The sequence below is a fragment of the Mastigoproctus giganteus genome, chromosome 1 (assembly GCF_048544385.1).
Source record: "Mastigoproctus giganteus isolate SK-2022 chromosome 1, ASM4854438v1, whole genome shotgun sequence".
In the NCBI taxonomy this organism is placed as follows: domain Eukaryota; kingdom Metazoa; phylum Arthropoda; class Arachnida; order Uropygi; family Thelyphonidae; genus Mastigoproctus; species Mastigoproctus giganteus.
The window spans coordinates 93316818-93556701 of NC_143575.1; the positions used below are offsets into that span (position 1 = coordinate 93316818).

A 239884-nucleotide genomic window follows, 5' to 3' on the forward strand; every position below is an offset into this window, starting at 1 on the left:
TATCAAGCGGGAAATTCTTTTTACACGTTACCATATATAATAATATAAATAATACTTGAAGAAACCATGACATTAGAGGAGTTGTGTATTATGTTGATAGCTTAACGAGCCATGTTTGTGGTCCTAGGAACTGTTTACTATTATATTAGTTTCCTAATTATTATTACATAAAGAAAATATTTTTAACGCAAGCTGAGAAAATAATGGCTGGGAGATTGCATGGCAATCATCATATACAGTGCTCTGCAGAACTCGGAATGGATCGGAGCGCACCAGAATGCTGTTCCGGCTCGTTATACATCGGTAATATCATGTACAGACGCGATTATTAAAAATAAGCCATTTTATTAACGAGCCTTCCACTTCGTAAAATATTCCATTTCGATCCTTGGTACTTTAATAGCAGCTACGTGATACCAGCGAAGACTAATCGTGAGGTTAAATTACTTGTTGCTCTCCGTGTTAACAGTAAAACAACCATTACAGTTAGCAAGAAATTTTAGTAGCTTACCATGATCTTTGGAATTTGCAAATACAGTAGACCTATATTTCATATTTTGATACCAGTGTGACATGAAGACTTTGACCCATCTCCAACTGTGCCATAATCTGTCTAGAGTCCATATACGTATATTTACACACGCAAATTTTTTAACGATTTATTTTATTCTATAACCATTTCTCAAAGAATAATAACTTTTCTCTTTGATTATTTCTTACCATGTTGAAGTCATAACATGCAATAGTCTCATAGAAGTTGCCGACGTACTAATTTCACTTCTGAAATGTGTCAGTTTGTGTAATGTTCATATAAAATCATCTGTAGATATTACAGCTCCAAAACGATTACAGGTTTCCTAATTATTATTATTATTTGGCGTTTCCAACCATAAAGTAACGTGACAGTTTCCCTACTAATTATCCACTTTCCGTACTTGATTTACTAAATTTTAAAAAAAATGCCAAAGGGGAAAAAATCATCTTCGAAATAATTTGCATTCTTTCACACATCTGTTAACATTACAGTACAAAGCTGATTCTAGCATTAGCTATAAGATTACTATAATTATATTTTTACAGAAAAATGCACTTTTTTTTTTCAGTGAACGGAAGAAATGACTTTAAAAGCTAATAATAAGTTCACGAAGTATTGACTCAACGAGTTTGTACATTAAATGGGTTGCATTTAAAAGCGTTCCCTCCTAATTTTAATTTTCGATGGATGAAAATCAATAGAAATACACAAAACTAAACTGATTTTTCGTCATCTCGATTGAAAGAATATGAAAGCAAATTAGCTGAATATTTCGAAAGAACTCTATTGAAGAACGGTTATAGGTTTCCGGTCGCGAATTCGTACGGCGCGTACCCCCACCTCCATCAAAAAGTTCTCCGTTCATAATTAATTGAGAGCTGTTAAGTTGACTGTCCTAACAATCCAGTTATAAACTTCACCTCCCACTAGGCAGCAGTACTTGAGTATAAAAATATAGATTTTTTTTTCCATAGGTTCAACCCTTCAGATATTCAACCCCTTGCGTGGGGAATAATTCATTCAAACGACGGGAGTAAATGGGGTTATTTCTGATTTCGTATGGCTGATGCAGACACATGATATTTTCTGCCTAATACCTATCACTATCGGGATGACAACCACATTACGGGAGGCTGACCGGATAGACGCACAAGTTTATTTTAAATAAATTATGTACAATGTTCAATTATGTTTTATCCTGAGGCTTTTTCCCTTAAGTTCCTCGAATGAAATCTTCAAATTTATCAGAAATGTATGGAGTTTATAAAAGACGTTGATGTAATGGAAAGAGAGCAAATACAATCAGAATTAGTTATCATTCCATTAAAATGGATAATGTTTTATCGTTGGACCATGGACAGCTTAGGATGACATGAAACAATGGCTACCCATTGTTTACGGAGTACCTGGTGTCCAGGGAAAGATTGCTAAGCCGAACAGCAGAGAATGAGCAAATCACCTTAATTTAAGGATGTGAAATCACCCATTGTGGATATTGGTAAGCCTTTGGAAGATCCTCCTTCTGCAGTCGAAGCCTTGAACAAAGGTTTTATTTGTACTTAACATTTTTTTATTGCTTTTTTATTTCTATATATATTCACGAAGTCAATTTAAAGAACAAATTATTTTAGCACTCGAAAACATCCCCTGCATAATATTTACTACTTTTTAGTCAAAATAAGATACTGATATCTATATAATCTATTGTGTTTTTAAGACATCGGTTACAAAGTTTAAAATTAAGTTATTTTTGGTAACTTAACTCGTTACCCCTACCCCCTAAAGTAAAGTAATAAGCTGGAATCTTGTAAAAATAACGGATTCACGTTAAGTGGATTCAGAACTAGTCAACCCTTATACTGTTTTTTTAAATAATTTTTCCGTCCTTAAAAAAAACTAAATCGAAACGAAAAATTGATTTAAAAAGTCACTACTCTCATAGGAAAACACCTTTGTAATTATAAATACAAACTCAGAAACACGTTATAAGATATGTTTCAAATGGCAGTTTCATTCCGCTCTAAGGATGTATAAACTTCAGAAACAAAAAGCACTTATTATCGAGTAATAACTATTTGCATAAAAATTTCTTGATAGTTCTGAGAAATAACGAGATTCGTCGAGAGGATAATGCACTATTGATTCTCAGAGTGAAATAGGGTAAAAACGTTGCTTATAAATACTTAGATTATAAATTAAATTTGCACCGTTCAGGCTAATCCAGTGTCAACCTGTCAAACCAAAGTGTAGTTTAACTTGTTAAACCTTTTCGACCGAAACAATGTTTGTCAAAAAGTCATTCCACTGTCTGATTACGTTTTTATTCTTACAGGATTGTTATTAATTGAAACAGAAGCTCGAGAAGAAACACGGATCGCTGTATTTAATTAAACTGATCAGCAGCAATTTCCAATTTCATGACAGCTGTTGCGCTCGACTGGAATTCTTCCAAAAATGTGGTTCTGTTCAAGGCGCAAAAGCCCTAGAAATTTTAGGAATAGCATGCATCATCTGGAGCAGTTTTGCCAAGTGAGCATCATTAACAGAGATATACAGTTGATAGAGAAGAAAATAATCTTGTAAAAATAACTACAATGAGAGAGCTACAATGGACCTAGTGCGCCTTTCAATTATTGTTCTTATAAGTTTTAGATAGGCATTCTGATCAAAGTGAGAAATCATACTTATCTTCTTAAGGAATACCAAGAATTCGTCTATAAACTATTCATCTGAAAAGATTTCATCTTTTTAGATGAAAAAGAAGTCTCTCTTTTTTTTTTTCTTAAGATTTGTTTCATTTTCCAAGACATGTATCGGTGTTATAAGTTCCTGCAAACTTCTGAGAGATAATATTTTTCCGTCTTTCCTGCTCAGAAGAGGGACACTCAAGTAAAATATGTTTTACTATAAGAACAGTAATGGCAGTGAGTACATTGCGGACAGGGTCGGTCCCAGGTAGGAGAGGGGCTAAAGCCCTCCTCTTATGATGAAAATAATGAGGATTTTTTTTTTTTTTTACTGATACATGATGATTAAAGCTTAGTGATTGCTAGGAACACTGTTTTAGTCTCCGCCTTTAGAATATACTAGGACCGCCCCCGACTGTGAAGGATCTTCGATTCTGAGAAGGTAAAGATGAGTTATATGTGATGCGTGCTCTAGCAAGAACCACTTCTTCTTATCTTAATTTTCTGATGCTGGAACTCCGGAAAGATGGTTGCGTCTTAATTTCAGTGTGTTGTTGCCATGTTCTTGTCATATATAATAGGCTTTTCGCCTTAACCGAGGGGTCAGGCACAAGGGTGCATAAGTACACGTGTCTTGAGTGACCCGGGTTCAAGCCCGTGACTGCTAAATAGGTGCTGTTTCTTGTATTCTTTGTATCTTGTAAACTTCTCTGACTAGATTATAAATTTAATTTATAATCTAAGTATTTATAAGCAACGTTTTTACCCTATTTCACTCTGAGAATCAATAGTGCATTGTCCTCTCGACGAATCTCGTTATTTCTCGTATGGTCGTCCTGGAGTATAAACAGATAATTTATTTATTTATTTTTTTTAAGGTAGTTTTATAGTCTTGAACAGGGATCTCCGTATCAATCACATTTGAATTTATTGGTTGCTTTGTTGATTTGCATTTTCATTTCGGAATGGGTTTAGAATACAGCAGAGTACCACAACCATGTTGCCTGTTTTGCAGCCGGATCATTTCTAAGGTAATTGAGTAGGTGTGTGAAAAAAGAACAGCCAGTTCTAGTTGTACTGTGCTAAAAATAAAAGAAAACGAAAAGCTGTTATTAATATTATATGATAAATAATGATAAATATTATATTCAATATCGTATAATGATTTTTATTAGGTGATGATGCTTGCAATAAAATATTATACAGCTAATGAGTTAAATAATTATTGCAAACATAATTTTGAATGCTATTATCTGTCAGGGTCAAGCAGTGAGTCGTGAAATTTGATTGACTTGCGATGAAGTCTAATTTGTATATATGCGCGCGCGCGCGCGTGTGTGTGTGTGTGTGTGTGTGTGTGTGTGTGTGTGTGTGTGTGTGTGTGTGTGTGTGTGTGTGATTTAGAGAATAATTCAGAAAATAAAATATTCAAATAAGATGATAAAATACCTTACAGATCTTGGTAAATGTAACTAAAATTATACAATAATTTCAAGAGAGTAGTAGCGGCCACTAATGATTTTAACTGATAGTTCAAAGTAAAAATAATAAAATAAATTAAAATAAATAAATAAATTAATTAATTAAATAATATATATATATATATATATTCTTTTTTGTTAGAACATTTCTTTTTCACAATATATAAAATCAAGTAGAGATCGGCCTGATCATTTAATTTCACGTTTATCTCCTATGATAGCGAAGAAAAGCTGTTTTAATTATTTTAATACATTAATTATCTTATTCTTACGAATAAACATATTATCTATGTTTGTGAATAATGCCTATTAATTTATAACCACTCTCTAGCCTTGTGGCTGTAGCGGGGATGTTATTATCAATAAAGTAATTTTAAAACAACATAATTCAATATTTATTATATTATATTATACTAAACTCTGAATAATAATAATAATAATAATAATACACCCGACTTGACAGTGGTTGAAATCGATATCGCTATATCTAGAGACAGCCAGGTGGGCAGGAGCAGCAGTGCGTAGCACACGCTTCTTGATTAGACCGGGGTTCGAGCCCGTGATCCACCAAACACGGAGGATGCGGAAAGGTCAGGGAATGACCACCGCATATCCCTGGAGCATTATGGCCTTAGTTGCTAATGCTCCTAAAAACCAAATAACAACAACAACAACAATATCTGGAGACATCAGAGTCGAAGAGACATCTGTAAAAGATAACAAAATATAAAGACCTGCAGATCGAAATGGAACGACTCTGGGAGATAAAAACAACAGTAGTGCCCATACTTGTTTTGGGCTTTTGGAATCGCCCTTAGGGTTAGGGCGATTCCAAAAGCCCAAAACATCACAGATAAAATTTCAATCCACCAAAAAACAGCACTATTTGGAACAGCACTTATTTTACGACCATATTCATTGTCTTAATCCTGGGAAAGATCCCATAGTTAAAGGACCAAATCCAGTCAATAACATCTGGTGGATTATTATTTGCTCACAAATCTGGTAGATTTGTGTGTAAATCTCAAATCTGGTAGATTTGTGTGTAAATCTACCAGATTTGTGAGCTATTGAAGTGTTCTATTGAAATGAAGGAGGTACATAAGTGAAGTGGCAAAAGAAGAGTTCTTATAACATGATGTAACGTCGACTTGTAAGTTTATCTAGGGGAGAAGCAGTGATGAATAGTTATTATCAGCTGTCAACAGGCGTCTCCACACATTGATACTTTTATCATCACTCAAAGAGGACCGTGACTCATCACCAGAGACGCATTCCACCTTCAGGCCTGCACTCATTTCCAACACTGGAAACCACTACAACCGGCCTAATCATCACAGACAGATTCGTTCCACATCAAATGCTGCATATTTTGCAAAGTGTAGACATGAATCTACACAAATTTGGCTCTTAGCACACCTATAAGAACGATATATTATCATCTGGAACCACCACACTTCTACAGGATGTAGGTTGAATCAAAAGTGTCCTCTGAACTCAACGTTATTAAAGGTGAAGCGCCCGCCAAGCTGCTTGGAGTCCAGTTTAATGAATATCTCCCCATTCTCCAAGTAACGTGATGCGGAGCTGTCTCTGCTGCCTCGTTCCTAATTATCTCATATTGGTAAGTTCCTAATAAATATATGGTTCCTAGAGAATGTAAATTTACTGTTTTTTTATCTTATTTGATGTCAATTAATCCTTTGTTTAATTTTTAATTAACTAATAAAATTGCTTTATTTTATTTTATTTCATTTTCTTTATTTATTAAATAGATTATGTCCAAATAAACTTAATGTATGTGTGTTATTTTACAATCTATCCTGTGTACTTCTTGCTCTCTGACCAGACGTGATGGATTTATTGCAGTCATCTTGTTTATAGTTGCAATAAAGATTAGCTCTTTCTCTCTATTTCTTTTACTTTTAAATATCGTAAATAACGGTATGTAATGCCCATTTTTTAAACGATTGATTATAAAAATTGAAACGCGTTATCTGTATAAATGCTATCGGCATTTGTTAAAAAATTTAAACTAGAAAAACATGAAGTACCAGTTTAGTATCTTTGTCATTAATAAGAATTCAATCCTGATTTTATACATTAAATTTCACACAAACGTTGGGATACTTCTTAATTTTTAGCAAGAGGTGGAAATATAGATCTGCAATCATTAATGCATATTTTTCCTGGCATGTTGAATGCCGCACTTTGTTAAATTTGAAGCAAATCCATTACGTGTGAATTCTTTTTAAATTAGCCTAGGATGGTCTCTCTGCGCTGTTTTAGAATTGAACTGTCAAAATTTGACAAATAGAACATTGGCTCAATTTTATCGTAGAAATGACGATACCTAGGGGAAATAAGCAGAATATGTGTTCAATTTGAGTGAAGGATTAATTGTAGTTCAATATGGCAGGGATTATGCTGGTCAACTAACTCAATTTAGATATTTCATTGTTGTCCATTGGTACTAACATCGACCAACTACCATAGGATTTCGTATGAATCCATCGACCTTACTGAGCCCGACTATTCGACCTCATTCAAATGTATTTAATTGGGCACAGGGCTACTTTTTTTTTCTTGTTTGTTTGAACTTTTATAGATTGTTGAATTTTTAAATATAAAAGTAAATTCAAAGCCACTGCTCGTGCATGTGGTCTTGAACATCTCGGCCCTCCAGCTGGTGCTTGAAAAAAAATTGCAGACGTGTTGTAGTACACTGCTCACCAATCATTTAAATTTTTTGCTAAAAAAGACAAGAAACAGTTTAAAAGGACATAATTTACAATTTTTATTCTTTCTAATACTGTACTGGATAATAATAACAAATAATATCTTCAGTTGTAGCAGTCTTGTTATCTAAAAAACTAATATTTTCCGATTGCCTCATGGAGAAATAGGACCACGAAGCGTGCGGAATAAAAGACAGAGACAGCGAATAATTAAAAAGCTTTTCAACAAACTAACTCAATAATATATTCGGTTTACTTCTTTTGCAACCAATAATATCACAGTGACCAATAATACCTATATCACAGTGGCCAATAATACCTATATTACAGTGACCAATAATACCTATATCACAGTGACCACACCAACAATACGTATACCACAGTGACCACACCAACAATACCTATATCACAGTGACCACACCAATAATACCTACATCACAGTGACCACACTAATAATACCCATATCACAGTGACCACACCAATAATACCCATATCACAGTGACGATCCCAGGAGGTCTGTATCATCACAAGGCGTGATGCATGCAGATTTTCAGTTACATTAACTCTTTAGGGATGGAACAATTTTATGATACTGAACATTTTTAATTTTGAGGTTGAAGAGTAGTCGAATTTTCGTACACGCCTTTTGTGCCTTATAATAAATCTTCAACTCAGGTTTAAAGAGATGCATGCGGAGTCGACCTGAAAAATTGAACGTATAAATGCCTCTTACAATTAAAATGGTAAATTTTGTTAGAATTAAAAAAAAATCATATTTACAACAATTTTTATAGAGCACGAGGCTTGGGTAAAGCACCTGGACCGTGTAGTTGTATCATTCGCATCGCCCTCTGACCAAGTGGCGGTCCCACATGGGCTACAGCCCCCCCCCCTTATGTTCAAAAGAATCTATATAATATCGGTGTAAAAGACACCATAGAAAACACTTAGAGGAAATAAACTACTAGTGTAAAGGGCGTCATTTCAATTGTATCTCATACTGTGCTCATCCTTCTCAACGAGTTACCATGTGTTGCACTACCTCGAATAAGAAACGCTTCGCTAATAGAGAAGACTATTGTTACTTATTGTCAGTGGGCACCACCACCCAGACGGCACCGTTCAAGGATTATTGGCCTCTCATCGGTGGGTGGGCAGGCATCCTGGTATTGCAAACATGACAATCCAGTTGTGAAGATAATCTCACAATATGAAAGATGCCAAAAGGTGTACGTGATACTGTTTAAGTAAGACTAAGTTGTCTATGGTGTTTTTTTACACCGATATTATATAGATAATTAATACTCTTAAAAATATTATGTCCAGTTACATTTAGTCTTACTTAAACATTATCACGTTCAAAAGAATGTAGATTTGTTATTTCATTTTATTTTGTTTTTTACTGCTACACGATGATTGAAGATCGCCGATTCACCGGAACACTGCTTTAGCTTCCCATCCCCATTCAGAAAATCCTGGGACCGCCACTATAGATTATAGAAATAAGCCCTTACAGTCGAAGTTCTAGGTATAGTACTGGATTTCACCTTGAAAGCAATCACCTACAAGCCACCAGGAAGTAAAGAACTTAAAAATTTACACAGAAATTGTCCACTGATGATGTACTACTGTGATAAACATCGCTGTTTACGTACGTCCCCAACACCGTTTATGTACATGAATGCGTAGGGTTTTTCAAAAGTACGAGCAAAAAATTCTGGGAAAATTCTAGGGCAGTGGTGCCCAAACTACTTATATATAAAGTAAATTCAAAGTTTTATGTTTAAAAAAAAAAACTAAACTTTATTCTTATTTTTACATAAAAATATAATAATAACTTCATTTATCATCAATTTGCTATACATAGAACGAATAATTTTACCCCAGTTCCGGAGGGTGCATTTCGCGGACCCCCTAGATCTGTTCTACGGACCCCAGTTTGGGAAACGCTGTTCTAGGATTCAAAATAAGAAAACAAAAAGTAATATGAATCTGAATGGTCAAGGAGCTATGATTGTTTGGATTTTAAATAATAGCTATGGAGTTTCTTCTTATGGGGATTAGAGAAAAACAAATAAATAAAATAACGAAAAGGCCAGTGCAGTTGCATCATGTTTTCTCTTAAGTGAATTACCAAATTGGTAAATTGCCGTCGTTTTTATCATATCTTATATTGTGAATACCTTCACGAGTTCCTGGTATTGCACTACCTCGAATAAGTAACGCTTCACCAATGGAGTTTGTTTCAACTGTGTGGCTATAGCGCTACAAAACTCTTTCAGTATAAATAAAAACTAGTAGAGGCATACCCCAGTAAAAATGTTTCTTCATACTAGGTACGTCTCTTTATTTTTAACAATTCAAGAATTTTTTGCACGTATATTTTGAAACACCCTCTATATGTTCATTTTGAGTTTCTGCTCTCCATGAAGTATTTTGGTATTCAGCTGATCGGTATCAGTTCGCATTTGTAAATTTAAATATTTATTATTTTTTTCACGGGCAGCAAAACAGTTCGCCAATCCTGCCGTAACAATCTTTTTTTTATATCGCCCTACAATATCACTTCTGATATTGTTATTGATAATCGTTCAAATGTTATTTGGTTGATCTCTTTAAATTTAGCGCGCACGATAAGTAACAACTTGTTTCATCTGCTTTTTAACTCGCCGCAGTGCATTCTGGGACCTTTAGATATATTGGAGCAACCAACAAATGCTCAGTTACTGTGTGTTTTGAGTTCCAGGTTACACGGTACTTTTATTCAAATTAACAATGGCTACTTTTGATGAGGTTGGTATTGGTGATTTCGTGCTTCTTGAGGATATTTCTATGGAATCATTCATGGAGAATCTTCACAGACGGTGAGTTTATTTCTTCTTATGGGAGTTATATATTTTATTCTGAAATTATTCCTATTTTTTGAACTTTTTTCCGCTTTGTGTGACTGTGTTTACGCACGTCATTTGACGCGGGAAGTTTGTTCCTTCTACCGGCAACCCCTCGCTGAACGCCGCGCATTACTCACGAGTTCCGGCCGCTCCCGGGATTCCTGCCAGGAGGTATCGCAGCTGGTGTTGAGATAATACTTATCGTACGTTCAACACTCCTTGTTCTCGACACCATTTTTATTTTTCTCTTCTCTATATATGCCCCACTTTAAGCAAGCATTTAATAGGAATTTATTTTACAATAGTTTTAAGCAGTTCAGTTGTATTTACTTGTTTTTTTTTTTTTTTGTTTTTTTTTTTTATTAACCATAGTTTTATTAGTCGCATTGCTTGATGGGGTGGGGTAAGAGAACAATTTGTTTTAGACCTGGGTAGGCACCTAAATCGTGCAAAAGGCAACATATTTGACTATTTTCCCCCAAAATTTTGGTCACGAATCTGTTTTGACTGCTGGTTTTTGTTGGCAGATTACCAACTTCAAAATATTCTCTATTCTCTAAAACTTACCTCCCCGAATTAGTGTATTTTCTCACGAATCCCGGCGGACCACACTGTGTGACACTGAACTAGACTAACGCGAGTAGTGCAAGAGATGATTCCATTTAATAATCCCAACAAGACATTCCTGCCACAGTCGCGGCAGATTGCCTGTGTTTCAGTTTCAGAATGAAGCCAGTCTGACCGAATGCAATCTGACCGTTATCCAAATCATCCGATGTCCATCTATTATTATTAAAAAAAAAAAAAAAAAACACCCAGTAACAGGTAGTTTACATTCACATAGCCCCACCCACCACAGATTTCAAAAATCCATCCTTATCATTCAAGACTTCGATGAGGATGGAACCAGGGCCGGATATGAGCTAAACAAGCTACAGCTTAGGGCCTCACTCCATCTTAAAAAAATATTTTTTTGATATTGTCACTGGTGAACTGTAAGAGAGAGAAGGGCTTCATACATGTTATAGCTTAGGGCCAACAAAAAGTTTAAATCCAGCCCTGGATGGAACACACATACCATCTCTGAAAGGCTTACTGCTCCCTGCTGTAGATGTGCTGAAAGTTGCCTTCTTCTAGGAGGTGTAGGGAGTTCTTTTCTGAATCATTGAATAAGGTTCCAAATTGCATCCCTTCGCACACGACCCTCAGGTCAAAAGAAGACTGTAGAGTAAAACCGTACCAGCATTTCATTTTATGTTAATAGTGTCCTTAAAATTAAATGATTCCACTAAAATAAAACAATTCTCACAGATTCCCCTTTCCCCCACCCAGAAATGTGACTACAGACCCCTTGGAGTCTCAATCTTAACATGACCTGGTTGATACACCAATAAGCAGAATGCATAAAGGTTTAAATTTAAAAATTTAGACTTTCAAATCAACTTTGAGTAAGTGTAAGTTGGAAATACCTGTGCAGTCCTTAGAAAAAATATAAAACATAATTTGTTTTTTGTTTCAACTGCATTCAGGCAAATGTATTTTTTTAAACTGTATATTCAGAATCATGAAAGATTGTAACTTATATCATCTAGTGTTGTTAAAATTTTAAGGATTGATAGTAAGAGCTAGTTTGCTAGTGGACTTGAGTCCCAGTAAATTGCAATTTTTAGGAAATACGAAGGATGGAAGAAGAATTAAAAAAAAAAAAAAAAGATTAGTTTGGTAGAGTTCAAGCAATGCTGGTTTGAAAGAAAATCTACAGAAATGGCATGATGATAAAACTGAATGTTTGTATTGAGAAGGGATGGAAAGGTTTATTTTATTTATTTATTTTTTGATTGAGAAAAATGTAATTAAGTTGATTCCTCTTCTGAACAGAGAAGAGGATTTGGAGAGGTTCTTGGGGTGTTTTTTTTTTTTTTTTTTTTTTATTTGGTAGTTGTAGGCGCATCGGCTAATGTGGCCATAATGCACCTCCCAAGGTTTTTGCAGTACTTTGATCCGAGGCGGGATTCAAACCCGCGACCTTTGGGTTGCTTAGGCAGGCACTTTACCCACCCGGCTAGCCTGGTCGGCTCTCGGGGTGACCTCGAGAACATCCCCTACTGGTTCACCTTTCCAGATGTGAAATGCTATTTTGTAGTAAGCTGATTTATTATTTGCACACACAAGCTGAAAACATGGATATCATTGATTGTGATTAGATTAATTTTTGGAAGAAGTAAGAGAGAACTGGGTTTTAGAAAGACTGAAGAAGAGGATTTGGACAGGTTCTCAGGGTATACCTCGAGAATGTCTCCTACTGGTTCACCTTTCCAGTTGTGAAATGCTATTTTGTGCTGATTTATTATTTATACACACAAGCTGAAAACATGGATATCATTGATTGTGATTAGCTTAATTTTTGGCAGAAGTAAGAGAGAACTGGATTTTAGAAAGACTGAAACAAAGTCAGGATTTGGTAACCTATGACACTGCCACAGAAATTGCTGAAAGACATACAGGAATGTGCCTCCGTAGCCAGGTGGGAAGGAGCAGCAGTGCGTAGCACACGCTTCTTGATTAGACCGGGTTTCGAGCCCGTCACCACCAAATACGGAGGATGCGGAAAGGTCAGGGAATGACCACCGCATATCCCGGAGCAATATGGCCTTAGTTGCTAATGCTCCTAAAAAACAAATAAAAAAATAACAAGACATACAGGCTTGTTCATGTTATAATCAGTTTGGAAGTGAAGTCCCCTTAATGCATTTCAGCTTTTCCTGAGTACATCTTATTTACTATCAAAATTGTAGATATCATCATCAGCAGAGCTCTACATTTCATTGCTAGTGGATAAAGGTCATTAATTATATATGTGAATATGAATAAAATGAATAAGCGAAAGAATAGAACTGTCAGGAATACTAATTCAATTGAGAATTTGACAGATAAATAATAATCCATTGCATGTACAGCAGATTATTATTTGTGATGTGATGAAGAGGCCAGAGAAAAAAACTGGCCACCGAAAAAAAGGTAAAGATGAATCACAATTGAGCAGTCTTCATTTCCAGATTCCCAGATGAGAATTCTTGTGGTTATTTGGATAAATTTGGTACAGCTAGCACACTTAACAAGTATACTTATGAGGGTCTTGTCATATACCTGGTGAGCTCCTGTGGAAAAGTGATGTGGAATCAGAGAAAGAACTGGTTTAGGATATTAGATTTGTTTGTCTCATCATGAGCAACTGTTTTTCAAATGAATGAGTTTTTCAAATTTTTTTTCTAAGTATTTGTACTCTAAGCAATCTAAGAAGAACTGAATCCATACTAGTGATCTTTCCAGTTGCATAAGAACAGAAAGAACAACAACAAAAAATCCTTCTGTCTGTTCAGGCTTATAGTGTGAATAAGTTAAAATTCAGAATTTGGATTATGAGTTCTCTTGTTCTAAATGAATTTTTGAAGACAAGCTATGTTGGTTAAACTAATATGGTAGTGTTATTCTCAAGAAAATCAGAAGTGAACAGTGACGTATGGTTTGCTGACAGATGTGTAAAATTATGTAGGTCTACTGCATTTTATAGGTAAAATAATAGGTTTCCATTTATACTCAGTACAAACCATCACAGCCAAAACATTACAAGCACTGTAACTATTCTGTTGGTTTACTTTAAATGGTGACTGGCTTTAAAATGCAACATGTAGAATTCAGTTTACTTTTAGATATAAGCAAATGAAGACTTTGTTTTTTTACAACTTTTGTACATTAATATTTCATATCTGTTATCATATGCCCAGCTAAACCATTGCTCTAAGTCAGTGTTTTCCAAACTTTGTGTCCCAAAAAATTTTAAATAATAAATTTTCACCCTTTTACTTAGTCTTATAACAATAAGTCACTTATTATATGTTCCCTTTTATAACTTTTAAATAACTAATACAAACAATGATGCTGTTTAATGTCACACTGCAACTTAATAATAGGTGCAAAAGAAGACAATTTTATGTTTAAATCTTGAATAAGAATAAAAGATGCTTTTGTTCAAAACAACACAATGTGATATTCTTAGATTTCAGTAAAGCTCTTGACACAGACTTTTGCCTGTGACAAGTTTTTGCTATGGATAAAGGGGCAGCCGAGTGGCAGAAGACAGGATAGTTAGGGATGAGCATTGCTCTTTTTCGGCTAATGTTTTTAGTGGGCTCCTCATGGTTCACTGCTGGCCCTTTAGTTTTTAGTATTTATTAATGATACTGCTGAAGGCATATAAACTTAATGTTCAAGTTTGTAGATGATGTAAAGGTTAGCAGCATGGTTAATGACAGGAATCAAGGTGTATATATATATAATGAAAGTATACCACTCCAACAAGACCTAGAACCATTAGGCAGATGGTCCGAGAAGTGGCAATTGAGGTTTAATACCGATAAATGCAAGGTACTGCATATGGGCAGTAGTACTCCCAGAAAAATATACCAATTATGTGGCACCACATTCAAGGTGGTGGAGAATGAAAGACACCCAGGGGTAACTGTACAGTCCAACATGGAAGTTCTCTGAGCAGAGAGGCTGCTAGGACAGCTTGGGGGGAGGAGTCTGTCAATGATATACAGAAATCTTTCCAGCACAGACAAGGAAGTGATTATCCATTCTATAAGGTAGTGGTTAGGCTCAGTGGCGGATTTCCACACAGGCACACAAGGCACGCGCCTGGGGCCTCAAATCTCAGGTCTAAAAAAAAAATAAAATTGTTTCATTTTTAATTTTTACACTCGTCATTATTACCGTTACTGAATAAAACTATAATTTAATATGAGAAGTTAGTAAACTCTTATCCCTACATATTATATGAAATATCTATGTGAACTAAGTGAATCTGAAGTAGAATACGTATTATCATTAATGCTTAGTTGTGCCATTTTTTCATTTAAACATTAGTTAAAATATGTATGAAAGAATTGCACAACCAACATGATTAAAACCGCAATACCAAATCTAGAGCGCATGCTATAGTAAAAACGTCCACGTAGAATGCACACTGTAGTGGTACCCAAAATATTTAGAGGGGGGGCCTCAAAATTGAATTGCGCCTGGGCCTCAAGTGTTAAATTAGCCACTGGTTAGGTTGCATCTTGAATGCTGCATACAGGTCTGGAAACTTCATTATAAGAAGGATGTGGATCGCTTGGAATGGGTGCAGAGAAGAGTAACCAGATTAGTCAAGGCAACAAAGTTTCCTCTTATTTTAAGACCAGTTCTGCAAATTTCAGTGCTTATAAACTGATCACTTACAAGGAGACCTCATTTAAGTATTGAGTAAACTAAATGATGGTGGCATTTTTTTTACTCTTTTTTTGGACAACGCGCATAAGTGGACATAAACTGAAAATATGATGGCTGCAGGATAGATATATGGAAAATTGTTATTTGGTTTTTTAGGAGCATTAGCAACTAAGGCCATATTGCTCCGAGGATATGCAGTGGTCATTCCCTGACCTTTCCGTATTTGGTGGTCATGGGCTTGAACCCCGGTCTAATCAAGAAGCATGTGCTATGCACTGCTGCTCCTGCTCACCTGGCATATGGAAAGTTGCATCCATCAGAGAGTAATTGATTGTCGGAACAAACTTTGATCTAGTGTTTGGGGAGGTGGATAAGTGTTGGTCTGGATAAGTTATTATAGAGGAGAGAAGAAAAGGTGGGCAGTTTTTTTTTTTTTTTTTTTAAGCAAAATCTTATAAGCTTGCATTATTTGCTGCTCCTAATATTGTACTTTTTTTTTTTTTGATGAAAACCAAAGCTGAGAAACTGGTTTTCAAATTCATATGTTGTGACTTGATGCTTTCATAAATGTTTTCTGATGATAATAAGATGGCCGTGTGATTATTTTTATATATTCAATGTGACTTTTCTTTTTGATTAAGGACAGCTAGTGGGATTTATTTTATTTTTATGCAAATTGTCAGGTGATTGATCATAGCATTGAATGTCCTTTTTCAGTAGGTCCCAAACGTGCTGAATTGGGTTGAGATTGGGTGAGTTGGGCAGCCATGGGAGAATAGCAGATTCATTGTCATGATCCTGAAACTAATCAGCAAACATTGTGGCATGGTGTATTGCCTTGTTGATAGATGCTTGAGTTGTCTGGATACACTGTCATTATGAAGGGGTGTGCTTAGTCAGTAATGATGGTAAGGGAGGTGTTCTCACCAAGCTGTTGATTAACAGTGATCAGAGGATCTGGGGCATGTCATGAAAACAGTCGCTAAAACATAATCAGCTGCAGTCTGCTGAACACCAACAGTGCATCCATCCTTTGTTGCTTTCACCAAATGCAGATATGCCCATCAGCACGTTAGGGTTGGAAATGGAATTCATTAAGGCGCCTCCGTAGCCAGGTGGGCAGGAGCAGCAGTGCGTAGCACACGCTTCTTGATTAGACCGGGGTTCAAGCCCATGACCACCAAATACGGAGGTTGCGAAAGGTCAGGGAATGACCACCGCATATCCCCGGAGCAATATGGCCTTAGTTGCTAATGCTCCTAAAAACCAAATAACAATAACAGGAATTCATTAGTCAAGTGACAAATTTCCATACATCTGTGGTCCAGTGTGCTGATGTGCCCATGCAAGGACAGTTTCTTGTGTTTTGTACTGAGCATGGTTAGCTGTGATGGCCATTCACTGCAATAGCTTTATATGAGCTAATATCTGGCACATAGTCAATGTGGATATTAGGCTTGCTATTTCTTCATTGTCCTGGATGTTTAGCTGGGCTACTATGCTGCATTTCTGCTGTGTTACAAGACACCATGATGCTCACAACAAGGGTTGACCACGTTATCCCAGGGGCTCACATCTGGTGAGTATAGGCTTGGCACACGCAGGTCCTGAGCTGGATATCATCATTCTCCTCTCTCTCTCTCTCTCTCTCTCTCTCTCAGGGGAACTTGGGAATTTTCTTTGGCTTTGGTGCAGCACAAGCCTCAGGCTTCCTTGTGCCATATGGCTATTAATAATAATAATGTGGCTGTTCCATGTATGACCATTGTTGAGCCATAGAATGGAAACACTTAACCATGTTGGCTATTGTTGAGATACTGGAACCTGCGAGTCTTGTCCCACAATCATTCCATGTTTGAAGTTGGAGAGATCTCTATGCCAACTCATTCTTTGTTACAGACACTAAAAAAAAAAAAAAAAAAACACGATCACCATGTGTGCAAACTAAAATCTTATATCAGAGCTGTTCCTGACTTTGAGTCATCACCACTATTGTAGGCCAGTCCATTCCTGCATGTGGATGTGTTGGTAATGTAAAGCCAACTCAATGTATATGTTTAATGTGTAGATTACTAAATACTAAGTTTTATTATTATTAAAAAAAAAAAAAAAAGAGCAAGTTATACAGATTCTGAAAAAAGTTGTATTGTTTTACTATATTAAGCAGTGGTAGTAGATATAAGCACGAAATCCCAAATCAATGTATATGTGCTATGATCCAATTTCTTATTAAATTGTTTGGAATAATTTAGAATTTATCTTTCAGCTTATATGCTATGTTTGGTTACATGATATTTTTCAGACACTTGTAAAAGTAAAATAGTTTAATAGGAAGGAAGCTGAAGTTAAATGTACTATTTTTAAAGTTATAATTCTTTTGTCAATGAGCCACACCACAGTTTTAGTTATCAGGCATTGGAATAATGTTTTGGGAACATATGCAAAATAAAACAAATATATGTCAATTTATTATACAAATGCAAATAAGGAAAAATATTGTCATGTTAGCTGTTATGTGTAACTTATTCAAGAAATTTAATTTTGATGGGATTAAATTATATTCATAATCTTAATTTATTTTTTGCTACTGTATTCCAAATTACTATACACTTTGGAAGGTCTAAATGCATTGGACAGCAGTAAACTATAATTCAGTATTTTTAATTTACAGGCAAGTATTTCATTTATAGGAAAGCTGTTTTATAATTTTCTCTGCTGTTTATTTTCCTTATGTTGTTTAGAACTTGCGCAACCATAGCAAAATGGTCAGCGTTAATCAAATGTCATATGTTTGAATACAGGAAATACCACAAAATAGGGTAACATTCTTATATACTATTATAAATTGCAAATGACTTATGAGTATTCTAGAGTTAAACAAAAAAGGTTTAATAATTTTTAGTATTTTTATGAAACATTATTATTGAAATGAATTATGAAGCAAATATTGGTATGTGTGCACAACACACTATAAACTTTTGTCATATTTTCCTGAAGTATTAGTAGACATGTTTTGCATGTACAAGTCTGTTCGAATAACATAAAATTTCAGGTGTTGGAAGTGCAGTAGCACATGTGGTTGATGTCATTCATTCTGAACATGTGAAGTGTGATAAACAAGGAACTAAATTACTTTCATTTAGTTCAGTATGCAGGGTTTTTTCATATGGTTTATGAAAAAACACAGGGATGATTTTTTTTTTTGCTGATGCTGCATAAGCTTGCTTTCTTGCATCATATGCCTCTACTAATGCTAATGAGTAAAAAAGGAATGGCAATTTTATTATTAAGAAATGCATCAGATCAGAAAAATGATCTAATGTACTTTTTTCTCTCTTAACACAGGGTTCTTACATTTATACAAGCATTTTTATTCCTTGCAAGAACTCCTCACTTTGCAAGTCTAGCATTTTTTAGGAAGTTAACTACGTCCTCAAATGGAAGGAATTAAACATTTGTGATTATTGTCATTAAATTGATACCCTTTCAGTTGCTTTTTTTAAACATTCAAAAACAAAATGGACACATATCAGAAGTCTAAAGAGGATGGCAAAAAATTTCAAATCCAAGATTTTCAGTGGTCTGTAGTTTTATGGGATATACACATGGTCTAATATTGTCATGCTAGAATAAAAACTTGTGGCTGGTGCATATTCAAGTTTTAGTCTTCTTATGATTTACCCAGCCAACAATGCATCCTTAGTAGTATACGGCAATCAAGTGCTTTCACTCAATATTCCATTTTTTTTTCTTTGTTTATACATTGGTTTGACTACTTAAGGTCAGAGGAGTTCAATTATAGTATAGTGACTTACAAATATTTTACAGTACTTTGTGGTGTCCCATGGATTCTGTCATGCAGCATGCAAAGCTCTCTACTGGCACACTGACTACTTGATTACAACCATATTATAATTCTGCATTACAGTCATATCATTATTATAATTCTGCATTAAAGAAATCTGTCAACAGAAGAAAGCTTGTGGAACTTATTTTTTGAAAGTTCTGAAAACCTTCTGGGTTTTTTGGTTATTATAAATACCCCATACCCAATAATAACAACTGAGCCAACACATTGCACATCTTGTGTAATGGTGTTGGCTAATTACTCATTCACAAATAAGAATACAAGGTCTGTTCGAAATTTATCCCGATTATGTTCAAGGTTGAGACAGTGCACTGCAATAAAGTGTGTTTAGATGTCTCATGCTTACCTTGATATAGTAATCTGTTCACTCACTTATGGCAGTCTATTATTGTCAGCTGATAACAAAGATGTGATTTTTCTGTTTCTTATATTTCAAAATTTCAGTATACTGAACAGTGTGTTAAATTTTACTTTAAAATTGAAAAAAAAATGCAAGTGAAACAGTTGATCTTTAAAGAGCATATGGGCCATGTACAAGTTTTCAACTGGCACCCTCATTTCAAGTAGGGTAGGGAATCTTGAAAGTGATCCACGATCTAGATGACTCAACTTTTGACAAATGACGAAATAGTGCCTTAAGTGTGAACTTTGGTATGCAACGACTGAAGTTTAACTATTCATGAAATTGCTGAAGAAATTCTTATCTCTGACAGATCACGTTCATTTTTTGAGGATGAGGAGGCGTGCTTCTACAAAGTTTGTGCATGGTTGTTAAGAGGAACATGTGAAAAGTGACTGCAGTAAGTTGCATTCAGATTTTTTTGAAAACATCATAAATCGAAATGAAACATTGATTTGAGCATGGTCTTGAAACTAAACAGCTGTCATCCCAGTAGACTCCTTCTGCCTCACCTTTTTGCACTAACCCAAAAAAGTACAGCACTGCAAAGAAAAATAATGACCATGTTCCTAGTCTTTTTTATTACAAGAGTTGTCCACCATGAATATTCTCCAGAGGGACAAACAATACAGACTTCACATTGAAGTTCTGAGACATCCTTTTGTGATGCGGTTTGAACAAGATGAGAGAAATGGAACTCTAAAGACTGGTTGCTTCGAGATTGTGCCATCATATTTATTGCTACTTATGCGGAGTTTTTTTTTTTTTTTTTTCTCCCACCAAGAACAGGATTGCTGACCCCCAGCAACCCCTGATTCACCAGATATGGCTTTTTTTTTTCTTAGAATGAAAAAAATTATGTACAAACAATTAAGAGTAATATGATGACTCAGTTTAGGTCAATTTAAAAATTGATATTTTAGGAAATAAAGTATTTCTAAGAGTGGGAAAATTGTTGGGGTAAGTGTTTCCTCAGAACAACACCAATAGCCCCAGGGGCTCACATCTGGTGAGTATGGGCTTGGCACACCCAGGATCCTGAGCTGGATATCATCATTCTTCTCTTTCTACTTCTTTTCTTTAATTCCTTCTTTCTTTTCTTTTTAATTCCTTTCTACTTCTATCTCTCTGGGTAACTCAATTTTTTTTTTTTTTTTTGGCTGGTGCAGCATAAGTCTCAGGCTGCCTTGTACCTTATGGCTAATAATAATAATAATTCAAAAGGGATTAGGTTGTCCACCCTCTTGAGTATGCTTATTGTTGCTATCATATCATTGTGGATACTTACTTTTTGAACAGACGTCTTGTTTCTTTTGTTTGCTAAACTTGTTTGTTTATTCATTTTGCATTTTGACTATTAAGTTTAAAAATAACAAGCAAAATGTACTGTATAAGAAATCTGAGATTTGTGTAAACCATACACTTTAAGTGATAGACTGGCTCACAAGAGTTCAAGTTGCATACTGTTTACCTTACACTGGAATGACCAGGCATCCCATTTTTCTGGGACCATCCTGAATTTTGGATAATGTCCTGCTATCACCAAAAACGGTGTTGGGGATGCTGTTTTGTCTTATTTTTTATGTGAAGCTAATATCCTGAACAAGATGTATACATAATTAAAATATAATAATATATATGATTTTGTTAATATAGAATGGCAATTAACATTTTAAAAAAATAATAGCACATTTACATTAGGCATCTAACGTTGTCAAAGTGCAAGGGTGTTGTTATTAAGCATCAGTGAGAATTGCAGTCTGTTTGCTTGCTCCCAAACTACTTTTTCTTCCTTGAAAGCAGACTGCAAATTCTTCAAAATCACCATATAAGCTTTGCTTCCTTGTATATTGCTTAGCCGATACTAATACTACCCACCCTGTGTACTTTCACCTAGATTACAAACCTGGAGGGGTACATCATGAAGTTCCATAGGCAGTGCTGTAAACATCAAAAAAAAAAAAAAAAAAAAATTAAATGTATATTGTATGTAAAAGTAAAATAGCCATCCCAGTGAAAATTAATTGGAATGCTTGAAAAAAAAAAAAAAAAAAACAGTATGTATATAACATATCCCATTATATCTTTCACTACAACCCTGAAGCCTGTGGGTATTTAGAATTCTAATTTGATTATAATTCTAACTGTTAAGTAAATTCACTTGCCTGGGATCAGAATTTGGGAAGTTTAGATTAAAGAATTACTGTTTAACCTTTTTATAGTTTTTGGCATTTTTATAATTATTCTTTTTATTTTTTTATGTGTTATTACTTGTTAGAACTGAGTCTAGTTATTCTGTCTTATTTTAAAAAGTACTCACTGTAATAAAGTAGGTACTCAAAAAAAGGTCACCACTTGTAGCAACTTTTGTTTTTATTGTTTATTATTTTTGTTTTCATTCAGTACTGCTTACTGGTGTGTTTACCACCTGAGACATCTGAATTTGCCATCCCTTAAAGATATCATCACTTGAATTTTGGCCTGAACTTTCTCTATTGTTGGCAAATTTCACTATTAAGTAGGAGAGCCAGTCCAGGGATCATGTCTGAATTTAACAAACTGTAATAAATAATAATAATAAAAGTGCATTAAGGGTTACAAAATTAAACCTAATGTTAATAAGCCAGTACATTTGCATTTTTTTATCTTCCATTGTTTTCCATGTGTTGGTTTTTTTTTTTTTTTCACTCAATTTTTAGTCTCTAGTGCAGTATCATATTTAACACAACTTCTGCATAGAGTTCAATATATGTGTATTATCAGTTTTTTAGGCCATTTATTTTTTTTCCCTTCAAAATTCAAGGTGTAAGAAATTTGTTTTTCAAACTGCAGGTAGGCAACATAAACTGAAACCTACAAAAGGCACTTGATTAAAAATGCAATTAAAAAAGTTAAAATACATAGACATATGACATTCTTGTGCATCTTATTGGTACAGTATTTTGAATACCATAGTGTATAAATAAATTTCTTCTACAACTGGCTAGTATTGTAAACCTGATAAGAAATGATGTACAGTAGGCAATGGATATACAATGTTACTTTAAGAATTAAAGTAAAATAAGAGTAATAGAATAATGACAGATAATAATATAGCCCTTTCTGTTGATTCTAGCCAGTGGTGAAACTAATACAATTGCTTGTTCCATCACTTTGGAGGGTTCCCCCAATAATTGGGGATGGTATGTCATTAAAAGAGGGGGGGAGGCTCAGAATTCATAATTATGCCTTTAACCTTGGTATTCCATTTTGTTCCTTAACTGAAATAGAATGTGGATTGTAATGAAAGGAAATTCTTGAAGCTTTGCACGATGACTGTGGTCTGGGCAGGGCTGTGCAAAGGTACTTGGTGGCCTGATTGCAAAAGTGGTTAAGGGACCTAATTTATTTATGTTGAGACTTTGATGACCCCCTAGATCAGGTGCTCTGGTGTGGCACATCCAATGCATTCCCCATTTGCCCACAGACATATTGTGAGATTGACCTACACAAAGATTTCATTCAGAAGGATTTTTTATAATGAAACCTTGAGAAAGATGGATTATTTGCTTGATTGCAATTAGATGCTGTATTCGTGCAAATTAAAATTTTTGCATGTTAATGGTATATCAAAATTCTGTTAGGCACAGAACCATTGGTGCTGTTTTTGAATGCAGTTATCACAGAATGTGACTATCAGTGTACTTACACGTCTGCCAAAATTTATGAAAAGAGTAGTAATGTGAGTTATCTGTTTTTGAATTGATGGTTAAGTCTTATACTAATTAAGATTTTTCATTCTATATAAACTGTTCTGTGTTGCAGTATTTGGATAAGCATATTTCTGACTTCTGATATACCTTATATATATTGGGTATATAATTTTTTTTTTTTTTTTTTTTTTCCTGTTTAGTGATCTAGCATAGCCAGGTGTCACGAGTTCAAATTTGTTTGCCACAAAAGTGCATTCAAAGTTAACGAACAGTTAACAAGTCTGTGGAAATTTGTGTACATGCAATAGCAGTTCCAGATAAGAGCCTTACCCTCTTAAAAGAAGTTTTTTTTGTTTGTTTTTTTATTGTAATGTAATGACTAAAGCTCAATTATTCACTGAAACGCAGCTTTATTCACCCCATTCAGAAAATTCTGGAGCGCTACGTATGCACATTCTCCTGTTTTGTTTATCAAAGTTGATGTTGTAACAGTTCCTCGAGTTGAGGTATTAAAAAATAATCGTATAATGTGTAAAATATATGCTTGTCAGCAGTTAAATGATAAGACAAGTGTCGCCATATAAAGAAACTGACCCCTTCCTGTGTAGAAAATATAGCTTTCTGGGTTCTGTTTTTCCTAGTTGCAATGATGAGTCATCGGGATACGCACCCACGGTCGTCAAATAATTTGTGACGTTGTCCCACGCAGAGGCGAGAGGAGAGCATCGTCCCCTCTACTCTCAATGTCAAGTACTCCAAGTCATTCATCGAAATCGTCTGGCGGCTAATTATAGTATTACGCTGTTTGCGGGGTCAGATGAGTTGTATAAGTAACAGATCTCACTTCAGATAATGCCCAAGATGGATACTGACGGATAAGCATGCTGGCCAAATTGGTTACGACTGTTTAACTGGGTATGACCGGAAGAAAGAAATGTTAGTGTCGTTGCCTTCCTAGCAACGGCCGAAGAGAAAATTTGAGACGGAGTCCATGTTGATACTTTTTGAAACCCACATGCAAATAAAATTTAAGGACAGATAAAGAATTATGTTTTGCAGATAGCAATTACATGTAATTCTGTAACTAACCTTGCTCATCTAGGAGCTAAAAGATATATTCATGTGCGAGCATTTTCGTTCCTAACAACTCATTCCCATTACTGCGTCGAACTTGGTAATCGTATCAAAATAAGCTATTTGGAATCATAAAACGATTTTTTATTATTAAGAAGCAACTACCAATTAATGCACCGTTACACCGCGATTATTACCTTTCTTAAACATGATAATAGTAGTATTACAATGCATTAATTGGCTGATTATTAATGGCAATAATTCGCAAAGGAAATGACTGTGTTTTAATTTGGTTATTAGAGTTTAAATATTATTATGCTTTCTTTTGTTTTTTTTTCTTAATTCCAGTACTGTATCGGTTACATGTACAAATTTTTCAATGTGCTGTTAAATTTTGCATTTATCTTATTGACTTCAACTCAATTACAAAGCGGAGATACATTACATTAAAACTAATTTTAACGCAGCTAATTAGAATAATGATTTAATATTTAAATATAAATTAGCTGTGTGCCCCTAGATATCGCCGATATCTGTTGTTTTTGTTTGACATAATTTCCTTGGAATATTTTTAATTTTACAGTGATTAAAAGATAAGCAGGGACAGTATCAGATGCTTTACTCAAATTAGAGCAAATAGTGTTAAATTGCAGATAAACTAGGTAGCGTAACTACAGATTCTGCTCTCCTGGCGCTATGACCGTTATATCACTGGACTAAAATTAATTGTGGATTGAATTATAGGATGAAAGTAAAGAGTTATAATAGAGAATTTCTATACGTGGGTCAAGGTGATTCACTTAATTAAAGGAAAAAAAAAAAAGATTTTTATAAAAAGTTGGAAGCTGGATGATAACAGATTCAGTCGGGTGTCAGGACCAGTGGTGTATGACATATTTTACATATGTCATAATAACAATTTTACATATGACATATGTCATATGACATAACAATTTTACCCATTGCTACTAAAAATATATATTAATCTTTAAAATTAATAATTGATTTAAAAACAAAAATATACACTTCGCAATGAAACTTGAATGTTTCTTACTGAAGTGCGATGTGTTAGATAAAGAGATCCAACGAATGACATATACCGTGATGCTTGCGAACGCTGCATTTTGATTTGCCATGTGCTGAACGCTATAACTGGTTGTTCTATGAACCGTGAGTCTGAAGTCTGATTCAGTTATTGTACAGTTGATGTGTCGTTATCATATAATCTTCTGGAGAACGAGCGTTCCGTAACTTTTTTTTTTTTTTTTTTTAAAGAACCTTTATATTAGTAACAATATGACTTTTACGAGGACTCTCTATTCAAGATAGAATAGAGATAAGATTAAATACCTGAAGCTCAAGAGCAATATATGTATGTTCCAAAAAATTGATATGGGCCAGTATGGCATGTAAACCAGTTGAAAACCTATGTAGCCGAGTGGTCAGGCGAGAGGGTACAGAAGTAAACACGTTTTGAGTGACCATGGTTTAAGCCCTCATGATTATTAATATGGTAATGTTCTTGTATCTCTCTCCTGAATTCCTCAGACTTTGTGGCTGTCCTGGAGTGCCGGTTTCTGGCTCTCCACAAGGGCACATTTCCGAAGTGGCTTAACCTAGCTGGCAAAGCGTGGATTTCAGGAAATGTTCAGTCAGGACAAAACAGACCTACAACCCAAACTGCTACCAAGGTGTACGTACGCCTTTGGTAAACAGTATGAACGCAGATATCTTCCATTCTCAGAATTAGACCAATGATTCTGCTAAGTGGCATCTAATTCATCATTGATGCACCTCTGGCCAGTTGTCAAAGGCAAGCCATGTGTACGACCGAACATTTTTTTTTTCTCTCTCTCTCTCTCTCTCTCTCTCTCTCTCTCTCTCTGTGGGAATTCCTCGTTTAATTAAGGAGTAAGTCGAGCTGCACCTAACAACGAGCAGGTCTGCTGGAAGATTTTCAGCGCTCAGTACCTCCGTGGCTACAATTCTACAAGCTACGAGCCAAGAGAAGCAATTTCATTACTATGAGTAGTTCTCCCTCCCCCAGCTCTGCCCGCTTAAGTCACAATTGGGATAAAAATGTTATTGTAAAGGAGATGAAAGGCAGAGTAGAGCATAATGCGTTTAGTGTCAAACGGCACCAGGGGTTCCCCCATCTCCGCTTTGCATACATTGTGGGTGTGAAACAGAACACTATCAATGCCCGAGGTTTAAAGGTATATGGGTTTTGTATATGTGTAGTGTGGTGTACTGTTGTTCCTCTGGCCATTTAGCCACTGGGCCCCTGATGGGTCCCAACGTTGCCCAGACTCTACCCCATGGAGGCAGACCAAGTACACCAGTATTATAGTTATTTACTCTGGCAGGTCCTGCCACCTAATTTCCTGAGACTTCAGTGGCTAGGACCTAAAAAAAAAAAACTGTTAGAGATAGGGGTCAGCCAAAAGGAGTACTGGTTATGCGATTTGATGTTAAGTTTTTGGTGTAGGGCTTAAGCAATTTAGAGATGATTTGGGGGAAAGGACAGATGAGGGGGGTCTATAGAGAAGATGACCTCCAAAACAGTGAAGCAGGTCCATGCCCTACCAGAGGGAAAAGATGGGTGGCAAGGGGGGAGGAGACCAGGGGTAACCTCCCCTACCTGGGGTGTGGAGGAAAAGAACCACACAAGGAGTGTGGCAAGGAAAGCTTAATAGCTGAGCTGTGCTGGTGGAGTGTCATACCTGGGACAAAGGTTCCATCATGTCTTTTTCTGAGTGGCGAGTCTGATTGTGGTCACACTTGGGACTGTACATCATGTGTCCCGTCCAATGTATACTGGTCACTAAGAGTTCGGAGCTTTCAGGTCTGGTTGTTAGGTGTGTGGATACCACTGGGCTGTGTCACTAGTAGGGGTCTCTACTGGGACTTTTTCCATTTGGTAAGTCAAAATTAGAGATGTACGTTTGCTGCAGTTTGACTTGGGAGTGGTTTCAGGGCTCCTGTACATTTAGTTACTGGGTCAGCAGAGCTGCATAATATCAGAGTTAGTGAAGAGTCTAAATCAGGAAGGTCCAAAACAGTGTCCCATCCAAATAATGATGGTAGTCAGGTTGACCATCCTGCTTGAATTTGGGCAAGGCGAGTTATTCAGGTGTATGTTGTCGTTCCAGTGGTAGGGATCTTGTGAAGAGCTCTTGGCAGTATTGCGAGAAGGCCTTGTACTCACTGTCCAACAAGTAATGCTCCTGGTGTTTTGGATTTAGGTTAATTCTGGTAATGCAGCGAAGGTCCTCATACAAAGGGTATTCATATATCAGGTGACTCCAGCTCTCTGTAGTGGCGGGGGGGGGGGTAGATCAATAATTTCAAGACTCAAGAGCTTGGCTCTGATGGATCCATGACCTGTTAGCGTTGTGTGCAGGCCGGGGGAGAACCATGAAGGATACTTGAGATATACCTTGTTGATATGTGGAATAAATTTCCTAGTGATAACTTCTTCAGTAGAGTTAGCCCATCTATCTTGCCAGGTCTGCTGTAAATGGAGGCTAAGGCACTTCTTTTCAGCCTTCAAGTTGTTAGTAGAATCAATGGTATGGTCCATGAAGGTCACCGATGTGCCTTTTGATAGTCGCATCATATCACCTCCAGGTCCAAAGGGAGGGTGCATGGGTGCTAATAGTATGGTAAGGAGGATAAATCTTTGAATAGTTTTGAGCTTCTTTCTGTTTACTGCTATTTTTGTTCACTGATACCATATCCCTGCAGTGTATATCGCCGGTATAAATACTGCTCCGTAGAACAGTGAGAGAGTGTGGCAGTTGAGGTCCCAATCATGCTGCATAACTCTGGCGACCAAGGCAGTATAGTTCCTTAACTTTGTATGCAAGTGTTTCAAATATGGGAGGAATGAAAGTCCCGAGTCCAGGATTATTCCTACATATTTCAATTCAGTAATGAAATGCATTGTGGTCTCGTTTATCTTAATTTGTGGACGTCTTCTGAGGGAGCCTTTCAGTAAGATGGTAGCTTTAGTTGCTAATGCGCCAATAAAACCTAACAAACATAACAATCAGTAAGATGGAATTAGTCTTCGTTGGAGAGATTTGAAGATTATGATCCCGTTCCCAGTTTTGTAATATCGAGAGAGTCTGATTTGCAGAATTTTCTAGTTGTGCTCTGCAGTCTGCATACATGGCCAGGATCAGATCATCTGCATAGGCCTGGGAGATAACTTCATTCAGGTTAGTGGTGAGGAAGTAAAGTACAATCCAAAGGAGTGGACCTCAGTACTGAGCCTTGGGGACAGCCCTCTAAACCTGGCGTTTGACTCTGCAGTATGGTGCATTGACATTTATTTCTCTGGCTGTGAGGTAGCTTCTTATGGTGTTACAGAGGATTCCGGGAAGACAGGCACGTCGTAGTCGGCTGAGGACGCTCGGCCACCAGAATGAGTCAAATGCCCCAGCAAAGTCTATGGCAATAATCAGGAAATATTTTCTACTGGAGTTTGTGGCAGTTGTAAGGATATTCTGGAGTGCATCAACTGTTGAGCATCCTTGTTTGAAACCACGTTGGCTTTTAGAGGATAAATTTGCTGCATTTTAATGTACTGTAATTCTACTGTGTAGGAGGTATTCGAAAAGTTTGCTTAGCACAGATAACAGAGCAATTGGTCTATATGAAGATGGGATTTCTGGAGGCTTGGTTGGGTTTTTCAGAATCGGGCATATGTTAGCTGTCTTCCAATCAGAGGGGAAGACTCCTGTCTGCAGGCAGTGATTGAACAGGTCAAGGATGAGGTATGGGGTATGCTCCACAGTCTTCCTTATTATCTCTGGTTCAAGTAGATCTGGTCCTGGACATTTATTGTTGTGGAGTCTATTAGTTGCACTGTGCAGCTCCTCAATGGTGAAGGGCCACTCTTGATGTTCTGGACTGTATATACTGTTCTGGCAGAGTTGCTGTTGTTAACTTGTACTAGGATTCATTGTTGGTTGGATAATTGTATCCGATATGTTATTGATGGATTGAGGTTATGAGGTTATAACCTATCTCATGAGGTTATGTTACCTTGAGTGGTTATGGTTGCTATCATTACTTCCCCTCTTGGGAGTTTGTTGGTTGTGAATTTATAGACTACACCCCTGGGATTGGTGTTACCGGCTGTGGAAACTAGGTGTTTCAATGATGTTTGCTTGCATTTCTTGATGGTAGCCGTATATGTATTTTTGGTCTCTCTGTATTGCTGGTGGAGGACCACCACCTTCGTGGCTGGCCAGGACCGTTGTGCTCGTTGGAAGGCTCTTCTTCAGGATTGACCTCCTGCTGGAGTTCTGGGCACTGCCACGGAACAGCACCAGGAATGGGTTTCTTCCTAGGAATGGCAAAGTTGCTAGCTTCTATAATTATATTTGTGACTTTTCTCTGGTAGGCATCAGGATCAGTGGGATGGTAATTATTAACTTGCAGCTGCTGGGCTAAGGAGTGCAGCTTCTCCGCGAAAAGGTCCCATTTTGCTTTGGAGATGGCATACCTTTGAGGGATGAATCTTGGAGTTTGGATTCTATCCAAGGATCTTGTTATCTGGTATGTTATGGACCTGTGGTCTGAGGGGGTCCAGGATCCTGGACTGTCCAGCCCACGAAGTTTGAGATGAAGGGCATCTCCCCTTGATGCTCTAATCGGTAACTCTACAGCACTTGGCATAGTGTCTTAACCTTCTCTTTCAGATATTTGGCAGTGAAGCCCAATCGCTCTTCTAGGCACATCATGATCGAGATCATGGTCTGTTGACGTGCCTCAAAGAAGCCCTAGAATAGCAAAGAGGTGACCTTGCCACATCGAGGCAAACCTTCAGCTCCAGGGAAACACCTTTCTGCATAGAAATCTCAAGTTTATACAGAGAGTACCAGGATATTAATTGACTGAAACAGACCTTGTCTTCAATTTCCCTCTAGGAATTAACCGTGATAAGGATCATCCACATAAACTATATTGTCAACTCCACCCATGTCATGCTGGTACTCCATGCTTATTCAATACTATATTCTAAAGGGAGGTCCCAGGATCGAACTGGATACTCCCCTTTTGATCCCAGGATATCTGTAGCACACGCTTCTTGATTATACCGGGGTTCAAGCCCGTCACCACCAAATACGGAGGATGCGGAAAGGTCAGGGAATGACCACCGCATATTCTCGGAGCAATATGGCCTTAGTTGCTAATGCTCCTAAAAACCAAACAACAAACAAACCCAGGATATCAATAGAACCTGGATCAGATGTTACCAAATGCCTGGTAACACCCTGCCGAGGATACTCTCCCACTACAGGCTTCTAATGCCTCCTTAAAGAAGCAGGTAGTCTGTCAAAATGTGGAATTCACTCAGATAAAGACAAAAGTAAACGGACTTTCCGCATCAGCCAAAACCAAATAAAACAATAATATAAGAAAATATAATATTTATACTGTTACCATATGCTTCTATCACATTGGGAGGCAGCTTATTCCAGTGTTTGAAATCCCAGTGCCATTAGTGAATTTCCCAGTCTTCTGCTATTCCCTGAGGTTTTATGAGCTCGCTCTGTCTCGCCTATGAAGGAGAACAGATCTTCATTCATTTTAATGAACCTTTCAGTTCATTATACACCTCAATGGGATATCCCCTTAGATGTTCAGTTGTCACACTTTGCAGTTCACACCTTTTTTAAGCCGTTCTTCGCGTGTGTGTATATCAATTTTCACTGATTTGGTTGCTCTTCGAACACCAGAATTTCTGCCTTTTATATGCGATCTCCAGGCGTGAATACAATGTTCTAAATCCAGTCTTCTGAAGAAGGTTAATGACATCCTTCTCAGTACTAGCAGTGGTCCATTAAATCTTGGATAGGATACCATGTGCTTTCCTCGTTGCCTGTTTAAACCGCATAGAAAATTTCATGTCAGACGATCGTAACACCTGTTTTTTCATCTTGAACAAATTTAGCTCCTTTCTTCCTAACTTATACATGATCCCAGGATTTCCTTTTCTCCAAATGCAAAATCTTGTTTGAAAAACATTAAGCTTTGGTTTCCTTTTTTTTGGACCATATATGCAACCGACCCAACAAGACCAGACATTGGTACATTACGTAGTTGCCGTTATCGTAGTGTGGTTTACTTTGATGTGGATCGTCCCACCCATTTTACCTTCCCCACTTGACTTTGCACCTCCCAACTGAGACCTGTCAACTTCCCTGGGTAGCACAGTTGAATTGCTGTCCCACCCACACCGGATGGAACGTTCCGTCGATGACGTGAGGAATATTTATGGGCCTTTTCACAACGTGGGTAAGTTAGTCGGTATCAGGCGAGGGTTGCATGTGGGCTAAAAGATAAAAAGAGCCGCAGTTACATGTTCAAAGAGCCGCAGGTTGCTGACCTCTGCAATATGGCTTTAGTAACACATGTCCACATTTAGTTGCTGATGAAAGTAGTGATCTTAAAAAATCAGTCAGCCTTGCTTTTAATCATGGTACGCCACAAACAGGAAAATATCACTCAGAATGATTCAGAATTCTCTCTGAACGAGAATGATGGAGCAGAATAAAGTCCACTAGAAAACTAAGCATTTTGTAATAAATGGAAAAGAGTAATGAAGTTGTGTGGTAATCATTTTTACCTAGGGTAAAAAATCGATTAGCACAGGGGACTGCGACTGTTTTAATTGTTTAACACTGTTCATTAAGTCTGGTAGACTGGACGCATTGTCAGACAGAACAGTTAAACTACACGTAATGTAAATCTAAATGTGGTGATCCATGTTTTGCTGTATTGTGAATTTTTCATTCCGGTTTTTAGCTTATCGGAGGTAGATATCCATTTCAGATTCTGAATTTCTTTTCTTAAATATTTTGTATTCCTCTCTGACACATCATAGTTCATGTGTCCCCTAAACCAGCGGTTAAATTTTTTCCCTACCGCTATAGGCAGTATTTTCATAATACCTATAATCCACGTATTGTATTACAAATTTTTGACAACTCGGCGCCTAGTCTTTTTCTGACACACCCACCCTTGTACGCTTTCTTCCCTCCTTTCATCGTCGGAATTCATGTTTAACCGCGATGTGCAATTAACCCAATATTTGGGTTAAGTGGTAATAATTACATTATTTGTATCCAAGTCTCCATCTAAACCTATCTCCTAACTAGCTCGCTCTGATATTTTTGCAACGTGTCCTTAGTGTTATTGTGAAATTATCTTCACAGTTTCATTTTATGTGTATATTTGCTTCGGACTATAATGCTTGAAGTTTGTGGCATATTGTACGTGCAATGACTGCTTAAAGTGATAGCTGCATGGAATCGGTTTACGCAACATCCTTTTATGTATCATAGCGCTTGTGACATCCTGCATATTTATGCAGAGAAGTCGGTGCCTCATTAATATTCATTATAAGAAGGGAATGAAAATGTTCTGTATATGTACACATATACCTCGCCTAACAACGTTTGAAAATTACCACCAATATCCGATTTGCGACATCCCTCCCACATTATAGCGACACCATAATAATTTCCAGAAATATTAAAAATAGCCCTACCAAACGGTATTTCACTCCAAGCCGACTAAAAAATAAAAGAATATTAAACTTTAATAGTTCCTTTCTTAAAATAGATTCAAATCGCTTACGAAAGGAAGAAACTGCGTGTGACCTCACATATTACTGGAGCTTGATAGAGCTACGGTCCGCGCAGGATATACAAAGAAACAGTGGAGACTACAGACAAAGACTAGTTTGGATAATATTGAGATGGTAGATTTACTTATAATGGTATGGTGACGATTTGGCTACCAAAAAACTTAAACTGAATGAAAGAAGATAACGTCGAAGAAATGCCAAGGATGCAGTTATTAAAAATAAATGCAACCAAGGACATATCAAAAGCTTTCACTCACTTAAAAACTGCAATGGCAATCATTGATGAGCTAACAGAGACGTAAACTAATTTTATCAGCGAATACAGAGAGTAGAAGAATACGCTGTCAGTAGACTCGTATTTTAATTACTTCAAACACATACAACACAAGAATCGTCATTAATTGTAACCTACTAATAAAATAAAAACAACTCCGTATTTTGTTGTATATTTTCCCTTTCTTTCATAACAGCAGGCCTAATGGGGATACTTCAATTTTAAATAAACCACCAATGCACGAATCGTCAAACTCCTCTATTATTATTACGCTATTGCATATCTGGGCGGTTCAGGTGTCGTCTATTTCTTTCACGATTACTCTATTATTCTCTAACAACTGCTTTTTAAAAATTGTTATTTATTGTTTGTATTTTATATTACTATTTTCCTTCAAAGAATGCGTTTGTCATAACATGTCGTGTGTGTGTGTTTGTGTGTAAAATGGCAATTCACTTAAATTTCAGCTTATTTTCGACTTAGATTTATTTTCGAAGAACCCATCTCAATGTTTATGCAAGACTACTGTACAAATTAGAGCAGTATCTTAGAAAAAACATTCAATTCGACCAGTAAATACAATAGCTAATTGTATTTAATGATAGTAGTTAAGTATAATTAGTGACAGCAGCTTTCGGAATGACGTACGCCGATGAAGGGATACGTTATCCCGAAAGCTACTGTCACTAATTAAACTTACCTACTATCATTAAATACAATTAGCTACTGCGTTTATTGGTAGAATTAAATTTATTTCTAAGTCATGGAACCCAGTGTCATAGGCCTCTTTTCTTTTATTGGAGCAGTATTGTATTAAGTAATGTTGCTGCAATGGATAAAAGGGTGGTTGAGTGGGGGAAGACAGAGTGTTAATCAATGGATGCTGCTCTCCGTGGACTAATGTTATTAGTGGAGTCCCCCAGGGTTCGGTGTTGGGCCACTGTTGTGTTGTATATCTATCAGTGATATTGATGAAGGTATATCAGGCTTAATGTCGAAGTTTGCAGATGATACAAAGTTCGCAGGGTTGTTAAATGACAGTGTGCTACTGCAACAGGATCTAGAAAATTGGGCAGGTGGGCTGGTAAGTGGCAATTGAAGTTTAACATTGACAAATTCCAAGTACCGCATATGGATAGAAGTAACACCTGAGGAACGTACCAACTGTATGGTACTACACTTAGGATGGTAGAAAATGAAAGACCTGGGAGTAATTGTGCAGTCATATATGAAGTTTTTTGAGCAATACAGACAGGCTGCCAGAGCAGGTCATGGGGTGTTATAAAATGCTATACAGGAATTTTGCCAGAAGGGAAAAGGATGTGATTATCCCTTTGCATAAGGCAATGGTCAACCATGCCTCGAATACTGCGTACAGGTCTGGAGGCCTCATTTTAGGAAGTATGTAGAGTTGCTTGAGCGAGTACAGAGAAGGGCAACCAAATTGGTGAGGGGAACAAAGTGGTACTATTATCAAGAAAGGCTTAAGTTCTGCAAAATGGAGTGTTTGGAGACTAGGCACCTGCGAGTTGATTTGATTGGGGTGTATACGGCCTTGAATGGGTTGAGTAGGCTCAATTCCGATGGAATTCTTCCTCTTGCTCAGGTTACGAACCTAATGGGGCATAAATTCAAATTGTGCGGAAATTTTCCTTTAGCCAGCGGGTAGTTTTGCTGGAACAAACTTCCATCTGTTGTTGTGGAAGTTGATAGCTTAAATAATTCAAGGAGGAACCGGGCAAACGTTCAGAGGGAATGGATGTGTGTGTGTGTGTGTGTGTGTGTGTTTTTTTTTAATTTTTTTATTGGCTAATGCTATATAAGTTTTGCTTTCTTGCATCATATGTCTTTACTGTTACTGTAAGTATACCCTATTACTGTTACTATAAATATACCTGTACAGAATCTTTAGCTCCTTTTGCTTAATAAAATAGTTCTCCTGATATTAGAAGAAATGTTCTGGATTTTCACCTGTTCGGGGAAATCCGGCCATGATTTTAATTATTTGTGTTAATAGGTATCAGCCAGTAAACTCGTCTGATTTCAGCGTACTGTATACATTTTTGTGCGTTAGTATAATTTTAATTAAGGTATTTAATCTCGAAAATAAACAAGAATTTCTTGATATGCAAAGTGTAAAAAGTTTTTTTTTTTTTTTTTTTTTTTTTTAATTCACTGATTGTAGAATTCAGATTATAACTATAATAACCCTGCTTAGAACTGATTGGATATAAGCTGGTAAATTTTTTCATGTAAACTTGGGGGTTAAAAATTGATACTGCAATGCTACTTTGCCGGACGTGCTCAGCCGCCATGAATTAGCATGTACTGAATGCGTGGATGATATTGATTTAGGTCAACGGCAGTGACGTAGTGGTGAAAACTCGAGCGGCAGTGCCTGGGGTTTGGAAACCTCGTCGTTTCCCTGCTGGGCTTTCGACCGTTAACTTGCTCGTAGCTGGGCAAAACGATCGAAATTTCGAAAAAATAAGAATAAATAAATACATAGAAGTATTTTATTTATCAATTACTTGTAGATTATCGGCCACACTCCAGTTACTGCGTTTGGAAATACCTAAATAACATCCTAAAGAAAGATAATAAATATCAGGACATGGTTAATAAAATACAAAATAATAAAAGGAACAAAGTCAATACATTGTAACACAACATCGTTTACAACTAAAAATTAATTACAGATCTAAAAGTTGAGATCAGTAAAGGAATCGATGTGATGACTTGGTATAATCTTGATAACCGATTCCAATGTGGGAGCAGACGGCCCAGCGGAGCCCGTCTGTCTCTTACTTTTACAAGGAAGCACCTCATGCTTATTTTATTGTTCGCGTTGGTGGCCAATTCTAATACTAAATAATAAAATTATGGGTCACACATTTTATATGCCATCGGTTTTTATCTGGGTTAACGGAAGATTAAAATCCCTTGCATTTGGTGTTTCTGAGGTGTTGTCTGAACCTAGAGAAGCCACATCAGATTGTTATTTTGCATGTGCAGTACTGTGGTTGGGAAATGCGCACTTCTGGACTTTAAATCAATGCATTATTACCAGAGAACCCAGATGTCCATATAACATTTAAATAGTGTGTCTACTTAAAAAAAAAAAAAAAAAAAAAAAGCACATTCACGATAATGCTATGGGTCTGTGCGCACTTAATAGCCCCCTTTCAGTTTTAAATGTGGCTCTTAAAAAACTTGTCGAGCCATTCCAAGAATTTCATTAAAGCTATATAAATATAATGCAAATTTATGTAAAAAATAAATTTATAAATCGCTTTAATTATCCAATATGGGGAAAACCTTTCTCACTTAATTCCATTATGTATTACCTACGTCCCTCCCCTCGTTTCCTGGTGCGTAATACTAAAATGGATTAATCCCTCAAATAATTAATCCTTTTACAATAGAATGACCATTTTTAGGAGGCTTTCAAGAAGTTTAGATACTGGTTTGTAGGGCGGCAACCTGGAATTCATATTGGCATGTGCCAAGCTTTTAGTTTCTTACTGAATAAATCAATGTGTAATCCGCCGTATTAATTAATTTATTATTGCACATACAAAGTTATATTAATAAAATATGAATTCCTTGGGAGTGTAATTGCATCTTTGCACCACTTTGTTTCCTTAATGAAAATACATAAAGAAATTAAACCGATGCATTTGATAATTTTAATTGGACGTCTGGAATATTTCCCTTCCCCCTTTGGGACACTAACCAACACCCACTGGTGTGTGTTTAGCTTCATTTCAGATTTTTCAAATTTCATTTAACTTTACTGCTGTTTAATTTTTCACTTCTCAACTATGTTGTTGATTTTTATATATTCGTAATGATTATCCGCTCATCATCATCATCATCAGCCATTTTCAATCCACTGCAGGATGAAGGCCTCTCCAGCAACTTTCCAGTTCCTTCTGTTTTGAGCACTGGCCATCCATTTACTACTCAAAAACTCATGAATTTCATCTATCCATCTCCGCCTTTGTCTTCCAGGTTTTCTTCTAGCTCCTCTTGGGTACCATTCTGTTATTTTCTTAGTCCATCTGTCATGTCTTAGGCGCCTCCGTAGCCAGGTGGGAAGGAGCAGCAGTGCGTAGCACACGCTTCTTGATTAGACCGGAGTTCGAGCCCGTCACCACCAAATACGGAGGATGCGGAAAGGTCAGGGAATGGCCACCGCATATCCCGGAGCAATATGGCCTTAGTTGCTAATGCTCCTAAAAACCAAATAACAAACAAACAAACAAACAAACTGTCATGTCTTCGAGCTATGTGTCCTGCCCAAGACCATTTTAGTTCTTTAGTTTTGATAAGAATGTCCTTTACTTGAGTTTGCTGCCTAATCCATGTGTTTCTCTTCTTATCTAACAGTCTGATTCCCAATATAATTCGTTCCATTCTTCGCTGTGTAGTTCTCAGCTTCTCTTCCATTCTTTTGGTGAGTGCCCAAGTTTCACTTCCATAATGGTGGAGAATATACATTGGTTCATTATTTTACGTTTCAGACAAACTGGGATATTGCTCTTCAGTATGTGACTATATTTCCTGAATGCTATCCATCCAAAATTTATTCTTCTCTTGACTTCCAGCCATTTATCATTATTACAGCTAATAACTTGTCCCAGATAAGTATATGACTCCACCTTTTTCAATTACTGCTCCTTCAATCATTATTTCCCTTTCTGTGGCATACTTGTTCATCATTACTTTTGTTTTAGCCATATTCATCTTTAGTCCAAAATCCTTACTAACTGTGCATAACTGATTAAGATTTTCCTCTAATTCTTTGGGATCGTGGCTTATGACCACAATGTCATCTGCAAATCGTAAATGGTTTAGGTACTCTCCGTTCACATTGACTCCTTTCTGCGACCAGTCTAATCTTCTGAAAGCTTCCTCAAGGGCAGCAGTAAACAGCTTCGGAGATATTGTGTCTCCTTGTCGAACTCCTTTCTCGATTTTAAATTTCCTACTGTCTTTGTCTAGTCTAATAAAGGATGTAGCACTCTCATATATTTTCTTCAAAATCATAATATATGGAGTATCTATGCCTTGTCTTTCCAGTGCCCGAAACATTGCCTTATGCTGTATGGAGTCAAACGCCTTTTCATAATCCACAAATGCCAGGCATAATGGTGTTTTATATTCATTTGCTTTCTCCATTAGCTGTGATATTACGTGAAGGTGATCCATAGTTGAGAATTCTGTCCTAAAGCCAGCTTGCTCTTTATCCGCTATCCCTTTTTATTTTTTACAATTTTTTGTTATTTTTTACTACTTTTTGGGTTGGGATTTGCTGGCTTTTAGAATTTGTGAAGAACAGACATTGCTGTGCCACCGACTTGGGCTACCGGTGCCAAGAATACTGGCATCCAGTGCTCTTGCACTCTACCATTTGATGCGGGATTGTGCTTCATCCATTTTTAAGGGGTTATGTGTTCTAAAGGGCTTAGAGGGGAACAGGTATCCTGTGTGTTATCAGATACTTAGCCTAAAACACTGATGGATCCAATATCTCTCTATTACAGAAGATTTAGGAGAAGTCCGGTTGGCCTGCCTCCCTAAAATCCACTCATGCACACCTTCTCGATGGTAAGCCCTGTTACGTCACTTAGATGGCAACGAACGTGTAGAGTAGTTCTCTTCAAGACGCCTGGTCGGCGTGAAGAGGAAAAGACCAAGCCCTCCAGCATATGACGGTACAAAAGAAAGGGCCCTCAGTCCCCAGCAGCTTTCACTCTCCCTCTTACGGCAGCGAGAGGATCAGAGTGGAAGCAGAGGGTGCTAAGAATCTCTGGGTACGACCAGGCTGCCATGCACGGAAACTGAACTTGGCTTGTTATAACGTAAGCGCACTCATCGGTGAAGACAGTATATAAGAGCTGGAAAAGGAATTAGAAAATGTGAATTGTAATATCATCGGCTTGGCTGAAACAAGAAGAAATGAATCACTTAAGTTTATCAAGTGGAAATCTGCTGTACACCAATGGAAACAGTGAAAGGAGTTGAAGGTGGAGTTGGGTTTCTGGTCCATAAAGATTTTAAAAACAACATTTTGGAATTCAAAAGTACATCACCAAGGGTGTCAAGACTAATACTCAAGATTTCTAAGAGGTACAAGCTAAAGATTATAATGATTTATGCACCAACATCGAGCCATGATGATGAAGAGGTTGAAGAAATGTACACCGAAATTGAGAGTCTTGTAGATGAGCAGAAAACCCACTACACTATTATTATGGAGGACTTCAATGCTAAGGTTGGAAAAAGGCAAAACAGCGCAGAAAGAGGAACTATAGAAAATTTTGGAATTGATGAAAGAAATAAAAGAGGTGAAAGACTTGTGGAATTTGTAGAATCTCAAGGACTGTCAGTAATGAACCCTTTTTTCAAGAAAAGGGTGAACAGAAAGTGGACATGGAAGAGTCCAAATGGATTAACAACTAATGAAATCGACTTCATCATCACTAACAGAAGATATATTGTGAATGAAGTTACCTTCCTGAATAAGTAAATGTTGGAAGGGATCACAGAATGGTAAGATGTACACTTGATATAGATAAAGGAAAAAACTGACTCGAGTAAATAATACAAAGGTCTTTGAGATAACAGAAGAGGAGAAAAAAGCAGTATGTACTGGAACTTAAGAACAAGTTTGAGCTTCCGCAGACTGCTCAGGACCAAGATATCGACGAAGAATATTACAACTTTCTGAAAGTGTTAAAGCCCAAGAAACCTATAGGGAAAAAGAAATCCAAAGAAGAAAAAATTAGTCCAGAAACACTTGTCATGATGAACCGAAGACGACAAATGAAGAGCAAGTAAAACACTGACAAGGAGAAAATTGAGTATACTGAGTTATGCAAAGCCATTAGAAAGAGACTCAGAGAGGACATAAGAAGATTTAACACAAGAAAAGTAGAACAAGCATTAAGGGAAAACAAAGGATTTATTTAAATCAGCAGCCACGAGCAGTAATACAGAAAGACAAATGAAACTGAAAAATAGCGATGGTGTACTTATAAACAGCAGAGAAGGCATAATTCAAATAGCAGAAGATTGCTATAGAGAATTATACAAGGAGCGAGGGAATGATGCCAGCAGTGAGGAAGATGGATTGCAAACTAGCAACACATACGGCATACCCGATATTCTTCCTGATGAGGTAGAACATGCATTGAAGAATCAGAAAGCCCCGGGGGAAGATGAAGTTACTGTAGAGTTGTTAAAATTGGGAGGAAGAGACATAACACAAAAACTGGCAAGGCTCTTCACAAAGTACATTAGAAAAGGTGTGACGCCTAAGCAGTGGAATAATGCAATCATAGTTTTGCTGCTTAAGAAAGGAGATAAATCAGAAATTGGAAATTATAGACCAATTAACTTGTTATGCCACATCTGTTAGTAATGACCCAAGTTGTTCACAAGGGTCATTACTAACAGATTAGAAAGAATACTTGATGAGAATCAACCGAAAGAGCAATCTGGCTTTAGGACAGGATTCTCAACTATGGATCACCTTCACGTAATATCACAGCTAATGGAGAAAGCAAATGAATATAAAACACCATTATGCGTGGCATTTGTGGATTATGAAAAGGCATTTGACTCCATACAGCATAGGGCAATGTTTCGGGCACTGGAAAGACAAGGCATAGATACCTCATATATTATGATTTTGAAGAAAATATATGAGAGTGCTACCTCCTTTATTAGACTAGACAAAGACAGTAGGAAATTTAAAATCGAGAAAGGAGTTCGACAAGGAGACATCTCCGAAGCTGTTTACTGCTGCCCTTGAGGAAGCTTTCAGAAGATTAGACTGGTCGCAGAAAGGAGTCAATGTGAACGGAGAGTACCTAAACTATTTACGATTTGCAGATGACATTGTGGTCATAAGCCACGATCCCAAAGAATTAGAGGAAAATCTTAATCAGGTATGCACAGTTAGTAAGGATTTTGGACTAAAGATGAATATGGCTAAAACAAAAGTAATGATGAACAAGTATGCCACAGAAAGGGAAATAATGATTGAAGGAGCAGTAATTGAAAAGGTGGAGTCATATACTTATCTGGGACAAGTTATTAGCTGTAATAATGATAAATGGCTGGAAGTGAAGAGAAGAATAAATTTTGGATGGATAGCATTCAGGAAATAAAGTCAAATACTGATTATAGCAATCAGTATTTCAGCTATATCCCAGTTTGTCTGAAACGTAAAATAATGAACCAATGTATATTCTCCACCATGACTTATGGAAGTGAAACTTGGGCACTCACCAAAAGAATGGAAGGGAAGCTGAGAACTACACAGCGAAGAATGGAACGAATTATATTGGGAATCAGACTGTTAGATAAGAAGAAAAACACATGGATTAGGCAGCAAACTCAAGTAAAGGACATTATTATCAAAACTAAAGAACTAAAATGGTCTTGGGCAGGACACATAGCTCGAAGACATGATGACAGATGGACTAAGAAAATAACAGAATGTACTCAAGAGGAGCTAGAAGAAAACCTGGAAGACAAAGGCGGAGATGGATAGATGAAATTCATGAGTTTGTGGGTAGTGAGTGGATGGCAGTGCTCAAAATAGAAGGAACTGGAAAGTTGCTGGAGAATCCTTCATTCTGCAGTGGATTGAAAATGGCTGATGATGATGTGTTCTTTGTAGAAGCACGGCCCCTCGGGCAGAGAGAAGAAGAGTGCATAATTGTGGCCCGCCTCCTTGTGGCTTAGACAGGAACTGGGAAGCAGCCTTCCTGGTAGCAAAGTTGCGAGAAACAACTAAACCCGCGCAGCCCACAAAAAATACAGTGCCGCCCTACAAAAGACAAATGTCCATAGACTGAAGAATGATTTACGAAAAAAAATTTAAAAAAATTCAAATTTGAGTTTATTAAATGGGATTCTTATGATTATAAAAATGAAAAACGTTATAATATTAACGTGTTCATTTAATGTATAAAGTTTTTCGTAGTTATGTAATAAAATTATATAATATACGAAATTTTATTGTTAATTTTCCGACATCGTTCTCAAAATTTAATAAATTCTTGTGCTTGTAATTTTTTATTATTTTTTTTTTTATTTGCAATGAAGCTGTTAAATTATTCTTCTGTTTCCTTTGTTGCTGTATATAAGACTAACTGGAGAAGCCACCGCAATTTTTTCCGTCTAGTTTATAAAAAATCGTGATTATTGTTTATTTTTACTTTTCATAATACATGTAGTTTAGAAGTAGCTGACTGATTACTAATACTAGAGGTGTGTGTGTGTCACACACACACACCTCTAGTATTCTGGCTGGGATTATATTTTCCCTTTCTTCTTTCGATCTTATTAAGCAGTCTTAGCGGTGCAGATTTTGGTTACACTCACTGTGCCATCCTATAGAGCATCTTCCTGTGGGCTAAAAGGCGGAATTTCGCGTGGTTAATGGATCGACAGTCTGCGTTGTGTAGTGGAACAATCTTGCAATCTCCAATGAATTTGCTAAAGGATGTGATTATTTTCATTACTAGTTCGTCGAACTTTAATTTATAGAATTATCTTCTTTAGAAGATGTAACACAGTGGTTTTCCACCCTTTTTTTTTTAATAATGACAACCTTAAATAATTTATTTTGTTTTGTGGCAACCCTACTCAATTTTCTGCACGTTACATTCGGCACCCCGGTTTTTCAACTGGGTAACGGTTGAAAATGTTACCTGATGTAACGTATAACAATTCGACATTCAGAATTCGTTGGTTAAGTTTATATCAAGCGATCGATCCAGTATTAAACGTTTTCAAAGTATTGAAGGCATTCTTTCTTTTGGAAGAAAAGCCCTTCAATTTATTGTAATAGTTTTGAATAATTATTACTCCAAGATGTTATGCATAAAGTACTTAACATATTCAATGAGCAATTGCTAAAAATTGCATGTTCCCAGTATTACATAATAGAGGTCAGGAGTTATGTACATCAGATGATTGAAATGCTTATGCGTAATCGCATTGAAATAAAATTTGGCTTCTTTTAAGTGCTTGCAAAGTCTTTTAATTTATCACAAATTCATGGTGAATAAATATCATTTAAAGGAGAAATATTTTATGTGTATAAAACGATACACATAAAAAAAAAGGGCTGACCTTTCAATAAATTAAAATTTATTGAATGAATGCTTTTATAAAGTATACCAGGAAGTACTAAATATGTTTTAAAAATATTATTGACATGCAGTTTCAAATTGAAGAAAACTTATTTAGTTTTTTTCCCTTAAATTTCGTTTTTAGAAGAGTTGGAAGACGACTGAGTTTAAGAGATTCTTATTACGGTCGGTGGTCATTTTTTTTTTTTTTTTTTCAAAGTTTGTATTTCAAGAACAGCTCTCGGAAAAATGGAAAAAAAAAAAAAAAGTTTAGTTTTCCATACATAATGGAAATGTTAAAAGATTATTTTCGGAAATTCAGGATCAAAATTATTATAATTGGCTACACCTCAGCTAATTGCAACAAAGTTCTCAATTTGTATTTTAGAATATAGTTTATTACACCACATTATGATATATGTTTAGAATGCTACTGTTATGCTAATATTCTCTGGTCAGATGGAAGAAACCATCTGGATATAAAAACTGTTCATTCCATTCTTTTATCTTAATTAATATGTTTAACGTGTAATGATATTTTTATTGATCAGAATATGATTTGGTGTAGATCTTTAGCTTCTGTTATTTTATTTTTATGCAGTCCTGCTTAATTATTCTTTCAGTACAGCAGGGTACATATTTTTATTTTACGATGTATTAAACCATGTTTTCTCCTTTTTATACACACAGTAGGCTCTCGATTTAACGGACTAATTGGGGGAGGGGTGTCCGCTATTGCCGAAAGTCCGTTAAATCGAATGTATTTTAAAAACACATTAATGACGAACTTAAGATGTATTAAAATGTTATTATAATCTATATAAGTATGAATAAAATATTATTATAATGTACATTGAGTAATTTATATACTCCACTAAAACATCTGTTAAAAATAAATTAACGACAGAAACCAAACTTTATTTTAAACAAGTCAAAAACTATACAATGTAACTAATGGAGTGTTTCCACCACTTATTTCTTTCTTAAAGCTCGCACGAAGTTGTTTTCAATGTGAACATTAGTTTTTTTAATTTAAATCCATTTTAGAGGGAAAAAATACTTTAAAATTCTTAAACTCCATTGAATAAAAAAACATACAAAAAACGTTAAAAAAGATACATAATATTTAATATTAACTTAATTGAAAGAATCAATTTTCAGAGTCAGAAACAACTGTCATATGGAGGGAGGTGTTAATTCCTTGCTGGTAGAGGGTTCTGGTGAAACAGGTCCAGTTGATGAAGTGGTTTTGAAGAAATCAAGCTTAGTCGCCTTACACCTTATTACTGCAGATAGAAATTCTCTAACATATTCATAAGGAAGCACATCAGGGTCTGATGATTAAATATAATGCATGATGTCATCCATATGTTGTCTTATAACAGACAATTTAGGAAGAGGTGCAACAGATTCTTTGTCAAAACCTTCCTCTTCTCCACGAAGAACATTTTCCGCAGTCTCTACCTCACAAAAAATTTGATAGCCTGGATCACCTTCATAATTTTCGAGCCATTGTTCCACATCATTTTCAGTTGCATTTTTGTTGCCGGCCCTTAGAAGAGTGTCCCGAAAATTAGACGCCTTAACTCCCTCAAAGTCCATTTCAGGTTCTACGTCGCACAACTTCTTTCAAGCATTGGCCAAGGTAGTAATCTTCATATCTTTCCACGCAGCTGCTAAGTTGAAGATAGATGAGCTGATGTTGCATGCATGTAAATTTTGCAGTGTCCTGGTGCCTCCTGTATTTTCTTCTGTTTCTTCTAAAACAACCATCACCTCTTCCAAAAACTTCTTCTTATACAACCTCTTACATGCAACGATTGCACCCTGATCCATCGTCCATTGGCTGTATCAGTGAAGTAGTGTTAGGCGGCAGAAAAACATTTAATTCTCCCATCCCTGCTAACTAACCTCTCAGCATTAGGGTGAGCAGGTGCATTATCAAGCAGTAAATCAGCCTTTATTTAATGAGAAGGAATTTTCAGCACATCTTTCTGATAGCGTTGCACATCAGACAGGTGTGCTGTCTGATGTGCGACGCTATCAGATATGAATAGGTGATAAATTTTTCCTTTAGGACAGAAATTTTTTGTCCGTTAAATCAAGGGGTGTGTTTCATTTTTGGATAATATATTACATGGCGCACTTCCCATTCACCCCTCTTTATTGTCCTGTATTTTAGGTTTTTAAAACTCTTGCCCCGTTGCTTGCCGTCTCTATCGTCCCCATACTTATGTCTTTCTCCCCTCCCCGTCTTCAGTCCCCCGGCTCTGCCTGAACTGTCAGCGTACACCCCCACATAATGTCAAAATTCAACAACGTCCAAAATTAAACCGCATTAACATAAACCTCTTTCGGCCTTACCTAAATTCCAGCTTTCCCCCCCCCCCATTTTATTTATTTATTCTTTTTTTAGGTCCTAACCACTGAAATCCCAGGAAATTAGGTGGCAGGACCTGCCAGAGTGAAATTTTAAAATTACTGGCTAACTAACTTCTCAGCATTATCAAGCAGTAAAACAGCCTTCACGAGGCATAGTGTGGGCAACGTTGGCCCCAGCAGGGGTCTAGCGGCTAAATGGCCAGAAGAACAACGATACATAACACTACACTTACAAAATCTATACACTTGTAAATCTCTAGCCTTCACAGTGAACTGTTACACCTACAATGACAGCAACACGGAGATGGGGAAACCCCTGGTGCCGTTAGACACGAAAACACTATACATCATATCCAGATCAGTAGTTCCCAACCGGTGTGCCTTGGCTCTTTTTCAAATATGCCGCGAGATGAAGAAAAATTCCATTGAGTTCAATGGCCATCGTTATTTCAGTATGTGCCGTTAATATTCGTCTTTTAACTTAAAGTGTGACTTAAGTGACAAAAGATTGGGAACTACTGAATTTTATTCTAGATGCCCCAATATAAATGGGAAATTATATTTTGAACGATTAAGCGATTTGCATGAATTATCTTATACAGCTTCATCCGAATCAGGGCAGCAGGTATTCAGGTGCGGTAGACGCCGTTTATTGTGATCACTTTTGGACTCAACTAAACTGATAACAATAACCGAAGAAACAAGAATTCAGTTGTTTATTGACGAAATGCGTAAGTGGACAGAAAATAAAAAAAAAAAAGGTTAAACCACTGACATATGTGAACACAGCGCTGCTAAAAATGGGTGGTAACTACTCATTCACATCCACTTGATAAACTGCAAGGAAGCGATCGTTCATTCGGAGGTATCATCGTCCGGAGGACATGTGTTCTGCAGAGTATATAATATCATGTCTGTGGCAGACCAGTTCACATTTTCTAGACTGCGCATACAGAGTGTGATCGAATCCCAGAAAACAAAAACGCTCAGGAATAACTCGTCCCTTGGAAATAAATGTAAATTGTAATTATAAAAAAATAAATAAATATCAATGTTTACTGTACTTGACGATATCTGCGTTACAGTATTTTTATACTTTGGTAATTTAATTGTTAATATGATCAGTAATATAATGGTCATATTAACAATTAAATTACACGGAAGTGACGTCATCCGCTGTAGACTTCCGTCAGAGGCGCTTCCGATGTTCACACTACTAGTCTGCGCGGAGCACTCACTAGTAGTGTGATTAGAGCGCGTGATGCATTTTTCGTGACCAGTATGATAACTCCAGTCAGCCTGGTCATCATGCCTTCCCTTTACGATAATACTTGAATGTGATAGTCTCTCGAGTTCTAAGTTTTTAGAATTTGAGTAATATGACGTCCCAATCTTACTTCCTGAAGTAAGTATGATTGCAACAATACAAGTATTTGTCATATGACTGCAACAATCAATATAAATATTTGTCAACAATTTTATTTTTTCGTCTCGCATTTTCGCAACATTCCGTTGTTAGTTTCCCCGAACAGCTGCGTATGTCGCTTCAACTACAAGATCGGTATTTCAGTCGACGCTGTTTTCTAGACATTTAGATAAGTTGCAATCTCAAGTATACATCTCTTACTTTAGTTATCATAAATCCATTGTATCTTGTCTTCCAGAAATTATGAAAATTTGCGAATGATCAATAAAATACAGTATTTACAATACAAAAGTTCTTTTATTTCGTAATCAATATACAAATCAAAATACCTAAAAGAAACGCGAAGGATTCACATAAAATCATCTACCACTTTTTTTATTGGTCTTTTTTTTTTTTTTTTTTAACAACTAGAGAAATATAATGGATACATTTTTTTTCATGAGAAAATTTTAATACTGCGAATAAAAAATAACACGAAATATTTCCCATATCACAAATAACAAAAACTATCACAAAACATTCTACAATATAAAAACAAATATTAACATAAAAAACACTTCTAGAAAAGGTACACAAAAATCACAGATTACATGAAAAAAATTATTATACAAATATTCAAGAAAAATTTATTCTGAAAATTGCCATATGCAATTTACTTCTTTATATTTGTTGTCCATCTTCTGCTTTGCTCAATAGCTGAGCGATGATTTGACGTAACGATCCGGATCAAATGAAGCAATGGTTTTCCATTTAGATGTATGGTCATCATAATCTGCAACGTATTCAATTGTCACAATATTATTCATTTATGCTGAAATCTCGCTCAGCTTCAGCACTACTAATCGCAATGGTTTCAAAGATATTTCTGGCTTTCTTAATTGAAGAGGGAACTTCACTCGATTTTAAAGAAACTGTCTTCGACAAAATCTCTAAAATCATTAAATTTTAATTTCATATTTTATCAGAAAACTTAAATTTCTTATTCGTTTTTCCTCGTCTTGCCACGGAGACGAAAGTTCTTTCATATTCCACGATTCCAGGTAGCATATGTTTAAAATTTCTTTCAATTTCTCATCGTCAATAATATCATTATTTTCTTTATTTAATTTTAAATTACTCTGTTACATTAATAACTTATCCTTAATAAATTGTCACGAGGTAATTTTTTAAACGTGTTCTTACACTCGATTCCTTCTAATTCTTTCAACTTCATCATGCTCTCAATTTTAGCTTCATTAATTTCCTTCAGAATTTTTTAAATTAGCGATAGCATTGATAGTTAAAATAATTAATTTATCTGCTTGTACTATAGTGATTCTGCGACTTTGTAAAGCTTCTGAAAGGTAAGAGAGCTCTTGCAGAATTTCGATCATTTGTGCTAAATCGTTAAGAAATTCCACATTTGAAAAGTCGGTTTAATAATCCAGAATATTTAACTTTCTTATTCAGTGTTTGCACAAAGCGGGATAATCCCTCCAATCCTCAACTGCCGTCCACAAGCTACAAGCTTACCATCGGGGCCCGAACGAATCCCGGAAAAAATGTTCCATTTTCTTGTTATTATTATAATTAGATTAATTAAATAAAACGCTAGATCAGTGATTGACAAGTGCCATTCACTGCTTTCCCCCCGTCACTATCCTCCTACGTTATATGCCTAGGGTATTTTCTCCCCACTTGATGTTTTAAAACATAACTAGATAGGGTGAAAAACACCCTACCTCAGCTAAACCCCCCCCTCGACGACGCTAATCAACCAGAAAGTAAACACCTTCACAAAATTCGACCGTTCAATCAATCCGTCCACAATGCACACTGCACGGAAACAAGTGTTACCCAAATAGAGTTTTTAGTCTTTAAGTATTATTATTAAGATTATTTAAAGTATATTAAGATTATTATAATACTTAAACATTTGATTATAATTTGTATGATTTTTTTGCAAATTTTAATTTGTGTTTTTGATATAATTAAATTGTGATTGCTGTCAGTAATGTGGTGTTTGTGAAATAACTCTGTTCTGTCATGATTTTAGCATTACAAAAAATATTTCCTTCTGTTTTCTCATATTGCCTTCTACAAGCTGCCTATCGTGGCCCGAACACACGACCCTTAATTCGCGCTGGCCTTTTGGAGATTGGTGATATAATGCATGCAGTTTTTTTTTTTTTTTTAATTATGCCTGTATGCCATTATATTTTGGAACATTTTTCTTCGCAGTGAAAACCTCGAAGCGGTTTCCAAATCTGTCAACATTTCATCTTTGGAAAGTTTGCCTCATTCCTCCTCCACCCCTCGACGTCATTACTGTCACTATTCTGAAACTGCAAAATACCGGAATCACTCGGATATTCAGCTACTGTGACCATGTAAAGATAGACAGGAGAAAGTTCTGAAACGCCTGGATCACTCACTTCTTCGAAAAACATATGATTTCTTGTCAGAGTAAAGGGGAAACCACAACACAGGTTGACCAGTGGCTGTTAACCGTGTCGAGAATCTTCTTAATCCTCTGACTGGCTATGGAAAGCATATTGACTAGCGCGACTTCTCGGAATTGATGTTCCGTGGTTTTACGGTCACCAGTAACGTTGTTGAACGGTAATCCCTTTCACCCTTAATTCGCGATTTCTAATTTCCTAAAGGCCAGCGGTGAGGACAATGCGTACAAAGTTGTCTCTCGTAATACGTCGTCGGAAATTATTTTAAATGTTTCCGTAAAAACTAAGGAAAATTAAAAAAAAAAAAAAAATTCGCTATGAAGAAGTTCGTTAAACAGGGGTTCGATGTAATTAACTCAAAAATGAAGCAATTTAAAAATATATATGATTGGGCGATTAAAATGCTGGGGATGGGTTCCCGCTGGCCTCACCGTAGTTCCGGCTCTGGATACTCAATAGTTAAATTCAGGATTTCATTTGTAAAATAAATAATCGTTTCAACAATGGGCTCGCAAACTTTCAAAAAAAAAAAATAAATAAATAAATAAAAATAACAATGGGCTCTCCACGAGCCCACTATAGCTCACCACTGTATGTATATCAAATCCACTTTGGATTTTAGAAGTAGCATTGCATTAAAAAAAAAAAACAAAACACGTTTGCACGTCTAATAAATATTAATAATACTGTTATTACATATGTATACGTAATGTATTGTGAATTGGAATAAATTTCTTTCATTTTTATTTGGCATTGCCATAACCTGTACTTTCTTCTTTTTTTTTTTCCCCCTCTGAAGCGCACTTCCAACCTGTTCGACGTAACGAACATTAAATAAATCTGCTGTCAGCAGTGTCTTGAATGAAGGAGAGTCCAGTGACGATACTTCTATTGTATTTACTTAAACACTGAACTTCGTTCGCACTGAATAAATTAAGTTAATTAGCACATCAAACACTGGACTAAGACCAGCGGATGTTGGCGTTTTAGTATTCTGGGAACCTTCACAACACATTCATCCAGGTAATTTGGATACATTTCTAGTCAGTCGTTGCGTTGTTGGTATTTCGTACTGGAATTGCTTAATTCTTCTTTTACTGTTGGCATGTTCAGGTCTCCATGATATGGTTCTCAACATCTTTTATTGAAAGCATTGTAGTATCTATGTGTTTGAGGTGCTGGCAGTACCCCGAAGCTGGATGCCATAGGTCCACACGGGTTTCAGTATGACTTTGTATATAAGTAGCTTGTTTGCCAATGATAATTTGGAATCTCTTCTAATTAGCCATTACAACTTGCAGCAGCTTTTTTGTCCAAATATGTTTTCTCCTATTTAAACGTCAAGCAGATGATGCCAAAGTACTTCATCATTTGCTTGTGGTTTGTCGCGATAATTTAATTTTACTGGTGGACATGTTTCCTGTGGAGGTAACATGAGCAGATTTTGTACTCATTGGTTTCATGCGCCATTTTTTTTTTTTTTTCTCTTCTTGCCAAGCTTGTCTGGTTAAGCTGTTCTTGTAACCTTTGTGTTGCAATTATTGGATCTTCACCAGCTACAAATTTTGCTGTATCATTAGCAAATGTTGCCATTAGGGTTGTTATCGTTAACTGGGAAGTCAGCAGTATACAGTACAATACTGGTCCCAAGACATTCCCTGTGGCAGTACAGAGAGTATTGGGTATAATTTGGTTTGTTCTCCTTTGAATTTGACTTGGAAATATCTTTTGGTGAAGTATGATTAATAATAATAAAATATATAATTGGTGAGGTAGCACCTGCTTCAGTTTGTGTAGTAATCATGCATTCTATACTGTTGTCGAATGCTTGGTTTGATGCCTAAGAACACAGCCGAGCAATTTTTTTTTTTTTTTTTTTTTTTTGTTTCCAGACAATTGTTGATAAAGACAACAGTATACACTTGTTCAATAGACCTGTGAATCCGTTGATGTGGTGGTATTAAGATTTTTTTCTCTCTAGGATCGGTTTTAACCTTTTCTTTTCTATTATTTTTGACAATATTGGCAGTGAACCGATGGGCCAGTATGATGTTACTTCGTTAGAGGGTTTCCCAGGCTTTGGTATTACTATTATTTTGACAACTTTCCGTGCTGTTGGGAAGGGGCCCACGCGTACTATGGCATTCTATATGTGCGTTAGAAGCATTAATCCCTTTCGAGGTATTTCCTTAAGTACTTTACCAGTAATTAAATCGTATCCCTGAGTCTTTTTTTTTTTTTTTTTTTTTTTAGACTTTAACTTTCTTTGTATGATATTTCATATTTCAGCTGGCGAGGCTTTTACAGGTAGACTGTTGATTAGAAGCTTCAAGAAAACGATGAATTTCTTCCTTTCTCTTCTGCTGTAGATTCAGAGAGATACTGTTGGAAAACTTTTTCTAGATTTTCAGCAAAAGTGTTTGCCTTTTCTGAATCGCTTTTTGCTCGGTCATTGTTAGTTTTTTTTTTTTTTTTTTTTTTTTTTTGATGGGTAGAATTGGTTGTGTTGGCTGTTTTATCCTTTTTGTGGCTTTCCACAAGGCGTAATCAGTAGTTGCAGTTACCTGTTCCAGACTTTCTTGAATTGACTCATTTTTTTTATTGCGTAGAGCATTTTTTAAATTTCTTACTGTATTATTGAAATGTCTTTTCCTTCAGGGTGGTCTACTACTCAGTTACCGGACTCTCCTTAACCTTCGTTTTTCTGCTATTATTTGTTTTATAATGGTTGGCAAATTCTGTTTTTCCCTTTGTGTTTTTATTTCTGGTGTAAATAAATTTTCTGTTTATACTCCGGAACGACCAAACGGTCAGAGGAGTTCACAAGATAGATAGAATACAAGAAACAGCACCGTATTCAATAGTCACGGGCTTGAACCCCGGTCACTCAAGGCACGTGTACTTATGCACCCGCGCTTCACAGGCAACAGCTTATATTATTGTTGTTGCTTGTATTATTACTAAAGATATTGACCAAGCTGTAAAAAAAAAAAAAAAAAAAAAAACAGCTTGATCAATATGGAGTTTTTAACAATGATTGCTGACCCTCCACGAGCTGTTCCTTCAGGATGTTTTGTATCGTAGTAGCTATAGTTCATCATTTTAAAATGGCTTCTGTTTGTAAAGTATATTTTTGTAATAATAATTATTATTATTTTTATAATTTTAGTTATGTTCAATAATAAATGCTTTACCTCCTGTTGCGTGAGGCTGTTTTGTGCTTGTATTGCTGGGATCTTTCTTTCGCTAATTGAGCATGGAAAATCCTGGTCAGCCAGGCCATTGGCATTCCAAAGAGCAATTTTTAATGATCTAATCGTTAAAGTTTTGCTACAAGTGCTGTTAGTAGGTTGGGCATCATTCTTATGTCTTCTGTCCAGGACCGTACTTACACTTCTCGGGGCCCAAGGCGCTAAGCTCTTGTGACCCCCTCCTCCCCTGTAAAGATACCAGAATAAAAATTAAAAAAACCCTTGCATATACAAATATAATCAGAAAACAACAAATATTTTTAGCGATATGTTTAAACACAAACGTTGTAATACTGCAAAACATAAAGAACAGTACTGAACTAAACTGTCGCACTTTTAGCCTTTAGGCAATAGAGCTGATGCTGTAGAATGCATGAATTAAGAACTAAAGGGACATTCCACAATGTAGTGGTGTCCGTAACACATTTACAACCGACTTCCACATACTGACCCGAGAAGTCGCGCCGGTCAACTGCTTCCTTGTGTTCATTGCCAGTCGAAAAGGTTAAGGCATATTCCAGACGCGGATAATACACCGTTGTCAACCTGTGTTCTGCTGTTACACCCTATTAGAGAATTAGGAGAGAGTGATTTTCCTTCCCCCCCCCGCTAACCTCACCATAGAGGGAGGCCTCGCATGGCCTCTGTAGTCTCAAATTTTTAAAGCTATTTCTTTTTTTTAACGCCCTGATCTAAACTAGGACCGGCTTGTACCTCCCATGTAAACAGAGACAGGTGAAATGAGTCATCCACACTTTCAGTAAATTTCGTGTCTCTGTTTACATGGTATGTACAAGTGGGCCCTAGTTTAGATCACAGCGTTAAAAAAAGAAATCGCTTTAAAAATGATTTACAAAGATTTACAAAGGCCATGCGAGGCGCACCCCCCCTCCTATGGTGAAGCCGAGGCTAGCGCCTCATACGCCTGTTCATAAGTGTGACCCTGTTTCTGTCAACCTTACCTGATTTTCCGCTTCTTCCAATCTGAAGAGAGATTGTTGCACTTGTGTTAGCATGTTTTGCGTGAGGTTGTTCTGTTCTGTTATTTGCTGGGATCTTTCTTTCGCTACTTGCGCATAGGATAATCTTGGTCTTGCTTGAGGTTGTTGTTACGTCTTGTTCTGTATTGCTGGTTGGGTTGTTGTTGACAGTCGTTTCACACTGTTCGGTAGAATTCTTCTTGCTTGAATGTCCTCCGCTGTGAGGGGCGCACTTACCGGAGTTTGTCAGTTTTTGAACAGCAAGTTGTCGGGTGGCTTTTGGCCCATTTTACGCCACGGAATGGTTAGCAGTATATTTTGATGTGTCCATACTGTTGAAATCTTTTACACCACTAGTTACCTTTTTTATGTGGTGGTCTGAATTTTACATTGGCAGTAAAGATGTATTGGATATTGTATGTCTTTATTGTTTGTTTTAGCCATTGGATCGATGTAAAACACAGACACTGGCAACTGGATGCCCCTTTTTATATTGCAGGTCCTTAAAACCTTAAGGTTGTTTTTCTATATCAGTGTTTGAGTTACGGGTGATACATACCGCAGTACATTTCTTTCGGTTCGGTGAATGTGTATAAAACCTGTACTCTGTGTTTTCTAGTGCTTTGGCTATTAGTGTACATGATATATATATATATATTTCTAGTTTAATCTTAACTTAACTTAGTTGTCACCCTTACAGATATCCTTATGATATCTATTTACCATTCGTCAGGAATAACAGGCAGATGATAACAGAAACTGATAGCTCGCCAATTGTAGGAGGACACATTGTAGGGGTTAGCCCTCGATAAAGTCCTTTGCAATGTGTCTCCCCTATCTTTACTACAATTGGCTTGACATAGTTATTTAGTAATTATCCTTATATATATATGTATATATGTTTCATTTTTGCTTATAACAATTATGTTTCCCTACCAGGTTATTACCAGAGACAGCTATGACAGCTATCACAGCCCTTAGTTACCACCTGCTCATTCACACTATGTTCATAGATATTAAGACTGATGTAATGTTTTATCTAGACATTGATGATATATATATATATATATCATCTAGATATATATATATATATATATATATTTTTTTTTTTTTTATTTTATTTTTTTTTTGGAGTTTTTCTTGTTTGAGTTTCATCTTCTACCGTATTTCGAGCTAATCGAATTTGTTACTCGTTACTGTTGAGTTGTTTTGCTATTGTTTTTGCTTGGATATTTCTCGAATCAGATTCGGGCTGTTTTTCTTGAAGGTATCTTCCATTCATTCCTGTTATATGGATTAATTGGGGTTGACATAATGCTGCTAGTCTTTGGTATTGAAGACAGTTGGCTGTGGAAGCGCTTGAGTTTGGTTACGGATAGCTTGTTATTGGTTTGGATCAAAATTAATCAGCTGATTACATATAGGTTGGCCTAGTGATGGTTGCTGGTATTGCATGCTGTCTTAATTTGTTACTACCGATGTCATTGGCTGCAACCTGGATTAGCTTGGCTTGGTTTTTGTGGGAAGTAAAATGAATCAACGTTGTGCTGATTCATTTTATCACTTGTATTTTGCATTATCATTAAATTACCAAATATGCGTATAACTACGAAAGAGGTTTTCCGTTACTTTTAACTAATTAGTTATAGGAAGTAAGGGATTAGTCCCCAGGGATGGGGTAACCTCCGATTCCGTTTCCTTTGACTATATTGCTCAAAAAGACAAAGGCCAGACGGCAGCCGTGAAAGAAGGTCAGGTGATTTTGTGGCACTGTATCCATACCTGGAATACAAATATTGTACATTAATAACTACTGTAATTACCCGATAAAGGTACAGATGAAGCAAGAACGTCCTCTTGTAGCTAGTATCATTAGAAACACATTGTGGCATTTGTTGAGACATATTATAATTCGCTATTAGACGGTAAACACGGAGCACAGTGAAAATGCGACTGCAAACCTAAAGCTATTTAGAGATAGTTCTGTACAACTTTACAGAATAATTTTGATATGCTTGAATTTAATCCATTTAATTTATATAGAAAACGGTGTCTAGATTTCCTGGAAACCTTTCAGAATACCAACCTATTCTATTGTGCATGGATTAATAAATGGAAACGATGAAACAGAATAATTACTTAAGGGACTATGTATAAGTATAGTGCGAAAGCATCAATAATACATAGCCAAATCTGAATAAACAGAATATTAGCAAAGCGGCATCGTTTTAAGTTATATCTCATATTGTGAATACCTTCACAACGAGTTGCCATGATATTGCACTACTTCGAATAAGTAACACTTCACCTGAGGAGAAGACTAATGTTACTTATTCTCAGATGGATACCACCACCCAGACGACACCGTTTCAGGGCTATTTGGCCCTTCTTCGGTGGGTGGGTAGGTGCCCGAGTGATATGAGGTATAACTTAAAACGATGCCGCTTTGCTAATATTCTGTTTATTCAGATTTGGCTATGTATTATTGATGCTTTCGCACTATACTTATACATAGTCTAGACTTTTCCATAGCTTGAGGCTTACACCCTAAATGCTTTATAATATATTACTTAAGGGATTAACACACCAGGTGTCGAGTAAGACTAATTAGGCTACCTAATGAATAAATTCGACAGCCCCGTGGACTTTTTTTTTTTTTAATTAAGTGAGATAAGCATCGTTTGGAATTTTTCAGTATAGTTATATTTGAATTTTTTAACTCTCATTCTAATTTATTTGCATGGTTATATATATGTATATAGCAGCCTTTCGATTTACCGGAATCGGTTTAACCGTGAAGTGGATTAACCGGGACACTTCAAGACTCCGAATTTAAAAAAAAAACAAAAAAAAAAAAAAAAAACCAGAAATCACAAAATTCAAGTAATAACTAGAATAGGTAGAAACAGATATTTTGCAAGTCGTAAATAAGCGACAAGAAGCAGCATTATAAAGTCATCAGTGAGAGATTATAACTTGCAATCCCCACACTGTCTTCGCACCCGACGCTCAAGAGGAAAAAAAAAAAAAAAGAGAGAGAGAGAGAGAACAAATGTTTAGTTTGTTTTAGTGCGTCGCTCTGATTGTTGTGTTCCGCCGCACCGCAAAGGGAAAAATTATTTCATTATGTCAGAGATAACGAAAAAATATATATACTGTATATTTATTTTTGTTTAGAAATCGCGAAATTGATGGTTAAACGCAAACGAGTTGCGCTTTAAATTAAACAAAAACTTGAAATCATTCAAAAAGTTTGAAAACGGTGCATCGGTTAAATCTCTAATGAACCATTATAATGTTGGTGACATTTAAAAAAATAAAGAGAAGAATCGTATTGGACATGCGAGTAGTGCGTGGTAAGTTTTTTTTTTTTTTTTTTTTTTTTTTATCTATCGCCAAATTTTTACTTAGGTTGCTGAACATCTTTGGATACAGCGAGTCCCCGACTTCCGTCACTTCGAACTTGCGTTAATTTTTTTTTTTTATTTTTTAGGATTGTAAAATTTAAAACAGTAAAACATATAATAATTATTATTATATTAAGCAATGAATAACGACAATCACAGCACGCACAAATTGCACAAGCGAGATACGGAGTAACAAGCTTAAAAATAGGAATGAAGAGGTGATTCTTAAAATTTATTTATTATTATTATTATTTCAGGGAAGGGGACACACATTTCATTATAACGTAAAATCCCACAGAATTCCAGCTATCGGTATTATCGCAAAAGCAATACGATCGAGTTTACTACCCGTTTATAATGAATTGCACTAACAGAAAAGCCCAGTAACTCGGAAAGTGCAAATTGTTTTTATTTTATGGCAGTGACCTCCACAAATGAGCTTTAGTAAAATGTGAGCTCACGTGGGGTGATAATAGTGAGTTTTCGCCTTAACCCTGCAAGAACAACAGCTAAGCAGTTTAGTGAACGTTTGGGAAAGAAAAGAAGCTAAGCGGTCATGTTATCATTACCGGATAAAGCACTGTTGGTGAAATGTTATTACCTTAACGCTGAATCTGCAGCTTTGCGATCATTCCGTCAGCTGAAGGGTATGCGACGTGGTAAAGGACCAATGACTGTTGCAAAAGATGATGATTAAGAAATTTGAGACAACTGGTTCGTTACAAGATCGTCCACGAAGTGGAAGACCACCAACATGTGCTACAACTGCGGCTGAAGTTGCGGAAGACATCGATACTCTAACCATAATGGCATCATTACATGGAGAAGCAAGCTCGTGAAGTTTCACGTCGAACTGGCGTCCCATATGAGAGTGTGTGGAGAGCACTAAGAGTAGTCCTCCATAGATATCCGTACAAAATTCAAGAACTTAGGCGTCCCGATTTTGCAAAGCGGGGAGCATTTCCGGTATGGTTTTTTCAGCGAATTGAACGTGACAACTGGCTCTCAAATGTTTTGTGGACAGATGAAGCCAAGTTCACTCTCAATGGCACTGTAGACGCACACAATTGCAGAATTTGGGCGACGGAAAACCCTCGAGCTTACACGGAAACCTCCATTGCATCAGTCAAAAGTAACGGTGTGGTGTGGATTCACCTCTTTTGTTATAGGGCCATTTTTTTTTTTTTTTTCCCAGGAAATCAGTGGCTCTGGTTTTGAAACTGTCACAGGTCAGCGTTATGCTGACCTGTTACGAAACTGCTTTATCCCTAGCCTGGGGGAAAGACAAGCTTTGGATGTTGTGACATTCATGCAAGATGGAGCACCACCCCATATTGCTTCTCCCGTGAAACAACTGTTACTCTCGGCGTTTGGAGAGAATGGAGTGATAAGCCGTCACTTTCAGCATGAATGGCCACCAAGGTCTCCAGACCTGACGCCCTGCGATTTTTGGTTATGGGGCTACCTGAAGTCACGGGTTTACAGAGATCACCTAACGTCATTGGCAATGCTAAAAGACTCTATACGCCGGCAGCTATCAATGATACCTCCAGAAATGCTGTTTCATGCTGTCCATAACTTCGTTACTCGTCTTCAGGCAGTGCTCAACGAGGAAGACCGCCACATTGAACATTTACTATAATGAGATGCATTGTGGTGTTACAGATCAAGCGCCAACTGGTGGACATATTTGGAAATAATTCTGACATTCTTTCGGAAAAAACCACACGTAATTCTATGCATTTCTGCGCTAATCTCGTTACCATACGTAAAAATTTCACTGAAATACAGATTCTTTAATTGTCTACTGACTTTTGGATCACCCTGCATATACACTAGTGTTCAAAGAAAGTGCATCACCTAGGGATTTCACATTTCTAACCCTTTTTTGCGGTGATATGTTACACTAATGAGTAGCATCGCGAAAAAAAAAATATAAACAAAAGATATTTATTAATAGTTAAGGCAAAGCTAAGTAATATTTGACAGGTGCTCCCAAAATATTCAAAATGAGCATTTGCAACCTTTATAAAAACAGTTTTGGTAAACACGACAATTATGGCTGAAATGTTATCAGAAGCTCTCAATTTCCTTCAGTTTATCGTTAAATGGAAAACAAAATGAAAAGTTCGCCAGGTGCAAACTAATATTTAGTTGAACTCCTCTGGCCCTGATGACAGCAGCACACCGTCGAGGCATTGACAAGATCAATTTCTGAAGATAATCAGCTGATAGTTCATGGTTCCAAACACAAATTATGAAGTTCACAAAATGTCTTTGGTTTCTTTCTGGCAACTGTTGGCATCGTGTGGAAATTCCACACTATGCCAACAGTTCATTATAGGATTCTGTCCGGCCGGGCTGTTTCCTGGCCAGCTAACAGTTTAATGGACCGTTCTTCCAACCATTTTTTCATCTGTAACAAACGTAAACACATTACTCGAACCTCTAATGCAGAAATGAAGCTAAACTACCTACAGAAGTGCCTACTTACACTTTTCGCCCGATGACAAGGAGCAGAGTCGTCCTGAAAGATGCAGTTACTTGGCAGGTTGAAATGGTCTCTAATGGTTGGCAGCAAAATTTGCCTTCCAATATAGCCAGGTATCCATTGACATTTACGGAAACTTTTATAAACTGCAGGTGACCTACTCCGCGATACGAAATGCACCCCCATATCATTTGGCTGGTAGGCAGTTTCACTGTAGACACCATACAGTCTGGATGGTATGTATTACTCACCACGTCTACTGCGAATCGTTTGTCTCCCATCAGAGTCATGCAGGTTGAATTTCTTCTAATTCGAGAAAATAATGACTTCCACTGCTCGGGGGTCAATTTGACATGCTCCTTGCACAAAATTAATCGGACCTTTTTCATTTTTCGTGTGAGGAGGGGCTTCTTCCATTTTTGAAGAGGCGTCTTCTGACTGTTACTGCACTTGCTACCACTCCTATGTTCTTCCCATTCTCTTTTCAGCTCAGACGAAGAACCTTTACGGTTTTTAAGACATAAGCGCTTCAAAACGCGGTCCTGTTTTGGCGTAGAGACTCGTTTGCATCCGGTTCCTTTTTTCCTATCAGCAGAACCAGTATTCTTGAGTTTGGAAAGAAATCGACTGATTACAAGACACTCTATAAGCAATATGACGGGAAGAACATCCTTTCTCACGTAAAGCAACAATAGCACTCTTTCTTCGTGGCGTCAACTGCACGTAACTCGCCATCCTTACATAAACAAGTGTTTGTGCTTATATAGCTGAAAGTAACAGCTGATGCAATATTACGTCATCACCTACGCGTGTCAATCTTATCTGATGCAATCTGTAAGAAATATTGCCATATATACTTACGTTATTCGGACGACAATTACAATTTTAAGGGGTGATGCACTTTCTTTGAACTCCAGTGTATATATAATTTTTTTTTTTTTTCTTTCCGGACCGATTTTACGGTACGTTTTTTTTTTCATGCATAGGTAGAACAACCATGTTAGTAGCTGCCTACTATTTTTGTGAAATAGAAGCGGGGGGTATAACAAGCAGCCAAAAAAATTCATCGGGCTTTGCTACATTCAATAAAAGTAGTGACATTCGGGACGTCTGGGGTCCCTGGAGCAACCGAGTTGACCGCTGCTTCATTGGGACAATCATTTATATAAATGACGTGGATCAAATATAAATCAGCAAATGATTATAATAAAATAGTTTATTTTCAATGTTAAATACGGTTAATGATTTCGTTCTTTGTCAATATAATTAATTGTAAACTGCTCGACCTAGTTCTCGCGCCAGCGTATAAACAGGATTTTTTTTTTTTATGAAATGCCATTTATAGATGTAAAGTAGACATACTCTAACCATTATTACTAGACATATTAACGATTAAAATAGTGTAAATATTCTCTTTGTATATAATGAAAAATGCATCACATAAACATAATTTGATAGAAAAATATTTGTTTCCTTCTGTTGTATCTATAAGCATTGCAGTGGTGACATACTCTAATAAATATATACCTTTTTATAATATCGTTGATAAGTTAAATCAGTATCATTCTTCTTTGGATACATTTCGCACATTAAACACTTTTGTGCATAATTTTATAACATCTTCACACTCCAGTAACTGCGCATGACAAAAGTGCCATGACTTTATTATTTTTTTTTCTAGCCCCTTATTTTTTTTTTTTTTTTAATACCAAATCGCAGCAAAACAATACTGATTAAACGATTCACTAATTAATATCACTTATCATGATTTCGTTATTAATACAAAAGTAATCTTGATTTTTTTCCCCCCGAATTGGCTAACATTCTTTGTGATTCTAATTTATAATAAAATAGGCCGAAAATTTTTAATGGGTTTAATATATGGATTTCACTTTTAAGTGGCAGCTTAGTGTTAATGCAACAAAATGCATTCAACACTAAGCTGCCACTTTCCACTTGGTTTTTTTACAAGGTTTTGCATTGGGAAAGAGCAATCCCAAAATAAATTCTACACTTGGTAAAGTTGAATTAAAAACAGTGGAGGAGGAAAGGGATCTGGGAGATCGATACGAATTTATGAAGTTTTCTGACATTTTATACAAGCAGCCAGAAAGTCCATGGTTTCCAATCGATGGTTTATCAAATGTAACCGTGTAGGGATAGGTCATAATCCCACTCTGTAGGGCGATTGTAAGACCACATTTGGAATACTGTGTTCAGGTATGGAGATCGCATCAGGAAAAAAGACATTAGCTTCTTGAAAGGGTCCAAAGAAGAGCAACTCGAATGGTGAGATCGGAAGTAAGACTCCGATTATGATGGGCTACAGTGCTTGGTGACCTGATTGAAGTTTATAAGGCTCTGAGAGGGATTAGCAAAACGAATGAAGGTGGAATTCTCACTATTATAAAGAATTCCAGAACAATGGGCCATAAATTCAAATTCAATAAATTCAAACGGGTTCACGTTTAGATTAGATTGTAGGAGTTTTCTTTTAGCCATCGAGTCGTTGATTGCTGGAACAAGTTGCCCTTGCCGGTAGTTGAGCTGGCACTTTGAACAAATTCACAGGTCAACTGGATAGTTACCTGTATGAGGAGGGAAGCATCTAATTTGTATTTTCTTATCTACTTGGTGGGGTTTTTTTTTTAATTTTTTTATTTATTTTGCCATTGCAGCAAAAGCCTGTGGCTTCCTTGCGCTATATGGCGAATACTGTTATTAAAACGAATTCCAGAAATACTTTTTTGAAATTTAAGAGTTAATTTGAACTCTTGCACATTAGTAATCTTAATTGAAAAGGCAATTAATTAAATAAAATAATTGATTGCTATTTCAGTTCATTCTTGAGAATTATTTCTGAATTTTTTTTTCTGGTGTTTTTTTTTTTTCCATTCCACTGGTCATGCATACGAAATCCTGCAACTGTGCACTTTGTGTATAATATTAAATGATAATTCAAGAAGGGTTTATTTACCACAATTGAAACTTCTAAGGAACGTCTGTATATTAAGGCCTACTTATTTAAATTTCTTTATTAATTTTAAATTTGGGCAATTTTTAAAGTATATCTTTGAATTTGTTAGCAAATTCAAGATTAATAATAAAAAATATCGTAATTAATATCTTTTTGTTCCATTTTTATCTAAAAGAATGATCACATAGCAAATTAATTAATAAAATTTCTAATCAATGCGCTGTTTAAGTAGCTAAGCGGCCCACGTGATCTAAATATAGTAATTTTCTTGTTAACTCCTGCAACATTATAGCCATTCCGGAAAATATATGGAAAATTATTTATTACCCATCAAAATTTGTAAAAAAAAAAGATGGAACATTAAACGGCAACTTTAAAAAGATTAAACCCATGTGAAAATAATAAATGGTGTTAATTTAATTAATGATAGACGGAGATACACTAATTATGAAACTGAAAGCTAATACGAACTATTAAGTGTGATAAGATTGCATTTTTGAGCAATTAGGAATGCATGCAAATATTTAATTCCTTTCTTTAGGTGAGCTGAGATGTTCGTGAAAACTACCGAGTTTGACACTTCTGTTTTAAACCAATGGATTTAGAACTTCTAATTATCGATCGCATTAGGAATATGGAAGAAATAATAGCAATTTTTTTTTTTTTTTTTTTTTTTTTAATCACAGAAACTGATGATCGTTATTTTATATATTTCCTGGATAAAATTTCACAAGTTATCAGTTCTATTCGAAGTGTAATGTGGTTCCCCGGCAGGCGATATAGCTACTAATATAATGACATCATTGTAATTTGATCAAAGGCCTTTAAGTTTTTTTACTTTAAGTAAAGCTGGATCCAGTGTTGGATTTATTTGTAGTTATAGTTACCAATTTTTGTAGTTACATTTTTGGATTGTAGGCGTTTCTCCAGGCTACTTAAAAATTCTTTGGAACTTCCTGATCAATATTTAGAACTCGGGAAACGGATATGAATCGTATACCATGTGGTACCATCACCTGACATTATTTGTGTATATAATGGCTGATATAGGAGAATCTAGTGTTTGAAAATATACAGTGAACTCCGTGTATTGTGATAAATTTTGAGACACAGCTTAATTGATAATAATAATATAATGGGCTTTTAAGCACTGTCTTCCTTCCGAGAAGTATGTATTCTGACAGCCCATTGAACTTTGATATTGGTATACTGTAATTTAATAATAGTGAAGAATGGATTGCTTTTATTAAATTGGGAAACAAGTTGTTAAGCATGTTTTAATATGTTTCGTGCTAATAAAAAAACGACTTTTATTATAAAGTACATACAGGTACCATGACTTTACAAAACCCTTCACGGAACTGGGGCAGGGGTGTCATACCGTGCATGAAGTATTACACAGGGTAACATTATAAGAGCTAAAATAAAATAAAAGGAAGAATAATGTATTAATAAAAACAAAACACTACTAGTACTGTAAATCAATTAAAAAAGAAAGACCGAATTAGGACATGGCAGTTTTCTTTGAAAAATTCAAGAATGTGACATCTGTACTTTTGTCATATACGAATTTTCCCAGGTCAACATCCAAAGAATGAGCTACAGTACTTGGAGCTTTTGATAAAGGAAGAAGTGATCTATTAAGCGTGAGCTAGAAGTTTGGGATTGAAGCTATATCAAGCTTATAAGTTGTCATCTTCAGAGGTTACACGACCTATAATAATGGGCTGAGAAGTGACACTTAAGATTTTATCATTGACTATAAATTATTTAAGGGCAAAGGCCTCATGCTACGAGGTAGAATGACTAACATGTAGGTTAGTGCAAAAACATCATTTTAACGTAGTCATCTACCAAAGTAGTTAAATTAATTAATTTAATTGGCATCGTTTTGGTTATATCTCATATTGTGAATGCCTCCACAACGAGTTGCCATGGTAAAGAAGCCAACAAGCTTTGAAACGGGCCGTCTGGGTGGTGGTATCCGCTGAGAATAAATAACAGGAGTCTTCTCCACTGGTGAAGTGTTATTTATTCGAGGTAGTACAATACCATGGCAACTCGTTGTGAAGGCATTCACAATATGAGATATAACCAAAACGATGCCAATTAAATTAATTAATTTAACTACTTTGGTAGATGGCTACGTTAAAATGATGCTTTTGCACTAACCTACAGATTTTATCATTGATAAATGCAGGGTAATACTTATGGGTGACAGTAATCCCAGAGTGACGTACCAGTTTGGCAGTACCACACGCAAGGTGGTAGAGAAACAAAGATTTAGCAATAATTGTACATTCCGACATGAGGGTCTCTCAGCAGTGCCGACAACACTGCTAGGACAACTCATATTTTTTGTCAGTGATATTTAAGAATTTTGCCAGCAGGGACAAGAGATTGATTATCCCCTTGTATAAAGCAATGGTTAAGCCGCATCTTGAGTACAGCATACAGGTCTTGGTGTCCTATTTTCGATTTGTTTGAATGGGTGGAAGAAAGAGCAACAAGTCAGGGGACTCAAAGGAACACTAACCAAGAAAGGCTCCAGTTTTGCAAATAGCAGTACTGGAGACTAGATACCTGTGGAGAAGACCTGTATGAAGTGTTAAAGCTATAAATAGATTGAGTAAGCTAAATGCCGATAACATCCTTCCCCTAGCTCAGACAATACACATGACAGGTATAAATTTAAATTGAGGAAGGATGGTTGTGAGATAGCTGTGCGGAAATTTGCTTTCATCCAGTGGGGAATTGATTGTTGGAACAACTTCCATATGTGTTGTGGAAGTGGACTGTTTGAACAAAGTTCAAGGAGGAGTGGGCAGATTGTGAGTTTTTGATGAATATATTTGCAAATTGCACCTGGAAAATATTCGTTTAGGCATCAAAGAAGAGCAGCCTCTCTTTTCGATGTGGTCATTCATTAAATGAGTTAACAAAATGCATAAATTGTATTGTGTGTCAATTTTTCGGGATACTTTTTTTATTAAAATAAAAATGACTATATACAAGTAATTCAAATTTCAGACATGAGGGAAAAATCATGTTTAATATTTATCTTGAAAAAATCGGTTTGAAAATTATATAATGAACAGTTTTTTAGTGTGTTCATATTGTATCAATTTGAGCCACGTGTTTGATTAGGTTGAAATTAATGTAAGTTCTAAATGTGTATAACGTAAATATTGATTGGATATGAAAATTGTGTGTTTAGCTCAGATTTCATATTATTGCATTACTTAGTAGAGGAGATATCGTAATCGCCAAAAAAAAAAAAAAAAAAAAAAAAAGAAACTCTTAGTTAAATAAAATATTTTTTTGTTTATATAAAACATTGGTTCAGTATTAGTGTATTATTTTCTGTAGCAGATGTGGAAAGGGTTTTTCCTCGTTTGGAAAAGGGCGCACGCTTTTAATCGTAAATTGAAACGTCGAAATGAGCTAATCTGAAATCGCCTATTCTTTCTTTACATTCCTTTGCTCACTCTTTTTCGCTGTCCTTCAAATTTCGCTTACTAGTCCATCTTTATTTCGTGTCACAGCATGGAATACTAGGCTCGGGGCTATAAACGTAGCGCTAGTGTATTTCTGCATCCAAAAGCGACTTTACAGAATAAATTATTTTAGCATCGCAAAAATATCACTTGCATAATTTTTACATTTCGGCCAAAATAAGATATTTAACCTATATAAGCTGAGTTTTTTTTTTTTTTTTTTTTAATCATACGTGAGAAAGTAACTAGCTACAAATTTGACAATTAAGTTTTCTGATAACTTGAACTATTTTTTCTTTATATGTTGCGTAATAAATTGAAATAATCTTAAAAAAGTAACTGATTCTGTCGAAGATAGTTCAGATTTTATTCCATGTCCCCCCCACCCCACCCAAAAAAATAAAATTAAGAAAAAAACTGATATGATATAAAATGTCATTATTTTGAGTATTACTCGGATTTCCTGTATTGTAAATATTTTCATTGTGATAAGTTTTAATATAATTTCACGGAATGTTTAGCAGCCCTGACCAAAGTGTTTTCGAAACAGATTAAACTGATTTTGAGTTATCTTTTGCAGTACGGATAGGATAGAACGTCTCTTTCAAATCACATTGTATTTTATATTTTTCTAATGAATATTTTCCTTTAGTTTTCGTGAAAATGAATGACTGGTGGCCACATACGAATAATTTTTTCAAGCAGTTGCTATTTATTTGAAATGCATGCCATTCTCATTTTAAGTAAATTACGTTCTATAGCTCTCATATAGGATTATCAGAAGTCCTTTAGAGACGAGGACATGTCCTAGTTTTTTGTAATTTAAAAAAAATCATCTCATCATAAAATGAATTTTCATTAAATATTCTGTACGTTGCACTTTCGGTCAATACAAGAGAATAAATAAAAACAATGCGTTGGTTGCATTAAGTGGACTGTATTATTATCATCATCATTTGTCTAATTGAAAATCGATTATAGTAGATATTTTGACCAATTTATGAATTATTATTATTATTATCATTACTAGCCACATAGTGCGAGGAAGCCTGAGGCTTATGCTGCACCAGCCAAGAAAAAGTTAGAGAGAGATTACGGAATTTGTTTCGGAGAAAAGAAAGATGATAATTGGGATAACTTATTAGCCCATAGAAAGTGGGCTGAAAATTTTAATCAATGCAAGAATTCCGAGGTATGTTCCAATCTTTTAAAAATTGCTCAATATCCATTTTCTATTTTTTCCCAAAATGGGAATAGAGCGTGTATTTTCATTAATTAGCAATCAATGAGCAACATTAGAAATAAAATGGAAAGAAATACTGTGAGTAGTATTTTGTTGGTAACTTATAATTTGAAAATGGATTGTAAAACATTTTATAATTACTTCTTACTGAAAATAATCGGCAGTAACGATAAATATATTTTATTTTTTAGTAATAAATGTAATTTTTAAAATGTCCTCCTTTCGTCCTTGTTTTTAAAACTCAACATGTCCTAGTTTTTTTTTCTATTTCGTCGTAGCTTTTGAATTCTATATCTGGTAACCCTGACATTTCAAAAATTATATTTAATACTAACAGATTAAACTTAAAATTAACAGATTAAACTAAAAATTACAATACATATTTATGGTTACTGCCAATAATTTTTTTATCAAGTTTGGATTACAAAGAAGTACCGTCAGCTATCCGGAATAATTTGAAAGGCTGATCTCTCTCTCTCTCTTTTTTTTTTTTTTTTTTTTTAATTAACGGTAGTACAGCAGTAAGTTTCGGTTATAGTGGTCACGTTTGCAAATTGAATTTCGATTCTAATAAACGAAAGATCGAGTTTACTATCCGTTTATAATAGATTCTAGAAACAAAAAGCCCAATAAACTGAAAAATACATTGTTTTATGGTTGTGGCCTCTATAATTCTATGTGACCTTCAGAAATGTGCTTTAGAAAAATATCACAGAGCCTACTGGGTTTTCTCGGAAACTTCCAGTGAATTTCAGATTAGTTTAGCTCCAGATAAGAATAATATCGGCCCTAAACTGTGCGATTTATTATTTTTCTCAATTTTTAACAGTAAAATGAGAACGAAAAGAAAACGCATAGTTTTAACATAGCAACGAAAAACTGAAATTATTAATAGAATTAGAAAAGGTGAAAATTTTGGGAATATTTCCAAAGTGTGGAGACTTCAACAATTTACGATATCAAGAAAAATTCCAGTGCTATAATAGAATTTGTGTCGATTATGGATAGTGAAGGAGGATCTAGCAGGAAAAAAACTACAGTATGTCGAAACCTGAACATGCTTTAGAGAGTGCACTTTATTTGTGGTTTCTTCAGAAGAGAAGTTTAGGTGAACCAGTGTCTGGCCCAATATTGGGTGAAAAAGCATTGGATTTTAATCGAAAATTAATAGGTAATGAAGATTTTAAGCCAAGCACAGGTTGGCTGAAAAACTTAACTGAGACCAGGGTATACGTGAACTAGATATTCAAGGAGAGAAACTTTCTGCAGATGAATCGGCAGCGGTGTCCTTTGAGAAGTAAGTTTGCTTCAGTTATAGTAAATTAAGATAAAGAAAACGTTTATAATGTTGATGAGACGGGCTTATTGTAGAAATCATTTCCGAGAAAAACCCTAGCCGCTAAAAGAGAAATGGCTGCACCAAGTTTTAAGATGAGAAAAGTGCGAGTTACAATTGCTATGTGTGCAAATGTCACTGGGACGCACAGATTGTCCGTGCTCGTTAACGGTAAGTCGAAAAAAAACCGAGAGCATTTAAAAATCTTCCTAATTTTCCTGTTTTGTATAAAAATCACAAATATGCTTGGATGGATGTTTCTGTTTTCCGAGATTTATAATGTTTTTTATTTAATTAATCTCAATTTAATCGTAAAGTAAGATTAAATTTATTTAATCTTACCTTACGAAATAAATTTAAGATTAAATTTATTTAATCTTACCGGAAAAATTTCTTGTTCGATTATCCGGAAAATTTGGCTATCCTGAAGAGGGCTGACATCAATTATTCTGGATAACTGACGCTCTACTGTAATCGTAAAATGGTTTACAATCAATTTTCATGTTATAAGTAACCAACAAGATACCATTCATAGTGTTTGTTTCCAATTAATTTCTAATATTGCTTCATTGATTGCTAATTAATGAAAATACATTGTACGTTCCCATTGTGGGCAAAAATAGAAAATGTATATTGAGCAATTTTTAAAAGCTCTGAACATATCTCAGAACCCTTGCATTGATTAAAATATTCAACCCACTTTCTATGGACTGATAAGTTTTCCAAATTATCATCTTTATTTTTCTCAGAAATAAATTCCTTAAAATTCATAATTTGGTCAAATAATCTACTATCTATTTTCAATTAGACAAATGATGATGATACAGTCCACTTGAATAATTTTGGAATAATACAGTCCACTTAATGCAACTGTAAGATGTTAAGATCTTACAAGTTAATTTAAATAAAGATATTGGGTTGATTTTTCGCCAAGTAAGATTTAAATTAGAAAAACGTTAGATATAGTGATGGTGTAAGATGACAAATGTTACAAATAAAATAAAGATATATTGGGTTTTTTTTCGCAAGGTAAGATTAAATTAGAAGAAAGTTAGGTTTAGTGATGGGATGGGTTAAGCGTGAGAATAAATAGTTGCAAAGGGATAAGCTATCAACTCCCATAATACACGAGAGCAAACAGGGACAGCAGGTCTAGGTAACAGGGGTCATTTGTGAATAGGCGTGAAAAGGGTTGCTCGAGAATGAACAACAGGACGGGAGACGGGATTAGACGAAGTGCCTCCTTTGATCTGTAACACCGTCAGACCTAAACAGGAAGTGGGTGTGCAGTGTTCGGTTCCAAATTAAGACTGGCGACAGGCTTACTGAGATGTGAATTTTCTGATTCTTTAGAAGGCAAGGTGCGAAATGAAAATGAGTGTTTGTGGAGGTGGCCGGTGGACATTAAAGGGCATGCTGCCTGGAGAAAAAAAATAATGTTCGAAAAGGAGGTTGGATCACGTGCTAAGGAGACAGCTTGGGAGAAAGGTATTAGCGAATGTAAATTTAAATAGTAAGGGGAGGATTGGTTGGAGCCCCTAATGGAGGCGTGCCAGTCTTGAGGGGCGGTATAGAGTTCGGGGAACAAAACGAGAGAGCACGGGGAAAAATTAGGGAACCTATCGGAAGAAAGAGGATGGAGTTTTGGAAGGTTTTAAGAGAAGTATAGTGAGGAGGTGGTCGACAAGAAATAATGTGAAAGTGAGGTTATCGGAATGTCAGGGAGTTTGCAAAAATTAGTAAAGTGAAAGAAGAAGATTCTCACAGATTAAGTCCACCAATGAAGGCTATGATACCCAGGAAAGGTCTTGGAAGGCAAATAGCAGGCCTGGAACAGAAGGAGCGTGTCCGACAGGCAGAGTAGCAGATCCCGAAAGCTGAGTAGCAGTCCCAAAGTCCAGACGATATTTCCCCGGAAGCCGTAAGACGTTGCTCTAGATGGCAGAGGATAGCAGCCCTAAATAAGGAAAGACGGAAGGCTCTAATTGAGATGTCCTGCCAGTCACTAGAAGTAAGTGCCTAGATAGCATAAGTACAGTACTCCTTTATAAATTTGAAGGACTATAGAAAAAAGATAAGAGAATTATTAGGGGAGGTCATATGGGAAATGTACAGTAAGGTATATGCATGTAAATGTAGATGAGTAGAATAATGTTGCTGGAATATGGTAAAGAACAGAGAATATATAGATGTGGTGAATTTACTTTTGAATAAATGGATGTAAAGTAAAAATTTTGGACGGGGTAATTAAAGGGGATAATAGAGATGAATGCTATCATATATGATGATCCAGATGTAATGTGGTGACCAAGTCAGAAGTTTTTTTTTTTTTTTTTTTTGTCTAGTGCTGGTATAAACCAGATAAGATAAATGCTAGTTTAAAAGATGGTTTCAATTGTATCAAGGTAAATGTAGATAGAGAAGGTTTGTCATTAGTATCGCTAAATAAGAAGTATTGTGTAAAAAGAAGATTTGAATGTGGAAATTGAGTGTGATCCATTAGAAAAAAAAAATTGATTTACTTTAGAGAAGTTAGTATAATGGAAATTCATGAAAGTGTGGTAAAGAGAAAGGTAGCCTTGTGGTAAAGAGAAAGGTGATGTGCATCCCTGAATGTAAATTAACATGACCAATTAATCCATACCATGTACCATATAGATTGTGCCATCAAATTATAATATGTGCTTAAATATTGATCATTTTCTTTCCTGTAAATATGTGTAATAAACAATTTGTATATAGCCTTAAATGAAGTTGTGTTTAGTCATTTTGAACACCCAGCCTAATCCGAAGGAGGAATATAATCAATATAGAAACTCCCTAGAGCCTGATTTCTTCTGTGAGGTACACAAGTCAGATGCGAAAGTGGAGGATAGGAAAGGTAAATAAAATAAAGGTATAAAGATAAAAGGTACACTCCCCACACAACCATGACATTGTTTTTATTTAATCTGTTGTATTTATGGAAGGTGCAATGCACAAAATATTTAATGAAAATTCATTTTGTGAATCAGTTTTCTTTTTTTTTTTTAATTACAGAAAATTAGGACGAAAGTATAAAATCCGCGAGGACGTCTGGTAACCCGCCTCTCATAGTACGAGGCTTTTTCCCTCAAGTTCTTTGAGTGGTGCAAGATTAAAAACAAATAAACAAACAAAAAACAAAACAAAACTTGAATATAACATTTCTTTTTCATGAAATAAGTTGCAGTACTTTTTTTTTTCTTAATTACTTTTATCATTTTCTTTTTTAAATTACTTTATTGGTATTAAAAATAATAACCTACCCACGTCTTGTTTTAACACAGTCGTATTCTTTCGCAATTGTATTTTGCCGGGAGTTGCAATTAACTTTATTAAAAGTGACGCCATGCATAGTTTTTTTTTTTTTTTTTTTTTTTTTTAGCAGAAAAGACTCCTAAATGCTGCAACATTCTCATGTAACATTCCTGGCCTGAAGAAAGAAAAAAAAAAAAAAAAATCAAATGTTTCCTCAATTTTTTTTTTTTTTTTTTTTTTTTTTTTGTTGATTTAGAGAATTTATTGATTTCTATTTGCATAATTTTAAATTTGGCGACTTGGCCACCAAATTTAAAACATTTTATTCTGAATAACGAACGTCGTTTTTATGCATTTGATATACAGTATAGTGTTTCCGAATAGCTGAAGGATTGGAAAATAGAAGGAATAACTACTGAGTTTTTGAAGGTTCTTAATATCATCATTCTGGAAAAGCTCGTGTCTCCTTGCGCTTTTGCTATGACGTCATGCTTATTGTACAAGCGGCAAAACAACAGAATTGTTTCGCCGCTTGTAATTTTAAGGACAAGTGTGGCGTAACAGATGTATGCCATTAAATGCAAACAGTAATAATGCTACTCTGTCACATCAGTGTAGTCATCCTGTCGCATGCGCAAATTTTTACTGTACGTCAGAGATAAATCCACTCATCACAGGAGTGGTACCGGAACAGGACGCATTTCAAGGTCTAAGTTACGCTTCATCTGCTGCTTAAGTTAGATTTCTGGAAGCGGTTAGTATCGCCAGAACTAACCATCTACAGTAAATATCTGGTTAATATACCTATTTCTGATTAATATATACAATCATTTAAATTTTTTCAGAATCACGTTATTGTACGAGTAAAATTCACATTCCGGGAAAAAACGCAGATGTTATTTAATATAAAATGAGTTCTCGATTTACCACTTGAGTGGATTTTTGGGATTTTGTGGATTTTTCGTTTTTTCTTCCTTTATCACTATCCAGACTTCGATTTCAATGCATTGGTAGTTTTGTTGAATTGTTCTCTTTATTGTTTAATTTGATTTTTAATAAAAGTATGATTTTTTTTTTTTTTTTTTTTCCACCAATTTTTTTTTTTTTTTTTTTTGGAACTAATTTTATTCAATAGTTCAATTGAATCATAACTCCGGATAGGCAGGGATTGGGAAGTTAAATTCTATGCCGCCACAAAAGGGCTCACATCTGGTGAGTATGGGCTTGGCACACCCAGGGTCCTGAGCTGGATATCATCATTCTTCTCTTGGTGATTTCCTTTTACCTCTCTCTCTGGGTCATAGGGTAAATAAACTTTTTATTTTTTGTTGGTGCAGTATAAGACTCAGGCTTTCCTTGCACCTTATGGCTAATAATAATAAAAGTGCCAAATTGTTTTTCTTTTATAATAAGTAGGTTGCTAAAAATAACATGTTATATACAGTAATCGATTTTTCGTAGATATAAAGTTGGCTGAGAATAATGCCTTTCTTTCCTATCGCCGGTCACATGTATTTTATACCCATTCCCCATCGGTTTTAAGGCGTTGAGTAAAAACTTCCATGGAAGAATCAAAATTATTAGTGTTAAAGCACAGATGGAAAGCAAGCACAAAAGATCTTAAAAAAAAAAAAAATCCACGATAAGTGGGTTCAAAGTCTGCCGGAACTTAAATCAAGTAAAATAAATAAAAGTAAATATAGTGTAGTAAAACCATTAAACCTAATTATCAAAAGGGATACGATCCAGTTATACCGAAGTCAAATAAGCCAGTGTTGATGCTAAAATGTAAAATACGAATGTTAATGATACCTCTAATAAATTGGTGCATTAATTTAAGTCATATAATCAATCATACACAACTTTTTAAATTCTGTTTTATCACATTGGTGGAAGAGAACCCGAGTTCGAGTCTCTTCGATGACGGGAGGAATTTTCACGGGCCTTTTTTACAACGTGGCTGACTTATCGGTATCAAGCGAGAGCGGTATGGGTTTTTCGTCCAGCAAAACAGAAAATCAACCACGCAACACGCAATTTACAGACAGTATACACGAAGCAATATAGCCTTAGTTGCCGATGCTCCTAAAAAACCAGTTACAACAACATAGTGCATAGTGTTAGGGTCGGGCGCCACCTGTGGTTTCCCACATCTGCGCCATATGTACACTGTGAAGAAATACAGAACACTGTAAATGCCAGAAAAAGTGTAGTGTGTTGAGTGTGTAGTTTTGTGTTGGGTTCTGTTGTGTGTCCTGGCATTTGGCCGCAGGGCCCCTGGTGGAACCCCACGGTGCCCGCACACACCACTAGGAGGTAGCCAGGCTGCCCATTATTCTCTGGCAGGTCTCCGTCAGGGTCGCCTGAGCTTCCTGAACGGAGACCAATTAAAAAAAAAAAATAATAATAATAATAATAATAAAAAAATAATAATAATTAAAAAAATAAAAAATAAATAATAATAATAATAAACAAAAAAATATATAAATAAATAAAATAAAAAATAAAAATAAAAAAAATAATAATAACAAATAAATAAATAAATAAAAAAACCGATAATAATAATAAAATAAATAAAAAAAAATAAAATAAAATTAAATTAAAAAATAAGTAAATAAATAATAAAAATAAATAAAAAATAAGGTAGAGTGCGGCAGTACAGGGTGTACGGAAGAAGATGGGGGATGAAAGTAAGACTAAGGGGATGTAGGTAAGGTTACAACAACATGTGGACATGTGTATATGTAAAGGGCGGCTCCTAGAACGTTTGTTCAACTCCGCCTCGTATCTCTGTGAAGAACAGTAGCACTACAAATGGGCCAGATATGTGTGTGACGTCGGTTTGTGTGTATTATGTGTGTGTTTTGTTGTTCTGTTCTGGCCGCTTGGCTACCCAGAAGCATCAGTCACCTGGACAGATGATTCTGGGTACTCGTCCACACCACGGGAAGGTGGGCCAGTCCATATAAAGCACGTACTGTCTCAAGAGAGACTCTGACCCACCTAATGTTGTCAGAAGGTAGGCCAGGATCCTCTGGGGGCCCATTCCAGAGGGGAAAAAAAAAAAAAAAGATCACCCGTGGTGCTGGATTTGGAACCAAAATTATTAAAATAAAACATTTATGTAATTAAATAATAAAATAAATAAAATTAAAAAATAAAAAAATAAATAAAATTAAAAAAAAAAAGAAAAGGAAGAAAGCACTTAATTGTCTGCAGACCGAGGAAAATTTAATTTCTTTGAGGATTTGAGTTTATGTATTATTAAAGGAGATCTAACCAGCTATGCATCAGCAGGACCGTTGTGCTGCATCCTGTTGAGATCTGTCGACACTGAACGCCTTCGAAGAAATACGCCTTGAGCGAAAGCCTGAAGAATCTGAAATGACTCCGAGCTTTGAAGCAGAGACGGCTCCTGTCCTGATTGAAAATTAGTAAGTGCTTGAAGAGGAAGTCTGAGATCGTCATACAGGGAGCAATGAAACAAGATGTGATCCCAACTCTCTGGTGATCCACATGAACAGAGGTCTGTTTGTGATAAATTGAACCTAAGAAGACTCTGGTTCATCGATCCATGTCATGTCAACAGGTACGACGTGAATATGTCCATACAGAACCACAATCGAACACGTTTATCAAGGAGAAATGAAACTTGTGGTATAAATTTTCTCGTTGTTGCACCAACGGGAGCTGTATCCCATCGAGACTGCCAAATGTATACTAACTCGTTCCACAGTCTCCTTCTTTCTCTTTTAGCATCTTCTTGAAGGTTGATGGTTATTCCAAGAAATTCGGTCTCAATCTGCCTTTTCAGTCTGTATAAAAAGCCTCTATAAGTAACTTGCAAGTCTAAGGTAATGTTCCGGCTAGTACTTGCAGAGCTTGCGTCGAGACTGTCCTGCATGCCTTAACTAAACACCGCAAAATGGTTCTCTGCAATGAGGCGAGTTTTGTAATGAAGTGTTACAATTCTGTTTTATCTGTGAGAGTTAAGGGTACTTAATGAAGGAACATAATGCATTACTTTTTTTCTTGACAATCACATTGCATTCCGCCGCTTGTCCCAACGTGATACGAGTGCAGTAATACATGTAAAATTCTCATTCAACCAAGTTCCATCGCATGGTTTAACTTCGTAGTCATTACCTGCCAGATACTCATTCAAAGTTGCAAACAGTTGGAAGTCAGAAGGGCTGAGATCAGGGCTGCAGTTTGAGATTGAATCTTTTATCCATAACGTTGTAACCACCCGTGTGTGTGTGTGGTCTTGTTTGGACCAACTGTATCATTTCTTGGCGGTGAATGTTGAATCACACATAGCTTGCAGTTGCTGATGAATCTCTGTGCGCTTGGCAGTTTGGCATGCACGTTTTTCTTCCCTTTCTAAACATGCAGCTGTTTTGATTTAGTCACCTAATATTAAAGAAAAAGAGGTTATTAGTGGAGTCCCTCAATGTTCAGTGCTAGGCCCATTGTTGTTTTCTGTGTTTACTAATAATATTGATGAAGGCTTAATGTCTAAGTTTGCAGATGATACAAAAGTTGGCAGGGTGGTTAATGATAGTAGTTAAATTAATCAAGGCAAGCTGCCGACCGGGTGGGTAAAAGTGCCTGCCTTGCAACCCAAAGTCGCGGGTTCGAATCCCGCCTCGGGCTTGGATCAAAGTACTGCAAAAACCTTGGGAGGTGCATTATGGTCACAGAAGCCGATGCGCCAACAACTACCAAAAAAAAAAAAAAAAAAAATCAAGGCAAGCTACTACAACAAGATGTAGAAAAATTAGGTAGATGTGCTGAGAAATGACAGTTGGTATTTAACATTGACAAATGCAATGTACTGCATATTTAACATACCAGTTGTGTGGTATTACACTGTGGATAACGAAGAAGATCTGTTGCTAATTGTCCGGCCAGATGTGAAGTTCTCTGAGCAGTGCAGAGAGGCTGCCAAGACAGCTCGGGGGATTTTGTCAATGTTATATAGGAACTTCACTAGCAGGGATAAGGAGGTGATTATCCGATTGCACAAGGCAATGGTTAGGCTACACTTTAAGTACTCCATACAAGTCTGTTAGCCTCATTTTGAAGGGTATCAAAACTGGTGAGAGGGTGGGGAACAAGAGGATGCTCTTAACAAAAAAAGTTTTTGTTCTGCAAATCGCAGCGTCTTGAGACTGGTTACCTGCGAGGCGATGTGATTGAGGTGTTTTTACGGGTTTGAATGGATTGAGCAAGCCCAGTGATGATGGAATCTTTCCTCTTACTCATATTACACACATGAGGGGACATAAATTGAAATGAGGAAGGATGGTTGCAGGATAGATGTGCGGGAGTTTGCCTTTAGCCAGCGGGTGGTTGATTGATGGGACAAAATTCCGTCTTTTGTTGTGGAACTGGGTTGTTTGAATGAATTCAGGGAAGAACGAAACAAATCATTGGATCGGGAGGACAGGTCATTTTTTTTTTTTTTTTTGCAACATTTGCACCTACAAATACTAATACGCGAACTCGCCTAAAAATTCTCAATAGTCAATTCAATAATTTTGCTGTAATTTTACTGGACACGAGCTTCAGAATACCAAATAAAAGAACTCATTTTAAATCCCTACTTAATTTTAACTTTAAAACTAATCGTGGAAAATACTGTCTATATTTAACCTCTTACAGGTTTTAGATGTACCTGTATCATTTTTTTTACCTATCCAACTTTTCTTAAACAAATAAAAAAAAAAAATTAACTTAACCTAATCGTAATTACCATTTTTATTTCATGGTCTTGTTGATACTTCGGCACGTAAACTCATTTACCTACCATGTAGGTAAATGAGTTTACGGTAAATCATGAATATCGGGGATAATCGTATTTTGCAATCATGCGGGGTTCACGAGCGTGTTCTACTGCATTCTCGCTGCTACCCAGTCGGCTACTCCTTTTTTTTTTTTTTTTTTCGTTCATTATTGTTATGGTATGGATTATAACTGTATTTCGTTTATTGTGTTTTTTTAAAGAACAAATTGTCATCATATTATAGATTACAACTTTTTATTGTTTATAATTATAATTTCTGAATTAAAATTTGAACAACCGTGTTCATTCTACACACCTTAAAGGGTTAACTCTTTTAAAAGGAAGGCTGGGGCACCTGTCAGGTCGCCTGCCACTGTTTTGCTGCATTTTGGCGCTATTACCACTGTGTTAAACAAAACAATTTGTTTTGATGTAACCTTTATTTGATAAATTCATTATTTTGAAAGTGAATTCTGTACTGATATCACGGATTATAGGGTTGTTTATTTATTTTAAATTAAAAACACTCACAATGGCTCCTAAAGTTAGTAAACCTCATGCAGAGAAGAAAATAAGAATAATTAAGAACATTATAGCTTAGTGACGACATTGATATAATAATAAAAAAATAGAACAGGCATAGGTAGGAGTGTATTGGATCGCCAACATGCTATATTTTTTATGTGCAGTTAATAAAATTTGCATTCCTAATCTCTCTATTTCTTATTTAGCCTCATTATTTCTGCATTAAATATAATAAAACTTTCTAGATATCACCCCAGGGGCTCACATCTGGTGAGTATGGGCTTGGCACATCCCGGGTCCTGAGCTGGATATCATCATTCTTCTCTTTCTTGGTGATTTTTGTCTCTCTCTCTCTCTCTCTCTCTCTCAGGGTAACTGGAGAATTTTTTTTTTTTTTTTTTTTTTTTGCTCGTGCAGCATAAGCCACAGGTTTCCTTATGGCTAAAAATAACGACATCGTGAATCCCCGAAGGTGCCGATATTCTGAAAGTCTGTTGTATAACGTCTGAAGTTTCTCACGTGCGGATTTTATTAATTCTAGGGCCAAATTTGATATATCTTCTTTGTTCTAGGAAAGAAGCATTAATTTTTGAATATGAAACAATAACATATACATTACTTTTCACTGCGGTCACCAGTAATATTGAAAATGTTTCTTGTAAAGAAAGGTCAGTTGGTTAATGTTTCGCACGGGGAATTTCGTTTTTCATCCCATAAATTTGAAAAACTAGCATTTAGAACATATTTACGGACAGTGCACAGACGCATTGGCCTCAGTTAATTTGGATAACATAAAGTGAAAGAAATTTGATGCACTGCCTTTTTCTGTGTTATTTTAATTATGTTACAGGAGTTTAAAGTTTTTCTTTCCCCGCTGCCGTTTATTTCTTTAATTGGTACATCCGCTTTCGGTTCGTTTAAGATCTAATTATCATTGGGAGGACCTGTGTCACTGGCTGTCTTTTTTTTTTTTTTTGTTTTGAAGAATTGATGTCTAAGCTATATCCATCGTTGTTGTTATAATGAAGGTTTTGGCACAAGGACTATAGCGGCCACATTGAGCCTTTCAAATTAATATAATAGTTTTAAGTTTTAGAGGTGAGAGAACATCCTTACTTTTTTTAGAAAGGAGAAAAATTCATCTAGGTTTCCTGTAAATATTCTGTGAGATAAGAATGATTCTAGCCTTTCCTGCTAATAATTGGAGCACTCAAGTATAATGTTTTTTTTGAGAGAACATTATGGCAGTGGAGGGCCTTCGTCCTGAAAAGGCAAAGATAAGTAATGAGAGTGTCCAATGCGTGCTCCTGCAAGAACCTGCCTTTTCTTACTTTTCTGGTGCTGGAGGTAGTGAAGGAAGGCTGGGTATTAATTTCTATAATCGTAGCCATATAGGGATAGTTCAGCGGAGTTGCAATCCCTTGTATGAACAAGGAAAATATTAGTCAGCTACTGCGACTCCCATGATATATTAGTAAAGTGATGCTTCCTAAACCAATACAGGATAATTTTTTTTTATCGTGCGTGTGTTTATATCTGTTTCCAGATTTGTGGCAGTGGAGCACGGGCCATTTATTTATAATCATTTATATGAGTGGATGACGCTAGCGGATCTCAGAATTTTTATCGAGTACTGATGTGAACTGTGATTAAGGTTTCTGTGTAGTTACTATGTAGAAAGCAGTATGTTTTCTGTTTATACTCCGGGGCGACCATATAAGGTCAGAGGAGTTCACAAGATAGAGAAATAAAAGAACATTACTGTATTTAGTAGTCACGTGACGAACCACGTTCGTTCAAAATGTGCCTGCTTTAGTTCCCTTGCGTTTGACCATTCGGCGGTGGGGGCGTGCAAAATTAAATTTTCTCCGAGATGACCACATAAAATCAGAAGTTTGCAAGATGGAGAGAATAAAAATACCGTGTGTGGTGCAATCAACAGGAGTCTTATGGACCCATCCCGTCCAGGCAGGTAGCAGTGTTTCATTAATATGGGGCATGTTTTTCTGGTAACTAGAATCCCTTCAGCATATGGACCAACTTTTCAGTGGTGAGGTATACTGAAATTTCCTAGGAAACCATGTGCACCCTGCCACGTTGCATTTTTTTTTTTTTTTTTTTTTTCCTGGACAGAAATGGGATCTTCTAAGATGATAATGTGCTGTGTCATTGGCCCCATACTTTGCATTAGTGGTTTGAGGAAAACAGTGAAGATATCACCCACATTTGAGCCCTCGAACACAGTGAAGATATCACCCGTCTTGAGTTGGTGGGATTGCCATCCTTTCCACACTGGGTTGAAAAGACCTGAGTTTTATTCCCGTCAATGATGTGAGGAAGTTTTAATGGCCTTTATCACAATGTGGTTGAATTAGTCAGTCTCAGGCAAGGGTAGCATGGCTTTTTCTCCTGGAAACTTGTTTCTCATCCAGCAAACAGAAAATCAACCTCAGAACACACTCAATTTACATACAGTATACATGATGCACTATGGCATTAGTTGCTGATGTTCTAAAATCCTATTAAACAATAACAACCCATCTTGATTGGCTCCAAATATTCCTGACTTCAATCCAATTGAAAACCTATGGGATGTTTTGGAACGAGAAGTGAAGCATATGGACATGCAACAGCATCTATTCTGACATGTGGAAAGTGTTGCAGTTAGCATGGCTGCAGTTTCCTATAGAGGTCTTCATATCTAACTGGAGTCAATGCTTGGGCAAATAGCAACCTCTATCTGTGTAGTGGCCCAACATAGGTTATAATTCAGTGATCACTCAGTGTATATTCTCAAGAGCAACTATTATCTAGAGTCAAGTGAACTTCAATACAATTATGGCCTCAAGAAAGCTGTGTCATGCTGATTGGCTTGTCTGTTTTTAAAATGCTATGATCTGCTTAGGATGACTGGTTTTGGATGCAGCTTGCTAATGTTCGATTTGATCGCTGTAAGTTGTCTGGAAAGTCTGTATTGAATTTTTTGGAACTTCCTGATGCTGACAGAAGTAACTGTGGATGTGTAAGGAGGTGAGAGCAGGGCAATGTGATGGGGGATTTGAGGCCGATGGAGAGTGTGGAACAGTCATCCTGCCAATGTTTCTGTTGATGTTGACACCTGGATGAGCCAGTATTCTGTGCATTCCCTCCGGAAATGTGTGTGTGGGGGGAGGGAATTGTTTATTTTTATTTACTTTATTTTATATATATATATATATATATATATATATATATATATATATATATATATATATATATATTTTTTTTTTTTTTTTTTTTAATTCAATTCCTTTATTTATATCTTTTCCTACTCCTTTACTTTAGTCTTATTTAATTAATTCTTCACTAAACTCTGCTATGCCCCCCTTTAATCCCCTCCCACATAGCACCTGACTTGTTAACTCCCAGAAGATTCCAGGCCCTAGGGGTTTCCGTAATAATGTATTCCTCTCACGGACTATTGGCTCAGTGTTCAAAAGGACTGACACAACTCATATATGGACTATATACAAATTTGTTTATTAACATAATTTACAAATATAGGTAATTGATGACAGTGATCATAATTCAGTTGATATATATCAAGCAAATAATTATATAATGTATGCAATATTGATTAGACTAATTAATAACTCAATCACATAATTTTCTTCATGTCACTTGGATAGATGTTAATCCTCAGGTCTAGGATTTTTTCTCACTTATCACCCATCATTATCCAAGCCGTTGTTTTCTCACAAAGGAGTAACAAGAGTACATAATGTATATAGGTATAATTTTTTGTGATTATACATAAACATTCTTCTTAATACCATCTCAATTAATCCCTTTCCAAAATGTGGGTAATGGGCAACCTCTAGACTAATGACAATATATATATCTTGTACTATATATATATATATATATATATATATATATATATATATATATATATATATATATATATATATACTTACTGTTCTGTATTTTATCTTAAGACTTAGATCAGCATTCTATCTTTCTCTTATACTCCTTATTACATATGTATTTTAATTGGATTGCATATTATTCTTCTTCATGGTTAATACAATTCTTCTTCTGGAATTTAAAGTCTACTTTACAAATTATTCTAGGCTAGTCTTGCCCTAACACAACCAAATTACCCGTTAATGAAATGTATATTGGTTTGTTTATTTCTTGATTCTCTCAGGTAAATATCAGCATCTAGTGACTAATTGCGCCACTTCTCTACTTCAGTAACATTATACAAGTTAACATATAACTCTACCTGCTCTATAGGTTAACCTGTCCAAAACTATTACTTTCCCTCCACTAATTAATCAGTAAATAAACCATAACTATGAACAATCCTTCGTTATCTGCAATAAGGCCTCTGAGGTTGGGATTATTCATACCACCAATTTTAAACACACCCACCAACAGTTTATGACTGATTGAATAATGAAATAAAATAAAATAAAATGATAGAAAAGACTGTAAAATAATATTTACAAAAAACTAAACTATAACAAAAATAAAATAAGTAAATAAGTTAAAATGCATTAAAATATAAAAGCGATAAAAAAGACTATTAGAGCTTTCGGAGGTGTCTGCCTCCTTCCTCAGTAATAGTGAGACTTAAGCGACACATCCTTAAATGCCAGGTTCATGGCACACGTGGATGACCAGGCGCATACTCAGGATTCCTTTCACTTGAACCGGAAGTGGTCTGGAGACGTGGAAAATTAAGACGTTTATCTCTGGCCAAAACCACCGCCTCAAAAAGGGGGTGAAGCCTAACTCCCCTGTCTCTGTTCATACTATTGTTACCAGAGGATCCAATCCACAGACTTTCCAGCCACTTGCGGTCCCAGAATCTATGCGCCCGGTCAAGGATGACAGCATTGTTGGGGGAGATCTGTTGTTGTTTTTCCCAATAGTGCTCGGCAATGGCGGATTTATTGAGCTCTGCAGTCCGTATCGCTCGTGAATGTTCCCCCAGACGGTCCTTGAGACGCCGTCCTGTCTCCCCCACGTAACATTCTCCACAATCCGGGCATGTGATCTCATATACGACCCCACTACTAGAATCCCTAGTAATGGGGTCTTTGACCTGTGACACTACTGTGTGCAACCTCCGGCCCGGAAGCTGCACACAGCGTGTCTGAAAGTCGCGAAGCATCTTCGCAATGCGATCTGACAGGCCCGGATAGTAGGGAACATACACTGTGGTGAGCGGTACAGGCGGAACTACCCGATTGGGCTCTTCCTCTCTGTTGTATTCATCAATGACCCTCTGGGGGTAACCGCACCTCATAAGATCCGTCGTGATTTGCCTAATTTCCTTCTCCCCCTCCTCAGGGGTACTGCAATGTGTTCTCACCCTACCCAAAAGTGCTCTGGCCACACTATTTTTATGTTGGACAGTCTGTGCCGTCCTATAATGTGTGTACTGGCCCCTACACATTCTCAGCTTACTGAGAATATTTATTATACTTACTGAGTGCTTACTTATTATACAGTATTAATAAAGTGTTAAACCAGCCATGCACTGAAAGTTTTTTTTAAAGATTTCTGACAAAACTGTTTAGAAACTGAGCTAGGTGCATGTTATGTTCCTTAAGCAGAACATGTATCTGGCTCTTTTTGCACTAGTGCTATCTCCAGTGTGTTCACTTACACTAGTGCTAGGGGTGATAATGAATCAAAACTGAAACAGACTTATGTACTGTTAATTAATATTTATTTGCTTTTATCTTTCAATATTAAATATTTATAAGTTTAAAGTTGGGAAGCTAAGTTTGTGAAAGAGTGGTATCTAAACGGAGAGAATAACAAACTTTCATGCATTTTTCTTAAATTATTTTTAATTTTACTTAGATTTTTATGATTATCCTTTGATAGGTATGAAGCTGCCAAAGTGTATACTTTTATTGGAGAGGTGTGTGTGGCTGTTAACCCATATAGAACAATGAACATCTATGGGCAAGATTATGTAAGTGATTACAGAGGAAGGGAAATCTATGAAAGACCTCCCCATATATTTGCTATTGCGGATGCAGCTTACAAGGCAATGAAACGGAGTTCACGAGACACCTGTATTGTTATATCAGGTAACATATTTATGTATAATATTTTTTATTCACAAATATACTCAAGTCATTCAGAAATCGAACAAATGCTTGTGACAGTTCTATAACAAGAGAAGTGTGCAAGATATGTTGTCTTCTAAAATATAAGAATAAACAGGCCACTTTCAATGAATTTTTTATATACTTTACATTTTTTAAGGGTACAGTTCAGGATCTGCAAATTCAGGTAAAATATTATTTATTAGCACAAAAAAGCAGTGTCACTGCAGATGCATAACTAGGATTTTTGGTGTTATGGCCAAATATCAGAAATGCATTTTTAATTTTCATTAATTTCTTAAAAAATAATTATTTAATAACTAAAGTAATTTAATTGATTAATTCATATTAATTAGTATTAATATAGACATACAGTTCAAGGAAGCAAGCAAGCATTTTACTGCATTAACATTTTCTTTTTTTTGCCACAATCCTTGTGGTTCTTTTGCTTTTCTCTTATTTTGTGATATTACAAATATTAAAAGGTAACAGTAAATGTATATGTTATCCAGTTTGTGAAATTGACCAGTTCATGAAATGGGAAAATTTTTATCATTCTGTGAATTGGCCTCTCCTCTTGCCTGCCCATTTCATGAACTGGGAAAAAACTCCCCCAGTTCACAAATTGGCCGGTTTTATATTCTGCCCAGTTCATGGTCTGGCAGGTTGCTGAAAGACTTCTCTTAGTATTATATTGTGTTGAAATTAATAGTAAACTGGTGAGTTGTTTAGTCTTTTGAAGTTATTATTAATCCCAAGCAGGTTGGGATTAATAGTAACTTCAATGATATGTATTTGGGAATATGGCATACAGTTATATTGGTTGTGCCAAGCCATGGCAAGAACAGTAATTTGCAAGCACAGCTTGACAAGCATAGCTCCTCCTATCAGTTGATAGCAATTAGCTGTGTTTATTGCTTTTTTGCTTAGATTAAGCTAAATCTATATCGTGTGTTTGAATGTGTTTGCTGGGCTGGTAATTACTGCAAATGAAAGTCTAGCAAAAAAAAAAAAAAAAAAAGTTAGGCTACTTCATACGATTATTCAGGAGGGATTTAAGTAAAAAAGAAATAAAATAATGGTTTTTATTTAATTTTTTCCTGCTTGAATTTCTCCTGAACAGTCATATAAACTAACCTCTTTTTTTTTCACACTTGACTCCCTTCTGAATAGTTTTATAAACTAACCGAATTTTTTTTTTTTTTCTTTTTTTGACTTTCATTTCAAACCGTGGCTTTCTTTCCTCTTCCTTTTTCGCTTGAATACCTCCCATTTTCTGTTATGGAAAATGGTGAACTTATGGATGTTCATGTCATGTATGAACTAACATAGCTTTTTTTTTTTTTTTTTTTTTAACTAGACTTGCACACTAATCTAAATGGATACTGTATAAAATATACCATATATCCTATAACCTGTGATAATCATAATAACATTGTTAGTATGTGTTAGTGTTGCTTGGAATTTTCTGTCTCTAAGAATAGTTAAAGGCCATTCCATTTTTAAGAGTTTGTTTTTTTTATGTAATGTTTTATAACTGAACAACTTGTGTGGTCCAGGTAATATTAAGCAGTTCGTATACTCTGAGACATGTTTATTCATATTTCATATTAAATGGCCAATTCCAGAAATGGGCAGGATACAATCAAAATTTTGCCTGGTTCATGAAATGGGCAAGAGGAGAGGCCAATTCATGGAATGGACAAAAACTTTCCCATTTAATGAACTCTTCTATTTCCCAATCTGACTGTAACATATACAATGTATTTTATATTATTTTTAAATCTTACATTTGTGATATACCTAGGGAAGTGTCTTGCCTGTCCAATCCTAGTTATGACTCTGATCATCAATACATGAATTTTTCTATCATTTGTATTACTCGCTCCACTCAGAACCTTTTTAACTACAGTTTTATCCCCTCTAAGGTATTTAGTTACCAAGTAGAGGTCTCACCTGGAATGAATGCTTTTTTGCCTGTCTTGCCTAATGTGTTCTTTGTCTTTGGTGCCTTTTCATGTAGCTTGTATTTTTTTAATGTAAGATATAAGTATTTTTCTTTGTGGCTTTCATACTTGGGTGTTGTGTTCCAAGGGGTTATGAAACAAGTATAATTGTTCATTACATGGGCTGTGTTAGAGTAACTAAGAGTAAAGAACAGGTGCATGTATACTAGCATGTACACCGATGCTAGGAGTATAGTAAATGAATTTTAAGTGCTGGTTAAGACATCCAAGGCAAGACATCCATTGTTGGGATATCAGAGACTTGGTGCCACTCAGATACAAAGGATGCAGAATTGGAATTTGGGGTGTACAATGTGTACAGAAAGGATAGGAAGGGAAGAGGGGTATGCTGTTAGTTAAGAAACACATGAAATCTAAGGGAATGCATCCAGTTGACATAGGTGGATAGTGCAATGTTGAGTCAGTTTGGTTGTGACATAAGCACTGGGAAAGCAAAAATGAGGGTAGGAGTTTGTTATAGGCCTAATGACTGATGATTACAATGAACAATTATACAGAGAAATAGAGTGGGCCAGTAAATCAGTGTGTTATAATGGGTATTTCAACTTCTCAGATATATACTGGAACTTGTTTGATGGTCACTTGCACACTAGCAAGGCTTTTGTGGATTTATTGGATGATTCTTTTCTACAGCAGCATGTTAGAGAGGCAACAAGAGGGAGTAACACCCTTGATCTGATTATCAGCAGTGATTATTCACGCATTAAGAATTTACAGATAAAGAAATCACTAGGTAGCAGTGATCACAATGTACTGACGTGGGGGTTTACTTAAAGATGTAATTATCATCAGGGTTAAAGGGAAGGGTTTTTGCTTTCGTAAAGGTGACTACAGTGGTCTCGGAGATTTTTAGGTTCTGTACATCTATTCGTCAACCACAGTTGATGAATAGAGTAGAAGTGTACTAACAGCTGGGTAGGCCATATAAATTGAAAGATAGGAAATACCAATCCAAGAAAGAAACAAATTTAGTGGTCTCCATGGGGAAAAAAATGCACTGAAGCACCAGACAATGACAGGAGCATCCATAAGTTCACTTGTTTTCCATGATAGAGCATGGATGTTCATGGAAGAGCTATGGCTCACAACCCTACATTTCACCAATGAACACTAGGTGTTGTACAGCAATATGTCTAGATTCTAGAACCATGATGATTTTTACACAAGATTACATATCTCTATTAGCGATTACCCTGATTCGCTCTCTCTCTCAATAAAATATAGTATAATATAAGTTGATAGGTAATATGCCCCAGAAATTGTTAGGTTGGCAAAGGTGGACTGGGAAATCACTGGCTAACAGAACAAAGAAAGGGAACAAGAAGCTTTACACATATGTAAATAAAAGAAAATAGCAAATCAGATCTCGTTAATCATCCTCCCTGCATGATTAATTAAGGATAATTAATCATGCAGGGAAATATGATAATTCAGCCAGTTTGGTTCTTTGGGGGAAAGAATGGGCCCTAAATGACAACAGAAAGGTCTCCCTCAATCACAGCAAGGCAAATTCCTCCTGGTGCTCTTCCCACCCCACCCCCATTTTAATTTGCGCACTCAGATCTCCTGAAATCTAGGACTGATCCAGCAGCTAATGAGCTGAACAAGTCCTTCCTATCAATCATGATACTGACTAAGGGCGCAATGTCCAAACAGAAGAGTGTTTAACACCCACTGTCAATCGGCACTCCTTCAAGACAACTTGAATGGATTTCAGCAATGGTCGGATAAAAACAACTGTTTTAGCTGTAAAATTCAAGGTTCTATACTTCAGAACGACTCAAAATAAGATATACATGTGGAAGAACTGAATTAAAAATAACATGGGAAGAAACGATTTTGCGATTATAATACAGGCAGACATGGCATTTTCATCTAATGCAGACAACTGGCAAGAAGGGAACATGGTGTCCTATCAATAACTGGTTGTAGACATAGGGAGGTCATAATTACACAATACAAAGCAATTATAGTATCACACTTTTTAAGCATTAGCAGAGGATGCAAGAAAGCAAACTTATACAGCATCAACCAAAAAAAAAAAAAAACCTTCCCATTTCACTAATCCATTCATTCCAAATGTTTGTCTAGTTCTGCCTTGAATTTATTTAAGCTATCAACTTCCACAACAACAGATGGAAGTTTGTTCCAGCAATCAACTACCTGCTGGCTAAAGTCAAATTTCCGCACATCCATTCTACAACTGTTTTTCCTCAGTTTGAATCTATGCCCCCTCGGGTTTATAATCTGAGCAACAGGAAGAATCCCATCAGCATTAAGCCTGCTCAATCCATTCAAGGGCTCATACACTTCAATCAGATTGCCTTACAGGTGCCTAAGCCTCCAGAAGCTGCAATTTGCAGAACTTAATTCTTTCTTCATAAGAGCACCCTTTTGTTCCCTTTACCAGTCTTGTTGCCCCTTCTCTGTACTCATTCTAGCAACTCTAGATCATTCCTATAACGAGGCTTCCAGACCTGTATGCAGTACTCAAGGTGTGGCCTGACCATTGCTTATACAAGGGGATAATCACCTCCTTATCCCTGCTTCCAAAATTCCTGTATATCATTGACAATACCCCATGACCTACTCTGGCAGCCTGTCTGCACTGCTCAGAAAACTTCATATCTGACTGCTCAATACCCCAAGGTCTCTTTCATTCTCCACTACCCTGAGTGTAACACCACATAGTTGGTACATTTCTCTGGGGTTACTGCTACCCATATGCAGTACTTTGCATCAATGTTAAACTTCAGTTGCCACTTCTCAGCCCATCTACCCAACTATTCCAGATCCTGTTACAACAGCATACTGTCATTACTATTATTAACAACCCTGCCAACCTTTGTATCATCTACAAACTTTGATATTAAGCTTGATATACCCTCATCAATATCATTGATAAATATACAAAACAACAATGCACCCACACCGAACCCTGAGCGACACCACTAATAACATTAGTCCATGTAGAGCAGTACCCATTGACCACCACTCTGTCTTCTCCCACTCAACCATCCTTTTATCCATTGTAGTAACTTGCCCTTAATGCCATACTGCTCCAATTTGTATAGTAGTCATCCATTTGCAACAGTATCAAAAGCTTTCCTGAAATCGAAGTATATGATATCAAAATTATTTTTTGCAACCAGTTCCTTTGTGACCACATCATAGTATCCAATAAAATTGGTCAGACAAGACTCTTCCCCCTTGACAAACCCAATCTGTGACCGAATTATTATAGTCTTGTATAAATTATCCTGCAATGCTTCTTTAACCAGTGACTCCATTATTTTCTGTGGAAGAGAAGTCAAACTAACAGGTTTGTAATTACTTGTCACCCTTTGTGAACTGGAGATACATTTACACAATATCCAGTCCTTGGGGACTTCCCCCTCCCGAGTTTAAGGATGCTCTCATAATTATGGCTAAGGGTTTGCTTACTTCCTTTGCTGCCTCCTTTAATATAACTGGATAGATCTCACCCACCCCAGTGCCTTTGTTATGTTTAACTTGAACAGTTTGTCCTCCACTTTGCTCTCAGTTATTACAAAATTACTTAACTCCCTGTCAGAGTTTGATAAACACCTGGCCCCCACTTCCTTGATGAACTCCTCGCGTGTGAATGTAGATGCAAAATACTCATTTAGTTCGGCAGCTATCTGAGAATGATCATCTACAGTCAAACCATTGATATCAAGTGGACCAATCTGATTCACCCCCTTCCTTTTAGAGTTTATATAAGTAAAGAACTCTTTGCTGTTTTTCTTTGCATCCTTTGCCAAAGATTTTTCATAATCTCCCTTCGCTTGCCCAACCTCCTTTGTGACTTGATTACTTCAAATGTGTGGCTGTTGCATGCAGTGGCAAATTGTTATTATGGCATCTGAAAACATTTGAAACATTAAGCACCTTGTCATGACTCATTCTGCTTATTGTGATATGTCTGCTGTTGCTTGTATACTTCTAAACCTGTTCCTGCTTTGCAAATATCTTGTTTGCATAGTTTGCTACATTGGGTGGGCAGTTTCCAAATACTTTTGGTAGGATAGTACATATTAATGATGTATTAAATGGCGTAATTTTTAGACATTTTATTAACTTTTTATTATAGGTGAGAGTGGGTCAGGAAAAACTGAAGCTTCAAAAATCATAATGAGATATATTGCAGCCATCACCAATATTAGTGGCCAGCAAGAAATAGAAAGGTAATCTCCTTATTTCAATTACATATTTTGAAAGATTCTCTTGTTTATTTTCCTCTTTTTCTTGTTTTCTGGAATCTTGTTTATTTTTTCTCAAACAGTTATCCCTAATAGAGGTATGTAATCTTGTTTAGAAATCATCGTGCTCCTAGAACAATGGGTCTAGAGTCTGTACATATTGCTGTACAATGCCTCGTGTTCATTGGTATGTATTTGAAAAAGTGGAGCGTGACTTCTTAAATTTATTTAAATGAATTATACTTTTTTTTTTTTCCCTTTAATTTCAGAGTGAAAAATATTCTTCTTCAATCAAATTGTATCTTGGAGGCATTTGGAAATGCGAAGACTACTCGCAATGATAATTCAAGTCGATTTGGAAAATATATGGATATCAATTTTGATTTTAAAGGTGACCCCTTAGGGGGTCACATCAATAATTATCTGCTTGAAAAGGTAAATATACCTATAATACTCTAATTCAGTATTTTTTAATGTGGCAGCATGGAGGGGGGGAGGGTTGGCAGCCAGTTTATTTAAAAACGTTTTCATACAAAAATAGAGTTGGTGATTGCTCAGAATTAAGGTACAACTCAGAATTAATTTTTTAGTAAAAGAATTCTGCCCCTGCTAAGCTTTTCAGAATTGAATTCTGAAGTGTGTGTGTGGCTTGAATACATGCGGGCAGTGAGTTTTCTGTTAGCGGTGGCTCTGTGGAGTGAGTTTCTTCACAAAATGAAAAAGCTCGCTCCACAGAGAGAATTTCAAATTTTTGAATTAACTTTGTACATAAATGCTTTTAAATATTAATTTGTAGTTGTTTTGACTTGGTTTCCCAACATTAGATAGTTTATCTTTCTAAATAATATCGGATTATATAATAAAATATAACAGTTATTACAATAAAGTTCAAATATCATATTAACCATTAGAAAGACATAATATGGCACTGGCAGCCTATGTTGTTAAATTCCAAAACAACCCAACATTAGAGTGAAATTACTATAAAAAATGAAATAAATTTAAGTTTTTCATTCATTAAAAAATTGCTATTATTTATATTTCATATTTTTTGCATAAAAATTCATTTTTATTGTAAAAAAATTAATTTTTTATGCAATAATATCCTCTACTTCTTTATATGGATCTGAATTTCAGAGAATTTTGGCTTTTGTGAACCTAGGTTGGACAGGAATGGCTGAGAGGTTCCACATCTATGATTTTAAAATCTATTTTCACGTTGCCATCTGCCATGTATAGGTGTCTATGTTGGTGATGTTAGCACTTATTGGAAGATTAAGGCAATTTGCATCTTAACATTCTGATGCGAGCACCCAAGGATAAAGTATGCCAGAGCTGTTATTTTTTTAATTTAAAGAAAATCTATATGAATGACATCAATGCCGGTTTAAAAATTCCTCAATTATTGTGTTTCCGATTTATATGCATCATTAATTGTTTTGTTATCAAAGAAAACAGGTCATAAAAAAAAAATAGGAACCAAGTGTTTTTTTAGGCTAGTTCATGCATAATTATTTTGTCTTGAAAAACAAGAATTCAAAATTTTCTGCATCTTTCCTCTTTAATTACTGAAGCACACTACTGTCACAATTGATAGTGTTTACGTGATGTTGCTTCAGATGTTTTGATTTCTTGGTGGTGGATCATGACTGAATATGCTGCCCCACAGCATGTAGGATTTTCAGTTTGTTTCTTTCAAGTTTCACTTGCCAACAATAAATACAACACCCAAATATGGATGGTTTTTAACATGTTGGGGGGGGGGAACCATATCTGAAGCATGGTAGAGGGAGTTTATTTAAAAAAAAAAATTAAAAATATGCACTTTAAAAAATTGGATTATTCACTGTTGTGTTCAAAATAGATTGAAAATAAAGAGTGGCATCAAAAAGTGAATACAGGCAAATTACCCTACTCGTAAGTAGAAATTATTGCTGAAAACAAGTACCAAGTGCACATTACTATATTATTACATAAAAATTTTACTCAAATTGTTAAAAAATAAAAGGAAACAAAAAATGGAACTTGTTAAAGTGAAAATCACATTTTTATTTTATATTATGTTGTTTTATTTTAAATAAGCATGAGTAATTTATCATTAGTCATTGTCAGAAGAATTGTAGAAAGGTGAGGAAGGTGCTTCTTTGAAAGTTGACCCAATCACACTTAAAGATATTGATGACACTAGATCTGTATCTTCTTGTTTTGTATTGGTTCTCTTGAAAAAAAGAATCCAGTGAAGGGCCATTGGGGCCTTCTTGTTTTCATCGTAAATAACTTTGTAACAAGACATTGCTTCACGTACATTTGTGGACGCTATAAATTAATTATCTGTCTGGAACTTGAATAATGATGGTGCCTTTTTATCAAATTAAAGCCTCTGCCATCTGCTTAATGGTAAATCTTTTTCATTCTTTAACTTGTTCTTCAGTAGCATTATCCTCAAGCCTCTGATTCTAGTTCCATTAAATCTTCATTTGTTGACTCTTGAGTATGTGAACATAGCAACTTATTAAAGTCCTCTTCTCTTAGATCTTAAGTGGTGTGCCCATCTGGACAAGATCCATTAATATATTTGTGTCGTCCTCCACTTCCTCAGAAAGATGAGAATTGTTAATGAATGGGCATAAGTGTTTCCATGCACCATTCATTCATATTTGTTACTTCATGTCAGGAAGCATCAGTGTTCTTTATGGCCTTGTAAATATCACACTGTTTCAGTGTTACTCCATTATCGTGTTTTTTTTGCCATTACTGCCTGTCTGAATGTTCTTCTTAGGTAATATTTCTTAAGAATGCAAGAACTCTGTGGTCCATTGGTTGAAGTATCAGAGTGGTGTGTGGAAGTAAGTAGATTACCTGGACATTAGGATGAAAATCATCCAGATCTTCTGGATGCCCAGGGTGGTATCAAGCAAAAGGAGGATTTTAAAAGGCATCTCTTCCTGGTTGCAATATTTTTTAACCTCTGGATTGAAATGGTGGAAAAAGAAATTATCTTTAAACAGAGCAAGTGTAATCCATGTTTTGGTGTTAGTTTTTTCAAATTACAGGTAGAGAAACTTTGATTATCTTTATAAAGAGTCCTTGGATTTTTGGAATGGTAAACTAATAGGCGTTTCATTTTGAAATCTCCCTAAGTATTTCCACCAAATAGGAGAGTGATTCGATCTTTTGAAGCCTTAAAACCAGGCTTACTCTTTTCCTTGCTGATATATGTTCTATCAGCCATCTTCTTCCAAAATAAACATGTTTCTTCTGCATTAAAATTTTTGTTGAGGTAGATAACCCTTGATAACTTTGATAATCTCTGCAAGTATTGCAGATAATTCTTTCTTTGCAGCCATGGTGTCTGCACTAGCACTTCGCCACTCACTTTATGTAGATTTAAATGAATCTTGAATTTATGAAACCATCTGTGGCTTGCAGTAAATATTTCATCCCAAACATTTGTGCCTTGTTGTTTGACCTTCACATCTTCAAATAAACTCTTAGCTCTCTCTCTTGAATTAATAATAGGTATTTGACATTGATTCTGATTCTCTAACTACATAGCCAAAAGACTTTCCATTTCATCCATGACTTTCTCCACTTTTTGCTAATGATTGTTGATTGCAGTGGTGCAGCACTTTTTACATGTTCCTAGATTTGTTGTTTGTCCTTCAGAATCATTGTTGCCATTGATTGATTCGTGCCGTACATATTCATGTCTGTCGTTTTCTCACCGCCTTCATTTCTTTATTTCTATCTTTTCCATCATGATTGTAGAATGCTTCTTACTAGCAACTTCAGTATCCTTACTAATGTGTTTATCAGACATGATATTGGTTCACGTTGTTCAAATAAAAAATAAATACAAGCAATTCCTGCTACGTATGTTCATCAAATGTGATATGCACTAATCTAACAAACTAATAAACAGCTTTGTTCATATCTCCAAAAGTTCATAATTAAGGGAAGCACATGTAATTCTAAAATATTTTTCATGTTGATTTTAAGGTTATAAAATGGAATATTGGTACAGCTGTTGGTTAGAAGGAAATTTGCATGCTTGTCACAAGGTTAATGGAAATATAGTCTAAAACCACCTCTAAAGATGTATGTAGTCAAACTACGGGACCAATAATATTATTGATGTTATAATAGAGGTTGACACTTTTTAAATTTATATTGAAATTGGTAAAAAGTTAATAAAATTTTAGTAACAGATATAAAATGCATGCATACCACATAGGTATGACTCCAGTTACACACTAAATACAGTTCTACTTTCATAGACATTGCATAGGAACTGTTTACATACATATGTTAAAACGCCCAAAAAAAAAAAAAAAAAAAAAAAAAATATATATATATATATATATAAGCTAAATTAAAATAGAATATTGCCAGTAGTATGGCAAACCAGTAGGGTGAAAATGAACTGAACCAAATAAAATAACAATAACAGAAAAATATAGGTGGGGAGGTAAAGAAGAAAAAGGTAGTGTTGAAACAACGTTCCTAAAATAATTTAGAAATTAAGCCAATTAAAAGAAATTTAGCACCCTCGATGGCACCCATTTCCAAATTTTATATATATATATATACACACACACACACACACACACACACACACACACACACACTTATAAAATTATTTGTACAATATATTGCACATTCAATAATACTGTATTGTTTAACAGAAATAATGTGATACTTTGTGATACCAGAAGCAATTCTCTTTCTTTTCTGTGCCATTCAAATTTTCAAAGTGTGGACAGTGATTTATCACTTGATATGTCACAAGTTAATTTAAAAAAGAATCCTGTTTCATCTGCATTAAAAATGCAAATGGTATTCATGTCTTTTGCCTTCACCTGAAACTTTTCCAAAATACGAGGGATGGCAATAAAGTTCTGGGACTGGTGCTATTCCAAATAACCACCACCTGATTGAATGCCCTTATTACACCATTCTAAAAGTTCCTGAGAGGAGTTGGCGAAGGCATCCAAAGAGATGATGTTCAGTTCAGCGGTTACTTTTTTTTTACATTTTCAACATTCTGAAATCTCTTTCCTTTGAGGGCAGTTTCTATCTTGGGAAAGAGGAAAAGAAGTCTGCTAGTGCTAGATCAGGAGAGTAGGATAGGTGGTTGATCTGTACAGTGCCATGTTTCATCAGAAATGTCTTTACAAAAACTTTGGAACTGGTGAGAGCCTTGTTGTGCAATAAGAATCAGCTGCTTTTCTTGAAATTGTGGCCTCATCTGGGAAATGTGCTTCAGTAGTCTTTGAAAGCTCCTGTATATAGAATGCGTCATTGACTCTCTCTCTCTCTCTCTCTCTCTCTCTCTCAGATACAAATTCCTTTTGAATCGCACCTTATTTGTCAAAAAACAATTTTGAAGTCCACTGCAAGTGTAAATGAAATATTTTGGGCCTTGGTGATGATTTTGAAGTCCACTGTATGCGGTGAAACTTCATTTGGGTCCTACTCTAACGTCCAACATCCATCTCCAGTGACAATACTGTCAAGGAAATTAGGATTGTCTGGATGAAGTCTTTGCATGATGACACATTTCATTGCTTCTGTTCTTCTATGAGGACCACACAGACCTTCCCTAAATCTTCATGCAGAATTTGACATGTTATCTCCTTATTCATATCCAACTCATCAGCCATCATTCTGAGAGACAAACAATGATCTCTTGCCACAATTTCTCAAACTTTTGAAATTCTGTACCTATTTAGAGGAGTTGATGGATGCTCACTTCTTGTGTCATCGCAGACATTCTCACGTCCATCTTTGAACTGCTTATACCATTCAAACACACTGGTATGACATGTTTCATCACCATAAACAGTTTAACATTTCATATGCTTCTGTTGAAGATTTTCCCCCAGTTTAAAGTAAATTTTGATATTCGTTCATTGCTCCATTGCAAAATCGTGACACGGAACATTACTGCTACTAATGAAACTGGTTGTTGCTTGCAACCTGTCAGCCTACTGAAAAATCTCTGTACCACCATCTGTTGCAGGAGGTTTGAACTACAACATACCTCATACTATTACTGTTTATTTTCAAACTCATCGAGAATGACTGCAACAGCACCACTCTGAGTGCTGTTGCAGTCATGCTTGATACCACACCTTTTATTGCCACACCTTGTATATGTTGTGATACAAACTTAAATCAATCTATCCAACCAGTGTAACAGAGAGTTCTCAATTCCAAATAGTTTGGGAAAATGTTGAGCATTAATCATTAAAAGTGGACCACTTACTGGAATATTTTTCCTGCTTTTATGTTTAATCATTTTAAAAGTGCCCCATCAATGTTAGAATGTTCTGGTTTATGTGTGCATTTCATTTTGCTGCAGTTCTTTTTCAAATGATTCTAACTTTTCATTTTGAATTTCAAATTGTATGCAGTATTGAGTTTGATAGATAAATTAAATTCACAAGCAATAAACTCTCTTCTTCCCATTTCCTGTTTCTCTAATTTTCATTTTGTCTTCCAGACTTTACTTTTTGCTTGCTGTTTGTTTTAAAACTACTATATGGCGTAAAAATTGTGTTAATCTCTATAGCAGAACTAACTAACTAACTAATCTCTGTAACAGAATTATAACATAGTTTAGTCTATGGCTTTTGCCCTAGACTTAACTGTGTCTCTGCAATAAAATGGTGTAGATTAGTTGGAATTCTGTGTTCTCAAGTAGAGGGTAAATGATCTTATCCCCTTCTTGGGAACATTGTTTTTGTTATCCTCTACTTGAGGATATTAAAGTCAAGGTGTGCAATTTCGATGCTTTAGTAACCAAAGCAAAATGGCACTCATTTATATAGAGAATTTTCTTAACTGACTTAATTATGCTGTTATTGCTGAGTTGTTTTTTTTTTTTATGTTTCTGTAATGAAGTTTGACTGTATTTAAGTATGTACTCCATAGGGCCCATATAGTAGTAGTAGTAGTGACAAATTATGCAAGAAAGCAAGCTTATATAACCTCATCCAAAAAAAAATATATATACACTTCACCAATCATACCCTCCAAGAATTTGTCTAGTTCTTCCTTGAATTTATTCAAACCATCCACTTCCATGTGGAAGCTTGTTATGTTATTTTGGTTTTTAGGAGCATTAACAACTAAGGCCATATTGCTCCGGGAATATGCAGTGGTCATTCCCTTGACCTTTCCGCATCCTCCGTATTTGGTGATGGAAGCTTGTACCAACAATCAACCATGCACTGGCTGACGGCAAAATTTCTGCACATCTAATCTGCAACCATTCTTCAACTTGAATTTATGCCCCCTCGTTCCAGGTGCTGCAATTTGCAGAACTGAAGCTTTTCTAGGTAAGAGCACAATTTTGTTCCCTTCACCAATCTGGTTTCCCTTCTCTGCACCAGTTCTAGCAGATCTAAATCACTTCCTAAAGTGAGGTTTCCAGAACTGTATTCAGTACGTACTCAAGATGTGGCTTAATCATATCCAAAGGAATAATCACCTCCTCTTCCCTCCTTATCTCTGCTAGCAAAGTTTCTGTATATCATTGACAAAGCCCCATGAGCTGTCCTGGTAGCATGTCTGTACTGCTCAGAGAATTTTTTTAAAAGGCTGCACTGTGTTCTTCCCCAGGTGTTCTTCATTGTCCACTACCAGGCACCTCCGTAGCCAGGTGGGAAGGAGCAGCAGTGCGTAGCACACACTTCTTGATTAGACCGGGGTTTGAGCCTGTCACCACCAAATACGGAGGATGCGGAAAGGTCAAGGAATGACCACCGCATATTCCCCGAGAAATATGGCCCCAGTTGCTAATGCTCCTAAAAAAACCAAATAACAACAACAATCTGTCCACTACCCTGAGTGTAGTACCACACAGTTGATAAAGTTATTCTGGGATTACTGTTACCCACAGGCAATACCTTGCATTTGTCAATGTTAAACTTCAGTTGCCATTTCTTAGCCCATCTGTCTAACTTTTCTAGATCCTGTTGCAGTAGAATACCATCATTACTGTCATTAACCACCCTGCCAACCTTTGCATCACGTGCAAACTTGGACATTAAGCCTGATATGCCTTCATAAATATCATTGATAAATGTAGAAAACTAGAATGTATCCAAAACTGAAGCCTGCACTATTCTACTAACAAGATAATACCACTCTCTCTTCTACTTAACCATCCCTTTATCCATACAGTAACTTGCCCTTAATTCCACATTGCTTCAGCTTGCACAGCAGTACCTTTATGATCAACAGTACCAAAAGACATTTCACAAAATCCAAGCATACAATAACAAAATTATTTTTTGCATTCTGTTCCTTGGTCACTGCATCATAGTAATCTATCAGTCTGGTTAGACAAGACAGCCCCTTAACAAATGCATGCTATGACTGCAATATAATTGCACCGACCGGGCTAGCCGGGTGGGTAAAGTACCTGCCTAGCAACTCAAAGGTCGTGGGTTCGAATCCTGCCTCGGGCTTGGATCAAAGTACTGCAAAAACCTTGGGAGGTGCATTATGGCCACAGAAGCCGATATATATATAATTGCATTCCTGTCCAGATGGTTCTGCATTATTTGTTTAACCAGTGACTCCATTATTTTCCCTGGAACAGATGTTAATTACTCGTCACCTTTTGATCCTCCTTCCTCCTTTATGATTAAGGATACATTTGCACATCTCCATTCTGTACGGATCTCCCCTAAATCCAACAGTGCTCCCGCCGACCGGGCTAGCCGGGTGGGTAAAGTGCTTGCCTGTCAACCCAAAGGTCGCGGGTTCGATTCCCGCCTCGGGCTTGGATCAAAAGTACTGCAAAAACCTTGGGAGGTGCATTATGGCCACAGAAGCCTATGCGCCAACAACTACAAAAAAAAAAACAAAAAACAGTGCTCCCCTAAATCTCACACTTTCAAATTGAATCTTAGCTCATGACATGTTCCCAACTTGTTCTCTGTACTTGTAAGTCCTCAGATCTACTCTTAATATCATTAGATTACGTAATCTACTTTTGCCCTTGGCAAGCATGCCCTGATCCTATTCCACCTATCCTTCTTGCACAACATATTTCTTGTTTCCCTGATGATGGTGTATTGCCTGATGCAAAAGTGCGAGCTCTGGTATTAAGTTTGGGCAGCTGGGAGTGTGATAGGTTTCCCATTTTAAGTCCGAGGTCATCTACCCTGCTGTTCAAAATAAATGCCCATCAGAATGCTAAGTTGGTGCCAAATTTCTTCACACTCTCTGCACCACTCATAAAGACATTTCCTTGGCTGTATCATGTCCTGTTCCAGAAAGGTCTGCGAATGTTGCACAATTTGTTAGGCCATGATTTATAGGAGAATTGCACCCCTTTGATTCTCCCCTGAACCACAGCAATCTTGCCATTTTGTGCCCTATTGTTTTGCTGCTCTAGTCTGGGGCATGATTTCTATTTAAATTCAATTTAATTGATTAACAGTGAAAATTGATAAAATTAATTAATTTAGTTGATTAATCAACAATACTACACTAAGCTAATAAATTCCTAAATGCAGTGATATGTATTACACTTTTTAAGTTTAACTTTATACTTTACGCTGTCAAGTTAAAGATCTGAGTTACACTATACTAGTGGTTTTCAACCTTTTTTTTTTTTTAATAACGGCATAAGTAATTTATTTTATTTTGTGGCACTCCTACTCAATTTTCTGCCTATTAGATCTGATTCTGTGTGTGTGTGTGTGTGTGTGTGTGTGTGTGTGTGTGTGTATATATATATATTGTGTGTGTGTAATATTAAAAAATATATATATTATTTTATATGATATTTATTACAATTATATAATCATAAAAATTACATTTCATAATACAATATATATATATATATATATATATATATATACAGTATATAATTATTCTTTATATAGAGTTACTAAGTAAACACCAGTTATAGATGACTGCAAAATTAAAAAGATACTGTACACCTTTTTATAATGAAATAAACATATAAATTAAAAAATAATAAGTTTAAGTAACTTAAACCCAAATTACGTGGCACCCCTGGAATGTTGTTGCGGCACCCCGGTTGAAAACCACTGCACTATACTGTTATGATCGCAGTTTTAAATTAGTTTTATATCCTTACTAAAATAAGTAAAATTTCTTGGCTAAAAACAAAAAATGCTATTTATCACAATTAAAACCATACTATTATTCCACTGCACTACTGATTATGTGCTATGATATTTGCCCAAAAACACCAATAGAGTAGCAGTAAGAATAATAAGACATAACTTACAAAATCACTAGCTAAATTTAAAAATAAGCTAATGAATGTGACTAAGACTATTAAACTATCTGTCAAACACAATTTAATGTTAATCAAAAGGATGGTAAAAATTTCCAAAAAACTTCTGTTCCCACTAGCTCAAAATTCTTCATCTGTACCTTTCACCATCAGTTTTCTTTAAATGATTGATGCACTATTTTCTGTTTCTGTTTTGAGGTATCACAAATGATGAGAATAATTGTTTTGTTTGCATCTGTTAGACATCCATTGAGCTGTTAAGTGAAGAATTTATGTAATTGTTTGAGTGCCAACTTCCCATATCCAGCAATCATAATTCATCCATCTTTTAACCCTTTGAGAGGAATACAGATAAATAAGGGAAGCAACCCTACTGCACCTACAGCATGTTATAATTTTGCATGTTGTTGTCAGATGCAGTTATCTAGTAGTTTCACAGAAAGAGTTTGACTGGAAAAGGCTGATTATAGAAAATCACGGCCATAGAAAGCAGAGAACAGGAACAATGTGTTTTTCACATATTTGAAAAACACATTGTTCACACATTTTTCACATATGTTTTTCACAAAGAATAAAAGAGTGAATCAGATCAGAATGTTACATAATGGGTACAGGAAAGTCTTAGCTAATCCAGCCAATAAATTGAACAGATATTTCATGTCAATCTTTACAGATGAAAGACCCTTTGTGGAGAGGAGAAACTGTGTGAGTGAAGCTGAGCAGTACATAAATTAGTGGTACTGAAATTACAGAAAATTTTTTATTAGAAAAACTTTTGAACTGCAAAACTGAGGTTGATTGCATATACCCAATAATTTCGAGAGAAATGGTGAGAGAATGCAATGAACAATTAAGATTAATTGTGAATACATCATTGGACTCAAGGGATTGGAGAAATGCCAGAATGTCATATCCATAAAAACAGTTCAAAGAGTAAAATAAGTAATTAGAGACTAGTCAGTCTAACTTCAGGCAGGGAAAATTGTGGAAGTGATCATAGTCTTTGATCACTTGTGATCATTGGGGTACTGGTCTAAGTATGGAGACACACTTAAAGAAACTCTGCAGACTTCTTGAAAAAGGTTCAAAGACCAGTGAAGTACTTGGTGATATCAGCAAAATAGTGCTCATACAAGAAAGATGCAGTCTGCAGAGCTTGGTAACTTGGTATTTTCCATAAGGCAAGGAAGCCAGAGCTTCCTTGCCTTATGGAAAATATTAATACTAAAGCTATGTTTAATTTATTAATATTTTTCTATTGATGAGGATACTTTAGAGAAGATAATTATTTTGAGAAATCACTTGTATAGTGTCCTCAATGACTGTATTAGCATTTGCCACTTGTTGCTGACTTTGAAGTCATTTCCGATCACATTGAGAGACTGGAGGCTCTTTAGTTTGCCAATCTCAGGCAGAAGGAATGAATTTTTCTGCATGGGTTATTTGGGCTTTCAGTCTGCATGACATGCAAATTGCCTATGGCCCATACCTGTAGAGACACAGTGCATGGTAAATCATATGGACTGGCAATGACCACATTGGTTACCAGAAATATCTAAAACCCAACCAGTAGTAAAGGTATATCATGGTTAAATTTCTGTTGTTTCAGGGTTTTTGACTATCAGAAAGGTAACTTTGTAATACCTCAGAGCTCACATAAAACCTCATTTGCTTACACTGTTGTAAGACTTTTTTTGTATTATGTTAAATATAATGATGATATTAAATTTAGAATATTCATACTGTATAATTTAATGTATTGACTGATAACATATTTGATTAGTGTTTTTTTTTTTTTTTTTTTTCCTAATTAGTCTAGAGTAATAAACCAGCATAAAGGAGAAAGAAATTTCCATTCCTTTTATCAGTTACTTTTTGGCACTTCCGATGCAGTATTAAATAGATATGATCTGAAGAGAGATCCATCATTCTATCATTATACTAAACAAGGGGGAAGCCCAAAGGTTTGTGAAGTTTTGTATATCTGTTTTAACCCATGTTAGTCAATGTACTTCAGCAATAACTCGTTCAAGGAAGCAATCAAAAACTACTGATATATTTGTAGTATGTGGTAAAGGGTCCACAAATGTAGATGGCAGGGTTGTTCAATATAAGGGAACTTTGGGCAGCACGTTGCCAGCAGAGTAACACATGGGACTAACATGGCTGTAGGGATAATTGGAATTAGTGGACTGTTATACCTCACTAAATAGCCTACTCTAAATGGATTATTTTTAGAGATTAATTGAGGCTTTTCAATGGTCTGTCTTGGTCACACCAAGACAGACCATTTGGAAAGTAGACCAAAAAACCTGGTGATTTCAGGATATTTTCTGGGGGGGGGGGGATCTGATTGTTAAAATGGTTAATATTATATGTTTATTTTATTTTAAAATAATGAAATATATGGTAGGCCAGAGACTTTACATATATTCCTGAAGTCTTGGTAGCTATATGATGACTTTTATACGGAAGTATAAGGAAGTCTCTGATTCTATAATTTTAATTCTGAATATAATCTCACTTCAGAAATTTTAGAATTCTTATAGTATTTTTTTGGCATTAAGTGCTTAGAAGTAATAAACTTTCCTGAAAGTTTCATTATTCATAATGTAATATAAAAAAATGATTATTACCACTGAATAACGTATAAATCTTCATATCTCATTCATAGGTTAGTAGTATAAATGATAGAGCAGATTATAAAGCTGTCTGGGTGGCTATGAAGACTCTAGGTTTTAATTTGGATCATGCTGAGACTCTGTGGAAGATACTTGCAGCCATTTTGCATTTGGTAAGCTAATTATTGCTTAAGTCATGCACGATTCTGTAACTATTGTGTTGTGCTCATATAGGGCAATTCAAAATGATTTCCTGATTTCAAACATTTGTGACTAAACCAATTAGGATACATTAAAAAGCATGTTACATTTAGATAGATAAAATCCAGTATTTTTCAGTCTAATAAAGTTAATTGCTTTTTTCCTTCCTTCCATCTGAAATGCTGAATACATCAGTCTACAAGATGACACTTTAACCTAAGAAAGGACAGCTTTGTACTAGCATTTTACAAGATGAAATTAGTGTTCATTGAGAATTTTTTAAATGATATGAAAAAGTTCTACCAAGTGGTCATTTTACTCATGTATGCTCAATCATCTTTTTTTTTTTTAATGATAGTATTGAAAATGACAATTTGAAAGTTGCCAATTTTGGACACTTTCAAATGAGGCAAATGAAAGTCTCTTGTACACAACACAAGTTGTTTATAGGAAGTAAAACAGGAAGTAAAAGCTTGAAAAATAAACCAAGATGGTATGTTGCTCAATTTTAATGTAATTTTTACACCGGTTTTAAAGAAATTAAAGCAAAATCCACCTATATATAAAGTATGTAGAATGATTGGGAGAAAATGGGAAAACCCCAAAAAGCTGGTGAGAAGATATCTCACTTAACAGACTTAAGGTTTTGTAAAATTAAGTGTGTGGAACAAAAAGGAAAGTTTCAGAAGTGAAAACTAGAGTATGCCAGTGGGACAGTATATCTCCTCTACTAGCTTAAAGCTGTTACAATCTGAAATGATGAATTTTTAAGAGAATAAATAGTCTTCCGAATGAAATGCTTATAGAAGTTGTGCATAATATATAAATGGGAACACCTGGAAAAAGTAGGAAGAGAGATAAAACTGTCAATGCTCTTTCTCTCCAGGAGAGAGAAAATGCAGAAGCCGCAAGGTGCTTTTGGGCAAAGGAAGACATAAGAGTGGTGTTTGAAAAGTTTTTGGCCTGAGTATGAAGGATTTATTTGAGGAGTCTGATAACATGTTACTTTTCAACATAGTTTCCCTTTTGTCTATCACTATTTCCCAGTGATAGACTTATGGGCAGGTGTGTTGTCCTGGTGGAACAAGGAACATTGTTCCACCAGGCTGGTGGAACAACACCCACAAGGGAAGAGGCGTTTTTGTGCAAATGCCTCACAAGGTCTGCATAATATGCCCCTGTGACTGTCTGGGCTTTCTGGAGGTAATCCACTGGCAGTGCAGTGCTCAATAAATATCCAAAAAAATTATGCCATCACCTTGCCAGCAGAAGGAATAGAGTTGGCTTTCTCTGGGGGGAGGGGAAGCTTTGTTACCACTGTTTCATTTGACTGTTCTGGCTGAAAGTGATAGACTTGCATTTTGTCCATAGTCACAAAGTTATTCACAACAGATCAAAAATGCACAAGAGTTGTCAAGTGAACATTTGCATCATTTTCAAGCAGATCCAGCAAATTTCCTTGCATGACTTTGCAGTGAAATTTGCTGGATCTGCTTGAAAATGATGCAAATGTTCACTTGACTTGACAACTCTTGTGAAATCATCTGCAATGTATTATTGATGCTTTCGCACTATACTTATACATAGTCTAGACTTTCCCATAGCTTGAGGCTTACGCCCTAAATGCTTTATAGTCTAAATACATCATACACCATCAGGCATCTCTCATATTGTGGAGTTATACTTCATAACTGTTTTGCCATCATTGCATCACTTGGGTACCTACCCACCCACTGAAGAAGGGCCAGATAGCCCTGAAACAGTGCCGTCTGGGTGGTGGTGGTATCCATCTGAGAATAAGTAACATTAGTCTTCTCCTCAGGTGAAGCGTTACTTATTCGAAGTAGTGCAATATCATGGCAACTCATTGTGAAGGTATTCACAATATGAGATATAACTTAAAACGATGCCGCTTTGCTAATATTCTGTTCATTCAGATTTGGCTGTATTATTGATGCTTTTGCGCTATACTTATAGATAGCCAATTACAAACATTATTAGGAGGGTCAAGACACGTTTATACGAATTCTAACACAGTGTTGTGGGTTTGCAATCAAGTGCATACAAGTTGGGTGATGACCCCCTCCCCACACACACACACAACATGCTACCACAGAATATGTCAGCTAGTTTGCGAACACCCCCTCGCCCAGCATTCAATGAACTGACGTATCAACAGGTTACAAATCTTTCCTCTAAGGAAGGAAAATCGTTTTGCAATTTTTTTCGTTAGATTCTTTTAATTAATTTTCTTATTTTTAATTGTGTTAAATTGATTTTTAATTGTTTTTTAAACTATTTGTTACTCTAATGTAAGTTTTTCGATTTTTCCGTTTTAATTTCTGGAGAGTATCATACGGAAGTGTTCTACATACTATATTGAGGTAAACTTCTCTTATTATTTTACAATTATTATGTGGTATATATGTTCAGATGAGATTGCCAAGACACTGGCAATGTACTGAACTATCACTCATTGCCAGCTCATCCACACTGCTAACAATTTATGGAGTGATGGACATTGTAGGTCTTCCACAGTGTGGGTCGTCTTCCAGGCTCTCCTTCCTTTTGTTTTAATTCTGCTGTCCACTTCTTAACCATGGAATAAGAAGGGTCATCCTCATCCAATGTTGTAACAGTGTCCTCATAAATTGCCTTTGGCATTAGTCCCTTTTCCCTCAAATATTGGATGACGGCACCACGGTGACTGATTTGTTCATCTTTCCTCATTCACACAACTTTGTTGTTGACCTCCAAATCAACTAAAATGATATTAAAATTATTAAAATTCTAATATCATTTTAGTTGAACTATATTTCAGTAATTACATTTAAAATCATAAAATACTTAAAGCAGTATTTTACTGCTTTAAGTGTGAAATCAAATTATTATTTACTTTATATTCACTAGAGGCACTTTCATGGATAATTATATTTGTCTGTATGTTTTTGGTTTTCACAGCTTTGAGTGCTTCACTGGTGAGTAAAATAATTGCTTACTGGCTGTTGTAGTGTTGTGGCTACAGCCGCTCAGACCTTGTTGTGGTTGAGGGATTATCAAAATACTGCATTCTTCCTTCACCCACTGAAGCACCTTGTAGATTCTCCCTGAAGAGGTGGAGCATCAGCAGTCAAATTTCTTTTCCTACTTCTCCCCAGGTATTTCTGCTTCATTTTTTATATACATTGAACAACTTACTATTCGTTATTTCAGTTTGTGACCATTTTAAGCTAATAGAGAAGACGTCTTACTGGCATACCGGATTGATATGCCAGTAAGATACTGGCATTCGCTTCTGAATCTTTAAATATTGGAGTTAACCACTATTGAAATTTTTAAAGGAAAAGGAAAACACCAAAGAGTCTCTTCCTTTTTTCTTCCAGTCATTCTGTGTACTTCTTATATCAACAGACTTTATTTTAATTCCTTAAAAATAATTTGTCATTGGTGTTAACATTTTAAGCTAACACATATCATCTTGGTTGACTTTTCAGGCTTTGTTTCCTTTTTGGTTGGTGTCTGCAAGAATTTCACATACACCACAACTTTCTTCATGTTCTTTATCATTATTAATCTAAAAAATCTTTGCAAACTATTTTGATATCACTGGTGTTTATTTACTAATTAATTTTCCTTCCTTTTTATTAATATTGGCTTCCGAGAGTGAAAAAACTGAACTTTTTACAGGGTAACATTGAACTGATATCAGAACAAGAAGAAACTCATGTAAAGAATATAGATGTAGTGAAATCAGTGGCACAGTGTTTGGAAGTCTCAGAAGAAGCATTAAGCAAAACTCTGTGTCAAAGAATTATTGCTGCTCGTGGAGAGGTAATGGAGAAAGGACACACTGTTTCACAGGCTATCCATGGAAAAGATGCATTTGCCAAGGTAAGTAGTAATTTTTTTTTTTGTATTTATGTTTTATTTGATTGAATATGTGTGAGGTTGGTTCAGTAAATTTGTAGAATGACTATGAAAGAAAATAAAGCTTTTGAAAAAGTTTTTTTATATTAGTGTTCAACAGAGTTCTTCTGAGCTGCAGTTAGTCTTGCAAGCATAAATTACCTCTCTCTGAATGAAATCTTTGTCTGCGAAGGGGTTCCTTCAGTTTGTAAAGAGGAATAAGTTTAGTAGGAGTAAGTCTTGGAGAATAAGCGGAGGTGAGGATTTTGAGCCTGTAGATGTTATGAGGTTGACTTGTGTGGTGTCCTGGTGGAAAGAGAACACCACACCAGTACAACTTCCTCTTCAATTGTATGTAAGCACTGACCTATGATTGCATGCTCTGGTTTAAGTTTACAAACTGTGCATATGAATAATTTAGAGTTCTTGGGAACAATGTTTTTTTTGGAAAATTTTGCCATGTTTTTGACTTAACTTATTAAATTGTTTGTAATAAATAGTTTAATAGTCTTAGTCATGTTAGTTTATTTTTAATTTTAGCTAGAGATTTTGTAAGTTACAACTTAATATATGTAACCACAACACAACAGCAACTTCCAGAGCAGAACGTGCTGGTCCTGCTGGAGGTAGCTATTGTTGGTGACTCTATTGTCAGAAAAACAGGAAATAGTGTGCAAAATGGATAGATGGAATAGAACCACAATGTGTCTGCAGGGGCAAAAGTTGAAGATGTCATAGAGCAGATATCATATTTTAAGGACATGAAAGATAATATTATTGTACATATTGGCACTAATGACATTAAGAGTAGGAGATCTGCTGACTTACTTAACAAGTATAGGAAAATGTTGAGGAAAAGTCAAGTTTGGGTTAAATTTGAAAGTGTCTGCGGTTCTTCCTAGGCATGATAGGAGGAAGTATATGATGAGAGCCTTGTCAATCAATTTGGCTGAGGGAGAGGGGGGAGATTGTGCAAGGCTTATGGGGTAGAATTTTCTCCAGCATGATCTGAGCTTGTCAATAGGAGAGACTGCTTCTACAGTGATGGATACACTTAAATAGAAAGGGTGCAAGAATATTTGCTGATGCTATCAAGGCAGCATAGGTAGCTCAGAAACTGCTTGCTTGGTGGGCTACATGCACTAATAGATTAACAATAGCTGCAAGCAGAGGATAAAGTAGTTTTTGCACTGTTTCTTTTGCAATGTGCAAGGGGGTCTGGAAAGTAAGGTGCTGGGGATTTCTAGGCCGGCTGTGAGTTGTCATGGAACAGATAAATATATGGGCTGTTTAGGGGAACTAAGAGTAAGAACAAAGGCGCCTCCGTAGCCAGGTGGGCAAGAGCATCAGTGCGTAGCACACGCTTCTTGATTAGACCGGGGTTTGAGCCCATGAGCTACGAAATACAGAGGATGTGGGAAGGTCAGGGAATGACCACCGCATATCCCTGGATCAATATGGCTTTAGTTGCTAATGCTCCTAAAAACCAAATAATAACAAGAGTAAGAACAGGTATATGTATACCATTGCTAGGGGTAAATCAAATTTGATGAATTTGAACTGCTGGTCAAGCCATCAAATGCAGACATGAATATCGGAGGCATGGTTGTCACTCAGGTGTAAGGGATGAATAATTTGAATATGGAGAGTACAATGTGTACAGAAATGTACAGTGTTGGTTTCAAGCAGCACTGTCTCCCCCCCCCTGTGTTTGTGTACTTTGTAAATGCTATAGATAATGAGTTTTAGGGTTGGTCTGTTGTTCCTCTGGGCATTTAGCCTTGTGATTCCTAGTGGGGGTTGCCCAAATGATGCCTGAGCTTGCCAGGGAGGACTGGGGGGGGCACCTCTGGGAAGTGAAAAATGGAGTGGCAAAGACAAATGAGGAGAAGATGAGCAGATGAAGATATAAAAGGTGGATGAGTTGGAGATTTTCCACCTGGAAATTGGAAGTTAAAGGTTTAGAGGGGCACCCCTGTGGAGGAGTCCATCCTCCACATGGTGGGGATTGTTAAGAGCAGGAAAAAGATTTGTGGTCATAGAGTCCACCAGGCAAAAAGGCTGAGGTGGGGAAGGGAGACAGGGATCGTAGGGGTTAAAGTCATAGAATCAGGGCTCCCTATGTTAGCATTAGCAAAGGCACATGATGCAAAAATGCAAGCTTATATAGCATCAGTCAAAAAAAAAAAAACCCCTTATTTCACCGATCCACTTGCTCCAAATGTTTGTCAAGTTCTGCCTTTAATCTATTTAAGCTATCAACTTCTACAATGACAGATGGAAGTTTGTTCCAGCAATCAACCATCTGCTGGCTAAAGGCAAAATTCCTCACATCTATCCTATAAAAGTCTTTCCTCAATTTGAATTTATGCCCTCTCAGGCAATTATTCTGAGCAAGAGGAAGAATCCCATCAGCACTGAGCATGCTCAAACCATTCAAGGCTTTATAAACCTCAATCAGATCACCTGGCAGGTGCCTAGTCTCCAGACACTAATTTGCAAAACTTAAGCCTTTCTTCATGAGAGCAGCCCTTTGTTCAATTCATTAATCTTGTTGCCCTTCTCTGTACTCGTTCCAACAGCTCTACATCCTTCTTAAAATTAGGCCTCCAGACCTGTATGCAGTACTCAAGGTGTGGCCTGGCCATTGCCTTATACAAGGGGATAATCACCTCCTTATCCCAGCTAGAAAAATTCCTGTATATCATTGACAAGACACCATAAGTTACTCTTGCAGACTGTCTGCACTGCCCAGAAAACTTCATATCTGCCTGCACAATTACCCCTAGGTCCTTTTCATTCTCTACAACTGTCAGTGTAGTACCACAGAGTTGATGCGTTACTCTGGGGTTACTGCTTCCCATATGTAGTACTTTACATTTGTCAATGTTAAACTTCATTTCCCACCTCTCAGCAGCCCATCTGCTCAACTTTTCTAGATCCTGTTGCAGCAGTGTACCTTCATTAGTGTCATTGACACCCCTGCCAACCTTCGTATCATCTGCAAACTTGGACATCAAGCCTGATATACCATCATCAATATCATTTATAAATACAGAAAACAACAATGGACCCAACCCTGAACTCTGAGGGACTCACTATTAACATTAGTCCAAGAAGAACAGTGTCCATTGATTACCACTCTCTGTCCTCTCCCACTCAACCATTTAAGTGTTGTGGGTAGTTTCTGGCTATGAGTTTTTTTGTGAGTTATTGTAACTCTTTGGATAGGTCGTCTTGTGAGGTGCTGTATTTAATGGCATTGTGGATTTGGTTATAGAGAACAGAATTTTTTACGTTAAGAGGGTGGTGTGATGTAAAGTGTAGGAATTTCTCCGTATGCGTATGTTTTCTAAAAATCTTAGTTCCTAGTTTGGTACCTGTTTTATATATGGCGAGATTAAGGAAGTTAATTTGTTTATTAGTTTCTATTTCGAGTGTGTATTTTAGTCTGTCGTGAATTGAATTAAATTTTGTGAAGAGGTTATCAATTATAGTTTCATTTCCTATTATGAGTATATCATCGGCATATCGCATGTATAGCTTAATCTCAGAAGGATAAGGTTGTAGGATCTGATTTTCAACTGTAGCTAAGTAAATTTCAGATAGGGGGCAGAAATGCCTAAGCCCATTGGTAACCCGAACACTTAATTCAACACACAGTTTCCATCGTAAAAAATATTAATAACCCTATAAAACGCATTACAAATAGCAAAACACGTCTCGTTCTCCCTTATCATAGTAATCTTGCAGGACAATTTCAACAAATATTTGCAGGCATGGACATTACACTTATTTTTTTCTACCTACAATAAACTTGGATCACTTTTCAATAAATATAAAGAAACACATGAATATCCAACAAGTGAAATGAATAATATTATTTACTTAATTAAATGTCAACAAAATTGTAACGCCTGTTACATTGGCAGTACTACAACCAAATTCGGTTCAACCCAGTCATCCAATACAAGAGCTTATTATCACTACAATAGCTTCAGAACGGGACAATCCAGCACTGAACTTACTTTACACGTACGCTCCAATCCCCCCCCCCCAATTGATTCAGCTATCACCATATTAAAATTAAAAAACAATTACAAAATCTTGCAATACGAAGCCCTCATTATAGAATGGTTCTGTCACCACTCCGATCCAAACATTTTAAATGCGAAACTCCCCTTCAATCTTTCTCCGGTTTGGAATCTCACAAATTTGCGATTCCCGCAAGCGGCAAACTGCATCACAGAATTACAAAATTCTTCTTAAATACAGTACGCGTTCCCTTTCACTTAACTTGTCAACTGAAGATGTTTTCAATGAAAGTTCAGTTACGACTATTGGCTTATTCACTATTTAGAATTTCAACTTCACGACAACCAAGGACGGAGTTAGTGCACTTCTACTTCCTTGCGCCTATTTTAATCCAGTTTCATTGTAATTACCACTTATTCATCCCCTTAATTTTTTTTTAAAAAACCAATCACCTTAAAATTAGCCAATCTCTTATTATTCAAATCATAACAATTGCAGATCGATCAAAGGTGAGTACTGGAAATTTAAGCTTTTGCTATTTTTGAATTTAGCCTCTACTTTCAATAACTGACTGTTACTTGCACCAGTGTCACATGTATAGTTGCTTATGTGGTAGTGCTTTCCTAGGAATTTTCCATCTAGATATTCAGTTAGTTTTTAGCACCCGCTATATAACTGTTTGCTAGTACCCCATTACTTTTCCATTGTCTCGTAGGGTGTTTACACATAGAATGCAAGATGATCGGAGCCTATTTGTCTTCATTAGGAACACGTTAATTTGCGCACTGGCTATAGACATAGAGAAAGCAGTTAGCTAGCATCTGTTGTCAGTTCTGGGAATTTACATTACTTGAAGCTGTCTCATATTCGTGTGTGTGTGTGTGTGTGTGTGTGTGTGTGTGTGTGTGTGTGTGTGTGTGCGCGCGCGCGCGCGCGCGCAGTGAGTGGTATGTACACATAAAAGTCAGGTTGATAACTTTCAGAAAGGAAAACTTTTTTTCAAAACTTTTAAGTATATATTTTAAAGCTTGATCATTAACTAAAATACGGACTAACACAGTAAAAACTACTGGAGAAAAGATGTACAAACTGTGAGAACACTTCATATCTGCACCTCTGCCATATTGCCAAGTCATTTCTCCAATCAAAAATATAATACCCACTGCTTTAGCTGCAGACAACCAGCAAGCTTAAATTAAAATTCATTCCAGTAATCAGGCAGATTACCTTTAAAAGGGCTGTACTGTGATGGTGAAGTATTATCCCAGCCTTCTCATAAAGCTATGAGCGGCTATAAAAGAAAAAAGATGGAAAGTTGTCAGAAATGTGTGCCTGCTTCATGATAATGCCCCTGTGCATTCCTTGAGTGCACCCATAGATGTAGGTTTGAAATATTGCTACATCCTGCTTATTCCCCTGACCTCGCACCTTTGGATTTCTTCTTCCTTGCCGTGAAGTCCTTTCTTTGTGGAAAACACTTTGTTGTTGGTGATGAGGTGATTTCTGGGGCTGTACTGTGATGGTGAAGTATTATCCCAGCCTTCTCATAAAGCTATGAGCGGCTATAAAAGAAAAAAGATGGAAAGTTGTCAGAAATGTGTGCCTGCTTCATGATAATGCCCCTGTGCATTCCTTGAGTGCACCCATAGATGTAGGTTTGAAATATTGCTACATCCTGCTTATTCCCCTGACCTCGCACCCTTGGATTTCTTCTTCCTTGCCGTGAAGTCCTTTCTTTGTGGAAAACACTTTGTTGTTGGTGATGAGGTGATTTCTGCTGCTGAGTTGTGGTTTAAAGGATAGTCAGGACTGCTACAAAACAGGTCTATGGAAGTGAATTGAAAGGTGGCAAAAATGTGTCATTTTGTCTGGTGACTACATTGAAAAAGTGTAATACGTGGTGTTTGTTTCATAGTGAATATAAATTTTTTTTGAACCCTCATTAATACAATTATGAATAAAAGAAAAAAAAAAAAATTCTGGACTGCAATGTGATGCTAATCTCAGTATCATAAATTTTCAATTCTCACTACTTTAATATAAAACAAATTAGTCGGTTAAAAAAAAAAATCTACAGTATAAAACAATTTATTGTGGAATTTCTAGGACCCATATTTCTTTCTACATGTTTTATGTTAAGGTAAGTTTTTATTATTTTGTACACTACTGATAATTTGTTCAAAATCATCAAATCAAGAACATCTTTGAACATCAAGATGTTCAAAGATGTTTAATGGTTAGCGAAAGGACCATGGATATATTTTGCCTAATTGAAAGAGGTATGTTAAAAAAAAAGAAAGTTTATTTTGTTGCACACTTTAATAAAATTTATCCTGTATAATTATGATTTAAAAGATGAAGGCTTTGTTTACATTCCAAGAAGTGCATTTAATTGTTGTTCAAAGCTTTTCTAAACATTGTGTACTTATGTGGATGCTAACATGAAGTAACAGTAAATATGATGGTAATAAATGCACTGCAAGTTCCTATGTGTAGGTAAAAAAAAAAAAAAAAAAAAAAAAATTGGTGAAGATGTTGTTATAAAAGGTTTGGAGTAGGAGTAATAATTAAAATACCACAATGAAATGAACTTTTAATTAAAAGTTAAATACAGTTTCTCTGCTAAACATATTATGCAGTACAGTAATACCCCGAAGTTACGCGATAGGTGGGTCCGACGAAAATCGCGTAAGTCGAATTCGCGTAAGTCGGGGTACAACTTTGCATATAAATACATATAAATTTTGCTTAATTGGGACCAAGGACTAACAAAAACACTAGTTTAGAAGAAAAATATTAATAAAATTGCAGTTCTTTAGACATATTAATACAAAATATGTATTAAAAAACAAATGACTTACGTTAAAAAGTTATTTCGATGTCGATGGCTTCATAAAATCTAACAAATTCGTCTGACGACACAGCGCGTTCCTTTTTTTCACGCAGAATTTCTTCGTAGCAAGCTAATAATTTTTTTATTCCTTGCTTTGTAGCTATAACGCGTTCTTCGTTGGAGTCTGTTTTCTAAAATTTTTAAGCCCTTTACAATTGAGATCTTTTCAATTTTCAACCTGTCAAGTTTGCAATTGTCATGTGCTTTTCGCCGTTGCTTCATTTAGGCCTGTAGCACGTGCAATATCACATGGTCTTTCATTTCGCTCAAAGCGTTTCACAATTTCATATTTTTTCTCTATCGACAGAGGCGGACTGGCCATAAGCCTTACCGGGGAAACCCCGGTGGGCCAGTGTGATTTTGGCCATAAACCATAGTGTGAGGCCACTATAAATTTTCCCGGGTAAGAATTTTTGATCCAGTCCGCCTCTGTTTATCGATAATTGCTTTTCTTTTTCTCTCTGAATCTGCAGTGTCTTCACCAGGACGCTTCCTTTTCACACCTTTTAAGTATTTTTACTCATTTTTAGGGAATAAAGCACAATTACAAAACGAGGAGGCACGCTTGATACGCATAAACAAAGCTGCGCGCATGTAGCAACTGAATAAACAACACCATAAAGGCAGAGATACACTATTAACACCTCACATTTCTAGGGGTTACTACCATAAAACAATAAAAATCCAGTTGCGTTTCTGCTAGTGAAATCTGTTATAAACTGGTAGTAAACTCGATCTAATTGCATTTGCGATTATATCGATAGCTGGAATTGTGTTGGTTTTTACGTTATTATGGTGAAATGTGTTTCCCCTTCACTGATATAAAAAACATAAAAGCAGCAAAGTTGAATTTTGTTCATCTTTCGCTCTCATTCTCCGCCGTCGCACCGTATATCGATAACATATGAAAAACGACCTTGAAGGTAGTGGGCGGCAGCGTTGCCAAACGAAAAAAATCAAGAACCGCGTAACTCCGAGTTCGCGTAAGTCGGGGTAGCGTAAGTCGGGGTATTACTGTATATGCATAAAGAAAAATAATGAATGATTGACCAAGCTTTTATTGTTATCACTAATTAAATGATGTTATATGCCACTCTAAACAATGTTGTTGCATGATCAGTGTTTAAAAGCCTAAAGGAATGTTATGGCATTAATGTTATGAAGCCAAAGTTATGGATCTTAGGAGCTAAACATATTTCTTAGAACATATTTTCTGAATCAGATATAGCACAAAAAAAATGGAAAATATAGAAATTTTTAAATGATGTATATGTTAGTGAAGCATATGACAGAGAAGTTTAAATCTATTGTTTTAATTCTTATGATAGTACAACATTCTTATTCATATTTATTCCTTTTGTTTATGAAGGAAATTTACCTGTTGTCTTTTCATGTACAAGTCTATCTAGAAAATATATTTTGTTCATAATTTTTACTTTGCACAAAGATGTGCAGGTGTCTGGAATTTAATCAATTTTCAGACATGCAAGTCTTTTATTAAATGGAGAGAAGAATTCTGTTAGGAAACAGAACTTGTCACTAAGGGTCAAAGATGTGCAAGGAGAAACTTCAATCACTGGCTGGTTATTCCATTGTTGTAGAAGTTACTTATCAGAAACCTATTCATTTAAATAATTTTGGTGCAGTCGTGTTCAAAATGTTTGTTCGAAAATGCAGGTAGTTACATTTAAGTTTATTTGTACGCTGTAAAATTAACTATGGTACTATTTTTAGTAAAATATAATAATGTTTATAACAAGTTATATTTCTTATTATTCCATTTTGAAAATAGGAAATATTTGTACTGTGTTACTAATGTATTTTTTTATTTGTTTACAGGCTATATATGAACGCTTGTTCTCTTGGATTGTGGGAATGGTTAACAAAGCTATTGAAGTACACATTGATGAAAGAGGTCACAGTAAAGATACAGTCATAGGAGTCCTAGATATATATGGTTTTGAAATATTTGACAATAATAGGTATGTTTTATAAAATTTATATTGTTTGTGTGTGATGCTGTCCTGCCAGTTTATACAATGAAATGCTACCCCAGAAAAACTTTGAAATCTATCAAAATTTTTCAAATTTTCAATATTTTTCATTATTATTCTGCTAATTTATTGCAAATACACAATCCATGTAAAATTGCTTCCAAATTTAAATTCACCATTTTGGTTATATTAAAGTTATAAATATGAAAAAAAAAAAAAAAAAAAAAACTGTGCTAAATAGTACAAGTGTGTTGTGGGATCACTCATTGTTTATTAGTACAAGTTTTATTTTGTGAGTATTCAGTTATAGACATACTACCTATGCTAGACCAAAGTTATTGTATTTTATAGTTCATGGACTTGGCTATTTCTCATTTTCTGTCTTTATGAAGAATATATGATAAGTCACCAATAAGGACAACATGGTTGTTCTTGTAGTGTTGATGACTTTCAGATTTCCCCAACTTCTGGAATCACAAATATTACATACAAGTATTGCTGTTTGAGATTGTTCAAGTTAAAGTGTCACTGATGGTGAAGAATCCTGAAACACAAACATTAGAGTGAAAAATGGCAAATATCGTGAGTGTGATGGCATGTGGACTGCTAGCCAAAAACTCCCGAACAGTGAGAGCCTTGTGGTGTGCCGTCATGCAAGGGAAGTAAACTGCCATCTTCTCCATATTGAAACTGCACATGACAGATTCTCTGAAACAAACATTTCAAAATGTCCAGCTATTAGGTAGCAGTAATACTTTGGCTCTTGGGCACAAACTCTTTTTGCACAATTCCCTTGCTATCGTAGAAAGTGATGAGCATGGTTTTGATTTTTGACTTATCTTGACAAACTCTTTTGGCTTTAGGAGAGTTTGTTGACTTCCACTCTGCACTTTGTTGCTTTGTTGCAGGGTCATACTGAAAATACCACATCTCGTTACCTGTAATGATCGAATTCAGGAAATTTGGTTTGCTTTCAGTGTCCTTGATGAGTTCTCTGCAGTGTTTAGCTCACGCCTATCATTGGCTGTCTGTTAATGAATGTGGAATAGATTGCACACAGACCCTTGTTTTCTTCATATCCTGGGTTAATATTTGTCAAATGGTTTCCTTATTAATGCACATTTCTGAAATCATTCAGAGCATTGCACATCAGTCATTGGTAATGATTTCCAGCTTTTCAATCAACTCCGGCATTTGAACCATTTTTTGCTGGGCATGGATGTTCGTCTTCCAGTGATTCTCTTCCATGAGTGACTTGAGTTGTACAACTTAAATTCAATTCAAGTTGAAATATGAATCATTACTGTTATATGATGTATCTAATATGGACTGTGCACAAAAATTCTGCACAGTCCATATTAGAATTAATGAAATTTTTCAAAAATCTGACACTATAAGAATATTTTGAAGCCATATTCGTAATCAGAGAGAAATGTATTAAAAAGACATTCTTGTTTACCAGAACAATTTGTTTACTGGTGTAATCATATATAGGTATCTTCAGTGCTTTATTTTTTTAAAAAAATTAGGTGATGGTACTCATTCTTTGCTATCAGGAAAAATTGATAAGTATATTAACACACAGTTTATTAAGAATAATTTATTATTCAAGATAATGGAACCACTAGGTGGCAGTGATCACAGTGTGCTGAAGTGGGATTTACTCAAAGAGGTAACTACCATGGGTAAAGGGAAGGGTTTTTGCTTTCGTAAAGGTAACTACAGTGGTCTAAGACAGTGGGACCAACTGATGATGTTACCAACAGCAAATTCAAAATGGGAAGCATTCAAAGAATTAATCTTGGAAGCTACTAGGCTTTTCATACTAACTAGGAAATATTGTTCAAGATTTAGGCCTAAATGGATGTCAGATGAACTAATTAGACATGTGACAGAGAAGAAAAATGCATGGGATACATATAAAATAACAGGTGACACAAAGCCTATGATAAATATAAGCTGGTCTGTAACCAAGTCGCAAAGGGGGTTAGGCAGGCGAAGGCAGATTACGAGAAAATGTAATGCACTAATTTTTTCGACTCACTCAGTGTGACTCCCAAAAGAAATCTAACTTTGAATATGGCCCCTGTATGGGAAAAGGTTGGACAACACTCCAGTAGAAGGTGGACCTGAGCCCATTGGGAATACCCCTTGATCTGCTCACTGTTGTCTAGCGCGACTTCTCTGTATTTGGGATAGGTGGTCGGATAGGTTTCGCAACGTACCACTGAGTTGTAAAATGGTAATCCCTTTAGCTCTCTCAGCTGTTGCTTAGCAGCAGCACTAATTTCCTAAGTTGCGTGAAGGCCAGAAGTGTGAACAGTGCATGCCCAGTTAATCTCCTAAGCCGTTCATTATATGAAAATTTTCTTCGCTCAACAGGAACTATTTTAAATGTGATTTCCAAGGGGAATTCAAAAAAATTTGCTATAAAAGGAGTTTGTTAAAAGAGATCTGACTGAGTCATTTAGAATTCTAAAAATAGTTAAAGTTTTATATAGAAAATATCTTAACAATAGATAGTGAAAAATGCAAATTTAGTTAAATAACTTTAAGCTTATTCGAATAGTCGGTAAACGTGTGAAAAAAAAATTCCGGAATGTTACAAATTTCGAAGTGTACTGCATCCAAATGCCACTCATCACTTTTAATAAAGGTGCTGGTATGCCATACCGTTGTGTACCGTCCCAAAAAAAAAGCACTGGGTATCTCAGTTAATAAATGCTATCTGAAGTTATGCAGTATAAGATTTGAATTTTGTATAGTAATAGCTTTATAACATTTATAGTTTTATAATTATTTTGTACTTCTTTGTAGCTTTGAACAATTTTGCATAAATTACTGTAATGAGAAGCTCCAGCAGCTGTTCATTGAATTGGTCCTTAAACAAGAACAAGAGGAGTACAGAAGAGAGGGTATAGCATGGCAAAATATTGATTATTTTAATAATGCCATCATTTGCAGCTTGGTGGAAGAACAGCACAAGGGCATGATTTCTATTATGGATGAAGCCTGTCTTACAGTTGGAAAAATCACAGATGAGGTATGTATTGTTTGCAGTTAAATTCAAAAATTATATAAAAACAAAATTCTCAATTTTTCTAGTTGCTTGAGTCATGTAAAATAATTTTCTTCTTGCTTGTATTTATCAAAGTCTATGCTTATCATAATTGTGCATAATTCTGAATACTGCATTTTCCGGGTTATAAGATGCATTTTAGAAGGCAGATGATGAAGAAGATTTTGGGAAAAAATATTTTATTGCATACATTTGAAACACAGATTCACAGGTGCTTTCTAAACAAAGCGTAGTGCAGAAAGAATCTTTTATTTAAAAAAAAGTAAATTTTCACTTTTTTTCAAAGAGAAAAGTCAACTTCAGGGAAATTATCTTCAGTGCTATCAAGGGCATTGCTGATTCCAATCTTGAAATACTTGAAAGTGAAATCTATTGTGTTTCACTAATTTCCATGATTTTTTACTCGTTCATACCCCTTTGAAATAGTTGATTGCTTCATTTGTATGTTGGTGTCAAATTGTGATATGTTGCTGCAAATTGCAGTTGGTTAAGGCCTCATGACCTTAGCTAACTGAGTATATAATTCCACAACCATTCTTGTTGGTTTCATTATGTGAGATCCTCACTGGTCAGACACCAAGAACTAATAATTTATAAGGCCACCTTGATGTTATGACTATACTCTCTCCAGCTATGGCTAGAGATGAAAACATCACTGTGCATACCTTCAGACCACAAGACACAGGGAAATTTGAAGAAAACTTTTTATGGAAAAAAGGTGCATTTTATGGTCCAGAAAATATGGTATATCCTGGATTTTCCAAGGGTGAAACTTGATCCTGGACTTGCTGTTTATTTCAGAGTGAAAGACTTTTTATCTTGGATCTATTCTGGACCTCAGATAAGATAATCGAAAACATTTTTAACTTTTCCATACCTGCTAACTCTTCAGATTTATGAATGGGACACCATCTGTCTCTGTCTGTAATAAATACATATAGGGCATTTTATTATTATTATTTTTTTTTTTATTCATTATACTATTTCTTTTCTTTACAGTTTCGATGGCTTCAAATTTTTCACATAAAGAACATCTGTAGAGAAAGGTTTGGTTATTTGGTTGGCAACATTGAATAATCTCCAGCTAACATGGAGAATCAGTCAGAGTTGCTGTTTTAAATGTTTACAGATCAGTAGTTTTTGACAGCTATCCCAAGGGTTATGGCAAGGGACTGTCATGGCCAGTGAAATAAGACAAATTTCAGAAGACCTATCAACAAGATTTTCAATGTATTGTGCAATCTGAAAAAGGTAACATGTTTGCTATTATACCAAATGTGATATTTCAATCTGAAGTGGTGGGGAAACATGATGTAATGAGATATTTGCAAAAAATCTAAGCAAGGTGCTTATTTGATGTTGCATTTCTTGGTGACAATGAAGTCATATACACTAGATATTTATTTGCACCTTTTGTCATAGAACATAATTTATCTCTGAGTTGTGCAGATCATGCGAGCTTGTTTTTCAGAAATGTTTTCCGATAGAGAAATAGCAAAAAAAAAAAAAAGTGGTTGTGAAAGAACAAAAGCAACAGGCATCATGTTGTTGTTAAAGGATTTCAGGCACATTGGTAATTGGTCGGTTGTTTGCTGGACAAAAATAACCATAATTTCTGGGAGAAATACCGTTTTTTACCTTCACTCAAGGCTGACTAAATCAACTATGTTGTGAAAAAGGCCATTAAAATTTTCTCCCATTGTTGACAGGATTCAAACTCGGGTCTTTTCCTCCCAGTGTTGGGAGGTCAGTGATTGTACCAGTTCTGTTACCTGAAGGGTAGGCATTGTTACTGAAACTGCATTGATAAGGAAAGTAGAGATAGTGATGGCTCTGAAAAAGGGTTATTTTCAATTGCAACATATGGCAGTAATGAAAGTGATCCCAAACTATATCCCATTGTGGTGACCTTTTGTAATGAAAAAAAAATTGTGTAATTGAAAGCAGCTATCCTTCAGTGAAAGTATTGGAAGGTGAACATTGGACATGTTTTGAATAATCTGAAAGCATGCAAGTATACCTTCAAAAAAACTGCCTGTTACTTAGTGTTGATAATGTGCCTATTATGGTAAGCCTAAAGGCAATCTGCTGGCTAAAGGCAAACTTCAGCACATTTTTTCCACAACTGTCTTTCTTCAATTTGAATCTATGCCCTATCAGGTTCTTAATCTGAGTAAGTGGAAGTATCCCATCATCATTGAGCCTGCTCAAACCATTCAAGGTCTTTATACACCTCCAATCAGATCACCTTGCAGGTGCCTAGTCTCCAGATGCTGCAGCTTGCATAACTTAAGCTTCTCTTGGTAAGTGCATCCCTTTGTTCCTCTCACCAGTCTTGTTGCCATTCTATACTTGTTCTAGCAACGCTACATCCTTCCTAAAATGAGGCCTCCAGACCTGTATGCAAGGTGTTGCCTGACCATTGCCTTATACAAAGGGATAATCACTTCCTTGTCTCTGCTAGCGAAATTCCTGTATATCATTGCAAAAACTTTTATTATTACCACTCACTGCCGTCAAATTAAAACATTTATTATTACTCTCTGCCATCTCCCACTCAACCATCCCTTTATCTATTGCAGCAACTTCGCTTAATGCCATACCACTCCAATTTGTACAGCAATTTTCCCTGTGCAACAGTATCAAAAGCTTTCCTGAAATCAAAGTATATGATATCAAAGTTATTTTTTGCATCCAGTTCCTTTGTGATCATATTGTAGTATCCAATCAAACTGGTCAGACAAGACTTCCACTTAACAAATCCATGCTGCATCTGAACTATTACTGCAGTCTTGTCTAGGTGAACCTGTATCATTTCTTTAACCAGTGACTCCATTATTTTCACCAGAACAGAAGTTAAACTAACAGGTCTATAATTATTTTTGTCACCCTTTGAACTCCCTTTATGAATTGTGCAATACATTTGCACATCTCCAGTCCATGGGGACTTCCCCTGAATTTAAGGATGATCTCATAATTATGGCTAAGGGTTTGCTTACTTCTCTCGCTGCCTCCTTCAATATAACTGGATAGATTCAATCTGTTCCAGGTGCCTTGTTTATGTTTAACTGCAACAATTTCTCCCTCACTTTGCTCTCAGTTAATACAAAATCATTTAGCTCCCTGTTAAAGTTTAGTGAACTTCTGCTCACCCCTTCCTTGCAGAATTCCACATGTGTGAATGTAGATGCAAAATACTCATTCAGTTTGTCAGCTATTTGAGCAGGATCATCAACAGGCAAACCACCAATATCAAGTGGACCAATCTGATTCATCCCCTTCTTTCTAGAGTTTACATAAATAAAGGGTCTTTGTTTTTCTTACCATCCTTTGCCAAGGATTTCTTGTAATCAGCCTTCGCTTGCCTAACCTCCTTTGTGACTTGATTACACACTAGCTTATATCTGCCATAGGCTTCTGTGTCACCTGCTAATTTATGTGCATCCCATGCATTTTTCTTCTCTGCCACGAGCCTCATTAGTTCATCTGACATCCATTTAGGTCTAAATCTAGAACAGTATTTCTTAGTTGGTATGAAAAGCCTAATAGCTTCCAAGATTAATTCCTTAAAGGCTTCCCACTTAGAATTTGTTGTTTTTAACATCATCAGTTGATCCCACTGTATAGAATTTAAAAACTGTATGAGACTGCTGTAGTCACCTTTTGCGAAAACAAAAAACCTTCCCTTTTTTGGTATTACATTTTTAATGTAATAGTAGTTACATGGTAGGATGGTAGTTACATTTTTAAGTAAATCCCAAATCAGTACACTGATCATCACCTAGTGGTTCCTTTATTTGCAAATTCTTAATTCATGAATAATCACTGCTGATAATCAGATCACTAGTATTACTCCCTCTGGTTGCCCCCCCCCCCCCCGAGTATGTTGCTGTAGAAAACAATCCTCCAATAAATCCACAAAAGTCGTGCTAATGTGCGAGTCGCCAATCTACAAGTTCCAGTCAATATCTGGAAAGCTAAAATTCCCCATTATAAGACACTGATTTACTGGCCCACTCTGTTTCTCTGTATAATTGTTCATTGTACTCATGGCAATCTGAGAGCTTGATGGGCACCTCATTAATTTCTTCGAGGTCATCTACCCTACACCTCAAACTCTCGTAGAAGTAGCTTAGAACATTGAGTTGGTGCCTAAATTTTTCACTGTCTCTGCACCTAGCACACAAGAACATCCTCCTTGGCTAGATCATGTCCTGTTCTAGAAAGGTCCGCAAACATTTCATATTTCGCACATTTCTTTAGACTGTGATGTGTTGGAGATTGCCTCTTTCTGTTCTCCCCCGAGCCACAGCACTCCTGCTAATCTGTGCATGTTGCTTTGCTGCTCTAGTCTGGGTCATGATTCTGTTTAAGTACAATTTAATTAACAATGAGATTAATAAATTTTACTGATTAATTGATAATACTATACAAAGCTGATAGATTTCTAATACAGTGCTAATCACTATCTAGTTTTATGTTAAACCTTATGCTATCAAGTTCGGGATATATCAAGTTACGCTTTCCGTATCGTGTTACAAAAGGCAAAATCTACGGACACCAAGTATTATCTTTCAAAATCGCTATGGAAATTCAAAATAAAGCAAGGAATTTGACTAAGACTATAAAGTTACTTATAGAAAATAATTTAATATAACAATTATGTCAATAAAACAGCTAAATATAAATAAAAACTTGGTGTTTGCTGGAACTGCAAAATCTTGTCCAACAAGTGGCTAACCCATACCCCAAGCATATCGATTGGCTTTTTGCTTGTCATTGAAATATGGTTTCATTTGGCTGGAGAACCAGGGCCTGTTCCATTCACAGATTTTTATCTTTCTTGCCGTCCCTAACTGGGCAATGATTCAAAGGTGATCTGCAATGCAGCCTATTGCACGAGAGGGAGGAAGTTTGTAGATTGTATTCCAATCTATTGCTTTAAGCTTCTTAAGGATTATTTCTTCCTGTATGAACTTGGTGGAGAAGAAGAGTTTTGTGGTTGTTGTCTTTTTGTTTTTATCCTGGTTAGTATTCTTAGGCAGGGGGAAAAATTCAATGGTAAGAGGATAGTAATCCGAATTAACTTCCAAAATTCTGCTGGAGGGTAGCATTACTTATGTTCAGGTAGATGATGTTCAGTTTTTGATTCTGTCTTGTTGATGGGGTCTGCAGGGGGCAAATCCAAATGATGAAAGGAGGATATCCAATTCTGTTTTTGCCTCTGCATACTGTGTGAGGGGCATATTAAAGTCCCCTGTGATGATAGTGGGGAGATTTTGTTTTTAGTGCAGGGTCAACCATGCGTGAAGCTCCATTCTAGATTCTTTGTTATGCTCTGGGGACAGGTAGATTAGGCAGACTTGGATGCTTGAAAGATTATTGTAACACATGCCTTCAAAGCTGGTAGAGTCACTTCTGATGAAATTTGTGACGTGACGACTTCTGTGGGAAAAGATAACCACACTGTCCCCACATTTATGGGTACTCTCATTTGAGGTAATGTGGTAGGTAAAGTTTCCACTAAGGAAGTTTAGTTGCTTCTTGTCTATGGCTAATCAGATTTCTGTTAGATAGATAAATGTGAAGTTTTCTAGTAGTAAGAAGTTCTGAAGTGCAATTTATTTGTAATGCTCTGGACATTTTGAGTGAAGAGGAGAAAGGGCTCTGCCATACTCAAAGTAGTCGACAAAGATCTTGATCTTCGCACCAAGAGACCAGGTGGTTGGGCAGGCAGAGAAGGCTGTTGATGTCCCAACGGTTACAATTTATTCATTTGATGAATGCCAATGTCAATGAGGATTCCAGCTTTGTCTTTGATGTGGGCTTGAAGGGGGCAACTTTTGTTAGGTGAAGTCTAGTGGCAAAGAGTCTCACTTTTCTCGGTGCTGCTTTAATTCATGATCCTGTCTCAGTTTCAATGATGAAATCATTATCAGTTTTTTGGGATTATATTTCTTTTGGGCTATTGCTTTGCTTCCTTGGAGCATTCATGTGATTCATTTGAGCAGGTCCTCTGAAGGTTGGGAAGGAGCTTGGGGTTTTCTATGTACGAAATATTTGGTTAGGTTAGGTTAGATTGGATTTACATTGTTTGTTGTTAGCAGTGCTAGCATAGTGCAGACTATGTGTTTGTCCATCTCCAACATGAGCAGAATTGTTTCTATGGAGGACGGCAAGTGTTGTTTGGTGACTTCCTTGCACAGAATGCATGTGTGCAGATGGTCGAACCATGGTCTGAAGTGTCATACATGGGGTAATGGTCTTCCCACAAGCTTCGATTACAAATGTGTTATTCCCTGCAGTCATCATTGGGGGGGGGGGGGTAGCCTGGATATGGCTGCACAGGGGTAGCCTGGATATGGCTGTATGGAGCCCAAATGCCTCGGAATGGGAGTAAAGTTCCTATTCGTGTGATCAACAGTTGGGCATTCTGAGGGGGTTGCTTGTTAGTTTCTTTTCTTCCTCAAGATGGCTGTGTTGTCTGTGTCTCTTCAGTTGCTGAGTTCTTTTCTTTTTTGCTTGGGCAGACTCTTGGTTAATGGTGATGGAAGGAGTTGGTTATCTAGTTGTGGCATACATTGGCTGCCAGATGGGTCCTCCTGGCTTACGAACTTCATAGGTTTGCATTGAAAGTGATATGTCTTATCATGGCTGGTGTAGTTGTCTTTTTTCAATAGGGTTTCTTCTGGCCATAGACTGTTTGTCAAGCATTTAGTTTGTGTATTTTTCTTGCTAACATCTCAGCTCGCTCTGCACTTTTGTCATCTGGGCAATCTGATTCTTTAGCATTTCCTGATTGGTGAGAACAATGTCAGTGATATCTAAAATGTGTTTTATGTGGTTTTGCATGTCAGCACTGTTTTATTGGAAAATATTCTGTGATCTTAATGGATAAAACAGCATAGATAAAATCTTGTTCTGGTTATTCCTTGTAGGTAGGTCGTGTGCAGTTTCGGCAAGTGAGGATATGGTCATAGCTTCAATGTTGTGCAGCATAGCATTTGTTTTTCTTTGTGGGTCACTCTCAAGCTCACCAAGCTCACACGTTGGGAGGTTGTCAATAGTTGATAGAAAGCAGTCACTGAATTCCCATTTTTCTTTATTTTGCAGCATTCTCTTAAATTGCTTATAGGGGTTTGTGGTGCATTTTAGGCAAAGATCGGCCTGACATTGTGTGCATTGCAGCTTGTTTTTCATATTATTCGGGCATACTTGGTGGTGCCATTTTATAGTGTGGTTGTTAATTTGAGGTAAGGAGTTCTTTTTTTTTTTTCCAGAAAGAAAGTGAGCCGTTAAACAAGTATGCCTCCAGTTCAAATGATTCTGCTGATTCCCAGTGTGCTATAGTTTTAGCTTTTGACTGTGACAAAAGCAATTGTAGCCCAGGGCGGTGATTAACTCAGAGAGAATGTCAGAGCTTTGGCCTGGAACGATGCCACTTCTGGACAGCAGTGAGGGTGTATGACTTTGCATGTTCGAAAGGGAAACGGAGATGTTTTTGGCCTTTTGTGCATATGACCCATATAGCAAAAACATTATTAGAAAAATAATTCATTACCCGAGGAGGAATGTGGACATAATGTTCATCTACTGGTGGGGCGAGATATCAGGAACACAAACCTTGTGTCAGGTGGGCACTTTTTTATTAAAAAAAAAAAAAAAAAAAGCTATTAAGTTTAACATTATATATGGAGCACACAAAACCAAGTTCCCTGCAGACTTGCACAGTTAGAGTTGAAACTCACTGAATTAACTTATTCTCATTCTTTTTATTCCTTCTACTTCCATTCTTTGGAATAACTTTCCTTATGTATTTCCTAAAAATTACAATCTGTGGAAATAAGCCCATTGTCCACAGGTATCTTTTGTCTTCTCAACCTATAAATGGTATTGACGTACTGTAGGTCTTAACCTTTTGTGTTTAGAGTTGAAGTAAAATAATGGCAGCATTGTTTTGTTGTGTTTGGCATTATTTGGATACAATGGCAGGATATATCCTACTGGAGAGTTGGGTGTGAAGGGTTCCGTATTGTTTCATTTATCACTGGACAGAGAGTTGGGTTGTTGGCTGATTTAATCCTGAAATAAATTTGTCTTTAAAGAGCTGGCCTTGTTTCCTGTTTGTTGCGTAGGACCTTGATGAAGTATAAATATTTTTATTCTTAGTATACTTCCTAGTGGCAAGTAATACTAAAAGTAGTCATAATTAGTTACATCTTAATTATGCATTATACTCGTGGCTGTTAATTCTATTGGTAAAATTAATGATAGTATTTTCATTAATTAGATCTTCAGATGTGGAAATTAAATTATTTTATCCAAAATTTTAATTGTGTAAGTAATTTTTATTTCTGTTTAGATGCTTCTTGAGGCCATGAATCAAAAGTTGACAAATCACAAGCACTATTCAAGTAGAAGGGTAAAATTTTCATTTCTGTGATCTTTTCTTTGTTGTTAATTTTGTATTGAACAGAAATTTGAGATGGTGTTTACTATTTCACAATACAGTGGGCACTGCTTATTGTGATCACTTCAGAACTCAGCTTAACTGATAACAATTACTGATTGATAATAACCCATGAAACAAGAATGCATCTGTTCAGTGTTGTTTATTGATGCAGAGCAGAAATGTGTACATAAAAAGGTGGAAATGGGTGGAAAGAAAATGTTAAAATCAAGGAATGTAAAATGCTTTAATTTGACTGTCTGTTGTTTCTTCTAGAAAGTCATCAATCAAAATGAAACTGACAACATTCCTGAAAATCCCTACAGACCATTAAAAAATAAATAAATTAAAATCAAGAATTAGGAAAGGGTTAATGCTTTACGGTAAAATAATCAGAGTAGGAGTTCAGATACAGTACTTTCTTTCATGGGGTTAATACACTGACAACCATATGACCTGTATGAAACAACACCAGTAACTAGACATGCAACATATCAGAGTTAAAGAATAACTTGGGATGTTATGCACATGCATAAAAATGATAAGGCAAAAAAGCTATAACATAAACCAAAGTGCTAATTACAATAAACATAATTTTTGTTCTATGCATTAGTATATATCTGGTTGATACTTCATAAAAGTGATAACATTACACAGATGATGTGTAATGATAACACTAATATGATCATAATAAAATGTGATCATAACAAGCAGCATACACTGTATTGAAATAAAAATTTAACTTTTACTGTAATTGTGTTATAATGGTTGAAATTTCATTGCTACAATTTGCAACATTATTTTAATGTTAATCAGTGGTTTTAAGGTGAAAGTTAAATTATTTGGTCCACAATTTTATTTATATCAGCTGCCATGTTGGAGCACACATGAATCAGCAAATTTTTTGAAAGAAACATGGATTTTTTTTTTTTTCAGTAAATACATATAGCATATATTTTCCTATAAGTTATATATTTATAGGATAGTTTATTAGAGATTTGAATATTTGTTTAGAGACTTGGAGATTTTGCTGCCGTGTAACTACTAAATTTATTAAAACCACTGCATATGCTAAAATTAGCCATAATCCTTTTGAAGAGCAAAGAATTAATTCAGCATAATTTTGTGAAAGCAGTAATTATTAAAGGGAAAACTTGTCCATGTTAACTCTTAATATTCTAATTTGTTACTCTGTAGTGACCATTATGTTTCTGTTATCAATGCAGCTCAATTACTAAAATATAGATTGGTGACATTTTTAGATTCTTTTTTTTTTTTTTTTTTTTCAATTCTGTTATCAAACCAGGAAAGAGAGCTAAAATAAGCTATATGACTTGGATTTCAAAGTACAGTCAGTCTTCGTATAGCACGATAGTTGTGTTCCTAGAAACCCTCGTGCAATATAAATAACAGGTCCTATGGGAAAAATAGGGTTAGGTGCCGACCACCCAAGATTGAGCACACATTTGTAACCAAAACATTACCAAACACAATAAATAATTGTAATAAAATACTTACATGTTTTATTACGACTATTATGTAATAAAATATTGCTAATGCTTTTGCTTCTATCAAAAGCAAACTTGTTCTTTGTTTGATTTTCTGTCCAAACAGATGACAGTGGTTCCATCTCTTCCAATTCTTTGTGTCTTGATCTAATGGATTTTATTACATTTTGAGTTGTCCCTGCTATGAAAGTTGTTTTTATTTTCTTTGCATTCTTTCTAATTCTCGCCCTTGCTTCATATAGGGCCTGTAGCATGTGAAATATCACATGGTCTTTCATTTCGCTCAGTGTTTCACAATTTCATATTTTTTCTCTATCAACAGAGGCGGACTGGCCACAAGCCTTACCAGGGAAACCATGGTGGGCTGGAGACCAGAAGACTATAGAGGCCAGTGTGATTTTGGCCATAAACACTAGTATGAGGCCGCTACAAATTTTCCCGGGTAAGAATTTTTTAACCCAGTCTGCCTCTGTCTGTCGATAATGCTTTTCTTTTTCTCTCTGAATCTGTAGTGTCTTCACCTACAGATACCTTCACCTGCTTCCTTTTCACACCTTTTAAGTATATTACTCATTTTTAGGGAATAAAGCACAATTACAAAATGAGGAGGCATGCTTGATACACATAAACAAAGCTGTGCACGTGTAGCAACTGAATAAACAACACCATAAAGGCAGAGGCACGCTATTAACACCTCACTAGCTCATATTTTACTAAAGCACATTTCTGGGGGTTACTACCATAAAACAATAATAACTATTTCCAGTTGCATTCCTGCTAGTGGAATCTAATATAAACTGGTAGTAAACTTGATCTAATTGCATTTGTGATAATACTGATAGCTGGAACTGTGTGGGTTTTTACGTTATTATGGTGAAATGTGTTTCCCCTTCACTGATATAAAAAAACAAATACATTTTCAGAATCTTCTCTTCATTCCTATTGTGTTGTGTTCTGTTGGGGTGATTCAGTGTTCAACTGCCATTTGTTGTAAGCACAGGCGAATCGTGTGTAAGCAAATTCAGTTAGTGTTATACGCGATATCGTTCCCATATTTATAAATCATGTATGATCGAATTCGTGTAGTGTAAACACATGTTATACGAGGACTGACTGTAGTATCTGGAAACTTTACCAGTCAGTATTTCAGTAATTGAACTATTGTGGTATTTGAAGATGATAAAGCACTCAAACCTATGTTGGTTTTATTATGTTCATTTCTGATTTGGAATATTTATGTAATGGAGTCAATTTTCTTATCACATTCTTCAGTGTGACAGCTGTCTTCGCAATATTGCTAGCACAAAAGATTACTTACTTAGCTCACAAGAAGTAATAAGTTGAACTAATTGGCATTGAAGAATCAAATTTAGGCCTTTTTTTTTTAAATTGAAATGAACCGAAAAATGAAACAGATGATTTTGATGTTAGTGTTGATATATGCTTTCTCTGGCCTGATACAATCAGTTCTGCTATAACATGGTACATATCTTAAAAATCTCTGTGTTATGGTATTTCGTGCATTAAAACAACAGGGCTTATGGTAAAATTAGGGATAGGGATAGAGCACTCAAAAAAAAAAAAGTATAGTCTGGTAAGTAAAACACTAAAAAAAAGTTAAAATTCAATAAAATTGCTAACAGGTTTAAACATCTCAAATTTCTAATAAATAAATAAATATTACAGTAAATATAGCACTTTACCTTGACAAGATATGAAATTTGTTTGATTGATATTTCTGTTCATGACTTTTTCTTTTTTTTTTTTAAACGGTAAAAAAGATAAGCAATCAATAACGATGAACATGGGACACACAAATTGCACAAATGCGACAAGTTTACGAAGCTTGAAAAATAGGAAGAAGAGAAGATTCTGAAAATTTATTTATGTGTTTTATATGTTTGAAGATTTCGTGAAAGGGGAAATACACTTCACCATAATAACGTAAAAATCCACAGAATTCCAGCTATCGGTACTACCGCAAATACCATAAAATACAGTTTACTACCTGTTTATAATTAGATTGCATTAACTGAAAAGCCCAATAAACCGGGAACTGCAAATTGTTTCATTGTATTAAACTCCACAAATGTGCTCCTCTGCTCATGCTATCACGCCTCACGAAATTTCTGTTCAGACAGAAAAATGTGAGCTCCAGAAAACACTAGGCGGGCAAAACTACTGTAAATTGGAAATACAGCTCTCACACATTTGATGTTTTTTAAGGTTTGTAAACTTGTATGTGTAGCTGCGCTGGTTGCTACGTTCAGCTTGGTGCCGGGTTTTGTTTACACCTAGTGTTACTCGCAGATGAAATTGTGCATGAGCCAACGTGAAAATCGCCTTATACTTGCACTGTTCTCTAATATTATTATTATCATTAGCCATATGGTGCAAGGAAGCTTGAGGCTTATGCTGCACCAGCAAAAAAAAAAAAAAAAATTTTCTGAATTAGAGAGAGAGAGAGAGAGAGAGAGAGAGAGAGAGAGAGAGAGAGGGGGGGGGGGAATCACCAAGAAAAAGAAGAATGATGATATCCAGCTCAGGACCCTGGGTGTGCCAAGCCCATGCCCACCAGATGTGAGTCCCTGGGGTCATAATATCAGTTTTTTGATGTGATGTATTACAAACCAAATTTCTGTTTATACTCCGGCATGACAACCAAGGTCAGTAGAGTTTACAATAAATCGTCAATACAAATATTTATCGTGCGATGCACTCTTGCTCCTGACCATTTGGCTACATCAGGCCCATTGTTATGTTGGAGCAAATTCGCATTGGGAAAATGTGCATTATAGCAGAACTGGCTGTACAGGCATCTGCACACGAATACTTTACCATCTGATGTTATTGTCCGTTATTTCACTCCCACATGAATAATCATGGCTGAATTACTGTGCTCAGACTGCTGTAAAGTGAAGACTCGTGGCATGTTTCACTGTAATTAATTGATGGTATTGGGAAATTTGTTGTTAATGTCTTAGTGCCTTTTCGTATTCAAGAGCAAAATTAGATCGATATTTAGTGATGGAGTACTCAAAGTTACTTAGGCCACTGGTTCACTCATGGAACATGAGACCAAGAATGTATTCATTGAACTCTAAACACTTCCTAGTTCATTTCACAAATATACGTGATCTCAATTCTAATTCTCAACGACGTCCATTTCCACTTGCAGTCTGCCAAACCCCATGTAATTTTTTTGACAGAATCTCAGTTATCAGTTGATTCAACTACTGCTCATCTCAGTTGCCCAAATTATTCACTATATGATTACTTTCACCTCAAAGGTGGTACTTGTGCATATGTCCATTCCAATATTCCCTGTCAGAGACTTGTAATTTGGAATCTCCTCTCTTTGATCTTCTCTGGCCTAAAATATCTCTACTTCATTGTGTCAAATTCATCTGTTGTCTCTACCATTCTCCCGACTCCACTAATCACTTGGAGTTCTGTGACTTCCTCTCTTTGCAACTTGACATTTTCCAGTCCAACTTTCCTAACAGTGAGCTAATTTTCTTTGGTGATTTTAATGTTCACAACTCCAGCTGGCTTCCGTTTTCTAGTCACATCGACCCAGCTGGTTGAGATGCTGAGGCTTTCCAATTACTACTGACCTTGCACAGATTGTTCATTTACCTACAAGGATACCGGACAATCTTAACCATACAGCCAAGACGCTTGATCTCTTTCTCACAAACAACCCTTCTAAGTACATGGTCGAAGTGAGTGGTCCTTTAGGCACCTCAGATCAAAACTTGGTGATTGTCTCTTCTCCAATGGAGCTTTATCTCATGGCTATTCCCAACCTCATATTGTTTGGCTTTACAAGAATGCAAAATGGGATGACCTGCGAGATTTCTTTTCTTTTCCTTGGTCGGATTACTGTTTCAAAACTTCTGATGTCAATGTTTGCTCAGATCGTGTCAGTGAAATTATTCTTGTAGGAATGGAATCCTTTATTCCACACTACACTTTAAAATCTCGTCCTTTATCCAAACCTTGGTTTTCCAATAAATGTGCTAAGGCTGTCCAAGAGAAGAACGTTGAATATTGTAATTGGCTTGTTTCCAGTTCTTCAGTTTCATTTTCAGTCTACACCAAAGTTCGCGACAATTTGTAAAGCAGTTATTAATCAGTCCAAACTAGATTTTGAACAGACCAAGAGTAGAAAACTTGCATTCTTGCCCTAACGGTAGCTGAGCATTCTGGTCTCTTTCCAAAGCTATTGGCTGCAACTTTTGCCCACCTCTGTCAAAACTAGATGATTCTGTTGTCACTTCAGGCAAGGATAAACTGACCTCCTAGCATCTCATTTTTGCTCCAGCTCATGTATTAATGATCTTGGTAAAGCACCTCCCACCATTCCCAACATGCTCCACTCAATGCCTCCTGTGGTGTTCCATCAAAAGGATGTCAGAAGAATTTTGACGAATCTCGATGCAAAAAAAGCTCCAGGTCTTTCTCCGCTTGTTCTCAAAACCTGTGCTCCTGAACTTACTTCTGTTCTTAGCCATCTTTTTTCACTTTCTTATTCCAAAAGTGTTTCTTTCTGCTTGAAAATTTGCTCATATCCAGCCAGTTCCTAAAAAGGGTGACAAATCCCTCCCATCCAATTATCGTCCTATTACGATTACTTCTACTCTTTCTAAAGTAATGGAGAAATCAATTAACCGCCAACTCTTAAACTACCTAGAAACCTTCCGTCTGATCAACAATCGCCAGTATGGATTCCGTCATTGTCGGTCCACTGGTGATATTCTGGCCCATGTTACCAATTTATGGACAAATTCAATGGAAAAGTTCGGTGAAACACAAGCAGTTGCTCTTCACATCTCAAGGGCTTTCGATAGTGTTTGGCATGAAGATCTTCTAAATAAGATTCCCTCTATGGTTTGCCAACCAATTTCTTTGTAATTGGTTATCCAGTTTTCTCTCTGACCACTCATGGAGGGTGATAGTAGATGGCTCTGTCTCCTAACTTCTCCACTAATGCTGGTGTCCCCCAAGGTTCAGTTCTTTCCCCCACTCTTTTCCTCTTTCATATTAATGACCTTCCATTGACTGGAAATCCTATCCATAGTTTTGCCGATGATAGCACATTGCATTTCATTTTACATTTTGAGAAATCTTTCCCTGCTCAATCTGCTACTAATTCCTTAAATGTCGATCTCCAGGTAATTCTCCAGTAAAATTCTTAAAAATCTCCAGTGGGGCAAAGACAACTTACTTGATTTCAATCCTTCTAAAACTCAGTCTTTTCTTATATCTCGCAAAAAGGATTCTTCTGCTCCTATGCTTATTTTTGGTGACACTCCGATTTCTAGGCAAAATGATATAATTATTTTGCGGACTACTCTGACTTCTAATCTCTCTTGGCACAAGCACATTACAAATATTGCTTTCTCTGCATCTAAAAAACTTGGTTTTCTCTTTTGTTCTCGATGTTACTCTTCTTCCGAACAGCTGTTCACTCTGTACAAATTGCAAATCCGCCCTCCTATGGAATATTATTCCCACATCTGGGGTGGTGCCCCAAACCCTCTCTCATCAGGGCTTCTAGGTTCCATTCAGAGGAGGGCAGTTAGGTTAATTAATGACTCCTCTCAACAGACTCTCTCCATTCACTGTCTCCTAGATGTACTGTTTCTGCTGCATTCCTTTTCTACAGATACTTCCATGGGCACTGTTCTTCTGAATTGGCTTCTATAATTCCCGCTCTCTCTTTCAAAACAGTCCGAAGACATGCCGCCAACATCCATTTACTGTCCAACTTCAAACTCACAGAACCAAATTTTCATCTTCCTGGTTTATTCATTCAACTGCCATTTTCTGGAACAACCTTCCTTCACACGTTATTTCCTGAAAATTGCAGTCTACAGAAGTTCAAGTCTAATGTCAACAAATATCTTCTTTCATCTTCTCAGTCTCCAACCCAAGCATGGTACTAAGTAATATAGGTTCTAATATCTCTTGTGTTTGGGTTTTTTTCATAAAAAAAAAGAAAAAAAAAGAAACTGTTTGGTTACAGCTGTGTGACTTGTGTTGGGTATGATTTGGTTTGTGATATTTGTAAACAGCATTGATATAGCAATTTTCATCTAGTGCTCTTTTAGAGAGTTCATGGCCAAAACTCATATGCAGTATAGGCCATCAGATGCATATTCTATAGTGTTTTTTTTTCTCTATTTTATCTGAAGTGTATTTTGTTTATGTATGCATTCCTTTCATGTCTATCTGAAGGCGTTCATATTAATTTTTGCTTTGACTTTATAATAGAATCTCAAAGTGGATTCAGAAGCATTTGTAAAGAGGCAATATTGAATTTTCAGGATATAGTGTTTCTCACCATTACAAAGCCAATAAACAAATTGTGCTTTTAAAATGTGCAGTGAAAGTGTTTTAGTTAATGTAATCTAATTTTAAGAGAAATGATAAATGTTTTGCATTATCAGCACTGTTGATATGTGAACCTACTGGCAGCTATATGAAAGAACTGAAAATTGATTGTAGAACTGACATTGACAATTGTTGGTGAGCTGACAAGTGCAGAAGGAAACTTAAAATATAATAAATTATTTCAGCTCATGCTTGGTGTTAGCCGATTGTGAGAGGGTATTCAGCCAGGTGGAGAGGAGGGGGGAACCACTTCAGAAAGTTCATATCTTTTCTTTCTGGTGAAACTTTGGAAATTCTCCTCACAGCTGAGTAGATGGAACTATTGTTAAAACTTTACTTGTTATTTCTGAGGAGGGAAAGTCTATAACAGTATCTTCCTCAAAGCAGTAATAATCAGTTGGTGCTGTCTAACGGTTAATCCGAGACAGAAAAATTCTGGTTGCACTAACGCCTAGAAGCATGCAGTAACAATAAATTGTCCTGTGATTGTATTTTAATATAAGATATTTATTTGTCAGTGTAATTTAAAGTCAGAGTCTGGATTTTAAAAAAACTGCTTTTTTTTTTGTAATAAAAATTATTTAATTTCCTGCTTTATGAAAGTCAAAGCTTGGAAACTCTAATGCTGTTACTTAATACTGAGTGCTTCTGAAGGTTAAACTGTAACATTAACAAATAAAACTTGTTTTTTCTCAGAGTCATGAACTGTAGGCACTGTATGCAGGGGACTCAATGACTAGTTTTGCACAGCTCTCTCAGATAAAGTTAGCTAGCTATAAGACTATAAGCAATTAAAGCTAAGAGGTTTTTTTCTTTTTTTTTTCTTTTCTAATTTTCTGGAAGGGGAATTGTTAAATGGAAATTTGGGGGGCGGGGTGTAAAATGAATTAAATTAACCAATTTAATTTTAAGTTGTCTTGTATGTATAAAGTAATTGAAAAATCCCCATTTCAGAATATATTAAAAAAATGTGATTAATTCAACCCTCATATAATGGAACTGGAGGAAAATATAAATAACTGTAGGTAAAGAATAATTTTGACAGTTGTTTAGAGTTCATTAAGGATAATAATACAGTCTCATGAATAAACTGGAGCAATTATCTCAGTGGATAAAAAGGTGAGTAACTGGTAGGAGAGAAAGTGTCATTGTAAATGGCTATTGCTCTGAGTGGACTGAAGTCACTACAGTAGGGCTCCGCTTTACGGCATTCCATTTCTCGGCGTTCTGCTTATATGGTGGCTTCCAATTATATCTATTTTCGTTATGTTCAGCACTTGTTCTGCTCTTTCGGCATTTTTGTGCATGACACGCTCAGCAGAGAGGGTCCGAGAATAGTGTCGTGCACCATTTTATCGTCAGTGATTCAGTTTGTTTACAGCACTTGTGCCCTCTACATCTCTTTGTATTCTGGTAATTTTCCAAACCTTCAAACTTTTTAAAGTTATTATATTGTATTATATATAATATTTTTGTGCTAATTACAATGGCATCTAAGTGTAGTACTAGTGATAAAAAAAGGAGTTGTAAGCCTCTGACTTTAAATGGCAAGTTAGAAACAATTAAACTAAGTTAGCAAGGCATTTATATGGCCGAGATAGCAGAGGATAAATTCGGAGCTAGCAGAGGCTGGTTTAATAGGTTTAAGGAAAGAAGCCATCTCCACAACATCAAAATGAAGCAGCTAGTGCTGATACAGTAGCTGCACAAAGTTATCCATGTGATCTTTCTAAGATCATCGAAGATGGTGGATATACTAAGCAGCAGATTTTCAATGTGGATGAAACGGCCCTATATTAGAAGATGCCATCTAGGACTTCCATTGCTAAAGAGGAGAAGTCAATGCCTGGCTTCAAAGCTGCAAAAGACAGGCTAACTTTCTTGTTAGGGGCTAATGCAGTTGGTGATTGCAAGTTAAAACCTATGATGATTTATGACTCAGAAAATCCTAGGGCCCTAAAGAACTATACAAAAGCTAGCCTCCCTGTTTATTATAAATCTAATTCAAAAGCTTGGATGACTGGAGATCTTTTCTCAAATTGGTTCATGGACTATTTTAAGCCTGCAGTTGAGACTTATTGCAAGGAAAAGAAAATTCATTTTAAGATTTTACTTCTTGCAGACAATGCCCCTGGCCATCCTAGAGCTCTAATTGGTTTGTACAAGGAAATAAATGTTATTTTTCTACCTGCAAATACAACTTCATTGTTGCAGCCTATGTACCAAGGTGCAATTGCAGCGTTTAAATCGTATTACTTAAGAAGAACTTTTACTACAGCTATAAATGCCCTAGACAGTGATACAGTAGCTGAGCATAAACAAAATAAATTAAAGCATTTTGGAAAGGCTTCATGATTTTGGATGGTATAAAAACTATTAGAGATGTATGGGAGGAAGTTAAAGAAACAACATAGAAAGTTGCTTGGAAGAAGCTAATTCCCACACTTATGGACGATTTCGAAGGCTTTGAGAATTCAGTGAAGGAAGTCACTACAAATGTTGTGGAAATGGCAAGGGAATTAGAATTGGAAGTTGAGCCTGAGGATGTGGCAGAATTGCTTGTCTCTCTTGATGAAACCCTAACGGACAAAGATCTTCTGATTGAAGAGCAAAGAAGGATGTTTCACGAAGAGGAGTCCCATCCTGGTGATATTCCTGCTATCCCTAGAGAAATGACCACTGGGGAACTGGAAGAAGCTATCAACTGTATAGAAATGGGGATGGCAGCTTTTGAGAGAATTGATCCAAATTTCAAAAGAATTTCTAAAGTGAATGCAAGACTTCTAGATGATATTGCATGCTATAAAGAAATTCTAAGGGAAAGGAGACGGAAATTCACAAGGCAAAGTTCATTGTTTTCCTACTTCACGAAAGTCCATAACAATCTTCGACAGCAACAGCTAGCCCTGAACAATCTTTAACAGCAACACAAATCCCTGCAAGAGCTTCACCGAAGTTTCCATTGTCAAAATGAATAAGATTCATTAATGAGTCAGATGATAAACGTGCCATCTCCTTTATCCTTCCTACAATAAACATATTCGTTTTTTTTTTTTTTTTTTCAAATTTATATTCGTCAATCACTATAAGCTAAGGGTGAAAATATTAATGTAAGCAATGTGTGTACTGTATATTTATTTGATTTTCATATCGTTTTTGAGGCCTAGCTCTGTTGCTCACTTAATATATGATAGTTTAAACATGTTATTAGGCTTTTATATGCATTCACAAGTGAAAAAAAAAGCTATGTCCCACTTTTTGATGATTTTTACTTTTCACCTAGGGTCTGGAACCTAACCTGCCGTATGAGTGGCCCCTACTGTAGTGGAGTTCCATAAGGTTCACTGCTTGGTCCATTTGTTTTTGATATTCATTAATAACATTGAAGATATAACAAGGTTGTTGTTTAAATTTTTCAAATAGTACATGGTTTATAATGTACTATTTGAAATGGTTGGGAATATGGTTTATAACCGGGTGTTCTTAAAAATGAATGAGACAAATTGTTCAAGGTGGTCTTGAGAAACAGTGATTAAAATGTAGTGCTGCTAAAGATCTCAGGTTAACCTATTACTTACCTATGAAGAACTTAAGATAATTGAAAAGAATTTGAGTAATTATACAGTCTAGCATGAACTCCTTTCAGAAGGGCAAATATATTTCCAGAGCAGTGTATGTGTGACATACCAGAACTTATCCAGCAGCAACAAATCAAAGAGATTATTATTCCATTGTATAAGGTGAAGTTTTACCACATTGTTATTTCATACTGTTCTGGAAACCATTTTCAGAAAAGATAAGGATTTGCCGGAAAAGCATATCCATATTTATAATAAAGAGTGGCAAAATTAGTTATTGGTATGATTGCAAAGAGGTATTCCTACTAGGAATGACTTCAGTTCTGTAAATTGCAAAGTTTGTAAATGAGGAACTGGTGTTTGATATAGGTTTTTATGGCTCTAAAAGTATTGAGAAAATGAAACACCAGAGGATATATTTTCTTTCTCAGTGATGCAATCTAGAAGATGGTTATTTAAGTTAAGAATGGATAGCTACAGATTAGATATAAGAAAATCATATTTTATCAAAAGAATATTTAACTGTTGGAACAAAATGCCATTTCATTTTAAAACTTGTGCACATTAAAAACAGGTCCTGAATACCACAATAAAAAAAATAGGTGGTGATTAGGGGACATTATAGGGTACTTTCACTCTTTTGGATAAGCTTTCTTCCTTGAGTGATTTTGCCAATACTAATATTAAATATTTTACTGTATGGTTCATAAGCTTGGCACTTCCTTGTGTCATTTTGTGAAAGAAAAAGTTTATTTTATTATCCAAATTAAAATATATATTAAATTAGCCACTGCTAGCTTGAAATTTATTCCAGAAAGTTAAAAATGTTGACAGTAAACTGTACAGTAACATGAGGAGGAACAGAAAGATGCAAATTTGCAACTGTAAGAAACTAAGAAAAGTATGTATTTTTGGATAACAGAAATAATTGACTTCAAATTTGGCAGATTGGAAGTCACCTAAAATCACCTTGTAATTTTAGGTAAAGCTTGATGGAGAACAGGGTTTCTCAATATGGTGCCTACTGATGCATTTCCAGGTGTTCATTGGGAAATCTCCTACTACAGGCATCTTCTGTGAGATGTGTCAACTGAAACAAGATATCATGCACTTTTAATTTGCTTCACTGGGCTTGTATACAGATGGTTTGCAATCTCTTATTCAGTTAATTTTCACATAGTTTTAGTGTAATTAGTATGTTTCATATGCTTTGTAAAAATATTCAGCTTTTCATGGTTATATGTGGGTGTGCTCATCTCATTTCCCAGAATGTGTTGCTTGCTCAATAGAGGTAAAATGGTGAGAGTCCCTGGTATAAAACACACCATTTTGCAAATAGTTTTCATTAACTATTTTAACATGGACTTCCCTCCCCACTTCATGCATAATATTAAGCTTGAAATTAAATTGATGAAGTAAAATAACACTTCACTGCAACTAATAAAGAATATTTCCTTTATTTGAACCAGTGTATTGGCTCTCTTCTTGGGAGCACCCCCTCTTCAGTGGACATTGACTTAGAAACTAACTGGTTTTAGATGAAACGGATAGAAATTTTCTTAACAAAAAATTAACAAGAAGGAAGAAAATAGCCTAGCTCCTGGAAAGAAAGTTAAGGAAATAGAGACAAAGGAGAACACGGATTACTGCACTGTTGGAGGTTGCTGACTTGGTTTGCCACTGTAAAGCAATATTGATGATATAGAGCAGACGTTCCTAACCAGTGTGATAATATTGATCAGTATTATCAGTAATCATAAGAGTGCAGATTCAGAATGTGAAAGTGTATACTGTATCTGTTGAAAAGTTGATTTTATTAACACAATTCATTGAAAAGTTATACTAAAAAGAATTATTAAAATAATCTGTGCTTTTTGTAATAAGAGACAAAAGGATGGTTTCCTTAAATTTTTCATTTTTCAGTTATCCCCAACAGATAAAACTCTTGAACACCACAGAGATTTCCGGATTAGACATTATGCTGGTGATGTGACTTACAGTGTTATTGGATTTTTGGACAAAAATAAGGACACTCTTTATCAGGATTTTAAGAGATTACTATTTAGTAGGTATGTATTAGTCTTCTGTTATTTAGTAGGTATGTTTTATGGTTAGGTTTTAGATAAGTATTCCATTTAACCATAATTACAATTAATTTTCCATGTGAGCATTTTTATTTGATTTAGATGAGTTCATTAAATAAGTATTGTTGATAAGTTTTAATTGGTAAGCATATATTTAGGAATTAAAAGTTGATCATTTTAACGAACTACTTATTATTATTTTTTTTAAATATTAGCTCTAATGAACTAATAAAAGCTATGTGGCCTGAAGGAGCTCAGGATATTACTGCTGTAAGTAAATATTCTGACTAATGTGCTATTCTTATAAGTATATCGGTTATACTGATTAATTTACTTTTTAGAGTTTGGTCTTCCACAAAGTTTAAATTTCATATATCATGCTTTTAGTATGAGTTGACCTTCATATCCTTTCTCATTGCCACAAAACAGTTCACATCCAATTTAGAAACAATCTGTCCTTTATGTACAAAATTAATGTAACATTCGAAGAAAGCCTGCAAGCTTTATTGTAGTAGATTCTCTTCCAATATTCCTTTTTAAAGCTTGGATTTTAGGTGATTTTGGAGATTGTGCTGTTGAACCCCCATGCGTGATTGTTGTTAAAGCCATCTTTGTGAAACTGTTTGCTTGCAGCAGTATGTAAACCTTCTTGTATTAGTCACCAGTATGAAGTGTGCTCTGATAAAGGATTAGGCATACTTTCTGGTTACTGCATCACACATTTTCATCGAATTTGATGACCAAATTTCCAAAACTTGGAAGTAGTATATGGTATGAAATTTTTTGTAATTTGAACTGGGAATATTTATTTTACTGTAATTCCTTACTGTAGCTAAAAATCTTTTGTATTGTACCCGATGAAATATCATATCATATATAATTTTGGACTAAAAAAAAAGGAAAGAATTGCATTTAAAAAAAAAAAAAAAATTGTGAATGTCTTGTGATTGCCCTTTATTAATTTATTTGTAAACTTGTAATTTAAAACAAGATTTTACTTTCCTAAAACAGCTCAATAAAATGCCACTCTTTAAAAAAAAAAAAAACAAAAAAAAATTGATAGCCTGTGCAGATTTAAAAAATTTCTTAAAAAAATGTTACTGATAGTTGTGCAGTACAGGTCTCCAAAGTTCTTTGGGGTTTGACTAAGTACATTTCCAAGAACTTTGTTTTATACACTGAGGGCCACTTTATTAGATACATGTGCCTAATAGTGAATATCTCTCTCTTTAGCCCTCTAAGCAGCTTGAATTTTTCATAGTATCGACTCAGTGAAGTGTTTGAAAGCATGCCACAGGGCTGTCAGTCCATGTAGACTTAATTGTTTCTCACAGTTATGGTGCCTCCGTAGCCAGGTGGGCAGGAGCAGCACTGTGTAGCACACACTTCTTGATTAGACCGGGGTTCGAGCCCATGACCACCAAATACGGTGGATGTGGAAAGGTCAGGGATTGACTACCGCATATCCCTGGAGAAATATGGCCTTAGTTGCTAATGCTCCTAAAAACCAAATAACAGATCTCACAGTTGTTGCATGTTGGATACTTTCGAATCTCTATTCCAAAGAGCTCTTTCCACCTCATCCCACGGCACCTCCGTAGCCAGTTGGGCAGGAGCAGCAGTGCGTAGCACACGCTTCTTGATTAGACTGGGGTTCGAGCCCGTGACCACCAAATACGGAGGATGCGGAAAGGTCAGGGAATGACCACCGCATATCCCCGGAGCAATATGGCCTTAGTTGATAATGATCCTGAAAACCAAATAACAACCTCATCCCACACATGCTCAATTGAATTCAGATATGGTAACTGGTAGTGGGGAGGCCACTGCAGTAGGATTAATTCACTCATGTTCCTTGAACCAGTTCTGTAAAGTTCTGGTCTTTGTGACATTATTATATTGGAAGAACCCATTTACAGATGGATATACTTGCTTGGAAACAATTTCGAATTAACCTGTGGCATCAAAATAATGTTCCACTGGTGGCAAGGGGCCCAGTGTATGCCATGGAAATGCTCATCACACCGTTACATCACTTGCTTGCATTGTTTGCATATGGCAGAATGTATCTGTGGAAATTGTGCTGTTTTTGCCATATTCTGGTCCTCTTTCGGCAGGAACTAGGATTTGTAAGACCTGGCAAAATTTTTTTTTTTTTTTTTTTTTTTCATTCCTTCCATGACAAGGTACAATGAATTGTGTTGTGAAATGCCTTTTTGGTACCACTCCTATTCTGGGTTGTTAAATTGTTCACCTCTCTTGTCTTTTAAAGTTAAATCTAAATAACAACAAATTTTGGGTCATATCTTGTTACAGGCAATAAAGTAAGTTTACTTTATAGATTTTGGGGTGCTAAACACAGAAATAGTGTTTAAAATGACAGATTGGTTCTTGTTTTAAAATAAAAGTAGTTTTTTATATTTATACATAGTACATTTTCTTTATATGGCAGTAAGATATAGCTATGAACATGCCTGAATTCAATTTTGGGAGCATCCCTTTTCATCCTCCAACAATAATCAGCTAACATGGTGACACTCCATTTGCTTTAGTATCTTTGTTCCATTGCTGTGATGCCTTGATGGAAACACTCACTACATTCATCGCTGATGGCACTCCAGTTTGTCGTAAGAAGTAATGAGATCTTCCACAAGCTGCCTGTAGTTGCCAGCTTTAGCATTTCTAGGAAACCAGTCGAAACATTTTTGAAAGCCTTCCCATGCTGATTCCTAGTTATCACTAAGGACACATTTGAGTTGTTCATCTTTGAAAAGTTGCCTTATTTGTAATGCTTTGATTATTTCCTCTTTACTAAGTGCCCCAAAAGTGACGATAATCAAAGCCGTTACTGATAAACATTGTACTAGTGAAGAAGTGAAAGCTGATATTTTAAAAGTAAGATCAATGCTTTCTACTGTAAAAGTAAGAAATATGACTCATAATTGATAGAGGTGTCATTGTAGAGGCGGAGACTGACAACAACATTTCCAAGTTTGAAGGCTTGTTCAAGGATTCAAGATGGGTCTGAAATACACCATACCTAGTACTGTATATCCTAAATTAGTACTCTTTGGTGTTCAATAGAATGTAGAGAAGGAGGAATTGCTTAAGCAGATATGGCAAAAGAATTTTAAGGATTTCTTAATTAGTGAGAAAAAGTTCTTGGATGGTATTGAGGTACTATCTAAGAATAGGAATAAGTCTGCTCAAATGAATAATTGGCTGTTATAGTTGTCGCCAAAATTATGGCAAATTATTAGTGAAAAAACAAGACTTTTTATAAGATGGACTACCTATAAGTTTAAGGAAGGCTTCCCAATTATGTAATGTATGGACATGTTGTGAAGTTCTGTAAGAGGGAGATACTGTGTGGACATTGTTCAAAAGAAGGTCACTCTTTTAAGGATTTCCAGGAGCAAAGTAAGCAACTAGTTTGCTGCAATTTCAAGGAAAGGAATGTTGAGTCTGCTCATGTGGCCGTCGATAACAAATGTCCAGAATACGCTAAGGTTCTGGAGACATAAAAAGAAGGTAAATTATGGATAGGAGAATTAAAATCTTGTAGTTAAATGCCCATAAAGGAAAAGCAGTAGCATCACAAATAAATTATGTAATGGAGCAGGATGACATCACTGTCGCTCTCCTACAGGAGCCTTATGTGGCACAAGTCCAGGTATGTGGTTATCTGCAGAGGTATAAAATTATATTGGAAGAAGCAATACCAGTGATTGCCTTTGTAATTAGAGATAAAGAGTTAGTTGTCACTAAAGTTTTATTTTATTTGGGGAAAATATGATTTGTTGTGAGATAATGGGTGGCTTTGATAGAGCATACTTTGTAACAATTTATTGTAATTCGTTGAAGTATAGAACCTTATATGGATTACTTGGAAGACGTTTATAGGACATTGGGCTTCTGTGGAGTAGTGGTGGCGATGGATTCTAATGCTAATTCCCCATTGTGGTGCAGCAGGACTTCTGATGATAGAGTTATGATGCTTGAAGAGTTGCTTGCTGCTTCTGGAATGGAGGTAATGAATACTGCAAACCATGCTCTTACTTATTCGGCAGTACATGGTCAATCCTACATAGATGTTACAATTGCAACTCAGGTGATCAGGAATGTGATTGAGAATTATAGAACAAGTGACCACAACAATATCTCCTTCAATATAGCATCGAAAGATGAAATTAGAGTAATATATGATACTAATAGATTTTTAACCAAAAATGCAGATTGGATAAAGTTTGGAACTGTGTATTTAGATGCTGTTAATAGCATAAACTGAGAAGGTCTGATAGCAGAACTAGTGAATTGACTACAATTCACTAGTATTCACTACAATTCACAAATTGATAAAAGTATGAAGAAAGTGTTTAGTGAACAAGACAGTTTTCAGGTGGACTGCAGAACTTAGTTCTGCAGTCCACCTGAGTTAAGAAAAGAAACTTTTAAATGAAGGAAAAAGTTTCAGCATCAGAGAAGGTATGAAAATTTAGATCTGCTATCTATGTATAAAGAGTTGTATAAAGAAAAGAGGCACTTGTATGTTAGAGCAGTCAGTAGAACTAAGAACATGTGGAAGAAGTTTGTGGAGGAACAAGGTTCCCTAGATCCATGGAACTCCTTTTTTAAAAAAAGTTCCATGGATCTATTATAACAAGCATAGTTACAATTACGACATGCAACATTCTTCTCCTGAATGGCCTTAGCACATTTATTGGAAAACCAGGGTTTCGATTAAGGACAAGATTTGAAAGTGGAGTGTCGGATAAAGGATTCCATTCCTACAAGAATAATTTCACTGACACGATCTGAGCAAACGTTGACATCACAAGTTTTGAAACAGTAATCCGACCAAGGGAAAAGAAGAAAAGAAATCTCGCAGGTCATCCCATTTTGCATTCTTGTAATGCCAAACAACATGAGGTTGGGAATAGCCATGAGATAAAGGCTCCATTGGAGAAGAGACAATCACCAAGTTTTGATCTGAGGTGCCTGAAGGACCACTCACTTCGACTATGTACTTAGAAGGGTTGTTTGTGATAACAAACAACCCTTCTAAGTACATAGAAGGGTTGGTTGTTTGTGATAAAGAAATCAAGCGTGTTGACTGTATGGTTAGGATTGTCTGGTATTCTTTTAGGTAAATGAACAGTCTGTGCAAGGTCATTAGTAATTGCAAAAGCCTCAGCATCTTGACCAGCTGGGTTGGTGTGACTAGAAAATGGAAGCCAGCTGGAGTTCTGAACATTAAAATCACCAAGGAAAATTACCTCACTGTTAGGAAAGTTGGGCTGGAGAATGTCAAGTTGCAAAGAGAGGAAGTCGAAGAGCTCCAAGTGATTAGTGGAGTTGGAAGGGAAGAATGGTAGAGACAACAGATGAATTTGACACAATGAGGTAGAGAGATTTTAAGCCGGAGAAGATCGAAAAGAAGAGATTCCAAGTTACCAAGTCTCTGACAGGGAATATCGGAATGGACATATGCACAAGTACAACCTTTGAGGCGAAAGGAATCATACTGAGAGAATGTCTGTGACAACCTCAAGGACCAAATTTTACATGTGTTTATTTTACATTAAAAATATGCGTGTACATATTCTGTTCAGTGGTTTCCTGAAAGGCTTAACAGCTTCAAAATCAGCACTAAGAATTTTCCCACATATTTTCTTGTTTGAAATGTTATGCCATCTTCTAAATCTAAAAAAGCCAACCTAAGCTCGCTTTAAATTGTTCAATTCCTAACTGTTTAGCCAGTCTCTCCGCCGCTGCTTGAATTGCTATTCCTCGCACAGCCAAACCAGTCGAACGAAGTTGGAAAATCCATTTGTACACAGCATCATCTAGTGCTTTATGAGTAGGCTTCCGCATTTCTGTAACTTTACCTTTTTCTTTCTCCATGTTAAACTTGAGAACAAAATTACGAATTTCACTTTTTTTCTTTTTAATGTCCGGCACGGTTTATTTTGCCATGCCATACTCAAGACAGATGCTGGACACTGAAGCTCCCTTTTCAAGTTTTTCTGTCACCGATAGTTTATCGTGAAGAGGAAGTGGCTTATGCTTTTGTCCTACAAAAGCATAAGCCATGTTGTACTAGGCTTACTTTAAAGACATTGTTTAACTGCACAGGACAAAAGACAGAAGTGCATAACTGTGGAGCAAACGACAAACAACTGTCTGGGAACCAGGTTGTTTGTGCAGCGTGAGTCATCGTGGCCCAATGACCTCAGACACAATACATATGACCTTTGAGCCCGATCGTCATTTGATTTTTACACCTAAATTTTTTTAAGAGCTGTCCGGATTAATGAGGGTTTACTGTATAGCTTGTCTGGCATATCTGAGAGAATGTCTGTGACAACCTCAAGGACAATTTTGGTTGTAATGACAAATCAGTTGTAATTAACTTAGTAGCTGCTGTGTCTTTCTGAGTTTCACGTGGTACCTCGGATTATAATAGGGGTAATCTGATATAATTAAGTTGTAGAATATTGAGGTTCACGAACAAAAAATGTTCTTTTATTTATAATAAATTTAAGGAAGATATTTTATAATCTTCTCTTTGAAGGTTTAATAGTTTTTAGCATCACAGGCTTGCCTTGTCACCAGATGAAAGTCTTAAACGATGTTAAACGTCCAAATGTAACTAAAATTTTAATAACGTATACTATATGTAGGAAAAAGTTCAGATGAGCCCAAGTGTTGGATTTTTGGTATCACAATGTAACAACAGCACCGAAGTTCAACATCATAAAACTATATTCTATGAAATGAGCAAAAGAAAGAACAAATATGAAGTGAATAGTGAGTAGGAACCACAGCAAAAACAACTTAATGCCGCATTGAATGAGAATACATCACTGAATTACTTGGATTTATAGTTAGTGTGAACCAGAGCTGCAATGCTTAATACGTTCTACGTTGATATCAATATTTGTAAAATAATAAGAGAAGTTTACTTCAATATAGTACGTAGAATACTTCCGTATGATACTCTTCAGAAATTAAAACGAAAAAAATCGAAAAACTTACATTAGAGTAACAAATAATTAAAAATCAATTTAACCCAATAAAAATCAATTTAATGCAATTAAAAATAAGAAAATTAATTAAGACTTAACAAAAAAATCGTAAAACGATTTTCCTTCCTGAAACCGATAACACTTTTCGTCTTTATGTCGTGATCACAGGAATGAAAATTACCGAATAGGGTTGCGTATGAAACTTAAATAGGGATTATTAGTCTTCGCATATGCGCGTAAAAGCCCATGAATCGGAGATCAGATATGGCTGACGAACATTAACAGAATTTTCGTGTAATTTAATTTCTACAGTTTCTGCAATTAATAGTCGTGTATAATCATGTTGGACACTAAGAATTTTGGCCTCGTTAAATAAAAAAGTATGTTTTTTGTTAACGGCATGAAAGGCTAATTCTGACGCTGCTGAACAAGAAGCACGAACTGAGGCTGCATGTTGATTAACACGAAAATTGAGAGGAACCCGAGTAGAACCTTGATAAGATGAGTCACAATTAAGAATCTGCTGGTTAATATTTGTATTTCTGAGCCCAAAGCAGATTCCTTCGCTGAATATTTGTAGGCATTTAGAAATTGATTAAAGATAATCGACCTTTTATAGGTGAACGGGTGATAGCTGTTATAATGTAGAAGCATACCGGTGTTTGTAGGTTTACCTACAAACACACAAAAATACTTTACTTTTGTCTCATATGCTGAACAGTGGCACAAACAGCTTAACGATTCTTTAAAGATACCGAATTTAAAATTGTGGACAGGCCAATACAGAAATTTCACACTATACGGAGCAATCACTCAGTCTTTTCCTTGTTCGTAACACAAATTAATGGTATACAACATTTCTTGCAGTGATTGCGACTCATCTTACCAGGGTTCAACACATTTTCCTTTGAATATTTGTGTTAATCAACATGCGGTTTCAGTTCGTGCTTCTGTTCAGTAGTGCCAGAATTAGCCTTTCATGCCGTTAACGAAAAACATACTTTTTTATTTAATGAGTCCAAAATACTTAGTGTCCAACATAATTATACGCAACTATTGATTGCAGAAACTGTAGAAATTAAATTACACAAATTCTGTTAACATTCGTCGGCCATATCTGATCTCCGATTCATGGGCCTTTTACGTGCATGTGTGAAGACTAATAATCCCTATTTAAGTTTCGTACGCAACCCTATTCGGTAATTTTTATTCCTGTGATCACAACATACGGTCAAAGTGTTGTCAGCTTCAGGAAGGAAAATCATTTTGCAATTTTTTTTAAAAATTCTTTTAATTAATTTTCTTATTTTTAATTGTGTTAAATTGAGTTTTATTGGGTTAAATTGATTTTTAATTATTTGTTACTCTAATGTAAGTTTTTCGTTTTTTTTTTCGTTTTAATTTCTGAAGAGTATCATATGGAAGCGTTCTATGTACTATATTGAGGTAAACTTCTCTTATTATCTTACAAATATTGGATTTGTAGTAAATCGGATAGGTCACCTGTTCACCGAGAGCTGACTCTTTTTTTTTTTTTTTTTTCAATTAGTGTTATTAAGAATTTATGATCATTTTAAAATTGTATTTCTCTACACCTTATGGATCACATCTGATAGGTCACAGCATGATTTTTAAGCATGTTATTATGCATTTTGCTTGGTCTTTTGTTTAACATGGAAGCATCTGTAAAAAAAAAAATAAATAAATAAATAAATAAATAAATTTTAAAAAAATTGCATTAATTTTTTTTTTAAATTGTAATAATTGCATTTAAAATTAAGCTGCTATGACACAAACTTGTTTGAAGTTTAGTATGACAAGCTTGCAAAAATTAATAATTGTATTAACTGCAACATGGAAAATAAATTCTCTTACAGAAGCATCAAGTGTATCTAAATTTATTACACAATCTCTTTAGTGAAAAACTGATTAATATGATTTACTATTCATATAGCTTCATATCTGATATTAATTCCCATAAAACATGTTATACTACACATTTTTCTTTTAGGTAACAAAGAGGCCACTTACAGCAGGAACCTTATTCAAGAATTCAATGATAGCTTTGGTTCAAAATTTAGCATCAAAGGTTGGTATATAATGTGTATATATAAGAATTACTTGATTACATTTACTTCTTTAGTTTGCATTATTGGTGTTATTTCTATAAGAATTAGTTGAAATTTCAGTGATAAAATTAACAGCATTATTTTCTTAATTTTGAAAGATATTTTATGAAAAATAGTTTCACATTTATATGAAGATCAACTTTCTTTACAGTTTTTGTTCTTTCAGTTTCAGTGAAAGTTTTTGCCATATGTTAACTGTTTGCATTCTGTTATGATTTGATTGAGTGCTGCATCATATTAGTCAGTATTAGATTAGCCATTCATCTTCTTGTAATTTTTTTTTTTTTTCAGTAGAATAGACAGTGATGTAAAACAACTTTCCTATATTCATTTGGATGCCATATATGTAAGGAGCTGGAGCAGATTTGTCCATGTACTATGAAATGAGAAGAAACCATGTCTTAATATATCTGCTGTTTTACTTCCTTTTAATGAAAAGGTTAAGCACTGTTCAACAATCAGATGCTAATGTTTGAAATTCTGATTTTGATTATTAGGGCCATCATCAGATCTTGCTTACTTGAAGCTTAATATCCATATGTGCTATGTGTAATTCCTCATAGTGAATTTTTCATATGTAGTGAAAAAAACTTGCTGTCTTTGTTGATCATAATTGTGTTCTATTACTTATTCATCAAAGTGTTTTTAACTGGACTAGCATGATTTTTTTTTTTTTTTTTTTTTTTTTTTTTCCGCAATTTGTTCTCAAATATGACGCTCATTTTAGTTTTTTCATATGTATTTTAGGTTTTTAGTTGGCAGTTAATCTTTCTATTTCTGTACTTGATACTATATATATATATATATATATATATATATATATATATATTTTTTTTTTAAACTGTTTTAAAACAGAGGAATGGATTGAGTAGTATGTATGTTTTATGATAGAAGGTTTACCAAGATCATTAAGTGAAAAAGTTGGAGAAAAGTAAGGTGGTTAGTCATCTTTAGATGAAGATACAATAAAATCATTAGCATTAGTAGAGGCATTTGATGCAAGAAAGCAAGCTTATGCAGCATCAGCCAAAAAAAAAAAAAAAAAAACCCACTTCCACTTCACCCCTCTGTTCGTTCAAAATACCTGACCAGCTGAGCCTTAAACTTATTTAGGCTATCAACCTCCACTACAAGGGATGGAAGTCTGTTCCACCAACCAACCACCCGCTGGCTAAAGGCAAATTTCTGCACGTCTATCCTACATCTGTCTTTCCTCAATTTGAATTTATGCCCTCTCAGGTGATTATTCTGAGCTAGAGGAAGAATCCCATCACCATTGAGCATGCTCAAACCATTCAAGGCTTTATACACCTCTATCAGATCACCTCGCTGGTGCCTAGTCTCCAGACACTGTAATTTGCAAAACTTAAGCCTTTCTTCGTAAGAGCACCCCTTTGTTCCATTCACTAATCTTGTTGCCCTTCTCTGTACTCGTTCCAGCAGCTCTACATCCTTCTTGAAATGAGGCCTCCAGACCTGTATACAGTACTCTAGGTGTGGCCTGACCATTGCCATATACAAGGGAATAATCACCTCCTTATCCCTGCTGGAAAAATTCCTGTATATCATTGACAATACTCCATGAGCTACTCTTGCAGCCTGTCTGCACTGCTCAGAGAACTTCATATCTGCCTGCACAACCACCCCCAAGTCCCTTTCATTCTCTACCACTGTCAGTGTAGTACCACAGAGTTGATACGTTGCTCTGGGGTTGCTGTTTCCCATGTGTAGTACTTTACATTTGTCAATGTTAAACTTCATTTGCCACCTCTCAGCCCATCTGCTCAACCTTTCCAGATCCTGTTGCAGCAGCATAGTGTCAGTAGTGTCCTTGACAACCCTGCCAACCTTTGTATCGTCTGCAAACTTGGACATTAAGCTTGATATACCATCATCAATATCATTTATAAATACAGAAAACAATAATGGACCCAACACTGAGCCCTGAGGGACCCCACTAATAACATTAGTCCACGATGAGCAGTGACCATTGATTACCACTCTGTCTTCTCCCCCTCAATCACCCCTTTATCCATAGCAGCAATTTGCCTCCAATGCCACATTGCTCCAATTTGCGCAGCAGTCTTCCATGTGCAACAGTATCAAAAGCCTTTCTAAGATCCAAGTATATAATACCAAAGTTATTCCCTGCATCCAGTTCTTTTGTGACTGCATCATCATAGTATCCAACAAAATTGGTCAGGCAAGACTTTCTCTTAGCAAAACCATGCTGTATCCGAGCTATAACTTAAGTCTTGTCTAGATGATACTGCAGTGCTTCTTTAACCAGTGCCTCCATTAATTTTCCTGGAACAGAAATTAAACTCACAGGTCTATAATTACCTGTGTTTGATCCTCATTCATTAATTGGGGTCACATTTGCACATCTCCAGTCTATGGGTACCTCCCCTGAGTCCAAGGAAGCTCTCATAATTATGGCTAAGGGTTTGCTTACTTCCTTTGCTGCCTCCTTTAATATAACTGGATAGATCCCATCCACCCCGGGTGCCTTTCTTGTGTTTATCTTCAACAGTTTCTCCTCCACTTTACTCCCAGTTATTTCAAGATTCTGTAGCTTACTGCTAGAGTTGAATACACCTCTGGCATTCCCCTCGCTGAATAACTCCTCATGTGTGAATGTCGATGCAAAATATTCATTTAGTTTGTTAGCTACCTGAGCAGGATCATCAACAGTTGACCCATCAATATCAAGTGGACCAATCTGATTCATCCCCTTCCTTCTAGAGTTTACATAAGTAAAGAACTCTTTGCTGTTTTGCTTTGCATCCCTTGCCAAGGATTTCTCGTAATCTGCCTTCGCCTGCCTAACCTCCTTTGTAACTTGGTTGCATATCAACTTGTATCTATCATAGGCTTCTGTGTCATGTGTTAATTTGTAAGTATCCCATGCATTTTTCTTCTCTGCCATATGCCTCATTAGTTCATCTGACATCCATTTTGGCCTAAACCTTGAACAATATTTCTTAGTTGGTATGTAAAGCCTAGTAGCTTCCAAGATAAGTTCTTTGAATGCTTCCCATTTTGAATTTGCTGTTGGTAACATCATCAGTTGGTCCCACTGTATAGAATTTAAATACTGTCTCAGTCCATTCTAGTCGCCTTTACGGAAGCAATAACCCTTCCCTTTACCCCTAATGGTAGTTACCTCTTTGAGTAAATCCCACTTCAGCACACTGTGATCACTGCCACCTAGTGGTTCATTTATCTGCAGATTCTTAATGCATGAAGAATCACTGCTGATAATCAAATCAAGAGTATTACTCCCTCTAGTTGCCTCCCGAACATGCTGATGTAGAAAACAATCATCCAATAAATCCACAAAAGCCCTGCTAGTGTGTGAGTGACCAGCCCCCAAATTCCAGTCAATATCTGGGAAATTAAAATCTCCCATTATAAGACTCTCTGATTTACTGGCCCACTCAATTTCCCTGTACAGTTTCTTATTATACTCATCAGAGTCATTAGGCCTATAGCACACTCCTACTCTCAATTTTGATCTCCCAATGCTTATGTCACACCAAACTGACTCAACACTGCACTGTCCAGCGATGTCGACTGGCTGCACTTCCTTGGTTTTTATGTGTTTCTTAACTAATAGCATAACCCCTCCGCCCTTCCTATCCTGTCTATCCTTTCTGTAGACATTCTGTAGACGTTGTACTCCCCAAATTCCAGTTCTGCATCCCTTATATCTGTGTGACATCAAGTCTCTGATATCCCAACAATATCTGCCTTTGATGTTTTGAGCAATACCTCAAATTCATCAAATTTATTTACTAAACTCCTAGCATTGGTGTACACGCAAATATACCTGCACCTGTTTCTATTCTTAGCTACTCTAACACAACCCATGTGTTTACTTGTACCGCAATGGCTCCCAGCAGTCTCTGAAATATCATGCATCTTGTTTTTCAGGCTTCTGCTCATTCTAATAGAAGCAGTGCAAGAATCTCTTTCACCTCTGCCAGTGGCTACTGTCAATCTATTGGTCTTTGTCTCCCCCCAAGCTAGCAGTTTTCTGACCCACCTAACACTGCCCCAATAGCATCAGCAAATATTCTTGCACCCTTTCTATTTAAGTCTATCCCATCCCTGTAGAAGCAATCTCTCCTGTTAACAAGTACAGTCCAGGCTGAAAAAAATTCTACCCCTTGAGCCTTGCTCAATCTTTCCAGGGCCGAATTGATCGACAAGGCTCTCATCATATACTTTCTCCTATCGTGTCTGGGCAGAATTGCAGACACTTTCAAATTCAACCCTAATTAACGGCTTTTGTTCAACAGTGACCTGTACTTGTTAAGTAATTCTGCTGGTCTCCTACTCTTAATATCATTAGTGCCAACGTGTACAACTATATCACCTTTTGTGCCCTTAAAAGATGATATTCGCTCTACAACATCATCAACCTTTGCCCCTGGCAGACATACCCTGGTCCTGTTCCACCTATCCTTTTTACAAAGCATGTTCCCCGTTTCCCTGACAATAGTCACCAACAACTACTAGTTCCTTCGGGACCAGCGCATTCTGCCTTGGGGGTTGCCTCTGTGTCACGTGATGCCCAAGTGCAAACTCTGGCGTCCACCTTTAAATCATTAGGATTTAAAGGTGGATATATGCCAGGACAAAGGTTTTAGCCAATGCCTCTACTCTGGGTAAGATTAAGGTCCTTGTAGGCCTCTTTGGTGGATGCACTTATAAAACTGAAATAAATTGATACATTGATAATGATGTATTGATTCATTTGTAGATACTTAATCGAAATAATCTTGAATAATTTTCTTGGGATAGCAAAACAGTATGTAACAGATATAGTTTCCTTTAATCTTTTTCCTCATTGCATGAAATGAATTTTTACTATCATTAATTTTTATTATCATTAATATTAATTATGTGTGATTTTTGCACATGGATTGGAAATTTAATAATAGGTAATTATAACTACTTATATTAAATTGATTTTACAAATATAAAGATGGCTTTATGAAAACTATTCTTGACAGTTTTAAACAAATGATCACCAAGTGGCAGCCTGAGATATCTAGAGGACAACTGACATTTAATTATTACTTTGAGAGGTTATTGGTGAAGAAATAATCAGTCTTCCCTGTGTATTTATGACACTCTGGTATTATAGTAGCTAATCGAACAATTTATGCAAGTAATAGCAAATGACACAGCATCTCTAAGTTCAGTATACTGCTAGAAAATTGGAGCGGCTGGAGTTATGAATGTTAAATTTGCAAAGGAAAATTACTTCACTGTTAGCAATTAGACTGGCAACAGTCAATTTCAAAGAAAAAACAACTTAATTTTAAGTAATTTGAGTTGGATGAGTGATAGGGAGACTAAATAAATTAGTATTAGTATTACCCATACGTTGCAAGGCAACCTTAAGCTTTTATGCACTGACCAAAATAATTATAAATAAACAAAAAATAATAATAAAATAAACTACCCGGATGTTTTTTTTTTTTTTTTTTTTTTTTTTCCCTCCTTCTGTAGATATGTATCCAGTTTTAGGTACCTTGCCAGTGATTAACTACTCACTGGCTAAAAGAAAACTTCCTGCAATTCACTCTAAACCTGTTTCACTGTAATTTGAAGTTGTCCCCTAGCTCTAGTACCACATATAACCATGAAATAACCATGAATATTTTGCTTTCATTTGTTTTACTGTCCTCTCACAGAGCTTTATAGACATGTCTGGAATCTTGAGAAAGTTTACTTCTTTACTAGCCAATCAGATACAATTTCTCTATTCATTGGGATTCCCCCTAATATTTAAAATCTCCTGTCTTCCACATGCACATTACATATTATGTCATTTGACAATGTGTTCTTATGAAAATATTGGTTTTCTTCTTGATGTTGTGTTTGTCACCTTATTCAATTTTATTTATTTATTTTTTTGCCAGTCAGCAGGTTTTGATGCACTCAGTGAAGTGCAATTCAGAGAGATGGCATTTTAATGGTATTTAACTCATTACCCTTTCTTTTAATTTAACCATTTACTACTTGAAAATTTAAATATTCTGAATAGAGAGGCAAGTTGTTTTTATGCTTTTAGCAATTTTATTACATATGTTCTTAAAGGAAAGTTATGCTGTTGGTATATGTAAGTAAAGTAGGTAGGGTTGTACCTTTTTTAATTTGTTTGGCATTGGGTACAAAGACTTTAAGAAGCTGCTTGGATTTGAATTAATCTTGAATGATCCAGTCTTGAAGGACCAGCTGTCCATACCTCACCTTCTCATTGCATGACCTGTTAGGATGGATTCAGCAACTGAATGAATGAGGATGGGCTGCCAGTGTAAGACTAAGCTGACCATATTGGATAAATTATAGGCTAGAACGTTATCTTCATGGGGGTAGAAAGCAATTGACACTCAGATCAAGTGGGGTGTTGCCTGGGTCAACAATGTCCCTGCTATTATTATTACTGAACCAGGACACAGTGCTAAATATATTACTGAAACAGCCATTAGGAATAGCAAGTATCACGTAAACAGAGTACGAATACAGGTAAGCTGCAGCCAAACAATAATTACAATTTATTCTTAAAGTGAGATGTAGTGCAAAGAATGTAGTATTAGCTTTTAGAAACAAAGCTGGGAATCATTGTCCAGTATAGTTATGATAGATGGAAGTACTTAAGATGGAAAGTTGGGTGATAAAATTTATCTGTGCAGATGGCCCAGTTGTAGGCTCAAAAAATAAAATATTCTTTAATATTTTAGAAAGCACTAGAGACTAATCACAAAGAACTAAATTTTAACTTGGAGATTTAAATAGCAGGATAGGAAATGACAATTACATCCACAGTGATATTTTAAGAAATTTGGAGGGAAAGGCAACCCTAACAATAATTGTAAAATGCTATTAGCATTTAGTGGAAGCCATGTACTCTTAATTGCAAAACATATTCTAGCATAAAGATAGTGGCAATGACAAATGATGCACTCATCTTCAGGCAGTTGCCTGAAGATGAGTGCATCATCTTCAGGCAACTGCTTGTTTCAAATTCTCCAAAGGAGGAGGGTAATGTCAGTTAGTTAGGTGCAGTGACATGTCGCATTCCACTTCTGTGGTGTACAGGAATACTAAAATTGCTAAAGTAAGAGCAGATTTAATGAGATGTGGATACTCCTCTCCTATTTATGATAGATTTGAGCAGGCTGATGATTTTGCATTATAAAAACATCCTTCTCCTCAAACTGAATCCTTGTATCTGCCTACATCCACCACTATCTGGATGTTTCTGAGCATGTTGCCAGAGTATTGCAGAACTGATGTATTAGATATGCACACTTCCCCAGTAGGAAGTTTCAATCCATTGTTACTAATGCAAACTCCTGTACCTTTGCTTATGAAGGGTGAGTTTGTTTACCACATAAGATGCTTGGATTGTGAGGTTGTTACATTGGTGAATCTGGCAAAGGGTTGGAAGATCACATCCACAAGCATCAATACAACATTGGCACTGCCAGTTTTGCTTGATCCATTATTGCTGAGCATTATTGGTAGTGATACAATAAGCTTGACCCGTGCAATAATTCTTGATTATTGATCGCTTGCACAATTTCTGTTTTCTCTTGAGGCATTCCAAATATTTTACAGTTGGCCTCACTTTTAACTGTAATAACAGTATTCCCATTATGGAGTTCATCGTCCTACTAAATAATGAAGTTGTGCACTTGAAATGTTGTTGCCAATTCATGTCATTTACTGCCACCAGATCCTGAATAATTTTTATATATATTTTTTAAAATTTTGTATTGTAAATCTGCTATTTATGCCATGTTGTGTCATGCACTAGTTAGTCGACAAAGAGGCTCTGCCTTTGAGAGCTTCTCATTTATGTTTTTGATTTTAACTTATTTTATCCTCACTTATGTGCTGATTCTAACTTGCTTAACTCTTTATTTTTTATTTTGTTATATTTTTATTGCTTTCAATATATTGCTTGTCATTCTTGATATATTTTTAATTTATTTTTACTTAATTTTGTATATATGTATTTTAAATAGAGAAGTAACTGCACTCTTGATATTGTGTGTGCAAGTTGCTGAAGAGTTTTAATAGAGTAGAGTACATTATTTGGATGAACAACCTGTTGGGCAATGGTGTTTAGCTAGATGATAACTGGGGAAACAGAGCACATGATTTCATTGGATATGGAGTGAGATAATTAAAAACAGGTGGCAGAAAGGCAGTTTCATTATGATAACTGATATTTGAGGGGGTATTCAGTGTTTATTAGTATGGTGCATAGTGTGGGATTTCCCAGAAAAGAGCTTTTGTTTTGAAACATTGCTTTGCATCTGAATCATTTTTGCAACATCGAGATATTAGAATAATAAATATCTAACAGATCTGTGCAAAAAAAAAAAAAACCCCTCATCATACGGTATATTGCATTTATCCAATTACATGCATTAAACACACTTTAAACAGGAAATGCATCTATACACAAGCTAGGTGGGCACTTTTAGCACAATCTGTAGCAGTTTTAATTAAATGCTGTTTTTCAATAAAACTTGATTATATGGAAAAGTGGATACATTTTAATTGGGATAATTGTGTGTGTGTGTGTGTGTGTGTGTTTAAAGAATTTTAAAAATTTTATCCAGTATAATTTGGAATGAAAAAAAAAAAAAAAGAGTAACAAGCTTGCAAATTTTTTTTTTTTTTTTTTTTTTTTTTTTTGATTATTCAGACTTTTTTTTATTTTAAATATTTATTTTTAGGATCCTTATTATATCCGGTGTATAAAACCAAATGAGCAAAAATCACCAGTTCTCTTTGACCACGAGAGAGTGATTCATCAAGTAAGGTATTTGGGTCTGTTGGAAAATGTTCGAGTAAGACGTGCAGGATTTGCTTATCGGCAAACATATACCCGTTTTTTGCGCAGGTATTATTTTGTTATGATATGTATTTTAAACCAGTTAATGTGCAGCTTTATATCCTCATTTGCTTGCTTAAAGGCAGTTTTATTTTAATAGTATTAAACAGGGAAAAAAAAAAACAGTTGGGGGTTGTAATATTATAATGTTGTAATTTAGTTTTATTAAAAATCTTTGCATCATGCTAAAAGGCTATTATTTATACAGTGACTTCTTACTTTACGCTTTTCAAATTATGTGATTTTAAAATAATGCGCAACAACCATATTTATGGAAAGTACCATGAGAGATCAGTGTGATAACCCACCATTTTTTCATTTTGTTTTGCTGAAGATTGTCGATTGGTCGTCTATTGGAAGTGCCCAATTTTTTCTTGGTGCTTATTTTTTTTTTATTTTGTTTTTATGGCCTCTACCATAACCTCAATTAAACAGGTTTATATTGGGAAAAAAATAGGTGTGATCACACTTATTTCCATTGCTGAAAAGACTGCACCTGGCTTAAAGATGGCGAAAGATTGGCTAACACTTCTGTTTGGTGCTAATATGGAGGGTCAGAAACTGAAATCTGTGTGCATTTACCACTATCAAAACCCTTGTGCCCTTAAAGATTACGACAGGTTGCCATGCTCATGTATTGGTACTCAGACCCTAAAGGATGGATGATTGCTGTTATTTTCAGAGGTTATCTTGTATCTCAGTTGTGACCAGAATTGGAAGTGTATTGCAAGGCAGAAGGAATTCCGTTCAACATCTTACTTATTCTTGTTAATGCCACAAGCCATCCACCCAGTATTCTTGACATCTGTTCCAATATCAAGGTTGTTTTTTTCCCAGCAAATACAACCTCAATATTCCAGCCTGTGGACCAATGTGGGATAAATCTCTTAAGGCTCAGTATTTAAAGTGCATTCTGGCTGATCTAATTGACAAGATCGACCATGAACAGTTGACTGTGTAGCAATAATGGCACACCTTCGTTATAAAAGATGCTTTAAAATTCATTGATGCTGCATGATGTGAAGTTCCACAACTGTATTCAAAGTTTGTGGCATAAGTTATGTCCAGATCTTAGCAACTCCTTCAAAGGCTCTGATACCAATGAAGATTAAGCACAAACCAAAGACAAATACATGAAACTCACTAAAAAATCTGTTAGCTGATGACTCTTATCTTGAATGAAGCTTTAAAGTGCAATGTAAAGTTACACCAGAACTTGGTTGCTACTATGAGTTCTTGCATGAGAAGAGACAATGTGCAAAGCAACGAACTCTGGATTCCTTTTTCACATGCTCAAGGGAGCAGTCAAGTGAATCCTCAACCTCCCGGGTTAGCATAACACCCCCACCCCATCTATCTTGTCCGAATCTGACGGAATGGAATCTGACCACAATGATCCTTCTCCTCAATCTGCCTAAGGCCATCCCAATATCTCTCTCTCTCTCTCTCTCTCTCTCTCTCTCACACACACACACACACACACACACACACACACACACACACACACACACACACACACACACACACACAATTGTTGTTTGCGTTGTACTGTACATGTTGGTTATAGTGAACATACTTTTTCTTACCGTACAAAAAAAAATAATAATAATAAATCAATAGAGATGAATGAATCCCTTTGGTTGCTCATCCCTTTCATTAGAATGCCCAGTCTTCCAACCAGAGAGAAAACAAATGGTATATATTTGTAGGGGTAATTTATCTTGATGTGTGAGTTACTATCATAGGCCTATTATCGCATTTTTTGGTGATTATTTACATTACCCGTGATTTTAAATTGCACAACACATTCTGGAATTTAACCTAGAAATTGCACGAGACAATCTGGAATCTTGCTTAAATTAAGAAGTCGCTGTATTTTAATGAAATATTCAGTATGAAAGGATGTTGCTAAAAACACAGATGAATAATTTGTAAGATAAGTGCCATGCTTCTTTGAAAGGATATAGAAAACATTCATTAAAAATTATAAGATAGTTCCACATGTTTTGGGACTCTTCGGTTTCCTTGTCAATGGTGAATAGAAGTAATATAAAGATAAACAAGTGGTTACAAGTTGCTGCCGTGATGAACATGAAGGAAAGTAAGGAATCGTGTCTGTATAGAGTTTTGTAACAAAGAAGTCAGGATGCTTGCCAACTGGGGCTATAACTGCGGCTCGGGTAGACTTTTTGAAAATTAAAAATAAGAGTAGTGGAATGTGCAAAAAGAACAGGAAATATCGAACAAAACAATGTGGTACACCAGGCAAACCCAATCACATCACACACTACAGTCTGAACATTGCACACCATCACAAGAGAAAGGACATTTTGGAAGCATACTATATACGTGATTTTGCCAAAATAGTGAAAAGAAATATGGCAGTATTTACCCTCTCCCCAGCATGGCTCACTCTGTTATATATAAAGTAGGCTTCTGCCTACACAGCCATTGGCCCTCTTTTCTGCCAAAGAAAAGTCAAAATATTAATTACTTGCACTCTTTACACCATGACAAAATTGCTTGTTATTACAAAAATATGTTAAATCATCTTTACCAAAAGCTTTGATCACTTGGAAGTGATCAAGGCTTGAGTAAAGGTGCTGTAATAGTAGTTGGGGCCTCAGTGAGAGTTTGCCATTTAACACTCTACACCCAGTGCCCTAGTAGACTGCATGAAACATAAAAGAAAAAGGCTATTGATGCCATAAAAGCGCAAATATTTCTATGTAATCATACTTGGCACTGTGTTAACTCTTTCTGATAGTAGGAACCTGGCTAATGGTTGCTTGTTTGTCTGATCTAATATAAATGTTAGGTTACACTATGATGCGATTGCAACCTTTGAAGAATGTATCATAAGCACTTATGGCTTCAATATAGATTGATATGATTTCATTGTGAATATAGTGCAAATAGCAATTTTTTGTAATTTAAAACCATTAGTGACTGTATATGACTGTTCATATTCATGTTTGCTTCAGCAAACCATATGTCTGTGGTTTGTATATGCAGTTTTTTCCATCTTCAATAATTTATTTAAAAAACGTATGCTGAGAAATAAATTATTTCAAAGGCTTATAAAAAAAAAAAAAAAACCTCTTCTGTCCATCACTTTTAATAATTTGTCTAATTCTTCCTTAAATTTATTCAAACACCCAACTTCCTCAAGTTTATTTCAGCAGTCAGTTACTTTTTTGGCTGAAAGCAAATTTTTGCAAATCTATCTGGCAGCCATCCTTTCTCATTTTAAGTTTGTTCCCTTATGTGTGTTGTGCAAGAAAGAGTAAGGATGCCATCGTAATTTAGTTTATTCAATCTATTTAAAGCCTTAAAACACTTCAATCAAGTCTTGTTGCAGGTGCTTATTTTCCAAGCACTGCAATTTGCAGATCTGAAGTCTTTTGTGATAAGAGTACCCCTCAGCCAAGGGCTAATGTGTAACAGGTACAGGCCATCTTGAGGGTAATTATGGGTAAAACACTTTCCACACTGTAGTTATCACAGTAAAAAAAAAAGAAAAATAAAAAAATCATCAAAAACTAGTTTTCAATTAATTATATCTATTTTCAGCTCAGAACAGAAAATGCAAACTTCCTAACAGTTAGAGGTAGCAGCATTTGATCCTGTTTCCATGATAGCAGAGAATTTTTCCTTAATCTGTGATTATATCAAATACATATCAGAGAAAGATTGTGTAACAATTTTAAAACAATAGTAGTAGTAACAATTTTAAAACAACTCATGAGTAGTGAGGGTTTTTTTTTTTTTTTTTTTTTTCCATGCACCACATAATGTTGGAGGTGAAGGTTTCAGCTTAGACACTGCTTTTGGATGTTTATAACATGCTGCCCATAGATATATATTTTTTGTTTAAGTTTTGTTACAAGATCAAATAAACACAAGGTGCTTTAGCAATAGCATTTTTGAAAACAAATCTATATCAACATGAACTTATTTTTTATTCAGCGGGCACTGTTAAGTTTTCTTTGATATGAGTTTTTGCAATTTATGATGAGACTGCCAGTAGATGAATTTTCTTGGAATTCTGTTAGTAGATGCAAGTGTGAACTTTTATTTTTTTTTTTTTTTGCTTACATTACAAAGAAACTATTATAATTTAGTTTCTTTTCTAATTTAAATGTGTAAGAGCACTCATATGCCTTTGCTAGTTTGCATATACTTAGCTAGTTTGTTTAGCTAAGTGCACTCACTTAGCTAAACAAACTAGCTGTGGCTCCCATGTGCTAGCTAGTTTCTTATTTGTTACAGTTATTGTGTGAACAACAGACACTTAAATTCTGAATCCAGATTAGAAGGACCATACCCACTTGTTTATGCCAGGAATAAACTATATGAAGGCTTAGCAGTATTTTCATACTTGATCTAACATTTTTCGTGTTTTCTCAATATGGAATTTTAAATTGCAAAATCAAAAAAATCATTTTTGATGAAAGGTACTGGGAGTCTCACCTGTGTGGATGTAGTAGATGAATAGCATGAAATTGCTGAAATTTTATCTGGGTCTAATGAACCCCTGTGCAATCTGGAAAGAAGTTGGGGGGGGGGGGGTTACCAGATTGTAAAATAAACTTATTATATTGCATTGAAAGGCAGTAATAATTTAGAAAACTTCATTTGCTTAAAGGTAGGCCAAACTCTCATCTGATTCCCTCATCGCTGCCAACTTTACTTATTGTAAATAAATTTATTGTACAGGTCGACCATCACTAATCCGGCAGCATTGGGGCCTGTGGGGTGCTGGATTAGTGAGTTTGCTGGATCACTGGTGGTTATTTTAGCACATACAGTTTACCCAACAGCTAACCACCTCATCCTACCTTTAACACGTTGACTGCCAAGCTAGAAAAAAATTCCCCAGGGGCCAAAAAATATTTAGCAAATAATTTGATTAGTAATTCTAAAATAAATATTGTAATGTCAGTGTTGTCATTTTTTCACTTAAAATATCAAAAAAATTTTTTTTTTTTTTTTTTTTTTTTTTTATGTCACATATATGTTGGCCCAGTAGGTTACTTTACTTTATTTCTTGAGAAGCCGTGTCAGCCACATACATGTGACGCTATTATGGCATGCATATGAAGATCGTTTGTGATTAGTTTATTGCATGTGCGGCGAGCGTAGCAATAAAACTAATTGCAATAAAATAAACTCTCAAACATCACAATAAGTTTGTCAGTATTTTTAGAGATTTTGTTTTTTTTGTTTGTTTGTTTGTTATTTGGTTTTTAGGAGCATTAGCAACTAAAGCCATATTGCTCCGGGATATGCAGTGGTCATTCCCTGACCTTTCCGCATCCTCCGTATTTGGTGGTGACTGGCTCGAACCCCGGTCTAATCAAGAAGCGTGTGCTACGCACTGCTGCTCCTTCCCACCTGGCTGCGGAGGCGCCCAGAGATTTTGTGAAAACGAGTTTGTTAGTGCACTGCATTATCCATCATATTGTGCTGTGTTTTTCCACAAGTTTGTACAAGTGTTGTAAAAAAAAAAATATATATATATATATATATATATATATATATAAAAAGGAATGGCTTTTTTTCAGAAGTTCAACTTTATCTGTTAAGGACAATGTACAGTGTTTGCACTTTACACCATGTGAGGCACTTCCTTTATGCATTGGAATCATGGCTGGGGCTAAATGTGAGCAGGTTATAATAATAAATGCAGAAAAACAAGTGGAAACGGCTTGCCAGTGTTTAAGAGCTTTTGCCAACAGTTGATGCTGCAACCAATGCCACCAAAGCAGTAGTGGCAGGTCAGTGCGCCGACCGGGCAAATTTGAAATTACGCTCACGGAAATTATGTCCGAATTAGCGGTGGAACCGGATTAGTGATGGTTGACCTGTATTTTATTGTAAATAAACTTAGTTTATTTGCAATGAATGAGTGGTACCTCATGCACAAGTAATACATTTAAAAACACTATAAATATTTTGTTCACATCTTTGCAACCAAAATACATTGTGATTAGCTACCAATACAAAATCATGAGTTCCAATATGTGCACTATATTTTTGTCACTGTGTATGTGCTTGATGTAAGAGAGGATGACAATGGATGTGCTTCAGAGACAAAAATACTTTCCCATTGGAGAATAAAAAAAATTAAAACTCCTTAAGGAATAACTTACAAGAGTATATACAATCTTTATCAATTTCCATGACTTCTGTTTTTAATAACCTAAAATTATTACCTTTCTCACATTGACTAAATTAACGTGTTATAGTCAATTCATGAATATGTCTAACAAAATGAAGAAACAATGGAGAAACAAATGATTCTCCTCATTTTATAGCAAAATCCTTTTGTTTACGGAATTTTCTACAATATTAATACAGTATATGACTTAGAAAAAAATTATCTCTCGATTAATACTTATGGATACCTTGGATCTTGCTTGGATACCTTGAACCTGTTTAAATCAAAAGATTTATTTTGGTCCTTGAACTTCAAATTAATGAAATTTTACTCTACTATGATTATAAGTTTAGTATTCTTTTAACCTGTGAATCGGCTCAATCCCATTGCATGCTGTAGCATGCAATGGGATTGAGCCAATTTCCAAGGTTTTCATAGCTTTTGAAAACAAAGAAAGAATAGCCCTAGTTTGATGAGAGTCAATTTACCTTTTTAGTAAGACTATAATAGAGTTTTTGGTAATAATAACATCTCTTTCTCTGCTGTCACTATGCAGAAAAACAAAAATAATCAATACACTGTTTTGGATAGTCCTAATAGCTTTGAAAGAAGCCATTATTTTGTAACCCCCCCCCACAATTTTTAGGGACCCAGTAACACAATGGTTGTGACAAGCTGTGTGGAATGCAGCCTGGCTATTCAACTACTGTCCTTTGTTGGAGGTGGCTATTTACATAGTTTACTGCTTCATGTGGTTATATATGACCATTTTACCCTTTTTGAAGTGTCATCTTGTACAGGTAAGGAGTGTGTGTAAACAACTCAGAAAAACTTTTTATTCATTTGTTTATGTAACAGCTCCTTCTTCATAAGGAGTTCAACTGAAAGAGAAAATATTTATGATTTTAAGAAAGTTCTTAAAAAAATTATTGCAAATATGAACTTGAAATTTTAGATTTTCACTGACAATAGCATCCTTTTAATTTTTTAAAAAAAATGATTTTTATATGCTGTTGTCATTCTCCTGAGAGTTGTATGTTTAAAAATTTTATTTAAAAAACTACTGTGAATATGATATTAGATATTCTGAAAGAATATCTAAGAAAGTGATAGAAAGTGATATTAGCTATTGTCTGAGAAAGTTGAAAGAAAGTAATATTAGATATTCTGAAAGACTATACTATCCTTTACTCTCAGGAAAATCAGTGAGAAATGTTTATTTTTACAGTATTTGCTTTTAAAGTTGAGGCATAAAAATTGCCTGAAAATCCTTCCTTAGAAATTGCATAAAAAAAGTAATAAAAAGAAATCGTATTTTGTATTTAGTCCATACAGTTTTGGTAATCAGTGAGTAAAAATGAATAAGAAATATTGAAAACTAGCTGTGATGTAAGAGTATAAAATTGGTGATTGGCTCAATTTGTGCATGCATGAACAGCATTTCAAAAAAGTTGCATGCCTCTGGCAGCATAATACAACAAATTATGTGTGACATAATTACAACAACACTGTTCTATGATCAACTTGCTTGTGTAATACATAAAACTTGAAAAATCTTAATTCTTAGCAGAATGTTGGGGGGGGGGGTTAGTTATTAGACTGCAAGTAACCTTTTCAAACAGAACATTTAAGTCTTTGTCCAGTGATGAACTTTCTCATTTGTGTTTGTTATTTATGATATAATGAGATTTTTTATTTTTTCTAAAGAATCAAAAATAGTAAATAAGATGCTGTGTTCACAGTTGAATTTGATTACATGTACCAAGGAAAACTACACTACATGAAACTTATTTGCTCATCAAGCTTTTTTATGCTGCTTCTTAAAATGCCTGTAATAGTTCTGTTGAGATCTATTGTCATGGCACAATTTTTTTTTTTTTTTTTTTTTTTTTTATTTGGTAGTTGTTGGCGCATCAGCTTCTGTGGCCATATTGCACCTCCCAAGGTTTTTTGCAGTACTTTGATCCAAGCCCGAGGCGGGAATCGAACCCGCGACCTTTGGGTTGCCGGGCAGGTACTTTACCCACTCGGCTAGCCCGGTCGGCCATGGCACAATGCTGAGTGGCCAAGTTGTGCAGCTTGCCAACAAAGTGATTATTCAATAAGTTCAGGTGCCTCCATAGCCAAGTGGGCAAGAGCAGCAGTGCGTAGCACATGCTTCTTGATTAGACCGGAGTTCAAGCCCGTGACCACCAAATACGGAGGATGCGGAAAGGTCAGGGAATGACCACCACATATCCCTGGAGCAATATGGCCTTAGTTGCCAATGCTCCAAAAAACCAAATAAACAAACAAGTTCATAATTATAAATTAATGTTTAGTTCTAGTTAATATTACAATCTTGATTCCTCATCAAGGCCTTTCAGATTATATGTGGCATGTCTTTGTAGATACAAAACTAGAGGTCATCTTGATGACCTCTACTGGAAAAAATAAAAATGATATGAATTAGCATACCATATTAACTGATTCACTATGACTAAATATAGTTATGCAAAAAACAATACAACTGACTAATGACTTTAATAGGGAGGGGATAATTTTGTATCAGTCACAAGCTTGGTTGTATTTAACAATATCCTAACTAGTATTTTGCTTTGTTATGGAAACAATTTATTTTTTTTTTTTTTTTATTAATCTTTGATTTTTTTACCAGTGATGAAATCTGCAGTATGTTAGAATTTCATGTGAAACTTAGTTTGCAGCAAATTTTCATCAAAATTTTCAGTGTTTATGGACAGTAAATATAAGTGATAGTAAGTAACTAATTGTTAAAAAAAACAGATAGGTTTATATGTTCACTTTTTTAAATTCTTTCCATAGATACAAGATGATATCTAAGTATACTTGGCCAAATTTTCGGGGTGGCTCAGAAATTGAAGGCTGTCAGATTCTTATCAATGAACAAGGCTTCAGTGAAGATGTGAAGTATGGGAAAACCAAAATTTTTATTCGTTCTCCACGCACTGTTACAAACCTTGAACGAGCTCGAGCTAATTTAATTCCTCCAATTGTGGTCTTTTTGCAGAAGGTTAGTTAAGTGAATATTTTCTTTAGAAAATTTCATACTGATAATGTGAAAGGATAATACTTTTCATATTATGAAATCATAATACAAAAATATTCCTTTTTTAGGGTAATTTTGACAATATTCAACAGAGATAGGAATAGATTGTTATAGATCAGAGTTTCCCAAACCGGGGCCCACGGCCCCCTGGGGGTCTATACCAGCTTGGGGGGGGCTGCAAAACGGACTCTCTGGAACAGTTAAATTATTCATTCTATGTATAGCAAATTGATGATAAAGTTATTATTATATATTTATGTAAAAATGAGAATAAAGTTGTTTTAAACATAACTGAATTTTCTTTTCAGAAAACCCAATGTTCTCTCTCTCTCTCTCTCTCTCTCTCTCTCTCTCTCTCTCTCTCTCTCTCTCTCTCTCTCTCTCTCTCTCACACACACACACACACACGGGTCTGCAAACTTTTTTGATTTCTGAAGGGGTCTGTAGATTAGTTTTTGGAAACTACTGACTGTTATAGATTATAATCGATTACAATGTATCTGGGGTTTGAGTAAAAGTATTTAGCAGTTATTTATGCATGTTTACTGATTATTAAACCGAAGTCTGTTTGTTTCTATCATGTAAAGACTTTTCACAATTCATTAACAAAATATTACCTAGGTAATATATGCAAATGTATAGTTTCTGCAATGGTTTACAAGTGTTATACCCCTATATTCGTAATCAGTATCGAATATTTGCCTCAAATACAACAGGTTGTGCATGTTTAACCCATAACTACACACACTGCAAGGTAGCCGACCTAGATCCAGGAAGGTAGACAGCCCCCACCCCATTCTTCCGGCCCATCTGTGATTCCCAGAATTTTATTTTCTGAGTGGAATCTGGGAAACTCTTATATGTAGTTATGGGTTAAACTTGTCTGAGCATGCACTCACTTGTTTGTACAGTCCACCCAACCAAAGAGCCTATGTAAGTGGCAAATCCCTTATGCAGTCACAGTACTCCTGTAAAAACTGTCGTGAGCTCTCATTGTGTGTTAGTTTTCTTTTAGTATGGCAACCAGAAAGTGTATAAACAGTCCCGACATATTTGGTTATATATGTGGTTGTTTTGTTCCTGTAAAGCAGGGGCGAAATATTATTACAGATTTTGTAAAAAAATCGTATTATGCATACTTTGACATAAAACTAGGCAATTAGGATAAATCGTGGGCACCGTATAAAGTATGCCATACATGTGTCGAACATTTTAGAAAATAGTCAAGGAAAAAAAAAGTGTGCTTGCCATTTGCTATTCCTGTGGTGTGGCGTGAGCCAGTAAGCCATACTAAATGTTATTTTTGTGATGTGATATTAAAGGTTACAATTCAAAAAATAAAAAGGACATCAAATATCCAGATCTACCGTCAGCCATAAGACCAGTTCTGCATGGACCTGATCTGCTTGTAAAACCTCCACCAGAAACTTTGGAGTCCACATCTTCTTCCACCAAAGCAGAAGCTAAAGAGGTTAGTGAAGAGGAATGTTATCAATCAGAAAATATTTTAACACCACAGCAGTTCGCCCAAGTCGAACTGAACGATTTAGTAAGGGACTTAGGTCTTCCAAAGTATGCTGCTGAAATTCTGGGATCCAGACTTCAAGTGAAGAACTTACTTGCTCCAGGTGCATCATTTTCCTGGTACAGAAATCGTGACAGGGAGTTTATACAGTATTTTTCACAAGAAGGTCCTCTCATGTATTGCAGTGATATCGCTGGTTTAATAAGTGCATTAGGAGCTCCATCATATGTTCCTAGTGAATGGAGACTATTTATAGACTCTTCTAAGACTAGTTTAAAAGGTGTTCTCTTGGAGATAAGTACACATCTGTGCCATTCAGTCTATTTAAAAGAAACTTATGAAAATCTAAAAGTTGCTTCTGGAGAAAATTAAACATCAAGATCACGTATGGCAACTATGTGGAGACTTAAGTGTTATGTATGTTGTTGGGGCAATAGGGTGGGTACACTAAAATGCCATGCCTTATTTGTGAATGGGATAGCGGAGCTAAACGCTGCATTAGACAAAGAAGCAATGGCCTCGGAGGCACAATCTTACACCGGGGTCAAAAATATTGTGCACGAAAGTTTGAAGCCAGATAAAATACTTTTACCTCCACTGCATATCAAGTTAGGCATAACGAAGCAATTTGTTAAAGCAATTTATAAGGATGGCAACTGCTTTAAGTACCTTTGCAGTAAATTTCCTGGTTTGTCTGATGCAAAACTTAAGGAGGGTATCTTCATTGGTTCGCAAATTAGAAAATTGGTTTTAGTCAGTTTGAAACTACTATGACTGATGTTGATAGGGAAGCCTGGATTGCTTTTAAAAGTGTAATGGAAAACTTTCTAGGAAATCATAAATCACAGGATTATGAGAAAATTGTTCAAAATATGCTCAAAAAGCTTTGCAATTTAGGTTGCAATATGAGCATCAAAATTCACTTTTTGCATACCCATCTTGATTTTTTTTTCCGTGAAAATCTTGCACAGATGAGTGTAGAACAAGGGGAGAGATTCCATGAGGACATAAAGGAAATGGAGCAGAGTTACCAGGGAAGGCGGAATACAAGCATGATGGCCGACTACTGCTGGTGTTTAAAAAGAGAGAAACCTGGCACTGTATACAAAAGAAAAATGATTAAATGTTCTTTTCAGACAAAGAGACGAAGGTTTGATTAATGAAAGTTTCAGAATTTTGATTAATACTTGTTAGTATTTATGTATTTTTTGATATATGAAAATGTAATCTTATCAATTTGTCATTACTAAATACAATAAAGTTTTATATACTTTCGTAAAAAACAATACTTTTAGGCGCCTCCGTAGCCAGGTGGGAAGGAGCAGCAGTGCGTAGCACACCCTTCTTTATTAGACCGGGGTTCGAGCCCGTCACCACCAAATACGGAACATGCGGAAAGGTCAGGGAATGACCACCGCACCGGAGCAATATGGCCTTAGTTGCTAATGCTCCTAAAAAACCAAATAACAACAACAACAATACTTTTTTTATTTCTTAAATTGTGATGTATCTGGATGTGATAGAAAAAAAATCTAAGTCATATTTGAAATCACAGCAACATATTTCAGCAGTAGGACCTATTGAAATTCAAACCCCAGTGAACAAACTTAATTTGTAAACTAGTGTTATTATTATCATTATAGATTACAATTATAGATTATGTTGTACTCAAAGGAATAGATTTATATTATGACTCGAGGATTCAGTGTCCCTATCAAGTTCAAGATACACATTATGTTATTCTATATCGATCTAATATACTGCAACATTGCCGGCAAGTTTTGAACAGTACAAGGTTTTACGGATACAAAGTAGTAACCTACAAAATCTATCTAAATTTAAAATAAACTATCGTGACTAGGACTATAAAGCTCCTTCTAGAAAATAGCTTAATATGACAATTAAGTCAATAAGGAAGTAAGCAAACCCTTAGCCATAATTATGAGAGCATCCTTGAACTCAGGGGAAGTCCCCATGGACTGGAGATGTGCAAATGTTTGTCTAGTTCTGCCTTGAATTTATTTAAGTATCAACTTCCACAACAACAGATGGAAGTTTGTTCCAGCAATCAACTACCCGCATGGACTGGAGATGTGCAAATGTTTGTCTAGTTCTGCCTTGAATTTATTTAAGTATCAACTTCCACAACAACAGATGGAAGTTTGTTCCAGCAATCAACTACCCGCTGCCTAAAGGCAAACTTCTGCACATCTATTCTACAACTGTCTTTCCTCAGTTTGAAACTATGCCTCCTCAGGTGTGCAATCTGAGCAAGAGGAAGAATTCCATCAACATTGAGCCTGCTCAAACAATTCAAGGCCTTGTATACATCAATCAGATTGCCTCGCAGGTGCCTAGTCTCCATAAGCTGCAATTTACTTGAACTGTGTGTACAATTTTAAACGATAAAGAAAAATATTTGAAGGAAGTTAAATGCACAATCCATGCAGTCTACATGGTTAAGTACTAAGGAAGTTGACAGCATTATTCTTCAAATGAGAAACTTTTAACTACATGGATAAGTGATCAAACACGATGATTGAATATGCCTGATACTATTCGTGCAAAAGGTTTATCCATTTTTGAGATTCTTAAAGACATAAAGGGTGGCAACTGTGAAGAAATGTTCATTGGGCATAACATTAAAGTGCAAGGAGAATCTGCGAGTGCTGATACTGAAGCAGCAAAATTATTTCCTAAAAATTAGAATTTATAGAAGAGGATTATATGCCATCACAAATTTTTAAAGTAGACGAAACTGAGCTCTTTTGGTGGAAATGGTAATCGTGGCATGTGATGCAAGAAAGCAAGCGTATGAGCTTATGTAGCATCAGCCAAAAAAAAAAAAAAAAATCGCACAACCATTCCCTCTAAATGTTTGTCCAGTTCCTCCTTAAATTTATTTAAACTTTCAACTTCCACAATGACAGACGGAAGTTTGTTCCAGCAATTAACCACCCGCTGGCTAAAGGGAAATTTTCGCATATCTATTCTACAGCTGTCTTTCCTCAGTTTGAATTTATGCCCCCTTAGATTCGTAATCTGAACAAGTGGAAGAATCCCATCAGAATTCAGCGTGCTCAACCCATTGAAGGCCTTATACACCTCGATCAGATCACCTCGCAGGTGCCTAGTCTCCAGCTGCTGCAATTTTCAGAACTTTAGCCTCTTCATAAGAGGACCCCTTCATTCCCCTCACCAATCTTGTTGAAATTCTCTGTACACGCTCAAGCAAATCTACATCCTTCCTAAAATGAGGCCTCCAGACCTGTATGCAGTACTCAAGGTGTGGTCTGACCATTGCCTTATACAGAGGGACAATCACCTCCTTTTCCCTGCTGGCAAAATTCCTGTATATCATTGACAAAACCCCATGACCTGCTCTTGCAGCCTGTCTTCATTGTTCAGAAAACTTCATATCTGACTGCACAACTACTCCCAGGTCTTTTTCATTTTCTACTACCCTAAGTGTAGTACCACACAGTTGGTACATTTCTCTGGGGTTATTTCTACCCATATGTAGTACTTTGACAAATGCAATGTTAAACTTCAGTTGCCACTTCTCAGCCCATCTTCCCAAATTTTCTAGATCCTATTGCAGTAGCACACTGCCACTACTGTCATTAACAATCCTTCCAACCTTTATATTATCTGCAAACTTTGACACTAAGCCTGATATATCTTCATCAATATCATTGATAAATATACAAAACAACAGAGGACCCAACACGGAACCCTGTGGGACTCCACTAATAACATTAGTCCACGAACGAAGAGCAGCACCCATTGATTAGCACCTTCTGTCTTCTCCCACTCAACCATCCTTTTATCCATTGTAGCAACTTACCCTTAATACCATTCTGCTCCAATTTGTACAGTAGTCTTCCATTCGCAACAGTGTCAAAAGCTTTCCTGAAATCCAAGTATATGATATCAAAATAATTTTTTTACATCCAGTTCCTTTGTAACCACATCATAATATCCAATCAAATCCTAAAGGGAAAGGGAAAGACTTTCCCTTTCCCTTGAGGTATTCCATCGTTGGCATTAGAGGTGAGCGGACGCGCTTAGACAGGGCTCCTCAGTTAAGTGGTTTACTTTTGGATAGTGCTTTTAAATATTTGATTTATTTAGATATTGTTGGATTATTTTGTTATAGGTTTTCCTGTAACTGTTTGATTTTTAATAATATTATAGATATAATTTTTTAAAGTTACTTTCATTGATATTTATTTAATTTTATAATGGTAGTTACGAGATCTGCCTTAAACACGTCACAGGGTATCCTGACTCACACGGAAATAGCAGATGGCAATTTACGGGTGAGTCATGATTTAATCCGTTGTGGAACCTGTGGAATGTTTTCCAAGGTCGACCTGGTGACTAATCCTACCTCACCTGGGGATTCTTTTCTTTGTGATCGATGTAAGGAGTGCACCGATCTTAAATTACAATTTGGTGCACTGATGGAACAATTTGAGTCTCTGAAAAAACGAGTGCTTGCCCTCGAAAATAATGCAGCTGGGAGCTCGTCAGGGACTCAAAACTCCAGCAATCTACCAAGTGATGCACACCCGATTCGAGTCTCAAAACAGAAAAACCAAGTGCAAACTACTCTGGTTAAAAAGGACATTGTTTTATTAGGAGACTCCATTGTCAGGGAAACGGGGAATATTTTTTGTAATAAGGATAGGTGGAGCAGAACCAGGGTATGTCTGCCAGGAGCAACTATTGATGATGCCACCAACAGATTGTCAGATTTTAAAGGGGGTAAAGAAAATATTATTATTCATATGGGGACAAATGATATTAAACGTACACGATCTGACGATTTGTTGGAAAAAATACAGGACCATGCTGAGGAAATGTTGCGAGCTAGGCCATAATGTCTATGTGTCTGCAATTCTGCCCAGACACGATAGGAGGGATTATATGTTAAGAGCCTTGTGGATTAACTCAAGACTTGAAGGAATCTGCAAGGCTTTAGGGGGTAAATTTCTATCAGCATGGCCCACACTTGTAGGTAGAAGGAATTTGTTTTGTAGAGACGGGATACACTTAAACAAAGGTGGTGCAAAAGTTTTTGCCAGTATTATTGAGGATACCTTAAAGGTTCAGGGAAACTGCTAGTTAGGGGGGATGTGGGTAATACTGACACGCGTTTATCTGATAATATTGGTCAATGTAACTCTTGCACATACCTTAAGAGTTCTTATCTGTTACCCCAACTGGACGTATTATCTAGATGTTCTGGGGGCAAAGACGTTTCACGTGAGCGGGTAGCTAATATCAGGGAAGAGAGCCAAAAAAACTTCAAGGGTTGTGTTAGGGTTGTTAAATATACAAGAATAGTAAATCTTAATTGTTTATACAGTAACGTTAGAAGTGTCGTCAATAAAATGAGCGAATTCGAACTGCTGGTTAAAACAAGTAACACGGACATAATAGGGCTTACAGAGACTTGGTGCCACCCGGAAATTGGAGATGATGAGTTTCAGTACGGCTTGTATAATGTATTTAGGAAGGATAGGTTAGATAGAAGGGGCAGTGCGGTAATGCTTCTTATCAGAAGCAGCCTGAGTGCGACGATAGCTTTCCCGGATTCAGACATTTCACATGCTAGTATAGTCTGTATAGTGTGAGATAGTTGGAAACAAAGGTATAATGCTAGTAGGAGTAATCTACAGACCAGATGATTGTGAAGATTATGACAAAAGCCTCTACATGCAAATGGAATGGACAAGTAAGCGTCAATGCCTTATTATGGGTGATTTCAATTTGCCTCTAATTGATTGGAGTAAATGGGAAGGAAACTCTACATGGGGAACAAAATTTTTAAATCAACTAGATGACTTATTTGTATCAGCATGTCAGGGAAAGTACTAGAGAAAAGAATATCCTAGACCTCATCATCACACATGAATCAGATGACATAACAGGGCTGACAGTAGAGGAACCAGTAGCAGGAAGTGATCACGGAGTTCTACGGTGGATGATGACGAGAGAGGTAGCAGAAGTAAAAGGCAAAGGAATGGGTTTTAATTTCAGAAAAGGAAATTACGATGCCTTAAGGTACTACATGGCCTCTATTAACTGGGTAGATATCGTGCAGAGAATGAATACAATTGAACTGTGGTACGCTTTTAAAACATTAATCACAGATGCCCTGAATGCGTATATACCATTAAAAAAAAAATACTCCACGAGAAGGGTTCCAAGTTGGATGAATAGTGAAGTTGCCACATTACTTGAGCAGAAAAAGGTGACGTGGAAAGGGTACAGAGCAATAAAAAGTACTGAAGCCTACAACAGCTACAAGGTGATGTGTAATAGAGCCACAGAAAAGGTTCGACAGGCAAAGGCAGTTTATGAGAAATCACTAGCAAACAGAGCAAAGAGGGGGGATAAAGAATTCTTCACATATATAAATGCCAAGAAGAGCAGGACAAACCAGATCGGACCTTTACGTAAAGGAAAGGGGATTGTATTAAATACACCAGCTGCCATTGCAGATGAACTCAACAGTTATTTTGCATCGCTATTTACAAATGAAAAGCCTTTTGTGGCAATGGGAAATTGTGGGAGCGAAGTTAAAAAATATGTAATTAATGATGTTGAAATTTCGCAAGATTATTTAATGAAAAAACTTTCGAGCCTACAGACCAGTAAGGCTCCTGGAGTTGATGGAATATACCCTATAATCTTAAGAGAGGCGGCAAGCGAGTGCATTGAACCATTGAGGCTAATTATGTGAGCATCACTAGACTCTGGGGAGATTCCCTTGGATTGGAAAAGTGCAAATGTATCTCCCATACATAAGGGTGGCTCTAAAAGTGAAGTTGGAAATTATCGACCTGTCAGTCTGACTTCAGTAGTAGGGAAAATCATGGAGGCAATGATCAAGGGTGGAATTCAGGATCATTTGGATCGAATTGAAATTCTCAAGGATACTCAGCATGGTTTTGTAAAGGGAAAATCATGTTTAACAAATCTGGTTCGCTATTTCGAAAGGGTCACTCACGAGCTGGATTTAGGGAATAATTTTGACATTGTTTATTTAGATTTCAGCAAAGCTTTTGACTCAGTCCCACATGAGTGGTTGCTTTATAAGCTGGAACAGGTTGGAATCACTGGGAAAATCCTTAGATGGATAGAAGGATGGCTTCAGGGCAGGAGGCAGAGTGTTGTGATAAATGGCTATTCCTCAGATTGGGTTGATGTAAAAAGTGGGGTTTCCCCCAAGGATCAGTATTAGGACCACTGTTGTTTTTAATTTTCATAAACGACATTGATGAAGGGATAGAGGGCGTGATGTCTAAATTTGCAGATGTTGTTAAAATTGGTAGAGTAGTTAATGATCACTGTCAAGCTGAGCTTCTTCAGAGAGACCTAGATAGAATTCAGGAATGGTCAGAAAAATGGCAGCTGTGCTTTAATCCAACAAAGTGTAAGGTATTACACCTGGGAAACAGTAATCCCAAAAAAACTTATTCACTTGGTGGAGTTCAACTATAACCAGTACTGGAGGAAAGGGACTTGGGTATTACGATACCGTCAGACATGAAATTCTCTGAGCATTGTAAACAGGTTGCACGGAAGGCCCATGGTGTCCTATCGATGATCTATCAAACTTTTGCAAGTAGAGATAGGGATGTGATAATCCCATTATATAAGGCTTATGTTAGACCACACTTGGAATACTGTGTTCAAGTATGGAGACCGCACCTAAAGAAAGACATCGAGCTTCTTGAAAGGGTGCAAAGAAGGGTAACTCGCCTGGTGAGATCGGCAAAAGGGCGTCCTTATGAAGAAAGACTTCGAATATGTGGGTTGCAGAGTTTGGAAACTAGACACCTTAGAGAAGATTTGATTGAGGTGTTTAAGGCTCTGAGAGGCATCAGTAAAATGAATGAGGACAAAATTTTCAAGATTATAAATGATGCTAGAACTAGGGGACATAAATTCAAGTTACGGGGGGAAATGTTTAGATTGGACTGCAGGAAGTTTTATTTTAGCCAGCAAGTTACAAATTACTGGAATAAGTTGCCTTCATGGGTGGTAGAGGCCAACATTTTGGGGAAATTCAGAGGTCATCTGGATAGTACTTTCGGGTAAGGGAAGCACATAGGATGATAGGTTTAATTTCCTTTTTTTTTTTATTATTATTATTTAGTTATTTATTTTATTTTATTTTATTTTTTTGGCTGTTGCAGCATAAGCCATAGGCTTTCTTGCACCATGCGGCCGTTACTAATACAATACTAATACAAACCCATGCTGTGTCTGAATTATTGCTGCAGTCTTGTCTAGATGATCCTGCAATGCACATTTAACCAGTGATTCCATTATTTTACCCAGAACAGAAGTTAAACTAACTGGTCTGTAATTACTTGTGTCACCCTTCTTAATTATTTGTGAATTGGGAATATATTTGCACATCTCCAGTTCGTGGGGACCTCCCCTGATTCCAAGGATGCTCTCATAATTATGGCTAAGGGTTTGCTTAGTTCCTTTGTTGCCTCCTTTAATATTACTGGATAGATCCCATTCACCCCAGGTGCCTTTCTTATGTTTAACTTCAACAATTTCTCCTCCACTTTGCTCTCAGTTATTACAAAATCATTAAGCACCTTGCTACAATTTGATAACCTTCTGGCATTTTCATTCCTTAATAACTCCATGTGTGAGTGGATATGCAAAATACTCATTCAGTTTGTTTGCTCTCTGAGCAGGATGATCAACAGTCGAACCATCGCTATCAAGTGGACCAATCTGATCCATCCCCTTCCTTTTAGAGTTTATATAAGCAAAGAAATCCTTGCTGTTTTTCTTCGCATCGTTTGCCAAAGATTACTCGTAATCTGCCTTTGCCTGCCTAATCACATCCAGAAGTTACATTGCAAAAGAAGAATCGTCGATGTCTGGGTTTCTTTTGAGAGATCACTTTTGAAGTTTTAAAATGGCCAAATGTCATTGTTGAGAACGTAACCCCTTTTTAACATTACATCTATGGGAAATAAATTCCCGATTTACGAGTGCATGCTAGGAATGAATTAACTCCAAGTTGGAAACTACCAGTATATTGCAGATGCCACATAACTTTTGGTTCTTTTTATGACAGAACCATTCAAGGAAACAAATTTCAGATTTGTGCCCTGTCTACATTCTAGAAATTTACATTTCCTTGCATCTTACTATTACATTATACCATTTTATGTTCTTTATGACTGTTTGTGAATGGAATTCTTGTTATTTGAAGTTTATTCTAAATCTTTAATCAATTTTAAAATTTTTATTATAAATTAATATTTCAACATTTTATGGGTTGATTAGATTGTTATTAAATATGACATTTAGATCCCTGTTATATTGTTTGTCTCAAAATAGGCAAATAAGAAAAGAAACTTTTAATTACAGTCTGCTTCTAATTTTAAAGATGGAATGTTTTAATTCCACTCTATTTTAATTTAATCTTTTCCAAACATGCGGGCGCCTCCGTAGCCAGGTGGGAAGGAGCAGCAGTGCGTAGCACACGCTTCTTGATTAGACCGGTGTTTGAGCCCGTCACCACCAAATACGGAGGATGCGAAAGGTCAGGGAATGATCACCGCATATCCCGGAGCAATATGGCCTTAGTTGCTAATGCTCCTAAAAAAAAAAACCAAATAACAAATAACAAAATCCAAACATGTGACCTTTTATGGTTATAAAAGACAGTAAGTCTTGTAATTATTATAGAAGCTTCTGATTCTCTTATTGATATAGGATGTTTAAAAATGATGGTCATGATGTTAATATTCATTATATGATGTTTGATTCTCTGAAATTTATCAATCTAAATTACGTCTTAACAAGTTATATTATACCTATTTTACTCCACTTTTCAACATTTGATAGTGCTTAATTAGTTTAAACTTATCGAAAGCTGATAAGAATATTTCTTTAAAAAAAACCAAGATAATGAAAGTTTACTTTTAGTGGTGGTAATGGAAAAAACAGATTATAGATAAATAAATTGATATTAACATAACATGATTATCTCAGGATAATTGTTACTTTAAAAGTGAAGTGAAACCACAATAATAAAGTACTAAGCATAAGTGTCAATAACAATTCAACATGCAAAGAGCTGTGATGTTAACTGTTTAGTTCTTTATCAGCAAGATTGTTTGAAAATATTTTGTTGAATGCTTTTATAATTGAGGGTTTGGTCACTACTAATTCACTACAGTACTAAATACCTCACAAGTTTTATAACCAGTGTAGGCACGATATTATATTTTTACGGTTGTCATTATTATTATTATTTTTTATTTTATTTTTTCCAGAAATGATCTGAAAGGAATTTCTCTTAACATAAATTCAGGCTATTTAGGTATCCAGTACTGGTTATCAACTGTGTTATTAAAAAGTAAAATTTACCTACCTTCAGTCCAACTTATAGATAAGTTGGACTGAAGCCTTACCTACTTACCTTATCTACCTTACTTCATCAAAAAAAAAAAAATAAATAAAATAAAAGTTTTTTTCCTTTTGTAACTCAGTTGCATTCTGCCATAAGAGCTACATTTGAAAATGCCAATATTGTAGTTTCATTGAAATTAGTTATTAAATTAATTAAAGCACTTAAAATCTCTTAGCATTTATTTATTTTTAAGGTTTGATAAATATAGTTTATATATATATATGAGCTGTTTAAAAAAGGATTAACATAAATAAATTTAAAAATATTCTAAATATTTCTAATTCTTCACTTAATTTTTAACTATTTTTTACTTAAGCACATACACAATAGTCTACTGTAGTAGCACACATCTGGCATAAAAATATCTCAAATATGAAGTTATTTTTTATTGTGCCAATATGGCTAACATACACTGGTGTTCAAAGAAAGTGCATCATCCCTTAAAATTGTAATTGTCGTCCGAATAACGTAAGTATATGGCAATATTTCTTACAGATTGCATCAGATAAGATTGACATGTGTAGGTGATGATGTAGTATTGCATCAGCTGTTACTTTCAGCTACATAAGCATGCTCTGCAAGAGTAGCAGTTGTTCCTTACTTGTGTCAGGATGGTTAGTTACATGCAGTTGGTGCCACGAAGAAAGTGTTATTGTTGCTTTACGTGAGGAAGGATGTTCTCCTCATCATATTGCTTATAGAGTGTCTTGTAATCAGTCGACAGTGAGTAATTTATTTTCAAACTCAAGAATACTAGTTCTGCTGATAGGAAAAAAGGAACCAGTTGCAAATGAGTCTCTATGCCAAAACAGGACCACGTTTTGAAGCAATTATGCCTTAAAAACCATAACGCTTCTTCATCTGACATGAAAAGAGAATGGGAAGAACATACAGGGGTGGTAGCAAGTACAGTAACAGTCAGAATATGCCTCTTCAAAAATGGATAGCCTGTTGTCTTAAAAAGGAGCCCATCCTCACACAAAAAATGAAAAAGGCCCAATTAATTTGGAGTAAGGAGCATGTCAATTGGATCCCCGAGTAGTGGAAGTCCAGTTATTTTCTCGGATGAGAAGAAATTCAACCTGCATGGCTCTGATGGGAGACAAATGATTTGCCATAGACGTGGCGAAGAATACCATCCGGACTGTATGGTGTCTACAGTGAAATTGCCTACCAGCCAGGCGCCTCCGTAGCCAGGTGGGAAGGAGCAGCAGTGCGTAGCACACGCTTCTTGATTAGACCAGGGTTCAAGCCTGTCACCACCAAATACGGAGGATGTGGAAAGGTCAGGGAATGACCACCGCATATCCCGGAGCAATATGGCCTTAGTTGCTAATGCTCCTAAAAACAAAACAACAAAACAAAACAAACAAGCCTACCAGCCAAATGATATGGGAGGGTGCATTTTGTATCACAGAGTCAGTGGCATAGGAACGCCTTGGCATTGGGACAGGTGCCAAGGGTGCCACAGACAGGCCACATCAGTACAGTGCCAAGCTATTTCGGCACCCGATTTAAGCCTGCATGCATCCTTACATCTGAGTACATACTGCATAGCATCATAGATCTATTTGCTGTCCAGAATGTAACTTTGAAGGGAACAATCAGGCAATTGCTTCATCAGCGCATGCTCGAATTCATAGCAGTTTGCAATTCACGTATTGTGTACAAACAATAAGTTATGTTTTTGTGATTGCTATATAAAAAGGTAATCGTGAATATTGTGATTTATAATTTAAATAAAACGATAAAGGCCAAATTAATTTTAGACATGCCGCCAAAAAAAAAGTGGACATCAATACCGCGTAGAAAGACGGCATAAAGAGGAAATTAGAAAAAAAACATTCCGCTAGTTTACAAAACTGGTTTACAATAAGCCACTCCAAACCTGAAAGTGACAAAGAAAACGAACATGATTCGAATGAAGATGAAACAAATGACAATGCCACTGAAATGGAAGTCCAAGAAAAAGCTCAAACAGTTGAAGTTACTTTAAAATAATTAGAAAGTGTTGACACTAACCAACGATAGTTGACAGAAGAAAATGATGGCAGCAATAATATTAACATGGAACATGTAAGTCTGAATTTTAATGATCCCACCACATGGAACTTTAACACGTTCGCTGCCGGTCATGAGGCAGCATGCTACCCCGGCACAGAAGGCGGAGACTATCCCCAGAAGCCGACTGTGTTTCCATAACGAAAAGCTTGAAAATTGGTAATAACGGATTGTTCGGTATACGATATCAATATATAAGTGTCGTATAAACAGTTTCCAAAAGATTTAGAGATTCACGCGCCAGCGCATGATAGGCACTGGAGGTCAAATTTGGCTTTAAATGCCGAATCACGTGCTGGCGCGTGACACAAAAACATAATAATGTAGTTTGTAAATAATAAAACAAAAAACATGGTAACATTAAGAAATAAGTTTTATTTCATACCGAACCACTACAGATTATAAATTCTATGTGAATGTTACTTATGAATAATTTTCGCACAATCTAAGCAATAGCCGGGTGATCCTTCACAAACACTGCAGATATAGATTGTATCCTTACGTTTCCCTTCAGAATAGCAACATTTGCATTGCTTCCTCAATATCTTTCCACCTTTTCTTTCTTCCCGTGGTTTGAGCACATGTTCCAGTTCAGGTACATCATGCACAGTATGAGGGAGATCAGATGGCTGTTTCAATAAAGATCTGATCACTGATAAACGGAAGTCATAAAGTTGCACCTTGTTATGTGAATATTTATTATAGATATGGTGTGCATTAATCATTGTTAGTTGCAAAATATGCATAAATATTTTTGTAGGCCACCTAATGGTTTTCCTTTCGCAAGGATAATAGGCAGGCATTTGATCTTGCTTGTCAATGCCTGACATAAACCTATTATACTCAATTATAGGCAATGGTTTTGACTTCAGTTCGCCTCGTTTGTTCTGCATTTCCACCATATCATTTTGGTATTCTGTAGATATGTAACTGACATCTCTTCTGTCCTTCCACTTAGCAATAATTACACCACGGGCACACCTTGATAAAGTTTCCCCTTTCTTCAGCTTTTTTTCTGGAACCTCTTTCGGAAATGTTTTCCTATTACTTCTGATTGTCCCAGTACAATGGGTTTGTCTGTCAGCGAGACACTTAGCGAGTTCATAGCTATTGTAATAATTGACCATAAATATGCTATGCCCGACATCTAACATCCCATCAAGTAAGTTTATGACGACTTTTTGTGCATGTCCTTTTCCACCAGAATCATCCAACATACCGGTATACACTTGAAATTTGATAACCATGCCAGTAAGCGTTGTGATCATATATAACTTGATGCCGTACTTATGGTGTTTGTTTTTGATGTACTGTCGAAAAACGAGCCTTCCACCCCACAATATCATAGACTCATCTAAGCTAATCTCACGTCCTGGATAATATATTTCTGACATTCGTGCATTGAACAGATTCACCATTTTTCGAATTTTATATAGGCGATCCCGTGGACATACCTCTTTCTTTTCTGGATTTTTTGCAAAATGCAAGGCCCGCAGTAATAATAGGAAACGATTCCTGCTCATGTTATCTGCGAACACATGTAATCCGAACAGCTTATCTGTTTTCCAATAATCTTGTATGCGGTTCAGTCGAATGGTTCCCATATGTAAAATTAATCCTAAAAATACCAGCATTTCATCTCTAGTGGTGTCCTTCCATGCATTTATTCGAGAATGTTCTTTATTTTCTCGGGGAAGGAGTATTTCATGAGCATAAACATTTGTTTGTGTAATTATTTCATCCAAGATATTGTCAGTAAATAAATTACGAAAATAATCTATTGGATTATCACCTGGCACGGGTTGCAGCAAAGACTCGGATTTTGTGAAACGAAACTGTTTCATCGATGTTGCATTATTTTCCCACATGACGTTTTCCAACTTACCTAGATCCTGCAGCGAAAGTGTAGCCTCTTCCACAATATCTTCATCTACACTTTCCGAATCGTCCTTTGGAGGGATAAAATCGTTGTAACTTACGTCACTGGGATATACATCAGATAAATCCTCCAACATCTTTGCAATTTCTTCATCTGTAAGGGATTTTTTATATTGCACTTTTCTTCTTTTTGGGCACGACTGGCCTGCTAAACTGTCATCTGCACAACTCATATTACAAAGCTTTTCCGCACGTCACGTAACAAAATATTCAACACCACATACAACAACATATAGTTTACACCCTTAACTTGACGCCGAAACAAATATACACAGCAGAAACACAATGCCAACTGAAGTTGACAACTTCATACAAAAGTCTAATGAATCCCGCGCTCGCGCATGATTGGCTACTGGGTAATGATGCCACATCCCGCGCCAGAGTGTGATCTGCTCTTCAATACTGCTGCGACATCACGCGCTGGTGCGTGATCGGCAGCGAATGTGTTAATACCCACAAAAACAGATCTCTTAGGGTGCTACACGGTCCCAAACATATAGTTTTCAATACGTATCCTGTCACTAATGGCCAATGTTTCAATAATTTGTGGAAATACAAAAATGAAGGAATTGAAAAAAAAGAGAGGAAATGGTTATTTTATTGCAAAAACAAAAATGCAATATATTGTTTTCTGTGCCTCTTATTTGTATCTGGCACAAATAATGTTCCATTTTGCAGCTTAGATGGATTTAAGGATTGGAAACATCTAAACCCAAACGTTCTTTTTCATGAGAATTCATTACAACACAAAAATTTCACAAAATGAAATTGTTAGAAAAGGATCTTCAAAAAGGTGGAATAATTGATGACGCTGCACAAGAAGCGAAATTTCGAAATGGCATCATATACTGAAAATAATATTGAAATGCATATTGTTCTGTGCTGAAAATAATTTGGCATTTGGTGGACATGCTAGTAAGATCGATACTGAAGAAAAAAAATTGTGGCGTATCTTTAAACTTCATAAGATTTATCAGCCAATTTGACGTTGGTATGAAAAATGCTCTGGAATCGTATATTAAACACCACACTAATTATTTATCTCCAGAAATTTAGAATGGATTTATTAATTTGTTAGCAACAAAAATACGAAGTGAAATAATTTAAAATAACTAAATGCGACAATGGATAATATGTTAAGAGTAAGAGTTTTATATCTACGTAATATTGGTGTGGATACACCATAGATAACTCTTAAGAAAAAAACTACGATAGTATTGTGGGAGGCATCATTTCCTCTGTATCTCATATTGTGCTCGATGATAGGCCAATAGCTTTGAAATGGTGCCGTTTCACTTCCACGAAACAACAGATGACCGCTTGTCCAGATAAAGGAAAACCACACTCTTCTAAATCTAACAGGGTGCTTACAATAGAAGGTTGACCAGAGCCTATTGTCCAAATGTTTAATACACCTTGGTCTGCCCACTGGCTATGGATACACAGAAAGTAGTTGACCAGCTTGACTTCTCGGTATGTGGGACAGGTAGTCGGATAGGTTTTACAGGTTCCACTTAGTTGCAGATAGCAATCTTTTAATTCGGGCGTAACAACAGCAGCATTGCTTGCTTTGTGAAGGCCATGGATGTGAACGATGTGTACCCAGTTAAGTCTCGCAATGCAGTCATTATATGGAAAATTTTTTTCATTCTGTTTCATTAAACAAATAAATAAAAAAATTCTAAAAAAATTCCTTAAAGAATAAAATTCTATTTAGCGAATTCTAAAAAAATTTGGTAAAAAGAAAAGATTTATCTCGAAATAGCAAAATTTGCTATAAAGAAGTTTGTTAAACAGAGGTCCGACTGTACTTATTATTTATTATGATTTTACCAATTATCTAAAAAAGGCGTGTAGCCACGAATTTGCCAAGGGCGCCGAAAACCTAGCTATGCCTCTGCATGGAGTAGTTCATCTGCAGTTTATAAAAGGTTCAGTAAATGCCAATGGAAAGCTGGCTATATTGGAAGGCAAATCACTGCCAACCATTAGAGACCATTTCAACCTGCCAAGTAACTGCATCTTTCAGAACGACTCTGCTCCTTGTCATTGGGCGAAAAATGTAAGTAGGCACTTCTGTAGTTACTTTGGCTTCATTTCTGCATTAGAGGTTCAACAATAATGTATTTACATTTGTTACAGGTTAAAAAAATGGTTGGAAGGACTGCCCATTACAACTCTTAGCTAGCCAGGAAACAGCACGGACCTGAATCCTATAGAGAACTGCTGGCATGTGGAATCTGCAGTTGCCAGAAAGAAAAAAAGCAAAGACCCTTAGTGAACTTGAGGAAGCCATAATTCGTGTTTGGAACCTGTAACTAAGAGTTGATTATTTTCAGAAATTGATCTTGTCAATGCCTCTGTGGTTTGCTGCTGTTATCAGGGCCAGAGGCAGTTCAACTAAATATTAGTTTGCACCTGGTGAACTTTTCATTTTGTTTTCCATTTAAAATGATAAACTGAAGCAAACTGAGTGCTTCTGATAACATTTCAGCCATAATTGTTGTGTTTACCAAAACTCTTGTATAAAAGTTGCCAATGTTCATTTTGGAATATTTCGAGAGTACCTGCCAAATATTACCTAGGTTTGCCTTAACTATTAATAAATACCTTTTGTTTATATTTCTGTTTGTGATGCTAGTCATTAATGTAACATACCATCGCAAAAAAGGGTAGGAAATGCGAAATTCCTAGATGACGCACTTTCTTTGAACACCAGTGTAGTTAAAGAAGAGTATGTTGCTCTTAAATTTTGCTATCATTAAAAAAAAAAAAAAAAAAAAAAAACACAAAAGATGTTTTATGTGAAAACATCTTTGACTGAAATCAGAACCGTTTTAAAATTGAACAGCTATGACTGAAGTCATGAACGATGTAACATTTTATTCTCACGCCCGCCACTTATTCTACTGAATCAACATTAGTGACATTAGCATCATACTTCAGTCCAAAATATTTAGTATGAATGATGTATTGTCTTATGCACATGCCCACTACTTACTCTACTGAATCAACGTTTGGAAGAGGTTAGCGAAATCCAAGCCAATAGCCTAATTATCCATTTGATTGTAGCCATTTGTTGAATAGAATGATTGCAACAATACAAGTATTTGCATTGTTGCAATCCACATTTTCATTACATTCCATTGTTAAGTGCCACTATAGATGTTTTCACATCAATAATTTTCTCGGCAGTGAAAGGGACTGAAAGCCACACTGCTATAGCCTTTGTTCAATGATACCAAAGTGAAATGCAGAGCGTTGTTGAGCAAGCCAACCTAACAAAATAAAGATGTAGGTAGCAATGATTATATGATGTAGGTATGAGAACGATAATGATTATAGAGATTGTGTAAAAGACAAATAGAAAATCAAGCATTGGATTTATCAGTGCCTTCAACCAGCAATGCCACTTTATCTAACAATAATATACCCAAAGTGAGTATTAATTATGTACAATGGAACATTTCTCCAATTGTAGAGCAATGAGTTTAATTGATTAAGCTCCTTTTCTTTGCACCAGCTACTTTTACATAGGAATTCGCATCAAGAGTTTCAAAGGATATTTATGAAAAATGATTTCTTTTCTGTATGCTACATCTGTGGTTTGAAAACGACACAAAGAAACGAGCTGCTAAAGATGCAACAGAATCCATCAATATTGGATTCTTGTGTGTAATGGATGCAGAGGATCACTTAAGAACAAACCATTCCAGTGCTATCTAATTCGAATGTCTTTGCCTACACAGAAATTTCATTGCATTTATGACATTGGATTTAGTGACACAGGCTTATTTCTCCTCACTGACTGTTCATGTAAATAAAGTGTCCGAGACATGCATACAGACAATATGGCATTCTGGGGCAAGTGGTCAATGTGCCTGTCCCAGTCAACATGATGGCCCATTGCTTGCCAAGGGAGGCTGACTGAAACAGGCACATTGATCACTTGGCCCAGAATGTCATATTGTCTGTATGCAGGTCTCAGGTGTCTTATTTGTGCATGTAATAGTAAGTAGTAATAGGGGCATGTGATGCAAGAAAGCAAGCATATCAGCTTATGTAGCATCAGCCAAAAAAAAAAAAAAAAAATCACGCAATCATTCCCTCTAAAAGTTTCTCCAGTTTCTCTTTGAATTTATTTAACCTATCAACTTCCACAATGCCAGATGAAAGTTTGTATCAGCAATTAATCGTCCGCTGGCTAAGGCAAATTTCCACACATCTATTCTATAGCTGTTTTTCCTCAATTTGAATTTATGCCCCCTTAGGTTCATAAACTGAGCAAGCGGAAGATTCTCATCAGAATTCAGCATGCTCAACCGATTCAAGGCCTTGTACACCTCATTCAGATCAACTCTCAGGTGCTTAGTTTCCAGCTGCTACAATTTGCAGAACTTAAGCCTCTCTTGGTAAGAGGACCCCTTCGTTTCTCTCACAATCTTGTTGCCTTTCTCTTTACATGCTCAAGAAAATTACAGCCTTCCTAAAATGAGGCCTCTAGACCTGTACGCAGTACTCAAGGTGCCGACTGGGCTAGCCGGGTGGGTAAAGTGCGGTTCACAAAGGTTGTGGGTTCGATTCCTGCCTTGGGCTTGGATCAAAGTACTGCAAAAACCTTGGGAGGTGCATTATGGCCACAGAAGCCTATGCGCCAACAACCACAAAAAAAAAAAAAAAAAAAAAAAGTACCAAGGTGACCATTGCCTTATACAAAAAGATAATCACCTCCTTTTCCCTACTAGCAAAATTCCTGTATATCATTGACAAAACCCCATGACCTTCTCTGGCAGCCTGTCTGCATTGCTCAGAAAACTTCATATCTGACTGCACAACCATTCCCAGGTCTTTCTCATTTTCCATTATCCTAAGTGTAGTACCACATAGTTGGTACATTCCTCTGTGGTTACTTCTACCCATATGCAGTACTTTTCATTTGTCAATTTTAAACTTCAGTTGCCACTTCTCAGCCCATCTGCCCGAATTTTCTGGATTCTTGCACTAGCACATTGCCATTACTGTCATTAACAACCCTGCCAACCTTTGTATCATCTGTGAACTTCAACACTAAGCCTGACATACCTTCATCAATATCATTGATAAATATACAAAACAACAGTGGGGTCAACATCAAACCCTGTGGGACTCCACTAATAATATTAGTCCACAAAGAGCAGCATCCATTGGTGCCTCCGTAGCCAGGTGGGAAGGAGCAGCAGTGCGTAGCACCCGCTTTCTTGATTAGACCCGGGTTCGAGCCCGTCACCACCAAATATGGAGGATGCGGAAAGGTCAGGGAATGACCACCGCATATTCCCCGAGCAATATGGCCTTAGTTGCTAATGCTCCTAAAAACCAAACAACAACAGCAGCGTCCATTGATTACCACTCTGTCTTCTTCCGCTCAACCACCCTTTTATCCATTCTAGCAACTTGCCCTTAATACCATTCTGCTCCAATTTGTACAGTAGTCTTCATGCGTAACAGTGTCAAAAGCTCTCCTGAAATCCAAGTATATGATATCGAAATTATTTTTTGCATACAGTTCCTTTGTAATCTCATCATAGTATCCAATCAAATTTGTCAGGCAAGACTTTCCCTTAACAAACCCATGCTGTGTCTGAATTATTGCTACAGTCTTGTCCAGATGATCCTGCAATGCATCTTTAACCAGTGACTCCATTATTTTACCTGGAACAGAAGTTAAGCTAGCTGGTCTGTAATTACTCGTGTTCCCGTGTGTGAATTGGGGATACATTTGCACATCTGCAGTCCTTGGGGACTTCCCCTGAGTCTAAGGATGCTCTCATAATTATGGCTAACTGGATAGATCCCATCCACCCCAGGAGGCTTTCTTATTTTTAACTTCAACAATTTCTTCTCCATTCTGCTCTCAGTTATTACAAAATCACTCAGCTCCTTGTTACAATTTGATAACCTTCTGGCATTTTCCTCCCTTGTGAATGTAGATGAAACTCCTCATTTGTGAATGTAGATGCAAAATACTCATTCAATTTGTTAGCTATCTGAGCAGGATAGCTAATAATGTACGGAGTAGTCAGGCAGATTAATACAATACATGGACTTAACCAGCCCCTGGTTTATATTCATAAATACATCAATTCGTGCAATGTAGCTTCACAGATGTAATCTCACCTAGAGCTAAACAAGGGCATACGTATCTGCCAGAGAGGAAGACCTGTAGGTTTTGTCATTGCACAACTTCTGGAAGTCTGTGGATATCGTATTAAATGGAAACATAATCATGTTATGCAGCTTAGATCTGTATGAGAGTGCATTGGTAAGGCTTCTATTCTGACCTGATGGTCTGGCAAGGAACTCCCAGATATCAGGAGAGTTTAGTTTTCCAGACAGGAGCTGACCAAAGGTAAAGAGGTTTCTAGAGATAATGTGATACTACCATGGTAGCAAATTTCAATTGGAGAGCATGACAAATTTTGAAATAGTAGGTGGTAGACCTGCAATCTTATTCACCCATTTTGAAATCCAGTATTCAAGTGATAAGAACCTGATTTGGTATGAAGGGGATGCCAAGGACCATATAGTAGAGGCATATAAGGGAATAGGGATTATGCAATGAAGAATATAGTTGCTGATAAAGATGCATATTATGGAAGTTGGAGATCTCTCGTTTCAAAGCCCATATAGCTGATTTTTTTTTTTTTTTGAGTGGCATTAAAACGAGGCAAGAACATATAAGGTCTTTGTCCCAGGTGATGCCCAAATCTTTATGCTGTTTGACTTTTTTTTGCCTCCCCAGGTTACATTTGATTTAATGGACACCACTTCTCCCCTATTAGTCCATTAAATCGAGGGTTTACTGTATTCAAGTTTTTACAACTTATTAATTTATATAATTTTATTTAGTGTTTTATGTTGTAACTGTTTTATATTATATATTATTTTATAATATATTAATTAATTATACTATTTTATATTTATATTTTATACCCTTTCACTTGGGGCACTATAGCCTCTGATGCTGATGTATCATAAAACCCTTAAACAAGGGTTTTATGATACACCAACCTTAAACCAACCAATTATTATTTTCTGACCATAAATTGAATCCTTGTAATAATGAATCAATTCACTATTACAAAAGCCACTTTTTTTTTTTTTTTGCCATTTCTCCTAATAATAAAATGGAAAGTTTTTTTTTTCAATATTTAAGAGCTGGTTTAACATTGAATTAACTTGACATTGGATTTCATTGCTCTGTTTGCAAATCTTGCAGTTTTTTTCTGTACTTAAGATTTATGTTATTCTGTTTAACAGATAGACATTGATTACTTTGAGATAATAAAGTGCTATTAGTATCTTTTTTATTTTATTTATTTATTTTTTTATCCATAAAATGTTTCTCTCATCATCACCTCCAACAAATGCATGGTCTGCATCGTGATGTTATTTTATTTATTTTTAATAGCACATTCAGTTGAGAGGCAACCTAGTTTTCAGTGAAGTTAAAACCAGTTAACTTAAAGAAATGGGAACATCTTTTATGCAATTTTAATTTGTCAGTAATTTTTTTTAAGAACTTTTAAAAATTCATATGCATATTTTGACTTTACTTTTTTTTTTCCCCCTCAGATGTGGCGTGGAGCCATAGCTAGGTTGAGATATCGCAAAATGAAAGCTGCTTTATATATTATGTCATACTACAGAAAGTATAAAATGAGATCATATATACAACAGTTGCAGCATGCTTTTAGGTAAGAGGTTTCGTATAGATATCAAGTATTAAGCACTACATATTTTTAGTTGTATCTTGGAACACTGTGTCAGGGTCAGTCCTTGGGAGGATGTAATTCACTTAAGTCTTTAATTCAAAAAAAAAAAGCCCCAAATCATATCAAGTGGATCCCCCACCCAATTCAGGTAAGGAAAATTCCTCTTTTCAACATTCATAGTGAGATGTCTTAGTGGCAATCTGTTATCAGCAAAATTTTTGAAGGAAAGTTTGTGAAACTTTTGTTTATGACAGAAGATAAAGGTATACAAGGTTACTTACTACACTACAGTTCTGCCAACTTTTCAGGGATTTATGTTTCATTTCAATTTTCTAGTGCATTTTCTCTACTTCAGATTTTACCTGTTTTTAACACCCCAAGTCTGCATATGCACTGTATTTTATATATCAATATACTAATACAGAAAATATTTTAATTTGTTTGTTTGGCATGGAAAATACTAATAACTGCTCAGAATAGACTTTCAGTTTCTTTTTTATGAACAGTAGCAGTGTCAAATCACTTGCAAATGCTTAAATGAAATTATTTGCTTTTAAACAAGTTGCACGGATCAAATATTCATAACTGGTTAATCTTGAAAAAAAAGCACAGTAAGATACAGTATGCAAAATCTGAAGTATAAAACAGTAAGTAAAATGAAAATAACTTTTCAACCTAAAATAAGTTTACTTAGTAAGTAATATCTGAAGAATCAAAGTTGAACATAACAATAACCTGTATTTAAGATTTTTTTTTTGATCTTGAAAAGCATAAGTATCTAGAAATCTTCTCTTTCAAATTTTAGAAAAATGTGACATCAAGGATAATCTTAAAGGAAATAAAGTTTTGTATTAATAGAGCAAATTTGCATGTGTGTTTGAAGGAAGCATTGAAAAATGGGTTAAGGTTAAACTTGGAGTGAGGCTGCACCTTATTGCTACTTCTATTTATAACCTATAGGGACCATTTAATAAAAAAGATTGCAAGTTACTGACAAAGTTTGTGGAAAGTATAAATGGATAATTATATATGTATGATATTGTGTATCATATCTTATTCCAAATCATATGATACAATATGATGGCGCCTCCGTAGCCAGGTGGGAAGGAGCAGCAGTGCGTAGCACACGCTTCTTGATTAGACCGGGGTTCGAGCCCGTCACCACCAAATACGGAGGATGTGGAAAGGTTAGGGAATGACCACCGCATATACCGGAGCAATATGGCCTTAGTTGCTAATGCTCCTAAAAAAAACCAAATGACTAAAAAAAAAAATACAATATGATATTGTGTATCATATCTTATTCCAAATCAAAATTTGTTACAAAAATTGGAACAAGTTCAGATGCATAAAACTTATTAATTTTATGCATTTGAATAGTCTTTAAAGAAGATGGAGAATTAGACATGGAAATAAGCAATAGAATAAGTAAGACAAGAACATGTAGGAACCATTAAATAAATTTATTTGGAACAAAAGATGAAATTGGCCAAAAGACAAATTTAGCTGTTCATAATACCTTTTTTAACCTATTTTTACCTGTGGCAGTGAGAGCTGGATGAGAAATTGAAGGACTGATCAAAAATTAGAACCTTCAGAAATTAGCTTTTAATAAAAATTAATGGACCTAATGGATGCATGGATGCAGTGGCAAGTCCATAGCAGAAATAAGAAGAAATCTTGACATAAAAAATATTCAATAGAAGGCAAATGAAACAAACTTTAGATAGGATATGTGGATTAGCTAAGCAGTTTTTGAAGCAAAACTGAATGGTAATAAGACCATAGGCAGATCAAAGGATGGCAGATTGATGGTGTCATGCAAACTTTACAAGAAAGAGGACTTCTTTTGGCTGGAGATATAGTAGTGGATAGATTAGCATGGAATGCTCCAATGATTAGAAGACATAGACCAGAAGGACTGGTTTTGAAATGGCTAATGAAAAATTACTATTCTAGTGACCTGTATACCCCCTCCACCTCACTAGATATAGTAGAGTTGATGATGATATTGTTGCTTTTAAAAATATTTTTGGAAAAGAAGGTTTTTTAATTTATTTAAAATTTTTTTGTATCCCTAAACACAAAATATATTAGAACCTCTAGTAATCTAGTAAGGTTGAAAAGAATGAAGATATTGTTGATGCTGGATTTGAATTGCTATTGACTGTAAGTTTTAATGACTACAAACTTTCTTGATAGGAAGTTTGTGTGAAAGAACAGAAATATATGGTATAAATAAGGAAGAGAAATTTAGTTTGCAGTTGAACTGCAATAGGAGGTGTTAAATAGTTCAGGCATGTGTTTAGACTGGTTTGGAAGAAAGATGTGCAATTTTAGATGCAAATTCAGAACAGTGTACTTGTCCATGAAAATACCTACAAAAAAATGAATGCAGCAGAAAATGAATATCTGTGTGATATGGACTGGAGTGAGTTTGTAAGCAAAGAATCATTAATTAACATGGTTGTCCTGTTTTGGATAGGATAGGAATTTAAGTTTGTGAGTTCCCATTCCAGATGTGGGAACAATATTTCATGGAAGGGCAAATTGTAGTAGGCTTTATCTTCAAGTCTTTCATTAGGCTCACCTAAAATTTAAATACAAGAACTCCCTGACTTATGGAAATTTGACTTTATGTAAATTTTTGCTGGCCGGTGCAAACTTAAATTGTGGAAAAAGTCGTAGTAATCTGAATCTAATAACACTTTTTTTATAATTCGTTCCAGGTCTTGGAAGTTGAAAATTTTTGCTGTATTACTAAGCTATTTGTCTTACTTATATATAATGGAAATCGCACTACCCTTTCATCGTTATCATATGTTCCTGTTATAGGAATCAATTTTGCATGCCTTTGTGATATTTTTCTAAATCACATTTATGGAAGTCGCAACCAAAAAACAATAAAAACAATTTGCACTTTCAGGTTTATTGGGCTTTTCTGTTAGTGCATCTAATTATAAACGGGTAGTAATCTCTATCTATTGCATTTAGCATTAGCATTAGTAGAGGCATTTGATGCAAGAAAGCAAGCTTATGCAGCATCAGCCAAAAAATAAAAAATAAAATAAATAAATAAATAAAAAATAACCACTTCCACTTCACCCCTCTGTTCGTTCGAAATACCTGTCCAGCTGAGCCTTAAACTTATTTAGGCTATCAACTTCCACGACAAGGGATGGAAGTCTATTCCAGCAACCAACCACCCGCTGGCTAAAGGCAAATTTCCTCACGTCTATCCTACATCTGTCTTTCCTCAATTTGAATTTATGCCCTCTCAGGTGATTATTCTGAGCAAGAGGAAGAATCCCATCAGCATTGAGCATGCTCAAACCATTCAAGGCTTTATACACCTCTATCAGATCACCTCGCCGGTGCCTAGTCTCCAGACACTGTAATTTGCAAAACGTAAGCCTTTCTTTGTAAGAGCACCCCTTTGTTCCATTCACTAATCTTGTTGCCCTTCTCTGTACTCGTTCCAGCATCTCTACATCCTTCTTGAAATGAGGCCTCCAGACCTGTATACAGTACTCTAGGTGCGGTCTGACCATTGCCTTATACAAGGGAATAATCACCTCCTTATCCTTGCTAGAAAAATTCCTATATATCATCGACAATACACCATGAGCTACTCTTGCAGCCCATCTGCACTGCTCAGAAAACTTCATATCTGCCTGCACAACCACCCCCAGGTCCCTTTCATTCTCTACTATTGTCAGTGTAGTACCACAGAGTTGATACGTTGCTCTGGGGTTGCTGTTTCCCATATGTAGTACTTTACATTTGTCAATGTTAAACGCAATTTTGTTTTATTATCGCAAATTTGTCAATTTGCGATAATACCGATAACTGCAATTGTGTGGGTTTTTATGCTATTATGATGAAATGTGTTCCCCTTCACTGAAATCTTCAATCATATAAAAAACAAATTTTCAGAAACTTCTCTTCATTCCTATTTATGTATAACAATGGTGAAGGGAAAGCACCCAGCAAGAAGTGGTGGTAGTGCCAGGAAATGAAACAAAACTGATTTAGAAATGAAGATGAAAATGATTAAGAAGTACGAAGCAGGACAAAGTTTGTCATCTATTGCAAGGGAATTAGGTCTCGGTGCTTCAACAGTGAATACTATTTTAAAGGACAGTGCCCTTATAAAAGAACATGTCAAAGGATCATTGCACTTAAGATCAATATTGATCAAAAAACAGCATTCAGGTGCTATATGAAGATGGAACAACTGTTAATAATATGGATGGAAAATCAGATTCAGAAGCGAGTGTCCCTGAGTCTAATAACCATTCAAGCAAAAGCAACAAGTATTTATAAAGATATTAAGGATAAGTAGAGCGAACCCCAACCCAAGTTCGTGGCAAGCAATGGGTAGTTTAATAGGTTCAAACATCGTGCTGGTTTCCATGACATTAGAGTATGCAGTGAAGTCACCAGTGCTGATTCTGCAACTGCAGAGAAATTTTGTGATGTGTTGGAAAAAATTATTGATGAAGGCAGCTATTCAACGCTGCAAATTTTTAACGTTGACGAGCCTGCTCTGTATTGGAAAAAAATGCTGGATCGAACATATATTGCCAAAGAAGAAAATACAATGCCAGGTTTCAAGGTGTCAAAAGATAGGGCCACGCTCTTGCTTGGGACTAATGCAGCGGGAGATTACAGATTAATACCACTGCTTGTGTACCATTCTGGAAATCCTTGTGCATTTAAGGGCATCAATAAAGCCACCCTACCCATGCATTTCCGATTGAACCAGAGAGCAGAGATAACAATATCTCTCTTTGAGGATTGGTTTATATGCTGCTTCATTCCAGAGGTTGAAAAATATTGCAAAGACAATGACGTTCCTTTCAAGATTTTGCTTCTATTAGATAATGCTCCTGGACATCCTACACATCTAGATGATTTCAATTTGAACGCGAGAGTAATAGTAGCGAAACACAACTTTTCTCATTCAACCTATGGATCAGGGTGTTATTTCAACTTTAAAGGCATACTATTTACACACAGCATGTGCTCAGGCATTGTCTGTAGTAGACAATGAGAAAAATTTTACGTTAAGAGACTTTTGGAAATCTTACAATATTTACCACACCATCTTAAACATTAACAAGGCCTGGGCAGAAATTACTAAAAGTTGTTTAAATGGCATATGGAAGAAAATATGCCCACGGCACGTAAAAGGCTTCAAAGGATTTGAAAAAGAAGAATTATATGAAGAGGTTACAGATAAGATTGTAAAGGTTGCAGAGCTATTTCAGTTGGAGGTTGATGCCAAAGACTTGGAGGAGTTAATAGAGGATGAGGAGAAGGAATTATCTAATGAAGAACTTATTGACTTGCAGGCAGCGATAGTGAAAAAAGAAAATGCTGACAAAGCTGAAGATGAACCAAATGAGGAGCCGAGATGCTTCATCACCAGAGAGAGATGGCAATGGCATTTCGTGAAATTGCATCGGCAATGGTGATGTTTGAGAAGATGGATCCTGACAGCGAACGATTCTTAATCCCGTTTTGATCTAGACCTTTTTTAAGCCTACTTTTAACCCACCACTTGAAGGTTGTCCCCCCTGAAAAAAACTAATAATTTTCATAATTTCTACTCAATTTACAAAATTGAAACTCACAATATACATAAACAGAAGTATATTCTTTGATTTCCTAATTGCAGCAAAAACTATTAATTCACTCGAAAACAGCAAAAATGTACGATCACATATCAATTTATGAAATTATGACAATGGCAAAACACCGATTGATGCTTTGAAGATACTACAAGTTATAGCATTTGTTTAAATTTCGCCCTTTATCATGGGGCTGTTGGCTAAAACGAATCAACACACACGGAGATATAATTGACTGGTCAAGCTTATGTCATTAGCGTTACCAAAGTGATCCAAGGAGAAAATAAAAATGTAAGCAGCTTTCTTGGAAAATAACAGTTGAGCATCATTACTTGCAAACAGTATTTTGCATGGCTCTGTCAACATTTTGCTTTACTGATTTTTGTAATTGTTGTACGAAAGAATTGAAACGAATTGTTTTTGATAAACAAAAATATTGTATTTCCTTTCATCAATATGTATTGTATCTACTAAAAAAATATCAAGGAAATTTATCTATTGGAAACCACAGTGGAAATGGAAGAAGAAAAAAAAAATGTCATAAAACTGATTACTAGAATGCAGATTTCATAAAAAAAAAAAAAGTTTGCGTTATTGTAATTGTTTTTAAGAGGACTATATCGGAACAGCAGTTTCGTGGATCTATGTTTGATCTTATGAAATTTCAAGAAAATATTTCTATTCATAGCTGTGTTATGAACTTTGTAAACTGATGTCAAAGGAACTTTACATGCATCTCACCTAGGGTGCAAACGGAGGGGGGGGGGAAATATGCTACTAGTAACGGATTGTGAAAACAATCTGCTACTCGTAGTGCGGATTGGGAAATTGTAAGTAATTGTTACTTGAATACTTCAATATTTCATTGATATGCATTTGATACCATCAAAATATTGAGGGAAAAATTGAATTTTCATTATCACACACACACACATGCCTGAAAAATTCACTCTAAAGTGTTGTGTTTGGATGCTTGAATTCCATTCTGAGCTGCCAATGTAATTTCACTTCTCTTGCGCTGACAGAGTCGCTGTTTACTGAATGAAGGAAAACAGGGTTCGTTTTCCTGAAATTTCCAGTTCCCTTCATTCACCTGGTGGGGAACTCCTTAGGGGGGGGTCCACACTTCATAGTCCTACCCTAGGGAGGGAGAAAGAGAGAGAAATAAAAATACCCTTTTGGTGGCGAGAAGGCCAGGAGATTGTCAAAGGAAAGGTCCAGAGCTCTAACTTTCATTTATTTTTTCATTTATTTTATATATTATTATTATTTATTTATTTTATTTATTATTATTATTTTTGCTTGTGTTGTGCTAGCAATCTATCCTGGATTGGGGCTTCCCTGGGCTGGAATAGTCCTCTTTTCTCCTTCCCTCTCTTCATCTTATACAAGTTATTCTTTCCTCTCTGGGAAACTTGTTCCCCAGGGAGGAGGGCATGCTGTGATAGTAGGGGAGGACTTGCCTTCCTTCTGCTAGGGACGAGTACCTGAAGGCAGTCGTCCAGGTGATCCTGCTTCCAGGTAGCCAAAATGCCGAATTTTTTTTTTTTTTTTTTTACATGACACACACTGGCCTTACCTTGACAGCCTGTAAAAACTGAACAGAGCAATGAGGCGGAGATGAACTTTTGTTCTAGGGGCCGCCCATACAAAAACACAAAAAAAAAAAAAAAATAAATAAAAATAATAATAATAAAAAAAAAAATTAGCATTGTAGCTCTAAGTGAGCTTCAATCCTAGGATGCTGAGGTTTTAATTACACCGATTTTAGTCCGGTGCGGATTTGATTAAAAAAAAAAAAACTTTGCTTTACTGCAATTGTTTTAGAGAACAATATTTTGCATTTTTACTTTCTAACATTATTTTGCATTATAGCTCAGTTACAGTATTTTGCTTTGTTTCTTTATGTTATTGCTGTAGCTAATGATATCAGTGTGCACGACGTTTCATCACAGATGCGGAAGTTCCAATTAGTCATTTCATCCTAGGATGCGGAAGTTCTAATAAGTCCGATTTTGGTCTGGTGCTCATTTGAGAAAAAATCCACAATAATCCTTCTGGAAATATTAGTGAGTGAACTGCATTATAGATTTCAAACATCGCTGTATAGCTTGTCCTTGAATACAAATGACCAAGGTTACTTTCCTTTGAGTGACCACATGTTTTCGCCTTGTACAGATGTTTTATTGTGGACGCTTCCTTCCAGTCAGTAAAATCATCAATAGTCGTCCTTTATTGTACCTAAAGTAATTCATTATGTTGGGGGAAAACGGTTTTTGCTCCTAATTGATGTAGCACTTTCGAATTTTCCCAAAGTGGATTTTCTGAACGTGATGTAAATTAGAAGGACAGTAAAAGAGTTGATAATTGGTGCCATTGGTGGGCAGCATTCTGACAAACAAATTTTCTGTTTATACTCTGGGATGACCACATGGTCAGAGGAGATCTCAAGATAGAGAGAAAATACAAGAAACAGCGCCACATTTAGCAGTCACCGACTTGATTGTGTGAAATTGTACATCTGCCAAAAACCACAGTAAAACAATAGAAGTGATAGGGGGTAAATCTATTTTTCAGCAGGGTTTATCTTTTTATTGCAGCTCAGAACAGCATATGATTTATACGGCTTCTGTACTAAAACAGAATTTCTCCCTTTGTGATAACATCAAAGCGTAACAAGCAAATATTTTCTAACAATACTTTTTGAGAGCCGTTAGTCATAACCTGTTAGCTTTGTATTGTTAGAAATATTGCAGTTTTGTGAAGAATACACATTTCAAGAAACAATCTGTTATTCATAGTGGATAATTTTTTTTTTCCCTTTGATGCATCAGTTTTCAAAGTTTAACTCGGGTATAAATAGAAATATTTTCTTGAAGTTTCGTTAGAAGATCAAATGCAGGAAACTGCTGTTCCGATATTGTTCCCTAAAAACAATTGCAATAAAGCAAACTTTTTTTTTTATTTTTTTATCAAATACGCATTGCAGTGTTATCAGTTTTACACCAGTTATTCCCGTTTCCAGTGTGGCTTCCAGTAGATGAATTTCCTTGATTTGCTGTTAGTAGGTGAAATTCACATCGAAGAAAGGAAATACGATCTTTCGGTTTTTCAGAAACAGTTGTTGCTATTGTTTCGCTTTATTGCTTCTTATGTTAGCTAACAGTAGCTTGCGTTTGTCTTTTGTTTGTTTTTTTTGCCTTCTCAATATAGCTGTACGGAGGACAGACTGACGTAATATGATTCCCATACTTCACTCATGGAGGACGAAGTTGTTTATCAAAACTGCTCCTCTCTGTAAACAGAAATTCCTGTGCTCTCTAGATCAACAAACAAATCAAGTGTCGGGTTTCATAAGCCCTAGGCTGGTTAGGGTGGGGGTAGAAAAATAAATGAAAAAAGGCCTAAAAAATGCATACTTGATGTCACATTTTTGTTGTCTGCATGAAATTGAATAGAAATTTCTGAAAATTAAAGTGGGAAAATTCAAGAAAACAGTTCTGGCTCCAGCTATAGCGAGTTTCAGCTCTCTAGATGAGTAAAAATTATAGAATTAACTTGCTGAACCCAGTTGGGGTGGGGACGCACCTCACGAGACCAAAATACGGTTAAAAGTTAACAGAGGGTTGAATGATATGCTTGCTTGCTACAAAGAAATCTACAATGAAAAGAAAAAAGCCACCGTCCAGTCTTCAATTAATATGTTCTTTCGTAAAGTTGAGTGGCTGGCCCCTTCTCCACAGCCCTCAACCTCCGCAACGGCATACTTATCAGCTGAAGACATCAATTCTTGCAACGATGCCCGAGAGGTAAAACTTACTGATGTTATGCCTGTCTCCTCTCTTTGTAATTTTATAATTTTGAAATTTTTTTAAATTGCATGCTTTTGTAATTTTTTCTGCACATGAGATAAAAAAATTGAATAGATACAATAAATAATTCTATTTACATGTTTGTCGAACATTTCTTTTTTGATTCAATCAATTCAGTGAACACAGTTGCAAGTGCTGCATAAGCGTGGGAGAAATTCCCTGACTTATGTAGCGTTCCGCGGAACGCAACCCTTATGGAAGTCAGGGAGTTCCTGTAGTTATCTTCAATATTATTAGTGGCCACCTTGTAATAATAATATTGCTAATGATTTATATTACTTCAGGAACCACAGCCAAGTTTACCCTGGTCGTTGGTTCATGAAGTAACACTCGCTGTTCAGTCTAGCGAAGCAGTATCTAGATTTTTTGTTATTTTAAGAAAAAACTGCTGGATTTTTGAATGCTGTATTTATGAGGTCTCTCTCTCTCTCTCTGTTGACAGATATGATGCCATTATCAATTTTATTACCTCCTTGAGCCATTAGTTGCAATATGCCAACTTGTTTTGTTTCTCAATTGCAGGTTTCACCATCAAATTTAGGTGTTTCTTGTTTCTGTCTGACTAAATGGGGTATCCCCATTTTGGAACAAAAATCACTCCTATTTCTTTATGTGAAACTGATTGTTATGAGGGATATCTCTTTGGAACATTGGTCAGAATTTGAAAATGAGAAACCCATAATCAAGAAATGTCCATAGCAAAGTTGCTCAGGTGAATCCTGTAACCATTTTTTGTTTAGAAACTGAATTTTAAAAATAAATAATTTATCCAGCACTGCTTGCTATTAAATTAATGGAATCAATTATATAGGTGCTTATATGAAAAAGAAAGGAAAATTTCTGAAATCTTAAACTGTAAATTTGGCTGTTTTACTTAGAACTGCATCCTTTTTAGAAATTATTGGATTAAATAATCACACTACATGTTATATATGTATTTTTTTTTTTTTTTTTTTTTTTATCTTTGCAGAAATGTTTCTCAAAGTAGAGATTTTGGGAAGAATATTATATGGCCACCTGCGCCATCTATGCTCATCTCAGTAGTGTCATATTTCAAATTGATGCATAACAGGTAACTTTTTGTGTATGAAAATGAGTGTATGAAATGTATTCAGTATTAGCTTTGCCAGAATTATGCATGAAAGGAAAACTTATATATTACAACTGTAAAAAATGTAAAATAAACAGTGTAAAAATACTGCAAGTCATATATTCTTAATTGATTTATTACTCACATACTCATATTAAGAATATACTCACATATTCTTAATTGATTTATTTTTTGTGTATAGGCTGATCTTTTTAAACGAGAATTCATGAAAATGCAAATAACTTTGAGTAAAAGAGTACTAGAGACAGACACGAAATTTATAAATATTATTCTTTATTCTTTGATGTTATTTAATTTGTCATAAAAAAATGTTAAATGATTATCATTATGATCACAACATAACTGATGAGACATTTTGAAAATGCTGTCTGCAGTGTGTTTAGTTTTGTTGGAGCTGTTACTCTTTGGTGTTTTCAGTGTCCACGGGTTATTGTTGTAGGCATTCTTTGATATAGCTATACATAAAGAAGTCTAATGATGACAGATCTGGTGAACATTGGTGGCCATATTACTTTTGAAATTATGCAATCTCTGAAAAAGGAGAGACTTGGTTGTAGACTCATTTAAATAGTGTGATTTTTGTTGCACTGTCTTGCTGAAGCCATGCTTTTACGATCTCCTCATCATTGAGTTGGCCTGGAATTCATGGGTATGTCAGTATATTGCTGAGATGTTATAGTTTCTATGAAAATGATGGTCCTAACAATCTTGCAGTGGGTCATTGCATACCACACTCCAATCTTTATAGGGTATAGGGGAGTTTCATGTGCTGTATGGGGATTTTCCAAACAATAGATGAGTATTTTGAAAGTTTGCAAACTTTTGGAATATTCATCTGTTGATTAAAGTTTAATAAAATAATAATCTATAAGATTAAAATTTAATAAAATAAATAAATAATAATAAAATTTTATTTTAAAATTTTAATCTTATTAACCAAATTATTAACTTATTTAAACTGCTAAAATCTATCTTTACCAGAGGCTTACTAATAGCTATCTGTTAAATAATTCATGTTCTATTGTGTACATAAGAATTAAAGGCTAAATATTAACGAGTAAGAAATGTTGATTAAATTAACAAATCTATGTGAATGAAGTTACCATAATTTACCAGTTCTGCTGTCTCTATATTTAAAATAATCTATAATTCTTTAAGACAGATCACATCCACATGGGTTGAAATACTCATTATTTCACCAATTTCCATGTCTCTCTCTCTCTCCAAGGTGGCGTGCTTGCATGATCTTGAAAAAGATACCACGTGAAGATTGGCCCCAACTTCACATGAAAGTAATTGCTGCTGATGCTCTTACTGGACGCAGACAGGAATGGGGATTTAAACGAAAGTGGGAAGGAAATTATCTAGCATCTGTAAGTTTAACTTATTATTTTCAGATTTTTTTTCCAATTGCATATTGAATTTGAAACAGATTATTCTTTAGTTAATTTTTGTTTATTGGTTGTCATCCAGCAGACTGGAGAGAATGAAAGTGCAAGGTCATTTATGTCATCCGTTGAATCGCTGAAATCAAAAGATAGCTTTCGTGAAGTAGCATTTTCTAGTTTTATGAAAAAGGTAAGCTAGAACTTTATTTCAAAACATATAATCAATGTGTATAATGTTTTAATGATATGTTGAATTAAAAATCAGATTCTTGATGATGAAGCTACTTTTTCATCAACTGTTTTGCAAGTGTTGAGGTAAATAGTCTGAATGATGGGATAATACTACTGAAACAACTTTCTCAGGACACTGATATTCTTTTTGATAAATATCAGTATGCTCCTTTCTTGTGGTGTTGTGTGTTTGAAAGTATTTCAAACTCATCGATAACCAATATTTAATTGAGAAATAAATAAAGCTGTGACAAAAAGATTTTGGTGTCTTTCTTGGGCATAGAATGCTGAAGAAGAATGAAATACTTCAATTCATATATTTTAGTCATCCATAGTTCATTATATAATTTGTATGCAATCATTTATATATTTCAATTAATTATTTATTTTGCAATTTTTGATCTTTGTATGCAATCTGCATACAAAGATCATTCATTTATATTTATGTATTGAGAAATGTGGTGGGGGGAGTGGGGATACAGCAATAAATAATTACAGTGAAAGGCTTGTAATATGAGCTGAAAAAAATCAGAAAAAATATTTGCTATAACAGATTCTTGTTCTTTCTAAATTTTTATGTTTAAAAAGTGCATATTTAACGAAGAAAACAAATGTAGAAAATCTCGCTGTGTACTTGCTACTATCTCCATCCATTATAACAATCAGACAATAGGATAATGAAATAAATACAGTTAATGTCACTTCTTACATACAAATGTTACATGATGAAAGTTCATACTTGTTCATTCCAGTAAGTTTTTTTTTTTTTTTTTTTTTTTTTAAATGTTCCTTACATAGTTTATTGTGAAAATGAATGACAGAATTGCACAGCAATGCATCTTTCCCAAGTGCAAAATGTATGTCTGTGAAAATGATGTCCACACCACACCTAAATTAATGTTAGTTATGGAACTGTGAAAGTGTAAATTTTTTTTTTACCAGTGCTTTCCCATGCTTAAAATATCTGAATCTGTTATGTAAACTTTTTTTCACATTTCTAAAGAAAGAAAACATAACATGTGCCAACTTGCATCAACAGTGTTAAAAAGATGCATATTTGCAAGACATGTTGCATTGTTGCTGCAGTTTAAAGGTATTTGTTATATAGAAAATTCATATTTGCATACATTTCAATCATTATAACCATCGATTGAAACTACCTCTGTTTAATATTATTAAGCCAATAGTTTTGTTTCTTTGTGAAATTTTCACCTTGCAGTAAAAAAGCATAAAATTTCACCTTAAAGGAAAAAAGCATATATTCTTTGTAAAGATGAGTGATCATCGATGGCATTCTTGCTTCCAATTGTCATATTAGTCCTTTTTGCTACATCTTTCAAATCAATTGATAAGATATATGATCAGCTTTATCATTGCTGTTCCATCTGCATAGGGGGGGGGGGAGGAAAGGAAATTTTATGCAGCTCATATGTTCCAAGAGGTTAGCACTTTCAAATCACTACTAACTGTCCCCTCAATGACAATATTTCACCTCTGTTTTTCTTCATCTCTTGATTGAAGAATTTCTCTTCTGGTGGATTATAAGTAACATTTGGTGTATTAATCAAATCATTTATGTCAGTACAGAGCGCACTAGTTCCCTCCTTGGAGTATTAAAATTATTATTATTAATGGCACCACCAGAGCTTGTTGTTCATATTCATATAATATCTATTTCTTATAGAAATCTTCATATAATGACTTGTATTTAATATAATATCTATTTCTTATGTGTGTTTATGGACTGATTTCACTGTTCTGGCTATAGCTAGCCTGAGATTGGCTAACTAAAACCTTGATTGCAGAGGATTTCAGATTCTAGTCATTGATGGGAATCTGACTCGGACCTCAATTGAATGTGATACCACACAGTTGGTATGTTAATTTGAGATTACTGTTCACCCTTTGCAGTATCTTGCATTTGTAACTTGAATATTAAACTTCAATTGCTACTTCTCAGCCAACTTGCCTAACTTAACTAGATCTTGTTGCAGTAGCATACTCTGATTACTGTGATTAACTACCCTGCGAACTTTCGTATCATCTGCAAATTGACAATTAGTTGTTAAGCCTGATATGCCTTTATTAATAAATATAAAAACAAAGAGTCCAGCACTGAACCCTTGGGGGCTCTGCTAATAATATTAGTCTAAGAAGGGCAGTGACCATTGATAACCACTGTCTTCTCCCACTCAACTATCCCTTTATCCATAGCAGCAACTTTCCCATAATGACCAATTACTCTAATTTGTATAGCATTCTTTTCTGTGCAACAGTATAAAACTTTTCTGAAATTTAAGTATATGATATCAGAATTATTTTTTTGCATTCAGCTCCTTTGTCAGATAAAGTTGCATCTTAATAAATCCATTCTGCGATTGCAGTATAACTGTATTCCAGTTTAGATGGTCTTTCTTTACCTTTGAACCAGTGACACCATTATTTTTCTTGGAACAGAAGTCAAGCTAACAGGCCTGTGATTACTCGGCTCTTTCTTTGTTTCACCATTGTGAATTGGGAATTTTTTGCAAATCTCCAGTCAGTAGGGATGTCCTCTGAATCTAGGAATGCTCAAATAATCATGGCTAATGGTTTTCTCTTTTGCTGCCTCCTTTAATATAATTGGATAGGTCTCATCCACTACCAGGTGGCTGAGATCTATCCTATTATATTATAGGAGTCTGATTTCTGTTGCATTTAGCTTCAACAATTTCTCCTCCACTTTCCTCTTAGTTATCACAAAATCATTTGTTCTCTGCCAGAATTTGACTCTTTTGGTGCCCACATTCCTAAAAATTTTCTCAACCACAAGGTCCAGTCAATATCTGGAGAATTAGTCCCCCATTTCAAGACAATCTGATTTACTTTATGAACAACAGAAGTTGTTCATCATATTTATTGCAATAATTAGACCTATATCACCCTTCTGCCTGCATCCCCCTTCCCTGATGCATGCATATGTCACACCAAACTGACTTAATATTGCACTGGACACCTATGTCTGCTGGATGAACTCCTTAGATTTTATGTGCTTTTTAACTAAGAGCATAGATCTACCTTCCTGCCCTGTTTGCTCATTCTGTACACACTGTAATCCCCATATTCAAATTTTGAATATGGGGAGTATAATGATATATCTGAGTGGCACAATGACTTTGATATCACCTTAATGTCTGAATTTGATAATTTGATCAGCACATAAAATTCATCAAATTTATTTACTATGCTCCTAGCATTAGTTTACATACAATATATCTGCAGCTGTTTTAATTTTTTGTAACCTTAGCACAGCCTGTGTACTTTCTTGTTCCACAAAGTACACCTAGCAGGTCTTAGTCTCCAACACATTGTTTTTCAGACTGCTACTTGTTCTAATAATAAACAGTCACAGAAGTAATACTTTTCTGGTTCACGTTTAAAATCCCTACCCTTCTACAAATCATGTTGTTGTGTTACTAACCTAATGGAAACTTTTCCTGCCTTAAGATGCAATAAAAGTATCAAAAAGCTGATTACACTGGTTACAAAAAAACAAAAAATTTTTTTCGCTCCATGTTAAAATTCAGGGTGATTCTTGTAGATTGTTGCTGAATTCAAATATGGCAACCATATTTCTCTAATGCTCACCAATTTTAAGGGAGAAGGTATTAAAATCAAAACTAAGTTTATAGTGAAAAAGATTTCATATATTTTAAGAAAAAAATGCATACAGTACTAAATATTGAACAATGAGTCTTTTAATCTTATTCTATATAAAAAAAAATGTTTATCTGATAACAAAACACTTTTGTTGTTTTTTGCCTTTTAAAATTATCTGTTGGTGTCTTCCATATGAGATTTCAACAGTAGCCGGCCAACATATTTGGATTCCATTTTCCCTGGTATCTTCTCTTCATTTGAGAAATATCTTGGTGAAACCTTTCACCATGTTCGTCAGAGACTGCTCCCAAATTTTCAGAAAAAAAAAGTCTAAATGGGAATGTAGAAAAATGAAGCTTTAATGACATGTTGCATTCCAACTCTTTGTGTGCTAAAATTAGTTTATTCACAATTTCACTGTAATTTTGTGATTTCTTATTGCCTAAAACGTTCTGGCAGACGTTTTCGAATGCCTTCCAGGCTCTTATTTCTGTAGCATTTAATTTTTTGGTGAATTCCTCATCTTAAAATAGCAGTTTGATTTGAGGACCCACAAAAATTCCCTCTTGTATCTTGGCCTCACTGATTTGAGGAAACTTTTGCCTCAAACAGGAAAATCCTTCTCCATTTTTGTCCATTGTTTTCACAAATATTTTTATCAAACTTAGCTTGATGTGCAATTGGAGGTAAATAGATTTTTGACTTATCCACCAAAGGAGGATGTGCTACATTTTTCTAGCCAATGTATAATTTTACCATTATGGAGTAAAACTGCTTTCGAATTGACCTTGGATGAATTAATGAAATGCCTCTGCTGCTCAGGGACATGCTCCAGATGTAATTAATTCCTGGAAATTGTTACAATAAACCAAAGCACCATCCATGGAGTAATAGGTTATGTTAGATTGCCTCTTCCTATAAAAAGGCACCTTGATAACCTTTTAAAGATTATTCCACTGCTGAAGCTGTGATCCTAGTAATTGAGCCTTAGTTTTGGAAGGGTCCAAATCTCTGACCAAATTATTCAATTCTGTCTGAGTGACTAGGTGTGGCTTTGCAAAGCCACAAGAGTTGAAAAGTCTGGATCTGTTCTCATTCTGGGTTCTGCATCTTCTGGAAACTCCTTTAATACAATGCCAGTGCTTTGGCACTGGTATTGTATTAAAGGATACAATAGGATACTCTACTTTATGCTTGGATTTCCCAGAAAAACCAGAAATATTGATCATGCAAAAGTAAGTTGTTTATGTGGTCTTGAAGTTCCCACCCTATCACCAGACAGCAAAAAGCATTGATTTATGACCACCTCTAAGCCAGCCTGTTAATGTCCTTGAATATGAGTTACAGGAAATCTTTGGAACCCCCTATTTTATCTTGATCTCCAACTTTACATCCAAAATAATTCATAGGCTTTTCTCACAAGTTGGCAGTAGCTTCTGCTGGGATTTTTAATTCCATTTCTCCGCAAATGTAGCAAAAGCTATCAAGGTTTTTTTTGGCAAGAGCACAAATTTCATGTATGGTTGGTATATGGTGCATTAAAGCACAATTAAGAAATTGTAGATTTTTATTTCTAATTTAAACAAAGTTCATGATTTACGCTAATGTACACAACACTTGTTTACGAACACCAATTCACTGAAACACTTGATTATTTTGTTCACACTCACTCACTCTCATTCTTTGAATGTATCTTTCAAGCATTTTGAAATATGAAATGCTAGCTCGGCGCGGAACCCTCTTGCATATATACCAGTAGAAAAGTTTCTAGAAGGCTCACAGCATTTCTAGAGAACTCCATCGAAAGTTCTAGAATTTTCATTCAGAAAGTTCTAGAACTTTCATCCAGAGTAAGCATCCAGACCTTTCATCCACACGTAACAACATTCTAGAATGTTCCAGAACATTCTCAAATGTTCTAGAAAGCTTCTGAATGCTCTAGAAATCACCCAAATGTCCTAGGAAAAAAAATAGAAAAAATAAATGGAAAAGACAATTAAACCAACTACAGGTCTTGGTTTTTTGGTCATTAACCTATGATATTTGAAAACTGAGGGTGATGAGAATTTTTTAAGCACATACCTGAGTTTTTAAAATATTTCCTCTACGAGAATCTGTCAATTATTTCAGGGTGGGAATTGATGCCAACCAGTGTTATTTATTTCTGAAAACATGAAATGACTTTGGAAAGAATAGCAATTTCCTCAAGCAAAAAATTTAATTGAACCAATCTGTTCTATTAAACTAATCTAAAGTAATATTTTTCTTTTTTTATGTTTTATCATTTTTTTCACTTTTATCTCTCTGTTAGTAATTTTTATTTTCAGTGCATGTGCTTTATAGTAAATTCCACCAAACAATATACTTTAGTGTGTGCTGTATTGAACTGTATACATTATCTGTTAAATACAGTACATAAATTATGAAAAATATTTCATTCATATCCATTTACTTCAAAAGGTGAAGCTTTGGGATGTCGAGAAATGTCAAAATTTTCAGTTAGTGAGATTGAAAGGTTGTAAACTGGGAGCTCACTGTATAGCAATATTTTTCATTTACAACAAAAATATTATCAGAAAAATTTTGCTGTAATTAGTGCTTTCTGCTATCTCCAGATTTGTATAATGAGAATTTTTTTTTTTTTTTTTTTTTACAAAAATTATTTTGCTGCAAAGTATTTTAGGATTTTTTTTTTTTTTTTTTTTTTTTTTTTATATTGTGACTGGTATTGCAGACTTTTTGAGTAGTCTGTAACTGGTGGTACTGAGCCTCATTCAACATGCACTACTTTTCTCTGGTGTTTCTCTCTCAGTGCTATTATATAATTTTCAGAAGAATGCACAGTTGTGTTCTCTGTCACAGAGTGGTAGCAGAGTAAACAATACTCATAGAGTGAATATTAGTGGTACGTGTACTAGTGAGCTGTTATGGAACAAGATTTGTGTTCAAAATTTCTAATTCTCAAAACTAAGTGATTATATTAAAGGCTTTGAATTTTGTTGCAGAACTTGGAATCATAAAAGTATGTGAAAAAACACACTTCATCATGAGTGAATTTGAAGAGTGTAATTTAAGGTCTTCAGCCCTTTTTTGATATAGAAAATCAAAATTAAAGCTGTTGCTCTGAGAGACAATGTTCTCAGAGTAAGCATAAATTTTGCAGAGTGCCAGCCATTCATAATTGAAATCTGTGCTTTTCAAATGGCTAACCTAGAAATGTGCTTCAGGTATTATTGCAGATGGGCTATTTTAAAAGCAAAAGCAGCAGAACTGGCTCTTCATTTGAACATTGGAGATATAGTGTGTACTGATTGTTGACTGAACCACTTCAAGGTAGGAAGAGAAATTTTCACTGCTAAAAATATTGGGTGGATATTTGAGTGTAAATAAAGATGCTGTGAGTGAGTGAGTGGTATTCAATTCTTGATGCAGTTCTGAAAAGATGACACTGGAAAATGTCTGTGAATATGGTTTGTATTGCTCTCTTGCAATATGAAACCTTTTCACTTAAGGATGATATATGTAAGGGTGGTAACTACATCAACGAATGCATGCCCATTTTCGTGCATGCATGTGTGTACATGAATGGCAGTGAGAAAACAAAATACTTCCGTAATCAAAGAGTCTTCTGGTCCTTGTTCCTCCTTAGGGTGTTTGTACACCATCCCATGCCCCAACAAAGCTAATAACAAGGTGTGGGATGACACGGCTAATTAACCTTTTCAAGAGGAAGTCCAAGGAATGTGAATGGGTTTGTGGCAGTGAGTTTCTTTATGGAATTTTAATTTTTGTAAAAATGAACACTGATGAACAACTTAAATATTATTTATTTATTTTTTTTTTTTTGTTTTGACTTGATTATCCAACATTAGAGTAAAATTATTGTCAAAAATATCAGATCAGAATTAAAAGAAAAATTGTGAAAAAATCATGGGAAAAATAAGCTCATTATTACATTTTATTTTTTTATACAATAATAGCCTTTACATCTATTCATGTATCAGATGGTCAACTTATAGATTAAAATTTCAAATTTGGCTTTTGTATGCTGAAATCCGATAAGTGACGGACAAGTATTTACAATTGCAGATAAGGTATGGCACCACCTATTTGTAAATTTCTAGACAAAATGGTTAAGCAGTGGCTTCATGGCTTTGGAGCAAAGATCAATTTAAAAATTTATAGATTGTATTGTTTGTGGACTACTGCTCTCTGAATCCAGCCATTATGCCATCAAACATTGAACCTCTTTCTTGCTCCCAAGTGACACATGCAAGTTGGCAACCGTTGGAACAAGGTGAGTTTTGATTTATAATGCACCACTTTGCATTCTCTGCAAAGAGGTGATGAAATGGAACTTGAACATTGCTATTTATACTTTACATTTCTGTATCATGGGAGAGATAGCCTTGCCGGAAGCTGTTGTTGCAAGGTTCAGATATGCTGACTTACTTTTCCATTTCCAAACATTTATGCAGAAGAAGAGAACTGGCATTTGGAACTGTAAGAAGCAGAATGTTAGGGTTCACTTTCTGGAAAGTTTGGAGTGAAGTGTCAGTTTTATAAGCATGTTTTAACTGATGCTCTCTATAGTAAGGTCTCCTCCGTAGCCAGGTGGGCAGGAGCAGCAGTGCATAGCACATGCTTTCTTGATTAGTCCGGGGTTCGAGCCCGTGACCACCAAATACAGAGGATGCGGAAAGGTCAGGGAATGACCGCCGCATATCCCCGGAGCAATATATCTTTATTTGCTAATGCTCCTAAAAAAATAAAAAAAAAAAAAGAAACCAAACAAACAACAAACAAACTCTGTAGTAAAATGAATATACTGAGATTATAGGCCTTGTGGTTAATGAAGATGCAGATCTAGAAGGTGAGTAACATGAAGAAAAAGAAACTTGAGAGCTTCCTCCATAAGCTGCTATAATGGAATCTGGACATGATTAACAGCCTCTACCAAGATATATTGCCTTCATAGACAACCTCATGCTAGTGATTGAGAGTTTTATCATTAAGAACAACATTACTCAATGGAGACAGATTAATCCTAGTTCTTTTCTTTTTCTTTTTTTTTTTAATGAACATTTTGTATTTACATAGTGCCTTTTTGTGAGACAAAATCCTTGTTCACAAGTATGAAATTTTCAAGACAGCTGTAGTAAATATGCTATAACTGAAATGCAAAATAATTCTATATGTTTTAGGATGGCCTTTCCCTGCCTTTATTCATATGTTAATACATGATGTTTCTCATTTAGAGATTGTAAAGCATAATTGCAAGGCCCCGGGTGCCAAGCGTTCCGTGACCAAGTGATTTTTGTGTGTTCCAAAAAGCGTTATATCCAAAGAGCCTTTGAACAAATTATATTTCGTTCCAACTACCGTTTTCTTTATTTATAAATTACTGCAGCACTTTCGCACTACAAGAAGTAGGCAAAGGCCCAGAAAGGGAAGCCACCTTTCTGTTTCTATTTCTAACAGTACTAACCAATTAACTCAGCCGCTTGGTCACCTAGTGGCACTGCTCCTGCCTCCCCGTGGCGGGGCCGGAAACCTGGGAGGTAAAGCAAACCCCCAGGGCCAAAAGGAGCAAAACATGGAATATGACAACTTCCCCCCGATTAAGACTGCAAATCTGAATAATACGGATTTGCATCAACCTGATATCGACTCTACCAATCCAAAGAGACTGAAAACGGATACTCATCGAATTGAATATCTGTTTTCTGATTCTCCATTCACTGACAAACCAACCCTTAGGCAATCTATCGCCATTTCTAATTCAAAAATGTCTTGAGAATGTAGCTGATTCCCCGAAAATGGTGAGGCGACTAAAATCTGGCGACTTGCTTGTAGAGACCACAAGCTCTAAACACTCTGAGTCTCTACTTAGACTCAATTCATTTGGTGGAATCCAAGTCAAGGTGTCCCCACATGCCACATTAAATACATCCAAAGGCGTAATTTCAGAATGGGACCTAATGAACGTTTCAGAGGAGGAAATTGTACAGGAATTGCAGGAACAGAAAGTCACACAGGCCAAAAGAATCATGATGAAAAAAGATGGCGAGCTAACTCCAACTCGGAGCATCATACTAACATTCAGCTCACCAAACCTACCTTCGTCAGTGAAAGCAGGGTATTTGCATTGTCGCATACGGCCATACATTCCAAACCCAATAAGATGTTATAAGTGTCAGAAATTTGGACACTCACAAACAGTCTGTTGAGGTGACCCAGTCTGCCCAAACTGTGGATCGAAAGAGCATACCCAAAATGATTGTAATGCCCAGTCTTCTCTTTGTCCCAACTGTAAAGGCAACCATCCAGCCTTCTCCAAAAATTGTGAACAGTGGAAATAAGAGAAAAAAATCCAGAAATATAAAATAGAAAACAAAGTCTCGTTCCCAGAAGCACGAAAGCAACTGCAAATACAGAAAACAAAGTCTCGTTCCCAGAAGCACGAAAGCAACTGCAGATGTACATATGCCGAAGCCTCTAAAAAATTTCATTCAGTATCCATCCAAACTGACACATCAATTCCACCAAACATCTCTATTGCTGAATGGGCTCGATCCCTGCTCTCTTCTGCACCACAATCATCAAAGCAACATATATCAAGCAGGGCTAACAACACGCCAATCACCATACCACCTGCTGTCCATGCAGCCCCTGTAATATCCGTTCAAACAGAGAAACCAGATCCCGTTAGCAAACAGCCAGTTGACTCCATCCTTATGGATACCAATGAAATCCCCAGTCAGGAAGAAACAGAAACCATTCTGGAGATCCATCCGGAAGATGAAATAGACAAGAGACCAGTTTTCTCAAAAAGAGATAAAATCAAAATTGACCGCGGTAAACAGACTTTTAAAAAGCAGACAGACTCAGCTCCCTCATCTAAATCTAAACAATGAATAATATAGTCCAGTGGAATTGCAGAGGCTTGCGTAGCAATATTGATGACATCCAGGAAATAATTAAACGTCATAATCCAGTTGGCATCTGTTTACAGGAGACATATTTAACTCCTAAGGTATCTCTCTCGATCAAAAATTATTCTCTTTTCAGAGAAGATAGACCAGTTACAAATAAAGCTCACGGTGGGGTTGCTATTCTCATAGATTCACGAGTCCCTTGCAGGTGTATTCCTTTGCAAACCTCTATTGAAGCGGTTGCTGCGCGAATAGCAATTGGAGTCACTATAACAGTTGTCTCTATCTATCTACCGCCCACTCAGCCTTGCACTATTCATGAACTTGAAGATCTAATACTGCAGTTGCCAACCCCTTTCTGTTTATTGGGCGACTTCAATGGACACCATCCATTGTGGGGCTCTCCCAATGCAGATGGACGGGGACAACTTATTGAAATGCTCATTGACAGGCAGAATTTATCCATCCTAAATACTGGTTCACCAACTTACATTCATCTCCAAACAGGAACTGTGTCCTCAATAGATCTATCTATATGCTCTCCAATCCTTTTTCCTTGTATTGAGTGGACAGCTTTGGATGATCCACTGAACAGTGATCACTATCCACTAATCTGTAAAATTCAAACTTCACACTCTGTGACTTCAGAAAACTGCATGAAATGGAAATTTTCCAAGGCTGATTGGGCAAAATATACTTATCATGTATCATTTGATAATCAGATAATTGAATCTTGTCCAATTGACATAGTCACCAGCCATATCACTAAACAAATCCTAGCAGCTGCGTCTATTGCCATTCCACAGTCACAGTCAAGCTCTCGTAGATCCATAAATTATTGGTGGAATGAAGACTGTAGAAGTGCCAAAAAAGAAAAAAACCGAGCCTGGAATATATTCCGCAAACATCCTACTACCATAATCTTATAAATTATAAAAAACTCAGAGCCAAGGCTCGCCATATCAGGAAAAAAGCAAAAAGAGACTCCTGGATCCGATTTGCAAATTCAATTAATAAAAATACAGATTCTAGAATAATATGGAGAAAAATAAAACAATTAAATGGCAAATTTCCTCCTCCATCCTCCCCAATTTTCAACTGGAATGGACAGGAGCTGTGTACTCCTGCAGAAATTGCAAATGCTTTAGGCTCTGTATTCTCACAGCTGTCTGCATTGACCGCATACGACCAGTCATTTCAGAAGATTAAAGCTTCAGCTGAAAAATCTCGAACTTCAAAACCAAATCGTGTCTATCATATAATCGGCCCCTCACTATGATTGAACTTCAAGAAGCTATACATACCTCAAAGAACAGTGCTCCTGGTCCAGATGGAGTGTATTATACAATTCTTAAACACTTAGATAACAAAGCATTATCCTTGCTGTTAACTTTCTACAATCGTATTTTCACTGAACATTCATTCCCCACATGCTGGCATCACTCCTATGTACTGGCAATTCCCAAACCAGGGAAAGATCACTCTGTCCCTCACCACTATAGACCTATTTCTCTTACCAGCTGCTTGGGCAAAACCCTGGAAAAAATGATACACCGCCGACTAACCTGGTATCTTGACTCCAAACATTTAATATCTGATAGCCAATTTGGATTCAGGAAAAATCGATCATCCCTGGATCTCATGGTCAAAGCTGAAACAAACATCAGGAGTGCGTTTATCTGAAACGAGCATCTCGTTATGGTATGCCTTGACATAGAAAAGGCCTTTGACACCACTTGGCGTTTTGGTATCTTGAAAGATCTACATTCCCTTGACCTCAGAGGCCACTTACCATATTTCATACAAAACTTCCTTCAGAATAGAACTTTTCAAGTCCGCTATCGGCAAGTCCTCTCGCAAATCTATATACAACAGGAAGGAGTCCCACAAGGCTCAGTTCTGAGTTCTACCTTATTTGCAATAAGAATAAATAATATAACCAAATGCATACCAGTCCCTGTAAACACATATCTCTATGCCGATGACCTGACTGTTTCCTGCAGTTCACAGAATATGAACTTCATCGAAAGGCAACTACAAACCTCTCTTAACAATATTGAATTATGGATGACACAGAATGGATACTGACTATCACATCAGAAATCCAGTGTCATTCATTTTTGTAACAAACGAAAGATGCATCCTGAACCAGAGCTTCACTTAACGAATCATCCTATATTAGTCATGAAAAGTATTTGTCTCCTGGGCCTCATTTTTGATAGTAAGCTTAATTTCTTAGAACATATCAAATATCTGCGGACTACTTGCCAGAAAAAATTGAATATACTCAGAGTTCTTTCTTCGACAACATGGGGTGCAGATCGCTACACCCTGCTTCAATTGTATAGAACTCTAATTAGGTCTCGTCTTGATTATGGTGCCCCAGTTTATGACTCTGCCAGGGAAAGCGTACTTACACGCCTTGCACCTATTCAACATTCTGCCCTCAGGATTGCTACAGGAGCTTTTAGGACATCGCCAGTACAAAGCCTTTATATTGAAGCCAATGAAGTTCCACTCTGTCTCAGAAGAAAGGTGTTACTTCTGAATTATGCAGCTAAAATTCGAAGCATGCCTACCCATCCAATTTGGCCTATACTTAGTGACCCACAGTTTAAAATCTTTTATAGAAATAAACCCAGTGCTGTTCAGCCTACTGGTATCAGATTACAAGCACTATCAGAAACTTGGAATGTCCATCTCGAAAAAGTCCTCCAAGATCCAACCTGTCCAGTCGCCCCATGGGCCTATACTATACCATCCTGCGACAATTACTTCGTAAACTGGGGGAAGCATTCCCTGGCAAATATCAATATACAACAACTCCATACTGCTCACACAGAGAATTATCCTCTTTTTACAAAAATATATACCGATGGATCAAAGTCTGATAGCGCAGTAGGTGCTGCAGCAGTATTCCCTTTTAACACCATCTCTCTATCACTTCCCACAGAATGCAGCAGTTATACAGCTGAGTTATTTGCCATCAAGCTTGCCCTACAAAATATTCTCCATCTGTCCATCAAAAAGAGTATAATATATACGGACTCGCAGAGTGCACTTATAACCCTACAAAACACCTCCTCACCAAAGAATCCTTTAATAAAAACTATAAGAGATATGTTGATACACACTCAGGAACGCCAGCTTGTAGTTATCTTTTGCTGGATCCCAGACCACACTGGGATACCTGGAAATGATTGTGCAGATTATGCAGCCAAACATCCTTCTAATTCAGAGTCATCATATGCTCTCGTTCCATATGCTGACTACAAATCTAATATACAAAGAATATATAAGGAACAATGGACACTTATATGGCAAAATAAACCAGATAATAAGCTCTTTCAAATAAAACCAGATCCACAATTATGGGCCTCTAGCTTCCGGGAAAACAGAAAGGAAGAAGTAATCCTAGCCAGAGCAAGAATTGGTCACAGTCACATTACCCACCTATTCCTCCTCACAGGCAATGATCCTCCTCAGTGTACACACTGCAATTCTCAACTCACAATGAAGCACATTCTTGTTGAATGCACCTTATACTCGCATGCCCGGCAACTCTCATTCAGTTTTCTTCCTAATCTTAAAGAATCTTTGAACCTCTGTCATATCATAGGTAATAATGCCAATCTCACAGAATTTTTCTCATTTATCAAACGGATAAACTTATATGATCAGTTCTGATTGTTTGCAAAACAGTCATCATGAGTATCGTCCACATCGGCGCAATATGGCGTGAGCAGCCCTTGCGCCAAAAATAACAACAACAACAACAGCATAATTGCAAACAATGAAACAATCAACAGAAATAATACTTTCCTGAATACAATGACAATTTATATAGCTTGATGGTAACTACACAGTATATTCTCATGTAATTACATTATAGAAAATGATATTTATAAGCCATTTTCATTAAATAATTTAAATTCTTAATTTTTAAATATAGACAAACTTTTCCTATTACAAACAACCTTGGTAATATTTTGTTTTTATAGTTTCCTCACATGTATCCTGTAGATAAGAATATCACAACAGATTCCAAAACATAGCTCTGTTTAGTAATTGTAATAGTCAGAATGTACTAGGTTGTTGTTACTATACTGTTCTTAAAAGATTATATTATATTGTTAAATATAACACCAAATTGTTAATGGTATATTGTTAAAAAAATTTAGAAAGTATTATTAAATTTTATGTGATAAAAAATTGTCTTCCCTCCTTAATATAATAATTATTTTTTTTTTATTGAAAAGTTCATAAATCTAGAATGATATTATTAATTAATGACATCTGTTATTCTTGATAGTATATGCTAAATTTTATTTTTAGGTAAACAGATACAATAAATGTTCTGAGAGGGCACTTCTAGTCACTGATAAGTTCCTTTATAAGCTAGACAGCAAGAGATTTAAACCGCTAAAAGCACCTATTCCAATTTCTGATGTAAGTAAATGATTTTCTCTTTCAGGTGTGTGCAAGCTTTGAAAGATAGTTATATAACATTGACAATAAAAAGCCTACAGAGAAAATAGGTATTTATTCAATTTAATATCAATAAAACTTTTGTAATAGGCTGTTATACTTGTGCATTAAACTTAATGCACAATTTAATCTGTTTTGCTCAGAGCATTGCCTTAATGAAGAACAACCATATGCCCTCCTTGTACAATGTATCCTTTGAAATCTGAGGTAACCTCAAATGGAGCAGTTTCATTTGATGACTTCGTAAATATTGATTGTGATATTGAAATTTGTGGTTATTTTACATCAAAAGCAAAAGTGACAGAATTCTTGCTGGCACTTGGAACATTTGCTTCCTCCTCACCTACAGAGAGGCATTTTCTGAGGATCGTGCAAAGGGATGACTATCTGCTGGCAGCAAGCAGTACGTTGCTTGTCAGAATTTTCTCTTGGCCCTGCTCAGCTGATAATGTGACCAATTAAATGAGGATTACTTGATGTTTTTTTTCAATAATATGGTAAATGGCCAGAGAATTTTGAGCTAGTGGGTATGGATAAGTTATTGAAAATTTTTACTGCCTTTTCGATTAATTAACATATTAAATTATGCTTGACGAATAGTTTAATAGTCTTAATCATGTTAGTTAGCTTATTTTTAAATTTAGCTGGTAATTTTGTAAATTATGACTTATTTGTACTGCTATTGTGTCAGTGTTTTGGTATGAATGTGTATGAGTGCAGTGGAATAGTAGGGTTCATTTGTGATAAATAAGCAGCTTGAAAGTTCTAATCACTTGTTAGGCAAATGTATTTTATTTTTAACTAAGAAATTTTACTTTTTAATAAATATATAACTAATCTAAAACTGTAATTGTTGTGGTATAGCATAATGTATATCTTGAACTTGATAGTGTAAGGTATAATGCAAAAATTGATAGCATAATATGTATCACTGCATTAAGGAATATATTATCTTAGTGTAGTAAATTCTGGAATTTTCTTTTCAGTTTAATCAATTAAATCAATTACTTTTATTAATTTTCATTGTTGATTAATTAAATTGTATTTAAAAGGAAATCATGCCCCAGACTACAACAGCAAAGCAGCTTGCACAAAGTAGTGGAAGTGCTGTGGCTCAGAGGGAGAACCAAAGGGGGCGATTCTCTTACGAATCATGGCCTAACAAAATGTGCAATTTGTATAACATTTGCTGATCTTTCTGGAACAGGAAATGATACAGCCAAAGGGGAGGGAATCTTTGTGTGTGCTTTGTGTAGAGAGTGTGAAGAAATTAAGTGCCAACTCAGCATTCTGATTGGCGTTTATAACAGTCTTAAAAGTAGGGAAGATACTCTCAAAGGAATTAAAATGGGGGCGCATCACACTCTCAGCTGCCCAACTCAGTGCCAGAGTTCACACTTATACATCAGTCAATCTCTAAGGCAGAATGCATTGGTCCCACAGGAGGTGGTTATTGTAGGTGACTGTTATCAGAGAAATGGGAAATATATTATGCAAGAAGAATAGGTAGAATAGGGTATGTCTGCCAGGGACAAAAGTAGATGATGCTGAAGAGCAGATATCAATTTTTAAGGGCACAAAAGGTGATATTGTTGTACACATTGGCTAATGATATTAAGAGTAGGAGATCACAGGACTTATTTAACAAGCACAGGGCGATGTTAGTAAAAAAGTTGCAAGTCAGGATTGAATTTGAAAGTGTCTGCAATTCTTCTCAGACATAATAGGAGGGAGTACATGTTGAGTCTTGTCAATCAGTTTGGCTCTGGAGAGAATGTGCACAGCTCATAGGGAAAAATTTTTCTTGATGTGGTCTGCGCTTGTTAACAGGAGAGACTATTTTTACAAGGATGAGATACGCCAGCGGTTCCCAAACTGGGGTCTGCGGACCAGTTCCAGGGGGTCCGTGAAATGACCCTCTAGAAGTGGTCAAATTATTCGTTGTATGTTTTATGTAAAAATAAGAATAAAGTTGAATTGTTTTTAACATAACTTTGAATTTTCTTTTCAGAAAACCCAGTGCGCGCACACACACACACACACACATATATGTGTGTGTGTGTGTGTGTGTGTGTGTGTGTGTCTTTTCTGTCAGTCCGACCAGTAGCGGTAAGTTCCCGTCATTCGAATTTTCATTACCTTTGTCTTTGGTTTTTCCACCTTCATAGTGCTCTACTTCTGTAAGGTCATCCATGATCTGTATGTATTACTTTATCAACACAATTTTGTATTGGCAAACTTTATTCTAAATTATATTCAAAAATTTATATTAGATTTACCATGTGGTTTTTCGCACGTGTAACCTGACATACAGAACATGTCGGAAACAGAAGTAAGAGCATTGCTGTCTTTTTCATTATTTTGGTGGATGACCTCTGAAGAAGACACTAAAATTATGAATGACACTGCAATGCTATTTCCACCTTGGTCGTCTCTTCAAAATTCCATTTGGTTTATTTTTTCTTTTGTTATATTTATTTTAATTTCGATATATATATATATATATATATATATATATATATATATATATATATATATATATGAACACTGGGTTTTTATAGCCACAGCATGTTGAGCCATGCTGTGGCTCAACATGGAACAGGTGTGAATACATGCACTGTGTAAGGTATCTAATAGAAAGAACATGTGCATGTACACTAATGCTAGGAGCATTGAAAATAAATTGATGAATTTGAAGTACTGATTCTTATCAAATGCAGACACAGTGTCTGCATTTGATAGCTATATAATGGATAGCAGAAACATTGTGTCACTCAGACATAAGTAATGCTGAATTTGAATATGAGGAGTACAATATATACATGAAGGACAGACAAGACAGGAAGGGTGGGTGGGTTGTGCTCTTAGTTAAGAAGCATATTAAAGCTAAGGCAATGCATCCAGTCATGTACACACACACACACACACACACACACACACACACACACACACACACACACTATATATTACTTGGATGACTGTTTTCTACAGTAGCATGTTAGTGAGGCAACAAGAGGGAGCAATACTCTTTATCTGTTTATCAGCAGTGATTCTACATGCTTTAAGAATCTGCAGAAAAAAGATCCACTGGGTGGCAGTGATCACAGTGTACTAATGTGGAATTTAATTAAAGACAACCACTGTCAAGAATAAAAGGAAAGGTTTTTGCTTTCTTAAGGATGACTACGATGGTCTCAGACAGTTTTTTTAAATTCTATGCAGTGGGACTAACTGATGATGTTACCAACAGCAAATTCTAAATGAGAAGCATTCAGGAAAGTAATCATTATTGTTAGGCTTTTCATTCCAATGAAGAAGTACTGTTCAAGGATTAGACCTAAATGGATGTCAGATGAACTGTTGAGACAAGTGGCAGAGAAGAAAAGTGCATGGGATGCATATAAAGGGTTGAATGTGAAAGTGTCTGCAATTCTGCCCAGACATGATAGGAGGGAGTATATGATGAGAGCCTCGTCAATCAATTTGGCCCTGGAGAGATTGTGCAAGGCTCAAGGGGTAGAATTTTTTTCAGCTGGTCTGTGCTTGTTGACAGGAGAGAATGCTTCTACAGGGATGGGGTACACTTAAATAGAAAGGGTGCAAGAATATTTGCTGATGCTATCGAAGCAGTGTTAGGTGGGTCGGTAAACTGCTAGCTTGGGGGGATACACAGATTAAAAGGTTAACAGTGGCTGCAGGCAGAGGCAAAAGTGATTCTTGCACTGCTTCTATTGGAATGAGCAGCAGCTTGGAAAGCAAGGTAATGGAGATTTCCAGGACTGCTGGGAGTCAGTGGAACAAGTAAATACATGGGCTGTGTTAGGGTAACTAAGAGTAGGAACAGGTGCATGTATATTTGCATGTACACCAATATTAGGAGTATAGTTAAATTTGATGAGCTTGAAATGCTAGTCAAGACATCAAAGGCAGATTTTGTTGGGATATCAGAGATGTGGTGTCATACAGATATAAGCAGTGCAGAATTGGAATTTGGGGAGTGCAATGTGTACAGAAAGGATAGACAGGACAGGAAGGGAGGAGGGTTTATGCTGTTAGTTAAACACATAAAATCTAAGGAAATGCATCCAATTGATGTTGGTGGACAATGCAGTGTTGAGTCTGTTTGGTGTGAAATAAGCAGTGGCAAAGGAAAAATGAGAGTAGGTGTGTATTATAGGCCTAATGAATCTGATGAGTATAATGAGCAATTATGCGGAGAAATAGTGGGCCAGTAAATCAGAATGTCTTGTAATGGGGGATTTTAACTTTACAGATATTGACTGGAACTTGTGGATTGGTCACTTCCACACTAGCAAGGATTTTATGGATTTATTGGATGACTGTTTTCTACAGCAATATATTTGAGAGGCAACCAGAGGGAGTAATACTCTTGATCTGATTATAAGCAGTGATTATTCATGCATTAAGAATTTGCAGTTAAGGAACCACTGGGTGACAGTAATCACAATGTACTGATGTGGGAAGGGCTTTTCCTTTCATAAAGGTGACTACAGTGGTCTCAGACAGTTTTTTTTAAATTCTGTACAGTGGGATTAACTGATGATGTTACCAACATTGAATTCTAAATGGGAAGCCTTCAAAGACTTAATTTTGGAGGCTACTAGGCTTTTCATTCCAACTAAGAAATACTGTTCAAGGTTTAGGCCTAAATGGATGTCAGATAAATTAATGAGGCTCGTGGCAGAGAAGAAGAATGTATGGAATACATATAAAGTATCAGGTGACACAGAAGTCTATGGCAGGTATAAAGTAGTCTGTAATCAAGTCACAAAGGAGGTTAGGAAGCCGAAGGCAGTGACGAGAAATCTTTGGCAAAGGTTGCAAAGAAAAACAGCAAAGAGTTCTTTACTTACGTAAACTCTAGAAGGAAAGGGATGAATCAGATTGTACCATTTAACATAGATGGGTTGACTATTGATGTTCATGCTCAGGTAGCTGACAAACTGAATGAGTATTTTGCATCTACATTCACACATGAGGAGTCGTTCAACGAGGGGAGTGCCAGAAGTTTATCAAATGCTAACAGGGAGCTAAGTGATTTTGTAATAACTGAGAGCAAAGTGGAGGAGAAATTGTTGAAGTTAAAGGAAGGAACCTGGGGTGGATGGAATCTATCCAGTTTTATATATTATATTAAAGGAGGCAGCAAAGGAAGTAAGCAAACCCTTAGCCATAATTATGAGAGCTTCCTTGAACTCAGGGTCATTCCCCATGGACTTGAGGTGTGCAAATGTATCACCAATTCACAAAGGGTGGTTCAAAAGGTGACACAAGTAACTATAGACCTGTTAGTTTAACTTTTTCTGGGGAAAATAATGGAATCACTGGTTAAAGAAGCATTGCAGGATCATCTAGACAAGACAGCAGTAATAGTTGAGACACAGCATGGGTTTCTTAAAGGGAGGTCTTGTCTGACCAGTTTGATTGGATACTATGATGTGGTCACAAAGGAACTGAATGCCGAAAATAATTTTGATTCATATACTTGGATTTAAGGAAAGCTTTTGATACTGTTGCACATGGAAGACTGCTGTACAAATTGGAGAAGTATGGCATTAAGGGTAAGTTGCTACAATGGATAAAAGGATGGTTGAGTGGGAGACAACAGAGAGTGGTAATCAATGGACACTGCTCTTCGTGGACAAATGTTGTTAGTGGAGTTCCCCAGGGTTCGGTGTTTGGGCCCATTGTTGTTTTGTATATTTATCAGTGATATTGATGAAGGTATATTAGGTTTAATGTCCAAGTTTGCAGATGATACAAAGGTTGGCAGGGTTATTAATGACAGTAAAGACAGTATGCTACTCCAACTGGATCTAGATAAGTTGGGAAAATGGGCTGAGAAGTGGCAACTGAAGTTTAACATTGACAAATGCAAAGTACTACGTATTTGTAGCGATAACCGAAGAGAAACGTACCAACTCTGTGGTACTACACTCAGGGAAGTGGAAAGTGAAAAAGACCTGGAAGTTATTGTGCAGTCAAATATGAAGTTCACTGAGCAGTGCAGATGGGCTGCCAGGGCAGGTCATGGAGTCTTTTCAATGATATATAGGAATTTTGCTAGCAGGGACAGGGAGATTTTATTCTGTTATACAAGGCAATGGTCAGGCCACACTAGAGTACTGTGTATAGGTCTTGAGGCCTGATTTTAGGATGGATCTAGAGTTACTAGAATGAGTACAAAGAAAGGCAAGAAGATTGGTGAGGGGAACAAAGTGGTGCTCTTACCAAGAAAGGCTTAAGTTCTGCAAATTGCAGCGCCTGTAGGGTAGGCACCTGTGAGGTGATCTGATTGAGGTGTATAAGGCCTTGAATGGGTTGAGCAAGCTGAATGCTGATGGGATTCTTGCTCAGATTAAGAACCTGACGGGGCACAGTTTCAAATTGAGGAAAGATAGTTGTAGAATAGATGTGCAGAAATTTGCCTTTAGCCAGCGGATTGTTGGAACAGGCTTCCATCTTTTGTTGTGGAAGCTAATAGCCTAAACAAATTTAAGGCTGAGCTGGACAGGCATTTGGAATGAATGGAGGGGTGAAATGGGAGCGGTTTATTTTATTTTTTTTTTTTTTTGGCTGATGCTGCATAAGCTTGCTTTCTTGCATTGTATGCATCTACTAATGCTAAAAGGATCAGGAAATTTTTTAGAATCCTATTTAGAGATAAATTAGTTTGTAATGAAGTCACAAAGGATATTAGGCAAGCTAAGGTAGATTATGAGAAGTCTCCGGCAAAGAATGCAAATAAAAGCAGCAAAGATTTCTATGCTTATATTAACAGTAGAAGGAAGGGACTGAATAACATTGGGCCACTTAATGTCAATGGATTAACTGTTAATGACCCTCCTCAGTTCAGGTTGCTGACAAAGTGAATAGGTATTTTGCAGCTACATTCACATGTTACATATTCACTACTATTACTTAATGATTACTTATATAATGAATGCCTACTTGCCTTCATCATAGAAGATGCTGAAATTGCCTCTGATGCAATGCAAACATATTCTGGCAAAAAAAAAAAAAAAGGCTCACACATTGCACTTGTTACTGGATATTGTTGGTCATTTCAATTTTAATGTTTTTCCAGTGGGACATGCCTAAGGGACTAATGAGGTGACTGACTGTTCCAGATGAGTATCAATTTTGCTTCTGTTAATACTCTAATCTCATTTTGGTTTACTTTCCAATAATATGCCTTTGGTTCTCAGTTTAGTTACTGAGTTATGCATTTTATTTCTGTGTGGAACACAGATTATGCAAAACTTCTTAAATTTCTTTTGCACTTCCTAATTGAATTATGCAACACATAATAGTTATGTATGAACATTCACTGCTCTGTGTAATTGTTAGTCATGAAGTTATTTATGACTAACACTTAAAATCTTGCATAGAACTAGTCAAAATCTAATGTAAGTAATGAGTGGTATAATGTGAACTTTTCTGTGGTCTCATGTCAGTGTTGCTGATTCTGACAGAGTGAAAATTCAAATGAGTGATGTACTATTTGCTACCAGCGCATATTCGTTCCCTTGCACACTTCGCAAACAACCTCTGTACAATGTTGTTTGTTTGTTATTTGGTTTTTAGGAGCATTAGCAACTAAGGCCATATTGCTCCGGGAATATGCGGTGGTCATTCCCTGACCTTTCCGTATTTGGTGGTGACGGGCTCGAACCCCAGTCTAATCAAGAAGCGTGTGCTACGCACTGCTGCTTCTTCTCACCTGGCTATGGAGGCGTGCCCCTCTTTACAACAGAACTTGCTATTGGCAACTTCACTTCACATCCCCTTCACTGAAATCTTCAATCATATAAAAAACACAAATTTTCAGAATCTTCTCTTGTTATGTTTGTTATTTGTTTTTTTTTTTTTTTTTTTTTTTTAGGAGCATTAGCAACTAAGGCCATTTGCTCCGGGAATATGCGGTGGTTATTCCCTGACTTTTCCGCATCCTCTGTATTTGGTGGTCATGGGCTCGAACCCTGGTCTAATCAAGAAGCGTGTGCTGCGCACTGTTGCTCCTGCCCGCCTGACTATGGAGGCACCGAATCTTCTCTTGCTTCCTTTTTAATTATTACAATGATGAAGGGAAGCAACTGATGGAAATTGCAAGTGGTGGCAGTGCTAGGAAATGAAACAAAATTGATTTAGAAATGAAGATGAAAATGATTAAGAAGTACTAAGCAGGACAAAGTTTGTCATCTATTGCATGGAATTAGGTCTTGCTGCTTCAACAGTGAATACTATTTTAAGGGACAGTGCACGTATAAAAGAACATGTTAAAGGATCAACGCATTTAAGATCAACAGTGATAATGAAACAGTGTTCGGGTACTATATCGAAGATGGAAAAGCTATTAATAATATGGATGGAAAATCAGATTCAGAAGCAAGTGCCCCTGAGTCCAATGGCCATTGAAGCAAAAGCAAGAAGTATTTATGACGATATTAAGGATAAGTATGGCAAACCTCAAGCCAAGTTTGTTGCAAGCAATGGGTGGTTTAATAGGTTCCAGCATCACTCTGGTTTCCAAAACATTAAAGTATGCGGTGAAGTCACCAGTGCAGATTCTGCAGCTGCAGAGAAATTTTGTGATGTGTTGGAAAAAACCCCTTCTAAATCTCCACAGCCCTCAATTTCCACAGCAGCGTGCTTATCAGCAGGAGAGTTAATTCTGGCAATGATGCTCAAAAGGTAAAACTTTCTGACATTATGCCTGTCTCTTCTCTCTTTTTGTAATTTTATAATTTTGAAATTTTGTATACTTTTGTAATTTTTCCTGTGCATGAGATATAAAAAAAAATTGAATAAATAAATAAATAAACAAATTCAATCAGATTTGCAGGTACTGCATAAGCATTTAGGGAAATTTCAACTTCTGTAGAGTTCCGCAGCGGAACGCAACCCTTGCGTAAATCAGGGAGTGGCTGTAATTCCCTGGTCAAATGCTGAAGATGTGATGAGGCATGAATTTAACTGAAACTGCAGTAAATGTAATGTTTGTGAGCTGTGCCCTTCTTTTTTCCTCCTTACCACGATGTGATCTTACTTCAACAGTAATTCAGAAAAAAAAAAAAAAAAAATCAACTATAATCAAACCTCACAGAAGAACATAGGGAGGTTTTTTTTTTTTTTAGAACAGAAAAATATCACAATTTCAAATAGTTTTGCCAGAAAGAGAATGGTTTCCTATTCATATTTATGTTGGCACTCAAAAGGATAGTTAAACATTCTTTATCATGTTTACCACTATGACGAGAATTGCCATTTCACATTCATTGTTTTGTATCAGGCAAATGCTTGAAAAACAAACCTGTCTCATTTTAAATGGGCTGTAATATATTAAAATTTCTATGAATTTTTGTGGCATTCATTACAGGATTCGTCACCAACATTTTAACTTCACAAATCTTTTGGAAATTGATAGTCTTTTCTGGCAATCTGTTATTCATCCACTTCATAATTATGCCTAATCATCACTATTTACCTTCGTACTTTAGATCTTTCACAAATTGTTCAGCTTTTTATTTACAAATAAGTGTCACACTTTAAAGGAATTTTTTTTTTTTTTTTTTTTTTTTTTCTCAGCATTAAAAAGCTATTTGAATATACATGGGCCTGTACCTTGGTAATCTGCACCTCTCATTTGTTTCTTGTTGCTAAGGGATTGGACCTGTTCTTCTTGCTTTGAAATTGCATCCTTATTTGCTGTATAATATAGTGTATTAGGAGAAATCCGAAATTCAATGCAATTATTCTGATTGTCACTGCTTGTATCCTAAATGACTTGATTTTATCTGCACTTTAGTTTTTTTTTTTTTTTTTTTTGGCACCATCAAGAACTGTTTTTAAAATTTCTCTAAAGTCTGTATATCTACTTGGAGTGGGTGGGAGGAAGAAAAGAAACCAGGATGAGCTAAACAGAAAATGTGTTGAAGGCATTGTAATTCACACTACAAAATCATGCCTCTGATGTATGTATACACAGTACTGTAACTTGGATCTTGCATAACACTTGAAATGATATAGTTTGTTTCTGACATGAAGTGCACATTTCATGTCAGACTTTTTCTGTGATTCTTACAGAAATTCAAGAATTTTTATGCTTTTATTCTTTACAGAAATTCAAATGTAATATCAACAAGTATCTAATACCTCTCATTTTTGGGGTTTTCATAAAAAAGAGACTTGCTTATGTGACAGGTTAAGATCACAAGATTTGAGAGAGAGAGAGAGAGAGAGAGAGAGAGAGAGAGAGAGAGAGAGAGAGAGAGCACTTGCACTCACTTTTTGTGTGTTATTTAATAGACACCATACAATCACTTTTATTTTGTACTCCTCCGGAACTTCTCTGTTAAACATTAGAGAATTCTTTATTGACAGCATTTATTTTTTAATTATCCTGAGTTGAACTGATTGCTTTGTAGGAAATATGTTTGATGGGAATGTTTGTGATTTTCTGTTCAGTTTCAGTGTAACAAATGCCAAGTGCACATCTCCACTGGATGTTTCTCAATACTTTCTTCATGGTCATAGTTTTGAATTTGTTTTATGACCTAAAATAGAGAAAGGGCTGTTTTTGAAGGAAGCGAATAACTATTTTAGAAACTTTACCGTTAACATTTTTGACTCCTGGAGCACCAATTAATTACAGAAGTGAAGCAGAGTGTGAAAAAATGAATTGAACGAGAGTATGCACAATGATTTAACAAGAACCACTGCTCATGAAATTCTTTCTTTGGAAAGACACAGAAACAAAGTGGAATTTAAAGTTTCTATATTAAAAAAAAAGAAAGAAAAAAAAAAAAGCACTTTGTTAAAAACCACGATATTTGCCGAAGGAAAAATTCTGGCATATGAATATAAGGCAAGCAATTTACCAGTGTATAAATCAACACAAACCTGATCTATCTTTTGAATGATGCAAATTTTTAATTATTCATAAAATGGAGCACTTGCTGGAAATGCACAATTAAAACAAATTGAGTGAGTGGGAGATGTTATATAATAACTTTAATTTTGGCATTAGTGGTAATCTCTAATAGTTACTAAATTATGATATGATTACAAAAAATGCTAGGTTTATTTGAATTTAATTTACCTCTTCACTGATGATATTTTGAAAAAAAAAAAAAAAAAAAAAATGCATCACATCTATCAAGGAGAATACAGCAGGAATGAGTGTGCAAGAAAAATGATAGAAAAATGAGCACCTGTTAGAGATATATGCAAGCTGTTTGTGGAAAGCTGCCAAAAATCATACATCAGTGAATTTGCTTCTATTGATGAAAAGCAAGGAGGATGGGATTGATTGCACTTTCAGACAGTGCATCCTAGTTATTTCACATTTTCAGGAAAATGTGAAATAATACTTAATTATCTAGAGAGAAGTGCTAAAATGAAAAATAAATTTTAACAGTTTCAACTTATGTATGCCACTAAAGTAAGAAATGATTTTGGAGCATATCTGTACATGTTGGCTATTAGCTATCTTTGGTTAAATGTATAACTAGACTGATAGAACAGTTGGAAACCTTTGACAAGTGTCTATTTAAAGAGGCACTTTTCAGAGTTACAAAATTGAAATGTACAATAAGCAATTACTAGTGAGTGGTACTGACTTGCATTGGATCTAAATCCAGTTCATGATTCAAAAGAAGTTTTGAAAGAAGAAAAATTAACAAAATCATCAAGAAAAAAAACTTCTGAATTGCAGACTTCTGGTGAAAGCAATCCTACACAGGCCAAGCAGGCTGATAACTCTAGGCATTTTAGCCTGACTCATGTAGGGGGTTTGTATGCAAACATAGCTTTTCAATCCAAGGATACCTTGTATCCATATACTAAGGTCATTCTTTCTAGATTTGTTGAAGAATATTATGTGCAAATTTCATATACCAACGGTTTTTATTCCAAGGTGGTAAAATCTGTGGAATGCTCTTTGAGTCAGATTCTAGTCACCACGACTCTGTGGGGAGGCACATTGTCTTGCTGGAAGAGTTCCTCACCCTTTGGGTACACGATGACCATGAAGGGTTGCAGGTCATCTGCAAGGATAGACAGTAACCTGGACCATTCGGAGATGTGTCTAGATGTACCAGAGGTCCCAACGTGTGCCAATTGAACATGCCCCAGACCATTACTGATTGTGCACCTGCTTGAACAGTTCATTGTTGACATGATGGGTGCATAGCTTTTTGCACTTTCCACCAGATACACATCCTCCTGCCTGCTCGAAATAACTGTAAACAGGACTCATCGGACCAGGAGACCCATCTCCAATCATCCAAGGACCAGTGTCGATGTTCTTTTGCCCAGTTGATGCCGAGTCGTGTGTTGTGGTGTTAGCAATGGGATTGTGGTGTCTTGGCAGCTCCCGTAACCCATTGCGGCTAATGACCGCTTGATGTTGGTGGAGATGTTTCTGGCACCTCCTTCATTGAAATCGGCGGTGATTTTTGCTACTGTCGCTCTCCGTCTGGCTGAAACGATGCATGACAGACGTCGACGGCCACGTATATCCACCACCATTCTCCGCCCAGGGCGCTGTCAGCAACAAGATGTTATTCTGGAAATGGCGTATTCCCGATACACTCTTGATACTGTTGAATGGGGATGGTGCAATTTCTGTACCATGCTTGTGATAGTGACCCATGCATCGGGCACCCACTATTATCCCTCTTTCAAATTCGTTTAACTCACTACGTTTATCCATACTGACATAGAATTACTGTCAACATGAATGCAGTGATGCAGCATACCTGTATACCTGCGAAGTGGTGGATTCATCCACTAGCAAGAAGGGTGACACGTCACATTGCCCAGGAACCAGGTATCCCATGAATTCTGTCCTTTCAGTGTATTGTTGTACAGTGTTTCTTGGTTGGGAACTGACAACTACACAAGGAAGAATGAAATATAACAAATTATCCATTCTTGATATTTAATTAATTCCTCGGATTCCTCTTGCATCATTTTGAAATTTTCCATCTGATTAATGATCACCAGTATGAATATCATCATTGTCATTTCAGTGAGATTGTATCCATACTAACATATACAGGTAGTTCTGAACTTTACGAGTTAATTCATTCATGTAGCGCTTGCTCGTAAAACGAAAACTCATAAAGCGGGAATTAAATCCCATAGACAATGTTAAAAAAAATAGGGGTTACATTCTCAACAATGAAATTAGTTAGCTAATTAATTTGTTTAAACAATGATTGATTTATCCAAAGAAATTAAAACATAGCCTGTAAAATGAAGCAAATTATAATAATAAAGAAATTATTTCTGACTTACAAATTTTAAAGAATGTTTATTCTTCATCATTGACTAAATGCACATTCGTTGATCAAGTATTATGACTTGGCACTCATTGGTTTGTTGCACAAGGAGTAGTCTTCTCCAGAAATGCTTCAAGAGGCATTTGTTTCCAAGATAAGCTCCTTTCTTTATAAATTTCAATAGCATGCATAAGCATTTTTTAACGGAACGCACAAATTGCAACTAACACGATTCGTGTGGAGTAACAAGTTTACGAAGCTAAAAAAAAAAAAAAGGAACGAAGAGAAGATTCTGAAAATTTATTTATGTTTTTTATACGATTGAAGATTTCAGTAAAGGGGAAACACATTTCACTATAATAATGTAAAAAAACCACACAATTCCAGCTATCAGTATTTTCGCAAATGCATTCTGATTCTGAAAATTTATTTATGTTTTTTATACGATTGAAGATTTCAGTAAAGGGGAAACACATTTCACTATAATAATGTAAAAAAACCACACAATTCCAGCTATCAGTATTTTCGCAAATGCAATAACATCGAGTTTATTATCCATTTATAATTTCTTGCAGTAACAGAAAAGCCCAATAAACCGGAAAGTGCAAATTGTTTTTATTGTTTTATGGTCGTGACCTCCAGAAATGTGCTTTAGAAAAATGTCACACAGCCATTCAGAATTGGTTCTTATAACATAACGATGAAAGCTCTTATAACATATGAGGACATATGATAATGATGAAAGTGTAGTGCATTTTAATGATTTCAATTGGTAACTAATACAAATTTACACTATAAAAACGACCTTTTAGGAAGTTATATAGTGAAAATTTCAACTTCCGAGGTCGTGGAATGAATAACCAAAAAAAACAATGTGTTATTGGGTTCACATTATGGTGTTTTCACGATATAATGGTGTCTCTGGAATGGATTAATATTGTAAAGCTGGGTACACTGTATTGTATAGTGTATGGTTTGAAATGCAGTATTTATGAATGTTTAACATTCATTTTTTGCAATTAATGTTCATATTTTCGATTTTGTTGATACTTTGAAAAAAAAACCCCAGGAACTCGAAAAGCAAAAACTCGTCAAGCTGCCTGTACTGGCATATGTTACTTACCTTTTGACAAATTCAATGAAAAAGTTTAGTGAAACTCAAGCAGTTGCTCTTGACATTTCTAAGGCTTTTGGTCATGCTTGGCATAAAGGTCTACTAAACAAGTTCCCGTCCTTTGGATTGGTGACTGTGTTTTTGCAATTGGGTATCTCTCTCTCTCTCTCATATCACTATGAGTGATGGTAGATGGATTTGTCTTCTAAAATCTCTACTAATGTTCGTGATATCCAAGAATCATTTTTCTCCCATCCTTTTCCTCTTGTATAATAATGTCATTCTTCCACTGACTGTAAATGTTATCCATAGTGTGATGTACTAATGATAGTACATTACACTCCACTTTACAATTTGAGAAACCTTATTCAGAACAAACAGCTTCAAATTCTCAAATATCCTCCACAAGGTAAGGTCCTCGCATGCTGATCTTCAGTGGAACAAAGAAGACTTAGTTAACTTTAATTCCTCTAAAATCCAGTCATGTTTAATTGCTTGTAAACAAGAGTCTATTGCTTCTTTGCACATCTCCAAACAAGGTCACATTTCTTTACTTGGAATTACCCTGACTTCCAGATTTTCTTGGCATAAGCACATTATGAAATTTCTATTATTCATAAAATGGAACATTTTGTGGAAATGCATAATTAAATCAAATTGAGAAAGTGAGAAATGTTATATAACTTTAAATTTTGGCATTAGTGGTAATCTCTAATTTTGTCTGAAAATAATGCTTAAAAGCTACTCGCATGTACTTTATTGATGTTACATGCACACATATATTATAATTGGAGGTTGCTCTCTGTTTATTCTATTAAAAAAACAAACAAATTGTATGTGAGTTAAGATTAAAATAACTTTGGATTATTTGTACATTCTTGCCTCACCCAGATAATTGGGGGGTTTACTTTGGTTTCGATTTTTGTTATAGCTTAAGTTTTGATCCCCCCACCCACTTTTATCATTTTAAAATGTTTTTATAAAATATACATCATGTATATACTTCCAAAGTAACGTTGCCTATCTTTAGTTAACAGGATTAAGTGTTAGTTCTGGATTAGATCAATTGGCTATACTTCATCTTAGAGGTGGTAATGATCTAGTCTTCGCTCTGACTTCTCATCAACAGGAAAATAGGATAGGAGAATTAGTAGGAGCAGTGTTGAGACAGTGGCAGCGGTAAGTTGTTGTTGCATGGATAAAAAGTTTAACATTTTTATATATAAAAAAAGTTAATTAAACATTAAGCATTATTAAGATTAAATATTAAGTACCCCTTAAACAGTCATGCCCCTGTTTGTAACAAACACTTGCCACTTGTCATCTTGAAATATAAACTCTTGGTCTTTTTCTGGGTTGCAATACTTATTAAATGTGATTTTTTAAAATTTATTAATGAAAAAATTTAAAAATGTTTATATATATGTGTGTGTGTGTGTATATATATATATATATATATATTTCCAAGCACCAAATGCACTTGAATTCTTTCTTTATCTTCTTGCTTATTTTTTTTTTAAGCTCTTATAAGGACTGCAGGATTTGCACAGTATTGCTTTTTAGACATTACACAAACTACATGTGTACATTTCACTTCCTTCCGTCCCCCATTTGATGTGAGATAATGAATTCCTTTACTGACATTTTAACCAATTCCTCTTTACTTTATAGGCAAAGTATTGTTTCTTTCTGTTAGTTGGAGAAAATAGCAACGTTGGGATCCTTGGGATTACATAGGGAGAAATTCCTTAATCCCTTTTGCCTTCTCTTGCTGAACTTGACAATAGTGACAAAGCAGTAAATGCATCAGCTTGGCAACTTGCAAAAGTTATAAATTGAAAAATTTACTTGATTATGCCAGAGATATGTTTGATAGTTGCATCGGATGATGTATGGGAAGGTTATTTCAACATGTACCATTTCAAAAAGGCATATACATAAGCTCTAAAAACTAGTTAAATTCTTAAGTGTATCCAACAAATCATACAGATGCATAGTTACACACATGCACTTGGGACTCAGTGTTAAACAACAAATGTTGTTGCTCCAAATAAGTCATTATTGTAGCCCCCCCATATTGTCCTTATTGTAGTCCTCCTTTTTTCATTTTTTATATACATTATTTATTATATATGTATATATATCTTAAATTCTTACAGTTATTGTTCTGTTATATTTTTCTGTCTTTCTGTGATCTGTAGATTTTCTTTTTTAAAAAATTTCCTGTGAAATCTTAGTGCTAACATATTTTATCTTTATTTTCTCCAGTTCTCAAAGCAGAGATCTACGAGTTATAGTAGGTTCTCAGCTTCAGTGTATGCTGGGGAATAAACCTCGTTCCGTAAATGTGGAGTCAACTACATTTACCATATATCCAGCCTTTAGGAAGAATGGTACAAATTTAGTGCTAATGTGGCCAGCAAATAGTGGATAAATATAACCTCACCAAATAACTGGTTTACTGTTGCTCACATTATTGTTAATCTATTTTTAAATTAGTGCCAGTGTTGTTCTTGTGCCATCCTTGTTTATTTATGTCTCCAAATCTCTCTTGGATGTGTTTTTTTTAATACAATCACTTTTTTTTTTTTTTTTTTAAATTCAAGATAAATTTAAGGAAAGTAATTAATTTTAAGGGAGTGATGCAATGCAGAACTATTAATTTTATATAGTGATATCATATGCCTTTTGGCATCTAAATACTGTGTACAGAACTAGTTTTTGAGAAAGAGAATATTTGTGTGTACATATATACATATACTATAGAGAAAATTGATTTTATCAAAGAAATATAAAACTACATAAGTATTTTCTTATTGAATGTGATATATCATTAGAGATGTAAAATAGCTTTATATTTATATAAGAAGTGAAGTGTGCTTAAATTCTAAAGAACAATTAAAGCTTACCCTCAATTTTCATGTTGTACATTGAACAATTTTATTAATTATGTGGTATTTGCATTTTTCTTATCTGTTTTTATACTTTTAATCATAATTTTGAGATTAAGATACAAATAATTTTAATCATTTTATATATTTAATGCAACCACAAAGTGGTTAATATTAATTGATATTTAATAAAGAGAAAACATTTATCCAAATGAATTTAGTTTATTGCTATTCTATTGTGAAAATTATATTTCAACTACCAAACAGTTTGAGCAGTGAATTACAGATTTGTTTTTGGATCCTTCTTTGGAATGAATCCTGTCATCAAGCTATAAATAGAGCTAAAACAAGTGACAATCACTGTTATAAACCAAAGCCAAGAAATTAATCTTATTTAGCTAATAATCTACATTTCAGTAAATTTGAACTAAATCTGTAAATCTTCAGTAAATCTGTTCTGTTATTAGTTGAAATGTAATTTTTGCTATAGAATAACAAATAAATATTAAAGTTAAAATTTTTGCAAGTAAGAGGTGTTTCATCTTTATTAATTACTATTATAAGATTTCACATGCTAAACTTCATTAAATGCATTAATTAGTGGCAGGGTTAACTTATAAAATTAACAACTTTATTACTGCATTTATGGCTCCAATTCTCATTAAATATTTTATTACTGTCAAGTTTTTGTTTATAATTTGGGATTGTTATAGCTGGACATTCAAAACTGTTTTGTAATGAATACAAACCTGAACTGTTTTATAATTAATTTGCTTATAAAAACTAAAGATGCACTTAATATTAGTTTATTTAAAATTCTCTTTATAGTTAATGCTTTTGCATTAACTATAAAGCATTAACTTCACATCATTTTAATCAATTTCTCTTTATATCCTGACAGTTGAATCATTATTAATCTGTTCCATATAGCATCCTTGTGAAATATTATCCATAATTAGATATTTACCTATTTCTTTTCAGAACAAAACTGTTTTTGAGTGTTTATATATTTTTAGTACAGTTATTGTAGGTAACAGTCACAGGTTGTGATTTTAAAATATTAATACCTTGGTTCTGTAGGTGGGGTGGGATTGGAGGGGGGTGTTAGATAGCTATACAAGTTTTTATAATTTAGAAAAATATAAAATAATTTAACTAGGCTTGAAATAAGCCTTCATAGTGCAGTGGTTACAGTATCAGCTGTAAGGTGTAGAATAGTGAAACTGGCAAAAATGTAGAAGAAAATGTGAATTGAATGAATTTTTGGCTGAAGTAAAGGATACTATCCATCAAGATGGGAGGAATTTTTCATTGTTTTCATACCCATTTATAAGTTTGTCAGTCTTGGAGAGCATTTTTTTTTTTTTTTTTTTTTTTTTTCTCACTGAAAATCAGGTTTTTCAAACAAACACTGATAATGCAGGGAATTTAAGAACATAAAACATTTATTCATGAGCATTACAGTAGGCCGATTAATAAAGTGACCTAGTTGTTTTCAGTAAGAGAATAAATCTTAAAAGTAAGAAAGAGGTTAGTTAGGATACAAAATTTGACTGATTAGTGGATGGCAGAGAGATAATTAAAAATTTCCAGTTTGTAGCCATGTAAAAAATTCCTTTTTTACAAAATATTTTCAATCCTATGGTCATTTAATAATGTTAAGTAAGCACAATGATCATTATATTTAATAATTCACACCAATTTTATTGAATAGTTTATTAGTAATATAACTGTTTTTGACTATGATCATCAAACACCATAGTAAAAAAACCCACTATACAGTCAAAATGTAAATACTGAGCATTCATGATGAAAACTCAGTGATACTGTAATTACAGAAATTTTGAGGCTATTATACACTTAATTTTACTGGTATTCAGCACTTAAAGGATATATTAAGTTTCCCCGTTAACTTCTCCACTTTTTACTTGGGGGGACAGGCTTTGTATTCACTTCTCAAACTATGTATCTGTCAGTGTTATTTTCTTATTTTCAAACATAAAAATGCAAAACTGGAAATGGACTGATTTTCATCCTATGTTGATTGTTTTTATTCATGTCTTCAACCTTC

General features: G+C 35.8%; 1 protein-coding gene across 1 annotated transcript; it reads left to right on the forward strand.

Moving 5' to 3' along the window:
- The first annotated feature begins 10216 nt into the window (after window positions 1-10216).
- On the forward strand, window positions 10217-237417 carry LOC150090996 (unconventional myosin-Id-like). The gene is made up of 22 exons (XM_090380130.1): window positions 10217-10305; window positions 84637-84845; window positions 91005-91098; window positions 91383-91548; window positions 103213-103362; window positions 104073-104192; window positions 107908-108111; window positions 116894-117036; window positions 119866-120091; window positions 128490-128549; window positions 141985-142130; window positions 142361-142415; window positions 151185-151262; window positions 160071-160237; window positions 169215-169422; window positions 193062-193183; window positions 203680-203781; window positions 205049-205193; window positions 205294-205398; window positions 220349-220462; window positions 235953-236101; window positions 237191-237417. Exons 1-22 carry the CDS (start codon window positions 10217-10219, stop codon window positions 237354-237356), a joined length of 3018 nt encoding a protein of 1005 aa, XP_090236256.1. The 3' UTR covers window positions 237357-237417.
- Window positions 237418-239884: the final 2467 nt, after the last annotated feature.

Bases quoted from the DNA above. Each gene is read 5' to 3' on its own strand.
- LOC150090996 (XM_090380130.1), top strand. From the start codon at position 10,217: ATGGCTACTTTTGATGAGGTTGGTATTGGTGATTTCGTGCTTCTTGAG. The intron at 91,099-91,382 runs GTAATCTCCTTA...CTTTAATTTCAG, and splicing joins GGCCAGCAAGAAATAGAAAG to AGTGAAAAATATTCTTCTTC. The intron at 205,399-220,348 runs GTAAGCTAGAAC...TTTTATTTTTAG, and splicing joins TTTCTAGTTTTATGAAAAAG to GTAAACAGATACAATAAATG.